The sequence below is a fragment of the Coregonus lavaretus genome, assembly GCF_964263955.1.
Source record: "Coregonus lavaretus genome assembly, chromosome: 12".
NCBI classification, from domain to species: Eukaryota; Metazoa; Chordata; class Actinopteri; order Salmoniformes; family Salmonidae; genus Coregonus; species Coregonus lavaretus.
The window spans coordinates 30,109,296-30,397,653 of NC_139999.1; the positions used below are offsets into that span (position 1 = coordinate 30,109,296).

General features: G+C 42.9%; 7 protein-coding genes, 1 long non-coding RNA gene and 2 pseudogenes across 12 annotated transcripts; 7 read left to right on the forward strand and 3 right to left on the reverse strand.

Annotated features, from left to right (window-relative positions):
* Nucleotides 1-6,610: 6,610 nt before the first annotated feature.
* On the reverse strand, nucleotides 6,611-11,602 carry LOC311138574 (serine/arginine-rich splicing factor 3-like). Of its 2 annotated transcripts, XM_084173316.1 has the most exons (7): nucleotides 11,463-11,602; nucleotides 10,601-10,665; nucleotides 10,135-10,345; nucleotides 9,543-9,683; nucleotides 7,824-7,862; nucleotides 7,467-7,553; nucleotides 6,611-7,277 (listed from the first exon to the last, which is right to left on the reverse strand). In XM_084173316.1, exons 2-7 carry the CDS (start codon nucleotides 10,605-10,607, stop codon nucleotides 7,250-7,252), a joined length of 513 nt encoding a protein of 170 aa, XP_084029442.1. In that variant the 5' UTR covers nucleotides 10,608-10,665; nucleotides 11,463-11,602; the 3' UTR covers nucleotides 6,611-7,249. The 2 variants fall into 2 exon arrangements, with proteins under 2 accessions (XP_084029442.1, XP_084029443.1); XM_084173317.1 differs by lacking the exon at nucleotides 10,601-10,665 and having other exon boundaries at nucleotides 11,463-11,560.
* A 470-nt stretch (nucleotides 11,603-12,072) lies between these two features.
* On the forward strand, nucleotides 12,073-30,412 carry LOC311138797 (nuclear transcription factor Y subunit alpha-like; annotated as a pseudogene). The gene is made up of 8 exons: nucleotides 12,073-12,105; nucleotides 16,363-16,416; nucleotides 16,542-16,674; nucleotides 19,061-19,169; nucleotides 19,383-19,516; nucleotides 19,598-19,774; nucleotides 29,940-30,131; nucleotides 30,395-30,412. The product of its transcript is annotated as a nuclear transcription factor Y subunit alpha-like (transcript).
* An 873-nt stretch (nucleotides 30,413-31,285) lies between these two features.
* LOC311138798 (S-adenosylhomocysteine hydrolase-like protein 1) lies at nucleotides 31,286-123,030 on the forward strand (the record flags this gene model as incomplete). Its single annotated transcript, XM_084173615.1, has 17 exons — nucleotides 31,286-31,474; nucleotides 86,664-86,775; nucleotides 86,870-87,013; nucleotides 89,315-89,415; nucleotides 94,400-94,502; nucleotides 108,768-108,862; nucleotides 109,001-109,107; nucleotides 109,212-109,328; nucleotides 111,203-111,266; nucleotides 114,883-114,971; nucleotides 115,340-115,410; nucleotides 115,642-115,736; nucleotides 115,921-116,019; nucleotides 116,103-116,171; nucleotides 122,253-122,331; nucleotides 122,720-122,840; nucleotides 123,024-123,030. 17 exons carry the CDS (start codon nucleotides 31,286-31,288, stop codon nucleotides 123,028-123,030), a joined length of 1,662 nt encoding a protein of 553 aa, XP_084029741.1.
* On the forward strand, nucleotides 70,731-73,938 carry LOC311138184. 2 transcript variants are annotated; one of them, XR_014614028.1, is made up of 4 exons: nucleotides 70,731-70,909; nucleotides 71,539-72,460; nucleotides 72,680-72,889; nucleotides 73,110-73,938. It is a non-coding gene; the product is annotated as an uncharacterized lncRNA (long non-coding RNA). The 2 variants fall into 2 exon arrangements; XR_014614029.1 differs by having other exon boundaries at nucleotides 70,741-70,909; nucleotides 71,539-72,889.
* Nucleotides 123,031-132,351: 9,321 nt separating the features above from the next.
* LOC311138081 (striatin-interacting protein 1 homolog) lies at nucleotides 132,352-147,808 on the forward strand. Its single transcript, XM_084172739.1, has 20 exons — nucleotides 132,352-132,532; nucleotides 134,634-134,703; nucleotides 134,922-135,056; nucleotides 135,198-135,318; nucleotides 135,469-135,537; nucleotides 135,635-135,741; nucleotides 135,857-135,984; nucleotides 136,268-136,450; nucleotides 136,591-136,811; nucleotides 136,955-137,020; nucleotides 137,166-137,229; nucleotides 143,271-143,342; nucleotides 143,456-143,530; nucleotides 143,633-143,730; nucleotides 143,818-143,944; nucleotides 144,305-144,405; nucleotides 144,489-144,555; nucleotides 144,741-144,845; nucleotides 144,961-145,165; nucleotides 145,397-147,808. The coding sequence occupies exons 1-20, from the start codon at nucleotides 132,422-132,424 to the stop codon at nucleotides 145,642-145,644; spliced, it is 2,373 nt and encodes a 790-aa protein (XP_084028865.1). The 5' UTR covers nucleotides 132,352-132,421; the 3' UTR covers nucleotides 145,645-147,808.
* A 5,738-nt stretch (nucleotides 147,809-153,546) lies between these two features.
* LOC311137977 (tripartite motif-containing protein 16-like protein) lies at nucleotides 153,547-161,258 on the forward strand. The gene is made up of 7 exons (XM_084172622.1): nucleotides 153,547-154,139; nucleotides 154,337-154,432; nucleotides 155,785-156,018; nucleotides 158,859-159,018; nucleotides 159,229-159,288; nucleotides 159,444-159,497; nucleotides 159,882-161,258. The coding sequence occupies exons 1-7, from the start codon at nucleotides 153,603-153,605 to the stop codon at nucleotides 160,430-160,432; spliced, it is 1,692 nt and encodes a 563-aa protein (XP_084028748.1). The 5' UTR covers nucleotides 153,547-153,602; the 3' UTR covers nucleotides 160,433-161,258.
* Nucleotides 161,259-161,526: 268 nt separating this feature from the next.
* LOC311138006 (voltage-gated potassium channel KCNC4-like) lies at nucleotides 161,527-167,115 on the forward strand (annotated as a pseudogene). The gene is made up of 2 exons (XR_014615475.1): nucleotides 161,527-162,229; nucleotides 165,457-167,115. The product of XR_014615475.1 is annotated as a voltage-gated potassium channel KCNC4-like (transcript).
* Nucleotides 167,116-174,123: 7,008 nt separating this feature from the next.
* Nucleotides 174,124-186,507, reverse strand: LOC311138166 (sodium-dependent neutral amino acid transporter SLC6A17-like; the record flags this gene model as incomplete). Its single annotated transcript, XM_084172836.1, has 11 exons — nucleotides 174,124-174,531; nucleotides 174,696-174,858; nucleotides 175,101-175,260; nucleotides 176,094-176,286; nucleotides 176,538-176,730; nucleotides 176,927-177,168; nucleotides 177,541-177,651; nucleotides 177,969-178,150; nucleotides 180,954-181,080; nucleotides 183,272-183,429; nucleotides 186,228-186,507. The coding sequence occupies 11 exons, from the start codon at nucleotides 186,505-186,507 to the stop codon at nucleotides 174,124-174,126; spliced, it is 2,217 nt and encodes a 738-aa protein (XP_084028962.1).
* Nucleotides 186,508-227,575: 41,068 nt separating this feature from the next.
* On the forward strand, nucleotides 227,576-232,633 carry LOC311138082 (RNA-binding protein 15-like). Its single transcript, XM_084172740.1, has one exon. The coding sequence runs from the start codon at nucleotides 227,694-227,696 to the stop codon at nucleotides 230,193-230,195; it is 2,502 nt and encodes an 833-aa protein (XP_084028866.1). The 5' UTR covers nucleotides 227,576-227,693; the 3' UTR covers nucleotides 230,196-232,633.
* A 21,232-nt stretch (nucleotides 232,634-253,865) lies between these two features.
* LOC311138799 (amphoterin-induced protein 1-like) lies at nucleotides 253,866-255,563 on the reverse strand (the record flags this gene model as incomplete). Its single annotated transcript, XM_084173616.1, has 1 exon — nucleotides 253,866-255,563. One exon carries the CDS (start codon nucleotides 255,561-255,563, stop codon nucleotides 253,866-253,868), a length of 1,698 nt encoding a protein of 565 aa, XP_084029742.1.
* Between the last annotated feature and the right edge of the window lie 32,795 nt (nucleotides 255,564-288,358).

Below are 288,358 nucleotides of genomic sequence, written 5' to 3' on the forward strand. Positions count from 1 at the left end.
AACTTACTTGGCTAAAGGAGAATGATGATCCGAAGAACACAAGGCAAGGGGGTAACGTAACGTTACGGCTGGTCAGCTGGCTGGTTAACTAGCAGAACGGTAAAGTTAGTGTTAATAAGCCTAGTTTACTCTAACGTTAGTCAACTTAGCTAACATTACGTTAAGTGAGTCAACTGAGTTAGGTAAGCTAACGTTATCTTGTACTAAAACGTTATCTCCAGGCATTCAGTTGTTTAATAATCTAACATCAACACTGATTACATAATTCAAAGCCAATGTTACATGTTATTACATATACAAATTACAAAGTGACCCGACGACGGTACTGCAGTGAATTCACTTAAGTGAAAGTTAGAAAAGCGCATGTTATCTGCACGTGGACGCGCGTGTCGGCATTCCGCAAACAAGTTAAGTTGATGGAACTGTGCGTTTCTATGGCAATGGGAGTGAAAGCAAAAGTTCATTTTGAAACCAAGTGACAACGTTTATAAACGTTGGCCAAGAGTTCCCTTTCGTACGTGTCAAACAGTACCAAAACCCTACCTATTGGCTACGTTGGAATACGTTTCAAATACATTTATTTTAAAACATTTTAGTCATTTAGCAGACGCTCTTATCCAGAGCGATTTACAGTTAGTGCATACATTTTTTCATACTGGCCCCCCGTGGGAAACGAACCCACAATCCTGGCGTTGCAAGAGCCATGCTCTACAGGGGACGTTTAGAAACGTTGACCAAGAGTTCCTTTTCATACGTGTCAAATAGTACAAAATCTCAACCTATTGGCAAAGTTGGAATATGTTTCAAATACATGTATTTTAAAACGTTTATTTAGGAATGTTGAGAGAACGTTGTTACAACACCAATATATAACATTTCCCAACCTAAGTCCAACGTTGGTTTAGGTTCCAGGAACGTTTTGTGCTACGTGGGATCCCTTTGGAACACCTGTGTGGGATCAACACTCAGTTTTCTATAGAAACATTCATTACTGAGTTGTCTCAGAATCTCTTCTTTGTATTTTTCATAGTCTAAAACGACCACAGGCACCCCCCTTGTCTACAGGTTTGATAACCAAAGAAGAATCTTGCATTAGTTCATTAAATGCCTGTTCTTAAGTGCCTAAATTACACAAACCAAAACACAAGGCAATTATCCAGGCAGACCAGTGGTTGCATAAATAGGCTCAATGCTAGAGCCACTGTCGAACTTTATAGACTATTTTATTAAATCTCATGTGCAAGCATTGCCATCATATGTGAAAGACTCTATAGACTTCATAAATAAGATCTCACCAATAACGATTAATAGAAGACTGTTTTTTGGTCACATTAGATGTTGAGAGTCTATATATACAGTGGGGAAAAAAAGTATTTAGTCAGCCACCAATTGTGCAAGTTCTCCCACTTAAAAAGATGAGAGAGGCCTGTAATTTTCATCATAGGTACACGTCAACTATGACAGACAAAATGAGGGAAAAAAATCCAGAAAATCACATTGTAGGATTTTGAATGAATTTATTTGCAAATTATGGTGGAAAATAAGTATTTGGTCAATAACAAAAGTTTCTCAATACTTTGTTATATACCCTTTGTTGGCAATGACACAGGTCAAACGTTTTCTGTAAGTCTTCACAAGATTTTCACACACTGTTGCTGGTATTTTGGCCCATTCCTCCATGCAGATCTCCTCTAGAGCAGTGATGTTTTGGGGCTGTCGCTGGGTAACACAGACTTTCAACTCCCTCCAAAGATTTTCTATGGGGTTGAGATCTGGAGACTGGCTAGGCCACTCCAGGACATTGAAATGCTTCTTACGAAGCCACTCCTTCGTTGCCCGGGCGGTGTGTTTGGGATCATTGTCATGCTGAAAGACCCAGCCACGTTTCATCTTCAATTCCCTTGCTGATGGAAGGAGGTTTTCACTCAAAATCTCACGATACATGGCCCCATTCATTCTTTCCTTTACACGGATCAGTCGTCCTGGTCCCTTTGCAGAAAAACAGCCCCAAAGCATGATGTTTCCACCCCCATGCTTCACAGTAGGTATGGTGTTCTTTGGATGCAACTCAGCATTCTTTGTCCACCAAACACGACGAGTTGAGTTTTTACCAAAAAGTTATATTTTGGTTTCATCTGACCATATGACATTCTCCCAATCCTCTTCTGGATCATCCAAATGCACACTAGCAAACTTCAGACGGGCCTGGACATGTACTAGCTTAAGCAGGGGGACACGTCTAGCACTGCAGGATTTGAGTCCCTGGCGGCGTAGTGTGTTACTGATGGTAGGCTTTGTTACTTTGGTCCCAGCTCTCTGCAGGTCATTCACTAGGTCCCCCCGTGTGGTTCTGGGATTTTTGCTCACCGTTCTTGTGATCTTTTTGACCCCACGGGGTGAGATCTTGCGTGGAGCCCCAGATCGAGGGAGATTATCAGTGGTCTTGTATGTCTTCCATTTCCTAATAATTGCTCCCACAGTTGATTTCTTCAAACCAAGCTGCTTACCTATTGCAGATTCAGTCTTCCCAGCCTGGTGCAGGTCTACAATTTTGTTTCTGGTGTCCTTTGACAGCTCTTTGGTCTTGGCCATAGTGGAGTTTGGAGTGTGACTGTTTGAGGTTGTGGACAGGTGTCTTTTATACTGATAACAAGTTCAAACAGGTGCCATTAATACAGGTAACGAGTGGAGGACAGAGGAGCCTCTTAAATAAGAAGTTACAGGTCTGTGAGAGCCAGAAATCTTGCTTGTTTGTAGATGACCAAATACTTATTTTCCACCATAATTTGCAAATAAATTCATTAAAAATCCTACAATGTGATTTTCTGGATTTTTTTGTCTCAATTTGTCTGTCATAGTTGACGTGTACCTATGATGAAAATTACAGGCCTCTCTCATCTTTTTAAGTGGGAGAACATGCACAATTGGTGGCTGACTAAATACTTTAACCCTTTAAGTTTTATAATGTTACTAGTTTGTGCTTAGTAGCCTAGGCTATATGCTGCCGTGAGTGCTTAGGTGTGGAACACGTGTAATTGCGGTTATTCTACAAAAAAATAATATTTTGAAATAGAGCCCATCCACTCAATTTTGAGAGTTGTTTGGCAAATCTAGGTGTTTTAGAAATCTCAGAATCTGTCTGAACTGCATGAACCTGTAGGAAAAAGTTGATTTTTGGTAAACCCTGTTCCCTTCTTTGTCAATTACACACGCTGCGCTGTTCATCAGTCTCTTCATTCACAAGACATTTGATAATATCGTCACCCTACAGACTATTGTCGATTTAATATTGTCTTTTGGCTACATCTATTCTACAGCTGCACCATCGAGAGCATCCTGACTGGTTGCATCACCGCCTGGTATGGCAACTGCTTGGCCTCCGACCGCAAGGCACTACAGAGGGTAGTGCGTACGGCCCAGTACATCACTGGGGCAAAGCTTCCTGCCATCCAGGACCTCTATACCAGGCGGTGTCAGAGGAAGGCCCTCAAAATTGTCAAAGACTCCAGCCACCCTAGTCATAGACTGTTCTCTCTGCTACCGCACGGCAAGCGGTACCGGAGTGCCAAGTCTAGGTCCAAAAGACTTCTCAACAGCTTCTACCCCCAAGCCATAAGACTCCTGAACAGCTAATCATGGCTACCCGGACTATTTGCACTGCCCCCCCACCCCATCCTTTTTACGCTGCTGCTACTGTGTTAAGTATTTATGCATAGTCACTTTAACTCTACCCACATGTACATATTACCTCAACTACCTCAACTAGCCGGTGCCCCCGCACATTGACTCTGCAACGGTACCCCCCTGTATATATAGCCTCCCTACTGTCACTTTATTTTACTTCTGCTCTTTTTTTCTCAACACTTTTTTTGTTGTTTTATTTTTACTTTTTTTGTTTAAAATAAATGCACTGTTGGTTAAGGGCTGTAAGTAAGCATTTCACTGTAATGTCTGCCCCTGTTCTATTCGGCGCATGTGACCAATAAAATTTGATTTGATTTGATTATATATACAGTCCACAGGAGGTTGGTGGCACCTTAATTGGGGAGGACGGGCTCGTGGTAATGGCTGGAGCGGAATAAGTGAAATGGTATCAAATACATCAAACACATGGTTCGCTCCGTGTCAGCCCTTATTATGAGCCGTCCTCCCCTCAGCAGCCTCCACTGATACAGTCAGGTCTATCATTTTTGGCACCCTTGATAAAGATGAGCAAAAAAGACTGTATAAAATATATAATTCAAATACTGAGCTATATTGCATGGTATTTTTTTGGTGAAAATTATATTATTTTATACTAACACAATTGCTCAGAGAAAGAGATTTTGTGTAACGAGTAATAAAAAAAACTAAAAAAGACAGGGGTCACAATTATTGGCACCTCTGTTTCAGTACTCCAGCACCCTACCCTTGCGAGGATAACAACACTGAGCCTTTTTCAAAAATGTTTTATGAGATCTTAGACCATTCCTCCATAAAAGATCTTTCCAGATCCTTGATATCCTTTGTTTATGGACTGCCCTCTTCAATTCAAACCACAGGTTTTCAATGGGGTTCAAGTCCGGAGACTGAGATGGCCATTGCAAAATGTAGATTTTGTGGTCTATTAACCATTTATTTGTGGATTTTGATGTTTGCTTGGGGTCATTGTCTTGCTGGAATATCCACTTGCGGCCAAGTGTCAGCCTCCTGGCAGAGTCAACCAGGTTTTTGGCTAAAATGTCCTGGTACTTGGTAACGTTCATGATGCCGTTGACCTTAACAAGGGCCACAGGACCAGTGGAAGCAAAATAGCCCCATAACGTCAAAGATGCACCACCATATTTTAACATAGGTATGAGGTACTTTTCTGCATATGCTTCCGTTTTTCAATGCCAAACCCAACGCTGGTGTGCGTGGCCAAAGAGCTCTATTTTCATGTCATCTGACTATTGCACCGCCTGGAGTTTGGATTGGAACCGGTGCTATGGTCAGATGACATGAAAATAGAGCTCTTTGGCCAAATAAACATGACATTTTGGTATCTGTGATGTACAATGTGTTCTCCATCACTTCAGACTTCCAGGTGGCTATTCTTAAAAAAGGGTATTATTACACCTTATTATACAAATGACTAGGCAGTGGCGGAAAAAGTACCCAATTGTCATACTTGAGTAAAAGTATAGATACCTTAATAGAAAGTTACTCAAGTAAACGTGAAAGTCACCCAATACTACTTGAGTAAAAGTCTAAAAGTATTTGGTTCTAAACATACTTAAGTATAAAAAGTAAATGTTCTCTTGATAAGTGCGTGAATTGGACCATTTTCCTGTCCTGCTAATAAGCATTCACCATGTAATGAGTACTTTTTGGTGTCAGGGAAAATGTATGGAGTAAAAAGTACATTATTTTATTTAGGAATGTAGTAAAGTTGTCAAAAATATAAATAGTAAAGTACATATACCCCAAAAAACTACTTAAGTAGTACTTTACACCACTGTGACTAGGCCACTTGGTCAGACAGTTAAACACTCAACTCCACTAAATTCACGATTACATAACAAAACTCAGTAACATAACTCTTACTGACACCCAGAAAGCCCATAATACACTCCTGCTTTGTAATAATGGAGGGAATTCAACAGAGAACGTTGAATGTCACCACCCACTTTATATGTATACAGTATATTATTTATATTCCAGACTCTGGTCCGGAAGCTAATTTCCTGCAATTCCATCCATTTTGTTATGTGTATTTACAGTACATACAGTATTCTCGACATAGCACCCCCCCCCCCCCCCAGAACAGCCCCAATTCATTGGGCATGGGCTCTACAAGGTGTCTAAAGTGTTCCACAGGGATGCTGGCCCATGTTGACACCAATGCTTCCCACAGTTGTTTGACACAACTGTGGGAATGGTGGACCATTCGTTGATACACACAGGAAACTGTTGAGCGTGAAAAACCCAGCAGCGTTGCAGTTCTTGACACACTCAAACCAGTGCCCCTGACACCTATTACCATGCCCCGTTCAAAGGTACTTAAATCTTTTGTCTTGCCCATTTATCCTCTAAATGACACACACAATCCCTGTCTCAAGGCTTTAAAATCCTTCTTTAACCCGTCTCCTCCCATTCATCTACACTGATTGAAGTGGATTTACAGGTGACATCAATAAGGGATCATAGCTTTCACCTTTATCCACCTGGTCAGTATGTCATGAAAGAGCATGTTTTGTACAATCTGTGTATGTGCAACTACAGGCCATAAAGGTGAGCTGTTAGAGCAGAAATGTATGCAATACAACAGTGACCTATTGTGGTGCATCTCAGAACACCCCAAAAATGTTTGCATGCAAAGAGCAAACGTTCTAATGTGTCAGACCTCAAATTGTTTTAAAAAATGCACATACCACACCAAATATACAGTAAGCACTGCCTAATGTCAATGATGCCCAGCATTTCCCATTGATTTGCAATGGAGAAATAGTTGGCGCTTCTCTCTCCAGTTGCTTTTGATGTCAACATGAGACCACCTTTGAGGTCTGTAGACAGACCGTTTCCTATTTTAGAATGAACTATTACTTAAAATGAAATATCTGTGAACTGCCACAAAATAAATGGTAAGAAGCCTTTTTACAACCAGTTTTTAATTCTGAGAACATAAAATAGTACAAATATCAAGGAAAAGAAAAACAGTCAGCTATTGTAGTCAAAATAAGGGTGCCATTATTCGCAAAGCCAAAACTTTACCAACAGGAACTGGAAGAATAGTGGAAGTTCTAGAGATCAATTAGAAAACATGTCGGTATATTAACCGACAGAATAGGATAGGTGACCATAGCCTTCCACCACATCCAGACACACAAATCTTGCTGACATGGGAACATGACTTGAGCACTAGACTATTTAGAACAGTGTGTTTCCATGATCTGGTACTTTCATAGACAAATACAGAGAACACTTATAATGATTGATGAAATGGAATGGTGCTTGGGGACAACTACTGTATGTCTTGGCATTAACAGGACTAACAGCCATTTTAGTCATGCATTACACCTGCATACCCACTTATTTACAAAATACAGAGGAATTGGATACCTTACATGTCACAGAGAAGCAAAAACAAAACCGCTAAAATATTTTGATTGTTAAAAACAAAGTTGACCAGGGGGTGTTTTGAAGTCCATCACATGAAACGACTCGCCAAAGGGGCGACCGTTCGTTCATTCATCTTCTTCGCCTTCAAACTCGACTGCCATGCATTTCCTTACTTTCTCTCCGTAGACCTGGAGCGGCTGTGAGAAGGGGAAAAACAGTTAAGCCAGAATGTTAATACAAACTTTCTCTGGAGCATTCATGCACGCTCTCAGAAAGATGTTACACCGTTGGTCTGTTACCGTTACATACAAGCCACAAGTAAAGTGGTTTCATTGTTGACAAGATATAAGAAATCCTTGCCATTTGTTATAACCCCTCCTGCTTACCTCCTTGATCGAGAGAATGATCTTGAGGGTTTGTGGTTCCTGTCCCGGGACAGAGATCTCTCCCTCTTCCTGTCTCTGGAGAGAGACCTGCATACAGAAGGAACAACAGAATTAACCAAAGCAACCTGAATCTTACCGAGGCCCCTGTTGACAAGAGGATCTAATCATTGACAAGTTTGGAAAGCTGTGTTGAGGGTGTGGTGTGTTAAGAGATCAAATACTTGTCAGAACCATATACATAAAGTTCAAAATTGGGTCCTTTAGTTCACGCTTCCATTAAAAATAATCTGTGTTGATCTTACTTGCCCATAGTACGGCTGTTAACTTTTACAATAACTCTTATGGTTGTCAACATACCTGCTTCGGCTGCGGCTGAAGCTCCTCCTACGTGGGGATCTGGGGAGGGGGGAGTGAGAGGGTGTCAAAAGCAGAGCATGATACATTGGTGGGCCATTGATTCCAAACCCATCCAACCCCCAAATTACCCTGAAGTAAACCATACAGTCCCCACCGAACACTAGGGAACCAAGTTACTGTCTATTACGCCCCCCAAGGGATGGGAATAGGTGACTGCAGATAAGACATTTGTAATATGAAATTCAGTCATCGCCTCCCATAAAAGGTCATGGTTAGTTAATACTGCCAGCTGAATGAATGGCAAAAAATGCTTAGGAAAGAGAAGTGCAATTATACCAAATGGGAAGGGGTAAGAAAATGGAGAGTTGTAACATAACTAATGGTCAAAAATCAAGGTTACATATTGAGCACAAGTGCAAAGCACACACAAGATGGGACCACTGCGACCTAAACCAGGGGAAGCACTGATCAGAATAGCTCCTTTGAACAATTAGAAAGACCTTCACAAATTAATAATGTATGTTTCTCAAAATGTCCATTCCCCTTTAAATCAACGGATTACAGTAATGTGGGAGAAATACCAATCCTGTTTGATTCAAATAAAAAAGAGAACCTTTTAAAAGCAGCTTTCTCTTCACTTTTAAATTTGTAATCAGCAGTGTACTGTATGAAGCAGGTAAAACTTACTAGTCATTTGGTTTTCAACAAGCTAGAAATGACGAAGGGGAGGCAGACTGTAGGCCGGGTAGGCAGATTTGGCTGAAAAGGACTGGCCAGATGCTGCGAGGTGATTAGTTGGCTGGCGGACGGGGGCTGGCTGTGGATTTTTCCTGCTTTTATTGGTTAGCCGAGGGCTGCTGCTGGTAGGTTGCAGTGTAGACATTTGGGGACGTAAAACGCTGATTGGTCGGGAATGTGAGGAGGGCCGCTGCCGATTGGGTTAAAGTTGGAGGAAGAGGCTGAGAACTGCATGCGCAGGAACCAATGGGCTGGTGCAACCTGACGACTGGCCATGCCTGGGTCATGTGACACAACACCAGCCAAGCTGATTGGGGCACGCTGGTCAACGGTCACATGATGCTGAAAGAGGACTAGTTGACTGACTCAGAGGGTGGTGAGAAGAGGCATGGTGATGACTCTGTAACGGGGTTCATTTTATTAATATTAAATGGTCAATAAAAAAAGCAACCTCAAATTGTAACAAAAACAACCAATCTAGCATCATTAAGCTTCCCTCCCACCCAGTTCATAGTGAGGTACTGCTTTGAAATATGAATCACCTACTTCAAAAAGCTAGCTGCGATTTTTACACTTTGCCAAAGCTTAAAATAATCTTGCAAACGGTATAGTACACTTCCAAAACACGTTCAGTGCTTCAGGTAACAGTGAAAAGCTTGCAAGCCAAAATTTCATTTCACACTGTACCCAACCCCTGAATCTAAAGTAACCTGGAAGTAATTAAATTGATCAACAATGATAATGAAGATGAAAACTGCATGCCTTCAGCACCACATTACACTAACCACTGTAGACTACCATGGAAACAAGGGTTATCAAACAGTCGGCCCTAAACTATCAATATGGAGCAGAGTAACAGGAGACGCAGTTTGGAGAGGACACAGGAACAAAACAGATTGTTTAACTAGTAAAAGGGACAGAAAAGGATTAGTAGTCTGTTGGGCATTGCTATCATAAAGCCCTGTATGGGAGAAGGGTTACCTGCGCCTGGCGGGCGGGCTACCACGACGCCCACGATGGTCATCTCGAGGACGTCTGCTCCATGAGGGAGGAGGACCCCGGTTGCGGGTGCGTTTCTCACCATTGGACAGCTCCACTCGCACACGGGAACCACTTAGTGTCCTGTAAAGATCAATAAGGTGTTACCGCAGGGCATACTGTTAAACAGTCACCAAAACATTATGGCATGCATGGTCTTGTTTCACCCCCTTTCAGGTCATTAAATGGAGGCAAGTGGCAACTAAAATTAATAGGTAGTCCTTCCAAATATCAGAGTGGAAAAAATGATCTCCAAGCAAACTAGGCTCTGTCATTAAGTTATTTTATACCAAAGTATAAAGCACATGTGGATCATTTGCATTCATATGGACAAACCAGAAAAGCTACTTCAAACAGTTCCGGAACACAACTCTGAAATGATCTGCATTTCTTTTGTCAAACTGTCAAGTATATTGGCATGCAAATGATGCAAGGAACAAAATCCTGAGTAATGACCTCTCATTTCAACAGGCCTCAATTTCCTGATTCTATCATTGTTATTTTTCCACCAGAGGAACTTGTTCTTAGGTTTTACCTTCCATCAAGTTCTCTCACTGCGTCGGTTGCATCCCTTGGATCTTCAAATTCCACAAAAGCAAAGCCTGGGGGGTTCCTAGCTACCCAGACACTACGAAGTGGCCCATAATAGCCGAATGACCTCTCCAGCTCTGTCTTATTGCCATTACTCCCCAGGTTTCCCACGTAGACCTTGCAGTCGAGAGGGCAATCCCGGTGCATTGCTGGATCTGTAAAAATATTAAACAGCATGTATGTTTTGCTTTCTAGGAATCATTATCCAAAAGGCAGCCGATCAGCAAATTTACTTAACTTTTAAGACATGCACCTGTAAAAAGAACCTGGGGTTCAATTGCATTCAGATAGACGCGAACTAGAAAAGCTACTTCAAGCAGTTCTGGAACACACACCTCTAATTATGTGAATTTCTTGTGTCAAACAGTCAAGTGTATTGGCATGCAAGGAACAAAAATTTTAGTAATTACCTCCCATTTCAACAAGCCTCAATTTTCAAAACAAAAATTGATACTCCGCAAACGTGAATGAGAAACTGAAAGAAGATTTGTCCATTTAGATTTTCATGTAGTACACATTTTCCACACATCACACAACATGACAACAATGTATATTCAAGTAGGCCTATAGTCTGTTCATAACACACTTAGATAAAAATGGTCCTCCACATACAATTAAAGCCACATTCAAACAGCCAGGTGTGTTTATAACAGTCAAGCAGATTTGTATAATTATGGCTGAATTTGGGGTAGGCAACAATAGGCCATAAAGCAAGGGGTGTGGAAATGCATAGCACATGGAAATGCATTGCGGGATTTCTTATTTCCATGAACTAATAGCTAATTGGTTCTGCTATACTGCAATAACAGAACGTAAGATATAATAACAGGGTAAAACAACTAGCTAGTCTTCTGACCAAACGTTGGTTAACACCATTCTCACCTCCGGCCTTTGTTCACTAACTTTACAATGTAAAATGGAAGAATGGGCCTTGCTAAGATAACCCTCGATATTTGCTGGCTCCCTCCCCAGTCCCTGTACTGACTAGTTCACAATTTGCACATGCCATGGCTACGTGTGAGAGAGTATAATTGCGTAGAGTATAATTGCAAATTAACTGCAACATAATCAGTTACTTGCTGCGATACAGTTGGTCTAGCCATTTCAGCTACTCGTTAGCTAGCTACCAGAAGAAGAAAAAAAGGCTACTAGCTAGCGCTTCTGCTAGGGCAAGGTAGCTAATATGAATACAAGAGAAATATCAAAGAAACAACATGAATCGCTAAATAGAAATACGTGCCACACTTTGTATTATTTAGAGGTGTTATTTACCGTAATGTATTGTAAAACAAACACTGATACTCGATTCGTTTGCTGTCCTTCGTCGAAACGCCCGTCTGTATCTGCTAGCTACGATAAAATGGAGACCGGAAATCTTTATGGAGTGTGTGCACTGTCTGTCTGTCTTACGTAATTGACCGGATATGATGTCCTTCGTCTTCTTCTTCTTCTTCTTCTATGATATCATGGCGGTCCGCAAACAATCGTTTTAGTGCATGCCGCCACCTACTGTGCTGGAATGTACGATCAATCATTGATCTGCCCGATTCTGTACTACATGAAAATTAAAAACAAAATAAATCCCTAACTTCTACCACACCCTCCCCCCAAACCCCATTAAACTTGATCTATATCATGCTGAAACATTCCACCCTTAGGATTGTTCAGCATGTCAACAATCATTTCAACAGTATCTGTTACCCCCAATATCGCTTTTGCCTTCGCCACAATAAACTTCAACCTGGCATTTCTGGTTTCCACAACCTGAGTCGTATTGATTACCTTACCAATAAACGCTATGAAGTCAACTTTATTCATTATCAAAGTGTCCTTTGACACCACACATTCATGAGCACAAGATTTCTGAACAGGCCTCGAAACAATGCCAGGACCATCAGAAGCACCAGCCCTGACAGTAGGTCCACTTACTACAGGGACATCCATGTAAGCTCCATCAGTCCGCACTGTAGTTCTACCAATCTGTTTTACGGCCTCTGCATACGATACATCATAACTAATACTATATCTCTGAGCCTCTCTAGGCTCTCTCTGTACCTGGCATCCACCAAATGCTGCACTGTGTTCTCCCCCACAATTACAGCACTTAACCTTTACATTGCTTCCACATTCACCATAATCACTTCTTTGACCCTCTTTCCTACTGATCAACCTTTTGGCCTCAATAACTCTGCCTCCCTTCACATTTTCTTTAATATAATCTGTGGACATGGATATTGGGATGACAGGATATGTTGGCTGACGGGATTGGTTCCACCCTGAGATGTATGGGGTTTCCACTAGGTACCACAGCCACAAAGTCAAAATTGGCTATATCGTAAAAATTCAATTTTCATTCAGAACCGAAAATGAACCTGATATCAATGTCCGGAAAATACATATTTTTACGTTTCATTCAGAACCTAAATTGAACCTAACTTCCATGTCTGTTCAACGTCATTTTGCTTACTGGGACTATTCTTGTAGGGGTGGCTTTTTTTGTTTGTTGCCTAGGGTGGCATAACGGCCAGGGCCTGCCCTTACGGGGACACCACCCCTCAACACACCCTGTAACTCTTCTGAAGTCAAATCTCGTATACCCAAATACTTCTCTGCAGCTGCCACCAGAACATCTATTTTCTGTGATTTAGGTTCCATCTCTGCAGTACAGTTGATAACCATTGCTATGAATGCTAAGAAGAAGCCTCAGCATTGTCTCAATGAAGAGTTCCGCATTCGACTGGCACGTGCAGTTACAAGTCTGCTAGAGTTAGCGGCAGGCGGACGAGCAATATCCACTGTGGTAGTACAGATGAAGACTGAGCTGGAATGTGAGGCTAACTGAAGCTGGTTAGCTTTAGAAAACCCAGAGTAGATCTATCTTGCTTCATTGGATACCCCTCAGGTCAAAGCTAGCTGAGTAAACTCAAATCCATATTGCAGGGGTGTCAAACTCATTCCATGGAGGGCCTAGTGTCTGCTGGTTTTTCCTTTCAGTTAAGACCCAGACAACCAGGTTAGATGCCAGCTGCCCAGCATAGGGCAACCTGTCATCAGCATCTGGCTCTCCGAGCCGACGAGGCCTACCCCAAACTATTCAATACAATTTCATATTGTATTCTGTCTCTGTTGTCATTCAGTTAAGCCTGTACTCGATTGAACTTGGTATTTTTTATTTTTTAGGGGGTAGATCAGCTTTAATATTGCAGATAGATTGTAGCTTCCATCAATGTCATTGTCTGCATCACTTCCAATCACTACCAGTCAAAAGTTTTGACACACCTACTCATTCAAGGGTTTTTCTTTATTTTTACTATTTTTTACATTGTAAAATAATAGTGAAGACATCAAAACTATGAAATAACACATATGGAATCATGTAGTAAACAAAAAAGTGTTAAACAAATCAAAGTATATTTTATATTTGAGAATCTTAAAATAGCCACCCTTTGCCTTGATGACAGCTTTGCACACTCTTGGCATTCTCTCAACCAGCTTCACCTGGAATGCTTTTCCAACAGTCTTGAAGGAGTTCCCACATATGCTGAACACTTGTTGGCTGCTTTTCCTTCACTCTGCAGTCCAACTCATCCCAAACCATCTCAATTGGGTTGAGGTCGGGTGATTGTGGAGGCCAAGTCGTCTGATGCAACACTCCATCACTCTCCTTCTTGGTCAAATAGCCCTTACACAGCCTGGAGGTGTGTTTTGGGTCATTGTCCTGTTGAAAAACAAATGATAGTCCCACTAAGTGTGAACCAGATGGGATGGCGAATCACTGCAGAATGCTTTGGTAGCCATGCTGGTTAAGTGTGCCTTGAATTCTAAATAAATCACAGACAATGTCACCAGCAAAGCACCCCCACACCATAACACCTCCTCCTCCATGCTTCACAGTGGGAATCACACATGCGGAGATCATCCGTTCACCTACTCTGCGTCTCACAAAGACACGGCGGTTGGAACCAAAAATATCAAATTTGGACTCATCAGACCAAAGGACAGATTTCCACCGGTCTAATGTCCATTGCTCGTGTTTCTTTGCCCAAGCAAAGTCTCTTCTTCTTATTGGTGTCCTTTAGTAGTGGTTTCTTTGCAGCAATTCAACCATGAAGGCCTGATTCACGCAGTCTCCTCTGAACAGTTGATGTTGAGATGTGTCTGTTACTTGAACTCTGAAGTATTTATTTGGGCTGCCATCTGAGGTGCAGTTACTTGCCGATTTCTGAGGCTGGTTACTCTAATAAACGTATCCTCTGCAGCAGAGGTAACTCTGGGTCTTCCTTCCTGTGGCGGTCTTCATGAGAGCCAGTTTCATCATAGCGCTTGATTGTTTTTGCGACTGCACTTGAAGAAACTTTCAAAGTTCTTGAAACTTTCCGTATTGACTGACCTTCATATCTTAAAGTAATGATGGACTGTCGTTTCTCTTTGCTTATTTGAGCTGTTCTTGCCATAATATGGACTTGGTCTTTTACCAAATAGGGCTATCTTCTGTATACCACCCCTACCTTGTCACAACACAACTGATTGGCTCAAACGCATTAAGAAGGAAATATATTCCACAAATTAACTTTTTAACAAGGCACACCTGTTAATTGAAATGCATTCCAGGCAACTACCTCATGAAGCTGGTTGAGAGAATGCCAAGAGTGTGCAAAGCTGTCATCAAGGCAGGGTGGCTACTTTGAAGAATCTCAAATATAAAATATATTCTGATTTGTTTAACACTTTTTTGGTTACTACATGATTCCATATGTGTTACTTCATAGTTTTGATGTCTTCACTATTATTCTACAAATTAGAAAATAGTAAAAATAAAGAAAAACCCTGGAATAAGTAGGTGTGTCCAAACTTTTGACTTGTACTGTACGTGAGAATGTTAATTCCATGTGTTTGGGCTAGGTTGTAGTTTCACCCATTCCAATTAGTGGATTTGTTTATTTCAGCCACACCCGTTGCTGACAGGTGTATAAAATCGAGCACACAGCCATGCGATCTCCATAGACAAACACTGGCAGGAGAATGGCCTTATGAAGACCTCAGTGACTTTCAACGTGGCACCATCATAGGATGCCACCTTTCCAACAAGTCAGCTAGTCAAATTTCTGCCCTGCTAGAGCTGCACCGGTCAACTGTAAGTGCTGTTATTGTGAAATGGAAACGTCTAGGAACAACAACGGCTAAGCCGCGAAGTGGTAGACCACATTAGCTCACAGAACGGGATCACCGAGTGCTGAAGCGCGCTGCGCTTAAAAATAGTCTGTCCTCGGTTGCAACACTCACTACAGAGTTCCAAACTGCATCTGGAAGCAGCGTTAGCACAAGAACTGCTCGTCGGGAGCTTCATGAAATTGGTTTCCATGGCCGAGCAGCCGCACACAAGTCTTAAGATCACCATGCGCCATGCCAAGCGTCGGCTGGAGTGGTGTAAAGCTCGCCGCCATTGGACTCTGGAGCAGTGGAAACACGTTCTTTGGAGTGATGAATCACGCTGCACCCTCTGGCAGTCCGAACTGACAAATCTGGGTTTGGCGGATGCCAGGAGAACTCTAGCTGCCCGAATGCATAGTGCCAACTGTAAAGTTTGGTGTAGGAGGAATAATGGCCTGGGGCAGTTTTTCATGGTTCGGGCTCCTTAGTTCCAGTGAAGGCAAATCTTAACACACATCATATTCTAGACGATTCTGTGTTTCTAACTTTGTGGCATGGGACTCCAAGAGCTAAGGAGCGTTTTTTAAGGAGAGGCCAGCGTAGTGGTGGGACCTCCGAGCCCCTACCATGTCCCTGCCCCTTCTACCAAGTTTGTCTTCTTGCATGTCCTCTCATTATATCCCCTAGCCGCTGGGCCTCAATGCTACACTGTTGTGTACGGATGCATGTCAACGTTTCTGACTACAGCTGCCTGTGATCTTAGTGTCGTCGACTCGTCATGAGTTGCTGTCAGCCAGGCTGCAAAACTCCATGCATGTCATTCTCCAATATCCATCTTGCTGTCTGCACTGTCTTCAGTCTGAGATTATCAGATTTGTGTTATTCTCGCTTTGTCCAACAGGTGGTGCAATTAAAGCACAATCAAGTCATGAAACCTAATAGATGTGTGTATTTTGTGACCTACTACAATATTCTGAGCATAAAATGCTCTCCTTGCTGGGTTTATGATTTACCTATATAGCAGGGGCAGATCATCATGCAGGTGCCCATGTCTGGAACTCAGGGGCTATAGCAGGTGAGTGAACTTTAGTACAACTGTACACCACACCTATCTGAAACCTAGCAAAAATGCCTCTCTAACCAGATATTACCGATAAAGCAGACGAGCTGATTAAGACTGTGTCCTACTCTCTGCTGTAGATTCCAGCTGGTACAGCCGGGTCAGATCCAGTTCCAGAGGGGACAGACTCTACAGGTCCAGGGTCAGCAAGGCCAGACCCAGCAGTTCATCATTCAGCAGCCCCAAACTGCAGTGACCACAGGACAGAACCAGGTATATACACACACACACACATTTCCACTGTTTAGAAAAGGTCTGTGTACGGTAGACGTTGAGACTCTAAGCCCATTTGTAATTAATTATGTAAATAGCTGTAATCCATAAAACAAATGATGGACATCATGTGGTGTATACAGTGCATTCGGTTTGCATACAGCCACACATCACTGGCTCTGTTCTAAATTGGCTGATAATCAAAAGGAGGGGACAATATCCAGCCCACTCTGCTAATCATCCATCAAGACACTGTAGGGATCCCAGTTATGAGTGTGAATTAGTTACCTTGCTGTAGAATGTAGCCATCAGCGTTGACTGACTGGTACACAATGGTCTGGCTGTCTGCAGTCTGAGCCACTTGCTGCCCCGGCTGCAATATAATCTGCTGCTGGCCCTGAGAAACAAACATCAATATTCATTACCACCCAGTTACAGTGCATTCGGAAAGTATTCAGACCCCTCAACTTTTTCCACATTTTGTTACCTTACAGCCTTATTCTAAAATGGATTAAATAAATATTTTTCCTCCTCAATCTACACACAATACCCCATAATGACAAAGCAAAAAAGGTTTTTAGAAATGTTAGCAAATGTATTAAAAATAAAAAACAGTAATAGCTTATTTACATAAGTATTCAGACCCTTTGCTATGAGACGCGAAATTGAGCTCAGGTACATCCTGTTTCCGTTGATCATCCTTGAGATGTTTCTACAACTTGATTGGAGTCCACCTGTGGTAAATTCAATTGATTGGACATGATTTGGAAAGGCACACACCTGTCTATATAAGGTCCCACAGTTCACAGTGCATGTCAGCGCAAAAACCAAGCCATGAGGTCGAAGGAATTGTCTGTAGAGCTCCGAGACAGGATTGTGTCAAGGCACAGATCTGGGGAAGGACACCAAAAAATGTCTGCAGCATTGAAGTTCACCAAGAACACAGTGGCCTCCATCATTCTTAAATGGAAGAAGTTTGGAACCATCAAGACTCTTCCTAGAGCTGGCCGCCCAGCCAAACTGAGCAATCAGGGGAGAAGGGCTTTGGTCAGGGAGGTGACCAAGAACCCTATGGTCACTCTGAAGGAGCTCCAGAGTTCCTCTGTGGAGATGGGAGAATCTTCCAGGACAACCATCTCTGCAGCACTCCACCAATCAGGCCTTTATGGTAGATTGGCCAGACGGAAGCCACTCCTTAGTAAAAGGCAGTTTGCCAAAAGGCACTTAAAGACTCTCAGACCATGAGAAACAAGATTCTCTGGTCTGATGAAACCAAGATTGAACTCTTTGGCCTGAATGCCAAGCGTCACATCTGGATGAAACCTGGCACCATCCCTACGGTGAAGCATGGTGGTGGCAGCATCATTGCTGTGTGGATGTTTTTCAGCGGCAGGGAGACTAGTCAGGATCGAGGGAAAGATGAACGGACCAAAGTACAGAGAGATCCTTGATGAAAACCTGCTCCAGAGCGCTCAGGACCTCAGACTGGGGCGAAGGTTCACCTTCCAACAGGACAACGACCCTAAGTACACAGCCAAGACAACGCAGGAGTGGCTTCGGGACAAGTCTCTGAATGTCCTTGAGTGGCCCAGCCAGAGCCCGGACTTGAACCCGATCCAACATCTCTGGAGAGACCTGAAAATAGCTGTGCAGCGACGCTCCCCATCCAACCTGACAGAGCTTGAGAGGATCTGCAGAGAAGAATGGGAGAAACTCCCCAAATACAGGTGTGCCAAGCTTGTAGCATCATACCCAAGAAGACTCAAGGCTATAATCGCTGCCAAAGGTGCGTCAACAAAGTACTGAGTAAAGGGTCTGAATACTTATGTAAATGTAATATTTCAGCTTTGTATTTGTAAGACATTTGCAAAAATTTCTAAAAACCAGTTTTTGCTTTGTCATTATGTGTCACGTTCATTGTGTAAAGGATCGGACCAAGGTGCAGCGTGGTATGCGTACATAGTCGTTTATTTTAATAAACACCGACAAAATAGCAAAATCCAATAGAACGTGAAGTTCAAGAGGCTAAACATCAAACAAGCCAAACCGAAACAAGATCCCACAACAAAGGTAGGCAACATGGCTGCCTAAGTATGATCCCCAATCAGAGACAACGACCGACAGCTGCCTCTGATTGGGAACCACACCCGGCCAACATAGAAATATATAAATTTGATTTCACACCCTGACCAACCCAACTAGAGATCTCAATGTCAGGGCGTGACATTATGGGGTATTGTTTGAAGATTGATGAGGGAAAAAAACAATTGAATCCATTTTAGAATAAGGCTGTAACATAACAAAATGTGGAAAAAGTCAAGGGGTCTGAATACTTTCCGAATGCACTGTAACTGAGTGGTAATGAATATTGATGTTTGTTTCTCAGGGCCAGCAGCAGATTATATTGCAGCCGGGGCAGCAAGTGGCCCTGACTGCAGACAGCCAGACGATTGTGTACCAGTCAGTCAATGCTGATGTCTACATTCTACAGCAAGGTAACTAATTCACACTCATAACTGGGATCCCTACAGTGTATTGATGGATGATTAGCAGAGTGGGCTGGATATTGTCCCCTCCTTTTGATTATCAGCCAATTTAGAACAGAGACAGTTTTGTGTGGCTGTATGCAAACTGGTTCACACTCCACGGTTCTGGAGCACTAACATATGATAACTTATACTAACTCAATCCTTGTGCGGTTCCCCCAGAGATGATCACCATCCCTGCCTCTAGTCTGGCTGGCGCTCAGATCGTACAGGCAGGCAACAACAGCAACACAACCAATAGGGGTCAGGGCACAGTGACCGTCACACTGCCTGGGAACATGGTAAACACAGTCAAGGTTCATCATGAGATTAATACAGACCTGTCGGCATGCATGTGTGTTTGCAATGCATCAGTCTGACCCGTGTATGTGTGTTAGATGGTTCCGGGTGGCGGTGGCACTCTGCCCACCATGCAGCATATCCCCCTACCAGCGACGGAGATGCTGGAGGAGGAGCCTCTGTACGTCAACGCTAAGCAGTATCACCGCATCCTGAAGAGACTGCAGGCCCGTGCCAAGCTGGAGGCAGAGGGAAAGATCCCCAAGGAGAGGAGGGTGAGTGTGTGTGTGAGCATGAGTAAATGTGTGCAGACTGTCAGCTTTAACAATATAAAATGTTTCTAAACCCTTCTACATTAATGTGGATGCTACCATGATTACAGATAGTCCTGAATTAATGGTGAATAATGATGAGTAAGAAAGTTACAGATGCACAAATATCATACCCCACCAAAAATGCTTACTGTTGTGTTGTCTTCAGCATTGATTGTTTATTATAAACTGGTTGGTTCGAGCCCTGAATGCTGATTGGCTGAAAGCTGTGGTATATCAGACCGTATACCATGGGTCTGACAAAACATTTTTTTATTTTTATTTTTTTATTAAAAAAACTTCCAATCCCCCATGTTTATTTTTTTTTTTTATATATATATATTCCCCTTTATTACTTTTCAACCCCACCATCCTTTCCCTACTTGGAGTAAATTAGTGAACAACAACGCCCAGGCCTCTACTTCCGGTCTATACTTACTATCTACACCTTATGGACAGAGTTAATTTTACAATAATTCTATATATATATATATATATATATATATATATATTATTTATTTTTTTGCTCCTGAACTTCTTCTACTCTCAACCTCTCCGATCATTTTCATGATGTCCATCCGGTTTGCTTCTAAATGCCATATCTTTCTAACTGTGCTCTTTCCCAAAAGCTCCCAACATACAACCTATATACTTATTGTGGACACAGTATGCTTACATTATTAGCTATCTTTGTTATTATTTGTTGTTATTTGTTATTAGTCCCATCCTTCAACTCTATTCAATACCTCCCATCTATCTCTTAACACCATCCATATACAGTGGGGGAAAAAAGTATTTAGTCAGCCACCAATTGTGCAAGTTCTCCCACTTAAAAAGATGAGAGAGGCCTGAAATTTTCATCATAGGTACAAATCAACTATGACAGACAAATTGAGGAAAAAAATCCAGAAAATCACATTGTAGGATTTTTAATGAATTTATTTGCAAATTATGGTGGAAAATAAGTATTTGGTCACGTACAAACAAGCAAGATTTCTGGCTCTCACAGACCTGTAACTTCTTCTTTAAGAGGCTCCTCTGTCCTCCACTCGTTACCTGTATTAATGGCACCTGTTTGAACTTGTTATCAGTATAAAAGACACCTGTCCACAACCTCAAACAGTCACACTCCAAACTCCACTATGGCCAAGACCAAAGAGCTGTCAAAGGACACCAGAAACAAAATTGTAGACCTGCACCAGGCTGGGAAGACTGAATCTGCAATAGGTAAGCAGCTTGGTTTGAAGAAATCAACTGTGGGAGCAATTATTAGGAAATGGAAGACATACAAGACCACTGATAATCTCCCTCGATCTGGGGCTCCACGCAAGATCTCACCCCGTGGGGTCAAAATGATCACAAGAACGGTGAGCAAAAATCCCAGAACCACACGGGGGGACCTAGTGAATGATCTGCAGAGAGCTGGGACCAAAGTAACAAAGCCTACCATCAGTAACACACTACGCCGCCAGGGACTCAAATCCTGCAGTGCCAGACGTGTCCCCCTGCTTAAGCCAGTACATGTCCAGGCCCGTCTGAAGTGCATTTGGATGATCCAGAAGAGGATTGGGAGAATGTCATATGGTCAGATGAAACCAAAATAGAACTTTTTGGTAAAAACTCAACTCGTCGTGTTTGGAGGACAAAGAATGCTGAGTTGCATCCAAAGAACACCATACCTACTGTGAAGCATGGGGGTGGAAACATCATGCTTTGGGGCTGTTTTTCTGCAAAGGGACCAGGACGACTGATCTGTGTAAAGGAAAGAATGAATGGGGCCATGTATCGTGAGATTTTGAGTGAAAACCTCCTTCCATCAGCAAGGGCATTGAAGATGAAATGTGGCTGGGTCTTTCAGCATGACAATGATCCCAAACACACCGCCTGGGCAACGAAGGAGTGGCTTCGTAAGAAGCATTTCAAGGTCCTGGAGTGGCCTAGCCAGTCTCCAGATCTCAACCCCATAGAAAATCTTTGGAGGGAGTTGAAAGTCTGTGTTGCCCAGCGACAGCACCAAAACATCACTGCTCTAGAGGAGATCTGCATGGAGGAATGGGCCAAAATACCAGCAACAGTGTGTGAAAACCTTGTGAAGACTTACAGAAAACGTTTGACCTGTGTCATTGCCAACAAAGGGTTTATAACAAAGTGTTGAGAAACTTTTGTTATTGACCAAATACTTATTTTCCACCATAATTTGCAAATAAATTCATTAAATATCCTACAATGTGATTTTCTGGATTTTTTTTTCTCATTTTGTCTGTCATAGTTGACGTGTACCTATGATGAAAATTACAGGCCTCTCTCATCTCTTTAAGTGGGAGAACATGCACAATTGGTGGCTGACTAAATACTTTTTTTCCCCACTGTAGGATTTCTATTTGCCATATATATTTCAACCGTACTGTGATGTTTTACAAAAGTTCTGAACCTTTCTATTCTCATTGCTTCTACAGATTGTGAATTAAAAATAAACATTTTTGCTAAAAGTATTATTATATTATTGATTGATTGACTATGACTTTTCAGATCACCCAGTAATGCTATCTGCAAGGTTAGCTCCAGGTAAATATTGCAATCCTTTAGCCATTCCTGGACCTGTGTCCAAAAACAAGCTACAAATGGACAGAACCAAAACAAATGATCTAATGATTCTATCTCTTCACAGCAAAATCTGCAGAGCTGGGAAGATTGTATCCCCCATATAAATAACATTCTATTGGTAGCAAGAATTTTATATAATAATTTAAATTGAAAGATTCTAATTTTTGAATCCGGTGTCGTTTTGCGTGTCAGTTCATAAACACTATGCCATGGGATCGGTACGTCAAAGATCTCTTCCCAACTATTTTGCAATCTATATGGGACGGCTGTCAATCCTTTGGTCCTTAAGTGAAACTGATATACTTTTTTATTTATCACAGTTTTCCTTAACCAATTATGTTCTTTAATGCAAGGCCGACAGACAAGTTCCTTACTTTCTCCCCCTTCAACTTTCCTCTTCCACTTTTGCGGTAAGGCTGCAATTATTTGGTTGTAATTTTGGGTAGAGCAGACATTTCCATATGTTTTTGTTAGCTGCATGTGCGACATAACTCCACCAGTCCTACCGATGATATCATTTACGAAGATTATACCTTTTTTAAACATTCTGTCAAAAAATAAAGGTTTTTTGTCAATTAGTATATTTGAATTTAACCACAATATTTGTTGCATTATTTGTTCTGTCGTTTCTGGAGGATTAAATTGAAATTGCAACCAACTTTCTATGGCTTGTTTTAGAAATAGTGACATTTGGGAGATTATTTCCTTTTCAAATAACTGAAAGTGAGAGGTTGTAATCTGAATAAAGGGAAAAAGGCCTTTCTTGAACAGTGGGTGAGACAATCTTACTAATTTGCTTGAGAACCAGTTCGGATTTAAGTATAACTTTTGGATGACTGAAGATTTTAGTGATAGGTCTAATGCTTTAATATTTAATAATGTCTGTCCTCCGAATTCATATTCATTATATAAATATGCTCTTTTAATTTTGTCTGGCTTGCCGTTCCAAATAAAATTGAATATTTTTTTCTCATATAATTTAAAAAACTGTTTGCTAGGCGTAGGCAAGACCATAAGCAAATAGGTAAACTGGGATAATACTAAAGAGTTAATCAGGGTGATTTTTCCACAAATTGACAGGTATTTTCCTTTCCATGGTAGTAAGATCTTATCTATTTTTGCTAACTTTCTATTAAAATTTATTGAAGTGAGATCATTTATTTCCTTTGGGATATGTATTCCGAGTATATCCACATCACCATCAGACCATTTTATTGGTAAACTACATGGTAATGTAAAAATTGTATTTTTTAGTGATCCAATACGTAATATAGTACATTTGTCATAATTTGGTTTTAATCCAGAGAGGTTAGAAAATGTATCTAGATCCTCTATGAGGCTGTGGAGGGATTCTAGTTGTGGATCTAAAAGAAAACATGAATCATCTGCGTACAATGACACCTTTGTTTTTAAGCCCTGTATTTCTAATCCTCTGATATTATTATTGGATCTGATTTTAATAGCTAACATCTCGATGGCCACAATAAATAGATATGCCGATAGTGGACAACCTTGTTTCACTCCTCTTGACAGTTTAAAACTTTCTGAGAAATAGCCATTATTTACTATTTTACACCTAGGGTTACTATACATGATTTTGACCCATTTTATAAGAGATTCTCCAAAATTGAAATGCTCCAGGCATTTATATATAAATCCCAGTCGAACTTTATCAAATGCCTTTTCGAAGTCTGCTATGAATAGCAGGCCTGGTTTCCCATATTTTCCATAGTGTTCTATTGTTTCCAATACTTGCCTTATATTATCTCCAATGTATCTTCCATGTAAAAAACCTGTCTGATTAGAATGAATAATATCCGACAATACCTTTTTAATTCTATGCACTATACATTTTGCTAGGATTTTTGCATCACAACACTGAAGTGTAAGGGGCCTCCAATTTTGTAAATGGACTGGATCTTTATATTTTCCACTTGTATCCTGTTTCAGTAATAATGAGATCAGACCTTCTTCTTGAGTGTCAGATAATCTACCATTTACATAGGAGTGGTTAAAACATGCTAATAACGGTCCTCTTAGTATATCAAAAAAGGTTTGGTATACCTCGATTGGTATGCCATCCAACCCTGGAGTTTTCCCGGACTTAAAGTCTTTAATTGCATCCAGAAGTTCCTCCTCTGTAATTTCACCTTCACATGAGTCTTTCTGTGTGGCTGTTAATTTGACATTATCAATAGAAAAAAAATCTCTACAATTAGCTTCAGTTAGAGGAGATGGAGGCGACTGAAAAGAAAACATATGCTTAAAGTACTTTGTTTCTTCCTTCAAAATATCATTAGGTGAATTATGGGTGACTCCGTCAATTGTAACCAGTTTCATTAAGTTCTTTTTGGTAGCATTCCTATGTTGAAGATTAAAAAAGAATTTTGTGCATTTTTCCCCATATTCCATCCAGTTTGCTTTATTTTTATAATATATTACACTTGATCTTTCTTGAATACGTTTTTCCATTTCTTTTTGTTTTTCCTCTAATTTATTCTGAGCCTCTATGTTACAGTTTTTATTGCCATCTATCTGTTCTGTTAGACTTTCTATTTCCTTTCTTAGTATAAACTCTTTTGACCTAAATTGCTTTTGTTTTCGAGATGAGTACTGAATTGCATGGCCTCTAAAGGCACATTTAAAGGTGTCCCATACAATAAGGGGATTCGCTGTACCTATGTTATGTTGGAAAAAGTCAGTTATGAATTCCTTTGTTCTAATTATAAATAAATTATCATCCAATAGGCGTTGATTAAATTTCCAATATCCTCGCCCACGTGGAAATTCAGTCAGAGTAATGTATATGCCTATTATATGATGGTCCGACCGCATTCTGTCCCCTATCAACACTTTTTTTACTTTTGGTGCCAACGAGAATGAGATAAGAAAGAAGTCAAGACGACTAGCTTGATTCAGTCTCCGCCATGTATATCTCACTAGATCAGCATATTTAAGCCTCCATATATCTACTAGTTCTAATGTATCCATGACATTCACAATTTCCTTAAGAGCATGTGGGTGATTGTTTGTGGTGTGATTTCCTTTTCGGTCCATTGAGCTATTTAAAACAGTATTATAATCCCCCACCATAATAATATTGTCTTGAGTTGCTTGCAGGCTTGATAATTTATTATATATATTGTCAAAGAATTGTGGATCATCATTATTTGGTCCGTAAAGGTTAATGAGCCATATCTGTTTATGGTCCAATACCATATTTAAAATAATCCATCTACCTTGCGTATCTATTTGGACAATTTGCACATTCGGATCGAAATTACTATTAATTAATATCATCACCCCTTTTGAATTTCTTTGCCCATGGGAGAAGTATATTCCCCCCCCCCATTCTTTTTTCCACGCTACTTCATCTCGAATTGTTGAATGAGTTTCCTGTATACAATAGATATTATATTCCTTCTCTTTGAGCCATGTAAATATTGTTCTTCTTTTGTTATTATCAGCTAAGCCATTACAATTATAACTGGCTATACTTATTTCACCATACACCATAATGAGATACAAGTTTCAAGTCTATTTATCATTATATATGTTTGTAAATTTACCAATAAAAAATAGCGTAATGATTGAGTGTCCAAAACATTTATTTGTACTACTCTAATTACGTTGGTAACCAGTTTATAATAGCAATAAGGCACCTTGGGGGTTTGTGATATATGGCCAATATACCACGGCTAAGGGCTGTGTCCTAGCACTCCACCTTGCGTCGTGCCTAAGAACAGCCCTTAGCCGTGGTATATTGGCCATATACCTCACCCCCTCGGGCCTTATTGCTATAGCATCCATGATTCTTATCATCGATTGGACAGTCTATTTTGTTGATATGTTTTTATTGGAAATTACTAGGTGATTTGGTGGTTCTATTTCCATTGTATTTTGAGATGCTACTCGTGAGATAAACGTCAGCCTCAACTGAGAACAAGTGTTTGTTTGGTTCTTTAAAAAAACATAACACTAACCTCCCCTGTTATTTTCATGGCGAGAGGTTAGCATATTTTATTTTTATTTTATTTCACCTTTATTTAACCAGGTAGGTCAGTTGAGAACAAGTTCTCAATTACAACTGTGACCTGGCCAAGATAAAGCAAAGCAGTGCGATAAAAAAACAACAACACAGAGTTACACATGGGATAAACAAAACATACAGTCAATAACACAATAGAAAATCTATATACAGTGTGTGCAAATGTAGTAAGTTATGGAGGTAAGGCAATAAATAGGCCATAGTGCAAAATAATTACAATTTAGTATTAACACTGGAGTGATAGATGTGCAGAAGATGATGTGCAAATAGAGATACTGGGGTGAAAATTAGCAAAATAAATAACAATATGGGGATGAGGTAGTTGGGTGGGCTAATTACAGATGGGCTGTGTACAGGTACAGTGATCGGTAAGCTGCTCTGACAACTGATGCTTAAAGTTAGTGAGGGAGATAAGAGTTTCCAGCTTCAGAGATTTTTGCAGTTTGTTCCAGTCATTAGCAGCAGAGAACTGGAAGGAATGGCGTCCAAAGGAGGTGTTGGCTTTGGGGATGACCAGTGAGATATACCTGCTGGAGCGCATACTACGGGTGGGTGTTGCTATGGTGACCAATGAGCTAAAATAAGGCGGGGATTTGCCTAGCAGAGATTTATAGATGACCTGGGGGTATGATATTTGTGCATGTGTAACTTTCTCACTCATCATTCATTCAGGACTATCCATAATCATGGTAGCATCCACATTAATGTAGAAGTGTTTAGAAACATATTCTATTCTTATTTACATTAAAGTGACTCCAAAATGACACACAACATTATTTACCATTAATTTCTATTGGGCACAAAATAATCTGAAACACAACCAAAACAAACAGTAAATGCACCCACAAGCTTGATGCAATCATTGCGTGCTAGGAATATGGGACCAAATACTAAACTTTTGACTACTTTTAATAGACATATAAGTGAATTTATCCCAATACTTTTGGTCCCCTAAAATGGGGGACTATGTACAAAAAGGACTGTAACTTCTAAACGTTTCACCTGATATGGATGAAAATACCCCAAAATTCAAGCTGACAGTCTGCACTTTAACCTCAGTCATTGGATAATTTAATATCCAAAGTGCTGGAGTACAGAGCCAAAACAACAAAAAATGTGTCACGTTCCAATACTTTTGGAGCGCACTGTGTCTTGTCTTTGTGTGAGCTCTTGTTGTAAGCTGAAGAATGTTGGAATGTTGCTGTTTTTGTCCAGTGTTGCTTCCTTGTTGTTGTGCTGTGCTGTGTGTCACTGTGGTGTCTTGTTGTGCTTGTATGTTGTAGTGTAAACCTCTCTCCTAACACCTGTTCATTCAGTTTTTTTAACTTACATTATGGAAAATCTGTGTCCAATAAACAAAAAATGATTAAAAACCAACATGAACATGAATCAGTTTCTTGTAACAGTAAAGCGCTTTAGTTCCTTCCAAAGCAACCGTTACTTGCATGTTTCATATCAGTTACTTTTATCTCTGGCTGTGCCACACAAGAACTTGATGAAAAACACACCACCCTATAGGCCACAAGTCTAAAGTGGTTGTTATGATAACCCTCTTCCTTTCCTGATGCTCTTTAGAAATATGAAATAGTAGTTTCTCCCAGTTTCTCCTTTGTACAGATAAATTCTGTCCTCTGTTTCGTGATAATACGTGTTTAACCATCATCAGTTACTTTAAGGCTTTTCAGACTGTTTTTTAAAACATCTTTCTTGTTCTTCCATTTGAAAAAGGTAATCATCAAAGGCCTAATATTACCTGCATCAGTTTTTATCTTGGGCTGTAACAGTCTTGTAAGAGTGTAGATGCTTTTGAGCAACTTTTTTATTGCATGAATAAGATGCAATAAAAGGAAACAGCATTAGCATATGTACTGTATTTGTGTGTTAAGAATGCCACTGAAAATACAATGAATACATTTACCAGACGCTCTTATCCAGAGCGACTTACAGGAGCAATTAGGGTTAAGTGCCTTGCTTAAGGGCACCTCAACAGATTTTTCACCTAGTCGGCTCGGGGATTAGAACCAGCGACCTTTCGGTTACTGGCACAACGCTCTTACCCACTAAGCTACCTGCCGCCCAGGAAAATACATTTTCCAACTTCCAACATATTTTGTCTTGGAATTAATATTGCCAGAACTGTACTGTACACATACTGTACACACTGCATGATCTTACTGTAAATCCATAGGTCTGATGTAAGGTCAATTTGGCATTTTACTTCCATAAGGAATAGCAGAGGAAGCTGATCCTGGATTAGTGCTTAGAGCAACCTCTAGGACTACTGCAATTCACTTCACAGAGGAGCTGGATGATATATTATCATAATGTATTGTTGTTGGATGAAATCAAAACGGATCTGAAGTCAACATTGCGTTATTCGGGCTAACTCAACATTGAGATGGCAAACAGATCCTAGAAATGTGATTCATCATCATGTGGTGCAAGTCTTTTCTGCGAGAAGAAGATGTTCTGTTTGAATCAGATGGCATGTTGAGTGCAGATGAGAAGGATATGTTTTATTTTACCAGGTAAGTTGAATGAGAACACATTCTCATTTACAGCAACGACCTGGGGAATAGTTACAAGGTGATGAATGAGCCAATTGGAAGCTAGGGATGATGAGGTGGCCAGATTGGGAATTTAGCCAGGACACCAGAGTCAACAACCCTACTCTTACTCTTACAATAAGTGCCATGGGATCTTTAGTGACCACAGAGAGTCAGGACACCCGTTTAACATCCTATCCGAAGACAGCAGCCTACACAAGGCAATGCCCCGGGGATCTTTATTTAGACCAGGGGAAAGAGTGCCTGCTACTGGCCCTCCAACACCACTTCCAGCAGCATCTGGTCTCCCATCTAAGAACCGACCAGGACCAACCCTGCTTAGCTTCAGTGGTAAGCCAGCAGTGGGATGCAAGGTGCTATGCTGCTGGCCCACATGGCCAAATAACAGCGGCGAATACAAAAGGAAATAAGAGAAGTAAAGTGGTAGTGGAATCTTGTAAATCCAAGCCTAGTTCTGATTATTTTTTGGTTGGAGTAAGGGTTTTGGATCGATGGAGTTACCTGGGAGATTCGTTTGTATTCTTTATGAAAATCGTGGATGAGTTGGGTAAGGTGGCATTGGTGAGAGTAGCGAGAAGTGGGTTTATTTTGTTTTTTTGTGTATTTATGGAACATTAGGAGCGTGCTCTGTGCCTCAAGAAGATATCGGATTGGAATGTGTCGGGAGGATCTTCGAAGCAGGTTGCCCATCAAGGGTGTTATCTCTGGGGTTGCGCTAGAAGTGAATGCAAAGGATATACGTGAAGAATTGGATCAAGTGGTTGGTGCACACCGACTGACCCGCATGATGGATGGAGTGAGGAAGCCCCTCCATCCACTCTATTGTTTTTTTAAGAAGTTGCTCACTTCTCACATGTATTTGGGTTTTATGAGATACCCTGTGAGAGCCTTTGTGCCCAAACCCATGCAGTGTGATAAATGCAAATTATTTGGCCATGTGTCAAGTGTACGAAGACGAGAGAAGTGTCGTATGCCAGCTAAGCCTAAATGCTGCAAATGTGGTGGTGAACATGCGTCCAAATTCCTGAAGTGCCCTGTTAGGGTGACGGAGAGGGAGGTGGCAAGAATAAGGGCTGTCCAGCATGTCTCCTATCTGGAGGCGGTGAGAAGAGTGGAAGAAAGAAGTGAAGTTGAATAAATAATGGTAGTAGGAGTAAAGACACCAGAGAATATTGCCTGTCAACCGAGGGATCCTGACATGTTGCATGTTAAGAAGGTGGACTTTGTAGCGTTTATTGCATTGGTTATCAACTACACAGCGCAAACAGAGAAAATCAGAGAAAATAGGCATTTTTGGGGGGACTCAGGGATTTTACAGCAGAGGGATTACAAGGAATCTTGTCAATGAATGGTCTGTCCTCACAGGCCCCTGAGCCTGTGTAGGGATGTGATTTGAATTGTGACTGAAGGAGTGGGATGGTTTGTGTATATTTTTTTGTGTATTTTGAATGATGTTGGCAAAGATTTGTATAACTAACCCAAGATAGACCAGAGCGATTCCAATGGGAGCAAATTAATCATAGTGGGCAGAACAAGCAAGGAGGTGGGCATAACACAAACTAGTGAGAGTCTATTGGCACGTTCTAGCATGTATTTGCATAATCTGTGAAGTGCGCATGTGCAATAACTCAATTTGTAAAATTTTTGGCAAAGGGTAAACTCTACAAAACAGATTATAATTTTGGAAACAGAAAACTGTATTGAGATGAAATGTTTCATCGATTAGAAAATTAGCAGAATATCGGCCAAAATCGATCTCGCTCCATCTTCTCCCATTGCTGGCCACTGGAATTCCTCTCAGCACCATATTTGTTAGTAAGTGGAAACGCCAACCGGATGCTTTATACATGCAGTGAAATATCTGTCTCATTGTTCTATCTGTGATGTTGGGATTCCTCTACTAGGTGCTTAATTAAAGGAATGGAGGAGGCTCGCGCGCTCCATCTCACCGCGCACAATTTCATGTGACGGCTATGCAAAAAGACAACAGCTTGGTGCACGCGAAGGAACTGCGCAGGCAACGAGCCGTTTTATGACAGCAATTACTACACTAGTCTGTAAAGATAAAATTACAAACAGATATACCAAACGGTTGTTAATTTCACTTTCTAAATTTTGTGAATTGCAGTCTTCAGCTGCACAAAAAATTACCTCTTCCTCAAAATACCGAACAGTGGGCAGCAACACGAATTCTGTAGCTAACTACTTACTACCACGCGCTAACTAATTTCTTGCACGTTTTCATTATTTATCGGAATGTCGGACACTCCAGGGGACGGAAAGTTGGAGCTGAAACAATCCAGCAAAGAAGTAAAGGAGAGCGATAACGTGGCGGAAAAATACTCAGTCATGACAGTGAGCAAGAACAGCGAAATTACAATGGGTGAACTGTCAGTGTCTTCCGCTGCGTTCAGTGCGGTCCCTACTCACAAACCTGTCAAAAAGGTAAGACACATTAGTTACGTAACTAGTGAACAATTCAAGATAGCTACCTATTTATGTGTTTATTTTGCTACACATCATATCCCATTCAGGATGTCCCATCTAAACATAGCGTAATGCAATGATATAATTGACTTCGTTAGTAGCTGCTGAAATCCAACCATTTATTCTCAATGCATTTACTATTGCAGGTGAACACTTGTTGCAGTAATTTACGGTCTTTGTCTGTCACCCATCCCTATAACCAGTGGCGATTTTAGCATGTAAATCTTGGTGGGGCAAACACTAAATTTTTTTAGATGCATGCCAGCAAAGCCACTACACACAATACATTAATTGCACTACAACGGTGACAAACGGGGCCCACAAACTGTTAACTACATAAAGCTGTCCCAACAGCAGAACTTTATTTTCAACACAATGGAGTGAATCCTTACCACTGCTACACCTGGCCATCAGCGGAGCCTTGTCTGAGTTTATTCAGTCTCATTTACTGCCTTTAAAAAAAACAGCTGATATGGCTGACTTGCTTAAACAAATGTGGTTTCTACTGACAATTGAGATGTACAAACTATGGCATAAGGGGATGACGAGCGGATAAGAGGCAATCCGTAATTTAGATTAAGACCGTAATGAGCGAGCTAGGACTGACGTAGTCAATATAACTATTTGTTTATCACTTTTGAAATGTACAGCGACAGAATTCAGAACATGGGCCGTTCTTACGGTATTCTCCCTGTACACCAAGTCAGAACCATAGGATAAATAAAGGGGGCATATAAGCAGACAAAGCTCTTACAATATTCGATGATTACATTTCTCTAAAACAGGCTATAGGCTACATGTGCACCACCAAGTCAGAACTGTAGGCTAAGTTATGAGGGGGAAAGGGACCAAATTATTAGGGTGAGGCACATGGGCTACCAACAGCTTACTACACAACCTACACTTAGTATTACTTTCATAGCTACAGTATACATATCTCCCTGGCATATTACATAATTTATGCAGGATACAATACATTTTTGGACTCGCCTTGTTTTGCTATGCTCACTTGAACAGGAAGGTCCTTTCTGTGGGCAAATGTTGTCATCAAACTTTGTCATTAAAGTCTGGCATTCTCTGGATTTATGGTGCTTTCAAAACAACTGGGAACTCGGAAAAAACAAGGTCGAATCATGATGTCAGTCATCTTCAGGTTAGAGCTCTAGAAAGAGGCCAGAGTTCCCGACTTGGAATTCCGAGTTGGATGACCGTTCAAAGCGTATTTTCCCAGTCGGAGCTCGTTTTACTTTTCCAGTTCCCAGTTGTCTTGAACTCACTTAAGTCTGAGATTTCCCAGTTTCGAGTTGTTTTGAATGCAGCAGAAGTCATGCTGGATTGACAGCATGGCTGACATATTCAACCTTTTCTGGCCCATGGTGTTGATTGTTTATCCTTTTAAGCTTGGAAAAGAGACCCTTAAACCCAGACTTGGACCACACACCCACTCCACTGAATAGCAGGCTAATGATTGCTTTGCAATGCTTGCAGTTAGCCACTGATTCCTTCCAAACCACTTATTGTTGAATTTGCGATTTCCAACTTGTTATGTAATGTTTATGTCCAATGGCCGATGAGCACCGATACGTTTGATCTATATATTCTCTTCATATAACAAGGTTTGAAAAGGATTTGCCAGTAGATTGTCAACTTGATTCAGGAAGATGACTGCTTGTCTAGCTTGCTAGCTAAGATTTTGAGAGTATGATGTTGACATGATCAGTCCAATCAAAGCTACGGTAGATATAACGTGGTTTGACATCATTTTATCTGTGGCCAATGACCTTGAGCCTTCTTGGATGGGCACTTCTAATGTAACTCTATGGCAGGACCCAAGGGGCTTGCATTTTTGAGCTCTCCCTGTAGATTTTGCAGTGACGTAGTGTCACCATGAGTGACAGAACACTGAGACAATCACGGCGCAACTAGAGAACATTACCAACGCCTATGCTCCGTATTTTCCGCTGGCTGCCCCACCACCACAGAAAGCACTGAGGTAGGCTGAAACACCTGCATTTTGAAGCTGTCTTACTCAAGAAAGCAAAAAAGAGACTGTTTGTATGTGGCAATATTAACTCAAGGATTTTTTTACATTGTTTGCAAACTGATATGTAATACGTATTAATGCCAAAATAACATGCAAAACAGGTAACAAAAAAACAAACAGATGGGGCTCAAAATACCTTCCCTGAATGACTGGTCGCCACTGCCCATAACCAGAGTGGGGCACAGTGTTAACAGAATTTGATTTATTGGCTACAAGCTGCCAGCTACAGTAAGGCCTAGTATGCATTTAAAGATGTGATATATACACTGCTCAGAAAAATAAAGGGAACACAAAAATAACACATCCTAGATCTGAATGAATGAAATAATTTTATTAACTACTTTTTTCTTTACATAGTTGAATGGGCTGACAACAAAATCACACAAATTATCAATGGAAATCAAATTTATCAACCCATGGAGGTCTGGATTTGGAGTCACCCTCAAAATTAAAGTGGAAAACCACACTACAGGCTGATCCAACTTTGATGTAATGTCCTTAAAACAAGTCAAAATGAGGCTCAGTAGTGTGTGTGGCCTCCACGTGCCTGTATGACCTCCCTACAACGCCTGGGCATGCTCCTGATGAGGTGGCGGATGGTCTCCTGAGGGATCTCCTCCCAGACCTGGACTAAAGCATCCGCCAACTCCTGGACAGTCTGTGGTGCAACGTGGCGTTGGTGGATGGAGCAAGACATGATCTCCCAGATGTGCTCAATTGGATTCAGGTCTGGGCAACGGGCGGGCCAGTCCATAGCATCAATGCCTTCCTCTTGCAAGAACTGCTGACACACTCCAGCCACATGAGGTCTAGCATTGTCTTGCATTAGGAGGAACCCAGGGCCAACCGCACCAGCATATGGTCTCACAAGGGGTCTGAGGATCTCATCTCTGTACCTAATGGCAGTCAGGCTACCTCTGGCGAGCACATGGAGGGCTGTGCGGCCCCCCAAAGAAATGCCACCCCACACCATGACTGACCCACCGCCAAACCGGTCATGCTGGAGGATGTTGCAGGCAGCAGAACGTTCTCCACGGCGTCTCCAGACTCTGTCACGTGCTCAGTGTGAACCTGCTTTCATCTGTGAAGAGCACAGGGCGCCAGTGGCAAATTTGCCAATCTTGGTGTTCTCTGGCAAATGCCAAACGTCCTGCACGGTGTTGGGCTGTAAGCACAACCCCCACCTGTGGACGTCGGGCCCTCATACCACCCTCATGGAGTCTGTTTCTGACCGTTTGAGCAGACACATGCACATTTGTGGCCTGCTGGAGGTCATTTTGCAGGGCTCTGGCAGTGCTCCTCCTGCTCCTCCTTGCACAAAGGCGGAGGTAGCAGTCCTGCTGCTGGGTTGTTGCCCTCCTACGGCCTCCTCCACGTCTCCTGATGTACTGGCCTGTCTCCTGGTAGCGCCTCCATGCTCTGGACACTACGCTGACAGACACAGCAAACCTTCTTGCCACAGCTCGCATTGATGTGCCATCCTGGATGAGCTGCACTACCTGAGCCACTTGTGTGGGTTGTAGACTCCGTCTCATGCTACCACTAGAGTGAAAGCACCGCCAGCATTCAAAAGTGACCAAAACATCAGCCAGGAAGCATAGGAACTGAGAAGTGGTCTGTGGTCACCACCTGCAAAACCAGTCCTTTATTGGGGGTGTCTTGCTAATTGCCTATAATTTCCACCTGTTGTCTATTCCATTTGCACAACAGCATGTGACATTTATTGTCAATCAGTGTTGCTTCCTAAGTGGACAGTTTGATTTCACAGAAGTGTGATTGACTTGGAGTTACATTGTGTTGTTTAAGTGTTCCCTTAATTTTTTTGAGCAGTGTATATAACTTTTTGGGTGACCCGACCAAATTTGCATAGAAATGTGAGTTATAGATTTGTCATTTTCATTAAAAGCAAGTGTAATAAGTGGTAGATTTGTTCTATGTGCGCAATGTCTATGCATCCTGTTAAGTTTTGTTTTTGTGTCTTTTACTCAATAGTGTGCAACTGCAGCTTGCAATTCGGGGCGTTCCTGCAGGTGCCCCCCCCCCCCCCCCCCCCGAGCACCCCATTGGTTCCTGCATGAAACCAATTAGCTATCTAGCACACAGTGTCGCCCCCGCCTCCCGACAAGCGGAGGTGAAGGACAGGCGGGAGGCTGTGGGGACACTGTGTACTAGCTAGCTTGATAGTTAGCGACACCGTGTGCTTGCTAGTTAGCTATCTAGCACACAGTGTCACCCCCGCTGGCTAAGCTAGCACACAGTGTCCTTTGCTACCGCCTGCCGAACACCTACCCACGCCGTCGTTAACAGAAAACAGAGCCCGACAGGCAAGGGGCGAAGGACACTGTCTACAGGTGTATGGCTAGCTAGCTACCGTTGTCGCCCCCGCCCCATCTCACTGTGGCGTTTATCGGCAGCTGGTATCCAACGTTACTAAATTAAACATCATTGACCAATAGAAGTATAAAGAGGGGTTCCTGCAGATGCAGGAATGCCCACATGCAGGAACGCCCTGACTTGCTGGCCGCAATTGCACCCTTCTCTTTTTACTTTCGGTTTTATACACCAGCTTTAAACAACTGAAAATACAATATTTTTGGTTAATTAAAAAATAAAAAATAAAAAAATATATATATATATATATATATATATATATATATATATATATATATATATATATATAGTGAGGGGAAAAAAGTATTTGATCCCCTGCTTATTTTGTACGTTTGCCCACTGACAAAGACATGATCAGTCTATAATTTTAATGGTAGGTTTATTTGAACAGTGAGAGACAGAATAACAACAACAAAATCCAGAAAAATGCATGTAAAAAATGTTATAAATTGATTTGCATTTTAATGAGGGAAATAAGTATTTGACCCCCTCTCAATCAGAAAGATTTCTGGCTCCCAGGTGTCTTTTATACAGGTAACGAGCTGAGATCAGGAGCACACTCTTAAAGGGAGTGCTCCTAATCTCATCTTGTTACCTGTATAAAAGACACCTGTCCACAGAAGCAATCAATCAATCAGATTCCAAACTCTCCACCATGGCCAAGACCAAAGAGCTCTCCAAGGATGTCAGGGACAAGATTGTAGACCTACACAAGGCTGGAATGGGCTACAAGACCATCGCCAAGCAGCTTGGTGAGAAGGTGACAACTGTTGGTGCGATTATTCGCAAATGGAAGAAACACAAAATAACTGTCAATCTCCCTCGGCCTGGGGCTCCATGCAAGGTCTCACCTCGTGGAGTTGCAATGATCATGAGAACGGTGAGGAATCAGCCCAGAACTACACGGGAGGATCTTGTCAATGATCTCAAGGCAGTTGGGACCATAGTCACCAAGAAAACAATTGGTAACACACTACGCCGTGAAGGACTGAAATCCTGCAGCGCCCGCAAGGTCCCCCTGCTCAAGAAAGAACATATACAGGCCCGTCTGAAGTTTGCCAATGAACATCTGAATGATTCAGAGGAGGACTGGGTGAAAGTGTTGTGGACAGATGAGACCAAAATCGAGCTCTTCGGCATCAACTCAACTCGCCGTGTTTGGAGGAGGAGGAATGCTGCCTATGACCCCAAGAACACCATACCCACCGTCAAACATGGAGGTGGAAACATCATGCTTTGGGGGTGTTTTTCTGCTAAGGGGACAGGACAACTTCACCGCATCAAAAGGACGATGGACGGGGCCATGTACCGTCAAATCTTGGGTGAGAACCTCCTTCCCTCAGCCAGGGCATTGAAAATGGGTCGTGGATGGGTGTTCCAGCATGACAATGACTCAAAACACATGGCCAAGGCAACAAAGGAGTAGCTCAAGAAGAAGCACATTAAGGTCCTGGAGTGGCCTAGCCAGTCTCCAGACCATAATCCCATAGAAAATCTGTGGAGGGAGCTGAAGGTTCGAGTTGCCAAACGTCAGCCTCGAAACCTTAATGACTTGGAGAAGATCTGCAAAGAGGAGTGGGACAAAATCCCTCCTGAGATGTGTGCAAACCTGGTGGCCAACTACAAGAAACGTCTGACCTCTGTGATTGCCAACAAGGGTTTTGCCACCAAGTACTAAGTCATGTTTTGCAGAGGGGTCAAATACTTATTTCCCTAATTAAAATGCAAATCAATTTATAACATTTTTGATATGCGTTTTTCTGGATGTCTTTGTTGTTATTCTGTCTCTCACTGTTCAAATAAACCTACCATTAAAATTATAGACTGATCATGTCTTTGTCAGTGGGCAAACGTACAAAATCAGCAGGGGATCAAATACTTTTTTCACTCACTGTAGATGGCACAATGATTCTCTACACTGCTTGTTTTTTCTCACAAACTGAAATTAGGTGAACTATTAGAATTTTAGCAACCAGGAAATGGCTTAGTGATTTCTGCATATTGCACCTTTTAAAGTGGAGGAACTTCACACACATACAAACACACCTGTACAAATCACAATTAAAGGGGAATTTCACCCTGGCTCTGCCACGGCATATAGTCATTACTATACTAACAACATTATGTTTTTCACTGTTTGTCATCATGCCCATATGGTGTTCTGTGCTAATTACAAACAAGCGCGAAAATGAGTTATTTTTCACCATTCCACCTACAAGAGAGACTCCCCGATTCTGCCAGTGGCTTGCGGCTATCAAGAATGATGCTGTACCCAAAGATTATCAGAGGGATTTTCAGGCTGAACTGATGGGGAATCCATTTTGAAGACAGCTGAGAAGTGATGCTATACCATCGATTTAAAATATATATAATATAATTTCCTTCACAACAAAACGGAAGATTCTCAATTAAAGGTAACCTAACGTTAGCTAGTCTTGTATTGAACTATGAAAATCATATAGCTATCTTTTGGTATACACTGTCAATCAATTTCTTCTCTGCCATGATAGTCACTACTAGACTGCTAGCTACCTTCAACAGAGTAAACATGTTTGTTCTATCTTTGACTGATGTTAGCTAAAGTAAATTAGCTAATGTTACCAAATAAGTCTCAATTTGGTAGCCATTTATTCCACTCTTGTCTGGAAAACACTGTTACTAAAAATATAATTGTCTATATAGCTAACTCACTCTCTGTTTTTCTGTTGGTAGCAATGATGAATGTGTATAAATCCTCTATGGTTGGTTAGTTGGTTCTCAGCTGGCTAGCAATCTTGCTGCCAATTCAGCGATGTTAGTTAGCTAACAACAAGCTGACAATATTGAAATGTCATTGTTAGGTATGCTTAGCTAGCCAGTCTAATAGAGATCAATACAATTATTGGGCTGGTTAAATAGTCTATTGTTGTGTATTTTGTTGTAGGTGGTACAGAATCTGATTCCACCAAAATGCACTTCCAACCCCTAGCTCTGCACAACGTGAAGGTAAGTTGGTCAAAATATTTACATGTTGACGGCTAAGATAGTTCAATTTACGGTAAGCATGGTATAAACATGAATTGGGTAGTGTTTGTGTTATGGGGTTACAGGTGGTTAGAGGTAGCCTGGGGACCACAGAGAACCTTCCAGACCATGACATCAATTTAGTCTACCCCTATTTTTACCTTTTATTTCTGTAAAACTCAGGTTATCTGGGGTCATTCCACAGTGCCCTGCTGAAAAATACCCAAAGCGGGGGCATTTTGGGTACACAAGCCTGAGGGAGCGGACACACCTTGCGGACAGAAACCAGCAAGGGACACCGAAAGGTATAAAATCAAGACCACAACAGTAATGACACAACCACCTCATTCTTCTCTCTGCAGATTCTCAAAACACAATACAAAGACATGTCTACAAAAATCCCCTGCAAAGGGCTACTATTGACAAGAATAATCTGTCAATGGGCTGGGGAGGTTTACAGACAGTACCTTGAGATAAGGAAGGGTTTTTTGGTTATGCTTAGACAGTAAATGTATTGTTATGAAAAATGTATGCACTCACTAACTGTAAGTCGCTCTGGATAAGAGCGTCTGCTAAATGACAAAAATGTAAATGTAAAATGTTGTGTATGAGAGCGATTGAGGTGCCATTTATCCTCAATCTACCATTACATACCTTCTTTAGCCCCCTAGCCCATTCTCTTTGTTGACTGATCTTTCCTCTCAAAAGCAGCTCCAAATGTCCCCTCATTGTCCCTAAACAATACTCTAGCCGATTCCATTCAGTTGATACCTTTACCAACAAAGGCGTGTTGCCCTACGTCCCTTCAACAAAAGTGTCAAATGCTAAGACCACAACCATGAATTTCCAGGAGACGTGCACACGTACCATCAAATCTTCTGCAAGAGGACCAAACAGTTGGTGGTTAAGAAGCCCTACACCACTTTCGGCAGTCTTATCCAGCTGGCCGTTCACTGCAGACAGGAGAAGACCATCTCAATTAGCACAAAGAGTCTCAGCTTCCCCAGCCTACCATTGCTAGTGGACCGAAGCCGGATACACAGGCAGCCCAATTCTGATTTATTTCTTATTTGCTAATTGGTCTTTTGACCAATCAGATCAGTTCTGAAAAAGATCTGATGTGATTAAGACCAATTAGTGGAAAGAATATCTGAATTGGGCTGCCTGTGTAAACTCAGCCAGTGTGGCTCAGCACAAGACAGCGTTGTGTAGTGCTAGGGCAAAAACCAAAACGTGCACCCCTTGGGGTCCCCAGGACTGAGTTTGGGAAACACTGGCATTACACCATGTAGAACAGGGGTCTCCAACCCTGTTCCTGGAGAACTACCCTCCTGTAGGTTTTCACTCCAACCCCAGCTGTAGCTAATGCGGTTCAATTTATGAACCAGCTATTTATTAGAATCAGGTGTGCTAAATTAGGGTTGGAGTGAAAACCTCCAGGAACAGGGTTGAAGAGCCCTGATGTAGAACCACCATAAAATAAATATATTTTTTATAAATCTTTGAAATGTATCAGCCCTTATGGATTCACAGAAGATATTTAAATAAGCTGTACAGGGCTCTCTAGCATCAAACAGATGCTAGACATTCAGATTGACAAATAAACAAACATTCTTTGGATATCTAAAATACAGGCGTGTACACTATTTAATGCTAACTCAAGAGAATTGTGTATTCAACAACAATGTTATGGTAAAAATAACACAATATTTTTTGTATGAACAGTGTAGTACATTTCAGTGTCTCGGGTGTAGAGACACACATGTGTAGAGAACTGTAGCTACAGATTGTTACACCAGATAATGTGATTTACCCAAAGATTTTTGCCGACATCTTGTCTATTTCAAGTCTTCTCTCATTGATCGAGACAGGTGGGTGTCCACCCCAAAGTGCTGCATGCCATGACAGAGACCTGTCTTGATCAATGAGAGAAGACTTGAAATAGACACTGACGGCGCACATATTGTTGGATTAGTTTATGGAGAATTTGTATTTATTTATTTTCACAACGGAGCATTTTCTAAATTCAAACTAATGCCCTGCAACTGGACTCATTCTTTTTATGAGACTCCTGTTTCCCCGAATCGAGGACGAAGACAGCATTGCAAAGGTTGGTTGAAAATTCTCTGTGCTACACCAAACAGTACCTCTCCTGTAACTCCCAGTAATGGATACCAAAAATCTTTGGTTAAATCACATTATCTGGTGTAACAATCTGTAGCTAACTGGTGATCAGGTGATGGGAGAGTTGGTCATGATGAAATTGCCATTCCTAAGAAACATACAGTAAGTTCAGGGAATACTTGTAAAGCTGTGGGAGGAGTGTTGTCATGATCAAACTGCCATTCAGCTCCTCATGAGTCATCTGCTTGAAATGGAGCATAATGTCTAATCCCTCGAGGGATACAGTTCAGCTACAATGACACACGCAGGCAAAGGAATTCTGTATCTAAACTGAACAAAAATATAAACGCGACATGTAAAGTGTTGGTCCCATGTTTCATGAGCTGAAATAAAAGATCCCAGAAATGTTCCATATGCACAAAAAGCTTATTTCTCTCAAATTTTGTTCACAAATTTGTTTTCATTCCTGTTAGTGAGCATTTCTCCTTTGCCAAGATAATCCATCCACCTGACAGGTGTGGCATATCAAGAAGCTGATTAAACAGCATGATCATTACACAGGTGCACCTTGTGCTGGGGACAGTAAAAGGCCACTCTAAAATGTGCCGTTCTGTCACAACACAATGCCATAGATGTCTCAGGTTTTGAGGAAGTGTGCAATTGGCATGCTGACCGCAGGAATGTCCACCAGAGCTGTTTCCAGAGTTGAATGTTAATTTCTCTACCATAAGCCACCTCCAACGTCGTTTTAGAGATTTTGACAGTACATCCAACCGGCCTCACATCCGCAGACCACATATAACCACGCCAGCCCAGGACATCTACATCCGACTTCTTCCCCTGCGGAATCGTATGAGCTCAGCCACCCAGACAGCTGATGAAACTGTGGGTTTGCACAACCAAAGAACTTCTGCACAAACTGTCAGAAACCATCTCGGGGAAGCTCATCTGGGTGTTCGTCGTCCTCATTAGGGTCTTGAACTGACTGCAGTTTGGAGTCATAACCGACTTCAGTGGGAAAATGCTCACCTTCGATGGCCACTGGCATGTGTGTTCTTCACGGATGAATCCCAGTTTTAACTGTTCCGGGCAGATCGCAGACAGCGTGTATGGCATATTGCTGATGTCAACGTTGTGAACAGAGTGCCACATGGTGGTGGTGGGGTTATGCTATTGGCAGGCATAAGCTACCGACAACGAACACAATTGCATTTTTTATCTATGACAATTTGAATGCACAGATGTCGCAAGGATCTGTACACAATTCCTGGAAGCTGAAAATGTCCCAGTTCTTCCATGGCCTGTATACTCACCAGATATGTCACCCATTGAGCATATTTGGGATGCTCTGGATCGACGTGTATGACAGCGTGTTCCAGTTGCTGCCAATAACCAGCAACTTCACACAGTCATTGAAGAGAAGTGGGACAACATTCCACAGGCCACAATCAACAGCCTGAACTCTAGGCGAAGAAGATGTCGTGCTGCATGAGGAAAATGGTGGTCACACCAGATACTGACTGGTTTTCCTTTTTTTAAGGTATCTGTGACCAACGGATGCAAATCTGTATTCCCAGTCGTGAAAACCATAGATTAGGGCCTAATTCATATTTTTCAATTCACTGATTTCCTTATATGAACTGTAACTCAGTAACATATTTGAAATTGTTGCATGTTGCGTTTGTTTTTGTTCAGTGTAGAATCTACTCCAGGAAGATGCCCAGGTTGTCTGTAAGACAAAAAAACTAACAAAATTATACTCTGTTTGTACAGTTTCAACAACAGTTGAATCATGCCAGCATAACATCAACATTAGGGTAGACTAGTTGAACATACGTCACAGGAGGCTGCTGAGGGAAGAACGGCTCATAATAATGGCTAGAACTGAACAAATGGAATGGATTCCAAAACCTGGAAACCATGTGTTTTATGTATTTGATACCATTCCACTTATTCCACTTGTCATTACCACGAGCCCATTCTCCCCAACCTCCTGTGACATGCATACATGTGCACAGGCACAGAGATTACATTTACAACAATATCTAGCCTAATAGAAAGAAATGGGGCATAACCCTCAACCTTTGCACAGTGACCAGACTGTACAAATGAGCCTAGGTAGATGGGCAGACAGTATCTACCTACAGCCATGTCTATCAGGCATGCTTAGGCAAATATTTTTTTTATAGTAAAACCAGCTTTAGTTTTAGAGATTTATAAGGGTAAATTGTTGTATTATTGTTTCTCCTCACTGTTTGCTAGTAAACTTAGCTAGCTTGCTGGATATGCAGTACTTGTTATTTACATCTGTTTGGAATCCTGTCTTGCGTCATGCCTATAATTTTGTGATTGAAATGCATCCAAGGTCATAATCATAACCAATGTCAACCCTCGTCAATTATGTTACATAGCTAGCTAGTAAAATTATTTACAGTTGCTGAACCGACACGTTTGCTAACAAGTTATAATTGCGTGGTGTGGCGCATAAGTTGGCAGGAGCCAGGCTACTAACTGGCTAGCCAACTCCAGTCATGCGCTAACGTTTGCTGGTAAACCTACAGTGGGGAGAACAAGTATTTGATACACTGCCGATTTTGCAGGTTTTCCTACTTACAAAGCATGTAGAGGTCTGTAATTTGTATCATAGGTACACTTCAACTGTGAGAGACGGAATCTAAAACAAAAATCCAGAAAATCACATTGTATGATTTTTAAGTAATTAATTTGCATTTTATTGCATGACATAAGTATTTGATCACCTACCAACCAGTAAGAATTCCGGCTCTCACAGACCTGTTAGTTTTTATTTAAGAAGCCCTCCTGTTCTCCACTCATTACCTGTATTAACTGCACCTGTTTGAACTCATTACCTGTATAAAAGACACCTGTCCACACACTCAATCAAACAGAATCCAACCTCTCCACAATGGCCAAGACCAGAGAGCTGTGTAAGAACATCAGGGATACAATTGTAGACCTACACAAGGCTGGGATGGGCTACAGGACAATAGGCAAGCAGCTTGGTGAGAAGGCAACAACTGTTGGCGCAATTATTAGAAAATGGAAGAAGTTCAAGATGACGGTCAATCACCCTCGGTCTGGGGCTCCATGCAAGATCTCACCTCGTGGGGCATCAATGATTATGAGGAAGGTGAGGGATCAGCCCAGAACTACACGGCAGGACCTGGTCAATGACCTAAAGAGAGCTGGGACCACAGTCTCAAAGAAAACCATTAGTAACACACTACGCCGTCATGGATTAAAATCCTGCAGCACACGCAAGGTCCCCCTGCTCAAGCCAGCGCATGTCCAGGCCCGTCTGAAGTTTGCCAATGACCATCTGGATGATCCAGAGGAGGAATGGGAGAAGGTCATGTGGTCTGATTAGACAAAAATTGAGCTTATTGGTCTAAACTCCACTCGCCGTGTTTGGAGGAAGAAGAATGATGAGTACAACCCCAAGAACACCATCCCAACCATGAAGCATGGAGGTGTAAACATCATTCTTTGGGGATGCTTTTCTGCAAAGGGTACAGGACAACTGCACCGTATTGAGGGGAGGATGGATGGGGCCATGTATCGCGAGATCTTGGCCAACAACCTCCTTCCCTCAGTAAGAGCATTGAAGATGGGTCGTGGCTGGGTCTTCCAGCATGACAACGACCCGAAACACACAGCCAGGGCAACTAAGGAGTGGCTCCGTAAGAAGCATCTCAAGGTCCTGGAGTGGCCTAGCCAGTCTCCAGACCTGAACCCAATAGAAAATCTTTGGAGGGAGCTGAAAGTCCGTATTGCCCAGCGACAGCCCCGAAACCTGAAGGATCTGGAGAAGGTCTGTATGGAGGAGTGGGCCAAAATCCCTGCTGCAGTGTGTGCAAACCTGGTCAAGACCTACAGGAAACGTATGATCTGTCATTGCAAACAAAGGTTTCTGTACCAAATATTAAGTTCTGCTTTTCTGATGTATCAAATACTTATGTCATGCAATAAAATGCAAATTAATTACTTAAAAATCATACAATGTGATTTTCTGGATTTTTGTTTTAGATTCCGTCTCTCACAGTTGAAGTGTACCTATGATAAAAATTACAGACCTCTACATGCTTTGTAAGTAGGAAAACCTGCGAAATCGGCAGTGTATCAAATACTTGTTCTCCCCACTGTAGCTTTAGGTGGTTGGTTGTAACGTTGTAGCTTCCTGTTAAGTAGGTAGCCATATCTACGACTAAAAAGAGAAGAGGTTTTACAATAGAGATACAAAATATCTTATAATTTTAGTAATAGATATGGTTACCGGTAGTTGTTTAGCTAGCTAACTTTGTGAGCTAGCTACCTTGCTAACTACATAGTTCGCTAAGTTAGCAAACAGGAAAATAATAGTATTTCCCCCCACTGTAACACAGTAGTATGTTAGCCAGCAATACACAATACGGGTTTCAGTAAATAAACTTAAGTTAGCTAGGTGGCTTGCAGGAAAAATAACTTAAGTAGCTAGGCACCGTATTTGTCATCTGCCCGAAGCCGGCATAGGGTGTATCATTCAGCGCGCAAAACCCTGACCTGCCTTCCACCTGGGCAATTATGTGTGAAACACATCTCACTGTCCTAGAAATTCCTCAGACATGATGAAAACAAGCCCAGATTCCCCCAGGGTGAAATTCCCCTTTAAAGTGATGCTCCAGACTCCTGTAGCTCAGTTGGTAAAGCATGGCACTTGCAACACCAGGGTTGTGGGTTCAATTCCCACGGGGGGCAGTATGAAAAATGTATGCACTCACTAACTGTAAGTCGCTCTGAATAAGAACATCTGCTAAATGACGTAAATGTATAATTTCAGCAAGTAGTTTTGAAAGTGGTGCTCATGAGCCAAAACTGGTCCCGTTTTTTGTGTACTAAGTCATCAATTGTGTACTACGTCGTCCATTTCGATGATAGTGCATTCTGAAAGTATTCAGACCCGTTGACCTTTTCTACATTTTGTTACATTACAGCCTTATTCTAAAATGGATTAAATAGTTTCCCCCCCCTCATCAATCTACACACAATACCCCATAACGACAAAGCAGAAAGAGGTTTTTGAAATTTTTGCAAATGTATAAATGTTTTAAAACTGAAATAGCAGATTTACACAAGTATTCAGACCAGTACTTTGTTGAAGCCCCTTTGGCAGGGATTACAGCCTCAAGTCTTCTTGGGTATGACGCTACAAGCTTGGCACATCTGTATTTCGGGAGTTTCTCCCGTTCTTCTCTGCAGATCCACTCAAGCTCATTTAATCCTAGTAAAAATTCCCTGTCTTAGGTCAGTTAGAATCACCACGTTATTTTAAGAATGTGAAATGTCAGAATAATAGTAGAGAGAATGATTCACATTCCCAATGGGTCAGAAGTTTACATACACTCAATTAGTATTTGGTAGCGTTGCCTTTAAATTGTTTAACTTGGGTCAAACGTTTCGGGTAGCCTTCCACAAGCTTCCCACAATACAATAAGTCGGGTGAATTTTGGCCCATTCCTCCTGACAGATTTGGTGTAACTGAGTCAGGTTTGTAGGCCTCCTTGCTCGCACACGCTTTTTCAGTTCTGCCCACACATTTTCTATAGGATTGAGGTCAGGGCTTTGTGATGGCCACTCCAATTCCTTGACTGACTTTGTTGTCCTAAAACCATTTTTCCACGACTTTGGAAGTATGCTTGGGGTCATTGTCCATTTGGAAGACCCATTTGCGACCAAGCTTTAACTTCCTGACTGATGTCTTGAGATGTTGCTTCAATATATCCACATAATTTTCCTTCCTCATGATGCCATCTATTTTGTGAAGTGCAGCAGTCCCTCCTGCAGTAAAGCACCCCCACAGCATGATGCTGCCACCCCCGTTCTTCACGTTTGGGATGGTGTTCTTCGGCTTGCAAGGTACCCCCTTTTTCCTCCAAACATAACAATGGTCATTATGGCAAAAAGTTCTATTTTTGTTTCATCAGACCAGAGTACGATCTTTGTCCTCATGTGCAGTTGCAAACCGTAGTCTGGCTATTTTATGGTGGTTTTGGAGCAGTGGCTTCTTCCTTGCTGAGCGGCCTTTCAGGTTATGTCGATATATAGGACTTGTTTTACTGTGGATATAGATACTTTTGTACCTGTTTCCTCCAGCATCTTCACAAGGTCCTTTGCTGTTGTTCTGGGATTGATTTGCACTTTTCGCACCAAGGTAGTCCCCTGTAGCTCAGTTGGTAGAGCATGGCGATTGCAACGCCAGGGTTGTGGGTTCGTTTCCCACGGGGGGCCAGTATGAAAATGTATGCACTCACTTAACTGTAAGTCGCTCTGGATAAGAGCGTCTGCTAAATGACTAAAATGTAAATGTAAGGTACGTTCATCTGTAGGAGACAGAACGCGTCTCCTTCCTGAGCGGTATGACGGCTGCGTGGTCCCATGGTGTTTATACTTGCGTACTATTGTTTGTACAGATGAACGTGGTACCTTCAGGCGTTTGGAAATTGCTCCCAAGGATTAACCAGACTTGTGGAGGTCTACAATTTTTTTTTCTGAGGTCTTGGCTGATTTCTTTTGATTTTCCCATGATGTCAAGCAAAGATGCACTGAGTTTGAAGGTAGGCCTTGAAATACATCCACAGGTACACCTCCAATTGACTCAAATGATGTCATAGCCTATCAAAAGCTTCTAAAGCCATTGCATCATTTTCTGGAATTTTCCAAGCTGTTTAAAGGCACAGTCAACTTAGTGTATGTAAACTTCTGACCCACTGGAATTGTGATACAGTGAATTATAAGTGAAATAATCTGTCTGTAAAGAATTGTTGGAAAAATTAGATGTCCTAACCGACTTGCCAAAACTATAGTTTGTTAACAAGAAATGTGTGGTTGAAAAACAAGTTTTAATGACTCCAACCTAAGTGTATGTAAACTTCCGACTTCAACTGTGTATATATGGTGTGTGTGTGTGTGTGTGTGTGTGTGTGTATATATATATATGTGTGTGTGTCTCATTAAAGTTTGGCTACATTTTCAGGCTCCTCCCTCATGTCAGCATCGGTCTGGACCGGCTGTAGCCAATACGCATAGGCTATCACCTACACTTTGACATGTAGTCTATTTATGTACATTTACATACACTTATGTTATTCTTAACAGAATAGCTACTGTTTTTCAGTTTTAAAATACATTTAATTGCCTATTTTGGTTAATGGTTGGTGCCCTAGCAGATGGCCTTGGTGCCCTGGCAGATTGGCCACCTCTTGAAGGCCAAATGGCCTTGCCCCTAAAATCACGAAATTCCAGGCCTGCTGCTGCATTGACGGTATGGCGGTATTTTACGGTATTTTATGTTTCTGAATATTATAAGTCCTAAATATGTTGAATGACTAGCGCATGATCCTTGAATGGCAACAAATGAGTTCTAAGTGGTTTTAATGGGTTTTCTCCATTCTGATGGTTTTATATTCAACCAAACTAGTACAAAACTGACAGTGAAGTTTTTTACATTTACATTTTAGTCATTTAGCAGACGCTCTTATCCAGAGCGACTTACAGTTAGTGAGTGCATACATTATTATTTTATTTATTTATAGATTTTTTTCATACTGTGCCCCCGTTGCAAGCTCTATGAACTGAGCTACATCCCTGCCGGCCATTCCCTCCCCTACCCTGGACGACGCTGGGCCAATTGTGCGCCGCCCCATGGGTCTCCCGGATTCGAACCAGGATCTCTAGTGGCACAGCTAGCACTGCGATGCAGTGCCTTAGACCACTGCGCCACTCGGGAAGTAGTCCAATTTGCAGAACTTTTCATTTAATTTAGCACTGTATCAAAATATCATTACAGACGTTATAGTAAAAATCCATACCGGTATTAATGATGTATTGCCCAGCCCTACTGCTACTTTAATGTTTTGAATGGAGTTGTTGTTTGTAACTGTGTGGGATGAGAAAGGTCATCCCTCGATTTAGCCTAGCTAGCTTAGCTAGCTTCTCCCGGTTTGATGCTGTCAAGGCAGGTACTACGTAATCATATTGGGTGATAAATAACCGAGCTATGGCAGCTATTAGTCTACTATAATGCGAGTCAGCTTGGTTGGTTGCTGTCTCTCCCTCCCTCCTAATTGTGCACTGTGTCACTTGCTCACACTCACAGTAGCCTACAGACACAGCACGGCCCCTGCTAAAGTGTCACCTCTCTACCTCATCGCCCTCGCGCTTTATCGGCTCCGGTTAATAAAGTAGCTTAAAAATGTACTTTTCTGCTGCTTCCCTCACTCGGATCGGACTAGGTCTGGATCCGACCAGGTCTATACAGAAAGGGTCTAGTTGTCCTTGGGTTCGTTCGGAACGGGTCTCTATATTTAACAAATTAAGTTATGCATATCTGGTCCGGGTGGGAAAGCCCCATGCCCATTTCAGAACGGGTCCAACGTGAAGGCCTCTACCTGCAACATCAGTAACACCTGCTGCAACATCACTGTACAGCTCTAAGACTATATGGCCAGCAAGTGCGCAGGTGCCATGTCCTGTATCACCAGTGACTTAAACAAGTGCCCTTATTTGCGTAGCTACTAAAACCTATTGACTTAGGTGTGTTTATCATGCATAGAAAACATGGTAAATATAGTATTATATGAACTCGGAGAATCAGCTTGGATGGCATTAGAGCGACTACCCTGTACTTTCTCAGGCACTGAATAAACATTAGCTTGGAGCTCTCTCCTGCGTTAGCACTCAGAAGCAGCCTGGCATATTACGTAAGCCGGAGGTGCAATGTTACACTAAATGAATGCGCACACACACGCGCACTTGGTGGTCGTTATGCAACACTGGTTCGATTCAATGATTTATATATACACTAGATGACTGATATGGGGCGCTGTTTTGAATCCACCACGCCTCCATCTTGGCACCCCCACCATTGTAAAACAAATATTTTGGAAGCTACAGAAATGCATTTAATGTCGACATTTGTTTTTGCCAGGTTTATTCTGTTAGACACCTTAATGCATACTTTTTAATTAGATTATGTGAGCTAAACATTTGTGTGTGTGTGTGTGTGTGTGTATATATATATATATATATATATATATATATATATATATATATATATATATATATATATATATATATATATATATATATATATATAAACATTTTAAGAACGTTTTTTAGAAAGTACTCATGTTAATGTCCCCACTACAACAAAAAATACTTAAATACATGTGATTTTGTCCTTTAAACATTTAAATGAAATACTGTAGAATTCCATTCATTCCTATGGAGGACTGCTTTTCTGAGGAGTGCCAGTATGGCCGACCGGTGGCTTCAATGCCTCTCCATGGCCAAAACAGAGTCCAGCAGGAAGTGAGACCGTGAGCAATAGAAGTGGACATACAGTTTCAGAGTGAGAGTGAAAGAGGGTTTTTGTTACATTTACATTTCAGTTTGTTCACACAGATTTATGGTCCTATTTGACATGATCATTCCAGTACAGTGTAGGCTTATATTATTATTTTGTAGAGAAAATGGAAGGACAGATACAGACAAGGAGCTATGAGTGAGCAGTTATGCTGGGACTTGAACTTGGCTGTGTGTGGGTGTGCTTTAGCTCGCTCCTCCAACTCAGCCCAATCTGTGTTAGCGTTCAGTGGGCAGTTATACAACACAACAGAGCCACTGTTGCACTTTTTTTTAAAGAGCATACAGCCACAAACTACTCTTAAAAGCCATGCACTACTCCTGACTCTTAGTCAGCCCGTCTGTTCCCTTCCCTCTGCTGCACCAAATGTCACTGATCCCCTTAACCCATTTCCTCCCATCTTTCCATTTCCCTCTGCCCAAATCTCTCTACTCTGTAGTTGTATCCACTATGACCGCTTACAGTTGTTGATTCTCCCTGCTGTAGTACCATTGGGGAAAATACATGTCTGTATTTGTCAGACCTTATCATTCCACCTACCTGTAAATTGTTTCCATTCCTGAATCCAACTTCAGTTGAAAAACAACAACAACACTCAGGAATGTGAGGAAGGAATATACAGTACCAGTTAAAAGTTTGGACACACCTACTCATTCAAGGATTTTTCTTTATTTTACTTTTTCTACATTGTAGAATAATAGTGAAGACATCAAAACTATGAAATAACACATGGAATCATATAGTAACCAAAAAAGTGTTAAACAAACCAAAATATATTTTATATTTGAGATTCTTCAAAGTAGCCACCCTTTGCCTTGATGACAGCTTTGCACACTCTTGGCATTCTCTCAACCAGCTTCATGAGGTAGTCACCTGGAATGCTTTTCCATCAGTCTTGAAGGAGTTCCCACATATGCTGAGCACTTGTTGGCTGCTTTTCCTTCACTCTGCGGTCCAACTCATCCCAAACCATATCAATTGGGTTGCGGTCGGGTGATTGTGGAGGCCAGGTTATCTGATGCGGCACTCCATCACTCTCCTTCTTGGTCAAATAACCCTTACACAGCCGGGAGGTGTGTTTTGGGTCATTGTCCTGTTGAAAAACAAATGATAGTCCCACTAAGCGCAAACCAGATGGGATGGCGTATCGCTGCAGAATGCTGTGGTAGCCATGCTGGTTAAGTGTGCCTTGAATTCTAAATAAATTACAGACAGTGTCACCAGTAAAGCACCATCACACCTCCTCCTCCGTGCTTCATGGTGGGAACCACACATGCAGAGATCATCTGTTCACCTACTCTGTGTCTCACAAAGACACGGTGGTTGGAACCAAAAATCTCAAATTTGGACTCATCAGACCAAAGGACAGATTTCCACCGGTCTAATGTCCATTGCTCGTGTTTCTTGGCCCAAGCAAGTCTCTTCTTCTTATTGGTGTCCTTTTAGTAGTGGTTTCTTTGCAGCAATTCGACCATGAAGGCCTGATTTCACGCAGTCTCCTCTGAACAGTTGATGTTGAGATGTGTCTGTTACTTGAAGTCTGTGAAGCATTTATATGGGCTGCAATCTGAGGCTGGTAACTCTAATAAGCTTATCCTCTGCAGCAGAGGCAACTCTGGGTCTTCCTTTCCTGTGGCGGTCCTCATGAGAGCCAATTTCATCATAGCGCTTGATGGTTTTTGCGACTGCACTTGAAGAAACTCTCAAAATTCTTGAAATGTTCCGTATTGACTGACCTTCATGTCTTAAAGTAATGATGGACTGTCGTTTCTCTTTGCTTATTTGAGCTGTTCTTGCCATAATATGGACTTGGTCTGTTACCAAATAGGACTATCTTCTGTATACCAACCCTACCTTGTCCACAAATTAACTTTTAAGAAGGCACAACTGTTTAATTTAAATGCATTCCAGGTGACTACCTCACGAAGCTGGTTGAGAGAATGCCAAGAGTGTGCAAAGCTGTCATCAAGGCAAAGGGTGGCTACTTTGAAGAATCTCAAATATAAAATATATTTTGATTTGTTTAACACTGTTTTGGTTACTACATGATTCCATATGTGTTATTTCATAGTTTTGATGTCTTCACTATTATTCTACAATATAGAAAATAGTAAAAATAAAGAAACTTTTGTTATTGACCAAATACTTATTTTCCACCATAATTTGCAAATAAATTCATTACAAATCCTACAATGTGATTTTCTGGATTTTTTTTCTCATTTTGTCTGTCATAGTTGACGTGTACCTATGATGAAAATTACAGGCCTCTCATCTTTTTAAGTGGGAGAACTTGCACAATTGGTGGCTGACTAAATACTTTTTTTCCCCACTGTATCTTTCAACTGTGCTGTTTGACAAAAGTTCTAAACCTATATACATTTTACGGACACAGTATGTGTTATTTTTAGTCCCACCCTTTAACGTCTTAAGGATCGGACCCTTTTTTTCGCCTACAATGACATACCCAAGTCTAACTGCCTGTAGCTCAGGACCGGAAGCAAGGATATGCATATTATTGATACCATTTGAAACGAATCACTTTGAAGTTTGTGGAAATGTGAAATTAATGCAGGAGAATATAACACATTAGATATGGTATAAGATAATAAAACATAAAAACATGCGTTTTCTATTTATTTTTTAAATATCTTTGAAATGCAAGAGAAAGGCCACAATATAATATTGCAGTTTAGGCGCAATTTAGATGTTGGCCACTAGATAGAAGCAGTGTGTGTGCAAAGTTTCCAATTGATCCAGTGAAGCATTGCTATACTGGACTATTTTGTATCAAGTCTGCCCAAATGTGCCGAATTGGTCAATTGATACATTTTCATGTACACAACTATAGAGAACATACAGTTGAAGTCGGAAGTTTACATACACCTTAGCCAAATACATTTAAACTCAGTTTTTCTCAATTCCTGACATTTAGTCCTAGTAAGAATTCCCTGTCTTAGGCCAGTTAGGATCACCACTTTATTTTAAGAATGTGAAATGTCAGAATAATAGTAGAGAGAATTATTTATTTTTTCATCACATTCCCAGTGGGTCAGAAGTTTACATACACTCAATTAGTATTTGGTAGCATTACCTTTAAATCGTTTAACTTGGGTCAAACATTTCGGGTAGTCTTCCACACGCTTCCCACAATAAGTTGGATGAATTTTGGCCCATTCCTCCCGACAGAGCTGGTGTAACTGAGTCAGGTTTGTAGGCCTCCTTGCTCGCACACGCTTTTTCAGTTCTGCCCACACATTTTCTATAAGATTGAGGTCAGGGCTTTGTGATGGCCACTCCAATACCTTGACTTTGTTGTCCTTAAGCCATTTTGCAACAACTTTGGAAGAATGCTTGGGGTCATTGTCCATTTGGAAGACCCATTTGCGACCATGCTTTAACTTCCTGACTGATGTCTTGAGATGTTGCTTCAATGTATACACATAATTTTCCTTCCTCACGATGCCATCTATTTTGTGAAGTGCACCAGTCCCTCCTGCACAAAGCACCCCCACAGCATCATGCTGCCACCCCCGTTCTTCACGGTTGGGATGGTGTTCCTCGGCTTGCAAGATACCCCCTTTTTCCTCCAAACATAACGATCGTCATTATGGCCAAACAGTTCTATTTTTGTTTCAGCAGACCAGAGGACATTTCTCCAAAAATACGAACTTTGTCCCCATGTGCAGTTGCAAACCGTAGTCTGGCTATTTTATGGCGATTTTGGAGCAGTGGCTTCTTCCTTGCTGAGCGGCCTTTCAGGTTATGTCGATATATAGGACTCGTTTTACTGTGGATATAGATACTTTTGTACCTGTTTCCTCCAGCATCTGCACAATGTCCTTTGCTGTTGTTCTGGGATTGATTTGCGCGTCTCCTTCAAGAGCGGTATGATGGCTGCGTGGTCCCATGGTGTTTATACTTGCGTACTATTGTTTGTACAGATGAACATGGTACCTTCAGGCGTTTGGAAACTGCTCCCAAGGATGAACCAGACTTGTGGAGGTCTACAATTTTTTTTCTGAGTTCTTGGCTGATTTCTTTTGATTTTCCCATGATGTCAAGCAAAGAGGCACTAAGTTTGAAGGTCGGCCTTGAAATACATCCCACAGGTACACCTCCAATGGACTCAAATTATGTCAATTAGCCTATCAGAAGCTTCTAAAGCCATGACATCATTTTCTGGAATTTTCCAAGCTGTTTAAAGGCACAGTCAACTTAGTTTATGTAAACTTCTGACCCACTGGAATTGTGATACAGTGAATTATATGTGAAATAATCTGTCTGTAAACAATTGTTGGAAAAATGACTCGTGTCATGCACAAAGTAGATGTCCTAACCGACTTGCCAAAACTATAGTTTGTTAACAAGAAATTTGTGGAGTGGTTGAAAAATGAGTTTTAATGACTTCAACCTAAGTGTATGTAAACTTCCGACTTCAACTGTACACAAATGATATGGTAATAAAAAATGTAAGTTTATACACTCCCAGGAATGTCATACATGATGGATCATTCGCTTATACACTAACTTTCACACGTCTAGATGGCCTTGCGGGGTGGGTGTGGAGCCAGAGACAGCAAGCAAGGGTTCAAACTGTAGCACCCAGTTCCTACATTTGAATATAAAAATGGATTTTATCAACAACAAAAAAACGATGCTACATTTTATCTCTGGGACCCTCAGGATGACAAATCAGAGCAAGATTACTGAATGTAAGTACATTATTTACCCTCAGAGGTGAATGTATCAAACCAGTTGCTGTGATATGTTTTTTGTTGTTGTGCACTCTCAAACAATGGCATGGTATTTTATCACTGTAGTAGCTACTGTAAATTGGACAGTGCAGTTAGATTAACAAGAATTTAAGCTTTCTGCCCATATAAGACATGTCCATGTCCTGGAAAGTTTGTTGTTACTTACAACAGTCATGCTAATCACATTAGCGCACATTTTCTCAACCGTCCCGTATACGGGACACCGATCCCGTAGAGGTTAACTCCACTCAACCCCTCCCATCTATCTCTGAACACCATCCAGTTTTGATTTCTATATTTTCCAACTGTGCTGTGATGTTTCGCAAAAGTTCTGAACCTTTCTATTCTCATAGTTTCTACAGATTGTAAATTAAATAAACATTTTTGCTAAGAGTATTATTATTATTATATTATTTATCAATTGACTATGACTTTTTAAATCACCAAGCAGTGCTATTTGTAGAGTTAGCTCCAGGTAAATGTTGCAATTCTTCAGCCGTTCCTGAACCTGCGACCAAAAACAAGCTACAGTACCAAAACAAATTATCTAATGATTCGGTCTCTTCGCAGCAAATTTTGCAGAGCTGGGATGTGTATCCCCCATATACAGTGGGGAGAACAAGTATTTGATACACTGCCGATTTTGCAGGTTTTCCTACTTACAAAGCATGTAGAGGTCTGTAATCCAGAAAATCACATTGTATGATTTTTAAGTAATTAATTTGCATTTTATTGCATGACATAAGTATTTGATCACCTACCAACCAGTAAGTATTCCGGCTCTCACAGACCTGTTAGTTTTTCTTTAAGAAGCCCTCCTGTTCTCCACTCATTACCTGTATTAACTGTACCTGTTTGAACTCGTTACCTGTATAAAAGACCTGTCCACACACTCAATCAAACAGACTCCAACCCCTCCACAATGGCCAAGACCAGAGAGCTGTGTAAGGACATCAGGGATAAAATTGTAGACCTGCACAAGGCTGGGATGGGCTACAGGACAATAGGCAAGCAGCTTGGTGAGAAGGCAACAACTGTTGGCGCAATTATTAGAAAATGGAAGAAGTTCAAGATGACGGTCAATCACCCTCGGTCTGGGGCTCCATGCAAGATCTCACGTCATGGGGCATCAATGATCATGAGGAAGGTGAGGGATCAGCCCAGAACTACACGGCAGGACCTGGTAAATGACCTGAAGAGAGCTGGGACCACAGTCTCAAAGAAAACCATTAGTAACACACTACGCCGTCATGGATTAAAATCCTGCAGCGCACGCAATGTCCCCCTGCTCAAGCCAGCGCATGTCCAGGCCCGTCTGAAGTTTGCCATTGACCATCTGGATGATCCAGAGGAGGAATGGGAGAAGGTCATGTGGTCTGATGAGACAAAAATAGAGCTTTTTGGTCTAAACTCCACTCGCCGTGTTTGGAGGAAGAAGAAGGATGAGTACAACCCCAAGAACACCATCCCAACCGTGAAGCATGGAGGTGGAAACATAATTCTTTGGGGATGCTTTTCTGCAAATGGGACAGGACGACTGCACCGTATTGAGGGGAGGATGGATGGGTCCATGTATCGCGAGATCTTGGCCAACAACCTCCTTCCCTCAGTAAGAGCATTGAAGATGGGTCGTGGCTGGGTCTTCCAGCATGACAACGACCCGAAACACACAGCCAGGGCAACTAAGGAGTGGCTCCGTAAGAAGCATCTCAAGGTCCTGGAGTGGCCTAGCCAGTCTCCAGACCTGAACCCAATAGAAAATCTTTGGAGGGAGCTGAAAGTCTGTATTGCCCAGCGATAGCCCCGAAACCTGAAGGATCTGGAGAAGGTCTGTATGTAGGAGTGGGCCAAAATCCCTGCTGCAGTGTGTGCAAAGCTGGTCAAGACCTACAGGAAACGTATGATCTCTGTAATTGCAAACAAAGGTTTCTGTACCAAATATTAAGTTATGCTTTTCTGATGTATCAAATACTTATGTCATGCAATAAAATGCAAATGAATTACTTAAAAATGTTACAATGTGATTTTCTGGATTTTTGTTTTAGATTCCGTCTCTCACAGTTGAAGTGTACCTATGATAAAAATGACAGACCTCTACATGCTTTGTAAGTAGGAAAACCTGCGAAATCGGCAGGTTATCAAATACTTGTTCTCCCCACTGTATATAACATTATATTTGTTGCAAGAATTTTGTTTAATTTAAATAAAAAAACTGTTTTGAATCCAGCGTTGTTTTGTGTATCAGTTCATAAACCATGTGCCATGAAATCGGTACGTCAAATCTCTTCCAAACTATTTTTCAGTCTATATGGCACAGATGTCAATATTTTGGTCCTTAAATGAAACTGGTATACTTTATTTTATTTATCACAATTTTCTTTAACCAATGTTGGTCTTTAATACAGGGCCAACAGACAAGTTCCTTACTTTCTCCCCCTTCCACTTGCCTCTTCCATTTTTGCAGTAATGCTGCAATTAGTTGGTTGTAATTTTGAGTAGATCAGACATTTCCATATATTTTTGTTAGCTGCATGTGTGACAACCCCACCAGTTCAATTTATGATATCATTTACAAAGATTATACTGTTTTTAAACATGTTTTCCAAAAATATTGTATTTTTTTCAATCAATTAGTATACTTGAGTTTAACCATAATATTTCTTAAATATTTGTTCTCTCTTTTCTGGTGGATTAAACTGAAATTGCAACCAAATTTCTATGGCTTGTTTTAAAAATAGCAATATTTTGGAGATTTCATTTTCAAATAACCGAAAGTGAGAGGTTGTAATCTGAATAAAAGGGAAAAGGCCATTCTTGAACATGTGGTGAGACATTCTTACTAATCTGCTAGAGAACCAGTTCGGATTTACAGTGGGGAAAAAAAGTATTTAGTCAGCCACCAATTGTGCAAGTTCTCCCACTTAAAAAGATGAGAGAGGCCTGTCATTTTCATCATAGGTACACGTCAACTATGACAGACAAATTGAGAAAGAAATTTCCAGAAAATCACATTGTAGGATTTTTAATGAATTTATTTGCAAATTATGGTGGAAAATAAGTATTTGGTCACCTACAAACAAGCAAGATTTCTGGCTCTCACAGACCTGTAACTTCTTCTTTAAGAGGCTCCTCTGTCCTCCACTCGTTACCTGTATTAATGGCACCTGTTTGAACTTGTTATCAGTATAAAAGACACCTGTCCACAACCTCAAACAGTCACACTCCAAACTCCACTATGGTCAAGACCAAAGAGCTGTCAAAGGATACCAGAAACAAAATTGTAGACCTGCACCAGGCTGGGAAGACTGAATCTGCAATAGGTAAGCAGCTTGGTTTGAAGAAATCAACTGTGGGAGCAATTATTAGGAAATGGAAGACATACAAGACCACTGATAATCTCCCTCGATCTGGGGCTCCACGCAAGATCTCACCCTGTGGGGTCAAAATGATCACAAGAACGGTGAGCAAAAATCCCAGAACCACACGGGGGGACCTAGTGAATGACCTGCAGAGAGCTGGGACCAAAGTAACAAAGCCTACCATCAGTAACACACTACTCCGCCAGGGACTCAAATCCTGCATTGCCAGACGTGTCCCCCTGCTTAAGCCAGTACATGTCCAGGCCTGTCTGAAGTTTGGGAGAATGTCATATGGTCAGATGAAACCAAAATAGAACTTTTTGGTAAAAACTCAACTCATCGTGTTTGGAGGACAAAGAATGCTGAGTTGCATCCAAAGAACACCATACCTACTGTGAAGCATGGGGGTGGAAACTTCATGCTTTGGGGCTGTTTTTCTGCAAAGGGACCAGGACGACTGATCCGTGTAAAGGAAAGAATGAATGGGGCCATGTATCGTGAGATTTTGAGTGAAAACCTCCTTCCATCAGCAAGGGCATTGAAGATGAAACGTGGCTGGGTCTTTTAGCATGACAATGATCCCAAACACACCTCCCGGGCAACGAAGGAGTGGCTTCGTAAGAAGCATTTCAAGGTCCTGGAGTGGCCTAGCCAGTCTCCAGATCTCAACCCCATAGAAAATCTTTGGAGGGAGTTGAAAGTCCGTGTTGCCCAGCGACAGCCCCAAAACATCACTGCTCTAGAGGAGATCTGCATGGAGGAATGGGCCAAAATACCAGCAACAGTGTGTGAAAACCTTGTGAAGACTTACAGAAAACGTTTGACCTGTGTCATTGCCAACAAGGGGTATATAACAAAGTATTGAGAAACTTTTGTTATTGACCAAATACTTATTTTCCACCATAATTTGCAAATAAATTCATAAAAAATCCTACAATGTGATTTTCTGGAGAAAAAAAATCTCATTTTGTCTGTCATAGTTGACATGTACCTATGATGAAAATTACAGGCCTCTCTCATCTTTTTAAGTGGGAGAACTTGCACAATTGGTGGCTGACTAAATACTTTTTTTCCCCACTGTAAGTGTAACTTTTGTTTGACTGAAGCCTTTAGTGAGAGGTCTAATGCTTTAATATTTAATCATTTCTGCCCCCGAATTCATATTCATTATATAAATAGGTTTGCTTAATTTTGTCTGGCTTACCGTTCCAAATAAAATGGAATATTTTTTGTTCATATAATTTAATAAACAAGTCGCTAGGTGTAGGCAAGGCCATAAAGTAGGTAAACTGGGATATGACTGAAGAGTTAATCAGGATGATTTTTCCACAAATAGACAGGTATTTTCCTTTCCATGGTAGCAAGATGTTATCTATTTTTGGTAACTTTCTATTAAAATATATTGTAGTGAGATCATTTTCTTTCGGCATATGAATACCGAGTATGTCCACTTCACCGTCAGGCCATTTTATTGGTAAACTACACGGTAATGTAAAAGTTTAATTTTTTTAATGATCCGATACGTAATATAGTACACTTAACATAATTTGGTTGTAATCCAGAGAGGTTAGAAAAATTATCTAGATCCTGTATAAGGCTGTGGAGGGATCCCGAAACCTTTACTCTTCAGTTGTAACACACACTCCCTCCCTCACACACTCGCTCTGTCTCCATTCTCTCACATAAACACACACACACCACTCTCTCTCCCACAAACGCAGACACACACTGCTCCCAACTTTAAAAACATTAGGCACCAAGTAGAATGTAAGGAGCACCAGAAAGATAGATTTTTCAAATATAGTTTATGCTTACATTATTAGGCCTATATGAACTTTTGAAGCGCATCTCATGAGTAGCAGACATGGCAGTAAAACAATTCTGTTTTTAAAGACAAGTGTATCAAAACACCAAAAGTGCTAGGCTGTGTGCAATATCACTGATATAATTATTTTGCAAGAAAGCTTCTAAGAACAGGCTTCTAAGAACTAGTGTTGCACGCTGTACTGGTAATATCATGTTACCAAAACATCATGATACTTATGATACCAACATTTTAGAATACCGTAGTATTTCATATGATACTACCACATTTTCCGGCCCTACTGATCTAAAGAACCCGCTGTGTAAGTAGGATGGGTCAGAATAGTGGGTATTTTTAGGCTGGACCATATCTGTAGGCCTGGTCAGATCTGCTACAGTGCTTTTAGGCTTATGGAAACAGGCTTTAATTCCCTTTCAGTCCTTTTTATTAGCCAACGACCTCAGGCTCTATTAGCAAGCAGCCACTGCCAGAATTACACTGGATGGAAAGGGGCACGAAACTTACAAAATCGAAGGGAATAGAACATTAGCGGAGAGACTGTGAGAGGGAACAGACCCAGACTGAGACAATACTGCAAACAGGGAAACAACTCAAGTAAAGGACAGAAAGAGAGAGGAGGGAAGCGGATTGGTCAGGTGACTGATGGTGGGGGCTACGGTACGGCCCTCTTTTACCCTCCTGGTGTGGAGATTGCCATGATAACAGATGCTGAACGTAACAGCCAGGAGAAGAGCTTGAGCACTGGTGAGGGATGGACATGGAGCCTGTACTGCAAATGGGGGGTATGGAGCTACAAGCGGGAGCCATGGCTCAGGCACACAGACACAGGGTGAGTGAGAGGGTGAGAGGTAGGTCTGAGCACTGCTCCATAAAAACCCTCTATGACTGAGCCATGCAGCCTGACCGTGTCTCGCTTAGGAAGACCGATGATTTTAACTAAATGTCATTTGTAGCATTATTTTCAGCTTTCAACACCCTTAAGGTGATATGAGTCACATTGTAGCAAAGTTACAATGCAACCATTTAATGCTGACATGCTCAGTTGTAGTGCTAAGGTAGAGAGAAAATCTCCGCTCTAAGCATATGCTATCAAATGTTCTTGTTTGCAGTTGATAGAGGTCAGCTTTCTGAAAGAGGATTATGGATGTGTACTGAATTTTGCTGTTGTGCTGTCCCTGTTCTCTACAAAAATGAAGTGGATAATTGACTGAATGCGATAGGGCAGGGGTAGGCACCTAGATTAAGCTGCGTGCTGATTTTTGTCAGAGGGGATGGCCGGGACATATTTATAATTTGTACACTGCAAATTGAACAAAACTAAGCCCAAAAAGAGATTAAATGTGAAAATAACAATTTCATAACTTGATTACATTGACACGATCACATCTCTTTTTATTCGTGTGAATACTTGGGAACAGATTTCCTAAATTAAACAAATGTTTTGCTGAATTTTAGTCTATGTATTTATTTGCGGCCCCCGAAGAAAATCACTTGTGGGCCGGTATTGTTGCCGACCCCTTCAATAGAGAGTAGTAAAGCTGAAGAACAGAGAAGGAAACAGTGGAAAAATATGGTGTCTAGAGTCTTGCCATGGAGGACTCAAGTTGAGCCTCAATGAAGATGGTTCTGTTAGATAGCGGTGTACTGTATGGCCGCAGTTTTTTGAGCTCCGACCCAACTGTCATTCTTTTGGCGTTTATTTTTACTTTATTTTCACAATGTATCCGCTATAATTTCTTATAACCGACAAGAACTTTCGAACATCAGATTGGCAGTTACCTCAATTCCGGCTTCAACTTAGACTCATCTGCCCTTGGCTCTTTCTGTAATTACAACCCAATTTGCGGGGTATCAAGAGGATAAGCCGGCGTTACAGAGGAAAGAGGGGGAGTCCTGGCGAGATTAAGGCGAAGGGAAAACCGGCCACCTCTAATCTATTGGCCAATGTACAGTCACTTGATCATAATATGGATGACCTCAGATTGCGCATTTGCTACCAACGGGACTCGCATAACTGCAATATTCTCTGCTTTTCTGAAACATGGCTTTCGAACAAGATACCCCCCATGGCTATCCAACTCGATGGATTCTCCATTCACTGAGCGGACAGGACAGTGAAGTCAGAGAAATCGAGAGCGGGAGAGGGGTTTGCCCCTTCATCAACAACTAATGGTGTGCTGACTCGAGTGAAGTTGACCAATTGTTCACCCATCTTGGAATACCTGATCGTCAAACGCTGACCCTTCTACCTCCCGAGGGAATTTTAAGCTGTTATCGACTGTTGTATATATTCCACCTCAAGACAAGAAAAATAATAACCTGGTACTTAATGAACTGTACGAGTCTATAAACAAGCAGGAAAACTTGCACCCAGAGGCTGCTTTCCTTGTTGCCAGCGATTTTAATTCTATGTCATTAAGACACGTGATGGCCAACTTCCATCCTCGTCCCCCATCTGGCAAATCAGATCATGACACCGTACTCTGTTTACAAGCAGACGCTCAAAAAGGAAGTACCCGTAACTCGCTCTGTTGAGAAATGATAATCAGAATCAGAGATTATGCTACAGGACTGATTTTGCTAGCGCTGATTGAAATATGTTCTGAGGTGCCGCCGATAGCATAGACGATCTAACCACCTCCATCACCGGCGTCATTAGGAAATGCATCGGCGACGTTGTCCCCACTGTGAAGGTTTACTGCTTCCTCAATCAAAAGCCCTGGATTAAAGATGCACTATGCAGAAAGCGCTCCACCATTTCCTGGTTGCTAAAATTCTAATAGTTTGCCTAATTTCAGTTTGTGACAAAACAAGCAAGTATAGTGTAGAGCATCATTGTACCATCTAAACCGCTGTGAAATATATTTTCCATAACCAACAATATTGTATTTTCAGCTGTTTGAAGCTGGTGTACAAAACCGAAAGTAAAAGATACAAAAACAAATTTTTAAGAACAGGAAGCATAAAAATAACGCACGTAGAACAGATCTATCGCTTCTTAAACTTGCTTTCAATGAGAATGACAGATCTATAACTCAGATTTCTATGTGAATTTGGTCTGGTCGCCCAAAAAGTTACATATTGCAGCTTTAACACAGAGGTTGTCGCTAAACTAAAGGACAGGGCTAACACACATAAGGCTATCGCAGACAATCCTGAGGCTACGGCTGAGGACAGGAACAAATACAAGAAGTCCTGCTACGACCTCCGCAGAGTCCTCAAACGAGCAAAAGGACAGTATATGACAGTGGAGGCTCCTCAGAGGAGGAAGGTGAGGACCATCCTCAGTGAATTTCATAAAAATGTTTTTTTTTTCAAACATTTAAAAAGTGATCCTTTTTAGATAAAACTATACTAAATATAATCACGTCACCAAATAATTGATTAAAATACACTATTTTGCAATGAAGGTCTACAGTAGCCTCAACAGCACTCTGTAGGGTAGCACCATGGTGTAGCCGGAGGACAGCTAGCTTCCGACCTCCTCTGGGTACATTGACTTCAATACAAAACCTAGGAGGCTCATGGTTCTCACCCCCTTCCATAGACTTACACAGTAATTATGACAACTTCCGGAGGACGTCCTCCAGCCTATCAGAGCTCTTGCAGCATGAACTGACATGTTGTCCACCAAATCAAAGGATCAGAGAATGAATCTAGTACTGAAAGCAGAAGCTACAGCTAGCTAGCACTGCAGTGTTAAAATGTGGTGAGTGGTTCATTTAAAGAGAGAGAGAGACAATAGTTGAACAGTTTTGAACAAATTAATTTCTTCCAAAATGAAGGAGAAGCAAGAGATTTTGTAATTTTATTTTACTTTCAGTTTCACTTACTTAGCTAGCAAATGCAGCTAGCTAGTTTAGCCTACTCAAACACCCTGCTCAAACAGAGGGATGCTATGTTAGCTAGCTGGCTATGACTATCCAACACAATACTGGAACTCTTCCAAGTCAAGGTAAGCTTTTGGTTTGACTAATTTATTGCAACCGGGGCTGCCGGGTGTAACTGCTTACTGACTGTACACTGTAACTTTACTGCACGATTGTAGCGGGTTTACTAAAGCATTTAGTTCTATTAGCTATGTTGACTATGGTGTTACTTTAGCTAATCTAGTGACAAAGATGTAGGCTATGTGTAGCAGTTATTATATGGTTTGGCTTGGAAAGGTTTTTTCGCCTGGTCACATACAGGCGATGTGTTGTGCATTGAAGTCCACAAGCGAAGGGACAAGGTGAGAGGTGGAGAGCGCATAACGTTAGATGCGAGAAGGAATACAACGTGGCTGCTATGAAAGTGAACTGTGTTTACCCGTGATCAGGGGTGTATTCATTCCGCTGATTCTGTTGAAAAACCGTTCTTAAACAGAACAAAACAGGGATGAACATACCTGAATTTGTCCAATATAAACTCTCTTTTGCAACTGTTGGACTAATGATTACACCCTGTACCTACGTTGTAAACTTTCATTCATAGGCTACGTTGTAGCAACCTCATGATGGGTATAGGGAACATTTGAGTATCATGTAGTAGCCTAAACCTATCGCTGTTACATTGAACTGGGTGAATGGAATATGAATGACAGTCATCCAATATGCTGTAATAGAAATAAGGCCATGCTCATGAAGAAAATAAAATCGTCCTCATCTTAAACGGCACTGACCGCCACTGGTATAAGAATGTGGAATGATATTACACAGGCTCCACCGCCCGCTGCATGTGGCAGGGGCTACAGTCCATTATGGATTACAAAGGAAGACCCAGCCATGATCTGCCAAATGATGCCTCTCTACCAGACGAACTCAATGCATTTTATGCATGCGTCAACAATAAACACTGTGCCGTTCGTGAAGGCCCCCACCGACCCAGAGGACTGGGTGATCTCGCTCTCCAAAGCCGACGTGAGTAAGGGCTCTATTCAGGTCAACACTTGCAAGGCCACAGGGCCGGACAGTATTCCAGAGCACGTTCTCAGAGCAGAACAGCTGGCAGGCATATTAACCTTCATTTTCATCCTCTCCTTGTCCAAGTCTGGAGTCCCCACATGTCTTAATCTGACCACCATCATTCCTGTTCCTAAGAACTTGTAAGGCTTCATGCCACAATGACTACCACCCTGTAGCACTCACATCTGTAATCAGGCACACATCAACTCCATCATCCCAGACACCCTAGACCCACAATTTGCATACCCACCCAACAGATCGATAGATGACGCAATCTCAATTGCACTCCATACTGCCCTCACCCAACTAGATAAGAGGAATACCTATGTGAGAATGCTGTTCATTGACTACAGCTCAGCGTTGAACACCATTATCCCCTCCAAGCTCGTCACCAAGCTTAGGACCCTGCGACTGAACACCTCCCTCTGCAACTGGATCCTGGACTTACTGACGGGCTGTCCCCAGATGGTGAGGGTAGGCAACATCACCTCTGCCACGTTGACCCTCAACACGGGGGCCCAACAGGGACGTGTGCTTAGTTCCCTCCTATACTCCCTGTTCACCCACGACTGCGTGACCATGCACAACCCCATTCACATTGAGTGGAGCGGGTCGAGAGCTTCAACTTACTTGGTGTCCAAATCAGCTGCACCATTGAGATAATCTTGACTTGCTGCATCACTGCTTGGTATGGTAACAGCACAGCCCTCGATCACATGGTGATACAGAGGGTTGTGCGGACAGCCAGGTACATCACCGGGGCCGAGCTCCCTGCCATCCAGGACCTCTATCAGGCAGTGTGAAAGGAAGCGCCGGAAAATCGTTGAAGACTCCAGCCACTCAGGCCATAAACTGTTCTCTCTGCTTCCTCACTGCAAGGGGTACCAGTGCATCAAGTCTGACAACAACAGGCTCCTGAACAGCTTCTATCCCCAAGCCATAAGACTGCTAAATAGATAAAATGGCTACATGGACTGAGTTGACTCATGTTTATTTTTTTGTTTTTTTATCTCTATGCACACTCACAGGACTCTACACACACACACACGCACACACACAACATGCACACACATTTTATACAGACTCTACACACACTCGCACACTCTCAAATACAATCATCATATACAGTACGCTGCTGCTACTCTGTTTATCATATATCCCAATGCCTAGTCACCTTACCCCTATACATACAGTGGGGAGAACAAGTATTTGATACACTGCCGATTTTGCAGGTTTTCCTACTTACAAAGCATGTAGAGGTCTGTAATTTTTATCATAGGTACACTTCAACTGTGAGAGACGGAATCTAAAACAAAAATCCAGAAAATCACATTGTATGATTTTTAAGTAATTAATTTGCATTTTATTGCATGACATAAGTATTTGATCACCTACCAACGAGTAAGAATTCCGGCTCTCACAGACCTGTTAGTTTTTCTTTAAGAAGCCCTCCTGTTCTCCACTCATTACCTGTATTAACTGCACCTGTTTGAACTCGTTACCTGTATAAAAGACACCTGTCCACACACTCAATCAAACAGACTCCAACCTCTCCACAATGGCCAAGACCAGAGAGCTGTGTAAGGACATCAGGGATAAAATTGTAGACCTGCACAAGGCTGGGATGGGCTACAGGACAATAGGCAAGCAGCTTGGTGAGAAGGCAACAATTATTAGAAAATGGAAGAAGTTCAAGATGACGGTCAATCACCCTCGGTCTGGGGCTCCATGCAAGATCTCACTCCGTGGGGCATCAATGATCATGAGGAAGGTGAGGGATCAGCCCAGAACTACACGGCAGGACCTGGTCAATGACCTGAAGAGAGCTGGGACCACAGTCTCAAAGAAAACCATTAGTAACACACTATGCCGTCATGGATTAAAATCCTGCAGTGCACGCAAGGTCCCCCTGCTCAAGCCAGCGCATGTCCAGGCCCGTCTGAAGTTTGCCAATGACCATCTGGATGATCCAGAGAAGGAATGGGAGAAGGTCATGTGGTCTGATGAGACAAAAATAGAGCTTTTTGGTCTAAACTCCACTCGCCGTGTTTGGAGGAAGAAGAAGGATGAGTACAACCCCAAGAACACCATCCCAACCGTGAAGCATGGAGGTGGAAACATCATTCTTTGGGGATGCTTTTCTGCAAAGGGGACAGGACGACTGCACCGTATTGAGGGGAGGATGGATGGGGCCATGTATCGCGAGATCTTGGCCAACAACCTCCTTCCCTCAGTAAGAGCATTGAAGATGGGTCGTGGCTGGGTCTTCCAGCATGACAACGACCCGAAACACACAGCCAGGGAAACTAAGGAGTGGCTCCGTAAGAAGCATCTCAAGGTCCTGGAGTGGCCTAGCCAGTCTCCAGACCTGAACTCAATAGAAAATCTTTGGAGTGAGCTGAAAGTCTGTATTGCCCAGCGACAGCCTGAAACCTGAAGGATCTGTATGGAGGAGTGGGCCAAAATCCCTGCTGCAGTGTGTACAAACCTGGTCAAGACCTACAGGAAACGTATGATCTCTGTAATTGCAAACAAAGGTTTCTGTACCAAATATTAAGTTCTGCTTTTCTGATGTATCAAATACTTATGTCATGCAATAAAATGCAAATTCATTACTTAAAAATCATACAATGTGATTTTCTGGATTTTTGTTTTACATTCAGTCTCTCACAGTTGAAGTGTACCTATGATAAAAATTACAGACCTCTACATGCTTTGTAAGTAGGAAAACCTGCAAAATCGGCAGTGTATCAAATACTTGTTCTCCCCACTGTATCTACCTCTATCACTCCAGTATCCCTGCACCTTGTAAAATATAGTATTGGAACTCACCCTGTATATATACTACCATTCAAAAGTTTGGGGTCACTTAGAAATGTCCTTGTTTTCGAAAGAAAATCAATTTTTTTGTCCATTAAAATAACATCAAATTGATCCAAAATACAGTGTAGACATTGTTAATGTTGTAAATGGCTATTGTAGCTGGAAATGGCTGCTTTTTAATGGAATATCTACATAGGCGTACAGAGGCCCATTATCAGCAACCATCAGTCCTGTGTTCCAATGGCACGTTGTGTTTGTTAATCCAAGTTTATCATTTTAAAAGGCTAATTGATCATTATAAAACTAATCTAGTTTGAGAAACAGGCGCCTCACAGGTCCTCAACTGGCAGCTTCATTAAATAGTACCCACAAAACACCAGTCTCAACGTCAACAGTGAAGAGGCGACTCTGGGATGCTGATCTTCTAGGCTGAGTTGCAAAGAAAAAGCCATATCTCAGACTGGCCAATAAAAAGAAAATATTAAGATGGGCAGTCTGAGATATGGCTTTTTCTTTGCAACTCTGCCTAGAAGATCAGCATCCCAGAGTCGCCTCTTCACTGTTGACGTTGAGACTGGTGTTTTGCGGGTACTATTTAATGAAGCTGCCAGTTGAGGACCTGTAAGGCGCCTGTTTCTCAAACTAGACACTAATGTATTTGTCCTCTAGCTCAGTTGTGCACCGGGTCCTCCCACTCCTCTTTCTATTCTGGCTAGAGCCAGTTTGCCCTGTTCTGTGAAGGGAGTAGTACACAGCGTTGTATGAGATCTTCAGTTTCTTGGCAATTTCTTGCATGGAATAGCCTTCATTTCTCAGAACAAGAATAGACTGATGAGTTTCAGAATAAAGTTATTTGTTTCTGGCCATTTTGAGCCTGTAATCGAACCCACAATTGCTGATGCTCCAGATACTCAACTAGTCTCAAGAAGGCCAGTTTTATTGCTTCTTTAATCAGCACAACAGTTTTCAGCTGTACTAACATAATTGCAAAAGGGTTTTCTAATGATCAATTAGCCTTTTAAAACGATAAACATAGATTAGCAAACACAACATGCCATTGGAACACAGGACTGATGGTTGCTGATAATGGGCCTCTGTACTCTGTACGCCTATGTAGATATTCCATTAAAAATCAGCCGTTTCCAGCTACAATAGCCATTTACAACATGAACAATGTCTACACTGTATTTCTGATCAATTTGATGTTATTTTAATGGACAATTTTTTTGCTTTTCTTTCAAAAACAAGGTAATTTCTAAGTGACCCCAAACTTTTGAACGGTAGTGTAGCTTCTTACTTTCTCGTGTTTTTCTTATTTTTATTTTTAGTACCATATTGATTACTGCATTGTTGGGTTCAGAGCTTGCAAGAAAGGCATTTCACTGTACTTGTGCATGTGACATAAAAAATGTGAAACTTGACTTGAAATTAAAGCAAATATAGGGGACGGAGGTAGCATATCTTGTGTATGCCAAGTAGTAAAACAGACACATACTCACCTCAGCATCACATACGCTTACACATACTGTATATCTTTACAACAACACACAGACCAAGAAAACAATCAATCTCTTTGTGCTCTGGCAGAGTGCCTCTGGACTTTGAGCTCTGGTTCTTTTTAATGCTGAGGCTGTTCTGTCTCAGTTGTTGCTGAATTTAAGAAAGAATTGAGCATGTGCACTTTGTGGAAATGAAAAGAACAGCATTCCAAAGTTCATGCAGAAACCTCCCAATCCATCCCTCCCTGCCTAAGGACTCACATTGGAGAAGTATCGAGTTAGAGCTGCTGCTGTTTGCAAATAATTAATCTCAAATCTCAGTTTCTGAGGATTTGAAGCATGCAAGATCCCTGGCTCTTGGTTAAAAAAAAAAGCTTTTGGTTTAGGAATCAGTGTTCTGCAGGCACAAAATGTGTTGCGAGCACAAAATCTGCTCACAGTGGTAGAAACAATCAAAGCAAACATTTCCATTGGTGATTCTCTGTAACCTGTCACTATCCACCCAGGTCCTCACCTGCATGACATGTGGAGGTATGCACATTCAATCAGAACTGTGTGACCCAGACTCAACCTTCAGGAATAGGTTGCTACCTCTGGAATCTACAGTTGTGTAAAGTAACGAAGTAGAAATACTTTGTTACTGTACTTAAGTAGTTTTTTTGGGTATCTGTACTTAACTTTACTATTTATAATTCTGTTGACTTTTACTTCACTACATACATAAAAAAAAAAAAAAGTATACTTTTACTCCGATACATTTCCCCTGACACCTTCGTTACTCGCTACAAAATCAAATGAAGCTGGAAGACAAAAAACAAATCATGTTGGAAAAAAGATGCAAGCAACATTGGCGAGTCGGCACACTCATGGGTGAACTTGTTTTGCAATGCAGCAGGCAACGACATGCAGAGTTGATCCAATCCTCATCAGTTTGGGCAAATCCAAGGGTCCTAAAGTGCAAACCCCAACCACCGGGAGCCTGTCACTTGCAAATCAGTCATCCACTCATTTGCACTTTGCCCAAGCGTGTCTGAAATCGCACAATCATGTCCGACATAGCTCTACCGCCACCTCCTGAAGAGTACGAACACCCTTGGCTGTATCTAAAATAAATGTTTTATTTTCTCGGAATGAAGGATTCATCCTACCGTTCAGGAAATACTAGAGTTCAAGAACTCTCCTTCGAACCTAAAAAAAACACATTGTGGTAAGCCTACTGTTAGCTTGCTAGCTAGAATAACGTTAGCATGCTAGCTAACATTAGCTAACCTAGCTAGCCCACATTTGCTAATGCAACAAACATGCTAGCTAATTCTAAATACCTAAATAGTTCACTAGCTAGTAGCTACCTATTTTAGCTGGCTAAAATGTGCCCAGATTCCGAAGCTTTGTTAGCTAACGCAATCTAACTAAACTGACATGAGCTATCTAGCTAGCTTGTTAACAAGCTAGCTAACTAGTAGTTTCCGAGTCTTGGCACATTTTAGTCAGCTAACGTTAGTCTAGCCAAATACCTTTTCTCTAAACACCTGGTCAAGCTAGCTAGCTAACTAATGTTAGCTTTCGGGTGTTAGCTAGCCATTTTATTCCTTGTTGGTTGATAAAGTTGTTCTTACCTAGCTAATTACTGTAGACTTAAGTTATTGACGTAACCTACAAGCTAGATCAATTAACATGAGTTTTTTCTCATTGTAATATTAAATGGTGGTCACAAACTCTCACTTAACTAATGTTGTTTATAGCGTTAAAATTAGGATCCTATACCTTAAGTATTTGGTGATGGTAGTTATGTAGCTAAGTAACTGTCTTTCTCTTTTCCTTTTCTTCTTATTTCAGAGAACGCATGTACACCATCTTAAGTATGAAGAACTGACGGCAAACACACTGAAGAGAAAACATGCCCCTAAGACTCCCTCCACCATCAAGCAGAGCACATTACTGAAGACAGTGTTTAAAAAATCCATTGACAAAGCTGTGGTGAAGTATGTGGTCCAAGGGCTCCAACCATTCGCTGTTGTAGAACAAGAACCGTTCAGAGTTTGTCCAGGATCTGCAGCCTAACTCAAATATCTTATCAAGGCCCACACTGCGCTCCAGGATTGATGAGGCCTCCACGGAAATGAAGAAGGTGACTGAGGCCATGAGAGGAGTTGACCATATCGCCACCACCACTGCTGGTCTGCAAGAAGACACTGCTTCATTGGTGTTACAGCCCACTGGATAGACCCTGACAGTCTCAACAGATGCTCTGCAGCCCTTGCCTGTAAACGTTTGAGAGGATCGCACACCTTTTGATGTGTTGACAGGCACCCTAAATTACATCCATTCTGAGTTTGAAATCCGGGGTAAGATTGAGAACAACAACAGACAACGGCTCTAACTTTAGCTTTCCAAGGTTTTGGAGAAGATGAAAACAACGGGGTAGTGGAAGCAGTGGGTGGTGAAGCAGCTCAGCCAGGACAGGAAGATGGTGAAGAGGAACAAAAGGAGAGTGAAGAAGTGGAGTTTGTTAATGTGGTAAAGATCCTGAATAAGGATGATGGTTTTGAGTACCAGCTGCCGAAGCACCAGCGCTGTGCTTGCCACCTACTCAACTTAGTATCTGCAGTCGATGCCCTGAAAGCAACATCCAGTGAGGCTTACAAAAAAGTGTCCTGTTCAACATTTGGCAAGTGCTAAGCACTTTGGAACAAATGCGGAAGATCCACACTTGCAGCCGAAACAGTTGAAGATGCTTGTGACCTCCAGCTAATTTAAGGTTTTGAATGTTGTCTAAATCTGTTGCAGTGTTTCCTGACCCTTTGCTTGGGGACTAGTAACTGTTTCACATGTTGTAGCCATATACTATCATTGATCCATTTAGTCAACTACTCATCCAGCCATTGATTACTGTAGTTAAATCAGGTGAAATGGTTAGTGGTCCCCTTTGTATAGGGTTAGGAAACAGTATTATTATTTATTATTTGTTTTTTCATAGGTTCAATCCAGCTGAACAGAGTATGCTGCCACCATGAGCCCAGTCGGAAAGGCCATCAACATCCTGCATGCAGGCTGAAACCAATGTCCAGATGGGGTGGCTACTTCCAACTATCAACCTGCTGATCACAAAACTTGACCGAATCAAGTTGTCCCTGAAGTACTGTAAGCCTCTGGTGGATGCGCTACAACTGGGACTGAAGAAGCGCTGGTTAATTAACAGTATTTTATTTTTCATAAACAACTGTGTATAGTGTACATTTTGACACTTCATAGATTTGAGAGCCACCCATTTAAACTACAATCCTGACTTTGTGGTTCAGTCCAATGGGTAGCCTACTTAGCCCTGTTGCTTGGTTTATATAGATGGGGATGGATTAATGTAGGCTCATAACAGCATGATTTCTATTGTCATCTTCCTTGTATTTCAGGAATGGACTACATCAAGGACCACCTGGAAGAACCCTTGCTGCAGCTAGGTGGTGGCACCAGTTCATCAGATGAGGAGGACTTCTTCTCTGCCATGAAGACATCTCAAGCACAAGAAAGCTCCAAACAGCTGGACGGATATCTGGCCTGTTCAGCTGATCATATGGAGTTGCTCAAGTCCTTCCCGGCGGTCTGTAAGCTGTCTCTGAGGCTAAACACACCCTTACCTGCATCAGCTGCATGTGAAAGGCTGTTCAGCATTGCAGGACTTGTTTTCAGCCCAGGAGAGCAAGGCTGGATTCCAGAAACTTTGAAAACCAGATTTTACTGAAGTAAATTCTTCAACTTCAAGTAATGACAGCTTAATGCTAGCAAGGACAAGGATGCCTTACGCGTTTTGTTAATTTATGTTTAAAATTCACAAGTTATAGGTGTCCTTGTTACAAAGGCATGACCTGACACACTGAATTCTAATACAGTTCTATCAGTGGTGATGTCCTCATATTCCTACAGTGAGGTTGTGTGCAGTTCTGTACATGTACTTTTGATAAGCTCATCAACATTTTGATTTTTTTATGTATAGGGTTCTATTATAGTATGTTTTTTTTTTAAAGCAAAGTGACTGTGATTGTACATGCTTACGTTTACTGGCTATATTCCTTCATTATTAAGGCATATTTCTATTTTGTCTGTAAGAGATGTATTTTGAAGTGTGGCCTATTGAGAATCCACGTTCTTTAAAAAAAATCTGAGCTCTTCATGTATCCGTAAGGCTGTTACCTTTCAGAAAAGCTCAAAACAAATAAAAGGTCTGGCTGTTTTGCTTTTTGGATTTACGGCTCTTACGTTTCATACTTAAGTACATTTACCTTGCAGCTGCCATTTAATATCAGGTACTTTTAAGACTTTTACTCAAGTCGTATTCTAATGGGTGACTCACTTTTACTTGAGTCATTTTCCAGTAAGGTATCTTTACTTCTACTCAAGTATGGCTTTTGGGTACTTTTTCCACCACTGCTTAATATAAGGAATTTGATGTATAACATTTACTTTAACTTTTAACTTTTACTCAAGTATGATGATTGAATACTTTTTCCCACCACTGTACTTACAGTGTGGAGAACAAGTATTTGATACACTGCCGATTTTGCAGGTTTTCCTACTTACAAAGCATGTAGAGGTCTGTAATTTTTATCACAGGTACACTTCAACTGTGAGAGACGGAATCTAAAACAAAAATCCAGAAAATCACATTGTATGATTTTTAAGTAATTAATTTGCATTTTATTGCATGACATAAGTATTTGATACATCAGAAAAGCAGAACTTAATATTTGGTACAGAAACCTTTGTTTGCAATTACAGAGATCATAAGTTTCCTGTAGGTCTTGACCAGGTTTGCACACACTGCAGCAGGGATTTTGGCCCACTCCTACATACAGACCTTCTCCAGATCCTTCAGGTTTCGGGGCTATCGCTGGGCAGTACAGACTTTCAGCTCCCTCCAAAGATTTTCTATTGGGTTCAGGTCTGGAGACTGGCTAGGCCACTCCAGGACCTTGAGATGCTTCTTACGGAGCCACTCCTTAGTTGCCCTGGCTGTGTGTTTCGGGTCGTTGTCATACTGGAAGACCCAGCCACGACCCATATTCAATGCTCTTACTGAGGGAAGGAGGTTGTTGGCCAAGATCTCGCGATACATGGACCCATCCATCCTCCCCTCAATATGGTGCAGTCGTCCTGTCCCCTTTGCAGAAAAGCATCCCCAAAGAATGATGTTTCCACCTCCATGCTTCACGGTTTGGATGGTGTTCTTGGGGTTGTACTCATCATTCTTCTTCCTCCAAACACGGCGAGTGGAGTTTAGACCAAAAAGCTATATTTTTGTCTCATCAGACCACATGACCTTCTCCCATTCCTCCTCTGGATCATCCAGATGGTCATTGGCAAACTTCAGACGGGCCTGGACATGCGCTGGCTTGAGCAGGGGGACCTTGCGTGCGCTGCAGGATTTTAATCCATGACGGCGTAGTGTGTTACTAATGGTTTTCTTTGAGACTGTGGTCCCAGCTCTCTTCAGGTCATTGACCACGTCCTGCCGTGTAGTTCTGGGCTGATCCCTCACCTTCCTCATGATCATTGATGCCCCACGAGGTGAGATCTTGCATGGAGCCCCAGACCGAGGGTGATTGACCGTCATCTTGAACTTCTTCCATTTTCTAATAATTGCGCCAACAGTTGTTGCCTTCTCACCAAGCTGTTTGCCTATTGTCCTGTAGCCCATCCCAGCCTTGTGCCGGTCTACAATTTTATCCCTGATGTCCTTACACAGCTCTCTGGTCTTGGCCATTGTGGAGAGTTTGGAGTCTGTTTGATTGAGTGTGTGGACAGGTGTCTTTTATACAGGTAACGAGTTCAAACGGGTGCAGTTAATACAGGTAATGAGTGGAGAACAGGAGGGCTTCTTAAAGGAAAAACGAACAGGTCTGTGAGAGCCGGAATACTTACTGGTTGGTAGGTGATCAAATACTTATGTCATGCAATAAAATGCAAATTAATTACTTAAAAATCATACAATGTGATTTTCTGGATTTTTGTTTTAGATTCCGTCTCTCACAGTTGAAGTGTACCTATGATAAAAATTACAGACCTCTACATGCTTTGTAAGTAGGAAAACCTGCAAAATCGGCAGTGTATCAAATACTTTGTTCTCCCCACTGTAAGTACATTTAAAAACAGATACTTTTAGACTTTTACTCAAGTAGTATTTTACTTGGTGACTTTCACTTTTACTTAAGTAATTTTCTATTAAGGTATCTTTACTTTTACTCAAGTGTGACAATTGAGTGCTTTTTCTACCACTGGGAATCTATGGGAACACTGCCAACTTGGCACTTGTCCTGCCTCCACTAGACAGCAAAACTAAACCTAAGGAATCAATGCTCACTATTATACTGTTTGTGTCAGACACGCTATTTAATGTGTTGGCTGCAATCGTAAGGATGTCCTGTATGTGTGCAGGTGTCTGTGGCTCCGTGTATGTCTGTGTGTTTTTAGTCTCTACAATGGTCCATCTGAGACCAGGGACCGAATACAAATACATTAGCATAATGGACTAAATACCACTACAGTTTCCACCACTGTCAACTGAGCGTTAACCTTGAATAGAGCTTTATTGATTGGATTTAGATGATTGCGCTTTGTCATTCACTATTTAGAGCCTTATAAAATATTTTGTGGAAAATGCGGGTAGAATCATGAAGAAAAACAGAATTCAAATTATAAAAAAATTGATTGAACTTAGTAGGAAATCAACTAAATGTGTTGAACTTATTAGAAAATTCATTAATTTGCCCAAGTTAATCATAAGACATGAACAAAATCCATCAGTGATTCGTATTTTCCTGCAACTTTCTGAAATGGCACGGGAATGCCCCTGTCTCTGTGTGTATTAGCAACGATGCAAATGATAATCGTCTGCAGGTACAGTGCATTCGGAAAGTATTCAGACCCCTTCACTTTTTCCACATATGTTACAGCCATATTCTAAAATGGATTAAATACAAAAAAATCCTTATCAATCTACACAGAAAACCTCATAATGACAAAGTGAAAACAAGTTTTTAGAAATGTAAGCACATTTATTAAAAATAAAAAACATACCTTATTTACATAAGTATTCAGACCCTTTGCTATGAGACTCGAAATTGAGTCGAAATGGAGTTTGTTAATGTGGCAAAGATCCTGAATAAGTCCACCTGTGGTAAATTCAATTGATTGGACATGATTTGGAAAGGCACACACCTGTCTATATAAGGTCCCACAGTTGACAGCGCATGTCAGAGCAATAACCAAGCCATGAGGTCAAAGGAATTGTCCGTAGAGCTCCGAGACACAGATCTGAGGAAGGGTACCAAAGTTTCTCTGTGGGGATGGGAGAACCTTACAGAAGGACAACTATCTCTGCAGCACTCCACCAATCAGGCCTTTATGGTAGTGTGGCCAGACGGAAGCCACTCCTTAGTAAAAGGCATATGACAGCCTGCTTGGAGTTTGCCAAAAGGCACCTAAAATACTCAGACCATGAGAAACAAGATTCTCTGATCTGATGAAACCAAGGTTGAACTCTTTGGCCTGAATGCCAAGCGTCACGTCTGGAGGAAACCAGGCACCGCTGATCACCTGGTCAATATCATCCCTACGGTAAAGCATGGTGGTGGCAGCATCATGCTGTGGGGATTAACCGCATCACGGGCTGCGTTCAAGCCCTCAAGAAAACCCAGCTAGCTTGATATGCCGCTAGCTAGCAGCTACTTTCCGAATGCGCTGTAGGTGGTAAGGCTTTCCCAAAAACCTTCTCAATTAAATGTTAACTACAAAGTAGCCTATGCCTACCTGGCAGAATGATATTGATAAGTTGCGTCAATTCAAATCTGGTATTGGAACAAAAAGAGGTCAATACACGTCTTCTAAAATAGACTAGTATTTTAATTAATGCAAAACACTTCAATGGTAAATATGATGTTCGTATATACGGGTCCACTGAAATACCACGCAGGGCAGACAGAGAACTGGTCCATTGTTATGAGTTCTTCTCTAAATACTCTGACAGAGATAGTTCCCGCTCCCTGCTGGCCTATCAGAATAGAGACTGAGCGTGGTTTAGACTTACTCAGCCTATCGTTGGCGCACAGGCTGGTCCCAGGCCCTTGGCGCTTCACTGTTGCCAGGCATAAGTTGTTTTGCAACTTGTCCAGAGAGTCAGCACTTTTGCAGTACACATGTCCTTGAGCGTTCTAACAAAGAGGCAGTGTTTGTGTATGTGAGAATCACAAGCCTTATCTCCCCCTACTCCCTAACAGCTCCTCACATGAATCACAGCTTGTTATGTTAAACAGTCTATATCAGTACAGCACAAACCTATTATGTTTAATCATTAATGTATTCTTTCTAAGCTAGGCATCACATCTAGTTATAAGAAAATAGATCCCCACAATATCATGATTATTTGCATAAACCCAGTGGCCATTTGTTTTGCAAACTCTGCAATCACATGAGAGCTACAGAAACACCGCTAACCAACCAACAGACTCTGGCTGGTGCATACTTGCATTAAATGGTAACTACACCCAAAATTAAAAATAGATTTTTCCACAGACCTCAAAAGTGGTCTCCTGATGTGGTTTTTAAGCATTGTTGTGGACATAGAACTTCCAATTTTGTTTTTCTATTTAAAACGTTAGATCTTTTAGAGTGAAAACCTGAAAAAAATATATGAAAAATGGAAACCTGGGAAAACTAATTGAAGAAAACGGAATTTGGGTATTTATTTTTATTATTTTTACCGATTTGATAGGGCCCTGCCTATCGGTACTTTATCCTCTATACAGACACTTGTTTGGGGAATGTTTTTGTGCAAAAGGGTTAGAGCAACTTACCATTTGCCATCGATGAGTGAAAATCAAACAAGACCTTGGTCTGAAGTTCATTAATGGTCCCACTGCCCTCAATCCATGTAAAGACACGCTGGCATGCTAACATACAGTACATATCCAGTGTCCCTCACTGGCCTCCAGCCGCAGTTTAACACGCTCATTCTTCAAATACTGGGGAGATTATCCCACATTAACGTCTGGCTCTGTTTAGACCTCCCTAGTAACCGCATGTAGGATGTAGAGCGGATCAGCCAAGCATGTCTTGGCTATGCAAGGGGTTACTGCCAATGAGAGATCCAAATATTACGGTTGTAGTTTTCAAAACACTGGGAGCTATCAAAGACACAAGAAGAATAGGGCCTTTTTGCTAAACATAGGCTACTTGTGTACACCCTGAGCAGAAAGATGTTTGTATCTCAAGACTCTATCTTAGCATTGTTGTGTTGTGTGACTTGGGTGAGGTCTTAATTTGTCATGATTCATGACACATTACCTATAATTTTGACACCACCAGCACACATGCACAATCCCTGTGATGAACTAGGTGTTTCTCATGTGAATCTGGGAGGGTGTGTGCGTGTGCACGCAGTTGACATGAGGAGGAAGTCGTTTTGACACATTTCCATTTTAGTGAGCCATTTCTGAGAGCCAGAAATAAACTTCAGATGTGATTCTCTATACGTTGGAGAGGTGAGTTGCTGTTTTTAAACTGGGCTGCATTGCAACACAAAAAGTCTGACTTCACCATTAAAGACATGCTCCGGAACTTTTGCAAATAGTATTTTTTAAACCTCTCGCTTTGGGATGGATGTGTCAATGTGTAGTCCATACATGCATAATCGATGAGCAGCAAGGTTATTATAGATTTGTGATTTAATATTTATTTTATTTCTATTCATTTTTTAAAACTGTTTAGTTTGTTAGTTTTCAGACTTGATTTACTAGTTTTTATTTATACTGAACAACAATATAAACGCAACATGCAACCATTTCAATGATTTTACTGATTTACCATTCATATAGGGAAATCAGTCAATTGAAATAAATAAATTAGGCCTTAATCTATGTATTTCACATGACTGAGCAGGGGCGCAGCCATGGGTGTGTCTGGGAGGGCATAGGCCCACCCACTGGGGAGCCAGGCCCAGCCAATCAGAATGAGTTTTTCCCCACAAAGGACTTTATTACAGACAGGAATACTCCTCAGTCTCATCAGCTGTCCGAGTGGCCGGTCTCAGGCAGTCCCGCAAGTGAAGAAGCCGGATGTGGAGGTCCTGGGCTGGCGTGGTTACAATGTGGTTGTGAGGCCGGTTAGACATACTGCCAAATTCTATAAAACGACTGGCTACAGCTCTGGTGGACATTCCTGCAGTCAGCATGTCAATTGCACTCCCTCAAAACTTGAGACATCTGTGGCATTGTGTTGTGTGACAAAACTGCACATTTGTTAGTGGCTGTGTAATGATCATGTGGTTTAATCAGCTTCTTGATATGCCACACCTGTCAGGTGGATGGATTATCTTGGCAAAGGAGAAATGCTCACTAACAGGGATGTAAACAAATTTGTGCACAACATTTGAAAGAAATAAGCTTTTTGTGCATATGGAACATTTCTGGGATCTTTTATTTCAGCTCATGAAACATGGGACCAACACTTTACATGCATTTTTATATTTTTTGTTCAGTATAGTTTGTTTGATAAAAACATTTCTATTACATTTTTACAGTGGGGAAAAAAATTATTTTGTCAGCCACCAATTGTGCAAGTTCTCCCACTTAAAAAGATGAGAGAGGCCTGTAATTTTCATCATAGGTACACGTCAACTATGACAGACAAATTGAGGAAAAAAAATCCAGAAAATCACATTGTAGGATTTTGTATTAATTTATTTGCAAATTATGGTGGAAATAAGTATTTGGTCACCTACAAACAAGCAATATTTCTGGCTCTCACAGACCTGTAACTTCTTCTTTAAGAGGCTCCTCTGTCCTCCACTCGTTAACTGTATTAATGGCACCTGTTTGAACTTGTTATCAGTATAAAAGACACCTGTCCACAACCTCAAACAGTCACACTCCAAACTCCACTATGGCCAAGACCAAAGAGCTGTCAAAGGACACCAGAAACAAAATTGTAGACCTGCACCAGGCTGGGAAGACTGAATCTGCAATAGGTAAGCAGCTTGGTTTGAAGAAATCAACTGTGGGAGCAATTATTAGGAAATGGAAGACATACAAGACCACTGATAATCTCCCTCGATCTGGGGCTCCACGCAAGATCTCACCCCGTGGGGTCAAAATGATCACAAGAACGGTGAGCAAAAATCCCAGAACCACACGGGGGGACCTAGTGAATGACCTGCAGAGAGCTGGGACCAAAGTAACAAAGCCTACCATCAGTAACAGTACATGTCCAGGCCCGTCTGAAGTTTGCTAGAGTGCATTTGGATGATCCAGAAGAGGATTGGGAGAATGTCATATGGTCAGATGAAACCAAAATAGAACTTTTTGGTAAAAACTCAACTCGTCGTGTTTGGAGGACAAAGAATGCTGAGTTGCATCCAAAGAACACCATACCTACTGTGAAGCATGGGGGTGGAAACATCATGCTTTGGGGCTGTTTTTCTGCAAAGGGACCAGGACGACTGATCCGTGTAAAGGAAAGAATGAATGGGGCCATGTATCGTGAGATTTTGAGTGAAAACCTCCTTCCATCAGCAAGGGCATTGAAGATGAAACGTGGCTGGGTCTTTCAGCATGACAATGATCCAAAACACACCGCCCGGGCAACGAAGGAGTGGCTTCGTAAGAAGCATTTCAAGGTCCTGGAGTGGCCTAGCCAGTCTCCAGATCTCAACCCCATAGAAAATCTTTGGAGGGAGTTGAAAGTCCGTGTTGCCCAGCGACAGCCCCAAAACATCACTGCTCTAGAGGAGATCTGCATGGAGGAATGGGCCAAAATACCAGCAACAGTGTGTGAAAACCTTGTGAAGACTTACAGAAAACGTTTGACCTGTGTCATTGCCAACAAAGGGTATATAACAAAGTATTGAGAAACTTTTGTTATTGACCAAATACTTATTTTCCACCATAATTTGCAAATAAATTCATTAAAAATCCTACAATGTGATTTTCTGGATTTTTTTTCTTCATTTTGTCTGTCATAGCTGACGTGTACCTATGATGAAAATTACAGGCCTCTCTCATCTTTTTAAGTGGGAGAACTTGCACAATTGGTGGCTGACTAAATACTTTTTCCCCCCACTGTATATTTAGTTTTAGTGTTGGGGACAGAAAGTAGCCTATGCGTGGGAGGCTAAGAGCCATTAATGTGTTGTAGGCCTATAAAATATATATATCTTTTTTTGGGGGGGGTCACTTCATGCCACTGGGGGGGCAGTAATACATAAGGTGATGGACCATAGACTTGGATAGACATAACATCTGTGTCATGATGGTGTCTGTGAGATTATGGGCAGCGCCATTGAGGCCATCTCCATCTTGAAATAGTCAATTTTCTTCTTCTCAAGTAAAATTCATTGGCTGATCCCTCCTGATGACCCTGCTGTCATTAATCCAACCGGGTCATCAGGAGGGATCAGCCAATGAAGTTGGAAGTCAAACCCAGTTGACTAAATCAAAATGGCGAAGGTCCTCTGGTGCTGCCCATGCTAGCACAGGCTTTTGGTCACAAATGCTTTCCTAACCCTCTCTTCGGGCCCCCCCAGACATTTCACATTTTTGTTTTAACTCTAAACTGGCACACCTGACTCAATTAGTCATCATCAAGCCTTTGACTAATTGAGAAAGGTGTACCAGTTTAGGGTTAAAACAAAAATGTGAAACGTCTGCAGGGGGCCTGAGGAGAGGGTTGTTGAAACCCTGCTAGAGGACTCCATACAACTTCATGGCCAGGACATATGTTTGGTTAGGTTTAAATTTATATATCAATCCTAATGTGACTAGGAGTTAAAGGATAAGCGCCTAGATTGGTGCAATATATATGGTGGAAGGAAACTCTCTTGCCCATGTTTACACCAATCCAATTTTTAAAAAACGTTATTAGTAGATGTAAGACGAATCAAGTACCTTTTTATCTGACAGAATGAGAAAGTGGAAAAACAACAAATTAAGTCATGGCACATTTAACATGTTTATGTTTATGTAATATTAAGCATGTACAGTTGAAGTCGGAAGTTTACATACACCTTAGCCACATACATTTATTTCACAATTCCTGACATTTAATCCTAGTAAAAATTCCCTGTCTTAGGTCAGTTAGGATCACCACTTTATTTTAAGAATGTGAAATGTCAGAATAATAGTAGAGAGAATGATTTATTGCAGCTTTTATTTATTTCATCACATCCCAGTGGGTCAGAAGTTTACATACACTCAATTAGTATTTGGTAGCATTGCCTTTAAATTGTTTAACTTGGGTCAAACGTTTCAGGTAGCCTTCCACAAGCTTCCCACAATAAGTTGGGAGAATTTTGGCCCATTCCTCCTGACAGAGCTGGTGTAACTGAGTCAGGTTTGTAGGCCTCCTTGCTCGCACACACCTTTTCAGTTCTGCCCACACATTTTCTATAGGATTGAGGTCAGGGCTTTGTGATGGCCACTCCAATACCTTGACTTTGTTGTCCTTAAGCCATTTTGCCACAACTTTGGAAGTATGCTTGGGGTCATCGTCCATTTTGAAGACCCATTTGCGACCAAGCTTTGACTTCCTGACTGATGTCTTGAGATGTTGCTTCAATGTATCCACATAATTTTCCTTCATCATGATGCCATCTATTTTGTGAAGTGCACCAGTCCCTCCTGCAGCAAAGCACCCCCACAGCATGATGCTGCCACCCCCGTGCTTCTTGGTTGGGATGGTGTTCTTCGGCTTGCAAGGTTCCCCTTTTTTCCTCCAAACATAACGATGGTCATAATGGCCAAACAGTTCTATTTTTGTTTCATCAGACCAGAAAGTACGATCTTTGTCCCCATGTGCAGTTGCAAACCGTAGTCTGGGTTTTTTATGGTGGTTTTGGAGCAGTGGCTTCTTCCTTGCTGAGCGTCCTTTCAGGTTATGTCGATATAGGACTAGTTTTACTGTGGATATAGATACTTTTGTACCTGTTTGCTCCAGCATCTTCACAAGGTCCTTTGTTGTTGTTCTGGGATTGATTTGCACTTTTCGCACCAAAGTACGTTCATCTCTAGGAGACAGAACGCGTCTCCTTCAAGAGCGTTATGACGGCTGTGTTGTCCCATGGTGTTTATACTTGCGTACTATTGTTTGTACAGATGAACGTGGTACCTTCAGGCGTTTGGAAATTGCTCCCAAGGATGAACCAGACTTGTGGAGGTCTACAATATTTTGTCTGAGGTCTTGGCTGATTTATTTTGATGTTCTCATGATGTCAAGCAAAGAGGCACTGAGTTTGAAGGTAGGCCTTGAAATACATCCACAGGTACACCTCCAATTGACTCAAATGATATCATAGCCTATCAAAAGCTTCTAAAGCCATTGCATCATTTTCTGGAATTTTCCAAGCTGTTTAAAGGCACAGTCAACTTAGTGCATGTAAACTTCTGACCCACTTGAATTGTGATACAGTGAATTATAAGTGAAATAATCTGTCTGTAAACAATTGTTGGAAAAATTACTTGTGTCATGCACAAAGTAGATGTCCTAACCGACTTGCCAAAACTATAGTTTGTTAACAAGACATTTTTGGAGTGGTTGAAAAACGAATTTTAATGACTCCAACCTAAGTGTATGTAAACTTCCGACTTCAACTGTATCTCTCCCTATCCCCTTCAAACAGGGTTAATAAAAACAGCTGCAAAAACATAAGCAATACAAAATGTATTCACAAATCTATCAGTTCAGAGAGGTTGTCGTTCAGTTTCTCGAGCTTGATGACAGAGAATACTCTCTCCACGAATGCTTGTGATGCAGGGGCAGAAACCAGATCCAGTGCCACAAGGCACAGCTTTGGATAAACCGCCATCCTTGCCTGCCAGAACTGGAGAGGTGTCTCTGTAAACATGCCCCCCTTTACCTCTTCCAGGTATTTTCACAGATCACACGGGGCACTTAATGCCCTGCCAGGTTGACCCTCCGGCTGGACAGTGACCTCAGACACAATCTTTGATGCGAGGAAGCTATTTTTCTGAAGCACTGTTGTCGAGATGCTTGCTGGATTTATCGTGCTGGCATCTTCCTGGGGTCCTGTTGCTCCACGGCTGTACTCCATCTCTGAGCGAAGGCAAGCTGCTGCAGGGGTTGGATCGAAGTTGGCTGCCAGAGGATTCAGTATGCATGCACAGTGTTCACGCAGTGACTTCAGGAGGACCTGTGCCAACTGTTTTGCAACAGTAGTTCACTGCAAGTGTTCCTCAAATTTGAGAATGCACAGCACCACATAAGACAGCGACTGGCTATCAGTTTGAAGTTGGTCATTGTGGATTGCGAACGGCTCCAACAACTTCATAAGCTGCTCTAGCTTGGCCCAGTCACGCTCCGTGCTCGCCCTCAGATTTCTTCCCTGTTAACTATTGATAGTGATGCACAAGCTAGACCTATTTGAAACCTCGACATCTACTGGCAGTATTTACCCGCCAGATTCAGAAGCTCGAAAACCCCATTAGAAAAAAAGCTTGAAAACCCCATTAGATTTTTGCCCAAAGTTTAAAAGGAAATTTTTAAAAAAAAACATAATTTATGGTGGTTTTTATTTTAGTTCGTTTTGCAGTCAATTATAATAGTTTTAGTTGTTCTATTTCAGTTTACTAACTTTTTTCCAATTTTTGTTTCGTTTCAGTTTTCGTTTACTATAATAACCTTTAAAGAATTACTGTCTTACCTTAGTGAGCCACAAAATTCCTACTTCGTAAGCAACTTTACTGGAAGCTGTGCCGCGCCATTTTCCACCACATAGGCCAGCCCCCTAGCACTTCTAGTTCTAGCCAATGAGCTTCAGCCCCTCACCATTTGAGTGACTGCTAGTAAGATGCACACACAGCAGAGCGAGAGAGCGCAATGACGTGGTGCACACATGACGTGGTACGCCATTTTCGGGGACCACTTTTGGCTCGTGAGCACTACTTTCAGAACTACTGGCTAAAAAGTATACAAAAGTACCAGAGAACCTCTTTAAGACCAATTTTAATTTATAGTGTATAGCAGGGCTCTCCAACCCTGTTCCTGGAGAGCTACCCTCCTGTAGGTTTTTGTTTCAACCCCAGTTGTAACTAACCTGATTCAGTTTATCAACCAACTGATTATTAGAATCCGGTGCGCAAGATTAGTGTTGGAGCAAAAACCTACAGGATGGTAGCTCTCCAGGAACAAGGTTGGAGAGCCCTGCTTTATAGGCCTATTTCTTGTTCCTCGATAACTATAAAACTGGCCAACTGGACAGACCATGGAAATTGTACTTGGAATAATAGCCTTGCCAGTTCAGTGGAACTCTTATTTCTATGCTATCCAGCTCAGTATTTTATGCCTCTTCTGAGGTGCAAGATGTCACACACCACTAAAGATGGCTTTTGAACTTTTGAAGTTCCACTGAATTGGCAAGGCTATTATTCCAGTTGGCCAGTTTTATAGTTAGAAGTGACTGCACTTCCCAATTAACTGCAGTATTTTGGGTTACATACATAACATGTCTATTTTGGATTTTGTGCAATAAATATAGAAGCTCACCATTTCAAGATAGTACACTGACACACATCAAGATAATCCTAAGTAACTCTCACACTTCACTCTCTCCTCTCCACTTTAAGACAAGGCTGCATGTAAACAAACTAGGCCACAAGCACATACCCAATTCAGCTCCAAAACCACACCACAGAGTGGTTTATCTGTGAAAGAATTCAAAATTCAAGTGCTCTCTCAGAAGTGAACATATTCCTCATTTTATGTCAAGGCTGACATAAATATATACTACATCCCTGATGTATATATCTATTAGCAATGGAATGCCATTAGGCTACTGTTACATGGAAAGTATTGTTACTCTTATAGGGTGATTTCTTGTGACCAGATCTTCTAATCTTTTGATCCAGGTTTCAAGTGAATTGAAGTTAGGGATGTATAAATTGTACTCTCTTTTGCTCCTTCAGCAAATCCAGTTTGTGGAAGACAAGCAAGAGTTCAGCAGGTTCCCTACCAAGGCAGGACGACGCTCCCTGTCTCGATCAATCTCTCAGTCATCCACCGACAGCTACAGCTCAGGTACTATACACACACACATACACACACACACAGCTATGTATGGATTGCTTGACCCTTTCTTGCTGACTTTTCCCCTCTCTGTCTCCTTTCCCAGCTGCGTCCTACACGGACAGCTCTGACGATGAAACTTCACCACGGGACAAAACACAGCTCAACTCCAAGGGCACCAAAGACTTCTGTGTGAAGAACATCAAACAGGCCGAATTTGGTCGCCGTGAGATTGAGATTGCAGAACAAGGTAGGATAACATGGTTCTGTGACCTGTCACCTCTCACACAAAGAACAATACAAGACAATCAGTGACCAGTGATAAACCTCAACATTCCTATGGTGCTCCCAGGTATAAAGTACTGGTTGTTGGTTATTTAAAGCATGTTCTTGAAATTTGCTGTCTTATGGCATGAATCAATTAGGCTAATCAATGGGTAAGGGTCTTTGATCCTAGGTAATATCGGGACATGTCAGTAAAACCACTACTGGCATCAATCAGGATGCAAAGAGCAACAAATACATTTCTGTGAAGAAGAGACAGTAAAGTATATCTAAATGTAAATATTGCTCTTGCCAGGACTTTGGGTCTGTTGTGCAGAAATGTACTGGAGTCTCACCATCCAAGGCCAGGATTGGCCAAGTCAGATTGACAAAGACCCTGATTGGAGGGGAGAATCTGGGATAAGAAAAGAACAGCATCGCTCAGTTCTGTGCATGACTAATATACTCTAGCAGCTAGAGTCTAGCTTGTTATCTAAATTAAGGTTGTTATCTATATTAAGCTTGTTATCTATATTTAGATTGACCTCGACCAATCTGTCTGCAGGTATGGCTTCTGCTCTTAAGGGCTTCAGAGATGACTCCTGTGTCGTATTATTAGGCTATTCTCTGGTTTCGCTGATCAGTCATTCAAAGTGCAACTACGTCACATCAGAGAGAGAAACATAGTGAGCTCCAAAAGTATTGGGACAGTGACACATCTTTTGTTGTTTTGGCTCTGTACTCCAGCACTTTGGATTTGAAATGATACAATGACTATAAGGTTAAAGTGCAGACTGTCAGCTTTAAATTGAGGGTATTTTGAACTATTTAGAAATTACAGCACTTTTTGTCCTTGGCCCCATTTTAGGGAACCAAAAGTAGTGGGACAAATTCACTTATGTGTATTAAAGTAGTAACATTTTTAGTAGTTGGTCCCATATTCCTAGCACGCAATGATTACATCAAGCTTGTGACTCTACAAACTTGTTGGATGCATGATGAGTGAGGAAGTTACAGACGCACAAATATCATACCCCCAAGACATCTCTCACCATTACAATAACAGGGGAGGTTAGCATTTTTGGGGGGGGTATGATATTTATGCCTCTAACTTTCGCACTTATCATTATTCACAATTCATTCAGGATTATCAGTAATCATGGTAGCATCCACATTAATGTAGAAGTGTTTAGAAACATATTTTATTCTTATTTACAATAAAAGTGACTCCAGAATTATTATTATTTACCATTAATTGGGCACATAATAATCTGAAACACAACCAAAACAAACAGCAAATGCATCCAACACCTTTGTAGAGTCACAAGCTTGATGTAGTCATTGCATGCTATGAATATGGGACCAACTACTTAACTTTTTACTACTTTAATACACATATAAATGAATTTACTTTTGGTCCCCAAAAATGGGGGGGGACTATGTACAAAAAGTGCTGTCATTTCTAAACGGTGCACCCGATATGGATGAAAATACCATGAAATTAAAGCTGACAGTCTGCACTTTAACCTCAGTCATTGTATCATTTCAAATCCAAAGTGGTGGAGTACAGAGCCAAAACAACAAAAAATGTGTCACTGTCCCAATACTTCTGGAGCTCAATGTGTTATGCAGAAAAACTTAATATTGTTTACAGGTTCAGTCACCTTTGATGAAGCTGACCTTCGATTTTTGCCATGTAGCAAATTCTATGATTCTTGTGTTTAATTTCAGACGTTACTCCCCAAATAATTTAGATTCGATGTGTTGTCCTTGGCCTAAATGTTTAGTGATATGCAGCATGGCAGGTCTGACGTGGCTGTTACAGACACAAGGTACCCCCCAGCGACCTTCCTTTGCTGGAAATGGGACATAATAAGTAGAGCACTGGGATTAATTGTTACAGTGTAAGGATGAGTATGTGTATTTTATTGGTGTCGCATTGCATCTTAATCTACACCATAACACTGTCAGCACAACCCCAGAGCTTGATATGGAGTGTTCATCCTTCTCCAATGAATTGGCAGGTTGCAAAGTCCTAGCTTATTTTAGGGTATTTGAATTTATGGAGCTCAGAAGGTTCTGGTGCAGGAAATTATTTGAGACCCTCAATTATGAGAGAGGTTTTTGGGAAGGGCTTTATATTCAGACCACTTTTCTGGTGTCTACTCTGTGAATGTGGCTAACAAGTTTTGTAATCTCTTTCGCTCCATCTCTTTTGCTTTCTTTATCACCCCACTTCTCTCTTTCTCACTCCCTTCGCTCGCTCGCTCGCTCTCTCTCCTCACAGATATGTCAGCATTAATCTCGCTCAGGAAGAGAGCCCAGGGAGAGAAGCCACTTGCTGGGGCTAAAATCGTTGGCTGCACTCACATCACTGCCCAGACTGCAGTAAGATAACTATCCCTGTCTTACCTATCATACTGCCAAGGCTACAGGGGGACATCTTTCTCCTTATGAAGTAGGATTTGAAGGTCACAGAGGCTTCTTCAGTAACCAAGTTGGCCCTGTTGTTTACACTAACTTACACTGTCTCCATTACCCAAGCTTTGCTGCAGTGAAATATCTCTCTCCCTTACATAGGTTACATACCCAAATATCAGTGCCAAGATTGCAGTATAATCTCTCTCCCAACAGTGTATCTACTGTACCCAACCACCACTGCTCTAACTGCTGCATTTTGCTCTTTGACTAAAAATGGTAGCTGGCTCATCTCATGACACCCCATAAATAATGTACAGTGTCTCTAAAGCCTTGTTCACATTGGCAGTTTGAAGTGACTCAAATCCTATTTATTTGCATATCCAATTCGAACCTGCAGTGTCACGACTCCCTCCGACGCTGCCACCTCTCCTTGTTCGGGCAGGCTTCGGTGTTTGTCTTCACCGGGCTTCTAGCCACTGCCGCTCCTCATTTCATCATTCCATTGGTTTTGTCTTGTTCATTACACACACCTGGTTCATATCCCCTCATCAGTACCTGTATAAGTGTTCCCTCTGCCCCCTTGTCTTTGTGTGTGATTGTTTATTGTGAGGATAGTGAAGCTCGGTGGAGCTCTTTGTATTTTGTATCGCCGGGTTATTTTCCCCGTGTGCCTTGTTGGTTCCAGTGCGCCTGTTTTGCGCACTGGACTGTTTTGAGGCATTACTGCGTAACTCTGTTTTTCGGAATAAATCCTGTTATTCTGTGATTTACCCTCCTGTGCCTGACTCCTTCAACTCACCCATCACAGAATCACACACCCGCCATGGAGTCAGCGGGAGAGGAGCACATGCCTTGAGTCGTGGCACGGGTCCGGGAGCATTCGACGATGCTAGCCAGCTTGGGAGAAGCGATGGATCGGGTTCTCCAGGTCGTCCAACGCCTGGAGAGGAGAGGACCCGAACTTTCGGGACCAGCTGGCCGACTGGATCCAGCCACCCACACCCCAGCACCCAGAGGGATCCATATATCCCGACCATAGGATTTCGACGGGACAGCTGCTCTCTGCCAGGGATTCCTCCTACATCTGGAGTTGTACTATTCGAACATCAGCCCGGATCCATCAGAGCGGGAGAAGGTGTCCGCCCTCGTCTCCTGCCTCTCAAGGAAAGCCCTGGAGTGGGCCAACGCGGTCTGGAGTGAAGGAGGAGCCGCGTTGGACAACTATGGGGAGTTCGCTCGCCTCTTTCGGGCCGTCTTCGATCACCCGCCCGAAGGCAGAGAGGCGGGCGAGCGGCTGGTCCACCTGAGGCAGGGGACGAGGAAACCCACACTCGTTCAGAGCCCTCTGCTGCGCACTGTACCCTACACGTCCACTTCCCTGATTACACAGTAGTTCCCCAGTATAAGGCGCTGGTCGATTCAGGCGCAGCTGGGAACTTTATGGACAGGTCATTTGCACATAGTCTAGGCATTACATTGGTTCCCCTATCCATTCCACTCCCCATCAGAGCACTTGATAGTCGACCACTAGGGTCCGGGTTCGTTAGGGAAGTTACAACACCAGTCACTATGGTTACGAACGAGACCCATAGAGAGCAAGTCACCTTTTTTATTATTGAGTCTCCTGATTTCCCTGTTGTGTTAGGTCTTCCCTGGTTAGCACTACACAACCCCACTTTTTCATGGCCGCAGAGGGTTCTCATGGGGTGGTCGCGAGAGTGTCAGGATAGGTGTCTAGGTGTTTCCGTTGGTGCAACCACGGTGGAAAGTCCAGACACTACCTCGCAGGCTGAAACGGAGGCGATGGAGACATACGTCTCTGAGTCCCTGCGTCAGGGGTTCATACATCCCTCCACTTTGCCCGCCTCCTCAAGTTTCTTTTTTGTGAAGAAGAAAGATGGAGGTCTGCGCCCTTGCATTGATTACCGAGCCCTTCATTCCATCTGTGATCGAGTCAATGCATGGGGCGCGCTTCTTCACTAAATTAGATCTCCGGAGTGCGTACAACCTGGTGTGTGTCCGAGAGGGGGACGAGTGGAAGACAGCATTCAGCACAACCACGGGGCATTATGAATACCTGGTGATGCCGTACGGTTTGATGAACGCTCCATCAGTCTTCCAGTCCTTTGTGGACGAGTTGTTTCGGGACATACTTGGTCGCGGTGTAGTGGTCTACATCGATGACGTTCTGGTGTATTCTGCTACACGTGCCGAGCATAGGTCCCTGGTTCGCAAAGTGCTGACCCAACTGTTGGAACATGACCTTTATGCCAAGGCAGAAAAGTGTCTGTTTTTCCAACAGTCCGTCTCCTTCCTCGGATACCGCATTACCACCTCAGGTGTGGAGAGGGAGGGAGATTGCATTTCAGCCGTGCGTAATTGGCCGACTCCAACCACGGTTAAGGAGGTGCAGCGCTTTATTGGCTTTGCCAACTACTATCGGAGGTTTATCCGGGGCTTTGGCAAGGTCGAAGCTCCCATCACATCTCTGTTGAAGGGTGGGCCGTCCCGGCTCTGCTGGTCTGCTGAGGCTGACAGGGCCTTCAGTAACCTGAGGGTTCTGTTCACCTCAGCCCCGGTACTGGCCCATCCCGATCCATCACTACCGTTCATGGTGGAGGTGGATGCGTCCGAGGTAGGGATAGGCGCTGTCCTATCTCAACGCTCAGGCACGCCACCCAAGCTCCGCCCCTGTGCCGGCTTCTCCAAGAAGCTCAGCCCGGCGGAGCAGAACTACGACATTGGTGATCGGGAGCTGTTGGCTGCTGTCCGAGCCCTGACCATGTGGAGGCACTGGCTCGAGGGGGCGAAACACCCTTTCCTCGTCTGGACGGACCATCATAACCTGGAGTACATCTGGGCAGCGAGGAGGCTGAACCCTCGCCAACCTATTCCTCACCCGGTTTGATTTTACTCTATCATTCATAGAGCGGGCGTTACGCACAGAGCCATCTCCACCTCAGTGTCCAGCTGGGCTGCAGTACGTGCTGTCTCTTGTCCGTGACCGTCTGATCTATTGGGCACACACATCCCCCTCCTCTGGTCACCCAGGTATCGGTCGTATAGTGCGCTGCCTGACCGGAAAGTACTGGTGGCCTACCTTGGCTAAGGACGTGAGGGTGTATGTCTCCTCCTGCTCGGTGTGCACCCAGAGTAAGGCACCTAGGCACCTCCCAGCGGGTAAGTTACAGCCCTTACCAGTTCCACAATGGCCATGGTCCCACCTGTGTATTGACTTTCTCACTGATCTTCCCCACTCTCAGGGTAACACTACCATCCTGGTCGTTGTGGACCACTTTTCAAAAGCCTGCCGCCCCTTTCCTCTGCCCGGTCTTCCCACGGCCCTGCAGACTGCGGAGGCCCTGTTTACTCACGTCTTCCGGCACTACGCGGTGCCAGATGACATAGTGTCTGACCGGGGTCCCCAGTTTACATCTAGGGTCTGGAAGGCATTCATGGAACGTTTGGGTGTCTCGGTCAGCCTGACCTCTGGTTTTCGGGTGAGCCTGACCTCTCAGGTGGAACGGGTGAATCAGGATGTGGGTAGGTTCCTGCGGTCCTACTGCCAGGACCAGCCGGGGGAGTGGTCAGTGGGGGGCCTTCAATACCTCGTGGAGTGGGAGGGGTACGGTCCGGTGCTGGGTTCCGGTGAGGGATATCCTCGATCCCTCCCTATTGCGGGATTTCCACCGTCGCCATCTGGCTCGCCCTGCTCCACGTCCTCCTGGCCGTCCCCGAGGCCGGTGTCGGCGCGCTTCTGGAGCTGCTCGTCAAGGGGGGGGGGGGGGGGGTTCATATCCCCTCATCAGTACCTGTATAAGTGTTCCCTCTGCCCCCTTGTCTTTTTGTGTGACTGTTTATTGTGAGGATAGTGAAGCTCGGTGGAGCTCCTTGTATTTTGTATCGCCGGGTTATTTTCCCTGTGCGCCTTGTTGGTTCCAGTGCGCCTGTTTTGCACACTGGACTGTTTTGATGCATTACTGCATAACTCTGTTTTCCAGAATAAATCCTGTTATTCTGTGATTTACCCTCCTGCGCCTGACTCCTTCAACTCACCCATCACATGCAGTCTGAACAGCCAAAAAGCACATGAATCGGATATTTCAAGCCACATTTCAAACCACCTTCGCATCTGATTCCTGGCCATGTGACTTGTCTGAACAGTAAAATCTGATTTATTTGCCCTCAAGTGGTTTTAAGACTGTTATTCAGCATATTGTTTTGCTTGCTAGCTACTCTGTTGACAGTTTGACAAGAACATGTGGTAGCTATCTAGCTTGTTAATTGTTTACAAACAATTTTGTGAATGTGCTAGAAAGCTAAACAGCTACCTAGCTAGCCGACTGCTGTGGCTAGCCAAAAAGGACTTGTTTTGAAACTTGGATCATCTTATCCTTTGATGCTTTAAAAGTGTTCTTACGCTAGGATTTTGAACATTCAAAGCAACTGGGAAATGTCCATGGAAGGCATTGTTGTCACCTTAGCATGCTACATAACTTCTGAGTGATAGGGAGCACAAGCACCACCACCAATCAGCCTACACCCCTGCACACACACATGTCATTACTATGACAAGTAGCGTAGCGTTGTTAGCAAATGACTGCTGTCTGAACACACATCCGATTTGGTCACTTGTAACTTACTGTTTGGACAGTCAGTAATCCAAAACGTATTTGAAAAACAAAACTGATTTGAGCATTAAGGCCTGCAGTGTGAACAATGCTTTATAACCCATTAGTGTCTAATATTTAACAAGTAGATGGAGTATATTGGTGCTGTTAATATGCTATTATATAAAATATATTATATTTATATACAGTAGGCTAAATATATTGAGTTGTCTTCTCTCTTTTGTGTACTGTAAGCCTATTAGCTATATATGATACAAAATATTACTTGTTCCTCTCTCATTCAACCTCCTCGCGCTATCGCTCGCTCGCTCTTCCCTCAGGTGTTGATTGAGACTCTGGTGGCACTGGGGGCCCAGTGTCGCTGGACAGCCTGTAACATCTACTCCACACAGAACGAGGTGGCAGCTGCCCTTTCAGAGATTGGTAAGTAGAAGCTTTCAACATGAATACTTTACAGCTTTGTTACAGTATGAGCTTCTATATGGAACAGAATGAGAGGCTGATTGTACTTCATAAGAGGTTTTTGAAAGTTGTGGTTGATCACATTCATATTAATTTGTACTATTTCTGCATACTATGCGTACTTTAACTCATATTAATATATAATTAATTACATGAGTGTTAAATGGGTGTTTCTTGTAAGGGTGCTAAGTGTTGGGGGTGATTTGCTTCCCTGTGCCCTTTGAAACTAAAGAGACATTTTGGAGATGTTCTCAATAAAGTCCTGGAAAACACAGAGAAAACATCAGACTTGCCCTCTAGTCAATGAACTACAGCACCAAGACACGCATATCTCTTAGGTTGCTGGGTGATTGTTAAGTATATGTGTTTCCGAAGCGGGGTCTTTTTGCTTTTCACGGCCTGTTAGCCTGAGAGGTTCACAACAGAGTCAGACTGCATTACAGTAAATATCACCAGTCACACAGCTCAAGCTGGGAGAAGAACTGGGGCATAGGCTGTGGGCTGATTAACTTGTCCTACACACACAGTATCCTCTGACCATTTACAACCCACTCTCAGCAGTGTTGACATTTTCTATGTGTGAGTTATGCCAGCAATCTTCATACCAAACATACAGCAAGCCTGCCAGAAACCTACTGAGGGAGACTTGACCAGATGAAGGGAGTAGATAGATAGTAGTACGTAGGTACACTACCAGTCAAAGGTTTGGACACACCTACTCATTCAAGGGTTTTTCTTTATTTTTATTTTTTTTTACATTGTAGAGTAATAGTGAAGACATCAAAACTATGAAATAACACATGGAATCATGTAGTAAACAAAAAAGTATTAAACAAATCAAAATATATTTTATATTTGAGATTCTTCAAATAGCCACCCTTTGCCTTGATGACAGTTTTGCACACTCTTGGCATTCTCTCAACCAGCTTCACCTGGAATACTTTTCCAACAGTCTTGAAGGAGTTCCCACATATGCTAAGCACTTGTTGGCTGCTTTTCCTTCACTCTGCGGTCCATCTCAATTGGGTTGAGGTCAGGGGATTGTGGAGGCCAGGTTATCTGATGCAGTACTCTCCTTCTTGGTAAAATAGCCCTTACACAGCCTGGAGGTGTTTTGGATCATTGTCCTGTTGAAAAACAAATGATAGTCCCACTAAGCCCAAACCAGATGGGATGGCATATCGCTGTAGAATGCTGTGGTAGCCATGCTGGTTAAGTGTGCCTTGAATTCTAAATAAATCATAGACAGTGTCACCAGCAAAGCACCCCCACACCATAACACCACCTCCTCCATGCTTTACGGTGGGAAATACACATGCGGAGATCATCCGTTCACCAACACCGCGTCTCACAAAAACACAGCGGCTGGAACCAAAAATCTCCAATTTGGACTCCAGACCAAAATACACATTTCCACCGGTCTAATGTCCATTGCTCGTGTTTCTTGGCCCAAGCAGGTCTCTTCTTATTATTTATATTATTTAGTAGTGGCTGCTTTGCAGCAATTCGACCATGAAGGCCTGATTCACACAGTCCCCGCTGAACAGTTGATATTGAGGTGTCTGTTACTTGAACTCTGTGAAGCATTTATTTGGGCTGCAATTTCTGAGGCTGGTAACTCTAATGAACTTATCCTCTGCAGCAGAGGTAACTCTGGGTCTTCCATTCCTGTGGTGGTCCTCATGAGAGCCAGTTTCATCATAGCGCTTGATGGTTTTTGCGACTGCACTTGAAGAAACGTTCAAAGTTTTTGACATTTTCCGTATTGACTGAGCTTCATGTCTTAAAGTAATGATGGACTGTCGTTTCTCTTTGCTTATTTTTAGCTGTTCTCGACATAATATGTACTTGGTCTTTTACCAAATAGGGCTATCTTCTGTATACCCCCCCTACCTTGTCACAACACAACTGATTGGCTCAAATGCATTAAGAAGGAAAGAAATTCCACAAATTAACTTTTAGAAGGCACACCTGTTAATTTGAATGCATTCCAGGTGACTACCTCATGAAGCTGGTTGAGAGAATGTCAAGAGTGTGCAAAGCTGTCATCAAGGCAAAGGGTGGCTATTTGAAGAATCTCAAATATGACATATATTTTGATTTATTTAACACTTTTTTGATTACTACATGATTCCATATGTGTTATTTCATAGTTTTGATGTCTTCACTATTATTCTACAACGTAGAAAATAGTAAAAATAAAGAAAAACCCTGGAATGAGTAGGTGTGTCCAAACTTTTGACTGGTACTGTATCCTTGATGAAAACCTGCTCCTTTTGACTGGTACTGTATATACAGTGCATTTGGAAAGTATTCAGACCCCTTGACTTTTCCCACATTTTGTTACGTTACAGCCTTATTCTAAAATTGATTCAATTGTTTTTTCCCCCTCATCAATCTACGCACAATACCCCATAATGACAAAGCAAAAACAGGTTTAGAATTTTTGCACATTTATTAAAAATAGAAAACTGAAATATCACATTTACATAAGTATTCAGACCCTTTACTCAGTACTTTGTTGAAGCACCTTTGGCAGTGATTACAGCCTTGAGTCTTCTTGGGTATGACACTACAAGCTTAGCACCTGTATTTGGGGAGGTTCTCCCATTCTCCTCTGCAGATCCTATCAAGCGCTGTCAGGTTGGATGGGGAGGATCACTGCACAGCTATTTTCAAGTCTCTCCAGAGATGTTCGATCAGGTTCAAGTCCGGGCTCTGGCTGGGCCACATAAGGACATTCAGAGACTTGTCCCGAAGCCACTCCTGCATTGTCTTTGCTGTGTGCTTAGGGTCATTGTCCTGTTGGAAGGTGAACCGTTGTCCTGTTGGAAGGTGAACCTTCGCCCCAGCCTGATGTCCTGAGCACTCTGGAGCAGGTTTTCATCAAGGATCTCTCTGTGCTTTGCTCCATTCATCTTTCCCTCGATCCTGATTAGTCTCCCAGTCCCTGCCGCTGAAAAACATCCCCACAGCATGATGCTGCCACCCACCATGTTTCACCGTAGGGATGGTGCCAGGTTTCCTCCAGACGTGACACTTGGCATTCAGGCCAAAGAGTTCAATCTTGGTTTCATCAGACCAGAGAATCTTGTTTCTCATGGTCTGAGAGTCCTTTAGGTGGCTTTTGGCAAACGCCAAGTGGGCTGTCATGTGCCTTTTTACTGAGGAGTAGCTTCCGTCTGGCGACTACTATAAAGGCCTTATTGGTGGAATACTACAGAGATGGTTGTCCTTCTGGAAGGTTCTCCCATCTCCACAGAGGAACTCTGGAGCTCTGTCAGAGGGACTATCGGGTTCTTGGTCACCTCCCTGACCAAGGCCCTTCTCCCCCGATTGCTCAGTTTGGCCGGGCGGCCAGCTCTAAGAAGAGTCTTGGTGCTTCCAAACTTCTTCCATTTAAGAATGATAGAGGCCACTGTGTTTTTGAGGACCTTCAATGCTACAGAAATGTTTTGGTACCCTTCCCCAGATCTGTACCTCGACACAATCCTATCTTGGAGCTCTACGGACAATTCCTTCGACCTCATGGCTTGGTTTTTGCTCTTACATGCACTGTGAACTGTGGGACCTTATATAGACAGGTGTGTGCCTTTCCAAATCATGTCCAATCAATTGAATTTACCACAGGTGGACTCCAATCAAGTTCTAGAAACATTAGCAAGGATGATCAATGGAAACAGGATTCGAATCTCATAGCAAAGGGTCTGTATACTTATGTAAATAAGGTATTTCTGTTTTTTATTTTTAATCCATTTGTAAAAAATTCAAAAACCCTGTTTTCGCTTTGTCATTATGGGGTATTGTGTGTAGACTGTTGAGAGAAAAATATTTAATACATTTTAGAATAAGGCTGTAATGTAACAAAATGTGAAAAAAGTCAAGGGGTCTGAATACTTTCCGAATGCACTGAATTTACAGACACAGAGAAAGAGACAGGGATTAGAGGACTAGATAGGAGGTTAACTAAGAAAAAACTGTCAGTGGAATAGAGGTGCTAAGCCCAGGTACTATTTAGCGTGTTTCTAGCTGTATGTTCATACAGGACGAGTAGCAGAGGAAACATAGAGCTTTCAAAATCTCCCCACCCCTCCAATCCAATAGCAGGGCTCACAATAGTTTTTTTGTGTACCACTCTATTTTGGGGTAATTATTTTTTTACATAAGCCCTCCCTTTCCCACATAGTTGTGTAAAGCGCCATCTGTCACAGTATCTATTTCTAATAAATAGTTGGTCCTGGTCTTTATGGAGAGAAATCTCCCGGCAAACAGATGAAAGGGCCATGTCCTCTGGCAGCTTCTGTTTCGGCCAGCCTGCTCTGCTCTCTCTGGGATGGAAATTACCAGAAGGCCGTCTGTCCTGCTGCATTCATCACCTGATGTCTGATCCTCTCCTAAAAATCATAGGATAACAGCTTTAGAGACAAGAAACCTAGCTTATTATCATCTCTTGGTTTAGAGAACAGACATATACAAGGATATCTACAGAAAAGACAGGAATGGGGGAGGTGCTGTATGTATTCATAGCCATATTCCTGTAAAGCTTAGAGAGGATCTCATGTCAAATGTTGTTGAAGTGTTGTGGTTGCAAGTCACCTGCCTCATCTGAAGCCTCTTCTTTTGGAGTGCTGCTATTGGCCACCACACCAAGTAGGGATTAACATGGGTAACCGGGACCCCGCGACTGTCTCGGGAACACTCTTTACATTTCCTGAAAATATTTAATGACGACCTGGAAATTGCATACATTTTCCTCAATGTCAGCACTAATGCAATGCCACAAAATACACAACATGCGCAGCATCAGATTAGCAAAAAATTAAATGGCACATTATCCAAACAGGTTTTCACATGGAAGCCTTCAGCCCAGCGTATTTACTTCACACAAAGTCGCCATAGATAAAAAGCATACGCATAATTGACACTGCCAACCCGAATGTACTTAATAAACCCTACAGGAAATCCCTACAGTATAGCCTATAAAATAATGTGTGCCTCTGAGCTGTCATTGTGACTCTTCAGACAGTCACAAATTTGATAGGCCTATGCACAATTCACTACATAGGCATCTCTGTCACAGACATTAAGTCTGTTAACAATTCAGAGAGGCATGAGGGAAAACTCTATGTTCTCCTGTCCTAGAGATAGGAAAATAGCCTATCTAGTCCCAATCCCACTGAAACCCCAAATCCAGACTCCTGTCTCGCATGAAAATTCCTAACTCGCCTATGCATGTCAAAATATCTCTATGCCAAGATGGCGTAGCAGTGCGGTCGTGTTTTTTTCTGTGTCCTTGTGTAAATAGCCCGTTTATTTGTCTATTTTGTATATATTTCTGAATTTTACTTTTCATTCTTTAACTAAATATACTTTCCTGCAACCAGCCTCACCCAACGTGGAAAGGATTCTATTATTTCTTTAACTTTTATCAAGAACCTTAAACTGAAACTAGTCTAGCTGCAACCGAATGGCTACTTGCTATTAGCCACCGTTAGCGTCTTCACCATTGTCCGTGGCCTGCACTACCCACCAGCCAGCTCTAGCTCTAGCCTGGACAATTTGTCGGCCAGTCTGCACAGCGTGCTATCGACCCAGAGCATATCGGATTTTCTGCCGGAATCACTGGACCCTAGCGCCGGATCATCGCAACCAGCTAGCTGCAACCAAATGGCTGTTGTCGTTGGCTAATTACCATTGCACCTTTGCAAGCACCAGTTAGCCTTGAGCTAGCCTCGAGCCAGGCCCATCTCCCGGCTATCTACCTCTCTGTCAACCGGACGGGACCTCCTAGTGTTGACACGGAGCCCCGCCGATCCAACACGACTGGTTTGCCGACAAAATCATCTGATGTGGTTTCAACAGGCTTCCCGTTACGACGTCGACCACGAAGATCCATCTGCTAGCCCCGGCCCGCTAGCACACGCAAGCCGGGCCTCTTGCTCGCCAGTGCTGTAGCAGCACCCGAACTACCTCTGAACTCTCCTATTGCTGTTCACCGGACCTTATGATAACTCAGCTATACAGCTGATGCCTGCTGGACTGTTCCTTTATACGGTACCGCATCCTGTTTATGTTTAGCCTCAGCCCAAACTTTGTCGCCATTACCAGCTGTAATCTTAGCTCTCTCGAATAACACCTGTGATTGCTTTATGCCTCTCTCCCATGTCAATATGCCTTGCTTATTGCTGTTTTGGTTATTTCTTATTGTACTATTTCACTGTAGAGTCCCCAGCCCAGCTCAACCTGCCATAGACAGCTCCTTTGTCCCACCCCCGACTCAATCGGTGCCTCCAGTGATGCTATCTCTTTCATCGTTACCCAATGCTTAGGTTTATCTCCACTGTACTCATATCCTTCCATATCCCTGTCTGTACATAATGCCCTGAATCTATTCTACAACGCCCGGAAATCTGCCCCTTTTTTTCTCTGTACCCAACGCACTAGAAGACCAGTTCTTAAAGCCTTTAGCCGTATCCTTATTCTACTCCTCCTCTATTCCTCTGGTGATGTAGAGGTTAACCCAGGCCCTGTAGCCCCCAATATCACTCCTACTCCCCAGGCGTTATCATTTGTTGACTTCTGTAACCATAAAAGCCTTGGTTTCTTGCACGTTAACATCCGAAGCCTCCTCCCTAAGTTTGAGTTATTCACTGCGTTAGCACACTCCGCCAACCCTGTTGTTCTAGCAGTGTCTGAATCCTGGCTTAGGAAGGCCACCAAAAATGCAGAAATGTCCATCCCCAACTACAACATTTTCCGTCTCGATAGAACTGCCAAAGGGGGTGGGGTTGCAATCTACTGTAGAGATAGCCTGCAGAGCTCTATCATACTATCCAGGTCTGTGCCCAAACAGTTTGAGCTTCTACTTCTAAAAATCCAACTTGGTTGGACACCTTATGTGAACTGATTGCCCCCCATCTATCCTCAGAGTTCGTATTGCTTGGTGACCTAAACTGGGATATGCTTAACACCCCGGCCAACCTACAATCTAAACTAGATGCCCTCAATCTCACACAAATGATCAACGAACCTACCAGGTACAACACAAAATCTGTAAACATGGGCACCCTCATAGATATCATCCTGACAAATGTACCCTCTAAATACACCTCCGCTGTCTTCAACCAGGATCTCAGCGATCACTGCCTTATTGCCTGCATCCGTAATGGGTCCGCGGTCAAACGACCACCCCTCATCACTGTCAAACGCTCCCTAAAACACTTTAACGAGCAGGCCTTTCTAATTGACCTGGCCCGGGTATCCTGGATGGATATTGACCTCATTCCGTCAGTAGAGGATGCCTAGTTGTTCTTTAAAAGTGCTTTCCTCTCAATCTTAAATAAGCATGCCCCATTCAAAAAATTCAGAACTAAGAATAGATATAGCCCCTGGTTCTCCTCAGACTTGACTGCCCTTGACCAGCACAAAAACATCCTGTGGCGTACTGCATTAGCATCGAACAGCCCCCTTTCAGAGAAGTCAGGAACCAATATACACAATCAGTTAGGGAAGCAAAGGCTAGCTTTTTCAAACAGAAATTTGCATCCTGTAGCACTAACTCCAAAAAGTTTTGGGACACTGTAAAGTCCATTGGGGGATAAGAGCACCTCCTCCCAACTGCCCACTGCACTGAGGCTAGGAAACACTGTCACCACCGATAAATCTACAATAATCGAGAATTTCAACAAGCATTTTGCTACGGCTAGCCATGCTTTCCACCTGGCTACCACTACCCCGGCCACCAGCTCTGCACCTTCTGCTGCAACTTTCCCATGCCCCCACCGCTTCTCCTTTACACAAATTCAGACAGCTGATGTTCTGAAAGAGCTGAAAAATCTGGACCCCTACAAATCAGCTGGGCTAGACAATCTGGACCCTTTCTTTCTAAAATTAGCTGCCGAAATTGTCGCAAACCCTATTACTACATTTACATTTACATTTTAGTCATTTAGCAGACGCTCTTATCCAGAGCGACTTACAGTTAGTGAATACATTTTTTTTTTTTATACTGGCCCCCCGTGGGAATCGAACCCACAACCCTGGCGTTGCAAACGCCATGTTCTATCAACTGAGCTACATCCCTGCCGGCCATTCCCTCCCCTACCCTGGACGACGCTGGGCCAATTGCGCGCCGCCCATTAGTCTCCCGGTCGCGGCCGGCTGCGACAGAGCCTGGATTCGAACCAGGATCTCTAGTGGCACAGTTAGCACTGCGATGCAGTGCCTTAGACCACTGTGCCACTCAGGAGTACTAGCATGTTCAACCTCTCTTTCGTAACGTCTGAGATCCCCAGAGATTGGAAAGCTGCCGCAGTCATCCCCCCTCTTCAAAGGGGGTGACACTCTAGACCCAAACTGTTACAGACCTATATCCATCCTGCCCTGCCTTCCGAAAGTTTTTGAAAGCCAAGTTAACAAACAGATCACCGACCATTTCAAATGCCACCGTACCTTCTCCGCTATGCAATCCGGTTTCCGAGCTGGTCATGGGTGCACCTCAGCCACGCTCAAGGTCCTAAACGATATTATAACCGCGATTGATAAAAGACAGTACTGCGCAGCCGTCTTCATTGACCTGGTCAAGGCTTTCGACTCTGTCAATCACCGCATTCTTATTGGCAGACTAAATAGCCTTGGTTTCTCAAAAGACTGCCTCGCCTGGTTCACCAACTACTTCTCAGATAGAGTTCAATGTGTCAAATCGGAGGGCCTGTTGTCTGGACCTCTGGCAGTCTCTATGGGGGTGCCACAGGGTTCAATTCTCGGGCCGACTCTATTCTCTGTGTATATCAGTGATGTTGCTCTTGCTGCTGGTGACGCTCGGATCCACCTCTATGTGGACGACACCATTTTGTATACATCTGGCCCTTCATTGGACACTGTGTTAACAAACCTCCAAACGAGCTTCAACGCCATACAACACTCCTTCCGTAGCCTCCAACTGCTCTTAAACACTAGTAAAACTAAATGCATGCTATTCAACCGAACGCTGCTTGCACCCGCCCACCCGACTAGAATCACTACTCTCGGCGGGTCTGACGTAGAGTATGTGGACAACTACAAATACCTAGGTGTCTGGTTAGACTGTAAACTCTCCTTCCAGACTCACATTAAGCATCTCCAATCAAAAGTTAGATCTAGAATCGGCTTCCTATTTCGCAACAAAGCCTCCTTCACTCATGCTGCCAAACATGCCCTCGTAAAACCGACTATCCTACCGATCCTTGACTTCGGCGATGTCATTTACAAAATAGCCTCCAACACTCTACTCAGCAAATTGGATGTAGTCTATCACAGTGCCATCTGTTTTGTCACCAAAGCCCCATATACTACCCACCATTGTGACCTGTACACTCTTGTTGGCTGGCCCTCACTACATATTCGTCACCAAACCCACTGGCTCCAGGTCATCTATAAATCACTGCTAGGCAAATCCCCGTCTTATCTTAGCTCACTGGTCACCATAGCAACACCCACCCGTAGTCTGCACTCCAGCAGGTATATCTCACTGGTCATCCCCAAAGCCAACACCTCCTTTGGCCGACATTCCTTCCAGTTCTCTGCTGCCAATGACTGGAACGAACTGCAAAAATCTCTGAAGCTGGAGACTATTATCTCCCTCACTAACTTTAGGCGTCAGTTGTCAGAGTAGCTTACCGATCACTGCACCTGTACACAGCCCATCTGTAATTAGCCCACCCAACTACCTCATCCCCATATTATTATTTATTTTGCTAATTTGCACCCCAGTATCTCTATTTGCACATCATCTTTTGCACATCTATCATTCCAGTGTTAATACGAAATTGTAACTATTTTGCACTATGGCCTATTTATTGCCTTACCTACATAATTTACTACATTCGCACACACTGTATATATATGTTCTGTTGTATTTTTGACTTTATGTTTTGTTTACCCCATATGTAACTCTGTGTTGTTGTTTTTATCGCACTGCTTTGCTTTATCTTGGCCAGGTCGCAGTTGTAAATGAGAACGTGTTCTCAACTGGCTTACCTGGTTAAATAAATAAAAATAACATTTCCCCCGCTTCTCTGCGCTGTCTCATACTTGCTGCCCATATGAGAGCTTTAGTAGAGAATGTGTGATCAACAAACGGTATGAGGGATAGATACGGATATTTTTAAAACAGAGTTGGTCCCCATTAAGATACCTTGATATTTAATCTATTTTCACTCTTCATCTCCCCATTATTCATGAGCTGATCTGCTATCTGTATAATCATCAACTAGTTTTTGCCAAATATAGTATACATTCTGACATTCATTGGAGGTTATTTAGCAAGCTTAGCAACTTTGGTCATTTTACTTTTGTTTGACTGCCTTTACAAAGTTTGTATGATTCGACAACGCTATACTCGGGGTGCGTCCTGGGCGGGCTCTGTGTCGAGATAGCCAACTGCTGAAATGCGCTGAATTAATTGAGGAACATGACAGCACTGTGAATTTATGAACGGCCTGTTTTGCCATTCACAACAATGTCATTGGCGATCAAAAAAAGTTACTCTATCATTACAGAGGGCTCTATTCAATCTGTAAAGCTGGAGCGTTACAGATTCTGCGATAGAAATGTAACAGTAATTTCAGATTGCGCTGACATGCAGCATTTACTGTGAATGCAGTCTTCGCTAAAGAGGGAACATTGCCTTTAAATTTCAATCACGCTGTAAAGCTGAACTTCCGCGATGCAGATTGAATAGAGCCCTAATTATAAGTTTAATTTGCTCTGAAATCATTACATAGTGGCGCAGCCGATAAGTTGGTGCAGCGCCCCTCTTATTTGGCGAGAACCCTGGCATAGTGATCATATCTTGGTTTAAAACGCTTTAAATTGGCACTTCCGATTTTTGCATTATTTCCCGTTACTCTCAGGATACATATGAATTATATTTTCGGGAAAATATTAATCCCTACCACCAAGTGCTAAAAGTCAGTATTTGGATAATGCGTACACAATGCTTGATAGTGTGTGTGATGTTAAGAGGTCTATTTTCTGGGTGACCTAAACATTGACTGCTTAGCAACTAGCTGTCCTTTCAAGAGGAAGCTTATAACTGTGACTAATGCCTGTAATATGACCCAGGTTATCACTCAACCAACTAGAGTGCATACCAATAGTGTTGGATCTGTGGCATCCACTTGTATTGATCATATCTTAACTAATGGTGCAGAGCTTTACTCCAAAGCAATATGCGTTACCATTGGCTGTAGTGATAAAAGCATTGTGGGAAAAACAAGGAAAACCAAAGTTCCAAAGTTTGGGCCTAAAGTAATTTATAAGAGATCATAGGAAAAAAATTCTCAGGACTCTTTTGTTGAAGATGTAAAACATTTATGTTGGCCTGTGTATGAGGAAATGAATCCAGATGCAGCACTGGAAGTATTTGTAAAATTATTCATGCCAATTGTTGAGAAGCATGCACCTTTTAAGAAATTAACTGTGAGAACTTTTAGAGCTCTCTGGATTGATGATGAATTGAACAATTGTAGGGTTCAAAGAAATGATGCAAAAGAGGTGGCAAACAATTCAGGCTGCTTAGCTGATTGGTTGACATACTGTACATTTAGATATTTTTTTACTACACTTAACAAAAATACGTTTTTATTACCAAACCAAGATCAATTACATAAAACACAATGGAAAAATATTTGGAGTACCTTAAATTATATAATGGGCAGAAAAACCAATTCATTTCCATCATTCATTGAAGTTGATGAGTCATTTATAACAACAAAACCTTTCAATACTGACTATTTCAGTAGTAAAGTGGGAAAACTCTGAAGTGAAATGATAACATTGAACAGTGAACCATCATATGTTTTGTATAAAATAACTAATAATTAAAGAGAATTTGGTCAAGTTAGTGTGGGAGAGGTGGAAGAACTATTGCTATCCATCAATAATGATAAGCCACCAGGTATAGACAACCTTGATGGGAAACTATTGAGAATGGTAGCAGACTGTATTGCCACCCCTATTTGCTATATCTTTAACCAAAGCCTAAAATAATGTGTGTCCACAGGCGTGGAAGGAAGCTAAAGTAATTCCACTGCGTAAAAATAGTTAAGCACCCATTGCTGGCTCTAACAGCTACCCAATCAGTTTGCTGCCTGTTTGACCAAATACAATGCTATTTTTCAGAGAACAAGTTAACTACTGACTTTCAGCATGCATATAGAGAAGGGCACTCAACTTGTACTGCACTGACTCAGATGACAGATTATTGGTTAAAAGAAATGAATAATAAGTTGATAGTTGGAGCTGTATTGTTAGATTTCAGTGCAGCCTTTGACGTTATTGATCATAAATTGTTCACCTGCCATCACATGGTGGAGAGTTGCTTATCCAATAGAACCCAGAGTGTGTCCCTCAGGGCAGTTGCCTTGGGCCGTTACGCTTCTCTTCTTTTTACAAAATATTTGCCACTGGTCTTACATAAAGCTAAAATGACGGTATGCTGCTGATTCTACACTCTACATGTCAGCACCCAAAGCCAGTGAGCTCACTAAAATTCTAAATAAGGAGTTAGTCAGTATCATAATGGGTGATTCATAATAAACTGGTCTTAAATACATCTAAAGCTAAAAGCATTGTATTTGGATCAAAACATTCTCTAAGGCCTAAACCTCAACTGGAGTTGTGCATAAAAGTTATGACCATTGAGCAGGTTGAGGAAGCTAAACTCCGAAGTATAACATTGGATGGTCAATTATCATGGTCAAGTCATATTGACAAAGTTTGTTGTGAAGATGGGGAGGGGTATGTCTGTTTATAAAAAGATGTTCTGCGTTTTTGACACAAGTCAACATTTACATTTTAGTCATTTAGCAGACACACTTATCCAGAGAGACTTACAGTTAGTGCATTCATCTTAAAATGGCTAGCTGTGACAACCACATATCACAGTCATAGTAAGTACATTTTTCCTCAGTAAAGTAGCTATCAGCACTCCCATCTCCAATTACTCAAGCATGGCAGAAACGATGTTAAGTAGTGTCGTATCGGGTGAATGGTGGCAATTATTGCTGATGAACAAAGGAGTCCGCTCATACTGAACTTAGATCATAAGGTTTATTCATATCACAAGCTTCAGCATAAGTGACAGGTGACATGCCCACCCGGAGAGCGACGCCTCAGAATGGCCGCTCTGCCTCTCTTTGTCTAGCCCCTTACTTATAAACAATGCAAAAAGATGGGTGGCTCCCTCTTCTGGCCAATCACCAGTCTCCCCTGTCTACAACACACTTCCTGTCTGTTGTATGTGGCGTTACACTAAAACATTCCCTCTTGATACTAAAACTAACGTCCTCTCTGGTTCCACTTAAAACATTAACAACGTCATAATCTCAATACACGACAGTAGTCACAGGTTAGGTCAGTTCACAACAATTGGTCATGACACAAATAGCAGTATAGTGACATACATACCAGTATAGGCGAATAGGCCTACTGTGAAGCTAACCGTGATAAGCTAGTGTAGCTTAAATCCTACATGACTGTTCAATACTGATGTCAATACTGGTAGTTATGGCTGCTATTGACACCCGTTTCCTGAGTGATTATGAGGGTGTGAAGTGGGCTTTAATGGTAGCGAGCTGAAGTGTTTAGTAGGGCCGGGACGATACCAGTATTGCAATATTTTTTCCATGGCAAAAATGAAAACACGAAGCAGACCAAGCTCTTTGATCGTTAAAAACCTGCTGTATGTAAAATATTGTGTGCTATAGCTTGGAAAATAAATACATGTGACTAATGTTTCTAAAATTAGGGCTGTTTTCTTAAAGAAATTGAATCCGCTTTGTGTTTTATTTCCTTGCCATGATACCAAGCCCGGCCCTAGTGTTTAGTGAGCAGGGTTATGTAAGTGTACTATCTGGAGGAGCCTACAGAGGCAGGGGCTGTTCTAGGCTATGTGGTGTTGTGGTTGGACTGTTGTGCAGGTCCAGATGTCTGGAGTTAAGCTGCAGGTCATTATATGAATGACTTTACAGCAGATTATATGGACATCAAGCACCGTGTGTTCAAACGTGATCGGTTCTGCTCTCTAGAATTAAGGGTCTTAGCTTATATTAATTGCTGAGGACCATGTGCTGTTGTTTAAAAAGGGCCTTAGATTTTATATTTGTTGCAATATATGTCTGATCTGGAGAAATATTAACATTTCTAAACCCTTTTATTCTCCCAACTACCTTGTAATTTGTGCAGGTGTGGCTGTTTTTGCTTGGAAGGGTGAATCGGAGGATGACTTTTGGTGGTGTATCGACAAGTGCATCAACATGGAGGGCTGGCAGCCTAACATGGTACCCATAGAACTCTTGTCAATTACCCTCCTTTAACAGCAAGGCAAATGTCCTTGTTGACCATTTTGTGTTACTGATATATGTGTGCATGTTGTCACTGTTTGTTGAGAATGTTGTCTCTTGCTGTGTCTGTGGTAGATTCTTGATGACGGAGGGGACTTGACCCACTGGTTGTATAAGAAATACCCCAACGTCTTCAAGAAGATCAGGGGCATTGTGGAGGAGAGTGTGACTGGGGTACACAGGTGATTTTATTTCTGATTACAGTACATTCACAAACACACACGTTCATAAGACCAACAGGTAACTCTGAGCTTAGTTACTTAGTTACTTTCTCTTTGCCTTAAAGGTTGTACCAGCTGTCCAAAGCAGGCAAGCTGTGTGTGCCAGCCATGAATGTAAATGACTCTGTGACAAAGCAGAAGTTTGACAACCTCTACTGCTGCAGAGAGTCTATCCTGGATGGGTAAATGTTAAATGTACCTTTAAGCATACAAGTGAATGTTCTCTCACTACGACACCTCAGTGCTCTTTGTACTACATAACTATGTATCTATTAGATTTTTTTGTTGATCAAATACTGTAAATACAAAAAAATATCAGTAATTACATATATACAGTACCAGTCAAAGGTTTGGACACACCTACTTATTCAAGGGTTTATTCTTTATATTTACTATTTTCTACATTGTAGAATAATAGTGAAGACATCAAAACTATGAAATAACACATATGGAATCATGTAGGAACCAAAAAAGTGTTAAACAAATTCTTCAAATTGCCACCCTTTGCCTTGATGACAGCTTTGCACACTCTTGGCATTCTCTCAACCAGCTTCACCTGGAATACTTTTCCAACAGTCTTGAAGGAGTTCCCACATATGCTGAGCACTTGTTGGCTGCTTTTCCTTCGCTCTGCCGTCCGACTCATCCCAAACCATCTCAATTGGGTTGAGGTCGGGGGATTGTGGATGCCAGGTCATCTGATAAAGCACTCCATCACTCTCCTTCTTGGTCAAATAGCCCTTACACAGCCTGGAGGTGTGTTGGGTCATTGTCCTGTTGAAAACAAATGATAGTCCCACTAAGCCCAAACCAGATGGGATAGCGTATCGCTACAGAATGCTGTGGTAGCCATTCTGGTTAAGTGTGCCTTGAATTCTAAATAAATCACAGATAGAAATCAAAGCACCCCCACACCATAACACCTCCTCCTCCATGCTTTACGGTAGGAAATACACATGCGGAGATCATCCGTTCACCCACACCGCGTCTCACAAAGCCACGGCGGTTGGAACGGAAAATCTCAAATTTGGACCCCAGACCAAAGGACAAACTTCCACCGGTCCATTGCTCGTGTTTCTTGGCCCAAGCAAGTCTCTTCTTATTGGTGTCCTTTAGTAGTGGTTTATTTGCAGCAATTCGACCATGAAGGCCTGATTCACGCAGTCTCCTCTGAACAGTTGATGTTGAGCTGTGTCTGTTACTTGAACTCTGTGAAGCATTTATTTGGGCTGCAATTTCTGAGGCTGGTAACTCTAATGAACTTATCCTCTGTAGCAGAGGTAACTTTGGGTCTTCCATTCCTATGGCGGTCCTCATGAGAGCCAGTTTCATCATAGCGCTTAATGGTTTTTGCAACTGCACTTGAAGAAACTTTAAAAGTTCTTGAAATGTTCCATATTGACTGACATTCATGTCTTAAGGTAATGATGGACTGTTGTTTCTCTTTGCCTATTTGAGCTGTTCTTGCCATAATATGGACTTGGTCTTTTACCAAATAGGGCTATCTTCTGTACACCCCCCCCCCCCCCCCCCCACCTTGTCACAACAAAACTGATTGGCTCAAACGCATTAAGAAGGAAAGATATTCCACAAATTAACTTTTAAGAAGGCACACCTGTTAATTGAAATGCATTCCAGGTGACTACCTCATGAAGCTGGTTGAGAGAATGCCAAGAGTGTGCAAAGCTGTCATCAAGGCAAAGGGTGGCTATTTGAAGAATCTCAAATATAAAATATATTTTGATTTGTTTAACACTTTTTTGGTTACTACATGATTCCATATGTGTTATTTAATAGTTTTTATGTCTTCACTATTATTCTACAATGTAAAAATAGAGTGGGTGTGTCCAAACATTTGACTGGTACTGTATATAATAGACAAGGCCAATAAATCAGGCTAACAACATGGCCTGTGTGGTCCAGTGGCCTGGGAAATTGCTTTTATAGACTGCTACTGCCTACTTCACTCTCCATGGAGTTTCAACATACCACAGAAAGGCCAACTTCCTGTATCTTAATGTTTCCCCTGTCTCTATCTCCATGTTTCTGTCTGCAGCCTGAAGAGGACCACAGACGTGATGTTTGGAGGAAAGCAGGTGGTTGTCTGTGGTTATGGAGAGGTAAGGGGGTTTCATATTGTACATGTAGTTATGTTTGAATAGACTGAGTTTGTGCTGCCTACGCTAAACCTGCTATAATGAGAATATGTGCACTCAGTATAATGATAATCACCTGTACAGGACATACTTGTACATCTACAGTACCAGTCAAAGGTTTGGACACACCTATTCATTCCAGGGTTTTTCTTTATTTTGACTATTTTCTACATTGTAGAATAATAGTGAAGACATCAAAACTATGAAATAACACATATGGAATCATGTAGGAACCAAAAAAGTGTTAAACAAATCAAAATATATTTTAGGTTCTTCAAATAGCCACCCTTTGCCTTGATGACAGCTTTGCACACTCTTGGCATTCTCTCAACCAGCTTCATGAGGTAGTCACCTGGAATGTATTTCAATTAACAGGTGTGCCTTGTTAAAAGTTAATTTGTGTAATTTCATTCCTTCTTAATGCGTTTGAGCCAATCAGTTGTGTTGCGACAAGGTAGGGGGGTATACAGAAGATAGCCCTATTTGGTAAAAGACCAAGTCAATATTATGGCAAGAACAGCTCAAATAAGCAAAGAGAAACAGTCCATCATTACTTTAAGACATTAAGGTCAGTCAATCCGGAAAATTTCAAGAACTTTGAAACTTTCTTCAAGTGCAGTCGCAAAAACCATCAAGCGCTATGATGAAACTGGCTCTCATGAGGACCGCCACAGGACAGGAAGACCCAGAGTTACCTCTGCTGCAGAGGATAAGTTCATTAGAGTTACCAGCCTCAGAGTTCAAGTAACAGACACATCTCAACATCAACTGTTCAGAGGAGACTGTGTGAATCAGGCCTTCATGGTCGAATTGCTGCAAAGAAACCACTACTAAAGGACACCAATAAGAAGAAGAGACTTGCTTGGGCCAAGAAACACGAGCAATGGACATTAGACCGGTGGAAATCAGTCCTTTGGTCTGATGAGTCCAAATTGGAGATTTTTGGTTCCAACCGCAATGTCTTTGTGAGACGCAGAGTAGGTGAACGGATGATCTCTGCATGTGTGGTTCCCACCTTGAAGCATGGAGGAGGAGGAGTGATGGTGTGGGGGTCCTTTACTGGTGACACTGTCTGTGATTTATTTAGAATTCAAGGCACACTTAACCAGCATGGCTACCACAGCATTCTGCAGCGATACGCCATCCCATCTGGTTTGCGCTTAGTGGGACTATCATTTGTTTTTCAACAGGACAATGACACAATACACACCTCCAGGTTGTGTAAGGGCTATTTGACCAAGAAGGAGAGTGATGGAGTGCTGCATCAGATGACCTGGTCTCCACAATCACCCGACCTCAACCCAATTGAGATGGTTTGGGATGAGTTGGACTGCAGAGTGAAGGAAAAGTTGCCAATAATAATAATAATAATAATAATATGCCATTTAGCAGACACTTTTTATCCAAAGCGACTTACAGTCATGCGTGCATACATTTTTTTTGTGTATGGGTGGTCCCGGGGATCGAACCCACTACCTTGGCGTTACAAGCGCCGTGCTCTACCAGCTGAGCTACAGAGGACCACAATAAGTGTTCAGCATATGTGGGAACTCCTTCAAGACTGTTGGAAAAGCATTCCTCATGAAGCTGGTTGAGAGAATGCCAAGAGTGTGTAAAGCTGTCATCAAGGCAAAGGGTGGCTACTTTGAAGAACCTAAAATATAAAATATGTGGAAAATAGTAAAAATAAAGAAAAACCCTGGAATGACTACAGTTGAAGTCGGAAGTTTACATACACCTTAGCTAAATACATTTAAACTTTTTTTTTTTCACAATTCCTGACATTTTAATCCTAGTCAAAATTCCCTGTCTTAGGTCAGTTAGGGTCACCACTTTATTTTAAGAATGTGAAATGTCAGAATAATAGTAGAGAGAATTATTTATTTCAGCTTTTATTTCTTTCATCACATTCCCAGTGGGTCAGAAGTTTACATACACTCAATTAGTATTTGGTAGCATTGCCTTTAAATTGTTTAACTTGGGTCAAACATTTCGGGTAGCCTTCCACAAGCTTCCCACAATAAGTTGGGTGAATTTTGGCCCATTCCTCCTGACAGAGCTGGTGTAACTGAGTCAGGTTTGTAGGCCTCCTTGCTCGCACCTGCTTTTTCAGTTCTACCCACAAATGTTCTATAGGATTGAGGTCAGGGATTTGTGATGGCCTCTCCAATACCTTGACTTTGTTGTCCTTAAGCCATTTTGCCACAACTTTGGAAGTATGCTTGGGGTCATTGTCCATTTGGAATACCCATTTACGACCATGCTTTAACTTCCTGACTGATGTCTTGAGATGTTGCTTCAATATATCCACATAATTTTCCTTCCTCATGATGCCATCTATTTTGTGAAGTGCACCAGACCCTCCTGCAGCAAAGCACTCCCACAGCATGATGCTGCCACCACCGTGCTTCACGGTTGGGATGGTGTTCTTCGGCTTGCAAGGTACCCCCTTTTCCTCCAAACATAACGATGGTCATTATGGCCAAACAGTTCTATTTTTGTTTCATCAGACCAGAGGACATTTCTCCAAAAATACGATCTTTGTCCCCATGTGCAGTTGCAAACCTTAGTCTGGCTTTTTTATGGCGGTTTTGGAGCTAAGGCTTCTTCCTTGCTGAGCAGCCTTTCAGGTTATGTCGATATAGGACTCGTTTTACTGTGGATATAGGTACTTTTGTACCTGTTTCCTCCAGTATCTTCACAAAGTCCTTTGCTGTTGTGCTGGGATTGATTTGCACTTTTCGCACCAAAGTACGTTCATCTCTAGGAGACAGAACGTGTCTCCTTCCTGAGCGGTATGACGGCTGCGTGGTCCCATGGTGTTTATACTTGCGTACTATTGTTTGTACAAATGAACGTGGTACCTTCAGGCATTTGGAAATTGCTCTCAAGGATGACCAGACTTGTGGAGATCTACAATATTTTGTCTGAGGTCTTGGCTGATTTATTTGGATTTTCCCATGATGTCAAGCAAAGATGCACTGAGTTTGAAGGTAGGCCTTGAAATACATCCACAGGTAGACCTCCAATTGATTCAAATGATTAGCCTATCAGAAGCTTCTAAAGCCATGACATCATTTTCTGGAATTTTCCAAGCTGTTTAAAGGCACAGTCAACTTAGTGTATGTAAACTTCTGACCCACTGGAATTGTGATACAGTGAATTATAAGTGAAATAATCTGTCTGTAAAGAATTGTTGGAAAAATTACTTGTGTCATGCACAAAGTAGATGTCCTTACCGACTTGCCATAACTATAGTTTGTTAACAAGAAATTTGTGGAGTGGTTGAAAAACTAGTTTTAATGACTCCAACCTAAGTGTATGTAAACTTCCGACTTCAACTGTAGGTGTGTCCAAACTTTTGACTGGTACTCTATATACTGAAGAGTTCAATGCCATGTCGTGCTAAGTTGTTGTGTATTTAGTCAAAAGTAATCTGCCTCTATAGAGTTTAATGTGGACGTCAAGGTTTACCGGTATATAAGTTCTATAGTGGGTCCATTGTGGCCTGTTCTGTTGATTGAGGTCAATGTGATGTGATCATATTATGTAATTCTAATGCGATGTGCTCTCCCTGCAGGTTGGGAAAGGTTGCACTGCCGCACTGAAAGCCATGGGATCCATTGTCTACGTCACAGAGATTGATCCAATCTGCGCCCTGCAGGCCTGGTGAGGGACAGGAAATGGGAAGTAGGAAGCAGAAAGTGCCAAATGTTAAACACTGCTGACCCAGAGAAATGACACCATGAATAAGACCACAAAACCTTCTGGGCAGAGGAGTTTCTCTGTCTCTAAGATAAACCTTTGAAACAGAAATTCTCCATCAAAATATAAATCGAAAACCTGAACTGGCTTTAATTATTAGGATAACCCGATAGAAGCCAGACGGAAATGAATTAAACCTTTAAATAAAACAAAAGAGCCTTATTAGTTGAATGGCACTCATAGACCATTACTAACCACCTCTACTGTAGGCATAGCACCTGTCTGCCCCCATCTGTTCTTACTAACCCGTCTCTCCCCATGTGTTTGAACAGCATGGACGGCTTCAGGGTGGTCAAGCTTAACGAGGTCATCCGCCAGGTGGACGTCATCATCACATGCACTGGTAAACAACATCAAACTACTGTATTTAAGGAATCAACTTTCTGTACAGGGGACTGCTTTTATATGGAATTACATTCATCTATGGGCATCCAGTCCATGCCTGGCACAATCAATAAATGCATTGACATACATACATGGCCCTTTGTATCATCTAATCGCCCTGAGAGTTTGTGATGCTAAGCTCTGTATGTAGATGGAGGTTTTAGACCAGTGTTTTTCTGTGGTCTCCTAGGGAATAAGAACGTGGTGACCAGGGACCAGCTTGACCATATGAAGAATGGCTCCATCGTGTGCAACATGGGACACTCCAACACTGAGATTGACGTGGTGAGGAACTTTGACACAACACAATTCGTTGCTACAGTAAAACTTAAAAATCAAGGGAGGCTTTCCAGGGAATATGAAGTTCATGATGATGGTTTCAAATGTACTGCATATTAAGACTTTAAGTAGAGTGTGCGTGAGAGTGCATAGTGTGTTGGTCTGCTGATCTGTGTGACCTGCTCCCCAGGCGAGCCTGCGGACCCCAGAGCTGACCTGGGAGAGAGTGCGTTCTCAGGTGGACCATGTCATCTGGCCTGATGGCAAGAGGGTCATCCTGCTGGCCGAGGTGGGAAGTTACACACACACACACACACACACACACACACATATACTCCCACGTAGCAAATAAAACGTTTGTGTCTCCCTCAGGGTCGTCTTCTGAACCTCAGCTGCTCCACAGTTCCCACCTTCGTCCTGTCAATCACAGCCACGACCCAGGTAATACAGACACTCCCCACAGTAGCTTACAAGCAGCTAGAGTAGTGCTGCAGATAGCAGAGTCTGTGGGTTTACACTGCCTTCAGAAAGTATTCACACCCCTAGACTTTTTCCACATTTTGTTGTTACAGCCTGAATTTAAAATGGATACAATTTAGATTTTGTGTCACTGATCTACACACAATACCCCATAATGTCAAAGTGGAAATATGTTTAGACATTTTTACAAATTCTACCCCTTTCTTATGGCAAGCCTAAATAACTTAAGGAGTAAACATTTGCTTAACCCTTTGAGCATGGTGAAGTTATTAATTACACTTTGGATGGTGTATCAATTCACCCAGTCACTACAAAGATACAGGCGGACTTCCTAACTCAGTTGACGGAGAAGAAGGAAACCGCTCAGGGATTTCACCATGAGGCCAATGGTGACTTTAAAACAGTTGCAGAGTTGAATGGCTGTGATAGGAGAAAACTGAGGATGGATCAACAACATTGTAATTACTCCACAATACTAACCTAAATTACAGAGTGAAAAAAGGAAGCCTGTAGAATAAGACATATTCCTAAACATGCATCCTGTTTGCAATAAGGCACTAAAGTAATATTACAAAAAATGTGGCAAAGAAATTACGTTTTTGTCCTGAATACAAAGCATTATGTTTGGGGCAAATCCAACACATCACTGAGTACCACTCTTCATACTTTCAAGCATGGTGGTGGCTGCATCATGTTATGGGTATGCTTGTCATCGGCAAGGACTAGAGTTTTTTAGGAGAAAAAGAAAAGGAATAGAGCTAAGCACAGGGAAAGTGCTAGAGGAAAATCTGGTTTAGTCTGTTTTCCAACAGACACTGGGAGACAAATTCACCTTTCAGCAGGACAATAACCTAAAACGCAAGGCCAAATATACACTGGAGTTACTTACCAAGATGACATTGAATGTTCCTGAGTGGCCTAGTTACAGTTTTTATTTAAATCGGCTTGAAAATGTATGGCAAGATTTGAAAATGGCTGTCTAGCAATGATCAACAACCAACTTGACAGAGCTTGAAGAATTTTTAGAAGAATAATGGGTAAATATTGTACAATCCAGGTTTGCAAAGCTCTTAGAGACTTACCCAGAAAGACTCAATTCTGTAATCGCTGCCAAAGGTAATTCTAACATGTATTCACTCAGGGGGTTGAATAATTATCTAATCAAAATATGAGTGTTTTATTTTCCATAAATCAAATAAGTTAGATTTTTTTTCCCGCTTTGTGTAGATCGTTGACAAAAAAAAGACAATTAAATCTATTTTAATCCCACTTTGTAATACAACAAAATGTCGAAAAACTAAGGTTGTGAATACTTTCTGAAGACACTGTATGTCGTCTCTCCCATAATTAGGCCACTGTGGTAGATGACCTCAGTGTCATCTCTAATAATAAAACTCCAGGGGGAAATGGCTGAGGGCTTATCTGATCTGAGCATGTCTCATGTAGATTAGAGAGAATCTCAGAGCACTGTGTAGAAGTCTTGACTTTTTCCACATTTTGTTACGTTACAGCCTTATTCTAAAATTGATTAAATTGTTTTTTTCCCTCATCAATCTACACACAAAGCAAAAAGAGGTTTATTTAAAATACAAAACTGAAATATGACATTAACATAAGTATTCAGACCCTTTACTCAGTACTTTGTTGAAGCACCTTTGGCAGCGATTACAGCCTCGAGTCTTCTTGGGAATGACGCTACAAGCTTGGCACACCTGTATTTGGGGAGTTTTTCCCCATTCTTCTCTGCATATCCTCTCAAGCTCTGTAAGGTTGGATGGGGAGCGTCGCTGTACAGCTATTTTCAGGTCTCTCCAGAGATTTGATCGGGTTCAAGTCCGGGCTCTGGCTGGGTCACTCAAGGACATTCAGACTTGACCCGAAGCCACTCCTGCGTTGTCTTGGCTGTGTGCTTAGGGTTGTTGTCCTGTTGGAAGGTGAACCTTCGCCTTAGTCTGAGGTCCTGAGTGCTCTGGAGCAGGTTTTCATCAAGAATCTCTCTATACTTTCCTCTGTTCATGTTTTCCCTCGATCCTGACTAGTCTTCCAGTCCCTGCCGCTGAAAAACATACCCACAGCATGATGCTGCCACCACCATGCTTCAACGTAGGGATGGTGCCAGGTTTCCTCCAGACGTGACGCTTGGCATTCAGGCCAAAGAGTTCAATCTTGGTTTCATCAGACCAGAGAATCTTGTTTCTTATGGTTTGAAAGTCCTTTAGGTGCCTTTTGGCAAACTACAAGCAGGCTGTCATGTGCCTTTTACTGAGGAGTGGCTTCTGTCTGGCCACTCTACCATAAAGGCCTTATTGTTGGAGTGCTGCAGAGATGGTTGTCCTTCTGGAAGGTTTTCCCATCTCCACAGAGGAACTCTGGAGCTCTGTCAGAGTGACCATCGGGTTCTTGGTCACCTCCCTGTCCAAGGCCCTTCTCCCCCGATTGCTCAGTTTGGCCAGGCGGCCAGGTCTAGGAAGACTCTTGGTGCTTCCAAACTTCTGCCATTTAAGAATTATGGGAGCCACTGTGTTCTTGGAGACCTGCAGCATTGAAGCTCTACGGACAATTCCCTGGATTCCACCTCATGGCTTGGTTTTTGCTCTGACATGCACTGTGAACTGTGGGCCTTATATAGACAGGTGTGTGCCTTTCCAAATCATGTCCAATCAATTGGATTTACAACAGGTGGACTCCAATCAAGTTCTAGAAACATCTCAAGGATGATCAATGTAAACAGGATGCACCTGAGCTCAATTTCGAGTAACATAGCAAAGGGTCTGAGGACTTATATGTAAAAAAGGCATTTCTGTTTTTTATTTTTAATACATTTACAAACATTTCTAAAAACTTTTCGCTTTGTCATTATGAGGTATTGTGTGTAGATTGATGAGGAAAAAGTTTTATTTAATCCATTTTAGAATAAGGCTGTAACGTAACAAAATGTGGAAAAAGGTCTGGATACTTTCCGAATGCACTGTATGTTGGAACATTGCTGCGGGGACTTGCTTCCATTCAGCCACAAGAGCATTAGTGAGGTCGGGCACTGATGTTTGGCGATTAGGCCTGACTCGCAGTCGGCATTCAAATTCATCCCAAAATGTATTAGATGGGGTTGAGTTCAGGGCTCTGTGCAGGCCAGTCAAGTTCTTCCACACCGATCTCAACAAACCATTTCTGTATGGACCTTGCTTTGTGCACGGGAGAATTGTCATGCTGAAACAGGAAAGGGCCTTCCCCAAACTGTTGCCACAAAGTTGGAAGCACAGAATCGTCTAGAATGTCATTGTATGCTGTAGTGTTAAGATTTCCCTTTGCTGGAACTAAGGGGCCTAGCCCGAACCATGAAAAACAGCCACAGACCATTATTCCCCCTCCACCAAACTTTACAGTTGGCACTATGCATTCGGGCAGGTTGCGTTCTCCTGGCATCCACCAAACCCAGATTCGTCGACTGGCAGATAGTGAAGAGTGATTCATCACTCCAGAGAACGCGTTTCCACTGCTCCATAGTCCATTGGCGGTGAGCTTTACACCACTCCAGCCGATGCTTGGCATTGTGCATGGTGATCTTATGCTTGTGTGTGGCTGCTCGGCCATGGAAACCCATTTCATGAAGCTCCCGACGAACAGTTCTTGTGCTGACTTTGCTTCCAGAGGATGTTTGGAACTCGGTAGTGAGTGTTGCAACTGAGGATAGACAACCTTTACGTGCTTCAGCACTCTGCGGTCCCATTCTGTGGGCTTGTGTGTCCCAACTCTTCACGGCTGAGCCGTTGTTGCTCCTAGACATATCCACTTCACAATAACAGCACTTACAGTTGACCGGGGCAGCTCTAGCAGGGCAGAACTTTTACAAACTTACTTGTTGGAAAGGTGGCATCCTATGACGGTGCCACATTGAAAGCCACTGAGCTCTTCAGTAAGTCCATTCTACTGCAAATGTTTCTCTATGGAGATTGCGTGGCTGTGTGCTTCATTTTATACACCTGTCAGCAATGGGTGTGGCTGAAATAGCCAAATCCACTAATTTGAAGGGGTGTCCACATACTTTTGTATATATAGTGTATCCGTATTCCCAGTCATGTGAAATCCATAGATTATATGAACTGTAGCTCAGTAAAATCTTTGAAATTGTTGCATTTTGCGTTCTATATTTTTGTTCAGTATAAATTTAAGTGCCCTTTCCTGGTTGCTAAAATTCGAATAGTTTGCCTAATTTCAGTTTGGGACAAAACAAGCAAGTATAGTGTAGAGAGTAATTGTACCATCTAAACCGCTGTGAAATATATTTTCCATAACCAAAAATATTGTTTTTATTTTCAGCTGTTTGAAGCTGGTGTACAAAACCGAATGTAAAATACACAAAAATTAAACTTAAGAACGGGAAGCATAGAAATAATACACATAGAACATAAATACAGCTTCTTAGACTTGCTTTCAATGAGTATGACAGATCTATAACTCTAATTTCTATGTGAATTTGGTCAGGTATTCCAAAATGTTACATATTGCAGCTGTAATATAGCATCCTCTGTGACTTCTAGGAAGATTTTAACCCACTTAATCCCAACATTTTCACCATCATTGTAAAGCCCTAATTATTGTGTTGCTTTGACAAAGTCATTTCTGAATATTATTTATTTCATGTGATTAGTGATTCATTTTAAGGTAAAAAAATTATTATAATAACCTGTCCCTCATTTTAAGGTCATAAATGTTACGTGATCAGAACTCTCGTTTTAATATGGTGAAACTGTTCCTTTTTAAAATGTTTTTTTCAAAAGAAACATTGAACATGTAATAGTCAAATCATAGTGTAAAAGCAAGTGAGCTGGTTCTACTCTTTTTGGCCATTTTCTGATGGTTATTGGTGGAGCATAACACGTCAACCCTGTTACCCATAGATAGACAGGCTAGAATTATTTTTGCAACATTTTTTTTTGTGACGCTTGCATTCAATTGCCCCTCCCTTTTGCACACAACAAGCTTCCATTCCCCCGTCACAAGGGGATTTATGGCTGATTTAAGATTAAGTCGTCAACCCTGTTACAGTCAACCATGTTACTTTATTTGACACTTACTATAGTAATTTTTGTATGTAGCCCTTTACACTCATACCCGTATACAGGTTGAAAATGGCAGATTTGGACACTGATAAGCGCCTAAATTGGAATGCAGTGGCTGTACAGTAACATGCTATACATGATGTCAGAGTTCAGGGTCTCTGCTTCACAGCTCTGTATGGGTTTTGACTGACAGCCATTCTGAACTTGAGCACCTTGTGCAACAAGAAGTTGCCCCCATCCAGGGGCATCATGCACCCCCAAAAACGGAGGGGGCACAAAGTACGTTAGGATGGCTGCGAGGTTGGTCAGGCGAGGGGTTCGGTCCCCGTCCAGAAGTAGGATAAAAAAAAAAAAAATCAGAACATCTGAAACTGCTTTTTTCCAGCAATCTAGAGCCAAAATCATTATGCTTAATTCTATGTAAAAAAAAACTTTTTATTTTCTGCATATCTAAGCATACCTCTTGAGCTGTCTGTATCCTCCTGTCTGGTGGTTATTTTTTTAAATAAACTATAAATGCTTCTCTGCATCTCTGGTAAATGATGGGTAAAAGATTGAAAGGAATGTGAGTCTTATTCGGTACATGTAGTAATTGCTTGCTTTTCTTAAGTCTACCAACCTTGCCAGCAGGCATGCCAGCTAAGATAGTTAGATAAGGTAGTTACTCTAACTTGATTGATAGCCTGAAATGGCTTCTTGGTAGCTAGTTATGAGATTGGGAACCTATCTGGGCTAGCTAAAGCCAACTTCATAAAATTGCTAGGTGACTAGTAGTATTATAGAGAAACAACTACAATAACATTTAATAAAATAACGTGTTTTTTATGAAGTTGAACATGTGACCTTTATGATAAGGTTAAAATTACGTGAAATGAAAAGTAGTTACACTACTCAAAAGGCACCTACTTGTTGGAACGACCCGTCTATTCCTGAGATTGTGTGTATACTAATGATTGTGTATTGTACTTCATTTCTCCAACAGGCGCTGGCGCTTATTGAGCTGTACAATGCTCCAGAGGGCCGCTACAAACAGGATGTCTACTTGCTTCCCAAGAAGATGGGTGAGTAATGGACAGCCCTTATACCCTGCCATGTTTGGCGCGTTACATGAAAATACAGAGAAATAATGGCTGTAGTGGTAGTTATAATTATGTTATGGTCTAGCTAGCTACACAACACAATAATTCCTGGTTTAGCTGTTTTATCACTGTCTCTGTGGACATAATGATACTGTTTCACAAGTGCTTGTTTTGGACAAGCTGATCAAACCACTTTCACTAGTTTCTGAGGCCCTACTGATGACCTCTGATGATGTGAATGAGGCATTACAAATCAATTCTGTAACTTTTATTTGGTATTTAAGCATACAGACACAAATATTTGTTGAATACAATTATAAAAACATTGCTTATCACTTCTATAATTGTATGTGTGTTGTGATTGTCTCAGATGAGTATGTTGCCAGCCTGCACCTGCCCACCTTTGACGCTCACCTGACGGAGCTCTCAGATGAGCAGGCCAAGTACCTGGGCCTCAACAAGAATGGCCCATTCAAACCCAACTACTACAGGTACAAAAGTCCCCCTAACATCCCTTTAAATGTCACCCAAATATCAGATTTATGTCAAATTTATCTGCAATGCATCCCCACACCCACAACATAAATGTTCTTATTGGTCCAATCGAGTTAAGTGAAGGTTTTTATGACTGCGGTACATACATTTGACTGATGTTCATTTTTTGGTATTCATAGGTATTAGCTTGCATGAATGGACCACAACTCTGCACTCCTTGACTTGGACCAGAAGGCCTGGATGACCAGAAGATAATGAAATATATATTTTGTTTTCTTAAAGACACTTCACCTTAGAAAAAAGAAAATAGTTTTTGTTTTCAAATTAAGCTCCTATTCCTTCATCTTCTACAGTAGGTGTTACCCTGTTTCACTTGCTGTTTTGTGTGTTTAGTTTCACCATTAGTTCTGTAAATACACACTTTAAGAAACCAACATACAGGACCCCACTGGTCATGAATGACCAATTGAATGTACAGCACTTAAACTCAGCTGTCTGCTTGAGATATACAGTATCAGTCAAAAGTTTGGACACACCTACTCATTCAAGGGTTTTCTTTATTTTTTACTATTTTCTACATTGTAGAATAACAGTGAAGACATCAACTATGAAATAACACATATGGAATCATGTAGTATCCAAAAAAAGTGTTAAACAAATCAAAATATATTTTAGATTTTAGATTCTTCAAAGTAGCCACCCTTTGCCTTGATGACAGCTTTGCACACTCTTGGCATTCTCTCAACCAGCTTCACCTGGAATGATTTTCCAACAGTCTTGAAGGAGTTCCCACATATGCTAAGCACTTGTTGGCTGCTTTTCCTTCACTCTGCAGTCCAACTCATCCCAAACCATCTTAATTGGGTTGAGGTCGGGAGATTGTGGAGGCCAGGTCATCTGATGCAGCACTCCATCACTCTCCTTCTTGGTCAAATAGCCCTTACACAGCCTGGAGGTGTGTTGGGTCATTGTCCTGTTGAAAATCAAATGATAGTCCCACTAAGTGCAAACCAGATGGGATGGTGTATTGCTGCAGAAGGCTGTAGTAGCCATGCTGGTTAAGTGTGCCTTGAATTCTAAATAAATCACAGACAGTGTCACCAGCAAAGCACCCCCACACCATCACACCTCCTCCTCCATGCTTCACGGTGGGAACCACACATGCAGAGATCATCCGTTCACCTACTCTGCGTCTCACAAAGACATGGCAGTTGGAACCAAAAATCTCAAATCTGGACTAATCAGACCAAAGGACAAATTTCCACCGGTCTAATGTCCCTTGCTTGTGTTTCTTGGCCCAAGCATGTCTCTTCTTATTGGTGTCCTTTAGTAGTGGTTTCTTTGCAGCAATTTGACCATGAAGGCCTGATTCACGCAGTCTCCTCTGAACAGTTGATGTTGAGCTGTGTCTGTGACTTGAACTCTGTGAAGCATTTATTTGGGCTACAGTCTGAGGTGCAGTTAACTCGAATGAACTTATCCTCTGCAGCAGAGGTAACTCTGGGTCTTCCTTCCCTGTGGCAGTCCTCATGAGAGCCAGTTTCATCATAGCGCTTGATGGTTTTTGCGACTGCACTTGAAGAAACGTTCAAAGTTCTTGAAATGTTCCGCATTGACTGACCTTCATGTCTTAAAGTAATGATGGACTGTTGTTTCTCTTTGCTTATTTGAGCTGTTCTTACCATAATATGGACTTGGTCTTTTACCAAATAGGCTATCTTCTGTATACCAACCCTACCTTATCACAACACAACTGATTGGCTCAAACACATTAAGAAGGAATGAAATTCCACAAATTAACTTTTAAGAAGGCACACCTGTTAATTGAAATGCATTCCAGGTGACTACCTCATTAAGCTGGTTGAGAGAATGGCAAGAATGTACAAAGCTGTCATCAAGGCAAAGGGTGGCTACTTTGAAGAATCTAAAATCTAAAATATATTTTAATTTGTTTAACACTTTTTTGGTTATTACATGATTCCATAGCTGTTATTTCATAGTTTTTATGTCTTCACTATTATTCTACAATGTAAAAATAAAAACTGGAATGAGTAGGTGTGTCCAAACGTTTGACTGGTACTGTATATACACGTCTGATTTCATACCCACTCCCCAGTAGAATATACATTTTTCTGATGTTTTATTTGTAGTTTGATTGATCTTTATTATTGTGCCAATTGATTGTGCAGGAAAGGGGATGGTTGTGATTGAGATTTATATTTTCTGTCTGCATTGATGACGCTCTTCTCAAATAATTAAATTCCAGCCAAGGGAACAGGGAGAAATGGCCTCCACACTAGAAAGACTCAACCTCAGTGTTCCATTTAAACACATTGTCACGTTTCTTGCTGGACCATTTGAATACCCACATAGATGTTTACTACCAGCTTGTCATTTTACTGATCTCTATCTCTCTCCCTCTGAAACAAAGCTGAGCTTTGATTGAAAAGATGATTACCTGTACTGACTGTACTGTATTGACTAAATGGCAGACATACAGTATATCATCTTCTTTGTATAGTACATGTGTGCATGTACAGTACAGAAATACAATTATCTTCACTAACAACATTTAGAAGTGTAAGATACAGAAAGGTATGTGTAACCAGAAGAGTGATTATCCAATCTGACACTGGTTTTGATTTGAGTCTCACATGGTAATAACACTGGAATGTTTTGCATTATAGGAGTCTTATCAGACTCAAAGGACAATAGTGGCATTGCCATTTCTCCATCCCTGGTCCAAACAATGTGGAATTAAGTTTATTGAAGTGATTTTTTAAATACAGTAGTTGGCTGATTTTAGTATTGTTATTACTAGTAGTAACTAGTATCCCTGTTTGTGTGTCGTGAATCTGTTTTTCTCTTAACATTCCTAATGTTCCTGATCACCTTCTCTGTTCTCTGCATCCATACTTACCTGTTTTCATGTCACCATCACATTGAAGGTCTGCTGTCGTGGAAGTTCTACTTTAACAATGAGGAGAGACAAGGTCAATCACCAATCAGGATATTACTTTATTCAAAATGTATTAACAAGTGATCAGGTCACACCACACACACACACAAGTGAATAGAGTGAATGCTCTGCAATAATGAGGCTGGTTGACCCAATACGGCCGAGAGCTCTGACATACAGAGATAAACAGACGTCTTATATAGTGGACCTAAAAATGCTTAGTCAAGGCTGGTTCCACCCCTCCACGTCAGCTCGGAAGTTACCTTGTTTTCTTCTCGTGGCTATGTGTATCGGTTCATAGCGCACAAACAAGTGATAACGGTAGTTCCGTTTCACCTCATATCTCCACACAGCTGTGCCCTTGGAAGATAGTAAAATACAGGATGAACTGAAAAACTGTGGTCACTCTCAGAGGCTCTTTCTCTTGACCGTGTGACCAAGTTCTGTCCCTCAAGTTCTATCTCTATCCCGACTCTCGAGTTATCTATGAGTCGCCCCATGTCCTTGACGATTTGCACAGACCAGCTGCTGGGAGCAGAGAGTGGAACCATCCCTTCTCAGAAGCACAGTATTACAAGTTATCAAAATCTCTTTACCAATGTTAAGGATATAATTGTTAACTATTAATATAAAACAAAGCAGGTCATTTTTACTCTCACACTACTCCATAAGGATAGTTGTTATTCAGTTGAGTAATGATCATCATCAGACTGCAAACTGCACATTTTGTTGTTTTTTAGTTTCACCTGCCGATGTAATATTATAGAAGGTAAATAATCTGTATGTATTACCCGTGCATTTTAAATTACATGCACTGTCACCCTGGTCTGGTAACATGGGACACTGAGTCGGTTGAATACAGACCACATCTGTGTGTACAATTTAGTTTTTGCTGAGGTTTTCAGTCTTTTCTCTGTCCTTCCATTTTAGCTGTGTGAAACAACAGATACTGTTTTATTTGTATATACTGTATATTAGTTGATGCAACTGTGAGATAAAGCGCTTTCATCTTTGCACTACTTAAAGCTGTTGGGCATTACAACCAAGGACATATGCGTGAGAAGGAAATTGTTGGTGGGGTTTTTGCGTCGTAACTTTGGTTACTGGTCAAGTGACAGTGCCTTGTGACCCATCTGCTACTGCACATATTCATCACTTGTAGGATTATGTCTGTCCACTCTATTCCTCTTTGAAAGCTGTCCAACAGTGTTCTGATTCTGCAGTATAATCACTATGCACCAAGATGTGCATCACTGTAGTGGTCTCATATAAAGATTTGTACTTATTGGGGGTACCCAAACTGCTTAATGTGTCAGCATTTAGTTACTTCCATTGTAAGCGAACATAGTAGTTTGAATTTACTTGTTTTGGACTTACAGTAAATCTTTATTTCTTACCTTGGTTATTGTCTGTATAGCACTACCAAAAGCATGCCATAAAGTAAAACCAGAATGCCTTTACATGCACTGCGTTGATTACAATGCCTCTGAATTCAAATTCTATTTTAGTTAATTGAATCTTCCAGTTTATGAAACCCCATCTAACAGTAAAGTGTTATCTGACCAGCTCTCATGTCCAGGGTAATTTGGATGTTGTATGCAACAGTGTTCTGCAATTTGGGCTAATTGAGTGACTGTCGGTGACTGACATAACAATAGAAAAACTGCTGATGCACACAACCAAATTTCAAAATTGCACCTTGTGTATTCTATCTACTATTCTAACTATCAAAAATAAGTTGAGACCCCGACTGAGTTCCTAAAATGTATTTATTTATTTTTTGGCTGAAATTGATCCGCAGGCCTACAAAAGGGCGGGGCGCCAGTGCACATCCCCGATTTAAAGCAAGGATCACTGTGATGTACATGATGCAGATCTCTGGTTGTGACAAAACCTGCTTTTTTATTTGAGTTTTGCAAATGAAATGATATTGTTAGATTATACAGTACTATGTATTATTTTTCTGTGTATTATCTGAGTGGTTGATGTATAGTCTGGCTGAGTCACAATTCAAATTGGTTTACTTTAATGTGACTGCTCTCTGATGCTACTTTTATTTTTCTGCTTTCTGTTGGTTGATGTTTCTGTTGGTTGATGTGTACCGATCCCTTTAATAAACTTTTCGGTGTATGAATTAAACTTCTAGTGCAACATTGTTTAACAAGTCATTCTTTACCTAATGTGATCTCAAGGCCCAATTCTGTAACTAACTGTATGAGGGTTTTCCACTTACGCAACTATTTTTTACACAAATTCACAGTAGAGACATTTAGAAAACAACACAGTAAATGGAATGAATAAACAATTTAAATTACAAAATATAGATTCAAGTATAAACAATATTTGATTTGGCTGTTTAAATGTTAAGACTGGGCCAATAATGACTATTTTAGTCCAGGCTTGGTCTAGCTCTACGACATCTACAGTTGCCACAGGTGACTCGCTACACTGCCCTCCAAACAGCGGAGAAAACCTCCCTTCATGGGCGATTTCACGATCACCTGAAAGATAGAAGTATTTTAAGTATTCACCTCGAAATCCATTATACTCTTTAGAGAGCGTGTACATGTGATTTGTTGGCTCGCATGGTTTCTCCTCCAGTGTCAATGATCTGCCAAGTGCATACGAGGCTGCAAAGTTTCCTCCAAACTGTAAACTGACAAATAACACCACAGTTGTAACTCACTAAACTGCATGTCTGACTAACAAACTGTATTCATAGAGAGCTTACTCTTTTCCCTGTGTCTTCTGATCCTACAATGACTGCAGGGCTGTTGTTGATGGCAGATGGGCTCTAGAAATAGAGCAACTTTTCAGCAGACCATTTGGGAGACATTAAAGCACAGCTCCTTGTCCTCCATGAAGGCATCACTATTCAGTTGGTTTGCAGGGAATGCTGCAACGTATCCAAAGTAGGGCATGTCTCCCAGGTCAGAGTCAACCTTGCCCAGGTTCTCTTCACAATCAGGTAATTTCTTCAAGGCTCATATGAGAGCATTGCTCTTTGGAGCTTTGGTGAACTTGTCTTGGATAACAACCCAAAGCTGCTGTGCCAAGCAGAAGTGCTTTCTCACATCTTCACCATTCACTGGCATGGCAGGGTCAATAATGTGTCAATAATGTGTAGAAAGAGGGAACAGTTCCAGTTTACATTATGGTCCAGTAGTTCACAGTTTTGTGCTCATCTACTCTGCAGTGCTCTCCACAGTCACCAGGTCTCACAGGGTATCTTGCAGAGTAGCCACTGGGAAAGACCTTCATGGCTGTCACAATCAGACAGGTGATGTCTCTGTGGCGTGCATCTGTGGCGTGAAGAGTACCAGCAAGATCCTAAAGCAAAGATATCACCACCCACATCATCAGGTCGATAAGTGCCATGCTGGCGGATCCCTCTCCCTCAGGGGAGTCTCTGTCTACAGGGTTGGCTACAACGCTGGGAATAAGACTGGTGACAATTTCCACCACCACCCAAGATGCACTCTATAGACAGGAGGCTGGGAGGCAGGTCAAGTTACTGCTGATGTGATGTCCTCAATGACCTTTTGGAGTAATGCCGCGTTCACATGCTAGTTGGAACTAGGAAACTCTGAAATGTACAACTTGCTGATTCGTTGAACGTGGCACGAGTATAACAACAACCAGTTTGCAAGTCGGAAATGTCAGAGTTTCCTAGTTCCGACTAGCACTTGAACGCGGCATAAGCTTCTGGACGCAAACCGGGTGGGTACCTTTGAGCCACAGTCTGCTCTCCACTTGCAGCGTTTATACTACAGGAAGTTAGAAAATAAAGGCCACAAGTTGAGAGACCATGAACACTACAAGAAATAATGGAACTGATAGCTAATAAACACCGGTATCAAGGGGAGTGACAGACTCTCACAGGTTAGGAGAGGAAAGGGAGAAACACTGTGAATCTACAAGGCCATTCGACTGGGAGCCCCCCAGTGAGTAGGCCTCGAGAGAGGATGAGTTTTAGTAAGGTAGGATTTCTTGCATTTATTGCTATGGTTATCAACTGTACTGAACTGATGGAGAGTAAATCCCAGAAGATAGATGTGGTAGTGGCAGTAGCAGAAATGTTTGGGTTGTAAGAGAGTTTAGTGCAGAAGATCTACAGGGGTTTTTGAAAGAAGGGGTTGCATCCTCCCAGGGATTTGGCCTGGAGTAGGATTTGTTAGGGCCAATGTAGTGGGATAGGTAGGGGTGGTGGGTTTTTGGTGTATATGTGTGGTGTAAATGTAGGGTTAGTCAGCGTTTCCCAGACTCGGTTTTTGCCCTAGCATTACACAGGATTCAAATACTCTACATCAGGTGGGTCCTGGACTTCCTGACGGGCCGCCCCCAGGTGGTGAAGGTAGGAAACAACATCTCCACTTCGCTGATCCTCAACACTGGGGCTCCACAAGGGTGCGTGCTCAGCCCCCTCCTGTACTCCCTGTTCACCCATGACTGCGTGGCCAAACACGCCTCTAACTCAATCATCAAGTTTGCAGACGACACAACAGTAGTAGGCTTGATTACCAACAATGACGAGACCGCCTACAGGGAGGAGGTGAGGGCTCTGGGTGTGTGTTGCCAGGAAAATAACCTCTCACTCAACATTAACAAAACAAAGGAGATGATCGTGGACTTCAGGAAACAGCAGAGGGTGCACCCCCCTATCGTCATCGACGGGACCGCAGTGGAGAAGGTGGAAAGCTTCAAGTTTCTTGGCGTACATATCACCGACAAACTGAAATGGTCCCCTCATGCAGACAGTGTGGTGAAGAAGGCACAACAGAGCCTCTTCAACCTCAGGAGGCTGAAGAAATTTGGCTTAGCACCTAAAACCCTCACAAACTTTTACAGATGCACAATTGAGAGCATCCTGTCGGGCTGTATCACCGCCTGGTACGGCAACTGCAGGGCTCTCCAGAGGGTGGTGCGGTCTGCCGAACGCATTACCGGGGGCAAACTACCCGCCCTCCAAGACACATACAGCACCCGATGTCACAGGAAGGCCAAAAATATCATCAAGGACATCAACCACCAAAGCCACTGCCTGTTCACCCCGCTATCATCCAGAAGGCGAGGTCAGTACAGGTGCATCAAAGCTGGGACCGAGAGAATGAAAAACAGCTTCTATCTCAAGGCCATCAGACTGTTAAATAGCCATCACTAGCACATTAGAGGCTGCTGCTGCCTATTGAAATCACTGGCCACTTTAAGAAATGGAACACTAGTCACTTTAATAATGTTTACATATCTTGCACTACTCATTTCATATGTATATACTGCATTCTATTCTATAATATTCTACAGCATCTTAGTCCATGCTGCTCTGTCATTGCTTCTCCATATATGTATGGGCTCCCGAGTGGCGCAGCGGTCTAAGGCACTGCATCTCAGTGCTTGAAGCGTCACTACAGACCCCCTGGTTCGATTCCAGGCTGTATCACAACTGGCCGTGATTGGGAGTCCCATAGGGCAGCGCACAATTGGCCCAGCGTCGTCCGGGTTTGGCTGGTGTGTAGGCCGTCATTGTAAATAAGAATTTGTTCTTAACTGACTTGCCTAGTTAAATAAAAAGAAATGTATATATTCTTAAATCCCATTCCTTACTAGTTTTGTGTGTATTAGGTATATGTTGTGAAATTGTTAGATACTACTTGTTAGATATTACTGCACTGTCGGAGCTAGAAGCACAAGCATTTCGCTATACCCGCTATAACATCTGCTAAACACGTGTATGTGACAAATAAGATTTGATTTTAAATAACCAAAGCTTGATGATGAGTTCATTATTTAAATCAGCTGTGTAGTGCTAGGGCAAAAACCAAAATGTGCACCCCTTGGGGTTCCTAGGACCGAGTTTGGTTAACGTTGGGTTAGATCAGTGGTTCCCAACTTTTTTCCATTATTGTGCCACCAACTGAATTTTGCTCTGCCTGGCGTACCCCTGAAGTACCCCCTCATGTACATTTTACCAGTAAGCCTATGGTCTCATGAGTCTTCTCAAGTACCCCCTGTGGATAGGCCCAGTGGCCCCAGGGGTCCTAGTACCCCTGATTGGGAACCACTGGGTTAGATGGTGGTTCGATTTCTTTTTCTCCTTTTCCCTTTTTTGGTGACAAATGTGCAATTCACACTCCGACCTGTGAAAGGCAGAAAGGCAGAAATCCGGAAACCCACACGAAGAATAATAACTTTGTCAAAGACAGTACAGTATGAAGATAGGCTAAAACTGCTTCTCCAATAGAAATCGTCAATCACACTTGTAGAAGTTGTAGGCGATGTCATGGCGACGTTGGCGATGTCACGGGTCCGTCTTGCGTCGAACTGCGCAAGTGCAGGCCGTCGAATCAAAGACACTCCTTCGATATAAAGTTGTTTTTGACGAAAGGAAAACGTGTCAGTTTGTCACTTTCACGAGGTTGGAGTAATAACATGTTCTACTACTTAAGACATTGGCTCGAATCTAGGTTGCGCCTTTAGATTTCGAAAAAAATAACAACTAAAAAGATTTGTTCACTTCTCAAACCGCAAACTCCGGTCTGGTCTGTTTCCAAAGCGTTCCGGGAAGTCTCGCGATGTTGCGCCTCTGGGTTTAGAAACTCAGATTTTGTTGTTGAATCAGAGATGGACGGTGGTGGTAATAATGGTGGTGAATTGATTGTCAATAAACAGAGGGCTATGTTACCCAACAAAAGTAGGGGTGAATTTGTCCGTAATCAAAGAAAAGACTTGGAGGTAAGGAAGAAAAATTATGGTTTATTGAATTACGTTCTGTATCATAAATGCATCGTGTTTGTGCTGTCAACAAGCCTAACTAGAACTAGCTAAGTTAGCAAATTTACTAGTCGATACCTGCTGCTAGCTAACGTTACTTGAATTATTGAGCCCCCAGTCCGTTTTCACCCATTACAACTGTTCTGATGGATAGCTAACTAGCTATGTAACTAAAATGCGCTATTAGGATTGTTATCCCTGAATTTGAAACTGCCACTTGTCCAACGTTAACTAGTTAACGTTAGTTAGTTTATGTTACCGGCTAACATTAGTAACTACAGTAGCTAAATTAGTTAGGTGGCTAGCCCAAAAATGGACTAAAGGAGCTTAACGTTACTCCACTTTGGTTAATCCTTTATATTCCAAGGACCTTACATGTTCTATTGAGAATTGGCTCTGCAAGCCAAAACAGCCAAATACAGCAACATTTTCTACGTGACTCGATTCTCAGTTACTGTAAGGTTCTAGAAACATAGCTAAATCCCTACCCTCTACATAATCACATCAAAATAATTTCACAATAGCAAAATACACACTTACTGTAAAATCTCATTTTATTTGTCACATACACCGAATACAACTGGTGTAGACTTTACCATGTACATGTAAGGACCCTTCCCAACAATGTAGAGTTTAAAAATTAAATGGTAATACTGTGTGCCACCCTCTTGAATTTACTTATATTTAACTACTAGACCAGTGAGTAAACACGAGGAATAATATAAAATACACAAGAATGGAGCTATAAACAGGGAGTACCAGTACCAGATCAATGTGCAGTGAATTCGGAAAGTATTCAGACCCCTTGATTTTTCCTAATTTTGTTACGTTACAGCCTTATTCTAAAAATGATTAAATAAAACATGATCCTCATCAGTCTACACACAATACCCCATAATGACAAAGCTAAAAAAGGTTTTTAGAAATGTTTGTACATTTATTACAAATAAAAAAACAGAAATACCTTATTTACATAAGTATTCAGACACTTTGCTATGAGACTCGAAATTGAGCTCAGGTGCATCCTGTTTCCATTGATCACCCTTGAGATGTTTCTACAACTTGATTGGAGTCCACCTGTGGTAAATTCAATTGATTGGACATGATTTGGAAAGGCACACACCTGTCTATATAAGGTCCCACAGTTGACAGTGCATGTCAGAGCAAAAACCAAGCCATGAGGTTGAAGGAATTGTCCGAGACAGGATTGTGTCGAGGCACAGATCTGGGGAAGGGTAACAAAAAATGTCTGCACCATTTGAAGGTCCCCAAGAACATAGTGGCCTCCATCATTCTTAAATTAAAGAAGTTTGGAACCACCAAGACTCTTCCTAGAGCTGGCCAAACTGAGCAATCGGGGGAGAAGGGCCTTGGTCAGGGAGGTGACCAAGAACCCGATGGAGAGTTCCTCTGTGGAGATGGGAGAACCTGCTTTTATGTTAGTGGCCAGACGGAAGCCACTCCTCAGTAAAAGGCACATGACAGCCCACTTGGAGTTTGCCAAAGGCACCTAAAGGACTCTCAGACCATGAGAAACAAGATTCTCTGGTCTGATAAAACCAAGATTGAACTCTTTGGCCTGAAATCCAAGCGTCACGTCTGGAGGAAACCTGGCACCATCCGTACGGTGAAGCATGGTGGTGGCAGCATCATGCTGTGGGGATGTTTTTCAGCGGCAGGGACTGGGAGACTAGTCAGGATCGAGGGCAAGATGAACGGAGCAATCTAACCTGACAGAGCTTGAGAGGATCTGCAGAGAAGAATGGGAGAAACTCCCCAAATACAGATGTGCCAAGCTTGTAGCGTCATACCCAAGAAGACTCGCGGCTGTACTCGCTGCCAAAGGTGTGTCAACAAAGTACTGAGTAAAGGGTCTGAATATTAATGTAAATGTAATATGTCAGTTTTTTTATTTTTAGGAAATTTGCTAAAATGTCTAAAAACCAGTTTTTGCTTGGTCATTATGGGGTATTGTGTGCATATTGATGAATAAAAAAATTAAAAGTCAAGGGGTCTGAATACTTTCCGAATGCACTGTATTTGTGTCTGTGCTCCAACACAGGGCTTCTCCGAGTCTCCAGACCTTGAGTTTGAGTATGCCGATACAGACAGGTGGTCTGCTGAACTGTCAGGTGATGTATTACTGGACACTCCTTTATTGTTTTTTCATTTTGACCTCTGTGACAGGTTCTCTTGTGAATTTGGTACCAACTATGCCTACATATCTTCTCCAGAGCTATACAGTTACACTGAAGGACCAGAATTTCTTCTCAACAGAAAATGCTTTGAGGAGGAATTCCGAACTGGTTATATAGTACCTCTGACTGACAGTGTTTTGCTCCTGTCTCAGTGTCTGACAAGAAATGGACCGAGCTGGATGTGTCTCAACACAGAGCTCACGCCATGCGTCTACTGGACGGCCTGGAGGTGATCGCCAGGGAAAAGAGGCTGAAGGTGTCTAGGGCCATCCTCTACATGGTTCAGGGTAGGTCCTCAGCACTCAACCGTTTAGTAGCCTGCGTTGAATAAAGATGCCTGTGAAGAGACAGCTGTTGCCGTATGTTTTTATAGTGATGCAAACAGTGTTTCAGCACTAAAGTCATGTTTCCTACCTGTGGCTCTACAGGGACATTTGCGGAATGCAGCTCTGAGGCAGAAGTTCAGCACTGGATGAGGTACAACATCTTCCTGCTGCTGGATGTTGGCACCTTCACTGCCCTGGTGGAGCTGCTCAACATGGAGGTTGAGTAAGTTGGAACTACAAATCATTGAGATGTCATTGTTTTTGGGAAGAGTTTTTTTGCTACACAAAATGTGGTCAAAATCAGGTTGCTGATTCTTTCTTTCCTCTTTTCAACCACTCTCCTTCTCCTCTGCTCCCTCTCGCTCTCTCACAGTAACAGTGCTGCCTGTAGCAGTGCAGTCAGAAAGCCAGCAATCTCCTTGGCTGACAGCACAGACCTCAGGTAAGATTAGACACTGACTTTCCTGCAGCTCTATATAGTTAAACACCAGTGTATGGGAGTCCTCCTCTGATGCTGGGGTGTTTTTCTGGTTCCTCAGGGTGCTGCTCAATATCATGTACCTGATGGTGGCGACCATCCAGCAGGAGGACCCAGCCGACTCACCTGAGTGGAGGGCCACCAGGGAGACCTTTAAAACAGAGCTGGGTAAGAGTGTGTGTTTCTATTAGATAGAAGAAGGGTTTTGTTGAGGAGTAGTTTTGGGCAATCTGTTATAACTAGTCTTTGCTCTTTCCCCACTCTCTCCCTCTCTCTCTTCCAGGCGCTCCTCTGTACAACAACGAGCCCATCTCTGTCATGCTCTTTGGCATGGTGACTAAGTTCTGCAGTGGCCACGCCCCCCACTTCCCCATGAAGAAGGTCCTGCTGCTGCTGTGGAAGAGCATACTGGTGAGAGAGATTTTATCTTATTTAGCGGATTATGGCTATTCTTAGCCAGGTACTTTTACATTTACATTTTTTACATTTACGTCATTTAGCAGACGCTCTTATCCAGAGCGACTTACAAATTGGTGCATTCACCTTATAGCCAGTGGGATAACCACTTTACAATATGTTTTTTTGTTTTTTGGGTGGGGTAAGGGGGGGGGTAGAAGGATTACTTTATCCTATCCTAGGTATACACTTTTGGCTTGCATATCCAATTTACAACATGTCCTCTCCTCTGCCCCAGTTCACCCTCGGGGGGTTTGAGCAGCTCCAGAACATTAAGGTGCGTAAGCGGGAGGAGCTGCGCCTGCCCCCCCTCCCAGAGGACAGCATCCGGGTCATCAGGAGCATGAGGGCAGCCTCGCCCCCCGCCTCCGCCTCTGACCTCATCGAACAGCAGCAGAAAAGGGCACGCCGTGAACACAAGGTAACCTCTACCACGCCTCAATGAAGTCTCAATGCAGCACAGCAAAGTGAAGGCCACCCCCTGTTTTGACACCTGCTCAATGTACCATTCTGTAAGGCTTATTTGAAAAATACTCCTCAACCCTATCCTCTCTATTACAGTCCCTGATAAAACAGGACAACATGGACGCCTTCAATGAGAAGGACCCCTACAAGTCAGATGACCCTCGTGAAGATGAGGATGACAACGATGACAATGACAACTCAATGGAGGCGGAGCCTTTTCCCATGGAGCGGGATGAGGTCATGCCCCCGCCCATCCTACAACCCCCCTCAGAGAGGGTGAACTTCCCCAAGGGGCTGCCCTGGGCCCCCAAAGTCAGGTCTGGGGCTGAGGGAGACATCAGGGAGACATTTGCTACAGATTAATGCTGTTTCTTTAGATGTGCTTTGTTGTGTTATGTGTCTTGTATAATGTCCCTAATAGTGTATGACTAGAATTTTCTTTTGTTTAATGCTTTTATAGGGAAAAGGACATAGAACATTTCCTGGAATCAAGTAGAAGCAAATTTATCGGCTATACGCTTGGAAAGTAAGTTCAGTTGGTGTCTTTTTTACATTTTTTATTTAATAGAGATGAAATCTTCTAGAGTTTTAATCTATTCATCTTGAAAAGTCATTTCTTGTCGAAGATCCTTGACCTAGATTTCATGGTTATTTTTGTATTTGTATTGCAGTGACACAGATACAGTTGTCGGCCTACCCAGACCCATCCATGAAAGCATCAGAACCCTGAAGCAGGTTATATAATACAGTTATTATACAGTACTCAAACATTTCTCAAACATTGTGAAACATGGATCCATTTTCTAGATATTGCATAATATTGCTGCATTATGCCTGAAAGAGAGCCGTTCTCCAGTTGGGCTAGTCTGTGACTCACTGACACCTTTCCCAGTCAGAGGAATAAGCAGTGGTGAAAGTACTGTATGTAAGAGCCTACTATTACTAATGTGATGATTAGATTGGATAGTCATAATTTAGGCTAATAATATAACTCAATTACTGTTCAATGCAGCGTATAGTAGGGTATAGGCCTATCAGATACATTTCTTGTTGGCCTTTTATAAACACATGTCATGCAATTCTACTACACTTTATATGAATGGAGACATTAGCAGAATCGTTTTTAATACTACAAAAATTACAGGGTAGCCTACTCTGCTGACATTGACAAATAGATCAATAAAAACGTTGTTGTCTAATCCATATAATCGGCCTACAAAAAGGGGAGACACATACAATATGACGTCCATCTAACCTGGAGGAGGAAATTATTGTCCAAAAACAAACAAAAGTGGCACTGACCCAATGATAAAGACAGTGACTATGCACACTCACTGGGGATATGGCTGATGTTCTCTGCTGGTGCCAATAAGATACAAGGATACTTACTGTTTGCAGAATTTTGATAACTAAAAGATAGATTGGAGTATTTTTATTGTCATCTCTTTACATCAATAGCCATTTGCTTTCCAAACAGTTTTTCCACTATTTGTATTTTTAAATATTGCGATATGCTTGGCTAAGTCTCTTTTCACTGACAGTCGCAACTCAACAATCATCTTTAGGCCTATTTGATATTTGCCTTGCGCGCTGCCCAAATTGTGGGCCATTCCGACTGTAGGCAATGCGATTTAAAACAATACGCATTCCATCACACGTCCACTTGGACAGAGACTGAGGAAGCCGAAGGGCTGTCTGGTGTCAGGCCATCTAGCAACCTGACCTAGCAACCTATCAGTAGCCTGGTCACTGGGATTTTGAGGGGCAGGTTTATTAACACTAGAACTGCTGGGCCTCGATGGACCCTCCTTCAAGCTACTGATAACATTCTAACAGTGTAATTAATACATTTCATATACAGTGAGGGATAAAATTTATTTGATCCCCTGCTGATTTTGTACGTTTGCCCACTGACAAAGACATGATCAGTTTATAATTTTAATGGTAGGTTTATTTGAACAGTGAGAGACAGAATAACAACAACAAAATCCAGAAAAACGCATCTCAAAAATTTGATTAGCATTTTAATGAGGGAAATAAGTATTTGACCCCTCCAGAAAAACGCATCTCAAAAATTTCATTTGCATTTTAATGAGGGAAATAAGTATTTGACCCCTCTGCAAAACATGACTTAGTACTTGGTGGCAAAACCCTTGTTGGCAATCAGAGGTCAGATGTTTCTTGTAGTTGGCCACCAGGTTTGCACACATCTCAGGAGGGATTTTGTCCCACTCCTCTTTGCAGATCTTCTCCAAGTCATTAAGGTTTCGAGGCTGACGTTTGGCAACTCGAACCTTCAGCTCCCTCCACAGATTTTCTATGGAATTAAGGTCTGGAGACTGGCTAGGCCACTCCAGGACCTTAATGTGCCTCTTCTTGAGCCACTCCTTTGTTGCCTTGGCCGTGTGTTTTGGGTCATTGTCATGCTGGAATACCCATCCACAACCCATTTTCAATGCCCTGGCTGAGGGAAGGAGGTTCTCACCCAAGATTTGACGGTACATGGCCACGTCCATCGTCCCTTTGATGAGGTGAAGTTGTCCTGTCCCCTTAGCAGAATAACACCCCCGAAGCATAATGTTTCCACCTCCCATGTTTGACCGTGGGGATGGTGTTCTTGGGGTCATAGGCAGCATTCCTCCTCCTCCAAACACGGCGAGTTGAGTTGATGCCAAAGAGCTTGATTTTGGTCTCATCTGACCACCACACTTTCACCCAGTTCTCCTCTGAATCATTCAGATGTTCATTGGCAAACTTCAGACAGGCCTGAATATGTGCTTTCTTGAGCAGGGGGACCTTGCGGGCACTGCAGGATTTCAGTCCTTCATGGCGTAGTGTGTTACCAATTGTTTTCTTGGTGTCTATGGTCCCAGCTGCCTTGAGATCATTGACAAGATCCTCCCGTGTAGTTCTGGGCTGATTGCTCACCGTTCTCATGATCATTGCAACTCCACGAGGTGAGATCTTGCATGGAGCCCCAGGCCGAGGGAGATTGACAGTTATTTTGTGTTTCTTCCATTTGCAAATAATCGCACCAACTGTTGTCACCTTCTCACCAAGCTGCTTGGCGATGGTCTTGTAGCCCATTCTAGCCTTGTGTAGGTCTACAATCTTGTCCCTGACTTGGCTGGTCATGGCCATGGTGGAGAGTTTGGAATCTGATTGATTGATTGATTGCTTCTGTGGACAGGTGTCTTTTTATACAGGTAACAAGATGAGATTAGGAGCACTCCCTTTAAGAGTGTGCTCCTAATCTCAGCTCGTTACCTGTATAAAAGACACCTGGGAGCCAGAAATCTTTCTGATTGAGAGGGGGTCAAATACTTATTTCCCTCATTAAAATGCAAATCAATTTATAACATTTTTGACATGCGTTTTTATGGATTTTTTTGTTATTCTGTCTCTCACTGTTCAAATAAACCTACCATTAAAATTATAGACTGATCATTTCTTTGTCAGTGGGCAAACGTACAAAATCAGCAGGGGATCAAATACTTTTTTCCCTCACTGTATGCTATCTCAAAAATAATCATTTGGTTACGTTTATTAATGTCTTATGTAACATTAATACATTATTATAATTTTTTTTATTTTTTTATACGCCTGTATTTTCATTAGTTTATCTCAATGGTTCCCAACCTTTTTCAGTTACTGTACAACCAACTGCCCAAAGTACCCCCTCATTGGGATTTTACCAGTATGCCTATGGACTCATGATTCTTCTCAAGTACCCGTAGGGGTCCTAGTACCCCTGGTTGGGAACCACTGGTTTATCTTACTGTAGGCTATATGTAAAAACACATTCAAGTGTTCAATACATTTTATTTGTGAAGTGTTTTTGTTACAGCTATGAAATAGACGCATATCTGTTGGAACGCGGTAAAATCTTCTTTTTATAATGACAAAATACAAAAAGTAGCCTCTGAGGTGTAGGTTCAGGCAGAGGCTTGGAATCAGAAGAATAATCATCAGAGATGTAATTTCTTCCCCACCGTTGTTTTCATTCAGATTTTGTAGCATAACGCAGCATGTGCATCCGTTCGTCTTGGTCTACCTGCTATTGTAAATGACGCACGCTCTAACTGTGTACTCCAAGTAGGCCAGAGTAGACTGATAAAACTACTTGGATTCGGTGGACTGATATAGGGTACATACCATTTTGAGATTATAATTAGAATAAATCGATACAATAGAATGGCCAGTACTGTTCTTCATTCAGAATTGGTGATGATATAATTATGCATTCACAAAAGGTGATTACATACAGTGGGGAAAAAAAGTATTTAGTCAGTCACCAATTGTGCAAGTTCTCCCACTTAAAAAGATGAGAGAGGCCTGTAATTTTCATCATAGGTACATGTCAACTATGACAGACAAATTGAGGAAAAAAAAATCCAGAAAATCACATTGTAGGATTCTTAATGAATTTATTTGCAAATTATGGTGGAAAATAAGTATTTGGTCACCTACAAACAAGCAAGATTTCTGGCTCTCACAGACCTGTAACTTCTTCTTTAAGAGGCTCCTCTGTCCTCCACTCGTTACCTGTATTAATGGCACCTGTTTGAACTTGTTATCAGTATAAAAGACACCTGTCCACAACCTCAAACAGTCACACTCCAAACTCCACTATGGCCAAGACCAAAGAGCTGTCAAAGGACACCAGAAACAAAATTGTAGACATGCACCAGGCTGGGAAGACTGAATCTGCAATAGGTAAGCAGCTTGGTTTGAAGAAATCAACTGTGGGAGCAATTATTAGGAAATGGAAGACATACAAGACCACTGATAATCTCCCTCGATCTGGGGCTCCACGCAAGATCTCACCCCGTGGGGTCAAAATGATCACAAGAACGGTGAGCAAAAATCCCAGAACCACACAGGGGGACCTAGTGAAAGACCTGCAGAGAGCTGGGACCAAAGTAACAAAGCCTACCATCAGTAACATACTACGCCGCCAGGGACTCAATTCCTGCAGTGCCAGACGTGTCCCCCTGCTTAAGCCAGTACATGTCCAGGCCCGTCTGAAGTTTGCTAGAGTGCATTTGGATGATCCAGAAGAGGATTGGGAGAATGTCATATGGTCAGATGAAACCAAAATAGAACTTTTTGGTAAAAACTCAACTCGTCGTGTTTGGAGGACAAAGAATGCTGAGTTGCATCCAAAGAACACCATACCTACTGTGAAGCATGGGGGTGGAAACATCATGCTTTGGGGATGTTTTTCTGCAAAGGGACCAGGACGACGGATCCGTGTAAAGGAAAGAATGAATGGGCCCATGTATCGTGAGATTTTGAGTGAAAACCTCCTTCCATCAGCAAGGGCATTGAAGATGAAACGTGGCTGGGTCTTTCAGCATGACAATGATCCCAAACACACCGCCCGGGCAACGAAGGAGTGGCTTCGTAAGAAGCATTTCAAGGTCCTGGAGTGGCCTAGCCAGTCTCCAGATCTCAACCCCATAGAAAATCTTTGGAGGGAGTTGAAAGTCTGTGTTGCCCAGCGACAGCCCCAAAACATCACTGCTCTAGAGGAGATCTGCATGGAGGAATGGGCCAAAATACCAGCAACAGTGTGTGAAAACCTTGTGAAGACTTACAGAAAACGTTTGACCTGTGTCATTGCCAACAAAGGGTATATAACAAAGTATTGAGAAACTTTAGTTATTGACCAAATACTTATTTTCCACCATAATTTGCAAATAAATTCATTAAAATCCTACAATGTGATTTTCTGGATTTTTTTTCCTCATTTTGTCTGTCATAGTTGACGTGTACCTATGATGAAAATTACAGGCCTCTCTCATCTTTTTAAGTGGGAGAACTTGCACAATTGGTGGCTGACTAAATACTTCCCCCCCCCCCACTGTAATTATTATTCATTCGCTTCCCCTCGCTCATCAACTCACCCATTTTTCCCCCTTTCTACCCATCATACTTTACTTCATTTATTTCATCTGTTATATGTTAAAATTAGTTTCAGTATAGTTTAGGTTCAGTTTCGAGGCAATTATTAGTGTGATTATCAACGGCACCTTCATGTGGAAAAGACCCTACTGTCGGGAGAAGGAGTGGAGCAGACCCTACTGTCGGGAGAAGGAGTGGAGCAGACCCTACTGTCGGAAGAAGGAGTGGAGCAGACCCTACTGTCGGGAGAAGGAGTGGAGCAGACCCTACTGTCGGGAGAAGGAGTGGAGCAGACCCTACTGTCGGGAGAAGGAGTGGAGCAGACCCTACTGTCGGGAGAAGGAGTGGAGCAGACCCTACTGTCGGGAGAAGGAGTGGAGCAGACCCTACTGTCGGGAGAAGGAGTGGAGCAGACCCTACTGTCGGGAGAAGGAGTGGAGCAGACCCTACTGTCGGGAGAAGGAGTGGAGCAGACCCTACTGTCGGGAGAAGGAGTGGAGCAGGCCCCACTGTCGGGAGGAGTGGAGCAGACCCTACTGTCGGGAGAAGGAGTGGGAACGGGAGAAAAACATTCAAAAAATGACATGCGCTCCTAAAACTGGTTATAACTCCAGTTCTGTTTGTGAATTAAGATTCTAACAACAGTGTGTTATAGATTTATTTAGGAAAAGTCAAGGACGGAGGGGGCATGACTTAAAAAAATGGCAGTAATAAAAGAATTAACATCATGAGCTTTAGCGGTTCTATAGTGTTAACCCCCAGTCTCTCTGGCACTGTCGGGGGTTGGGTGGAGTGAGCTGTGATGAGAGGGACAGCACCACTGGTAGTGGGAATACTTTACAATGACAGTTGTTTCTATTTCCTTGCAGCATAAGTACATCTCTATAGCTGAGATTCAGATTGCCAAGGAGGATGAGTTTCAGAAAACTCCACTGTCAGGGGTGAGTGCCAATGCATATCACTGGTATATATGTTGGAATATCACTGTCCTAGAGAAAGGGCAATGTGTTTAATTAAAAAAGTATTCTCTTCCATGTTTTGTGTTTGTTTATAGGGGGAAGAGGATGTGGAGATGTGCTCCACTGAGCTGCTATACCAGGGCATTCTTCCCAGCTTGCCTCAGTACATGGTGAGTGTTCTGCTCCTCTTTTATACTGAACCCAGGTCTCCAGTCCATTTCTATGACCTCTAACCCTTTGCAGAATTGACCTGTGACACTTCTCCCTCTCAGATTGCCCTGCTGAAGATCCTGCTGGCGGCTGCCCCCACCTCCAAGGCCAAGACAGACTCCATCAACATCCTGGCAGATGTGCTGCCTGAGGAGATGCCGTGAGTCAACTGTTTGATTTGAAAGGGAGCTGTATTTCGTTGAGTTCCAACTGAAATTGTTTGATTACTTTAATACTGTATCTGCAGGACCACGGTGCTCCAGAGCATGAAGCTTGGTGTGGATGTTAACCGCCACAAGGAGATCATTGTTAAGGCCATCTCTGCCATCCTGCTGCTGCTTCTCAAACACTTCAAACTCAACCACGTCTACCAGGTACTGGCAACCCACACTCAACCACTACCACCACACACAGGCAAACTCTCTCAAACCCTGAATTAGCCTCATCTACCAAGTATTGATAACCACTTAAAATAAATAAATAATATGCCATTTAGCAGACGCTTTTATCCAAAGCGACTTACAGTCATGCGTGCATACATTTTTGTGTATGGGTGGTCCCGGGGATCGAACCCACTACCTTGGCGTTAAAAGCACCATGCTCTACCAGCTGAGCTACAGAGGACCACATAATGACCACTTAATAGGAGTGGTCATTTCTCACAAGCACCATAAACTTGTGAGTGGCCTTCCCTTGCCTTACCCTTCTGTTTCTTGTGTTGCTGTTTTTTACAGTTTGAGTACATGGCTCAGCACCTGGTGTTTGCCAACTGTATTCCTCTCATTCTCAAGTTCTTCAACCAGAACATCATGTCTTACATTACAGCCAAGAACAGGTACGTTGGGGAATTTTAGCCATTCCAAGTCCCTGATTATCTGTGACCCTTTTAGTAATCACCTCTCATTCTCTTTCCGGCAGTATTTCTGTGCTGGACTTCCCTTACTGTGTGGTGCATGAGCTCCCTGAACTTACTGCAGAGAGTTTGGTACGTTTCACACTCCATCCCTCACAGAATTGAAATACCGATTGTAATATCTGAACTCAAACACTTAGGCAATGTATTTGTAGAAGGGTGGGATAACACCAGGGTACCTAATGGAAATGTTACAGTAGTCTAAGGTTGGAGGTGAGGTGTTGGTACCCAATGGCTGGTTTGTCTATGTTATACAGGAGGCTGGCGACAACAACCAGTTCTGCTGGAGGAACCTGTTCTCCTGTATCAACCTGTTGAGGATCCTCAACAAGCTGACCAAGTGGAAGCACTCCAGAACCATGGTGAGGGAGAGACCCACCCACCCAAAACAATACAGTTACTCTTATTCACTAGGACAGAGATCAGTCTTGGATTCTATTAGATCATAATTGCATACCTCGCACTTCTCTCTGTCAGATGCTGGTGGTGTTCAAATCTGCTCCCATCCTGAAGAGGGCGCTGAAGGTCAAACAGGCCATGATGCAGCTGTACGTCCTCAAGCTGCTCAAAGTGCAAACCAAGTACCTGGGCCGCCAGTGGAGGAAGAGCAACATGAAGACCATGTCTGCCATATACCAGAAGGTCCGCCATCGCCTCAATGACGACTGGGCCTACGGTAACGGTGAGTAACGCTGTCAACACCAAAATCAACCCAGAAAGTGTCCATTGAGTTTTTCAGTCAGTGATTGATATGATGATTGGGAGCCTCATATCTCTTATCACAGACTTAACTGTGAAACATTTCCCCACAATGGCTGTGAACTGTTAAATTTAAGCACCCTATGTAGCTCAGGGTATGTCAGGTTAAAAAGAGAACCCCAAGTATTGAGCTTCTATGTTTCTTTGACAGCAGACCTGGATGCGCGGCCCTGGGACTTCCAGGCAGAGGAGTGTGCTCTGCGCGCCAACATTGAGCGCTTCAACAGCCGCCGCTACGACAAGAACCAGAGCAACCCTGACTTCCTGCCCGTGGACAACTGCCTGCAGAGCGTTCTGGGACAGCGCGTCGACCTGCCGGAGGATTTCCAGATGAACTATGACCTCTGGCTAGAGCGAGAAGTCTTCTCCAAGCCCATATCCTGGGAGGAGCTTCTGCAATGATAACAGGGCTAGGGCTGGGTGGTGGTAGGTGGTGCTATAGGGAGGTTTTCTGAACACACCTCCCAAGGTGGCAACACTAGTCTACATCTCCACATCTTTAAGTGCTGAAAAAGCATACCTTTTACAGCATTCATAGAGCACTGGATTTGGTTCTGAAAATTATGCAGACAAGAGTCCCCATAACAAACATGATCCATGTATTGTCACCTCATGCAGAGAGGAGTAACAGTCAGTAAAGAGGAGTAACAGTCAGTAAAGAGGAGTAACAGTCAGTAAGGGATATTTTGGAGGTAGAGGGTCAACAGCAAAGTCACCTAAATGTGGACCTTGTGCATTAGCATTATCCCTGCACAGTTGGACCAATCATTTATAATACCTGAATCCAGGCACTAGACAACTGTAAAAAAAAAAAAAAAAAAGGGCAAATAGACGTGTATTTGTCCTGTTTCACACATGTACAAGTGTGTAACCTGTACAAGTGTGTGGCGAAATGGGAAAGTATTTTTTGCATATCCCATTTGGAGAGTGGTGTCACTCACGGCCAAGGTAAACCAGGTCTTGATTCACCCCATGTAGAACCTTTTCTAGTTTTCAACTGGACCTTTACAGAGTGCTATAGACTTTATTAGCGTTGTCCACCCTCCATGGTTGGGGATGTAAACCCTTTGTATCCTGTTCCTTACACACAACTCCACACACCCAACGTGTCATGGTGCCACTCTCCTGGCTGTCGGACCAGTACTCTGCCCTTCAAGAGATTTTAGTCATTTAGCAGACGCTCTTATCCAGAGCGACTTACAGTTAGTGAGTGCATACATTTTTTCATACTGGCCCCCCGTGGGAATTGAACCCACAACCCTGGCGTAGCAAGTGCCATGCTCTACCAACTGAGCTACAGCAGGAGGGGAGGACCGAGCCGGCCGGGAGGATAGGGGACATAGAGAGTCAAAATATGCAGAAAGGGAGGAGAGGAGGGTTGAGGAGGCAGAATCAGGAGATCGGAGGGAGAAGGATTTAGCAGAGGGAAGAGATGATAGGATGGAAGAGGAGAGAGTAGCGGGAGAGAGAGAGCGAGGGTTGCGACGGCACATTACCATCTGAGTAGGGGCAGAGTGAGTAGTGTTGGAGGAGAGCGAGAGAGAAAAGGATACAAAGTAGTGGTCGGAGACTTGGAGGGGAGTTGCAGTGAGATTAGTAGAAGAACAGCATCTAGTAAAGATGAGGTCAAGCGTATTGCCTGTCTTGTGAGTAGGGGGGGATGGTGAGAGGGTGAGGTCAAAAGAGGAAAGGAGTGGAAAGAAGGAGGCAGAGAGAAATGAGTCAAAGGCAGACGTAGGGAGTTTAAAGTTACCCAGAACTGTGAGGGGTGAGCCATCCTCAGGAAAGGAACTTATCAAGGCATCAAGCTCATTGTTGAACTCTCCAAGGGAACCTGTTCAAGCACTATAGTACAGTATGATAACCCTTAAGAACAAGTGCAAAATAAAATGTGTGTGTGTGTGGAAGAGAGAGATTGTGAGGGAAGGGTTGCTTGAGTTTGTGTACAGTATGTGTATGTCTTATGGTTACTGATATAACCTGTTGACCAGGCTTTTGATGTTCCATTGTTCCATTATTATTATACTCATGGAGTGACCGTTGGCTTGTATGAATCACACAGCTCTATCAACCCTGGTGGAGGCAATTTACTTTGGTATTAAGACAGTTTAATGGAATTTACAGCCTAATGTTCTAACCTAAAGCAACAGGAACATGTGCTGGCGCACTACACAACCTCATTGGATGAGAACTTGGGAAATAAACCTTAGTTTTGTGGGTGCGTGTGACTGCACAGTATGTTTGAGAGAGTGAGGAAAGAAAGTAAGCTGTTATTTGTGTTTCTCACTCACACTTCACTAGCTAACAGGTTTTTTTTACTTAAGGGAATGATTTTGCCCACCTGCTAACTCCTCAGTTTTAAGAAAATTTTACAGTTGCATTGTGCTTATACTAATTTGCAGCATCTATTGTTTTTTTTGTCTTTGGTTTTATTTATTCGCACCAAAGAAAAGAAGTGAAAGACAAAACAGTACAGATTAAAGAAAAAAACTGGTAAAAACTGTGTGCAGGTGAGGTTGGAAGCCCAAAAGGGCTTATATGAAAACCACAGCACAAATCTAAGTACAAAAAAAAAAAAAGTATGTTCAATCAGTTAAACAAAGCATATTAATTATAATTGAACATGATATACTCATTATACAAGAAAACCCATGTTTGACTATGTGTGTGTGTGAGAGTTAGGCTACATGGAGGGGATTATTGGGTAGTTTGGTTCATCAGGCTGACCCCCAGTCTTTGCTTGAAGTTATTGAGGGATGATGAGGTTTTGGCAATGTGAACATAAGAATTCCAGAGTATGGTACCTCTGTATCTGATTGCGGTGGGGCAGTGGGGAGGGTGAAGGTTATATAGATGGATTTCAGAATTAACCTGGAAGAATCCATTGAAAGGTAAACTGTCTGGGAGGTATATGTAGATGAAAGTGCATAATTGGCGTAGCTTGATTTCGTACAGTGGGGCAAAAAAGTATTTAGTCAGCCACTATTTGTGCAAGTTCTCTCACTTAAAAAGATGAGAGAGGCCTGTAATTTTCATCATAGGTACACGTCAACTATGAAAGACAAATTGAGAAAAAAAAATCCAGAAAATCACATTGTAGGATTTTTTATGAATTTATTTGCAAATTATGGTGGAAAATAAGTTTTTGGTCACCTACAAACAAGCAAGATTTCTGGCTCTCACAGACCTGTAACTTCTTCTTTAAGAGGCTCCTCTGTCCTCCACTCGTTACCTGTATTAATGGCATCTGTTTGAACTTGTTATCAGTATAAAAGACACCTGTCCACAACCTCAAACAGTCACACTCCAAACTCCACTATGGCCAAGACCAAAGAGCTGACAAAGGACACCAGAAACAAAATTGTAGACCTGCACCAGGCTGGGAAGACTGAATCTGCAATAGGTAAGCAGCTTGGTTTGAAGAAATCAACTGTGGGAGCAATTATTAGGAAATGGAAGACATACAAGACCACTGATAATCTCCCTCGATCTGGGGCTCCACGCAAGATCTCACCCCGTAGGGTCAAAATGATCACAAGAACGGTGAGCAAAAATCCCAGAACCACACGGGGGGACCTAGTGAATGACCTGCAGAGAGCTGGGACCAAAGTAACAAAGCCTACCATCAGTAACACACTACGCCGCCAGGGACTCAAATCCTGCAGTGCAAGACGTGTCCGCCTGCTTAAGCCAGTAAATGTCCAGGCCTGTCTGAAGTTTGCTAGAGTGCATTTGGATGATCCAGAAGAGGATTGGGAGAATGTCATATGGTCAGATGAAACCAAAATAGAACTTTTTGGTAAAAACTCAACTCGTCGTGTTTGGAGGACAAAGAATGCTGAGTTGCATCCAAAGAACACCATACCTACTGTGAAGTATGGGGGTGGAAACATCATGCTTTGGGGCTGTTTTTCTGCAAAGGGACCAGGACGACTGATCCGTGTAAAGGAACGAATGAATGGGGCCATGTATCGTGAGATTTTGAGTGAAAACCTCCTTCCATCAGCAAGGGCATTGAAGATGAAACGTGGCTGGGTCTTTCAGCATGACAATGATCCCAAACACACCGCCCGGGCAATGAAGGAGTGGCTTCGTAAGAAGCATTTCAAGGTCCTGGAGTGGCCTAGCCAGTCTCCTGATCTCAACCCCATAGAAAATCTTTGGAGGGAGTTGAAAGTCTGTGTTGCCCAGCGACAGCCCCAAAACATCACTGCTCTAGAGGAGATCTGCATGGAGGAATGGGCCAAAATACCAGCAACAGTGTGTGAAAACCTTGTGAAGACTTACAGAAAACGTTTGACCTGTGTCATTGCCAACAAAGGGTATATAACAAAGTATTGAGAAACTTTTGTTATTGACCAAATACTTATTTTCCACCATAATTTGCAAATAAATTCATTAAAAATCCTACAATGTGATTTTCTGGATTTTTTTTCTCATTTTGTCTGTCATAGTTGACGTGTACCTATGATGAAAATTACAGGCCTCTCTCATCTTTTTAAGTGGGAGAACTTGCACAATTGGTGGCTGACTAAATACTTTTTTTCCCCACTGTAAATAGACAAGATATTGAGTTTCTTAAACCGGTGCAGATGGAGCCAGGTAATTAGAAGATGTTGGCTCATCTTGCAAATTTATTTTGTATGATGAGTAATTTGTGTAGGTAGGAGGCATATGTACTGGCCCAGACAATATTACAGTAAATTAGATATGGGTAAATTAAGCTATAGTATAGAGTTAGGAAGCAAGCCTGATGAACCAAACCACGAATCTTTCTGATGATATCAACAGATTTCATCACTTTGCTACAGACAAATTGAATATGATATTTCCAGGATAACATTTCATCAATTAGAACTCAGAGGAATCTAGTGGATGTGACTTGTTCCGTTTCATTCCCACCAATTGAGATTCTGGCTCTTTAAAAAAAGTGTTTTTTGCAATATTTCTTATTCTTACTAGTGGATACAATAAAGTTGGATTTTTTAACATTTAAAGATAATTTGTTTATCTGGAACCATTTCAGAAAATGTGGCCATTCCTGAGTAATCTTCATTAATTTGTGAATAAAAATTATTGTGTGATAAAATCTAATTGGTATCATCAGCAAAGAGAATGGGAAGTACGGTAGAAGACACAGCAGCAAGGTCATTGATATAGATTAGGAATAACAAAGGTCCAATTATCGAACCCTAAGGCACGCCACAGGATATCTTGGCCCTGGTAGATGCACAGCCGTTTGTATGAACAAATTGTTCTCTATCATAAATATAACGATATAACCAATTACATGTATAATCATAAAACCTTAATGCAATTTAGAAAGTAATATTTCATGATCAACCGTGTCAAACGCTTTGGATTAATCTAAAAAGTTGCCAAGAGTGTATTCATTGTTGTTAAGGGCTGTAAAGATTTTATCCACAAGTTGCAAAAGAGACATATCTGTGGAGTAGTTTTTATGAGAACCATATTGGTGCTCATAGGAATACAGTGTTGATCTAAATGTTTCAACATTCTCTTATACACCAATTTTTCTAGGATTTTAGAAAAACATGGTAGTACAGATATTGGGTGATAAATTGTAAAAGATCTTGGATCCCCAGATTTACAGTTGAAGTCGGAAGTTTACATACACTTAGGTTGGAGTCATTAAAACTCGTTTTTCAACCACTCCACAAATTTCTTGTTAACAAACTATAGTTTTGGCAAGTCAGTTAGGACATCTACTTTGTGCATGACACAAGTAATCTTTCCAACAATTGTTTACAGACAGATTATTTCACTTATAATTCACTGTATCACAATTCCTGTGGGTCAGAAGTTTACATGCACTAAGTTGACTGTGCCTTTAAACAGCTTGGAAAATTCCAGAAAATGATGTCATGGCTTTAGAAGCTTCTGATAGGCTAATTGACATCATTTGAGTCAATTGGAGGTGTACCTGTGGATGTATTTCAAGGCCTACCTTCAAACTCAGTGCCTCTTTGCATGACATCATGGGAAAATGAAAAGAAATCCGCCAAGACCTCAGAAAAATAATTGTAGACCTCCACAAGTCTGGTTCATCCTTGGGAGCAATTTCCAAATGCCTGAAGGTACCACGTTCATCTGTACAAACAATAGTATGCAAGTATAAACACCATGGGACCACGCAGCCGTCATACCGCTCAGGAAGGAGACGCGTTCTGTCTCCTAGAGATACTTTGGTGCGAAAAGTTCAAATCAATCCCAGAACAACAGCAAAGGACCTTGTGAAGATGCTGGAGGAAACGGGTACAAAAGTATCCATATCCACAGTAAAACGAGTCCTATATCGACATAACCGGAAAGACCGCTCAGCAAGGAAGAAGCCACTGCTCCAAAACCGCCATAAAATAGCCAGACTACGGTTTGCAACTGCACATGGGGACAAAAATTGTACTTTTTGGAGAAATGTCCTCTGGTCTGATGAAACAAAAATAGAACTGTTTGGCCATAATGACCATCGTTATGTTTGGAGGAAAAAGGGGGGTGTTTGCAAGCCGAAGAACACCATCCCAACCGTGTAGCACGGGGGTGGCAGCATCATGCTGTGGGGGTGCTTTGCTGCAGGAAGGACTGGTGCACTTCACAAAATCGATGGCATCATGAGGAAGGAAAATAATGTGGATATATTGAAGCAACATCTCAAGACATCAGTCAGGTAGGTAAAGCTTGGTCGCAAATGGGTCTTCCAAATGGACAATGACCCCAAGCATACTTCCGAAGTTGTGTCAAAATGGCTTAAGGACAACAGTCAAGGTATTGGAGTGGCCATCATAAAGCCCTGACCTCAATCCTATAGAAAATATGTGGGCAGAACTGAAAAGGCGTGTGCGAGCAAGGAGGCCTACAAACCTGACTCAGTTACACCAGCTCTGTCATGAGGAATGGGCCAACATTCACCCAATTTATTGTGGGAAGCTTGTGGAAGGATACCTGAAATGTTTGACCCAAGTTAAACAATTCTAAAGGCAATGCTACCAAATACTAATTGAGTGTATGTAAACTTCTGACCCAATGGGAATGTGATGAAATAAATAAAAGCTGAAATAAATAATTCTCTCTACTATTATTCTGACATTTCACATTCTTAAAATAAAGTGGTGATCCTAACTGGCCTAAGACAGGGAATTCTTACTAGGACTAAATGTCAGGAATTGTGAAAAACTGAGTTTAAATGTATTTGGCTAAGGTGTATGTAAACTTCTGACTTCAACTGTATAGAGGGGGATAACTTTGGCAATTTTCAAATCTTTAGGAACAATACCAGTTTGCATTGATTTGGTGAAGATATACCTTAGATGCTCAGTAATCGAGGAAGACACTGATATCACCAAAGAGGCACCAATCTAGTCATGACCTGCTGCTGATATCTTTGTTACCAATTACCTCCATTACATCAGAAGGATCAAACTGAAGCAGAGAAGGGAAATGCCACTTAATGTAATCCAAGGGATTATCATCAGTTTTCTAAATTTTATTTGACAGAGGAACCCACATTCACAAAAAAGTTATTAAATTCACATGAAATAACATCACTATGTCTTATTTCCAACAAATAAATTGAGATGGAATAGTTGTAGATGCCTTTTTCTTATTCAACAGTTGATTGATGATTTTCCAAGTTTACTTTATATTATTTAAGGATTCTTGGATGTGTTAGTAAAATATATTTTTGGGGATATCTGAAGTAGGTGAGTAAATTTGTTCTCATACTTTTTGTAATTTGCAGAATTCAGGGGAGAGGGATTTGTGAGTTATGTTTTATACAACTTGTTTTTTAAACTGAGGATTTTTTGAGACCGGTTGTAAACCAAGGTTTCCAGAACCCTTCTGCTGCTCTCTTACGTGGTTTAACTAAGGTAGTGAATTACAGAATGGAAAGGTCTGGTAAGCAGACTCCACATCGGCCTGATTATTAGAATGGTTATTGAAGAGAGAATCTAAAATGGGGAAATTTAATTATAACATCGGATGGAAAAAACTTGTATTTATCATGTCGGTCTGTTTTGCATTGTATGACTTTATAAATACTGTATTAAAATGATACTCCCTCTTACTCTAATGTTGTTGTTTTTTTGCTTTATTTATACACAATGATTTAACGGAATAAGACTTAGCTTTTTGTCAATGAACAACATCTTGATTTACTTGCTCTTTCAGTACTCTCTTGAAGGTTTTGAAATCCTCCCCTTTGGCTTCAGTCCAGACTCACCACTCCCTCTCAGCTCTCACAAGCATACCATGAAACCACAAGGCGTGCCTATTCACAGAATCGAAACCAGTGTCTTTCTGGTGGAAGTGAAAGACAGACGTGTTCCAGTTTGTTCTCAGATATGGCTGTGTCTCGTATATCTGTCAGGAAGGACCACCTCAGCTGTCCACTCTGCCAGGAGGTGCTCAGGACTCCAGCTGCTATTCCCTGTGGACACAGTTTCTGCATGCTCTGCATCCAAGTCTTCTGGGACAATGAAGAAAAGGGTAATCGTTTCTGCAGCTGCCCTGAATGCCAATACTCCTTTCACCTGAGGCCTAACCTGATCAAGAACATTGCTCTGGCTGAAATGGTGGAAGGAATGGAGAAGTCCAAGTGTAGAAATAATGTGGGTGCTGGAGGTAAGCGCAGACCTGTTGAAGCCAGTCAGGAGGCAGGCCCTTCGCCCAGTCATGCTCTGGGTGGGGCCAGACCCATGAAGATACCCAGAACCACTGGAGCCCCAGAGGCACTGAAGAGCAGAATATGTCCTATACATGACAGACTGCTGGAGGTTTACTGCTGTGATGATGAGCAATGCATCTGCCCTCTATGCGCCCTGGTTGAGCACAGAGCACACAACAATGTGTTGGCGAATGAGGGAAGGAAAAGGAAGCAGGTACTGACCTTTATATCAAATCTGGCGTTTCAAGTATCCCAAAGGTTATGTGTATTATGCACAGTTGATCACTTATTGATTCAATTGAAATAAGTAATAAATAACACTTCATTACCTTGTGCATTCAAGGAGTTATGAGGTTATTATTGGTTTGACCTTGTAAATATTTAATCTGTAGATCAATTTGCCCTCCACAGGAACAGCTCCAGGACATTAAGAAAGAATCCAAGCTGAGGATCAATATGAGAGAACAGGAGCAGAAGGACCTGAGAAAGAACGTAAAGAGGGTTAAGGTGGGTATACAGTAGATCAGAGAAGGAAGTGAATATAGTTATTTACAATGCTCTCTGGACTAAACCAACTATAATAGTAACTCATAGCAGCAAGGCCACAGAGTCTCCTTCCTAACTCATGGGTGTGTACTGCCCCAGCTTTTTTATGCCAATGTGTTTCGAAATTCTAAAGGCACATTTGAGCTACAGCGTCTTTGTTGCAGGTGCACGGTAACAATTGAATAACATGAGAGAATCATTCACACTGCTCTTGCTTGTATCACTGCTCTTTATTAAGCTTTACATATCGGCCTCAAGGCCTTCGTCAGAGCTTTTGTGAGGGTTTTTGGTCGCAAATGGGTCTTCCAAATGGACAATGAACCCAAGCATACTTCCAAAGTTGTGGCAAAATGGCTTAAGGACAACAAAGTCAACGTATTGGAGTGGCCATCACAAAGCCCTGACCTCAATCCTATAGAAAATGTGTGGGTAGAACTGAAAAAGCGTGTGCGAGCAAGGAGGCCTACAAACCTGACTCAGTTACACCAGCTCTGTCTTAAGGAATGGGCCAAAATTCACCCAACTTATTGTGGGAAGCTTGTGGAAGGCTACCCGAAACATTTGACCCAAGTTAAACAATTTAAAGGCAATGCTACCAAATACTAATTGAGTGTATGTAATTTTCTGACCCACTCGAAATGTGATGAAAGAATTAAAAGCTGAAATAAATCATTCTCTCTACTATTATTCTGACATTACACATTTTTTAAATAAAGTGGTGATCCTAACTGACCTAAGTTAGGGAATTCTTACTAGGATTAAATGTCAGGAATTGTGAAAAACTGAGTTTAAATGTATTTGGCTAAGGTGTATGTAAACTTCTGACTTCAACTGTATTGCCTTACCTCCATAACTTGCTACATTCGCACACACTGTATATATATTTTCTGTTGTATTTTTGACTTTATGTTTTGTTTTACCCCATATGTAACTCTGTGTTGTTGTTTTTATCACACTGCTTTGCTTTATCTTGGCCAGGTCGCAGTTGTAAATGAGAACTTGTTCTCAACTGGCTTACCTGGTTAAATAAATAAAATAAATAAATAAAATAAAATCCATTCAATGCACTGCATGGGGTTGTAGTAATGTCAACATAAGGGTGCAAATTAAAAACACTCACAAAAGCTCTGACGAAGGCCTTGAGGCTGATGTGTAATGCCAATGTGTTAACTTTATATGGCCTATTTCAAAATTTCCTGAAATGAAAAACAAACGTAAATCACTAAGTCTGTCCCTGACTGTATGTGTAACAGGAAGTCTGTCCCTGACTGTATGTGTAACAGGAAGTCTGTCCCTGACTGTATGTGTAACAGGAAGGTGTTAGGGCTGCTGAGGAGCACTGTGAGGGCGTCCTCTCTGGGCTGATCGACTCCCTCCAGAGGCACTACTCCACAGTGAGAGAGTTGATATTGGCACAGGAGACAGCTGCAGTGGCTCAGGCTGAGAGCTCCCTGTACAGCCTGGAGAAAGACATGGCTGCCCTGAAGAGGAGAGACGCTGAGCTGGAGCAGCTGGAGCAGACAGATGATGATATCGACTTCCTCCAGGTATGGTTAGTTATATCACAGGCAGTGGTGTGTATTCATGGATGCCAAGGGAAGCCAGGCTTCCCCCCCAAAATGGACCAATAAAAAAACATAAAATAATGTACCTTTCGTCTCTCTGTGTTTCATAATTTTCCTTCATTCGCAAGAGGCTGAATGTATCTCACAGGAGAAAGCATCCGAGCGAGCGAAACAGCGCCCGTCTGTGTCTCTGCTTGTAGGCCATCTATCTGATGCTGTCTGGTCCAAATGAGTATGACATTGTTGTCGCCAGTAGCATTGAAAGCAAGGGAAGCCAGCAAGCATTTGGCCTCCCTTGATAAAACAAGTATACAACATTAGCCAATCAGCGTTGAGCTCAACTGTGAATGGTCCTGGCGCACCAAAAAAAGCTTGGATTTTGGCATCACTCCTATCAAATCCCATTGAGAGCACACGTCATTGACAGAACTTGAATTGTTGTATCTCGTTGTGTTGGTGTCCTCTGGTGGCTATCTAGCTAGCTAGCTAAAATTGGCCCTTTCCTAAAAAAGCCATGGATGGAGATAGGGATTTTGACTTGTAGTTTTACTTAATTCTCCCTACTGGCCAATGATTATAACAGCGATTCTGATCCAACCATTAATTCATACATTGTTGTGCCTCTGGCCTGAGAGGATGGAAGTTAAATATGTAGCTAGATGTGGAAGGCTAAGGTTAACTAGCTAATGTTGCAGATGAATGGAAGTTAGGCTAGCGAGCAACATTTTAGCCAGGTAGCCTAGGACAACAAAAAATAAAAGCGTTTACTGTATGACAGAGTGATAGACCGTTTCATCAACATGAAAGAGAGGAGGATGGCATTGGCTTTTCTCTACAAGTAGGGTGAGTCAACATGTTTTTCTACTTGCACGAACGTGCACACATACACACACACACACAGAAATCAGAACCATGGACAGCCACATCATATTTAGCTTAAGTTGATTGGACTAAATTGTTTTTGGCATCTTTTAGTTGTCATCTTTTAGTTGTCACTGTACAGAGGTGATTTGATTATGTTGAAATGTTGAAGTTGAAATGGTGCTGGAATAGTGGAGGCAGCTCCTGTTTTCTTTGCGACTTGCGGTAACTCTGTGGTTCGAAATCAATAGTTGTTTAGTGGTCAGACATTTTCGGAAACATGAACTTGCTTGACCACGCTGTAGGTCAGGTACAGTGGGCAAAAAAAGTATTTAGTCAGCCACCAATTGTGCAAGTTCTCCCACTTAAAAAGATGAGAGAGGCCTGTAATTTTCATCATAGGTACACGTCAACTATGACAGACAAAAAAAATCACATTGTAGGATTTTTAATGAATTTATTTGCAAATTATAATTATGGTGGAAAATAAGTATTTGGTCAATAACAAAAGTTTCTCAATACTTTGTTATATATCCTTTGTTGGCAATGACACAGGTCAAACGTTTTCTGTAAGTCTTCACAAGGTTTTCACACACTGTTGCTGGTATTTTGGCCCATTCCTCCATGCAGATCTCCTCTAGAGCAGTGATGTTTTGGGGCTGTCGCTGGGCAACACAGACTTTCAACTCCCTCCAAAGATTTTCTATGGGGTTGAGATCTGGAGACTGGCTAGGCCACTCCAGGACCTTGAAATGCTTCTTACGAAGCCACTCCTTCGTTGCCCGGGCGGTGTGTTTGGGATCATTGTCATGCTGAAAGACCCAGCCACGTTTCATCTTCAATGCCCTTGCTGATGGAAGGAGGTTTTCACTCAAAATCTCACGATACATGGCCCCATTCATTCTTTCCTTTACACGGATCAGTCGTCCTGGTCCCTTTGCAGAAAAACAGCCCCAAAGCAAGATGTTTCCACCCCCATGCTTCACAGTAGGTATGGTGTTCTTTGGATGCAACTCAGCATTCTTTGTCCTCCAAACACGACGAGTTTAGTTTTTACCAAAAAGTTCTATTTTGGTTTCATCTGACCATATGACATTCTCCCAATCCTCTTCTGGATCATCCAAATGCACTCTAGCAAACTTCAGACGGGCCTGGACATGTACTGGCTTAAGCAGGGGGACACGTCTGGCACTGCAGGATTTGAGTCCCTGGCGGCGTAGTGTGTTACTGATGGTAGGCTTTGTTACTTTGGTCCCAGCTCTCTGCAGGTCATTCACTAGGTACCCCCGTGTGGTTCTGGGATTTTTGCTCACCGTTCTTGTGATCATTTTGACCCCACGGGGTGAGATCTTGCATGGAGCCCCAGATCAAGGGAGATTATCAGTGGTCTTGTATGTCTTCCATTTCTTAATAATTGCTCCCACAGTTGATTTCTTCAAACCAAGCTGCTAACCTATTGCAGATTCAGTCTTCCCAGCCTGGTGCAGGTCTACCATTTTGTTTCTGGTGTCCTTTGACAGCTCTTTGGTCTTGGCCATAGTGGAGTTTGGAGTGTGACTGTTTGAGGTTGTGGACAGGTGTCTTTTATACTGATAACAAGTTCAAACAGGTGCCATTAATACAGGTAACGAGTGGAGGACAGAGGAGCCTCTTAAAGAAGAAGTTACAGGTCTGTGAGAGCCAGAAATCTTGCTTGTTTGTAGGTGACCAAATACTTATTTTCCACCATAATTTGCAAATAAATTAATTAAAAATCCTACAATGTGATTTTCTGGATTTTTTTCTCTCAATTTGTCTGTCATAGTCACACTGCTACTGATCACGGGCTGTAGTAGATAGAGGTAGGATCTGGTTCTGAGGTTTACAACTGTGTGCATGATGACATGGTAAATTTTCACGACTAATAATGATAACTCCTTCATTTTCATGTCTCTCTATCTCCCTCTCTATCATGAAAAAAGAGATGGCCCTCTCTCTCTAACCTTCCAGAGCCCCCTGACTTGTCCAGTGTCTCGGCGGATGCACTCCTCCCCTTTGAGGCCATAAGGAGTGCTGTCTCAGAGTTTGGGAATCGACTGGAGGCTTTCTCTGAGGAGGAAATCAGTACAGTGTCTCAAACTGGTCAGTTGAAGGGAGGAATGCCACAGAGAGACAGACAGACAGACAGACAGACAGACAGACAGACAGACAGACAGACAGACAGACAGACAGACAGACAGAGAGAGAGAGAGAGAGAGAGAGAGAGAGAGAGAGAGAGAGAGAGAGAGAGAGAGAGAGAGAGACAAAGAGAGAGAGACAAAGAAATATATTTTATATGATCTGTCTCAACAGTGGCTGGTAATGGAGGTTCCCAGTCTCCAGACCATAGAGTCAGACCTGAACAGCTTCCAGGTGAATGTTATCCTTCTTTTTGTGTGTTATCCCGAGTGTTTCAGAAAATCAGTCACAGTTTACTTGACCTTTAATAATTAACAAGAACTTGAACCACAACTGAGCATGATTTATTACATATTACGTCTGTTTGGCCTTTCTCCTGACCTACACAGTTACCAGTGCTGCACAGACCCTAGAGCCTACGACCAGAACAGAATTTCTACAGTGTGAGTCCTATGTACTTTATGTAACGCATCTAAACTTCACTCAACCTATAAAACAGAAAGATAATAATGAGAACCAACCTCATGAGAATGCTGTTTGAACATGATCATGTAGAGTTCAAAAAGTACTCGCACTCAATACCATGAAGAGGAATATCCCAAGGAGGCCAAGATGCAAAAATAATATCATTAATTTAGACCATGCTCAAAAGAATACAAAAAGTGAAAGTGCAAAAATAAGTTTTCAAAAGAGCTTACGTTTCGGCCTTATCCCTTCATCAAGGCTGAAACGTATGCCTTACATTCTAGCCTGAGGGCTAACCCTCATACTGGCTTTCTATGAACATGATCATGAACATAATTTTACGATCCTCTTTGATCCTTCAGATGCCTGCGAGCTCACTCTGGACCTCAACACTGCCCACAAGGACCTCTCCTTCTCAGAGGAGGGCAGAATGGTGAAATGGGATGCTAAAAAGCAGAAGGAGCCAGTCCAACCTCACCCTGAGAGGTTTACATACCGTCGCCAGGTGCTGTGCAGGGAGGGGCTTAAAGCTGAGCGCTGCTACTGGGAGGTGGAGGTGGTCGGGCAAAAGGCTGAGATTGCCCTGGCCTACTGGGGCATAGACAGAAAATCACTCTCTAAGACATCCGCTTTTGGGGCCAGTGACCAATCCTGGAGCCTTGACCGTTCTAAAGGCTATTCTGTGTGCCACAACAGTGACGGTATTAGACTCAGTGCAACCCCCAGCCAGTGCAGAATAGGGGTTTACCTGAAATTTAAGGAGGGCACCATAGCGTTTTATGAAGTCTCAGATAGGATGAAGTTCCTCTACAGAACCAAGAAATTCACATTCACTGAACCCCTCTACCCAGGGTTCTGGCTTGGGGAGGAGAGTTGCATCACACTATGTAATCTGAGGGATGAAATATTCTAACCATGGCAGTAAAACTATGAGATAGAGATAGGGTTGCAAAAATCCGGTAACTTTCCCCTAATTCCCCGTTTGCCAGAAATCCAGCTTGGATGATTCCCGGAATCAGCGGGGAATACGCAGGAAATCCACAATCCTCCAAACAGGATTTCTGGAAACCCTGGGAATCTTGGGAAAGTGACCATGTTTTTGCAAACCTATATAGAAAATAAAACACCAGAAAGTGTAGACTGTGATAGAAGTAGAAAATAAAGCTATATACATCCTGGATAACAGGTAAAAGGCTTTAGATTGCTGTTAGGTTTTGGGGGATCTTATCTTGGTTTTATTCGCTTGTAAACCTCAAACCTCTAAAATCAGCTTGTACTTTCTTTACATTTGTAATATCGACATATTTGTAATATCTACGGAAACATTTAAACATTTTTCATACAATTTTTATAAAAATAAAATCAAGCGAATAAAGTGCTAAAGTGTTATTGTTGTTATACACCTTTTATTACATATTTTTCGGACTATATTTGGTCCCATATTCCTAGCTGGCTATATATTTGGAAAAACATACATACTATTTCACACCAGAGGGCAGTGTCATGTCCCTTATACAGCAGGAGGCCATGAGAGGATGGGGTCATTAGTCCAATAGTTACTGCTTTACAGTTGCACTTTTCAAAGATTTAAAGTTTAGTCAATGTTAAAGATCAAGGAACTTTAAAAGTTTTTTTTAACCATTTGTACTTCAATTAATGTCCTATTAATTTTCCTATTATTATATACTGTTAATGATTACAGTAAAGGTGACAGTGACAGGAGTTGTTCACTGATGGAGAAACTGCCTTAAAACTGTCTTCCATATTGTGAGGTTGTTCTTTGCCACAGATTTGTGTTTGGATGTCTTCCTTATTTTGAAATCAAATCAAGTTGTATAGAAACTTGTCAATAGGCCAAAATTAGGCTGTACCCCTAACTGACAGAAGGGGACAAACACTTTGGAATGCAGACAGGGGCTGCCTACAGGGTGGGACTACCAATAAATAAAAGGACGGTTTGTGATTTCTTCCCAAACTGAACTACCAAAAGAGAGAGCGGATAGCCTGCCCTAATGTGTTTTTTCTTTACCCCTGGGCCTGAAAAACGTTTTGAATATTCTCAACATTTTTGCGGCAGACGAGGACCGTAGGCTAAACAACATTCCTGGACGTGCTATTCTCTCCACTCCAAGTCATGATCAGCTCAATGTGTGTGTCCTCTCAGGGCCATACTTTGGCCCACGCCATGGCCTCATCGAAAACACATCTAAGGGAAGACTGGGACAGAAAAGGGGATGTCACAAAAAAGGTTGTGATCAACGTTGGTGGCATGCGTCATGAAACTTACATGGGCACTCTCAAGAGCTTGCCCGGGACCCGTTTGGCTAAACTGATGGACCATGACCTCACTGAATTCTTCTTCGACAGACATCCAGGTGTTTTCTCCAATGTTCTGAATTATTACAGAACCGGTAAGCTTCACTGTCCAACAGATGTCTGTGGTCCGCTTTTTGAAGAGGAGTTGGCTTTTTGGGAGGTCGACGAGGCAGAAGTGGAACCTTGCTGCTGGATAACATTCCGCCAACATAGGGATGCCGAAGAGGCCCTTGCAGCATTCGGGCCATCTGACTCAAATGTGCGCCACAATGAAGAGTTTCCAGATCAATTCGATGTTGAAGACAACCAACCAAATTCTCAGAGCTGCTTCAAAAGGTGGAAACCAAAAATATGGGCTCTATTTGACAACCCATTCTCGTCTATGGCTGCCAAGGTGTGTATTATTTGTTCTCTCCCAATGAAAAAAAGCCACTTTAACCTCTTGTAGTTTTGATCCCCAAGTCAAGAACAGACTATAGCAGGTGTACAGTACTACATAGAGCCATGGCTACATGGAACTCTATTCCACATCAGGTAACTGATGCAAGCAGTAGAATCAGATTTAAAAAATAGATAAAGGTACACCTTATGGAACAGCGGGGACTAAAAAGACACACATACACATAACAAGACACGCACGTACACATGTATGAAGGCAATTCGTAATCCAATTCCAAACTTGCCTTGAGTCCACAGGTATGTGATGCCGTAGTCAGACGCGTTTCCAAAGCAACCACAGAACAGGGACTCCAAAGCTCCAATAGTCTAAAAACAAACATTTATTCTCCAAACAAAATGACATTTCATAGGCTATATTCCATCGATGAACAAAGTCAAAGCGATCAGATTTATACTGTAAACAAAATATATAGACTAGTAGCAGCTTTCTTAGTTCCAAGTCGTAGCGTAGCGGTCAAAAAACTGTACAGTACCGCCATACCTGAGGCCTAGTGGACCCATACTGCAAAAAACCTAAATAGGTAAAGGGAAGGGGAACATGGGGAAAAAAAGGGGTGTGTCCAGGAAAGGCTCCATAATGCTTTTAAATACCCATGATAATCATAATAGAAAACCAAAAACATGTTATGACATCTATAGAAAAGACAGAAATGCCAATGGTGGAGGAGTTGCTGTTTATATTCAGAACCACATTCCTGTAAAGGTTAGAGAGGATCTCATGTTAAATACTGTTGAAGTAATATGGCTACAGGTTAATCTGCCTCACCTAAAGCCCATTCTTGTGGGAAGCTGCTATAGACCACCAAGTGCTAACAGTCAGTATCTGGATAATATGTGTGAAATGCTTGATAATGTATGTGACATCAACAGAGAGGTATATTTTCTGGGTGTTTTAAATATTGACTGGCTTTCATCAAGCTGCCCACTCAAGAAAAAGCTTCAAACTGTAACTAGTGCCTGCAACCTGGTTCAGGTTATTAGTCAACCTACCAGGGTAGTTACAAACAGCACAGAAATGAAATCATCAACATGTCTCCAATTTGTAAGTCGCTCTGGATAAGAGCGTCTGCTAAATGACGTAAATGTAAATGTAAATGTATTGATAACATCTTTACTAATGCTGCAGAAATGTGCTTTAAAGCAGTATCCAAATCCATCGGATGTAGTGACAATATAGTAGCCATATCTAGGAAAACCAAAGTTCCGAAGGCTGGGCATAACGTAGTGTATAAGAGGTCATACAATAAGTTTTGTAGTGATTCCTATGTTGATGATGTAAATAATATTTGCTGGTCTGTTGTGTGTAATGAGGAGCAACCAGACACTGCACTTGACATATTTATGAAGTTGCTTATTCCAGTTACTAATAAGCATGCACCCATTAAGAAAATGACTGTACAAACTGTTAAATCCACGTGGATTGATGAGGAATAGAAAAATGGTATGCTTGAGAGGGATGAGGCTAAAGGAATGGTAAATAAGTCTTGCTGCACAACCGATTGGCAAACGTTCTGTAAATTGAGAAATGAAGTGGCTAAACTGAATAAAAAGAGAAGAAACTATACTATGAAACAAAGATAAATGATATATAGAATGATAGTAAAAAGCTTTGGAGTACATTCAATTACATTTTGGGCAAAAAGGCAAACTCAGATGGTTCAGTCATCACAAAACCCACTGATATTGCCAATGACTTCACTACACATCCAAGTATAACTGATCAAATTATGAAAGACTAGCATTGGAATTTTGAATTCCGTAAAGCGAGTGTGGAAGAGCTGAAAAATGATTGTTGTCTATCAACAATGACAAGCCACCGGGGTCTGACAACTTGGATGGAAAATTACTGAGGATAATAGCGGACGATATTGCCACTCCTATTTGCCATATTTTCAATCTAAGCCTACTAGAAAGTGCGTGCCCTCAGGCCTGGAGGGAAGCAAAAGTCATTACGCTATCCAAAAATAGTAAAGCCCCCCTTTACTGGCTCAAATAGCAGGCCAATCAGCCTGTTACCAACCCTTAGTAAACTTTTGGAAAACATTGTATTTGACCAGATACAATGCTATTTTACTGTAAACAAATTGACAACAGACTTTCAGCACGCTTATGGGGAAGGACATTCAACAAGCACGGCACTTACACAAATGACTGATGATTGGCTGAGAGAAATTGATAATACAAATATTGTGGGAGCTGTTTTGTTAGACTTCAGTGCGGCTTTTGACATTATCGATCATAGTCTGCTGCTGGAAAAACCTATTTGTTATGGCTTTTGTCACAATCGTTAACGGAAGATACGGACCAAGGCGCAGCGTGATAAGCGTACATTTTATTAAGTACTTAACACGAACAAAACAACAAACAAACGATACGTGAAGTCCTAGGTTACACAAAACAAACCTTTACGGAACAAGATCCCACACCGACTAGTGCCAAACAGGCTGCCTAAGTATGGTCCCCAATCAGAGACAACGAGATACAGCTGCCTCTGATTGGGAACCACCCTGGCCAACATAGATCTAAACGATCTAGAACATCAACATAGAAAATATAACACAGAAACTACACACCCTGGCTCAACATTTCAGAGTCCCCAGAGCCAGGGCGTGACAGCTTTACACCCCCTGCTATATTGTGGATAAAGAGTTACCTGTCTAACAGAACACAGAGGGTGTTCTTTAATGGAAGTCTCTCCAACATAATTCCCCAGGGCAGCCAGTGTGTCTATATATGCGGATGACTCAACATTATACACGTCAGCTACTACAGCAAGTGAAATCACTGCAACACTTTTAGAGCTGCAGTTAGTTTTAGAATGGGTGGCAAGGAATACGTTAGTCCTAAATATTTCAAAAACTAAACCCTTGAATAGTTAAGTCATGTAACTCCCATCTAGTCATGTCACTCAAATGGAAGGTAACGTGGCTCCATATGAAACAGCAGCCATGGGATTGAGTCAGTTTAGGAAACAACACACAAGCCTAACAATCTCACCGATCAACAGCCTTTTTGATACCATTGTGTGTCCAACACATCAATCAAACCTAGAAAACAAATATATCAGACTTTCAACCTGGTTCATTATGCGTTGTTTGTGTCTTTAATCATTATGGCATGATCCACTCAAAGTCAGATGATGCCCCTTCTTGTCCTTTGCAGGTCATTGTGTTTGTTTCCCTCTTCTTCATCCTCCTCTCCATCACAGCTTTCTGTCTGGAGACACATCCGAACTTCCACACGATGGAGAACCGCACAAAGCTAGTCTTGGAGGGGAACCACACCGAAGAGGTGACATACTATGTGATGGTGAACAATCCTGCTCTGACCATGGTGGAGGGCGTCTGTGTGGTGTGGTTCATCTTTGAGTTCCTGGTCCGTTTCACCTGCTGCCCCAACATGCTGGTGTTTGTAAAGAACATACTGAACATCATTGACTTTGTAGCCATCCTGCCCTTCTTCCTGGAGGTGGGGCTGAGTGGTAATGCCCTGGGCTTCCTGCGTGTGCTGAGCTTTCTGAGGATCCTGAGGATCTTTAAGCTGACACGCCACATGGTGGGCATGCGTGTGTTAGTCTACACACTAAAGGCCAGCGTTCAAGAGTTCTGCCTCCTCGCTGTCTCCCTCTCTATTGGAATCCTCATCTTCAGCACCCTGCTCTACTACGCAGAGCACCTAGAGGCTGACCATGATGAATATTATATCAGTAACATCCCCAAGGGCTTCTGGTGGGCGGTGGTTACCATGACAACCGTGGGCTATGGGGACATTTTCCCCATAACCTATTCTGGCAAGGTAATTGGAGCCCTATGTGCTCTGGCAGGTATTCTGACCATAGCAATGCCTGTCTCAGTCATAGTCAATAACTTCCGCCTGTACTACTCCCTGGCCATGGCCCAACAGAAACTCCCAAAGAAGAAGAAGAGGCAACACCTGCCCTGTCTGGAGCACTCAGCCAGCCTTCTCCAAGAGGGGAGCAGCCAGAACGATGGCTGTTATAAGGAGAACAAGGAGAGGTCATGTTCAGGTAAGGCAGTCAAGTCCCAGTCCACTGGGATGCCAAATATTATGTAATATATCCCTATTATCGCTGCTCAGAAAATAAGCTTTCACTTTTAGAGTCCAATGCGCATTTGATTGAATCCCGGTCTTAGTCTGGCTATGTGACCCTGGAGATAAAGACTGGATCCTGGTTTTACCATGACACCGGATTTGGACATATTACTGTACTGTAGCTATATTATCGCCAACCATGAATAACATTATAACATTTTACATTTGATCATCTTTATCTTAACTAGCAGTCCATCATATGGGCAAAGGACTACTAATATTATTACTATTTTTTTTTTATTACTTCATGTGTATTCAAGGCGCTACATATTCAAGTTTAAGTCAAGAAATGTACTGTAGTTATACTCATTTATATGTTACAGAAGTTGAGCATTGATTTAGACATGATGTAAATCTGCCAAACAGAGTCGTGGTAGGCCTAAAGGAATTTGATTTTGAAACTGAGTATTAAGATTGTTGTGTGAGTTCCATCCATATGTCACCTTTCTTTTTCTATATGTGAAACGATGAGCTTACAAAATGCTATTTTGTAATTGGATAAATATTTGCCTGGTTACTTTTTATTAATGATTTGTTATGTTCTCTGTTTGGGTGAAAGCGTAGCATTGTTGTTGATATTCATAACAACATGTTGCCAAGTCTGTAATAATCAAAAGGATGTACGGTTAATCAGGAGAAATATAAACAGATGAAATGTATTCTCTTTCATATAAAACATGCAAACCTCTAACAATATTAACACAACAGATTAAAACGTCTAATAGAAATGTCTAAAGCCTGTGTCTCCCTTACTATTGGTATACTTATCTTCAGCACCCTGGAATACTACACAGAGTGAGTGCATGGTGACCCTGAAGACCCAACTTCCACTGCACACACTCATTTTAAGAACATCCCCATCAACTTCTGGTGGGCTGTGGTGACCATGACAACCCTGGGCTATGGGGACATGTACCCTGAGACCGGGCTTGGCATGGTGGTCGGATGTCTGTGTGCTCTGGCATGTATTCTGACCATAGCCATGCCTGTCCCAAAGAAGAAGAAGAGGCAACACCTGCCCTGTCTGGAGCACTCAGCCAGCCTTCTCCAAGAGGGGAGCAGCCAGAACAATGGCTGTTATAAGGAGAACAAGGAGAGGTCGTGTTCAGGTATTTCATATCATCAGTATATATTTATATTATTTTATTTTATTAATATCCCTATTTTTGTTGCTCAGAAAACAAGCTAAACCTTTCTCTCGCTTTCCCTCTTAGAGTCCAATGCGCCTTTGATTGAATCCCAGCCTAAGTCTGGCTATGAGACCCTGGAGGTAAAGACTGAATCCTGAGTTTTCCATTACACCAGATTTGGACATTATAGCTATATTATAAAATATTTAACATCAAAAAATGTTACATTTTATCATTTTTGGGCAAACATGAGCAAAGGACTACCTTGAGTATTCAAGGTCCTATGCATTAAAGTTTCAGTCAAGTAATTTTCTTATACACATTATATGTCACATTTGTGTGAGAGCGTGATTTCACCACAATATCTGTCTGTAATAATCATACACAACTCAAAAAGTTGTCTAATAAAATGTATAATGCCTGTGTTCTGATGTGTGAATCCTGAATATGTTCAGAGCAGTGTCCTCTTGCACAATCTAATTCAAGGGTCATACATGGGCTTCCGAGAAATCCTTTAGCTGTTCTCTGCAAAAACATCTGTTACGAGGCCACAGTGAGGGAAGACGGCACCATTTCCTCTGCCAGAATAACAACAGTTCTATACAGATGTGTGCCATCTGATGGCCTCTCCAAGGGATTTCTTTACAGATCTGTACAAAGGAAGTATTTATAATGAATTGAAATGTGAATGAATGATGATCCTTGTGAACCATGACATTTTCCATTTCCTGTGTGTACAATACGTTCCTCTGTGTACAGTGTACAGTACTAAATGAGAGTGATAACATGTGTGATTGTGTTCCACTGTGGCCGTGGTTATGTCCCAATGTGGGATACGTTGAGTGCCAAATCACTGAATTGTGAAATGCTAGTGTATTAGTTTTAGGAAACACTATACTCCCATGTCTTATGTATTATTTGTACACTAAACAGAACAGTGTTCCAGGACAAGGTCCAGCCTAATCTAGATAGCTATATCTTGTCCTAAAAGTTCAACACAAATCACTCACAGGTTGTTTATTCTTTATTGATATGTGCGGTGATATCCACAAATCATTATTACTCTTTTCACATGTAGCTTCAGTACTGTACAATCATCATGACTGAAGAGAGAGTGCTTGGTAAGGCCCTGCACCCGCTTATTATCAGAAGGAAACTACACTAACACAGATTCATACACACAAATACACATACCCACACTCACACACTCATATACAGTGGCTTGCGAAAGTATTCACCCCCCTTGGCATTTTTCCTATTTTGTTGCCTTACAACCTGGAATTATGATTTTTTGGGGGGGTTTGTATCATTTGATTTAGACAACATGCCTACCACTTTGAAGATGCAAAATATTTTTTCTTGTGAAACAAACAAGAAATAAGACAAAAAAACAGAAAATTGAGCATGCATAACTATTCACCCCCGAAAGTCAATATTTTGTAGAGCCACCTTTTACAGCAATTACAGCTGCAAGTCTCTTGGGGTATGTCTCTATAAGCTTGGCACATCTAGCCACTGGGATTTTTGCCCATTCTTCAAGGCAAAACTGCTCCAGCTCCTTCAAGTTGGATGGTGTACAGCAATCTTTAAGTCATACCACAGATTCTCAATTGGATTGAGGTCTGGGCTTTGACTAGGCCATTCCAAGACATTTAAATGTTTCCCCTTAAACCACTTGAGTGTTGCTTTAGCAGTATGCTTAGGGTCATTGTCCTACTGGAAGGTGAACCTCCGTCCCAGTCTCAAATCTCTTGAAGACTGAAACAGGTTTCCCTCAAGAATTTCCCTGTATTTAGCGCCATCCATCATTCCTTCAATTCTGACCAGTTTCCCAGTCCCTGCCGATGAAAAACATCCCCACAGCATGATGCTGCCACCATCATGCTTCACTTCTTTTCTTTAAGCAATGGCTTGTTTCTGGCCACTCTTCCGTAAAGCCCAGCTCTGTGGAGTGTACGGCTTAAAGTGGTCCTATGGACAGATACTCCAATCTCCACTGTGGAGCTTTGCAGCTCTTTCAGGGTTATCTTTGGTCTCTTTGTTGCCTCTCTGATTAATGCCCTCCTTGCCTGGTCCGTGAGGTTTGGTGGGTGGCCCTCTCTTGGCAGGTTTGTTGTGGTGTGATATTCTTTCCATTTTTTTATAATGGATTTAATGGTGCTCCGTGGGATGTTCAAAGTTTAGGATATTTTTTTATAACCCAACCCTGATCTGTACTTCTCCACAACTTTGTCCCTGACCTGTTTGGAGAGCTCCTTGGTCTTGATGATATTGCAGACTCTGGGGCCTTTCAGAACAGGTGTATATATACTGAGATCATGTGACAGATCATGTGACACTTAGATTGCACACAGGTGGACTTTATTTAACTAATTATGTGACTTCTGAAGGTAATTGGTTGCACCAGATCTTATTTAGGGGCTTCATAGCAAAGGGGGTGAATACATATGCACGCACCACTTTTCTGTTATTTTTTTTTTTTAATTTTTTGAAACAAGTTATTTTTTTCATTTCACTTCACCAATTTGGACTATTTTGTGTATGTCCATTACATGAAATCCAAATAAAAATCCATTTAAATTACAGTATGTAATGCATCAAAATAGGAAAAACGCCAAGGGGGATGAATACTTTTGCAAGGCACTGTATTATGTTGAGAGTCACTATAACACCTTAGCTACAAAGGGGCAGTTTCTAACCACTATTCATTTTCCCTATACAGTGAGGGAAAAAAGTATTTGATCCCCTGCTGATTTTTTACGTTTGCACACTGACAAAGAAATTATCAGTCTATAATTTTAATGGTAGGTTTATTTGAACAGTGAGAGACAGAATAACAACAAAAAACTCCCTTTAAGAGTGTGCTCCTAATCTCAGCTTGTTACCTGTATAGAAGACACCTGGGAGCCAGAAATCTTTCTGATTGAGAGGGGGTCAAATACTTATTTCCCTCGTTAAAATGCAAATCAATTTATAACATTTTTGACATGCGTTTTTCTGGATTTTTTTGTTGTTATTCTGTCTCTCACTGTTCAAATAAACCTACCATTAAAATGATAGACTGGTCATTTTTTTGTCAGTGGGCAAACGTACAAAATCAGCAGGGGATCAAATACTTTTTTCCCTCACTGTAGAGGTTTTAGCCTCCCATCCCGCTACTGTAGCTCCAGCAGTATAATATATATAATAAGATATTTATATAATAAGATATTGCTTTAACACAGACTGTACCCAAGCTAGGGCAAACATTGAGCGTACCAATATGCAGACAAAAACAAAACAAAACAATACTCTTTTAGATTTTAAGTTAAAAAGTGCTTTCATATTCACATTCAATAGTATTTTCTTCCACATGAACTGTTATTAAAACAGTTCTGCAGTGTTAAGACATATATATTTCACAAGTTGTGTTCTATCTTTAGAATAATGTGATTGTTATTGGTTGTAGAATCTTACAGACACAATAATATTTACAGACTTTTAAAGTGAGGGATTTCGACATGGTACAACAATAAGAGCGACTGGCTCCAGGCCAATGACTAAAACAAAGTTTGACTAGTACTTCAACCAAGGACTGGTGGGATAGGCAGTAATCTACTGTATGGAGATGCTTATCCACATGTTCTTATCTGGAGGGCTACGCCTCTCTATAAGCAGCTGAGAGAGGAACACATGAGAACCAGAGCTCACCAGAGTTCGACAATATACAGTCACAAACAAGTCTACATTGGGATCACACAAGGTAAACGTACCTGTACCCCCCTCCCCCAAACAATCTTCCCACTCCTTTTACACTCCCATAATCACAGATAAGGTACACCAACTACAAAATAGAGAAATATTCAAATATACAATTAAATGTACACCAACATACACAGATAGAATATTATACAGTAATATAAATATAGTCAATTTAATCATCAACACCTGGCCTTGAACATTGTGCTAAACAATAAATAAAGGAATCCTCTTCAAAAAATTAAGTTAGCTAAAATGGAATCATTTTGACTTCACAGCTCGCTGAAAATCAATTGAGAAGAGTTACAGGCCAAGTATAGTTTTATGAAAGTGGGCTATGTTCTGGGGGAATGTGCTCCCTTCTTTAGCCTTTCAGGTGTACTTTTGAGTTATGGCAACGACATGTTTAAAATCTTTGCTGAGTGTGTAATGAAGGTAAGTAAATACTAGCGGGAAAAGGTCTTGGTAGATTAAACTAACACTGTGTGATTGTATGAGTTCTCTATCTGGTTTGATTACTTCACTTCTGTAAGAGGGTTGAAATAGTAATATGGAAAACTGCTCTTGGTTTAAATTAAGACATTATTAATGCAGGAAGCACTACCTTTCTGTTGAGTATCAATAAATAGAGATTTGAGGATCAACCATTGGAAGGTTTATATTCCTCAGTAAAATTGAGATTGCCTTACAATCCGACTTTGATCTGATTTGGTCCAATAGTGATTGCCACATTGTTTGGTCCATAAATGTTGAAGATAAGAGAAGGTGAAGTGGTGAGTTTTATTTGTGCTTAAAGGGTTCAATTCATGCTGCTTTTTTGTTTGTACTGTACATTCAGCTCCAGCTCTATTGGTCTGCCACGACCATAGTTTGTGCCTTAATCATCACATTGGCTGTAGTACAATCCTATTTGTGCCCATTAAACCCTATTTGTGCATTCATATTTGTGCCCATCCAAGTTTGTGCCTACATACTACAATCTTGTGTTGATGAATTATTTTAAATGATTTGTTATGTCAATCCCTTTGTGAAATTGTGCCTTTTATGTGCTTCGTAGTAATTTATTGCAAAAAACTAACAATAACAGGGAATCATAACATGAGATCGTCAAAAAAGTTTTGTGTCTGGGAGGTACGCTTCATCTGTACCATTTATAATTCTGAATGGACTATTCATCTTTCAGCTTCTACATCAATAGCAGCACATTATACAGTGCATTTCTTCCTGTTTTCCTCCTCTGAAATTGATGGTGATCTGTTCATTCCTCTCTATGGTGTATGTACAGGATGTGGTCGACTGTCTGTCCTTATTAATATCTAGTTTTCACTCTTTGGTGGAGGTACTGAAGTTTCTAATACAACAGCTATGCGTGGCCTGAAGTAACATTATATAACTCCTCCACATTGAACTGGGCCTTTATAACCCCCCTCCCGTCAACGGTAAATGTATAGCCCCGCCCCCCCAACCCGAAACTAGCAAATAGACAATGAAGACAGTGGCTTTACAGCAGCCTTGCACATAATCTTTCAAAATATACAGAGCCCTCTGGACTGTTGGCATTGTAACCAATGCCAAACAATATTGTTCCTGCCTCTAAACACTTTTAGCTGAAGCAGGTATAGCATTGAAGCGAAAAGTGGTGTGTCAAGAGCAGTGGTTCACTCAAGTGCTTCAGTGGCACACTAAATTACAAGGAAATGTTCCACATAAAATAAAGGGAAAGCATAACCACACTCTATGGCTATAATATGATATAGAGGACTGACATGGAGAACTGCAAAGTTTCAAAGGCTTCAAACCTGCAACAAACATATATAGCTACTCACATTCAGTTGTCACTTAATGGCAATGTAAATATGAGGTTCCTCTACATTCCCCTGACCTCTGTCTACAATAAGCATGAAAAGCAGACCATATAACACTCCCTAGGGGCCAAATATTATGCAAATGTTAACCTGTTATGAGGTTATTAGGTTACTGTCAATCTCGTACTTTATAGTGTCATTATTATTACCTATCAATATTTGTGAGGGGGGAAATAAATATGTTATTTTCTTGGGTCCATTTCTATTGAGCCTCTTCTCCTACCACTCTAAAAACATCTATACCAGGGGTCCAATTACATTCAGCCGTGGGCCGATTATTCCTTGAGCGGATGGTCGGGGAGCCGGAACATAGTTATAAATAATTTGTACACTGCAAATTGACTGCAAGAATCCCAAACAGATATAGTATTTGACAAAAACAGAATAATTTCAAACCTTGATTACATTGGGATATGATCACATATGCCTTTCTATTTATGCGTGGGAATACTTGGGAACAGACATCCTAAATTAAAATCACTTTGAGCTGATTTCCTGATGATTTTACAGTCTTTTATGTCCAACAATGAAAATATTTGGAGAAAAAAAATAGCTCTGAGAAATTGGGGGGCAAAATAAAATCACATGCGGGCCACCTATTGGGGAACCCTGATCTAGACCAAAACATACTGCATGTCCAGCATTGCATACCCTCCAGTAGGGATTGATATATACCACTGCAACATCTCAGACACCTGAACATGTGGTTCCTTATCAAAGCAGAGGCCTGTGTGGCAGCCACCCCTGCTGCAGTAAAATCTAACCTCTGGGGCTGGGGAGGAGCGGAGAGGGGGAGAGGGCTGTCCTGCGATAAGGGTCACTCAGAGCATGTGAGGGTGGTGGTTGTGGTGTTTTGGGCAGCGCTGCAGCACCCCCTGGTGGTGAGACTCTGTAGGGTTGAGGGTGAGATGGCCTAGGAGGGAGAGATCATTAGGGGTTTAGGGTCAGGCTAGGGTGAGGGACATGAAGAAGATGGACAGTGATCATGAGTCGGACTCAGTGGTGGTGGGGGTGACAGGGGTGGTGGGGGTTGTGGGGCTGATGGCGTTCTGGTAGCCTGTCCCATAGCAGCTGTTGGGGGACAGGGAGTTGGGGTTTTCCAGGGGGTTGGTGCCCGGGGGGCCCAGGTAGGCTCGGGATGGGGGCTTAGGCGAGGGCGTCTCTCCTGGGTTTTTTCCCAGGATGAAGCGCGTCTCATCCACCTCCTCCAGATTGGAGATGTCCTTCATCATGCTCTTGCGGTAGGAGACGGACAGCTTGTTGGAGCCGTCGGTCATCAGGTTGAAGTGGCGGGCGATGAAGACGATGGGGAGAGGAAGCATGGCCACCACGATGAGAGAAAAGCACATGGCCAATGCCCAGGGAGGGTAGCTCTGGAAACGCTCCTGAGCCTAGAGAGAGAGAAACAAAGTTACAAAGGGAAATAGAGTGAAAAATAAATACTCCTGGTGCTGACTGCAAACTCTGTAACAAGGCTAGTACACAAAATGTCAATAAGTGTCTATATGAAGTGTCTATATGAAACTTTGCACTGTCTGCCAACAGGTTAACTGACCAGTTCCTCTACCCATGCGTTGTACCCTGGAGGGCTGATGGCCATCTCGATAACGGTAGCTGTGATGAGAATGATGAGACAACAAGGGGAGACGTACTTCCACATGTAGAAATAGAAGGCGTGGGGCCGGAAACCCAACATGTCCTCCAGGTCCTGCATAAACCTGACACACACACAGGTGGGTTTAACATAGATCCAACCAACTCCTTCAGTTTACAGTTTACAGTATTCAGGTGTTCCTTGACTCTTTCTCAATCCTTTCTTAATATTATCCTTCCTCATATTCAATTTTCCTCTTAATCCATATGAAAAACACACATTTCAATATCAGTGATGATCAGTGTGTTCACTTTACAAAGCTACTTCTGACACTATAGGGCTCTCAGAGGAGACACCATCCTGTACCTCTTGGTGCCGTAGATCCAGGCCACTGACACATTCTCCAGGATGACCACGATAGTGAGAGGCAGACCAGCGGAGTAGTCATCAAACATGGTGACAAAGTAGTTCCCAGAGCGCTGGACGAAGAGCAGGCCACAGAAAAAGGCTATGATGCAGCAGCACACTGAAAGAAAGAGAAATAGAGAGAGGGAATTGGAGCAAGATGAGGTAAAAGCATTAGTCAGAAAGTTTGCAGTGACTTCAGCATTTTTATCTCTTCTTCAGTTGTGGTTGAATAACCTTCACATTATGTAAAACCTTTGTGGATCCTTGGATGAGAAAGTCTTTATTTATGCAATCCATTGCTTTTATTGCGATGACTTTGTGTTCAGCCTCAAAGGACTACAACAAAAGTAGGAAAAAGTACTCATCCTTAAAAATCGTAGAATTCACGAGTCTTATGTAGTTACCCACTACGTCTTGGTGAAATGTGCTGAATTTGTGTTTGTAACGCAGGTTGACGTTTATTGTCATGAGTCTTGCCCTGGAGGCAGAACTGAGCGGTTTCAGCTAGCAAGGCCAGCAGCAGTCAAAATTGGCTATATCGTAAAAATTCATTACATTTTAGTCATTTAGCAGACGATCTTATCCAGAGTGAGTGCATCATTTTTTTTTTTTCATACTGGCCCCCCGTGGGAATCGAACCCACAACCCTGGTGTTGCAAGCGCCATGCTCTACCAACTGAGCTCTACCAATTGAGCTACATAAAAACAAAAATGTGCTTTTTGGTCTTAATTTAAGGTTAGGGTTAGGCATTAGGGTTAGCATTGTGGTTAAGGTTTAGGTTAGGGTTAGGGTTAGGTTTAAAATCAGATTTTATGACTTTGTGGCTGTGCCAGCTAGTGACCACTCTGCAGAGCTGCCTCCAGAACAAGACTCATGACAATAACTGCCAACCTGCGTTTGTAACTATGATAGAGGAGAATGGGAGCACCACAGTGGTTTTTAGGGCTGACCTGTGAAAAGCTCCTTCTGGACCTTGTAGGTGTCGAGGACGGGCGTGGTGATGCCTGTCATAGTGCCGATCATACTGCCCAGGCCCAGATTGATGAGCATGAAGAAGAACATGACAGACCAGAAGGGAGAAGCTGGGAAATGAGTCATGGCCTCGGTGAAGGCAATAAAAGCCAAGCCTGTACCTTGCACAGACTACAGAGAAAGAGGGATAAGAGAGAGAGAGAAAGAGAAAAAAAGTGAAGGAGAGAGGGTGCAAAAGAGGACCAAGAGATTGTGATAGAGAGAGAGAGAGGGGACAGAAGAGCCAAGAAGGAGATTAGTTAAGTACAGTATGAGGATGATTAGAAAAAGCCTAATTGGTTTGGTGTTGTGGAACTGGCTCATATTCAGACCCAGTTTCGGTGAGGTAGAGCTCAGAGCCCAGACAGACAGACCCACTGTACCTTGTTGAGCTCATCCTCCAGGACACAGGGGTCAAGGCCCAGCTCAGCGAAGCTGCCCTCCTTCACCGTCTTGATGACACCGTATATCTCAGCATATTCTACTGTGGACAGCTGGGAGAAGTTCACGTGTGGCGGAATGAGGTCATGACTCAGCACGTTAGAGTTCAGGTAGCCAAGCATCTTCTCTCCATTCCTGAAGAGACCACAGGGAAACATGTTGAAACATGCACAAGATGAAGATTACGGCAAAAGTCCTGAATCTGATCACAGAGAGGGCATGATAATAAATGTATGGTGTGAGCAAAGAGTCGTTTAATTCTGTATTATACAGCTTGAATTCCCTCCACCATCACTATAGATGGCTGCTAGGGCATTTGATTTGAACTCACTCTATGACACACTTCTCGTTCATTAGGTTTGCCTTGAAGCCCAGCACAGCGAAAACAACCAGAGTAGCAAGGATGGAGGTGAAAAAGTTGATGAAGGAGACGAGCACGGCGTCAAAGTGGCAGTTGTTGTCTATCTTGTTGTAGCTGGAGAAGGCAATAACTCCACCGAAGCCCAGGCCCAGGGCAAAGAACACCTGGGTGGCTGCCTCTCTCCACACCTGGGGCTCCAGCATCTTCTCCAGCTGGAACACACAGTAACACATTGACTGACCAACCTGGACTCAGGGGTAGACGTAACATAGTAAAATAAAATCTGGGACACTCAAATTAGTATGACATTATGATATGTTACGAATTACTATATGAATGATGTGTTAGCTAGGTGGCTAACTTGGTTTTAATCATTAGAAATGTTTATACATTCTATAGGTATAGTAGCTGTCTTACCACTGGCTTTTCCTATAAATGACAGCATACAACTGCAATGGAAGCTTCTGTGTGTGTGTGTGTTTGTGTGTGTGTGTGTGTGTGTGTGTGTGTGTGTGTGTGTGTGTGTGTGTGTGTGTGTGTGTGTGTGTGTGTGTGTGTGTGTAACGGCCTCCTCTGAATCTCACCTTGGGAGTGAACATGTGTGCAATGCCATCGACAGCACCCTTCAACAGCAAACCTCTCACCAGGAAACAGAAGAGCACCACGTACGGGAACAGCGAGCTGAAGTACATCACCTGTCAGACCACAGGAAACAACTTACAATCACACATTCTGTACAACAACTACACTATACATGCCAGAGGAAGGTAGGACTCCAGTCCAGTAGGCTAATATTCCAGTGCAATTGTTAGTCATGTCATGTTCTAGAAAAAGTTGGGACCTGTCATATATCTTCCCTACACTCTTTTGACTCTCCCCCCAACACCCCCTGCCCCTCTCCCGCCACATCCGCTGCCCCTCTCCCTCTCCCTCTTCCCCATACTCCCCACACCCCCTGGCCTTCCCCACAAACCCTCCCCTTTCTCCCCTCTCTCCCCACAGCGCTCCCTACCTTCCCAGAGGACGCGATGCCTCTGATGACAGCCAGGCAGACGATGATCCAGGCCACCAGCAGAGACAGGGTCATCTTGACGTTCAGGCCGCCGCTGTCTGCGATGGTGCTGGTGGTGTTCAGGGTCTGGCGGTACCAGAAGTAGGTGGTGGCTGAGCTTTTCTCACACTCAGGCTCCACGACTGCAGAGGGGTGAGGGGGAGGGGGGTGGTCAGAGAGAGGGGAGGGAGAGAGAGAGGGAGAGTGAAAAGAGTTGTTGTGAAAAGGGAGGGAGGTCAGGGAGGATGAAAGAGAGGGAGAGAGAGAGGGGAGGGAGGGATGTGATAGGGAAAGTAAAGGGATAAGGGGAGTAGAAGGGAGAAAGATAGAGAATAAATAAAATGAGGGAGAGAATGTTTACACAGGGACCAAATCCCCTCTACCCCCTGGATTGGTTCTCCCAGATGGACATTAGTAAGGTAAACAAGGTTCATCCTTGAACTTGGTATGCACAGTGTGAGCCCTCATTCAAGACGCTTGACATTTTTCTTTGCGCATATTTTCACCTTTTATAGTTCAACCTTGGGGAAATGATACATGGATTTAAGTCTGGAGAAAGCAGTCTTACAGAGGTACTGCAGAAATACACGCATATGCACCCACACGCATGCAAGAACATGCAGGCACGCACACACACACACACACACACACACACACACACACACACACACACACACACACACACACACACACACACACACACACACACACACACACACACACACACACACACAAAAACATGCACACAAACACACACACACACACACACACACACACACACACACACACAGAGACACACACACACACATGCATGCACAGAAATTGCCAGGTCAACTAAGTGTACCAGTCTCTATTTATGTCAGGTAGATGGCAATGTTCAGCAGAGGAAATCATGATGGCCTCCCATAATTCTAATTTGATCCTCTCTTTTATCTCTCTCTCTGTCTATGAGTGATGGCATTCCAGGTTATATGCAGTATATCTTTCCCTTATCTCTCCCATCTCCCTTCTTCTTACCCCTCCACTCCTGCATGTCACTCCAGAAGCACAGAACTGTATTAAAAGTGAACGCTAGGTCTGAATGACCTTGGTCTCTGTGTTTAGCTGATCTGACCCTGCCGATGCCAATGTTAACCACAGTTTATTTGATGTGGTTAATGCAGACATGTAACCATTGGGCCAGGTCAGAGTGGGTGCAGAGCAGCGTGGTCCTGGGGTCCCACACACCTGCATGAATGATAGGGTCTACCTTTCTCTACAGATGTGGTCCTCTGTAGCTCAGCTGGTAGAGCACGGCGCTTGTAACGCCAGGGTAGTGTGTTCGATCCCCGGGACCACCCATACACAAAAAATGTATGCACACATGACTGTAAGTCGCTTTGGATAAAAGCGTCTGCTAAGTGGCATATTACTATTATTACTTAATTTGAGCCAGTTTGCTACAGCAGGAAAATAATCCTGCAGCAACAGGAAATTTGAATTATTATGTGGATTAGAATTAATTGACATTTTTGTAGGGGTTGATAAATTTTTCGCAAGGGAAAATCAAGTATGTAATTCCAAAGTGGAAATTACAGACTCCAGAAGCCTTTTTAAACCTCAAATACACTACAAGTTCTCCTGCAACAGGGTGAGCAAATTAAAATCCTACATCTGTATGACCATGGCGCGAGGTCACTTTTTCACACAGAATTAAAGACAATGCTACAGACAACCTGTAATGCCACTGTGGAAAAACTCAAATCCCACTATACTGTAGTGTAGGAGTGTGGCATGGTGTAGTAAACCACCATTTGTAAAGAGCAAACCTATGGGGAATCACATACAATCCTAGCATTTGTGTGTGTGGTACTGTATGATTACCAGTCCCTCCAGGATTTCGCTGGGACTTTTTGTGATATTTGCAGACCAAAATGCTTGATTTTGCTGCATAAATTCTGACATTTTGCATGGCAATATGTGATGATTTTGTCAAATTTGTTGCGAAAATGCACTGACGAGTTAAAACGTTTGTTGACGTGGCTTGATTGAACCATATTATGCGGTAAATGTGCGGTGATTGGTTGTAAATTGCGATCCTTCTTTTTGTACTGCGGTGATGGGTCAGTTTTATGCAATAATATTGCAATGATTTGATTGTTTTACGCGGAAATAGTGTGGTGCTTGGTCAAATTTGCAAACCCTCGCATAATATGCAGGGAATTGTTTATTTTGCTAAAAGATTTGCGATCGCAGAATCCCGGAATCCTGGAGGGAATGGATTAGACAATAACATGATGACTTGCAACACCATGCCATATGCCTCTGTCTCTCAGTGTAAGAACCCTTCTATCTGACCAGCTACAGCTGCTCTCCTCCATGCTCACTGGTGGCTGACTGTCTTCATACTGCTGAGTCATGTGAGGAGCAGAGCAGAGGAGAGGAGAGGTGAGCGCTGAGTGATTCTTGGAACCGCTGGGATTGTATTATCACCACCTCTAATCTAAGAGTGTCAAAGGACTTTCATCTGTATTATCTCCATCTGAGTCATGAAGGATACTCGTAAGTAAGCTAGTTAGATGTGAGATTCAGTGCCCACCCTGGCCAAAACTGTATTGAACCGGAAGATTGAATTACAAAACACAAATATGTGTTTCTCTCAGACTGACCAAAAATGATTGTGCAAGTATGGATTATTCTACAGGGCAAAATGAGTGCATATAACAAGACGGAAATTAGTCATATCTGATTAATCAAATACAGGCCTTCTTAAAAAAGGAGAGAGGTTTAATTCAATATTCATTAAATCCTTTCTAGTTTGTGAGACCAACTGTGGCATGCCACATTGGTCATGGCCACTCAGCTGCTTGGGCTTTATCAAACAGTTCAGAGGAGTTCTATGACTCCATTTTCTTTGCCCTCTGCATCTCTCCTCCGTCCCTCTGTTCAGATCTGGCATCCACTCACTGGATAATGATCCATTCCTCCTGATAGGGCATTCGGCCCATGGCAGTGGGTACTGGAAGGACTGGAAGAAGTAGAAGATGCTCCAGCCGATGATGACGTTGTAGTAGAGCCCCACAAAGCCACACACCTGGAATGTAGGAGAGGCAGAGTCTGTTAGAGTAAGAAAGTCCAATGAAACTCACACTCACGCCTGAGGTGCTCCTCTGCACAAGTCCCTGTCACTGCTGGTTGATGCCACTCTTTCAGTCAAATGGCAATTTGACACAATGAGTGTGTGTGTGTGTGTGTGTGAATATCCATACATACACTACTGTACCGTGAGAAGTAATTTCAATATATTTCTCATTCAGATGGTCTATTTAGGCAGGAGTATGTTCTTTTCTCATGTTCCTAAGGTGGCATGTAGCCTAGTGGTTACGAGCATTGGGCCAGTGACCAAAAGGTCTCTGGTTTGAATACCAGAGCTGACTGTGAAAATCTATCAATGTGCCTTTGAGCAAGGCTCTTAACACTAATTGGCAATTAGGATAAGAATGTAATCTGGATAAAAGTGTCTACTAAATGACAAAAATGTAATCTTCTGAGCCTCGCCATGTCAACAAGGACAGGCAGAAGCTAAACCAGGTTGGGAAATCCATGAATTATTGAAGTACACTCTTTCAGCCATTTCCACAGTGATCTCTTAAGAGGTATTTATAGCTGCCACTCTCAGTCATGTGCAACACCAACGAGGGGCTGTCTCTCTCTCACACCCTAAGCCCCCCCATCTCCGCCTCTCTCTCACTATCTAGGACATTATCCGGTTTACTAATCTTTATAGTCCTATTCTTTCATCTATCTACATTATACAACTACGACTCATACAACTGTTTATGTCACATCTTATGGAATGAAGAACGTGAGATAGCTTTCTCCATCATAATAGCACAGAGTCAGAGTATGTTTGTTTTGAGTTGTGTAAGGTGATGCAGACATGGGGAACCATGTTTAGACCTGCTATGCTCAATTACAAATCAAGGCATATCTATCTATCCCCTAAAGCAAGTTTGCCTCATTAGTGATTACACATTCCAGCTCAACAGATTTACACAATGTCTATTTCCTCTCACAATATTCATAAATGGACACTGAATGCTTCCCAAAATAAATGATCCACCTTTGTGAGATATCTCTTATTAAAGTGGGAGGTTGGCATGTTATGTGATGTTGTGACAGTGAGATTATGTGATGTGAGTCACAAAATGTCCTATATGCCAAATTCAAGACCTGGAGCTGTTTAAATAGATCCATCCTATCAAACTGGCATATACACAGAAAGCATGAACAACAGCTTTTATCTTAAAGGCCCAGTGCAGTCAAAATTAAATGTTCCTGTGTTTTGTATCATATTATACAGCAACTGATTAAACTAACACTGTAAAAGTGTGAAGCAATTTGATAAGTGTTATTTCCTGATAGTTGCTGGTTGAAAATACAATCTACACAGAACCTTCTAATCAGCAGGTTTTGCATGGGTGGAGTTGTGGCTTGTCTGGTGACATCACTAGGCGGTATAAGTTAATATAGACCAATAACAAAGAGAGTTCCAAATCTCTCTGCCAATAACTGCTAGTTTTTAGATTACATATCCCCCCTTACCCACTCAGACCACTCCCAGCGAAATTCTTGCTTGAGAAATAGTTTAAAAAAAAAAAAAAAAAAAAAAAATACCCTTTTAATGGAAAACTATTACAGTAAAGTACCTAACTGTTACCTAGAAATAATTTGATATTGAGATAAAAACGACTGCATTGGGCCTTTAAAGAGATTCGGGTCGGTGGGTGTTAAATAGAGTGCTGGTGACAGCACCACAATGCATGTGGTAAAAACAGTATGCTAAGGCAGCCAAGCATGGAGATAGTCAGGGGAGAGGCCACAAAGTGTTGGTATATGCAGAAAATAGCATACTTAATAAATCACACAGTCACTGAGGTAGAGAGACTCTGTTGAAATAAGAGCCCATTCAGCGAAAGCTCCCAGTGATAAACCCCACATCCAGCCTCCATTATCCTTATCACACTGACCTATCTGTTTCCCTCTGCAGTGCACTGTGGTCAGTCACACTGTTTTTCTCTTGGGACACTGTATATTTCGTTACGTGGAACAAGCACTTCAGAATATAAACAGATTACACCAAAATCATGTTAAAACAAATAGCATTATGTAGCTGATGATTGGAGGGTGATCAGTTAACAAACTGATTTCCAGCCTCCACTTCAACCAAGAGGTGATATAATAGGCAACCTTAAACCAAAGACACCATCCTCACTGTCACTCACCATTAGACTGGACACCCCTATCCCGCCCAGGTGGGGGCACACGTAGTTCCACACCCCGATGCTCCCACGTCGGATCTTCTGGCCCACCGCCAGCTCCAGGAAGAAGAGCGGGACGCCGATGAGGATGAGGAGGATGAAATACGGGACTAAGTAGGCACCTGAAAGAAAGGGGTCAAAGTGATCATGCTATATTTCTCCCAATAGACTATTAGGTACATGAGAAGTACACATACTGTATGTGTGATATTACAGTACTAAGCATTGTGTAAAATGTGGAACACCTTTCCTTTGAAATAATGCACAAGTTTCAATTGGCTACCTTGCTGGATCAATGGAGAGACTTAACATTTACTGTGGACCCTGGCTCTGTTCCTCTGAGCTGTTTCTAGAACACTAATTATAATTGATTGTGTCTCATTACAAAGCCAGAGGGGAAGGGGAGAGGTGGACAGACTGGGTGACAGGAAGACAAACCCTCTAGTTGGTGGTCACGAAGTAGCAGGCCAAATCAGTGAGTCAGGGGAGAGGCCAGAGCTCTGAGACTCAGGACACTATGGTGTCTGTCTGTTTGTACTTAACAGTTCTGCATCACTTGTCACTGCAATATGTAATAGCTTTTTGTTTGCTGACACCTTTGAAAGTGTTCTATATTACTCTCCCACCCTGCAAGTCAGAGCCCATCCAACCAGTGATTTACGGGGGATGTCTAAATTTGGACCTTCCCAGCTTAATCCAAGAGAGGCTTAATCAGGATGCTACTGTATTTGATCATCAGGATGCTAATACTTACGCTGAATCACTATCACTAATACTCATACTTCAGGAGTACCAGTTACATAGCCCAGAGCTCATAGCCCACTGGACACAGACGTCAGTTCAACGTCTAGTTTTAATTGAGTTGTTACTAATGTAAATTCAACATGAGATCAACAAAAAATAGAACCAGGTCATTGGAAGTAGGTAAGAAATTGGGTAAGAAAATAAAAATAAAATCCCCAAATTAATTTATGTATTGATGACTTTTTGCAAATCCAATCAGTTTTCCACATTGATTCAACATCATCACATTACATTTTTTGTTGAACTGATGTGGAAACAACGTTGATTCAACAAGTTTATCCCCCAGTACAGGCACATGCACAGATCCAATGCCCGAGCACCTGACCTTTTGCCCTCCTTTGAAAAAGTCCCCTCGCACCTTGTGGATTTTTTGTATTTTATGAATTACTTTTTATTTCTTAATTTTTTAAAACATTTTAAATGTAACGAATTGCGCATGAAACTAGCTATTTCATAAGCTCTTGAATCTCAGAAAATACCCCCTCCCCCACCCTCCTGCCCCAAGAGTGCTCTCCTCTGGCCACTGGTTGACCATTTTGTATTTTGAGCACCTGCACCCCTCCCCCCCAAAGGTCTGTGCATGGCCCTGGCCCAGTGGGAATGGATTGAATATTACGGCACAAAAAGACCAAGGTCCTAGAATGAAGAGAGAAAGAAGTACAATGTAGTTCAGGAAAGGATAAGTCAATCCTGCTCGCTGCATTTGGCCCCCAGCCAAAGTGTCCTCAGATCAGTTGACAAACACAGTGCCCTTTCAGCCGGATCCAATCAATTGCAGCCTATCTGAACTGAGGCCAGCTAACAGCCCTGATATACTGTATAGCATGCAAACTGAGGTATGAAAGATAAGCAGAGAATGCTGGAAGGAGAGAAGGAGAGAAGGAGAGAGAGAGGAGGGGGAAGGAGGCCCAGAGCGATAACCACCCAACACCACAGAACCATTTAATGTGGCTGTAATTTGCTGTCAGGAGGTAAATTAGGGGGTGAAAGATGGCCGTTCACCTGGTCAAACGACCAGGCTGCTTGGTTATAGGAGCCTTTAAATCCTGCCTATTAGCAATAATTCAGGAAGAGAAGGTGTGTGAGAGACAACAGGGCTGGTGCACCAAACACATCAGTCATTATCAGGTGAAGACAGGGAGACTGTGAGGTTTTGGAGGTGAATTGAGCATGCCTAATCGTCATTTCTATGACCAGAGGTAAGAGATGTGGTGTTTTATGCTGCTGTTATGGTCAGAGGTGTGATGCTCATTAAAACTGATGGGGCATGTTTTTATCCATTTATGGTAGAGAGGTTAGGTTATGTTAGAGCAGGGGAGTGCAGAAGCTAAATTTAGCACATTCTGCAAAACACTGTCAACTCCAAGAACATACAATAGTATGAAATCTGAGCGATTTCCACTAGATGGGACAGCTGCAAAGTCAAAATTGGCCTTCATTTAATGTTAGGGCTAGGCATTAGGGTTAGCAGTGTGGTTAAGGTCAGAGTTAAGGTTAGGGTTAGGTTAGGTTTAAAATCAACTAGTGACCACTCTGCAGAGCTGCCTCCAGTACATGAGTCATCCCAATAAATGCCAACCTGCCCTGACAAATAGGGGTGTTCTGAACTACTATACCAGCAAAGATTTACACTGTGCACCTGTAACTACATGACAAAATAAATAAATCACCATCACCAAAATACAGAGCCATTAATGTTTAATTAAGAGTATCCCTTTCATGTTGATCAGAGTATCAGCTGAGCCTTGACCTGCCCCAGTGCCAGTAGTAATCGATAGCACAGCTATATTTAGAGTGGTGTTTGTGGACCTGTGCTCCTCTCTTGGCAGTCCAGCCTGACTGTGATGGCAAGCCAGAGTTGCTGGCATGTCATTCTTACAGTCTGGGTCAATGAGCTGCCAGGAAAGCAGCCGCCGCTAGACTCTTCATCAGACAGAGGCAGACAGGAAGATGAGGAGGAAATGACCTTGTAAATCTGCACAGCGCCCCTTTCTCAAATCACATACAGGCCTGCTACATGGGTCACTGCTCATCCATTGACGTAGCTACAATAAATAATTCTGCTATGCTTGCTATTTAGTCAGCCAGCCCTTAGGGGGCGCGGTCTGCCACTCACCTCCTCCATTCTTTTGGCATAGGTAAGGAAAGCGCCAAACATTTCCTAGCCCCACAGAGAAGCCCACCTGGGCCAGAATGTACTGAAGCTTGCTGTTCCAGGCCGGGCGGCCATCGTTCTCGGGGGGCTCGAGAACAATCTTCTTCCCGGGGACCCCTCCAACATTCAGAGAGCTGTTCTTGTAGTCGAGCGGCGCTTCGTGAGCGAGCAGGTCTGCCACCGACTCTGTGACATGCTCATTGGTGTGCTCACGCTGCGTCACCTTACTGTTCTTACGCATCAGGGACACTGAGGGGGGAGCTGGGAGGGGGTGGGTGCAGAGAGAGAGAGAGACAGACAGAGAGACAGACAGAGAGAGAGGGGGAGTTCAGGGTGTACTGTAGGTACAAAGTAGAGGGGTTGGATGCTAGGTGCCAGATGTTGAGAAGAGAGAGTGAGCGCAGGGCTCCAGATTTGGGCTTTGGTCCTGTGAGAGAAAAACATAAATGAAATCTGTCACTTGAAGGCTTTTACTATTTTACAAAGCAATATAGCCAACACTGAGGACATTTAACAGATTGTGACATTAAAACTGTCCTTAATAGATGAGAGGGTTCATTTCCACTAAAATCCTTGAGTCCTAACAAGGCACTTCTGTTTTCATTGGAAGTTAGGTTGGCATATCTTTCTGTGTCGCTGTGGGCCTCAAGCAACACTTCAGACACAGGATCACTGACACAATTACCCTTTTCCATTTAGTGCTTAGCCAGGCTTGTAATAAGATGCAGGTCTATAACACAGTCTCTAATCTAGTGGCCTTAAAGGCAACATAAGTGTGGGTGGTTGCGTTAACTTAACTACACTTCCACAAGAATGAAGCTTGCTCATCACTACAACAAATCATTTCACAACTTAGTGGTACTCTAAGTAAATAACCTCCATATCCACTACAGCAACTAATTGAATTAAATTGTATTGCAAGTTGCCATTAATTGTAATGCCATTCATTTGTCATTAATTAATTTGCTATAAATATTTAGGCCTCATACCGTATGCTTAAGAGCACACACTGACATGTTACCTTGTATTTACATCTCAAGGTCACGTCCAATGTTCCCTCTAAGCTGCACGCGTGCGCATTCCCGCACGCAGACATATCAGCTCACAGCGAGAAGCACAAGATTGAACTTTCTAGAGCAGTGGTCACCAACCAGTCGATCGCATCTCCAAGGCATTCCTAGTCGATCGCCAAAAAACCCAACGATAAAGCCTTGTGTTCCTATTTTTTTTATTCGTCTCGGGCTGTTGGAGGCAGGTGCACCCAATTCAGCTGTCCTGCGCGATGGGTAGGCGAACACTCCAAACAGCCTACCCGACCGCTCGGAAGTGTCCGCATGGTCCTGAAGCACACCGTTGCCTAGTTTTGTATCACATTCCAATGATAAAACTGGGGGGGACAAAAATGCAATTTCAGAATGTGGGGGGGACATGTCCCCCCTGTCCCCAGTGAAAGTTGCGCCCCTGCATAAAATGTATGTTCTGCCTATTTCCACTCAGCGCTACAACAAGCACTGCAGCAGTAATGAATGCTACTAGCGCGCACCGCTAATTAGCTAGCCATTTCACACCGGTTACACTCACCTCTCTTTGACCTCCTCCTTTTCCGCAGCAACCAGTGATCCGGGTCAACAGCATCAATGTAACAGTGTTGCTTCCGTCCCTCTCCTCGCCCCTACCTGGGCTTGAACCAGGGACCCTCTGCACACATTGACAACAGTCACCCTCGAAGCACCGTTACCCATCGCTCCACAAAAGCTGAACAATGACTTCAAGGTCTCAGAGCGAGTGACGTCACCGAATGAAATGCTACTAGCGCGCACCGCTAACTAGCTAGCCATTTCACAAACGATTTAAATGTATGCTCACTCATCTGTGCTTCACAAGTAATATAACAATGGTGTGATCATATAGCCTACCTCAAATTTTGAAATATAATTTTAAAAAATGGCCCGAACAACAATGCATTGGCAGAGCAATTCAAGCAAAGACAATATGCAGTGATAATGTATTGGGCCTATAGCTTACTGCACAAACCTCATTGCTACAGTACTGTTTTTAATTGGTTAATGTTGCATAGACTTCTGTTTTTTAAGTCATGTTAAAAAAAAAACTGAGCGGTAGATTTCAGCTTGCATTTTGACTCAGTGATCTTGACTCAGAAAAGGTTGGTGACCAATGTTTTAGAGTTTTCCCTGTTAACACTATCAACTTTTCCCTTTGCTGTGGCTCTTGTGATCGAATCTACGCAATATTAGACACTTTCAAAGCAACATACCGAAACAAAACTAACAATGCAAGATATTTTGTTGTAGTCAGAACGCATTGGAGTAGGATTCTATTGCATTGACACGCACTACTCAGCCCGTACTCTACACAGACCAGTGCGGCATAAACAATCAGAGCTGCAGTGGGCCTATATGCAAATAGACAATTGCCATATATGGATCTGTTTCATTTACTTTGAACTGGACTGTGTTAACAGCATGAGCGGTCGTGAGTAGATGCACTTGTTTTGAGATCAAAGCGAGAGCTGCATGTAGCCACGTGTGCACATTTTGTTAATATCCTTTGCTAGTTAGTGAGTTATTAGCCCAGTTATAGATCATTTGTAATCAGCAATAGGGGAGTGATTGCTTCCTACAAGAGCACAAAATGTGTACAGTTCTAGACATCTTTGAAAAGCGAGTCAGGTAAAGAGCTTTTTCTTTGTCTTAAAGGGGCAGTGTTGTATTTTGAGACAGGCTTGAATAAACTAAGTGCATAGAATTTTCACAATGTTCAAGTTTGCGCTCAGCTGACCTGAAATTCGCTCAGCGCCTAATTATTTTTGAGGGAACATTAGTCATGTCCAGTTAACTAACCCTACAAGAGAGTTTACATGAAGAGAGGAGGGGGGGTAGCAACTTGCTAAATGTGTTTAATCTATCTGTGGAATCATTTCCCCACAAAGCTGTCACCGAAAAAGCAGATTAGGCCCCTACCTCCCTCAGTGTTTTGGTTTCAGACATTCCCAATGTTACCAATTGTCCTACTTCATTTTCCTGTCCTGTAAGCTTAACTTTTGGGAAGCTTTTTCCTGTAAATCCCCTAATCCTCGGAAGCATTGCAGCAGGATTCTCTCCCCCTCTTTCATGGAGCTGTTGGTTTAGCCCAAACATAATGGAGGAAGTCAGTAAGCACAAGGGAGGGGCTGGATGAACCGCAGTCATGCGTTCTCTTGATCCACATCACAAGCCTGGCGTAGGCTCATTACTTATTGAGAGAGTCACCTCTCAGCCATTATAAAAATCCACCTTCGACTGAAATACAGAGCAGAAAAGCCCCATGGGATATGTGAGGGCCACATCCTATTCTGGGGGACAGAGAGACAGCAAAAACAAGAGAGCTAACTTATGTGGGAGATACTGGAGTGTATCCCATGGATGACTGTTCACTTAGTAATCCTTTACTTACTTTTGTTGTGAACTGACTGGGTGATGGCCATATGAAGAAGGGGAAGGTAGATGGTTAGAAATGGAGGTCACACAGAGGACAGACAGAGAGCTGCAGTTTATGCTGTGGCAACATTTTGAGAGCCCCATCTTTTACAGTATGATGCAACAGCAGTGATGCACTTCTCCTGGTCACGACAATCACTGTCAGTCACTACTTCTGCCTGTACATCGCTTCTCCTTCCACTTTCTCTTGCTCCTCTCATGTGCAAAAACTCCACAATAAACTGAACCTCCCATATACAAAGTAAACAGCTATTGTAGTAAACAGTATACTAGGCCTAAAAAGCCCAGTCAGAGCAAAGCAACAAAGAGCAATCATTTACTTAATTTAACTGTATTTTTTAAAAACAGTATATTTTAATTTACCACAAATCCTATGTATAAAGTTAAACAAGAATATTCCACATGATTCACATAATTCCTTATAAATAGTACATAAGTGTATACACATAGAGTTTATAGCAGTCTCTTCCAGCACACAACAACCATTTCATGTTATGCATGTCAACATCGGGTCACGTGAACGTATCTAACAAAAACATAACCCTTTCTGCCTTGCGTTGCATACATGTCCTTTACAGTGCATGATTAAATAAATAATCCACACTCATTCACAATTTGCATGGGAACCTCTATATAATCCCATGGGCATTAACTCTGGACAAGATCTGCATTGGTTCAGACATTCAATCCCATGCATGAAACATAATATCAACAGCTGCATCACTCCGCCTACAGAGAGACTGTGCCAAGAAAACACGTCAACCCCTGCCAGCTGGTGTTCAGATCACCACAGACAAGATTTATAAAAATACAAGTACTAGGTGACTTTTACATAATTTGAAAGCCATTTTGTGTGTTATAATGGCTGCAGTGAGGGCTAAGAGTTCTAGGTGGAGCAGTCTGCAGCACTTTACCTATATTGTTTCAGTGAATATCTAGTTAACAAATGGAAATTAATTTGGGGTCAGCTGCTTTGAATAAAAACAATAAAATAAAAACAATTGCACTGACTAAATCACTTTAGCAAAAAACAAACATGCACAGCTGTAAGATGTCTTTTTCGCATTTTATTCTCTGTAGAGTTGATGCTGTGTGATAATTTACTTACAGACTCAAACAAAAGCCTTTAAGGTTTATTTAAATAGTGCTGAGGTACTCCCATTGAGCAAAGTTGTGTTCTGAAATCTAGGCTACTATTGAAGTGTTGTGGGTGGATGGGGGTTCAAAAGGTCAAGTAGGACCTCGTCTCGCTTGCCAAACTCATGGCGTTCCCCATAGACACGGCAGCTGTGGGAAGAGACTAAGTAGGGCTATGATTGGTGGTCTCCCCAAATACTGGTGTGTATCAATAGAAAATATGAATCTTTAGCATCTATATTATTGGAGGATATACTGGCTTTAGATTTTATACATCCTCCTACACACCAAGCAAACATGATAATACTTGTAATGTTATTTGAGAAACGATCTCTATAGTGCTAAGCCCAGTTTATTTCCTTACTTTACATGAAAGCAGAAAAGGGGAACTTAATTTGATTGATTTCTTCATTACCTGCGTGCCTGTTAATTTCATTGCCACTCACAGCCCAAGACAGCAATGACATTTTATCCACAAAACGCTTTTTCTCCACCTTGAAATGTTAACGCTGGCCCTTAGAATAAATCACAACACCTTATACAGTGAATTGTTCAGCTTAAAACAGAAGTGTCGGCACAATAAAGAAAAACACAGCAATCTAAAAATGATGTAACCATTCCTTATTGTCAGATACACTGAACAGGAACAGTCTGACATTCCTACACTCAACAAACACTTTATACACATTGTAATCACTAGAAAGTAAAAAGAAACAGCATCTGACTAGTTCCCAAACACACTAACGAATGTTGATGTCAAGGGCAGGGCACTCACATAGGCACCTAGGACAAACTTCTTAGGAGCTCGGACAAACTTTGAGAAAATAGTTTACTAAGTTATCTGCTCTAATCCTCAATGTTGTTTAAACGGTCTTACATGGTCATCACAATGTTATTGATCCTAACATCAATAGCCCAGGGCTCTCCAACCCTGTTCCTGAAGAGCTACCGTCCTGTAGGTTTTCACTCCAACCCTAATCTAGCACTCCTGATTCTAATAAATAGCTGGTTGATAAGTTGAACCAGGTACAACTGGGTTGGAGCAAAAACCTACAGGAGGGTAGCTCTACAGGAACAGGGTTTGAGACCCCTGCAATAGCCTGTGTGTGATCGATGTAAACACAACAGGAACATGCAGATAATACAATCCTGAGGAAACATGATCAATGTGGTCACCAAGGGCATACAGTGCCTTCCGAAAATATTCACACCCTTTGATTTTTTTCACATTTTGTTGTGACAGCCTGAATATAAAATGGATTACAATGAGATTTGGTGTTACTGATCTACACATAATACCCCATAATGTGAAAGTGTATTTTTTTATTGTTGGCATTTTTACAAATTCATTTAAAATGAAAAGCTGAGATGTCTTGAGTATTCAACCCCTTTGTTATGGCAAGCCTAAATAAGTTCAGGAGTAAAAATGTGCTTATCAAATCACATAATAAGTTGCATGGACTTACTCTTTTGCAATAATGATGTTTATCATGATTTTTGAATGACTACCCCATCTCTGTACCCCACACATACAATTATCTGTAAAGTCCCTCAATCGAGTAGTGACTTTCAAGCACAGATTCAACACACAAAGACCGGGAGGTTTTACAATGCCTCACAAAGAAGGCTACCGTTTGGTAGATCGGCAAAAAAAAGCAGACACATGAATATCCCTTTGAGCATGGTGAAGTTATTAATTAGGCTTTGGATGATGTATCAATACACACAGTCAATACAAATATGCAGGCGTCCTTCCTAACACAGTTGCCAGAGAGGAATGAAACCGCTCAGGGATTTCACCTTGAGGCCAATGGTGATTTAAAAAAGTTACAGAGTTTAATGGCAGTGATAGGAGAAAACTGAGGATGGATCAACAACATTGTAGTTACTTCAAAATACTAACATAAATGACAGAGTGAAATGAAGGAAACCTATATAGAATAAAAGATATTCCAAAACATGCATCGTGTTGGCAACAATGCACTAAAGTAATACTGCAAAAATATTATTTTTATCCTGAATACAAATTGTTCTGTTTGAGACTAATCCAACACAACACATCACTGGGTACCACTCTCCATATTTTCAAGAATGGTGGTGGCTTCATCATGTTAGGGGTATGCTTGTCATCGGCAAGGACTGGGGAGTTCTTCAGGATAAAAATAAACGTAATGGAGCTAAGCACAGGCAAAATCCTAAAGGAAAACCTACTTCGGTCTACTTTCCAACAGACAAAGGGAGACAAATTCACCTTTAAGCAAGACAATAACCCTAAAACACAAGACCAAATCTACACTAGAGTTGCTTACCAAGACGACACTGAATGTTCCTGAGTGGCCTAGTTACAGTTTTGACTTAAATTTAAAAGAAGAATTGAAAATAGCTGTCTATCAATGATCAACAACCAAGAGCGTAAATCATTTCTAAAATAATAATGGGCAAATATTGCACAATCCAGGTGTGCAAAGCTCTTAGAGACTTAACCAAAAAGACTCATAGCTGTAATTGCTGGAGAAGGTGTTTCTAACAAGATACACTACATGACCAAAGAAAGAACACCTGCTTGTCGAACATCTCATTCCAAAATCATGAGCATTCATATGGAGTTGGTCCCGCCTTTGCTGCTATAATAGCCTCCACGCTTCTGGGAAGGCTTTCCACAAGATGTTGGAACATTGCTGCGGGGACTTGCTTACATTCAGTCACAAGAGCATTAGTGAGGTCGGGCACTGATGTTAGGCGATTAGGCCTGGCTCACAGTCGGCGTTCCAATTCATCCCAAAGGTGTTCGATGGGGTTGAGGTCAGTGCTCTGTGCAGGCCAGTCAAGTTCTTCCACACCAATCCCAACAAACCATTTCTGTATGGACCTCGCTTTGTGCACGGGGGCATTGTCATGCTGAAACAGGAAAGGGCCTTCCCCAAACTGTTGCCACAAAGTTGGAAGCACAGATTTGTCTAGAATGTCATTGTATGCTGTAGCGTTAATATCGCCCTTCACTGAAACTCAGGGCCTAGCCCGAACCATGAAAAACAGCCTCAGACCATTATTCATCCTACACCAAACTTTACAGTTGACACTATGCATTGGGGCAGGTATCTTTCTCCTGGCATCCACAAAACCCAGATTCATTCGTCGGACTGCCAGATGGTGAAGCGTGATTCATCACTCCAGGGAACGCGTTTCCACTGCTCAATAGTCCAATGGTGGTGAGCTTTACACCACTCCAGCCGACACTTGGCATTGCGCATGGTGATCTTAGGCTTGTGTGCGGCTGCTCGGCCAAGGAAACCAGTGGTGGAAAAAGTACCCAATTGTCATAATTGAGTAACAGTAAAGATACCTTAATAGAAAATGACTCAAGTAAAAGTGAAAGTTACCCAGTAAAATACTACTTGAGTAAATGTGTAAAAGTATTTGGTTTTAAATATACTTTAGTATCAAAAGTAAATGCAATTGCTAAAATATCCCCGAGCCGACTATGTGAAAAATCTGTCGATGTGCCCTTGAGCAAGGTACTTAACCCTAATTGCTCCTGTATGTCGCTCTGGATAAGAGCGTCTACTAAATGACTAAAATGTCAAATGTAAATGTATCAAAAGTAAAAGTATAAATCATTTCAAATTCTTTACAGTAAGCAAACCAGACGGCACAATTTTCTTGCTTTATTAATTTACGGATAGCCAGGGGAATGCTCCAACACTCAGACATCATTTACAAACGAAGCATTTGTGTTTCGTGAGTCCACCAGATAAGAGGTAGTAGGGATGACCAGGGATGTTCTCTTGATTAGTGCGTGAATTGGACCCTTTTCCTGTCCTGCTAAGCATTCAAAATGTAAGAGTACTTTTGAGTGTCAGGGAAAATGTATGGAGTAAAAAGTGCATAATTTTCTTTAGGAATGTAGTGAAGTAAAAGTAAAAGTTCTTAAAAATATCAATAGTAAAGTACTTAAGTACTTTACACCACTGATGGAAAGCCATTTCATGAAGCTCCCGAAGAACAGTTCTTGTGCTGACGTTGCTTCCAGATGCAGTTTGGAACTTGGTAGTGAGTGTTGCAACCGAGGACAGACGATTTTTACGGGCTGCGCGCTTCAGCACTCGCCGGTCCTGTTCTGTGAGCTTGTGTGGCCTACCAATTCGCAGCTGAGCCGTTGTTGCTCCTAGATGTTTTCACTTCACAATAACAGCACTTACAGTTGACCGGCGCAGCTCTAGCAGGGCAGACATTTGACGAACTGACTTGTTGGAAAGGTGGCATCCTATGACGGTGCCACGTTGAAAGTCACTGAGCTCTTCTGTAAGGCCATTCTACTGCCATTGTTTGACTATGGAGATTGCATGGCTGTGTGCTTGATTTTATACAACTGTCAGCAACGGGTGTGGCTGAAATAGCCGAATCCACTAATTTGAAGGGGTCTCCACATACTTTTGTATATGCACTACCAGTCAAAGGTTTGGACACACCTACTCATTCAAGGGTTTTTCTTTATTTTTACTATTTTCTAAATTGTAGAATAATAGTGAAGACATCAAAACTATAAAATAACACATATGGAATCATGTAGTAACCAAAAAAGTGTTAAACAAATCAAAATATATTTTATATTTGAGATTCTTCAAATAGCCACCCTTTGCCTTGATGACAGCTTTGCACACTCTTGGCATTCTCTCAACCAGCTTCATGAGGTAGTCACCTGGAATGCATTTCAATTAACAACAGGTGTGCCTTGTTAAAAGTTAATTTGTGGAATGTATTTCCTTCTTGATGTGTTTCAGCCAATCAGTTGTGATGTGACAAGGTAGGGGGGGGGGGGGTATACAGAAGATAGCCCTATTTGGTAAAAGACCAAGTCCATTTTATGGCAAGAACAGCTAAAATAAGCAAAGAGAAATGACAGTCCATCATTACTTTAATATGGAAAATGTCAAGAACTTTGAAAGTTTCTTCAAGTGCAGTCACAAAAACCATCAAGCGCGATGATGAAACTGGCTCTCATGAGGACCGCCACAGGAATAGAAGACCCAGAGTTACCTCTGCTGCAGAGGATAAGTTAATTAGAGTTACCAGCCTCAGAAATTGCAGCCCAAATAAATGCTTCACAGAGTTCAAGTCACAAACACATCTCAACATCAACTGTTCAGAGGGGACTGTGTGAATCAGGCCTTCATGGTCGAATTGCTGCAAAGAAACCACTACTAAAGGACACCAATAAGAAGAAGAGACCTGCTTGGGCCAGGAAACACGAGCAATGGACATTCGACCGGTGGAAATTTGAGATTTTTGGTTCCAACCGCCGTGACTTTGTGAGATGCGGGGTTGGTGAACGGATGATCTCTGCATGTATAGTTCCAACCGTAAAGCATGGAGGAGGAGGTGTTATGGTGTGGGGGTGCTTTGCTGGTGACACTGTCTGTGATTTATTTAGAATTCAAGGCACATTTAACAAGCATGGCTACCACAGCATTCTGCAGCGATACACCATCCCATCTGGTTTGGGCTTAGTGGGACTATCATTTGTTTTTCAACAGGACAATGACCCAACACACCTCCAGGCTGTGTAAGGGCTATTTTACCAAGAAAGAGAGTGATATAATTCTGCATCAGATGACCTGGCCTCCACAATCCCCCGGCCTCAACCCAATTGAGATGGTTTGGGATGAGTCGGACGGCAGAGTGAAGGAAAAGCCGCCAACAAGTGCTCAGCATATGTGGGAACTCCTTCAAGACGGTTGGAAAAGCATTCCAGGTGAAGCTGGTTGAGAGAATGCCAAGAGTGTGCAAAGCTGTCATCAAGGCAAAAGGTGGCTATTTGTTTAACACTTTTTTGGTTACTAATGATTCCATATGTGTTATTTCATAGTTTTGATGTCTTTCCTATTATTCTATTGTAAAATAGTACAAATAGTACAAAATAAAGAAAAACCCTTGAATGAGTAGGTGTGTCCAAACTTTTGACTGGTCCTGTATATATATATATATATATATATATATATATATATATATATATAATAATAATAATAATAAGCCATTTAGCAGACGCTTTTATCCAAAGCGACTTACAGTCATGCGTGCATACATTTTTGTGTATGGGTGGTCCCGGGGATCGAACCCACTACCTTGGCGTTACAAGCGCCGTGCTCTACCAGCTGAGCTACAGAGGACCACATATATATATATACACACTACCGTTGAAAAGTTTGGGGTCACTAAGAAATGTCCTTGTTTTCGAAAGAAAAGCAATTTTTTTGTCCATTAAAATAACATCAAATTGATCAGAAATACAGTGTAGACATTGTTAATGTTGTAAATGGCTATTTTAGCTGGAAACTGCTGATTTGTAATGGAATATCTACGTAGGCGTACAGAGGCCCATTATCAGCAACCATCAGCCCTGTGTTCCAATGGCACGTTGTGTTTGCTAATCCAAGTTTATCATTTGAAAAGGCTAATTGATCATTAGAAAACCCTTTTGCAATTATGTTAGCACAGCTGAAAACTGTTGTGCTGATTAAAGAAGCAATACAACTGGCCTTCTTGAGACTAGTTGAGTATCTGGAGCATCCCCAATTGTGGGTTTGATTACAGAATCAAAATGGCCAGAAACAAAGAACTTCCTTCTGAAACTCGTCAGTCTATTCTTGTTCTGAGAAATGAAGGCTATTCCATGTGAGAAATTGCCAAGAAACTGAAGATCTCGTACAACGCTGTGTTCTACTCCCTTCACAGAACAGCGCAAACTGGCTATCTCAGACTGGCCAATAAAAAGAAAAGATTAAGATAGGCAAAAGAACACAGACACTGGACAGAGGAAGATTGGAAAAATGTGATATGGACAGACAAATCAAAGTTTGATGTGTTCGGATCACAAATAATAAAATTTGTGAGACGCAGACCAAATAAAAAGATGCTGGAGGAGTGCTTGATGCCATCTGTCAAGCATGGTGGAGGCAATGTGATGGTCTAGGGGTGCTTTGGTGGTGGTAAAGTGGGAGATTTGTACAGGGTAAAAGGGATCTTGAAGAAGGAAGGCTATCACACCATTTTGCAACACCATGCCATACCCTGTGGGCGGCGTTTGATTGGAGCCAATTTCCTCCTACAACAGGACAATGACCCAAAGCACAGCTCCAAACTATGCAAGAACTATTTAGGGCAGAAGCAGTCAGCTGGTATTCTGTCTATAATGGAGTGGCCAGCACAGTCACTGGATCTCAACCCTATTGAGCTGTTGTGGGAGCAGCTTGACCGTATGGTACGTAAGAAGTGCCCATCAAGCCAATCCAACTTGTGGGATGTCCTTCAGGAAGCATCGGGTGAAATCTCTTCAGATTACCTCAGCAAATTGACAACTAGAATGCCAAAGGTCTGCAAGGCTGTAATTGCTGCAAATGGAGGATTCTTTGACGAAAGCAACGTTTGAAGGACACAATTATTAGTTCTATTAAAAATCATTATTTCTAACCTTGTCAATGACTACACTTCCTATGCATTTTGCTATATTTCCTATTCAAACTCATTTCATGTATGTTTTCATGGAAAACAAGGACATTTCTAAGTGACCCCAAACTTTTGAACGGTAGTGTATATATATATATATACTGAACGAAAATATAAATGCAACATGTAAAGTGTTGGTCCCATGTTTCATGAGCTGAAATAAAAGATCCCAGAAATGTTCAATACGCACAAAAAGCTTAAGTAACTCACATTTTGTGCACAAATTTGTTTATATACCAGTTAGTGAGCATTTCTCCTTTGCTAAGATAATCCATCCACCTGACATGTGTGGCATATCAAGAAGCTGATTAAACAGCATGATCATTACACAGGTGCACCTTGTGCTGGGGAAAATAAAAGGCCACTCTAAAATTTGCATTTTTGTCACACCACACAATGCCACAGATGTCTCAAGTTTTGAGGGAGTGTGCAATTGGCATGCTGACTGCAGGAATGTCCACCAGAGCCGTTGCCAGATAATTTAATGTTAATTTCTCTACGATAAGCCGCCTCCAACGTTGTTTTAGAGAATTTGGCAGTACGTCCAACTGGACTCACAACCGCAGACCACGTGTAACCACGCAAGCCCAGGACCTCCACATCTGCCTTCGTCCCCTGAAGGATCATCTGAGACCAGCCACCCAGACAGCTGATAAACTGAGGTGTATTTCTATCTGTAATACATTTTGTAACAAAAACGTATTCTGATTGCCTCAGCCTGGCTCCCAAGTGGGTGGACCTATGCACTCCCAGGCCCACCCATGGCTGCGCCCCTGCCCATCCATAGATTAGGGCCTAATGAATGTATTTAAATTGACTGATTGCCTTATATGAACTGTAACTCAGTAAAATCATTTAAATGTTTGTATGTTGCGTTTATATTTTTGTTCAGTATAGTAAAAAGTTAAGTATTTGGTCCCATATTCGTAGCACGCAATGACCACATCAAGCTTGTGACTACAAATTTGTTGGATGCATTTGCTGTTTGTTTTGGTTGTGTTTCAGATTATTTTGTGCCCAATAGAAATTCAAGGTAAATAATGTATTGTGTAATTTTGTAGTCACTTTTATTGTAAATAAGAATATAATATTTTTCTAAACACTTCTACATTCATTTGAATGCTACCATGATTACAGATAATCCTGAATGAATTGTGAAAAATGAATTGTGAGATAATTATAGACGCACAAATAACATTCCCTCCCAAAAAATGATAACCTCCCCTGTTATTGTAATGGTGAGAGGTTAGAATGTCTTGGAAGTATGATATTTGTGAGTCTGTAACTTTCTTACTCACTTTCTCACACACGGAGAGAGAGAGAGAGAGAGAGAGAGAGAGAGAGAGAGAGAGAGAGAGAGAGAGAGAGAGAGAGAGAGAGAGAGAGAGAGAGAGAGAGAGACAACCCGACGACAACCAGACCTAGACCCAACCCGGACCCGTTATCTAGACCAGACCCAATTGGATCAGAGGACAAAAATTATGTTCATCAGCCAAGTGGCTCTTCTGGTTAACGAATAGGTCTTTATATGTTGGCTAGACCTTCTGTAATGCCTCAGGGGCACAATATCCCACTTCTGACATCATTGTAACACATTTTATGGGTAGCTCAACCAGGTCTCAAACCTTTTGAACTTGTGTCTGTCAGTCCACCGCCTTAGGCAAAACACCAAGAGATCATACCTCTTGAAGAGGTCGCTGATGTTGCACTAAGTATACTACAATACAAGTTTATGTATCGTAGGAGATATCTATGTGTGGATGTGTGTGTGTGTGTTTCTTTTAGAATGCTTGTTGGCGGATGGGGATCAATATAGCCTACAAAGGTCACTTTATTTGGATTCTAAACAATAAAAATACCACTACATTTTCTCCCAAGGCATGGATGTTTTAATTCTCCAAATAGGCCCCTTTAACATAATTAAATACAAGTTCACTCACAACACCTACTACTATCTCCACAATCTGAAATACTGCCCTGGAGACTTGAAGGTTGTGGTCGTAAAACAAAGCTTAAGCGACAGCCAAGTACAGATAGAAAAGCGCTCTAAAAGGTGATCAATCTGATCAGCGCTCTAACACCTGTCATCCCTCACGTCTACGACAATAGACCGGGACTGAACATCAGTCCATCAGTCATTCTGTCTGTTTGGCATTTTAAACTCAAACACTACGGAAAAATCACGCAAATATACTCGTCTTCCATTGAGTGAGCAATTATCTTACAATTAATGGCCAGACGATTGTAAATATAGCACTCAAGGTCACACAACCCAGTGATTCATGAGAGCATGACTATTTAAAGTCATCATCCAGGACAACTCTCACCCCACATAATGAACATGATGAGATCACACAAGTTCACTCCTGTAAATTCCTAAGCAATAGTTTTCTCAAGTGTCACTAAAAATCACTCCTTGCAATCATTACAATATAGGGAAAAAGTCGCTCCAACAATTGCCCCTTCTTTGTTTCTCCCATAGTTTAATATCGCAAAGCAGTCCCTATTGAACAGCTCTGATATACAGCTAGAATTAAAACAACTTGACAAGGTGAGACACGTACGAGCCTAGTAACGTACGACGGGTAAATCTCGACAGATGGATTTCGCCCGTTACCTGGCGATAAAATGTCAAGTCAATAACGCATTACTCACCTTAAATATTTCGAAGAAATAACCTATATCCAGTGTTTACAATAACGCATTACTCACCTTAAATATTTCGAAGAAATAACCTATATCCAGTGTTTACAATGTAAAAACAATTCTAACACACCAGAATGGGGAAACAACATCCGCGCGGTGCCAATTTCGACCTAGTCCGTACCCAGTGTATGAGCGCCGAAGGATGAGAGAGACAGAATCACGTGCGGTTTTGGCTGACAATTGCAGGGTGGCGAGCATGTGAGTGCATAGTGACGCAAGAGTGTACATGATCACATTGCCAAGTTATCACCATGCTAATAATATTAATCTAATAACCCTGGCGTTTAACATAGGAAACCTGTGCTTAATTTGGGGAAGAAAATTAAATGAACGCCCCATGGTCCAAGGTGTATTTTGTATTTATTTATCTGGAGTAAGGATGAATGTATTTCTCCAAGTCCCCCCTCTAAAATTATTGGAAATAGAACGGTCAAGATATATGTTGGTATTGGTCTGACGCATATGTTGCGTCACTTACTACCATGCTTTTCCGATTGATAAAATTCATGGCAATTGCTCAATTCATAACAAATAGCATTGTCAGCAACTATGGAGACATATGCAATAAAACAAAGAAAATTGATAACGAGAGACATGGATTAACTGTAGGCTAAATAATTATGACCAGTTTAAAATTACTGTAGCCTAGGCCATAATACATTTTGATATTACTCTATTCTACGATATGATCTATGTTATGATATATAATCCCTTTTCGATGCTATGGAAAAAATCCCAGACATCACATGCTCCATTTATTCGAAGAGTGGTGGTCAATGTTTATTGAGACGTCGAGATACAGGCGACACTTCTCTGTGGCTCCAGCGAACTGATGCACAGGGGACCATAAATCACGCGCCGTCAAGCAGACTATTCTTTAATACCACCGGGGTAGAGGAGGTAGATAGTGCCATAGGGCCGTTTTTCATTCTGACCCAATATATTATTTTGTCCTTCCGTTTCCACATGACTGCATATTAGATCATCTTTATTATTTCGTCAGCAATGCCTCTTTATCACAGTTATTTCATCTACTGGCTATCCTAACAATATCTTACTTTCTAATCTAAATTAAATTGATTTCATGTTTGTACAAGTGAGCTACAGATCCACTCATTGTATGCAGAGAAACACAACCTTTGTAGAAAGTACAATATAGCCTATGGCTGTGCAGGATACCTAGAGGCAGGGGCACAACTTTCACTGGGGACAGGGACATGTCCCCCCCACATTCTGAAATTACATTTTTGTCCCCCCCAGTTTTATCATTGGAATGTGATACAAAACGAGAAATCGGTGTGCTTTAGGACCATGCTTGGAGTGTTTATCCAACTGAATAAAAAAAAAACATAATAATAATTATTATGTCCCCCCCACTTCTAAAACCAAAGTTGTGCCCCTGCCTAGAGGCACATGCAGTCTGGTGGCATGGGTTTTGGACTCCAGTGCAATGTGGTAGTAGGTATTCAGTGTACATTTTATTTCAATATCTGGCCTGGCTCCATGACGCACCTTCCCAGAGATGGCTTCTGTCATCACTTGCCACAACAACCTCAAGATCATACCACAGACAGTGGCTGTGGCCGAAATATGGCTTGCCTACTACTTACTTAAACTGCCTACTGTGTACAAATCGTATTACATTGTCACGATCGTCTAAGGAAGCGGACCAAGGCGCAGCGTGTTTAGCGAACATGTTGACTTTATTAAATTAAAGCAACCACGAAAACAACAAAACAAAAGACGACTCGTGAAGTCCACAGTGAATATGACTGTACAGGAACAAAAACCCACAACCCCAAGGTGAAAACACACAGTATAAATATGGCTCCCAATCAGAGATAACGAGCCGACAGCTGACACTCGTTACCTCCGATTGGGAGTCACTCAATACAAACATACAACAACCTAGAAATAGACACAACAGAACTACCAACATAGAAATAAACACATAGAATGCACACACCCTGGCTCAACATAATGAGTCCCAGAACCAGGGTGTGACAGTACCCCCCCCTAAAGGCGCGGACTGCGACCGCGCCTCAAAAACCCCAAACAGGGGAGGGCTGGGCGGGCATACCTCCTCGGTGGCGGTTCTGGCTCCGGCCTAGACCACCACCCTCCGATACACCCCCCACAGTACCCCTGGTCCTGTCTAGCCCCGCTGGCCGGAGCCGGACTGACGACACGCGCCCCTGGCTTGGTGCGTGGAGGAGGAACGGGCCTTACCAGGCTGACGACTCGCACCCCTGGCTTAGTGCGAGTGGCAGGAACAGGCCGGACCGGGCTGGCGACGCGCACCGTAGGCTTGGTGCGAGTGGCAGGAACAGGCCGGGTCGGGCTGGCGACGCGCACCGTAGGTCTGGTGCGAGTGGCAGGACCAGGCCGGGTCGGGCTGGCGACGCACACCGTAGACTTGGTGCGGGTGGCAGGAACAGGCCGGACCGGGCTGGCGACGCGCACCGTAGGTTTGGTGCGAGTGGCAGGAACAGGCCGGGTCGGGCTGGCGACGCGCACCGTAGACTTGGTGCGGGGAGCAGGACTGGGCCGGACAGGGCTGTCGACGCACACCGTAGACTTGGTGCGTAGAGCAGGAACAGGCCGGGCAGGGCTGTCGACGCACACCGTAGCCTTGGTGCGTAGAGCAGGAACAGGCCGGGCAGGGCTGTCGACGCACACCGTAGCCTTGGTGCGTAGAGCAGGAACAGGCCGGGCAGGGCTGTCGACGCACACCGTAGACTTGGTGCGTAGAGCAGGAACAGGCCGGGCAGGGCTGTCGACGCACACCGTAGCCTTGGTGCGTAGAGCAGGAACAGGCCGGGCAGGGCTGTCGACGCACACCGTAGCCTTGGTGCGGGGAGCAGGAACAGGCCGGGCAGGGCTGTCGACGCACACCGTAGACTTGGTGCGGGTGGCAGGAACAGGCCGGGCAGGGCTGTCGACGCACACCGTAGACTTGGTGCGGGGAGCAGGAACGGGCCGGACTGGGCTGTCGACGCACACCGTAGACTTGGTGCGGGTGGCAGGAACAGGCCGGACCGGGCTGTAGAGACGGATAGGAGGCCTGGAGTGAACAGCGGCCACCACCCGTCCTGGCTGAATGCCTACCCTCACACACTCTGTGTGAGGCATCCGCACAGGACGTACAGGGCGGTGTACCCCTGGCCTGGTGGCCTCCTGGATTCGCCCCATCTTTGCCTCCGTCGTCCATGCCGTGTGCCCCCCCCTAAAAATTTCTTGGGGTTGCCTCTCGTCCTTCCGACGATGGCCCTGCTGACGCCGTTGCTCCTCTCTCGCCAGGGCCTTGATCCTCCCCCAAGGTCCCTTGCCCCCGAGCATGTCCTCCCAGGACCACGATTTGCCCACCTGGGCCATCGCCAGCCTCTCGATCTCCTTTCCCGGCGCTTCCTCCCATGTCCAATCACCTTGCTCCTGGACACGCTGCTTGGTCCTTTTGTGGTGGGTTTTTCTGTCACGATCGTCTAAGGAAGCGGACCAAGGCGCAGCGTGTTTAGCGAACATGTTGACTTTATTAAATTAAAGCAACCACGAAAACAACAAAACAAAAGACGACTCGTGAAGTCCACAGTGAATATGACTGTACAGGAACAAAAACCCACAACCCCAAGGTGAAAACACACAGTATAAATATGGCTCCCAATCAGAGATAACGAGCCGACAGCTGACACTCGTTACCTCCGATTGGGAGTCACTCAATACAAACATACAACAACCTAGAAATAGACACAACAGAACTACCAACATAGAAATAAACACATAGAATGCACACACCCTGGCTCAACATAATGAGTCCCAGAACCAGGGTGTGACATACATACTATTTAGAACGTACTGTTTAGTACAAACGTATTCATTAAGCAACGGATATCAGCATACTACTCATCCATACTGAGCTGTCATTATTACATACTATTTAGAACGTACTGTTTAGTACAAACGTATTCATTAAGCAACGGATATCAGCATACTACTCATCCATACTGAGCTGTCATCGAATGCGCAATCGTGCTTGTTCCCTGCCATTCTTACATTTTTGTAGAGCGTGTCCCCTATTCTGATTATCATCTGTTGTCGAACACACGTGTGTGTGAAAATACGATTATCTTCCTCAATAGTGTGCAGCGAATTCTATTAGATGAAATGCGGAAATTTTTATGACATCTGGGCAATTAAAGTATACTAGATTTTCAATATTTCACATACTATAAAACTTTTTCCTTATACTCAAACGGCCTACTATTTAGGACGCAAGTATAGGTATTCGGGTATAGCTGTCTCTCTTCTGCACCCTGTCACTCTTCTGCAACTCATTCCTCTTAAAGCCCCCATGCAGTCGTTTTTATTTTATTTTAAAATCATCACTGTATGTCTAATAAATCACTGCGTGTGTTTATTTTATTAAAATAACTCAAAATATATGTTTTTATCATTTATTTCCCTGAGCCTCCTTTTGCCATTGAAATGCTGTCTGAACATATGAGATTGTTGATACAAATGTTAATATATTTACATACACAGCCTTGATTGCCGGATAGGGTCTTCTAGAGCAGGGGTATTCAACTCTTACCCTACCAGGTCAGGAGCCTGCTGGTTTTACTGTTCTACCTGATAATTAATTTCACTCACCTGGTGTCCCAGGTATAAATCAGTCCCTGATTAGAGGGGATCAATGAAAAAATGGTGGAACTGGCTTTGAGGTCCAGAGTTGAGTTTAAGGGGTCTAGAGTGTAGACTCTAGAGCCTACCCCTCTTACCCCTACAAAGTAGGAAGATAGAGTACCAGTCAAAAGTTTGGACACACCTACTCATTCAAGGGTTTTTCTTGATTTGTACTATTTTCTACATTGTAAAATAATAGTGAAGACATAAAAACTATGAAATAACACATATGGAATAATGTAGTAACCAAAAAAGTGTTAAACAAATCAAAATATATTTTATATTTGAGATTCTCCAAATAGCCACCCTTCGCCTTGATGACAGCTTTGCACACTCTTGGCATTCTCTCAACCAGCTTCACCTGTAATGCTTTTCCAACAGTCTTGAAGGAGTTCCCACATATGCTGAGCACTTGTTGGCTGCTTTTCCTTCACTCTGCCATCCGACTCATCCCAAACCATCTCAATTGGGTTGAGGTCGGGGGATTGCGGAGGCCAGGTCATCTGATGCAGCACTCCATCACGCTCCTTCTTGGTAAAATAGCCCTTACACAGCCTGGAGGTGTGTTGGGTCATTGTCCTGTTGAAAAACAAATGATAGTTCCACTAAGCCCAAACCAGATGGGATGGTGTATCGCTGCAGAATGCTGTGGTAGCCATGCTGGTTAAGTGTGCCTTGAATTCTAAATAAATCACAGACAGTGTCACCAGCAAAGCACCCCCACACCATAACACCTCCTCCTCCATGTTTTACGGTGGGAACTACACATGCAAAGATAATCCGTTCACCCACACCGCGTCTCACGTCTCAAAGACACAGCGTTTTGGTACCAAAAATCTCAAATTTGGACTCCAGACCAAAGGACACATTTCCACTGTCTAATGTCCATTGCTCGTGTTTCTTGGCCGAAGCAGGTCTCTTCTTCTTATTGGTGTCCTTTAGTAGTGGTTTCTTTGCAGCTATTTGACCATGAAGGCCTGATTCACACAGTCTCCTCTGAACAGTTGATGTTGAGATGTGTCTGTGACTTGAACTCTGTGAAGCATTTATTTGGGCTGCAATTTCTGAGGCTGGTAACTCTAATGAACTTATCCTCTGCAGCAGAGGTAACTCTGGGTCTTCCATTCCTGTGGCGGTCCTCATGAGAGCCAGTTTCATCATAGCGCTTTATGGTTTTTGCGACTGCACCTGAAGAAACTTTCAAAGTTCTTGAAATGTTCCGTATTGACTGACCTTCATGCCTTAAAATAATGATGGACTGTAATTTCTCTTTGCTTATTTGAGCTGTTCTTGCCATAATATGGACTTGGTCTTTTACCAAATAGGGCTATCTTCTGTATACCCCTCCCTTGTCACAACATAACTGATTGGCTCAAATGCATTAAGAAGGAAATAAATTCCACAAATTAACTTTTAAGAAGGCACACCTGTTAATTGAAATGCATTCCAGGTGACTACCTCATGAAACTGGTGGAGAGAATGCCAAGAGTGTGCAAAGCTGTCATGAAGGCAAAGGGTGGCTATTTTAAGAATCTCAAATATAAAATATATTTTGATTTGTTTAACACTTTTTGGGTTACTACATGATTCCATATGTGTTATTTCATAGTTTTGATGTCTTCACTACTATTGTACAATGTAGAAAATAGTCAAAATAAAGAAAAACCATTGAATGAGTAGGTGTGTCCAAACTTTTGACTGGTAGTGTACATATGCAAATAAAATAGGACTGGAATAATCAGAATAATCAGATTAGATTGTCATGTCATGATCTGGGCCAAAAACTCTATCCCAGCTGAACAGGCTGAAATTCCAGGATTTTTTTCCCAAACAGCTCTTACACAAAAATAGCATTATTGTCACACCCTGGCTCTGGGGACTCTATATGTTGAGCCAGGGTGTGTAGATTCTATGTGTTTATGTTCTGTGTGGGAGTTCTAGTTGTTGTATTTCTATGTTGGCCAGAGTGGCTCCCAATCAGAGGCAACGAGTGTCAGCTCTTGCTGGTTGTCTCTGATTGGGAACCATATTTAAACAGTCTGTTTTTCCCTTAGTGTTGGTGGGATCTTGTTTCCGTTTGGTTTGTTTCTGTGTTAACCGTAGGACTGCACGTTTCGTTTATTGTTTTGTTGTTATATTATCACTTAAGATAATAAAGTTAAGTATGTTCGCAACCAACGCTGCGCATTGGTCTACTCTCTACGACGATCGTGACAGAAGATCCCACCATACCAGGACCAAGCAGCGTGTCCAGGAGCAGGCAGCCTGGACGTGGGAGCAGTTAATGGACGGGCAGGGGTCCTGGACCTGGGAGGAAATCCAGGCCGGGATGGACCGCCGTCCATGGAGTGAGACGGTAGAGGCGCGACGGAGAGAGGAGCAACGGCGTCAACAGTGTCGTCGTCGGACGGACGAGAGGCAACCCCAAAAAATTTTTAGGGGGGGGCATACGGCATGGGCGACGGGGCAGCAGGAGGCAGCTACAGGGTGTAGTAGGAGGTTAGGTGAGGAGGCCACCAGGTTAAGGGGGCTATTGGCGCAGAGGGAGCAGGAGTTAGTGGTGCAGAGGGTGGAGCTATTGGAGGCGATAAGGGAGAAGGTGAGAATTGAGGCACGGCGAGAGGAACTCGGTAGGCAGCTGAGGGAGCGGAGGGTTATGACGAAACCCAGTCCCGCTCCTCACACCAAGCAAGTGGTGTGCGTCACCAGTCCGGTCTGGCCCGTTCCTGCTCCCCGCACTAAGTGGATGGTGCGCGTTGCCAGCCCGGCCCGGCCTGTTCCTGCTCCTCGCACCAAGCCTACGGTGTGCGTCGCCAGCCCGGCCCGGCCTGTTCCTGCTCCCCGCACCAAGCCTACGGTGTGCGTCGCCAGCCCGGCCCGGCCTGTTCCTGCCACTCGCACCAAGACTACGGTGCGCGTCGCCAGCCCGGCCCGGCCTGTTCCTGCCACTCGCACCAAGCCTACGGTGCGCGTCGCCAGCCCGGCCCGGCCTGTTCCTGCCCCTCGCACCAAGCCTACGGTGCGCGTCGCCAGCCCGGCCCGGCCTGTTCCTGCCCCTCGCACCAAGCCTACGGTGCGCGTCGCCAGCCCGGCCCGGCCTGTTCCTGCCCCTCGCACCAAGCCTACGGTGCGCGTCGCCAGCCCGGCCCGGCCTGTTCCTGCCACTCGCACCAAGCCTACGGTGCGCGTCGCCAGCCCGGCCCGGCCTGTTCCTGCCACTCGCACCAAGCCAGGGGTGCGCGTCGCCAGCCCGGCCCGGCCTGTTCCTGCCACTCGCACCAAGCCTACGGTGCGCGTCGCCAGCCCGGCCCGGCCTGTTCCTGCCACTCGCACCAAGCCTACAGTGCGCGTCGCCAGCCCGGCCCGGCCTGTTCCTGCCACTCGCACCAAGCCAGGGGTGCGAGTCGTCAGCCCGGTAAGGCCCGTTCCTGCTCCACGCACCAAGCCAGGGGTGCGCATCGTCAGCCCGGTACGGCCCGTTCCGGCTCCACGCACCAAGCCAGGGGTGCGCATCGTCAGCCCGGTCCGGCCCGTTCCTGCTCCACGCACCAAGCCAGGGGTGCGCATCGTCAGCCCGGTCCGGCCCGTTGCTGCTCCACGCACCAAGCCTGGGGTGCGCATCGTCAGCCCGGTCCGGTCCGTTCCTGCTCCACGCACCAAGCCAGGGGTGCGCGTCGTCAGTCCGGCACAACCCGTGCCTGGGTCACCGGTGCCTGGTCAGGTACCGGTCAGCTGCTCCACACCGGAGCTTAAGCAATCCGCTCCTACGATGTCCAGTCCAGCTCCAGCCAGCGGGGCCAGACCGGACCAGGGGCGCTACGGGGGGATTATTGGAGGGTGGTGGGCAAGCCCGGAGCCGGAACCGCCTCCGAGGAGGAATGCCCACCCAGCCCTCCCCTGGTTTGTCTATGTGGAGGCGCGGTCGCAGTCCGCGCCTTTGGGGGGGAGTACTGTCACACCCTGGCTCTGGGGACTCTATATGTTGAGCCAGGGTGTGTAGATTCTATGTGTTTATGTTCTGTGTGGGAGTTCTAGTTGTTGTATTTCTATGTTGGCCAGAGTGGCTCCCAATCAGAGGCAACGAGTGTCAGCTGTTGCTGGTTGTCTCTGATTGGGAACCATATTTAAACAGTCTGTTTTTCCCTTAGTGTTTGTGGGATCTTGTTTCCGTTTGGTTTGTTTCTGTGTTAAACCGTAGGACTGCACGTTTCGTTTATTGTTTTGTTGTTATATTATCACTAAAGATAATAAAGTTAAGTATGTTCGCAACTAACGCTGCGCATTGGTCTACTCCGTATAACGATCGTGACAATTATCTTCATTTTCACTATTTCAGAGTGTTATTTCATCTTCATAGTTTGGAAATATCATAACAACACAGGAAGATCACAACCAATTTTGTGCCCGAACACTCACCAGCTATCAAGTGGAAAGGTGTGACTCGCCAGTCAAAGTGGATATACCTTCTCCTACGAATGCTCTTCTTTCTCATCTCTCGCATGCAGCTGATACCCCCTGCCTTTTTGAAGGACGGTTCCCATAGCAACCCCAGAGACCAAAAACAGGGCAGGCAAACATTGTTCAGATGACAGAGCCAAGCTATAGCATCCCATGGTACACTGCGGTAGTAGGTGTCACTGTTTTGTAGGACACTCATCCTTAATTGAGAATCTGGTCTACAGTTACCTCCCCATGGTCCAAACTGGTCACCAAAGTTCAAGCTGTGAAGTTCATGTAACACCCCAAAATTAGGTTTCATTCAGGCTTGAGAATTAATGATTGATCACATTTAAGTTTGTGTAACAGAGCTTCAGTAGCAGTGCCTGCACAAAACACAGGAACATTTCAATAAAAATATAAGGGCTGAATTAACCTATCTGAATGGTCTGCACCTGAACAACAATTAGCCCACCTAATATTTGAGTCATCTCAATGTCATTTGCTGCATCCGGCCAGTAAGATAATGTCAGTGAACATTGGGTTGTATTTGGGTTGCGGTGATTCCTCTGTGTCAGCTGCCCTGGGGGCCTGTGGGACTGTCGGCACAGCTGTGCTGCTGCCCTCTCTGGTTAGCAAGTGACCCACCAGTCCCATATGGTTTAGAGCTGCTTGGGTACCAGCCTTAGTGGTCTATCATTTCCAGTGATTCCTTTCCTTCATCCCATCTTTTTTCAATATATCATCAGTCATTGTCTATCTTTGTAATGTTTTTAAGTCATTCTGTCCTGTCTTTTTCTTCAGATTTTTCCCTCTTCTTTCCTGTTTCTCTCTCCCTCTATTCTCATTACCCCACCATCATTACCTCCAGTAGCCTATCTCTCCTCTATGGCTCTTGTCTTATAATAGATCGCAAAATACCTCTCTCTCCTCTTGTCTTCAATTCTCTATTTCTCTTACATTCTCTTTATTTAAAGCCTCTCCTTAGCTGACGTCAGAGCATCACTCCTGGGACTCAGACCCACACGTTTCCACCCCTTTCCTGACACAACCATTCACCTTCACTTGTCTGGATCCTCACAGGTTTTTTTGCTCTGGTTCACTACCAGCCCAATGTTATTTAATTTATTTTGTGCTCCTCCTCACACACTTCATCTCACGTGCACTCACACATTCTGCATCTGCGTCAGCGCATCCCTCCAGTACTTTTCCTTTACTGGAGTCTCATTTATATTCCTCCCACATCCCTCTCTCCCCCCCTCTCCTTGTGTTGCGTTGTCTGGGTCACTCTTGGCTCCCAACAATAAAAGCTGCAGAGATGCAAAACCTTTGAGTTATATATCCTCCTCTACAAAGACTAAAGTTCTCCTGCAGTCCCATCCTTAGCACTTAGCTACTCACAGGAGAAATAACATAAACAGCCACAGATTCACAGTACTGTCATATTTATATGATTCACATGAGTAAAATGAGTAAGTGCTATCTTTTCTGAGGAGCACTTACTGAGATGCGAAGACCCTCTTGATCAAAGTGATTTAACCACAACAAGAGGACAAGGTAGTGTGCAATCAATACATTGATGTTCGATGACCCTCAATGATACGAGTAGTAGGTGTTCTTATGTCACCATTGACAAATTGATACTGTTGTTCATGATAAGAAAAGGTCGTTTTCAACACACTGAATGACACTGTCATTCATTATGCTGCTGTTATAGACCTTGTTCCATGTCTGAAAGAATGTACAGGTCTCTGACTTCCTGTCTACTCTCCTCTTTTCCTCTTTCTTCTCCTCTCATACATCTCTGTTTCCCAGCCTACATTTGTGGCCAGAGCTCCACTGGTGATGTGCAGGTGTTCAGACAGGGGAGAAAGTGGTCTGAATTAGCGCTGGGTTGATGCAATATAAAGCTTGTAGTCCTATATTTCCACAAGGAGTGCTTCAGGAGCTTGAGTAAGCAACAGTAGCCATGCTGCAACAGACAGATGTGTCCGACAGCTACGATCTGTCGTGTATGAGTCATCGTTCAGACGTCACAGCCCATTACAGAGAGTGACACTGGCCTGTTACTCTACTGTAATTACCCTGGAGATGAGATAATCAGTCCGCAGTGTATTCAAATGGTCTCTGGGTGTTTTACCAACGGTCTAAAGTTTAATCATCCAACCAACCAACCATCCAATCAATCAATCAATCAACCAATCCAAATCAACATTATTTGATCAAAACAGTATTTTGCAGCAACCTGTTAAAAACATTTGGGATGCCAGCCATTGTATTTATCAGTTTGACTACTATCATAAGGCATTGTTTTGATAGGGTTTTGATATAGGGATATTAGTGCACTAAGTAAAGGGAGTGTAGGGAATCTGTCGGTGGGCTAGGGTGCAAGAGGTCAGGGCAAGGTTTGACCCTGTCGCCATGGACAAGAATAGAAACTCATTCAATTGGGTTTTTGATCCTCACTGATCCTTATGAGATTTTCTGATGTCTCATTAACACAAGTCAGTGAGTGTCACCTTGTTGCAGGTGCTGTCCAAAGTGATCTTCACTGACCTTTTAATCAAATCAAATCAAATGTTATTGGTCACATACACGTGTTTAGCAGATGTTATTGCGGGTGTAGCGAAATGCTTGTGCTTCTAGCTCCAACAGTGCAGTAATATCTAAAAAGTAATATCTAACTATTTCACAACATATACCCAATGCACACAAATCTAACTAAGGAATGAATTAAGAATATATACATATATACACTACCGTTCAAAAGTTTAGGGTCACTTAGAAATTTCCTTATTTTTTTGTCCATTAAAATAACATCAAATTGATCAGAAATACATTGTAGACATTGTTAATGTTGTAAATGGCTATTGTAGCTGGAAACAGCTGATTTTTTATGGAATATCTACATAGGCGTACAGAGGCCCATTATCAGCAACCATCAGTCCTGTGTTCCAATGGCACGTTGTGTTTGCTAATCCAAGTTTATCATTTGAAAAGGCTAATTGATCATTAGAAAACCCTTTTGCAATTATGTTAGCACAGCTGAAAAATGTTGTGCTGATTAAAGAAGCAATAAAACTGGCCTTCTTGAGACTAGTTGAGTATCTGGAGCATCACCAATTGTGGGTTCGATTACAGAATCAAAATGGCCAGAAATAAAGAACCTTCTTCTGTCAGTCTATTCTTGTTCTGAGAAATGATGCTTCCACCCCCGTGCTTCAAGGTTGGGATGGTGTTCTTCGGCTTGCAAGCAGCCCCCTTTTCCTCCAAACATAACGATGGTCATTATGGCCAAACAGTTCTATTTTTGTTTCATCAGACCAGAGGACATTTCTCCAAAAAGTATGATCTTTGTCCCCATATGCAGTTGCAAACCGTAGTCTGGCTTTTTTATGGCGGTTTTGGAGCAGTGGCTTCTTCCTTGCTGAGCGGCCTTTCAGGTTATGTCGATATAGGACTCGTTTTACTGTGGATTTAGATACTTTTGTACCCGTTTCCTCCAGCATCATCACAAGGTCCTTTGCTGTTGTTCTGGGATTGATTTGCACTTTTCACACCAAAGTACGTTCATCTCTAGGAGACAGAACGCGTCTCCTTCCTGAGCGGTATGACGGCTGCGTGGTCCCATGGTGTTTATACTTGCGTACTATTGTTTGTACAGATGAACGTGGTACCTTCAGGCGTTTGGAAATTGCTCCCAAGGATGAACCAGACTTGTGGAGGTCTACAATTTTTTTTCTGAGGTCTTGGCTGATTTCTTTTCATTCTCCCATAATGTCAAGCAAAGAGGCACTGAGTTTGTAGGTAGGCCTTGAAATACATCCACAGGTACACCTCCAATTGACTCAAATGATGTCAATTAGCCTATCAGAAGCTTCTAAAGCCATTACATTATTTTCTGGAATTTTCCAAGCTGTTTAAAGGCACAGTCAACTTAGTGTATGTAATCTTCTGACCCACTGGAATTGTGATACAGTGAATTATAAGTGAAATAATTGTTGGAAAAATTACTTGTGTCATGCACAAAGTAGATGTCCTAACCGACTTGCCAAAACTATAGTTTGTTAACAAGAAATTTGTGGAGTGGTTGAAAAACAAGTTTTAATGACTCCAATCTAAGTGTATGTAAACTTCCGACTTCAACTGTACATATGAGATGAGTAATGCAAGATATGTAAACATTATTAAAGTGACTAAGATACCGTAGAATAGTATAGGATACAGTATATAGATATGAGATGAGTAATGCAAGATGTGTAAACATTATTAAAGTGACTAAGATACCGTAAATATTATAGAATACAGTATATACATATGAGATGAGTAATGCAAGATACGTAAACATTATTAAAGTGGCTAGTGTTCCATTTCTTAAAGTGGCCAGGGGTTTCTAGTCTATGTCTATAGGCAGCAGCCTCTAGTGTGCTAGTGATGGCTGTTTAGCAGTCTGATGGCCTTGAGATAGAAGCTGTTTTTCAGTCTCTCGTCCCAGCTTTGATGCACCTGTACTGACCTCGCCTTCTGGATGATAGTGGGGTGAACAGGCAGTGGCTATGGTATTATTTTATGTATCATTAAGGCACATGTAGGGAGATGCCAAAGGTAAAATATAATAAACATGTTTGATATTTTATAATCCAGATACATGCTTAAATAAGGAATATAGACATGTAGTATATGCTGTGTTTTAAATGAATGCATGTGTTCTTTCACAGAGGCTCTCAAACTGTGGCCCATGGGCTTGTTATAGACACATGGTATGCATTACCGTAGTTCTTTTTTTAAGAAGGGGCCTAAGCCACGCAGCCAATAGAATGATAGAATGAGAGGCTTCATATAGAAAAAAGCATTCATGACCTTTTGGAGTGGACATTGTGTGACAGCTGGACGTTGAAAAAGAAGGGTGGGGCAGAACTAAAATAAGTTAGGAATGTACGCATGTTTTTTCATTTGTGTGTATATAAGAGATCTCTAAGCCAGAGAGAGACAGTTGTTCCATGGGGCAAGCTCGGCTTTGTTATGCAATAAAGTCTAATTCTTGAATTCACAAGCTCCGGTGTCTTGAGAGATATTTTTGAGTTGATTATATATTAGTCAAATATTTCTACGACATGGCTCGGGTGGTTGATGTCCTTGATGATCTTCCTGTGACATCGGGTGCAGTAGGTGTCCTGGAGGGCGGGTAGTTTGCCCCCGGTAATGCTTTGGGCAGACCGCAACACCCTTTGGAGAGTCTTGCGGTTGCGGGTGGTGCAGTTGCCGTACCAGGCGGTGATACAGCCCGACAGGATGCTCTCAATTGTGCATCTGTAAAGGTTTGTGAGGGTTATAGGTGCCAAGCCAAATTTCTTTAGCCTCCTGAGGTTGAAGAGGCTCTGTTGCGCCTGTCTGTGTGGGTGATCCATTTCAGTTTGTCAGTGATGTCTACGCCAAGGAACTTGAAGCTTTCCACCTTCTCCACTGCGGATCACAGGCCTGTTGTGGCTATATCTGAACAGAGCATGTGTATGAGCAGATGTAACAGATGTCTTGCTTGGACTTACATGATGGTGCATAACAGAATAAGCTCAATGCTGTCAAATAGGGGAGTAAAAGAGCAGTACAGCATAACAATATTCAAAATGCATGTGAAGTCACATTAAAAAACAAAAATGGATGCAACACTGTGAAATATTGATTTTGATCCTGCAGCGCCCGCAAGGTCCCCCTGCTCAAGAAAGCACATATACATGCCCGTCTGAAGTTTGCCAATGAACATCTGAATGATTCACTGGGTGAAAGTGTTGTGGTCAGATGAGACCAAAATGGAGCTCTTTGGCATCAACTCAACTCGCTGTGTTTGGAGGAGGAGGAATGCTGCCTATGACCCCAAGAACACCATCCCCACCGTCAAACATGGAGGTGGAAACATTATGCTTTGGGGGTGTTTTTCTGCTAAGGGGACAGGACAACTTCACCGCATCAAAGGGACTATGGACGGGTGAGAACCTCCTTCCCTCAGCCAGGGCATTGAAAATGGGTCGTGGATGGGTATTCCAGCATGACAATGACCCAAAACACACGGCCAAGGCAACAAATGAGTGGCTCAAGAAGAAGCACATTAAGGTCCTGGAGTGGCCTAGCCAGTCTCCAGACCTTAATCCCATAGCAAATCTGTGGAGGGAGCTGAAGGTTCAAGTTACCAAACGTCAGCCTCGAAACCTTAATGACTTGGAGAAGATCTGCAAAGAGGAGTGGAACAGAATCCCTCCTGAGATGTGTGCAAACCTGGTGGCCAACTACAAGAAACGTCTGACCTCTGTGATTGCCAACAAGGGTTTTGCCACCAAGTACTAAGTCATGTTTTGCAGAGGGGTCAAATACTTATTTCCCTCATTAAAATGCAAATCAATTTATAACATTTCTGACATGCATTTGTCTGGATCTTTTTGTTGTTATTCTGTCTCTCACTGTTCAAATAAACCTACCATTAAAATTATAGACTGATCATTTCTTTGTCAGTGTGCAAACGTACAAAATCAGCAGGGGATCAAATACTTTTTTCCCTCACTGTCGGTGACATTTCCCCTGTAAGTGTTGTGTGCCTCATTTCACCACTGATCGCTGGCTAATGTGGTTGCTCCCTTTGAGAAGACTGATTGCCTGGATGACGGGAGGAGATTTAAAATAGGCGAATTTCGCTCTCATACATTTTTTATATAGAGAGTTAAGCCCATATTAATGCTGGGCGGCAGATTTCCGTGCCATGCCTGTTTCAGGCCATGTGACAGCCTACAGAAGAGCTCGACCAGATGGTCTCCCAGAGAGGGGCTTGTAGAGCCCATAGGCTGGAGAGCAACAACACTCCTGTCCTGTCCCAATAAAAAAAAATTACACCATCATCTCTTTAAAACATTCCCATGATGCAGCCAGACATTGAACAGCTACTAGGACTATCAATGTGATGTACATGGGAAAACAAATAGACATTTTGTTTATCAGGGCATCAATGCCACATTGTATTGCTTGAGGGAAACTGCATTTTAACAGAACACTTAATTGGCAATCAATCTCTTCATCACACTATTTGATGAAGAGATTGATTACCAATAAAATGAAACTGAGAAAAATCTGAAAGTGTCTAAAAAGTAAATTGCATTTAACAATTGTGATTCAAGACATACAGTGCATTCGGAAAGTATTCAGACCCCTTGACTTTTTCCACATTCTGTTAGGTTACAGCCTTATTCTAAAATTGATTAAATTCTTTTTTTCCTCATCAATCTACACACAATATCCCTAATGACAAAGCAAAAAGAGGTTTTTATACATTTCTGCAAATGTATTAAACATAAAAAATTGAAATATCACATTTACATAAGTATTCAGACCCTTTATTCTGTACTTTGTTGAAGCACCTTTGGCAGCAATTACAGCCTTGAGTCTTCTTGGGTATGATGCTACAAGCTTGGCACACTTGTATTTGGGGAGTTTCTCCCATTCTTCTCTGCAGATCCTCTCAAGCTCTGTCAGGTTGGATGGGGAGCGTAGCTGCACAGCTATTTTCAGGTCTCTCCAGAGATGTTCGATCAGGTTCAAGTCGGGGCTCTGGCTGGGCCACTCAAGGACATTCAAAGACTTGTCCCAAAGCCACTCCTGCGTTGTCTTGGCTGTGTGCTTAGGGTCGTTGTCCTGTTGTAAGGTGAACCTTCGCCCCAGTCTAAGGTCCTGAGCACTCTGAAGCAGGTTTTCATCAAAGATCTCTCTGTACTTTGCTCCGTTCATCTTTCCCTCGATCCTGACTAGTCTCCCAGTCCCTGCCGCTGAAAAACATCCCCACAGCATGATGCTGCCACTACCATGCTTCACCGTAGGGATGGTGCCAGGTTTCCTCCAGATGTGACGCTTGGCATTCATCAGACCAGATAATCTTGTTTCTCATGGTCTGAGAGTCCTTTAGGTGCCTTTTGGCAAACTCCAAGCGGGCTGTCATGTGCCTTTTACTGAGGAGTGGCTTCCGTCTGGCCACTCTACCATAAAGGCCTGATTGGTGGAGTGCTGCAGACATGGTTGTCCTTCTGGAAGGTTCTCCCATCTCCTCAGAGGAACTCTGGCGCTCTGTCAGAGTGACCATCGGGTTCTTGGTCACCTCCCTGACCAAGGCCCTTCTCCCCCGATTGCTCAGTTTGGCCGGGCGGCCAGCTCTAGGAAGAGTCTCGGTGGTTCCAAACTTCTTCCATTTAAGAATGATGGAGGCCACTGTGTTCTTGGGGACCTTCAATGCTGCAGAAATGTTTTGGTACCCTTCCCCAGATCTGTGCCTCGACACAATCCTGCCTCGGAGCTCTACAGACAATTCCTTTGACCTCATGGCTTGGTTTTTGCTCTGACACGCACTGTCAACTGTGGGTCCTAATATAGACAGGTGTGTGCCTTTCCAAATCCTGTCCAATCAATTGAATTTAACACATGTGGACTCCAATCAAGTTGTAGAAACATCTCAAGGATGATCAATGGAAACAGGATGCACCTGAGCTCAATTTCGAGTCTCATAGCAAAGTGTCTGAATACTTATGTAAATAAGGTATTTCTGTTTTCAAACATTTCTAAAAACCTATTTTCGCTTTGTCATTATGGGGTATTGTGTGTAGATTTATTTATTTAATCAATTTTAGAATAAGGCTGTAATGTAACAAAATGTGGAAAAAGTAAAGTGGTCTGAATACTTTCCGAATGCACTGTATGTAACAACAGAGAAAGTTTAAAGAGCAAATTTGTGTGGTCTGGCTGAGAAAATATTATATAAAGAGATGCACAGTCATGCAAAACAGCTTAATGACAGATGACCAACAGAAATGGTGACAAACTCAGCATGAGAGAGAGAAAGGTGCAAAGGTACACTATATTTTTACGTTTACATTTTAGTCATTTAGCAGACGCTCTTATCCAGAGCGACGTACAGATAGTGAGTGCATACATTTTTCATACTATATATACAAAAGTTTGTGGACACCCCTTCAAATTAGTGGATTCGTCTATTTCTGTCACACCCGTTGCTGACAGGTGTATAAAATCAAGCACACAGCCATGCAATCTCCATACACAAACATTGGCAGTAGAATGGCCTTACTGAAGAGCTCAGTGACTTTCAACGTGGCACCGTCATAGGATGCCACTTTTCCAACAAGTCAGTTCGTCAAATTCCTGCCCTGCTAGAGCTACCCCAGTCAACTGTAAATGCTGTTATTGTGAAGTGGAAATGTCTAGGATCAACAACAGCTCAGCCACGAAGTGGTAGGCCACACAAGCTCACAGAACGGGACCCCCTAGTGCTGAAGTGCATAGCGCATACAAATCGCCTGTCCTCGGTTGCAATACTCACTACAGAGTTCCAAACTGCCTCTGGAAGCAACTTCAGCACAATAACTGTTCGTCAGGAACTTCATGAAATAGGTTTCCATAGCCGAGCAGCCGCACACAAGACTAAGATCACCATGCGCAATGCCAAGCGTCGGCTGGAGGGGTGTAAAGCTTGCCACCATTGGACTCTGGAGCAGTGGAAATGTGTTCTCTGGAGTGATGAATCTGGCAGTCCGACAGACAAATCTGGGTTTGATGGATGCCAGGAGAATGCTACCTGCCCCAATGCATAGTGCCAACTGTAAAGTTTGGTGGAGAAGGAATAATGGTCTGAGGCTGTTTTTCATGGTTTGGGCGAGGCCCCTTAGTTCCAATGAAGGGAAATCTTAATGCTACAGCATACAATGACATTCTAGTCCATTCTGTGCTTCCAACTTTTTAGCAACAGTTTTGGGAAGGCCCTTTCTTGTTTCAGCATGACAATGCCCCCGTGCACAAAGCGAGGTCCATACAGAAATGGTTTGTCGAGATAGGTGTGGAAGAACTTGACTGGCCTGCTAAGAGCCCTGACCTCAACCCCATCAAACACCTTTGGGATGAATTGGAATGCTGACCGAGAGCCAGGCCTAATCTCCCAACATCAGTGCCCGACCTCATTAATGCTCTTGTGGCTGAATGGAAGCAAGTCCCTGCAACAATGTTCCAACATCTAGTGGATAGCCTTCCCAGAAGAGTGGAGGCTGTTATAGCAGCGAAGGGGGGACCAACGCCATATGAATGCCCATTATTTTCGAATGAGATGTTCGATGAGCAGGTGTCCACATACTTTTGGTCATGTAGTGTAACATAACACTTCTAATACCTTCCACTCTCTCTTTCTGTCTTTCTCTCTCTTTATCTCACTCTCACCACTGGCAGCATTACAGCAGCAGCCAGCCAGGCAGTAATCCTACGCGTGGAAGTGCCCTACACAGTGGTGGGAAAAAGTACCCAATTGTAATACTTGAGTAAAAGTAACGATACCTTAATAGAAAATGACTCAAGTTAAAGTGAAAGTCACCCAGTAAAATACTACTTGAGTAAAAGTCTAAAAGTATTTGGTTTTAAATATACTTAAGTATCAAAGGTAAAAGTAAAAGTATAAATCATTTCAAATTCCTTATATTAAGCAAACCAGACAGCACCATTTTCTTGTTTTTTCAATTTACGGATCGCCAGGGCAGACTCCAACACACAGACATCATTTACAAATGAAGCATTTGTGTTTGTGAGTCCGCCAGTAGCGATAACCAAGGATGTTCTCTTGATAAGTGTGTGAATTGGACCATTTTCCTGTCCTGTTAAGCATTCAAAATGTAACGAGTACTTTTGGGTGTCAGGGTAAATGTATGGAGTAAAAAGTACATTATTTTCTTTAGGAATGTAGTGAAGTAAATAGTAATGTACAAATACCCCCCAAAACTACTTCAGTAGTACTTTAAAGTATTTTTACTTAAGTACATTGCACAACTGGCCTTACATAAGTGTTTCAGAATCCGCGCTCCTGTAAAATTAATAATGGTACTAATGGAGACCGCTTAAAACCACACTCACCTCACCCCACCACAGACAATTATAATCTGGACCATCAAAAATAATTAATCCTCTAGAGCAATGTTATTCAAAGTCAGGGTCGCAACCTTTTTTTATTTTTTTTATTAAGAGTACAGATTATTTTATGGGACAATATTCAAACGTTATTGAGAACATTATTGAGAAAGAAAATTGAAAAATACAACAAAAAATGGTTTATTGTCACACAGCGGATAGATGCAGTGAAATGGGTTGTTTTTACAGGGTCAGCCATAGTAGTACGACGCCCTTGGAGCATATTAGGGTTAAGTGCCTTGCTCAAGGGCACTTTGACAGATTTTTCACCTTGTCGGCTCGGGTATTCAAACCGGCGACCTTTCGATTACTGGCCCAACAATAACCGCTAGGCTACCTGCTGCCCATGTATCGATATGTATGTATTGGTTATCTTAGAGAGATGAAAATGTTATGAATTGAAGGTTATTTGTCCATGTGAAAATCCAAATGTGCCGATTTTAAGGTTGTGTCATTAGATTTGGGGTGGGGTTGAAATTCTGGGGAAAGAAAATTGGGTCCCCATTGAAAAAGTTTGAATACCACTGCTCTAGAATGTATGAGGAACTGTACAAGTGGTAGAGTTCCTCAGCTACAACACTCCATGTAGGACTAATGTGACAGAAAATAGTGTTTAATTGTTCTAAGAGTTTGTGATGACCATGAGCCTACCTGTTCAGAGCAAAGACAGCATTTCCCAGAACTCAAATCAGTTGAAGTAGAGTACAAGCCACATATTTGTTACCAATAATAAATCATTTATTTAACCCTAAAACACATTTACGCAAACGCTCTTATCCTGGATAAGAGCGACTTACAGGAGCAATTAGGGTTAAGTGCCTTGCTTAAGGGCACATCGAGTCGGCTCGGGGATTAGAACCAGCGACCTTTCGGTTACTGGCACAACGCTCTTACCCACTAACCTACCTGCCGCCCCACCAGTCATGTGTCGTATCGAGTAAATGCTGGCAATTATTGCTGATAAACAAAGGAGTCTGCTCATACTGAACTTGGATCATAAGGTTTATTCATATCACAAGCTTCAGCCTAAGTTACAGGAGTCAAGATCCCCCGGAGAGCAGTGTTCTCGAATTGTAATGGCTGCTCTGACTTCTTCTTCGCCCAGCATATACTTATAAACAATGCAAAAAGATGGGTTGCTCCCTCTGCGGTCCAATCACCGGTCTCCCCTGGGGCGTCACCCCACAAATGGCTACTTTTGAACTAACATAAACAACATTCTTTCAGTTCCACTTAAAACCATTAACAAAGACATAATCCTAATACACGACACATGTCTTATTGTTCAAATACTCTGATTTTATTTGACTGGTTTTGCTGAAGAAATTATCAATGGGATGCTTATCAACAGCGTTTTGACGCACAGTAATCCTCTTTGATTTGGCTTCTGACTAGAGGAAAGCAAATTCATTGCAATCCAGTCAGCCTGTCTTACAAGAGGCCTGTGCTCATTAATACTGTAGGGGAGAGTGGGGTAAATTTAGCCATTTTGTACATTCAGCATCACTATGTTAAGGGAAATACAGTATTCTTTCTAACAAAGACATCTACATATATTTCAGTATGTTGTGTATCCCTGGAAATTATCTGAATTCATGTAAACACAACAGTTTTGAAAACATAGCTTGTTCCAAAAAAGTGGTCTCTTGGCACAACTTACCCCGGATATGGGCAATATTGAGCTGAGGGGTGGAGTAAGTTGATGCACCTTGGGGTAAGTGGGTGATGGTGTCCAGTGACATTGGGTGATGGTAGGTCAAAGTTTAATTCATGGAATGGGGGGTGTGGTATATTTTATATCTTAAATGTATGCCTACATTCAGATATAGATCTCTCTGTTCAATATGACTTACCCTTCCATTTCTTGACCAGTTGTCTGGGACAGGGATGTTGTTTCGATATGCCAATTCGTAGGCAAGTTCTCTGCATTTGAGGCTGCTAAGCCCATTAAACTGGTCAGCATAATTATTGATATGTTTAGCAAGCTCAGACTCTATGTCATCAGATAAGACCTTGTTTGTCTCTGCTACTCTATCATAGCCTCTCTTTCGCAAATGTACATGTTTGTTTTCATTTTTTTCAATGTACCTCTACAGTGTCATTCAGTCAATTTTTTCATCCATTCCTGCTGCTCAAATGGACTTCTTCCTTTCTCTCATTTCCTTGGTTGCTCTCTCAAGAACCTCAAGGGGGGCTTGGCCCTTGCATGTTTTACGTTTGTATACACGGGGCATGATGATCTCTGCTATATAACAATAAAAAAGCATGATCTTGAGTTCATATGCATGACACTTCAGAAAAATACTATGGATATTATGCATAAAACTGACACAATGTAATCATTATTTGTATGGGGTATGGTACTTTGGTTTATATACAAGCATCATGAAACATATAACACAATAAATTAATTTGACTTTGTGAAAATCTGTTTTTTGGACCTAACTTGTTTACCACTTTTTCCATGTGGTTTCTTCCTTCACAGACTCCATGAAATGATGACCTCTTCCTAAATATTTGGTCACATTATTCATTTTGTGTATGGTTTCCTAGAAACAAGGGGAGGCTCAACTAACCCTTCTATTTGCCATGTATTTTTTGAACTGTGCTGTGATGTTTCACAAAAGTTCTGAACCTTTCTATTCTCATAGATTCTGCATATTGTAAATTAAAAATCAACATTTTTGTAAGAGTATCATTATATTATTGATTGATTGACTATTACTTTTTTAAATCACCCAGCAGTGCTATTTGCAGACGGGGACATAACTTAGCAGGGGGTCTGGGGGTCCTCCCATTTTTGGGGGCAACTAAAGCACATTTCCTCAATTTCTACACAATCTAATATGACCCTTCTAGCCATCTCTATTTACAACAACAAAAAGTAAGCAAAAATGCCCACAATCATCAAGCTACATAAGAGATTATTAAATACACTGCTCAAAAAAATAAAGGGAACACTTAAACAACACAATGTAACTCCAAGTCAATCACACTTCTGTGAAATCAAACTGTCCACTTAGAAAGCAACACTGATTGACAATAAATTTCACATGCTGTTGTGCAAATGGAATAGACAACAGGTGGAAATTATAGGCAATTAGCAAGACACCCCCAATAAAGAACTGGTTTTGCAGGTGGTGACCACAGACCACTTCTCAGTTCCTATGCTTCCTGGCTTATGTTTTGGTCACTTTTGAATGCTGGCGGTGCTTTCACTCTAGTGGTAGCATGAGACGGAGTCTACAACCCACACAAGTGGCTCAGGTAGTGCAGCTCATCCAGGATGGCACATCAATGCGAGCTGTGGCAAGAAGGTTTGCTGTGTCTGTCAGCGTAGTGTCCAGAGCATGGAGGCGCTACCAGGAGACAGGCCAGTACATCAGGAGATGTGGAGGAGGCCGTAGGAGGGCAACAACCCAGCAGCAGGACTGCTACCTCCGCCTTTGTGCAAGGAGGAGCAGGAGGAGCACTGCCAGAGCCCTGCAAAATGACCTCCAGCAGGCCACAAATGTGCATGTGTCTGCTCAAACGGTCAGAAACAGACTCCATGAGGGTGGTATGAGGGCCCGACGTCCACAGGTGGGGGTTGTGCTTACAGCCCAACACCGTGCAGGACGTTTGGCATTTGCCAGAGAACACCAAGATTGGCAAATTCGCCACTGGCGCCCTGTGCTCTTCACAGATGAAAGCAGGTTCACACTGAGCACATGTGACAGACGTGACAGAGTCTGGAGACGCCGTGGAAAACGTTCTGCTGCCTGCAACATCCTCCAGCATGACCGGTTTGGCAGTGGGTCAGTCATGGTGTGGGGTGGCATTTCTTTGGGGGGCTGCACAGCCTTCCATGTGCTCGCCAGAGGTAGCCTGACTGCCATTAGGTACCGAGATGAGATCCTCAGACCCCTTGTGAGACCATATGCTGGTGCGGTTGGCCCTGGGTTCCTCCTAATGCAAGACAATGCTAGACCTCATGTGGCTGGAGTGTGTCAGCAGTTCCTGCAAGAGGAAGGCATTGATGCTATGGACTGGCCCGCCCGTTCCCCAGACCTGAATCCAATTGAGCACATCTGGGACATCATGTCTCGCTCCATCCACCAACGCCACGTTGCACCACAGACTGTCCAGGAGTTGGCGGATGCTTTAGTCCAGGTCTGGGAGGAGATCCCTCAGGAGACCATCCGCCACCTCATCAGGAACATGCCCAGGCATTGTAGGGAGGTCATACAGGCACGTGGAGGCCACACACACTACTGAGCCTCATTTTGACTTGTTTTAAGGACATTACATCAAAGTTGGAACAGCCTGTAGTGTGGTTTTCCACTTTAATTTTGAGGGTGACTCCAAATCCAGACCTCCATGGGTTGATACATTTGATTTCCATTAATAATTTTTGTGTGATTTTGTTGTCAGCACATTCAACTATGTAAAGAAAAAAGTATTTAATAAGATTATTTCATTCATTCAGATCTAGGATGTGTTATTTTAGTGTTCCCTTTATTTTTTTGAGCAGTGTATGTTTAAGTGATTGATAAGACTGAACTAGATCCATGATAATTAAATAATCTATATTGTGTTGCACCTTTAACCAATAGCCTAACAAATGAACAACTCTTACAAATAAAGTACAAAGACAACTTTTGATTGTCTTTAAGACATCCTCTATATCAAATTTCAGCCAGACCGCCCAGCCAACCCGAACCGCCTACACGCCCGATCCCCACCAGTCTAGCTGGGTCACCCAGTCCTGCCCCTAGGGGTCCACGGCCCTGTAGCGCCCCAACCCAACACACCCCACTCAGCTTTAGGATCTTACTGAAACTTTCATTATTGGTTTCAAGTGTGTTAGGCCAGAGTGACAACAGTACAGCAGACCCCCAGGGCCAGAACTGAGCAGCCCAGCAGCTAGGGATTGCCTAAATAAGTATCTCCCCTGACGTGGGCATGTTTTCAATACAGACTCTTTTTGTCGTACAGTATTCTATATAAGGCATCCAGACCTTATGAAAGTTGCACAGTATACCCTTAATCTTTTTAAAAAATCAAGTGATACTGTACATACACCTGTTGTATTCAGTATATTTGACAAATACAATTTGATTTGATTTAATAAACTGCATGAATTCCCGAGTTGTAGACCACACAAGTCATCGCGTGACTAGATATGATGGTTATTATATCAATATTTGTGCATAAAAATCTTTCCATCAACATTTCTTGCATCATTCATTTTACTGACACAAAAAGATCCCACCTTGTCTAGCATATTTTGTTTAGTCAACATTTGTTCTGTTTCCATCAAGCCTGTCCACAGCCATGGGAAGTAGGGGTGCAGCACCCCCTGAAAAATCAGAATTAATTTTTTAAAATATATTTTAATAAAGTTGTTTTATTAAAATATTTTTCACAAAAGTAGTGCACTGGGCCTTTACTAGTCCTGTATTAACGGACCGATATAGAGTGTAGCGCAGTCCACCCAAAAAAAATCAGCACCCCCACCCCCAAACTACATCCAGTGGCATGCACTTTACTTGGATAAAAAGATTGGATGGAAACTGGTTTAGCCTGTGTATGTTTGTCCTTCACTGGACCCTGAGGTGTGTCACAGGAAGTGTGAAGGGAATTACAAGGAGGCCTCCGCCCTCAGTGTCCATAGCACTTTATCAGAGGAACCCCTCTGCCCCCTAGTGGTTATTGTACTTCTCACATACACCTAGCAACAGGTTGCTCATGGCAAAAGGAGTAATGCAATTGTATCTATGTGCGAACCAGACATTTTACCATAATAAACTTAAAGTTTACAAATCACATGTGTATTTGCACCAATGAATAAAAGGGGGTAGATACTGTATCTCCAAAGGCCTGTACTGTAGCTGTGCTGCGGTGCCTACTCTATCCTCCTGGTTCAACTGTTCCTCTTCTCCACCTGCTGTTCCTCATCACTCCTCCTATATCTCTCTAGCTGGCAGAGCACCAGTCCAGTACTGGTGCCGGTGACTTTGGCTGCAGCCATACAGACAGAGAGGTTATGTCCCAAATGGCACCCTATTCCCCACATAGTGCACTACTTTTGACCAGAGCTCTATGGGCCCTGGTCAAAAGTAGTTAAATATATGTTGCATTTCCCTCTGATCCAAAAAGGATAGGCCTACTTTAACATTAACATTGACAATGTGTCTCATACATAATGCCTAAGATATTAGAGGTTACTGACCTTCATCAACGTATTTTAAGGCCCAGAACCGCACCCATATTGTGTTTAGTGACATGTGTGGAACCAATCGTTCTTCTCTACGCGAGCATTCCACCAATCATCACAGCTGGGCGGGACTTTTAATGCAGCCCTTCAACATGGCGGACATGTCGCCTACGAGTTGAATTAAAGCACATTTTATACTTAACGAAGTTAGGGACAAGAACAGTGAGTAGTAAGGTTAGAATATATCGTTTTCAAGACAGTAACTGCAGTCTACTGAGAATGAAAGGCAAGGTGCGGTCGCCCTTGAAAAAACGCTCGCGTATTCTGGACGATATTCGAGACACTGGAGGAAGCCACCCAAGAAGTAAGAAAATGGTAGCTCTCTCGGCGGCAGGCAGTAACGGGAATAGTTCTGTCAAAAGTGGTGGTTCGGTAAGACGGAGTTTACCATCTGAAAAGAGAGACAGTCGAGATTTAGACGGACATGTGTCCAGTCGAACTGGGAGTAACCATGATTATGCTAATAAAACTGGTTCGAATAGCAAGCTACACATTAGCATTGCTCTGGACCCCACGACAAGGAACAATTCTCGCGGGGAACCGCGGTCTCTTCCGAGTAATGAAAGTGAGTACAAGACTCTAAAAATTAGCGAACTGGGCTCTCAGTTGAGCGACGAAGACATTGAAGATGGATTATTTCACGAATTTAAGAAATTTGGGGACGTGAGTGTCAAAATAAGCCGAGTTAACGACGAAAGGGTGGCATTTGTGAATTTCAGAAGGCCCGACGACGCCAAGGCTGCCAAGCACGCACGCGGCAAGTTGGTACTCTATGACCACCCTCTAAAAATTGAGGCGGTGTACATGAACCGGAGGAGGAGCCGCTCCCCCATCGAAAAAGATCCATATGCAGGACACAGACATTTGCATGTCCAAAGACCCCTTTCACCAACGGGGCAAGGATATAGAGACTTCCGACTGCAGCAACTAGCCTTGGGTCGTCTCCCCCCTCCGCCCTCCCTCCCTAGAGAACTGGAAAGAGAGAGGGAATTTTCTATCTATGAAGCCAGGGGCCGACCACCCTTCATCCCTGACTGTGCAGCTTTCTGCGAGGAGGACCTCCTCTCCCCTGAAGATGATCAGCGGGCCAACAGGACGTTGTTTCTTGGCAACCTCGACATCTCAGTGACAGAGAATGACTTGAGGAGGGTGTTTGACAGGTTTGGGTTGATCACAGAGGTGGACATCAAGCGGACATCCGCTCGCGGACAGAACAGCACCTATGGATTCCTAAAGTTCGAGAACCTGGACATGGCTCACCGTGCTAAGATCACCATGTCAGGAAAAGTGGTGTGTCACAACCCTATTAAAATTGGCTATGGAAAAGCGACCCCCACAACCAGGCTGTGGGTGGGGGGTCTTGGCCCCTGGGTCCCCCTTGCTGCCCTGGCCAGGGAGTTTGACCGTTTCGGCACCATTAGGACTATAGACTACAGGAAGGGGGACACATGGGCCTACATCCAGTATGAGAGCCTGGACGCTGCCCAGGCCGCCTGCTCCCACATGCGTGGCTTTCCTCTGGGTGGTCCTGAGAGGAGACTTAGGGTGGACTTTGCCGACACAGAACTCCGCTACCAGCAACAGTACCTGCCGCCTCACTTTGACCTAGTGGCAGACTCGTTCGTCCACCGGCCCACCCTCGAGGCCATCAGAATCAGAGAGAGGAGCCCTCCACCCTCACTCCGCTTCAGGGAAAGGGAACTGTACAACGCTGACTGGGCTGGCCCAGCGGTCTGTGAGAGGGTGCGAGGGGCAGCTTTTGAACCCGTGGAGCACCTGGAGAGGCGTTCACGGGAACCCTGGTCTATGGAACGTGAACGGGAGCTGCAGAGCCGAGACCAGGCCCGAAAATGGCGCCTCTTAGAGGACGGGCGTCGCCCGGACCGCTCACCAAACAGCAGCGAACATGGGCGTCGTCGCCATGGCACCTCTCTGGAGCGCAGCCCTGGTGGCAGCAGCCGGGACGGGGGGCGCTACAGTCCCCCACGCTCCGATAGACCCTCTCCCGGCAGAAAGCAGCGGGGCAGCCTAGACCGTGGCCCTGGGGACAAGAGGCTGCGGACAGTCAGCCCAGCCTTACCAGAACGTGACCGCAAACGCAAAGCCAGTGACTCATGTACAAGCCCTGTAAAGAGGGAGGACCGCTCTGACCATCCCTCCTCTTCCTCTTCCATGGCCAGCCTGCAGTCTAAGCAGGGGGCCTGGGGGCAGAAGCTGTGTCAAGCCTGGCAGGGTGTGCTCCTGCTGAAGAACAGCAGCTTCCCCACCTCCATGCACCTGCTAGAGGGGGACTTAGCTGTGACAACCGGACTACTGGTGGAGAGCTCCACTGGTGGCCAGGTGTCCCAGCTGAAGATCACCCAGCGCCTGCGTCTGGACCAGCCCAAGCTGGACGAGGTGTCCCGTCGCATCAAGACAGCAGGCCCCAGCGGCTACTCTGTCCTCCTGGCTGTGCCCGGGAGCTCCGAGGAGGGGCCCCAGGACGTGGGAAGCTCCACCGAGAGGCCTCTGAAGAACCTGGTCTCCTACCTGAAGCAGAAGCAAGCAGCCGGCGTCATCAGTCTGCCCGTGGTCGGCAGCCGCGACAAGGACGGCGCAGGAGTTCTTCACGCTTTCCCCCCTTGTGATTTCTCCCAGCAGTTCTTGGATGCCTCAGCTAAAGCCCTTGCCAAAACCGAAGAGGACTACCTGGTGATGGTCATTGTCCGAGGAGCCTCATAAAATGAGAAAAAGTGAAAATCATTAAGGTGTGATGTATTGGTAGCACATACACACCCACAATGTGTTACGGGATTTAGCTGTCATTGAAACAGGGAACAGGGTGGGGGGTTGATAGCTTTTTGTCTTGCTAAAAGTAGAACTTCTTGGCAGAACACAATGCTATAATAAGTCATTTGGTAATCAACAATAACAAGCCTTTCAGATATTTGAAGTTGTCAACTCAGCATGCATTACATTCTATTGTTGGTCTACTTTTAATGGGAACAATTTAAATCGCAAGAAGTGGATACATTTAATTGAAAATGGTTAAGTCAAAGTACTCACCTTTCTCTAATTGCGCGACTACATTGGTTATTGCCTTCTTATTTGGAAAAAATCTGACTTCCATTGTATTTGCATACAATCATTTCTCTGGTGTCAAGTCTTGTTTGCTATTCATTGCAGTAGAACATAAAAGCATATAAAGATTAATCTGAGACCTGAAAAAACTAAGTGTAGTTCAGTTTTATCTCCTCTCAGTTGAATTTCTTACACTTACTCAGACTGGTCATAGATAAGCCATGCCATAATTTAAGAGCCCTGTGAAGGTGTGTGTACTACAATAGCTGTAAGACGATACAGTTTTCACTGATTTGAAAGGTCTGCCATTGCATTGCCAATTTTACTAATATATTATTGATGTCTGCTTTATTTGACCAATAAGAATATACCAGTCTCTATTATCAAGCAGACAATTTAAAGGGGCATGAACGTTTTTGAAATTCAGTTATTTACATCAAAGCCTACCTGAAATATTCTCAAATCGAACATTTCTGTTTGATAAGGTCTTACTTATTTGATCCATAATTGGGAAGATTTTTATTATTTCTAATCGCCAAAGCGCTCCCATTTTCACCTACTGTATCACCGACTCTTTGCATGGCACCAATAGCACCCACAGTTAAGTTTGAATTTTCAATGTTTGAAACAATATTTTGTGTGATACATTATAAGAGAATCTAGGATATCAGAGTTTGTTTTACAAGTGTTGCATTGCCCTGCTGACTTTATAGATTATTAGTAAAAAAAAACAAGTCTCATAACAGATTATTTTGAGTGGTCTAATTTAAACGTGCCAATTAGTTAGGCAATATCCAAATATTGACTATTAGCGTAAATCCAGAATGGTTTTGATTGTCAACAGTTCTATGTTCCTTGGGTTCATTCAATAGAGATGATGCCACACAAATTCCATAGAGGGTATTATTTTTGACTAAATAAGAACTACCACCATTTTCCTGTGCCACTGAGGTCCTTGAGGTCAGGATGTTATCCTGGTTTTTATATTATGAGTAATGTTATTTCCAACAATCATCCCACAGATAAATGGTTATGAGTTAATTTGAGGTAATTCTTTCACTATATATAGTAAAGAGGGAAATCAAGCTTACAACAAATGATGATGGCCCCTCATGGCAGTAATATGTGTCCCTTGATGACTTCCCCTTTTGGCTCTGAGAGAACTGTCTAGAAACCCTTTAGAAACTGCCTAGCCTTCCAAAAAGCTAGGTGGAGCCATTTCACATAGTTCTTGCAGTTCCACAAAAGTGAGTTATCAAGGAGAGAAGGAAAGTAGTTTATCTAACTGGAATTTCTCCAATGAGTTCAATCAGTTATGTCAAATTTATGACTGAAGGACCAAGAGTATGTATGTATATATGTACTTAAAACATATATATATTTTAACAATAGGTTTAGCTCAATGATATACTTAAATTATGTTTAGAGTTCAACTAAGGATAAGGTTTGTTGACTGGCATTAGGCATATGTATCAAAATCTCTCCAAATACTACAGTTAAAGTTAATTTAGATAATTGGTGATTTTCAATTTGGCGTTTACATTAATTGCCAACTTTATACTTGGGGAACTCACCAGTAGTGTTGTTAATGCCATAGCCTTGTGCTTCTACTTAGGATTCAACGTGTATTGGCATTTTATTGAGAGAAAAAACTACATTTTTATTTCAAAATGTAGTTTAAGTGACATTTCTTGTATAAAATTATTACTGTATGTATGCTATGGACACTTCAGATTTGAGCAAGGGATACCAGTGGAAAACACCACCATACCACCGTTGGACATTGGAAAACACCATACGCAAAAATACCCCCAGAATGCACAGGGGCAAGGGTCCTTTGCACAGTGGCCCTTCGTGCATTTTACAGAATTTACTGCTCGTTGTGTTAATGCTTTGTGATGCCAGTTCCCGTGTTTGAAATGGAAAATGTGCTTGTGCTGTGTCTACCTGATTTCTGGAGAAAAAATGGAAACCGCAATTGCACATGCGCCTAAGACGTAGTTGTCAAAAAAACACAAAGTGCGGCTTGCACTTCATAGATTTTGTTTCGGTATCAATAAATGTTCTTTCGTGGGAAAAGAAATGTTTCTGCCTTGGAAGACGACTTTTGTGACCTTTTCTGTTGTGTTACGAAGGAGTTGTCTTTTGCACTTAAAAAACACGAAGGCCATGTCTGTGTGAAAAATGGGAGCACCTTTTCAGACCTGAAAGGAAAGAAAGAAAAGTATTGCGAGCAAGGGAAAGAGCTCAAATCTTTGTGTTAACATCATTGCTCACCATCATTGTTGACACCGCTTTTCGAAGAGTTGCTGATGTTCCAGTTGTCAATGCCAATATGCGCCCCCCCCCTTTTACCATGCCATCATTTCTGTGCCTTTGCTGAGATGTCCCTAGTGTCCCCTTGAAGAGGGGAGTGGGGCTCTACTCCTGTGTCATCTCTGGTCCTCGTAGCCAGCGGTGCAGGAGTTGTTTTCCAGTGAGCTGTTACAACGGAGGCTGGAGAGAGGCTCACCTCTGCTGGCTGCTCTGATGGCGGTGCTGTTGTCATCACCTTGTGCCACTTTGATCCAGTTTCCCCGGGTGTTCCTCTGCTCTGCACACCACACCTCTGCTGTGTGTCACTTTGGCCGACAACACACAGCTGGGGTGCCTGTCCTGTCCACTCAATTACTGACGAAAACAACCCTGCAGAGCTAGGAGAGTAATGCCTCAAGATCTGTTCCAGCTTAACAAGGAGCCATAGTTTTAATTATTTGTGTATTTGCCAGTTGCGTTGTTCTCCCTGCCTTGAAGCCTGCAAGAAGAAGATTTTACTGTGTTAGGGTCAGGTTACATTGGTACCCCTCCATGGGATGGAGTGACTCGGCACCCAGTCTTTCCGCAAACCACCATGTGCCACTCCCAGTGAAAGGAACCACCCGCCCTGTGCAGGGATCGATGATTTGAATTGATTTAGTTCTAAAGTTTATTCTAATTGAATATGAAATCAAAATGAAGAGACAGTCATTGTGCTGCCATCAGGGATCCAGAATCCACAGGAGGCACTAACTAATTGCCCAGTTATCACTCGACTTAGTGCCAGGATGCCAGGCCTGACCAGCATAGTTGCGGATTTGGTATGTAAACTTTGGTAGGAAATGCAAATCCTGCTTTGCGAGAGACCCACTGTGTGTGTGCCACACCCTGGACGGCAACACAAGGCTTCTCAGAGGTTTTGAGCTCTGCCTGTCTATGACAGGAGTTGGCATCTCCATCCCACCCACAGACACCTGTCCCTGCTCAGGTAAAGATTGCTGCCTGAACGACATACTTGGGTACGTATAAACAAAGAACAGTCTGAACCCTTGTAATGAACACCTGAATATCACTTAATCTGGTTTTGTGTACTTAGATGCATTCTATATATGAGGCAAGCAGAAAAGCCATTCAATGAATGATACCTGGTTCATAATAAATGTAATACCATACACTTGTATATATTGCACATAAACAGGTATAGAAATCTCCTCAAAGCAATGCCATTAGTATAAAAGCACTGGTTACAATTTAGCATAGTGTATTGCTCCATGATCATTTTGTTTCACTTTCAAAATGTCCATAGGTCTGTTATACAATTCATTAACAGTGCGCTGTCCATAGATTTTTCTCCATGCATGTTGTTTTGTAACAGGCAAATTTAGATTCTAAATATTGCTTATCCAATAGAAGTCAGAAACTGCTGTCAAGTCCCTCTGATGTGAATGTCACATACCGGTAAGTTAAATTGAATATGACATTTTACTCCGTCAAGTGTAACTGGGGAGGGATAGATAAATAGCTAAGCTAAGTCTCCCGAGTGGCGCAGATGGGTCTAAGGCACTGCATCGCAGTGTTAGCTGTGCCACTAGAGATCCTGGTTCGAATCCAGGCTCTGTCGTAGCCGGCCGCGACCGGGAGACCCATGGGGCGGTGCACAATTGTCCCAGCGTCGTCCAGGGTAGGGGAGGGAATGGCCGGCAGGGATGTAGCTCAGTTGGTAGAGCATGGCGTTTGCAACGCCAGGGTTGTGGGTTCGATTCCCACGGGGGGCCAGTATGAATAAAAATAATAATGTATGCGCTCTGGATCAGAGCGTCTGCTAAAATGACTAAAATGTCAAATGTAGGTCAGGACTATTCCTAAAATCATACACAAATCTAATAATATCCTCAAAGGCTATATTGTTTTTAAAATGGTAAAAGATTCAGATGGGCTATTTAACAGCATGCAGGAAGAACAACTGGTAGAGAACAAATGTTAGAGTTAAAATTAGAACTGCACATTATCAGGGGAGACAGGATCCATCTTGTTTAATGATATGAATGGGTAGGATACAGAGTGTTCCCTGCTTATGAGTGGGGGAGTGACACGCTCTTGAAAACATCAGCCTTTTATATCTGCAGCACAAGCATAACATTCAGTTTAACAGAAATCTTAGTGATGGAAAGACCTGGTAGTCTGATATGATCAATACTGCTTGTACAACTGCATAAAATGGCAGGAACACATTAAATAATCTCAAAGTTGCATTTTATAGATTAGACACAAATGGAAGAACAGCTGCGGACTCATGTTCCCCCACAGTTGAGAGGAGCAGAAAGGATAGACGTATAAATATGCCATGAGTATTGATCATCAGTAGATGTGTTATGTTACTAACTGGAAGTCGCTCTGGATAAGAGCGTCTGCTAAATGACTAAAATGTAAATTAATGTTGTCAGATCATGCAGGGCCCTTCTTCACTGATAATATTGAATGGGTTTAGATGAATTACTTATTTCACAGTAGGTAACATTGACTTTGCATTACGAAGAGGTAAGTAGTGACTTTCTCTTAGCCATCACTAGTCCCAGGTGGCTTTGAACAGTAAATGCTGTCGTTTTACCATTTACAATACGATTCTAAAAGATTCAATCAGCTTTTTTCTACTAGATTATAACGCTTGGTTATTTCATTTGATACTGAAAGCTTTGGTTTATCTAGAACATATCCTTATGATATGTGATATTGAGTTGTTAAAATTGTCTCCAGTACTATTTCAGGGGATTGGATGTTTGTATGACGTGTTCAAATGTTTTAATGTGCTACATGTGTTTTGTTGTTTCTCTTGCCAGTCTTGTCTTTGTGTTAAGGATGTGGCCCGATTTCAGTCCTCAGCTCATCGATTAATCCTCCAGGAAACCGTTTTCATCAGGTACTACATCATGCACTGTAGTAAATACACATTAATCCCATACTCAGTGGCGGCTGGTGAAAAATATTCTCGGTGGGGCTGTGCCATACTTTTTTTTTCCTGTAACCATCGCGATATATTTTAACACAAACTGCAGGACAGCAGTGCTCAGTGAAACATTCAGTAATTATTTAATGCCAATATTAAAAAGTTGAGGCATTCTTACACAAAAACATATTACACAAACCCAAGCCTTTCATTTGCATTTAAAGTGAACTTTTCACCATTGGTAGTAAACAGGCAACGCAACAGGCATGCTGTCAGAACAGAGTGGAAAGTGGACAATAACATGAAATTATTATAAAGTTTATAGGAAATCTTACACTGTATAAAAGGATGTATAATATAGAAATGGATATCAAGTGGGTGAACTCAAACCTTTGACTGGAAGAATAGCATACAGTATTTTATGATCATACTAAATGTGACTAATTGTTAATGTGCTCCAGAACTGCAACAATTAATTGATACAAACAACATATATACAGTAATATTAGCAAAGACACTATTAAGACTTTCTAGAGTACCATATATAACTGGATTTTTTATGCTAAGGTCAACTATATACAAAGAAACATGCGGCCAGAGCTGCTCTGTGTGTGTGTGTCTGTCATCTTATTTGTACAGGAATTTTGCCCGTCTGTCCTTCTGAGTGGCAAACCTCTCAATGACCCTTTGATTAAAGTCAGGAATGTCCCTGACAAGTTTCTTCTCCATGGAGAGCATGGCCAGAGCGTTCAGGCGATCCTGTGTCATGCTGTTTCTCAGGAAGGTCTTGATCCTTTTCAGTGTAGAGAAGCACCTTTCTGACTCAGCAGTTGTCATGGGTGTGGTGATGAGGATCTTGAGGAGGCTGGCAGTCTCTGTGAAAGTGCTCTGAAGGTTGTTCTCCATGAAGAACTGGTACAGGGGCACTGCACCACTACAAGCCTTGAACTCACTGTTCTCATAGATGAGGGACAGTTCGGTTTTGAGCTTGGCCTTGTTCAACATGGGGTACGCCTCCACGGTTGTTTCAAGCGCTGTATCGGGGAACTTCACACTGTGTTGTGGGAACAACTCTCCGTGCAATAGTGTTGCGCTGATGAGGTGCTGGGTGAAGGAGAACCTCTCTTTGGCATGACTCAGGATGGTATCACATACCTGTAAAAGATACATCATCAGCTTTAATTTGCAATTAAGCTATTTTGATGCAAGTGATCCTGACTGACACATGCCTATGTCCAACTCAAGTATATGATTACCAAGGTGCTGATTGTTCAGGGTTTTGGCTACATACTACCAGGCCTGAAAATAGTTCTAGGGGGAAACACTGACAATTACATCACAACTTACCTCTATAGCCAACCTCTGTTGTTCTCCTGGTCCCAGCATCCTCCGTCGCTTGATGGGCTGTTGCTGCTCGTCAGATGCGCTGTCCCCACACAAAGAGGGAATTGAGGCCCTGGGTCCAAAAAATAAAGTTTAATTTGATAACTTGCAATCAGACTTCTTAACTCACTGTAATTCCCCCTCAACACACAACCAGTGACTTTTATATATATATATATATATATATATATATATATATATATATATATATATATATATATATATAGACAGACAGACAGACAGACAGATAGTGTGTATATACACACAAACTATGTCTAGTAACTGCTTTTAACCTGTGATGTACATAATTAACTGATGTTATTACGTTTTAAAGCCTTTTTCTATTACATTTGTGAGAGGGATGCAACATCATTTTGTTCTGCTGTGCACTTAGCAATAAAGTTAATCTTCAATAACAACTAGGCCTCTTCTAGAAATTGACCTGGTGGACACCTGAATAATTATTACAAACTGTGTAGTACTTTCCTGCATTATTATCAACGTCTGATTGTGTCTTCTCTTTCCTTTTAAAATACTAAAACAAATATAATTGTGACGGCTCTATGATAATCACTCACTTTGATGACCAGACACATTTAGGCTTTTAAACTGTTGTAAGTGAACTATTCATCTTTCTAACAACATCTTTATCAGCCAATAGTAAATATAGTTATTTACCTGATTGTTAGCATGCTGTCTGTGAACCTCTGGACAAGTGCTTTAATGAAGACAGGGTCGATGTTCCTCTTCTGCAGCTGGCTGAAAAGCATGTCCACATTTGGCATGATCTTGTGGAACAGTGCCAGGAAAAAACAGAAAGCCTCGTCTTCGAGCATCCTCACAAAGCCCCCCGCCTCTCTGACAGTCGGGGCATCAAAGTTCCCAGAGTCTCTGATGGTCTGGAAACACGTTAGGAGGTCATCCCTGTACTCGTACACAGTGTTTACAGCGCGACTGTGGAAGTTCCACCGTGTTGTAGAGGCTCTGGGGAGTCTATGCGCAACCACTTCGTCAAGCACGGTGGTTCGCTTGGGAGACCTGGAGAAGAAAGCAGAAAATCCTGCAAGGTCGGAAAAGAAAGTGCCGATCCTGGGGATGCGTGAAGTAGCCTGCTGCATGATGAGGTTCAGCTGATGTGCATAGCAGTGGACGTAGTGCGCATTTTCGTACACATCCACTATTTTACGCTGCACTCCGCCGGTGGCTCCCCTCATCACACTTGCTCCGTCGTAAGCCTGGGCAATAAGTTTGGCCTTTTGTCCATGTGAGAGTATGGTGCTGAGCCTCTCCAGCAGCGCTGTAGCGATGGTGTCGGCGGTTGCGTTCTCGATCAAAATGAACTCGAAAAAACGCTCTTGGACGTTACTTTTAGCATCGATGTAGCGTATCACAAGCACCAACTGGCAGTGGGTGGAAACGTCAGTCGTCTCGTCAGCTTGAATGGCGATAAAATCAGCACTCTTTACTTCCTCCAGGATGTAATCCTTAAGCACTGACAGCATACAGTCCAACAGCTCGTTCTGTATCGTCTTTGACGTGCCCTTAAAAACGGTAGCTGTCTTCAGGTGCTCCTCCAGCACACTGTCGAGGGAGGCAACAAAATCCACTAAGCCCCGGAAAATGCCGGGGTTGTCCGAGGAGTCAGTCTCCTCGTGCCCACGCAAGGCCAACTCAAAAGCCCCACAGAACTTCACACAATCGATAATTTTGGATAGAATGTGCCTGTTTTTATCCACCTCCTCATTGTGTTTCCTCACCGCAATCCTGTGGCCGTCATCCAGCTGCGTAGCAATGTTCACCCTTCCTAATACAGCTAGCTTTACAGAGTTGTCCATGTGTGCCCTGGTGTTCTCATGTTTCTTTACCTTCTCTGACAGGTGCTTCATATCCCTCACTCCGGTACCTGTCCATGCTGAATCTGACCCCGTCGTTTTAAAAAGCAAGCACGGAAAGCAAAATAAAGCATTAGCATCAGTGCACCCAGCTAGCCAAGCCTTCCTGGTGTACCAGCTACGGGAGAAGCCGCGCATATACTGCTTCCCTTTCTCGCTAGCCTGCTGTCTGATTGAGAGGTCAGGTTGATCTGGGCCCAGCTCTTTCACCCGAACTTTCTCTGACAAAGTTCTCCTCTCAAACGGATCTTGGAGGAGAGATTTCACCGAGTTAGGGTTGGGTCTTGGAGGAGTAACGTTTGCGCTCGCCATTGTCGTCTAGTAAAAATGGCGCCACTGGAGCCCGGTCCTTATTTTATCAGGGGCGAGCTTGGGGCGATAAAATAATCGCCCTCCTTGGATTCGAATTAAAATCGCTGATTAGCTACATTTTATGTCATACATTCATATCTTAAATTAGCAATTGGCTTAACTGCTACGTAGACCCGCCTCCTCGGGGCACTTTCTGTATCGCCCAGAGCTGACGAGGCGTTTGACAGGCAGAGGAAAGGTTGCGAATATGATTTTCTATCATATCTTACACATATTACTGTGTGCATTCCATATTTCAAACACACAAATATTGACATACTGATGTTTTTATTATTATTATTTTTTTTTTTATTTTTTTTTTTTTTTATTTTTTAAAATAATTTTATTTAAGGGGGCGGCGCCCTAGCGCCCTCTATCGGCCAGCCGCCACTGCCCATACTACTGTATTATGACCTCCTTATGTGTTCCTCATGAACAGCGATTATTCACATGTTTGAGTTTCACAAGAGCTTGGAAAGAGCAACATTCAGAAAAGGAGGAAATAAAGATAGGCTTGCTCCATTGAACTGTTTCTGCTCTGGAAGAGTCATACAACCTGAAAACAGAACTGTAAAACTGTACAAGGTGTAGAGTTTTGCCTGAATATGTTTTATCTAATTAACAAACATATCTGGTTGATACAGTATTAAACAAGGAATTCATCTGACAAGGGATCCACACTTTGGTGAGTACATTTAATGCTGTCAGTGTTTACAATTTAATATGCATTTAGCCAGAGTCATTATTTACTATTTTAACTAATTGTAATTTGTACATACCATATTACGTTTCAATTAAAACAATTTGTATAATGTTATTCTTTTAATAAAAAGTATTTTATTTTAAACATGGCTGTTGTTTTTTATTAGTGTGTTCTCTTTTATTACTTGTGTCCAATTGAAGATGAGGTTAAATGATCTAAAGTTATTACAGTTTTACAATGTTCCAACTTGTTGGCATTACATAAAATTGTATGAAATTTTAAGAAAGTCAATCAGCAGTAAGTTATGATGATGTCTGACTTTGTCCTTTAGATGGCAGAGTTGTCTAAAGAAGTTAGACGATAACCTACGTCACCTAGATCTTTGCAGAGGCATGTGAAATATCAGACCGTTATTAATGACGTTATCTTATCTTATATAATAACCCTCTAATCAAGTGATAATCAAATTGGTGACATGCGGACAATTGAACAATTCCCATCAGACTAAAGTATGCGGAAAGTACGCTCAGTCCTTTATTTGCAGTCATTAAAGTCACTCTATTCTTTGTATCAAATGGCCATTAATAATATGGGTAATTGAAGCCATTAAACTAAAACCAATCGTACACACTCAAATATGTTACATGCTCATATTCTGAAAAGTCAACATAATCCCATATTACATATTATATACAGAAATCTTTGTGGGAAAGGCTGAGTCAGATAAACTGGAACAGTACGTCATATGTGACTTGTTATTAACCTGTAACAAGGTGTGACCTACATGTACTGTATACGCACTTCATTAGTGCAGATGTAGATTTATTGGCTTATTCTTTCTCATGCAGTTCACAACAGTACACAAATAGAAACACATGCCACTTCAAATAACTTACACTGAGTGTACAAAACATTAGGAACACCTTCCTAATATTGAGGTGTACCCCCTTTTGCCCTCAGAACAGCCTCAATTCGCCTGGGCATGGACTATACAAGGTCTCAAAAGGCCCATGTTGACTCTGAAGCTTCCCACAGTTGTGATGTTGGCTGGATGTCCTTTGGATGGTGGACCATTCTTGATACACACAGGAAACTGTTGAGCGTGAAAAACCCAGCAGCGCTGCAGTTCTTGACACACTTAAACTGGTGCGCCTGGCACCTATTACCATACCCTGTTCAAAGGCACTTAAATCTTTTCTTGCCTATTCACCCTCTGAATGGCACACATACACAATCCATGTCTCAAGGCTGACAAATCCTTCTTTAACCTGTCTCTGCCCCTTCATCTACACTAATTGAAGTTGATTTAACAAGTGACATCAATAAGCGATCATAGCTTTCACATGGTCAGTCTGTCATGGAAGGAGCAGGTGTTCCTCACTTTGCCCTGTCTCAATGCAGGATCATACGTCAAAAAGATTCTATGGAAATTATACTATTGATACTATTTTTAGACCCTCTTTATTCCTAATTGTTGAATAATTTGAGGCATGGATAATACATTTTTACTTTGAAAGGTTTCAGGTGAACTAGTCTCAGTTCTTTATTGTTCCCCTTATCTGATATATTAACCTATTGAACTCTGTTCGTATAGTTGTTAAGTAGTTTCTTATCACTGCATTAGATATGGCAGAAGTATAGGAGGTGTAAATGCTGGGAATAATGAACACTGTCCAAACACACACTAGGGTGTATAAAAAGGCCAAGGTTGTTCTACCCTGTCCAGTGTACTGTACTCCCAGGTAACTGATCAGACAAGATGAAGTCAGCTGTTGTGCTGTTTGCCTTAGTGGCCCTTTCTGAGTGCCTTCTCAAGTAAGAACTATAGTTTATTCAAAAAGATAACGTATTTCATTTATTGCACCTTATATCATCACAGATTTATGTAGGATATTGTGTTGCTGAGAGAGATATGAGGGTAGCTTTTGAATATGCTGAAACTAAATTGAAAGGAAAACAGTTTTCTAACTACAGTATCAGACTGTTTTAAAGCTCTGTTCCTCTCTGAGTCACAGTAGATGGACGTAGTGTTATATGATCTGATGCTAAAATAGAGATGTCCACTCTGTGGCCCAGGGTTCCTCTGATAAAGGAGAAGTCAGCCAGGCAGGCTCTGGAGGAGAAGGGTCTGTATGAAGAGTACAAGAGGAAGTATCCCTACGACCCCAGAGCCAAGTTTAACACCATGCCTGGAGATGCCACGGTGCCCATGACCTACTATCCAGAGGTGCGTGCACCTACCTAAAGCCCAGTCTTGGTGACTGCTCAGTCTTACTTGAGTGTCTGGCTGAAACATTCCTCATATCACATCAGCTTATGAATCTGTCTCTCTCCCTTGACTGTCTCACACAGTCCACATACTATGGAGTCATCGCCATTGGTACACCCCCTCAGTCAATTCAAGGTTCTCTTTGACACAGGCTCTGCCGACCTGTGGGTGCCCTCTCTACACTGCAGCAGCAGCCAGGCCTGCAGTGAGTATGGACAGACTGATACAGAGATACACAACAGTGATACAATGAAATTATATCTAGTTGTGGAACTGTATCCTCTAAATAAGATGTATTATTCTTTAAATCAGGGGTCGGCAACAGGCGGCCTGCAGGCCAAAACCACCCAAGTGATTTTTTTGCCCTCAAGTGTTTTGGCCCTGATTTTTGGGTAAAATACTAAAATCACCAGGAATTCAGATAAAAATGTGTTTCATTTAAGAAATCTGTTCACCAAGTATTCCCACAAATAAAAAGAGATGTGATTGTGTCTCAATGTAATCAAGGTATGAATGATTATTTTCCAATACCGTCTCTTTTTTGGGCTTAGTTGTGGTTTGCAGTGTACAAAATATTATATTTATTTTCCAGACCCCGACCATCGGCTCTGACAAAAATCGGCCCCCGACTGAATGTAGTTTTAAATCATGTCTACTCTTTCTCCTTTTCTCCCTCACCCTCACGAGGCAACCATTCCATGTTCAACACTACAGCGTACTCCACCTTCCAGCCCACCTCAGAGACGTTCTCCATCCAATATGTATGTCACTGGTTACATGACAGGGGATGTGGGATACGACACCATAATAGTGAGAAACAGAAATATCTTTTTTTTACTTTCTTCCACATTGGTAATGTAACATTATACAACGGGTGGGTCTAATTCTGAATGCTGATTGTTTAAAACCGCATTCCAGCCGGTGTCTCTTCCACAAATTACCACCGGTTAAATCTATGACGTTAAAATGCCTATTTACTCTGTTCCATCTGACTGCGCAATCCACTGTCTCATATGACCAGCCATGCTATTTATAAACTTGATCTCCACTAGACATTATCTCACATTTCTTTTAGACTAACATTTAGTTTTCAATAGCGGAGATTTGTATAAACCTTGCTGTCTGTCACTCCGACATTTGCAACTTTGTTTCAATATTCAAATTCGAGCTCCAGATGTCCCATAGTAATGAACTTGTCGGGATGAGACAGACAGGCAGGCAGCTTTTCTCATCCATTCGAAATCATGAATCAGCACAATATGTATGTATACATACAAAGCACTATCAATAGAAAACAGGTCAAACGAAACGAAGTGCAGCTAGTTTGCTGTCTTTCCAGCTTCAGTGTTAAATGATTGTGTTAGCTGTGTTGTTGGCTAGCTCCTCTGAATAAGTGTCCTGACGAGACAACACATTTTCTACGCCAGGCAAAATCGTGCATCATTAGCTCATTGTTATGGATGTATCCAAATAAATGTCACTAGAAAACAGCTTAAACAAACGCAAATGAAGCTACTTTGTAGTCATTCTGGCTGCACTGTTTGACGTGACTGTAAATTAGCCGTAGTTGGCTAGCAAGCAAGGGATTAGAATGTTGCCAGCCAGCATGGCAATGGAACATTTAGAACGAACGACTGGGTCGCGTCCATAGATACAGAACAAAAAGACTGAACTACTGGGTCGCGTCTCTGGCAACCGAACCAGTAAAACGAACGACCAACCAGTTTGGGGAGCAACCCTAGATTTGTGTCGGGACTATATCTTGTGGAAGGATGAAATAATAAGAATAAATTAATCAAAATAACGTTTTTTATGACAATATGTAAGTCATTAATTGAATATGTTGGTAACCCTTTGAATAAATGTGATAATGCCCGATAAGCCGGTGTTTGGAGGATATATTGGCACGATTTACCCGCCCTCGACAAACACCGGCTTCTCAGGCATTATCACTTAACTACATGTACTCTCATCCACGAAACAAATACAACCACGTCACATATTATGGGTGTGTTCGTAAAAAAAATCTGCAAATGAAAGAGGATCTGGAAAGGGTAAGACTCTGAGACCGCAAAGACCTTGTGCTTGTGTGTTAGTAGTTCCTTCCATATAAGGAGTAATGGAGACTTTGTCCTAATCTAATCCCAGAGTGGACCGACTCTCAAACTAAGAGATTCTGAGTGTGATTGACACTTTAGGGTTCTATTCACCCCCTCGCTGTTGAATCACTGCTGGATTATGATATTTTACAACATCTCCAGGGCTTGACATTAACTTTTATAGCCACTTGTCCTTTTTTTTTTTCTTGTTCAAAAGCCCAAGTCACTTGTTTAAAAATAAAAAATTGATTTGCAAGGAACCACTTTACAAAATAAAATGCTATCTTTTTACCATAGAGAATCAGACAAAAATGTAGACTGCACTCTGCCTATTGGCTTCTTTTGCATATTAAACCTGTCTCAAAATACAACACTGCCTCTTTAAGGCTCTCCTGGAGAACGTTTAGTCTGAGGACTCACATGAAATTATTCTGCTGCTCTGTCGTTCGCTACATACTTTGGTCTGAGACTGCCATCATTGAAGTTGTTTGTGGTGACAATGACTAGGGGCGTTGTACAAAACAAAATCCTCAGCTATTGGATCGGCTCTAACCAATCAGAATATCAAAGCCTAATTTTCAAACCGCCGCTTTACCCACGTGTGTTCTGGCTCTGGCCCAACCCAACGGTTACTGGACCAATCAGACGGCCCCGAATGTATTCGCATTCGGTGAAGGGTCGGGATGTACTCCGATCCAGACTCATTGCGAAGAAGAAACAAACGTCCATGGGCGTGGCGTAGCGTTTGGCCTGAGCAAGGAGTCTGGGTAGCCAGGCAATTGTTTGCCACGCATGGGTTGCGTTTACACAGGCAGCCCAATTCTGATATTTGTACCACTAATTGGTCTTTTGACCATTCACATCAGATCTTTTAACATCAGATATTTTCAGAGCTGATCTGATTGGTCAAAGACCAATTGGTGAAAAAAATATCGGATTTGGGCTACCTGTGTAAAACGCAGCGTTGGTGGCCTATAAATTATTGCAACATTACAATTACAACCATTTCGTTTTTTATGTCTTTATAAAATAATTCCCTCCAGGGCTCGGAATTAAGGGTGTCTCGTCTTCCCTGGGACGATAAAAAATATGTATAAGGTTCAAAACACTCTGGGACAGTTCTGGGAGTACAGATTCAAAATCCATACAACTGCTGCACATTAAAATATTTAAAAAGCAATGAGGCTGATGCAACAGATGAGACCATTTTCTTAAAATGTTAGTTTTATTTCTTCATATTATAAGCTCAACAATACGCACATGGCTTTAGGCTACGTTGAATGTTCCAAAATGCAATTAGGGGGAAAACGCTGTTCTCAGAAGCACACCGCACGCACAAGCGGTTTCATGTGACAGAGATGAAAATATCTGCTAGAAATTAAGAAGGGAGATTCTGAGTGTTCTATTCACCCCCTCGCTGTTGAATCACTGCTGGATTATGATATTTTACAGCTCAGTTGGTAGAGCATGGCGCTTGCAACGCCAGGGTTGTGGGTTCGATTCCCACGGGGGACCAGTATGAAAATGTATGCACTCACTAACTGTAAGTCGCTCTGGATAAGAGCGTCTGCTAAATGACTAAAATGTAAAATGTAATCTCTATCTCTCTACTCCGCCTTTCTGCCTCCCTTTCTGTCTGTCTTGACTTGAGCTATTGCTAGTGAAGTGCAACATTGTATCAAATCATCACTTGGTCCTGCCTGAAGCTGTTGCTAGCGAACTTGCAACATTGTATCAACTAGCCTATTCTGGGCCCTCAGAGCAATGTTCCCTCAAATTTTTTTGGCCACTGAGCAAATTTCAGGTGATGTGCGCATACTTGAACATTGTGAAAATGATGTGCAACTTCGGGCATGCGTTTACTGTGAACACTGAGGCTGTACCCGCTTTAAGTTACAGTTTTAACAGTGGCCAAGTAGGCTACTGTGGCAATTTGATCATAATGTCGGCCTACCAGATTGGCCTACCATCAAAAACAATGGAGAAAAACGCATCCAATAACATTTTAACATGGAAATAGCTGTTCTATCATTCAGCCTACAGTAGCAGCCAATGTGTGGTGTTCAATGCCTACATTCCATGATACTTTTGGAAAAAAAACATGCAGGGCTTGACATTAACCTGTTTATCCATTTGTCCTTCAGACAAGGAGGTGACTGAAAATGTTGTATTTGATGCAAGAAACCACTTTACAAAATAACATATTATTATTCCCATACCATTATTACAGAGAATCAGACAAATTATGCTACGCTCTGCCTATTGGCTACTTCGTTTTTTCAAGACTGTCTCAAAATACAACACTTCCCCTTTCAGACATAAAAAAGCTATTTACCAGACTTGCTTTTTGTTGACTAGAAATTAGCTATAACTGGGCTAATAACTCACTAACTAGCAAAGAATATGAACAAATGTGCAAAGGTGGCTACATGCAGCTCTCACTTTGATCTCAAAAGAAGCGCATCTACTGGCAACTGCTCATACTGTAGCCTAAACACAGTCCAGTTCAAAGTGAATGGCACAGATCCATATTTGGCAATGGCTATTTGTATATAGGCCTACTGCAGCTCTGATTGGTTATGCGCACCGGTCTGTGTAGGGTATGGGCCTGAGTGGTGCCTGTCAATGCAATATAATCCTACTCCAATGCGCTCTGTTTACAAGAAAATCTCTTGCACAGTTCATTTTGCATACTAAATCTTGCATAGTTCGTTCTGTCTCAGTATATTACGTTGAAAGTGGATAATATTGCTTTGATTCGATCACAATTCCCACAGTAGAGCGAAATGTTGATAGTGTTAACTAAAGGAGAATACTGTAGAAAGTTGAGTGAAGTTCAATCTTGTGCTTCTCTGCACCCGCTCATATTTCTACACAGTTTAGAGGGAACATTGCCTCAGAGATTCCTGCAACAGTGAGCTTCTGACGTTTCCACAGGATATATGGGATAATGAGATCATGATATTTTGCTCTTTCACACTGAGGCTTCGTGATTATCAAGGCCAGGAGTGTTGGATGTTCAAATACTGAGGAACTATCATTCGCAATACTTTGTACATTTTCTTAATTTTTTCGTTGACTTGTGTGAGTGGTGTACATGGTGAGTTAAGACAATCAGACATTGCCAAATGGAGGCACCATATTTTCGCCACACCCCTCTCCCCTTCTTGATGCAACAATTAAAATTATACTCAAGACACATTATCTATACACATATTTTAGATGCTTTTCACTGACAGCCGCAACTCAATCAGCTAGATCTATTGCCACGATCACTACCCAAATCGCGGGCTTCACAAACACATTTACGATTTAAAACAATACACAGCAAAACATTTTTAAAGAAGCTAATGATCTGCTGAGGCTAAGTCATGCTCCCTGGTGTGCCACTTTCCTTTCCAAAACGCAAGAGGCTGAAACCAGAGATCTGTATATAATGATAAGATGCTCATGTCTCCGCCCTAAAAATGGGAGTCTTTGTCCCAAAAGCGGGAAGGCAGGCGACAAGCTTCGGTCTACATATTATTCCCATAGAAACGCATTGGGTTTATACTGGACAGATTTTGGCGAGAGTGAGCCTCTGCTGAAACTATTACTGGAGAAAGCATCCGACCGAGCAAAACAGTGCCCCTCTATATGTAGCCCATGTACAGTATCTGATGCTGTCTGGACATAAATAGTATGACATGCCATACTCTTTTGGTCCAGACAGGATCAGATTGTTTGTCTCGGTCAAATAAATTATCAATATTTCATTATTTTATTTGGACGGGCAAGGAGGTACGGTAGGGCAGCCAGGCCCTCTAAGGCCCGCCCATAACGCTGGCCCTGCCTGGGTCACTCATTTAAAAATCACCATAGATGTGCCAATGCTATTACTGTAATTTGTATTCCTTGTTGCAATGTATGGGAATCAACATTGTTAAGATCAGAGATAAACTTTTCCACTAGCCCTGCTGCCTTGTGTCCCCGGGCGACCGGTTCATACATAAAACATGGTAATCACGTCTGTTTCATCCTTAATAAAACACTTTTCCACCACGCTAGGGTGGCTAATGCTACTTCCTGATGTTGCGGACCATGCTCAGCCAGGGGTAAACAACAGACCCACCCGGTGTGCAACATCCGGAAGTTGGTGGTGTTAAATTGTTTTATTAAGACAGTATGCATATTTTCCGATTTTTTATATCACCCACGGGCCATTAAATCAAGTTAAGAAGGAAACTGACGCCATTGCATCCTGAATGGAGGATGTGTTATGTACGAACCGGTCGCCAAGAGTGTATCACCGGCGGGGCACATTGTCTAGATGATAGTGGACAATAGCGCCCACTAGTGGCTGTCCATGCTACTTTTCCACCTGCAGTCATACTCCCTCTCTTCAGTAGTACATTTTAGTCATTTAGCAGACGCTCTTATCCAGAGCGATTTACAGGAGCAATTGGGGTTAAGTGCCTTGCTCAAGAGCACATCGACAGATGTTTCACCTAGTCGGCTCGGGGATTAGAACCAGCGGCCTTTCGGTTACTGGCACAACGCTCTTAACCACTAAGCTACCTGCCGCCATGTTATTTGAAATGAGTCCAGACTGACACTGACAACCACGCTGGTGCCCCAAAAACAACACTAATACCATGCCTGTCTGCATCTCAAACTCTGAAAGACTCACCAGGCCCGACCATCTTTATTCCAATTCTGTTTACATCTGAAGTGAACTGCAGATAGAGGTAATAAAAAATGAACACGCTCCACTACTGTGCAATTGTTCCAATTATGCAAATAAAACAAAGTTAACCTGTATCCGATTTGTGATTTATTAAGTCTATTGTGCTGTTTTGCAAATGTGCTTGTTTGACCATTGACATAGATTCTCATTCAGATTAACCAGATTGATTATGGTCCCATTCTCAGTGTTAAGACTGCATGTTCAGCTGAGTCATTCACAATACAGCCCACTAGATGGCATGAAAACCCATAGACTCACATAGACACTATATTATCGCCAGTCATTATATTAAATCAGGAGGGGGCTTGCAGAGAAAGGATGAGTCATCCTCTTTTGATTTCAGTCTACACACACACACACAACTACATGGTAATCATTGAGTATCAGCAGGCACTGACTGGCATTCATCACGCCATCTGTGCCTGCTCTAAATACAGTCATCTTAGATTCAGGTCGTTCTTACATTTCCGCTGCAGGTCGATTGGTTCTAATGATAAACTATGCTTGAATATATACAAGATGGAAATGCATCATTATTACCACACCTCAATTTTCCTTAACTATTTGTGACAATACATATTGTACAGTATGTTGCTGCAAGGCCATATACCTAGTTGAAGTAAAAATGTGCAGTGATCTTTACATTTGTCATACGCTCTTATCCAGAGCGACTTACAGTAGTACGACAGTAGTAAATTTTCATACTGGTCCCCCATGGGATTTGAACACACAACCCTGGCGTTGCAAGCGCCATGCTCTACCAACTGAACCACATGGGACCTAAGCATTTAGCATCTGCTGACTTATATCACAAAGTTTAATCAAACTTGTCACTTCATTTCAAAATCTGGATGATTTTGCTTCTGGTGAGGGTAAATATAGTAATATGAGACACCTGGCATTACTGAATCAGGGATTAAGTCTCAAATGGCACCCTATTCCCTGACCAGAGGCAAATGGGCCCTTGTCAAAAGTAGTGCACTATATAGGGAATAGGGTGCCATTTGGGATGAACCCAGGGTCTTTGGACTTCCCGCTCCAGTCCTCTTGTATAATTAATCTAGTAGAAGTCTTCATTTACACTTTAGCAGTATTACAGCTGCAGGTTCTGGTACACACACCTTCATATTATAGAATCTAGGTGGAAATATACTTTTACTTCTGCAGATATTGACACTTAATCCATAATGACATCGAGGACAGTAATTCAGATTGGTGATAAACACAAACGCACACAAAAACACACTGTCCTTCCCTCAGTCTACCTGTAATTGAGTTACTTGTAAATGGCAAAAGGGATGTGATGGTGTGCACATACAGCCACATGACAGTGCCAAAGGTAAATGGTCCAAAAGAGGGAGAATAAAGACCCTGCATCAAACAGTCAACTGAGTTTCCACCTCTGTGATCCTGTGAGCTCTAGCGTTTCACCCCCCAGTGATCACAATACATGTAATTTGGGTAATGTACTGTAGAAACAGAAGCCAGTGGAGTGGCATGCCATTTGGCCCAGTGAAGCCTGATATTCAGGCCTGTTCACGAACACTGGACACTCACGTTACAATATCACAAGGAGGGCTGTATTAAAGCATAAATTCTAGGCGATCAGATATTGACAGTAGTGGAAAAAGTACCCTTTTGTCATACTTGAGTAAAAGTAAAGTTACCGTAATAGAAAATTACTCAAGTAAAAGTTAAAGTCACCCAGTAAAATAGTTGAGTAAAAGTATTTGGTTTAAAAGTAAATGTAATTGCTAAAATATACTTAAATATCAAAAGTAAAAGTAAATGCTATAAATCATAAGCCATTTAGCAGACGCTTTATACAAAGCGACTTACAGTCATGTGTGCATACATTTTTACGTATGGGTGGTCCAGGGGATCGAACCCACTACCCTGGCGTTACAAGCACCATGCTCTACCAATTGAGCTACAGAGGACCACAGTGGATTTAAAATATCTTATATTAAGCAAACCAGACAGCACGATTTTCTTGTTTTTTTATTTACGGATAGCCAGGGGCAGACACCCAGACATCATTTATAAATGAAGCATTTGTGTATAGGAGTAAAAAGTAGATATTTTCTTTAGGAATGTAGTGGAGTTAAAGTAATCAAAAATATAAATAGTAAAGTACAGATACTCCAAAATAACTACTTACACAGTCGCTAGTGAAAGTCTACACATCCCTTGCACAGTCTTCACATTTTGCTGCATGTTGCCCTAAGAGTTGTGCAAAGTTGGTAGAATATGATTCCAAGTTATTAACAGCTGTAATGGCTGCTAAAGGTGCTCCCACCAAGTATTAACTCTGGGGTGTTAGGATATACGCAATCAATACAACCTTTTGTATTTCTTAGTAATTTGATAAATGTTCTATAATGTGGAGCAGGTTGTATAGATCGATAGGAAAAAAATCCAATTTAATCTGTTTTTTTAAATAAAATTTTAAGGCAGCAAAATGTGAAGACTGTGCAAGGGGTGTGTAGACTTTCACTAGGCACTGTAATAAGTAATTCAAAGTATTTTTTACTTAGTTACTTTACACCACTGGATATCAACCTTTTTAAACTTCATGTATGTGTGTCTCTTGAGTGCTTCTTTCCTAGAAAAATACAGCATCATCACACTTCATGGTTTGGAAGTTTATGAGGTTGTGAATACAGTTGACAGGTACAGTGGATGAACAGGAAGATATTTGAGAGCATAGCAGAGAGATTCTGACAAAAGACTGTCATTACAGATTGTCTTTGTACTTGACCCAACAATTCATATGCAGTAAGTAGTAAGTAACACAGACGTACAGTAGGTAAACACAGAACATCACAAGAAATGGCTACCACAAAGACACATAATACTTTTACATATGGAAACAAATAACAATTACTCAGCTGATTCCCTTTGTGAGTGTTATAAGAGATTACACACCGGTTACTCTTTAAATATTTGAAGTAAATCATTGCTTGGTCAGAGATGATACATTTTCTTCAGGAGATTATAATACAGTCTTTATACAGAAGAGCCAGAGGTCCAATAGCTTCTACCAGAAATGACCATGTCAATTGTACAATGTCAGCAAATTGTTAAATGTAAGGGTTTTCAAAGCATAACAAGATTATAGGTTATGATAATATTCTCATATAACATTATCTGGCTTTAATTTACAACTCCTCTGCTAGTATGCAAAAACACATACAATATCTTGCAACATCTTTATATAATTATTTATACTGTAGAGATACATACTATTACACATCTGATTAATAGATAGCATGTGATAGTTAGATAACGTGTATACACATACATATGAAACTATATGCCCCTGAGTAGGCAGAAACATATACATGAATGGATAGCATAAGAAAGTCTTGCTTCTGAAAATGTTAGTGGCACATGTTTTGTTGTGTGTGTTCAGTAACTGCTTTACTGTGAGTTAATAAAGTGCCTTTCAGCTTATACTATAGGTTTGAGTATATGGTCATAAGAGGTGGGAGTCGGTCTTCAAAGATGTCCCTGTACAGCAGCGCAGTAAGTTCCTCCATCAAGGTACTGCAATTACAATGGCACCTGGTCTCAAATTAAGAGGCCCAGAGATACTCAGGTTGAAAATATGTTAGTCAAGGTTAGGTAATATCTAATGAAGTGTGTTAAGAAACCCCCATTGCCTACAACTGGACTGAGTGACTAAACAGAGGTTCAGCTACAAAACAAGAGCTCAAACCTCATTGAGCTCAAACCTGATTTACAGCTGGGTAACATTAGCATCTGACTGTTTGTTCACCATTTTCTCCGAGCGCACAGTGCTGGCATAATATCAATGACCTTTGTTTATATTATACCACCTACATCAGTCCTTAATCTTAGAGTTGTGTCTGTTTAGCAATACAAGAATGACAGCAGAATATATGTTGTTCCAGTGCTAGAGTTGTGTTTACATCCAATGCTCAACTGTGGCAGGGGCGCTGAGTGGGCTAGAGTTTTAGCTGTACTACTGGCTGCTATTTCTAACCGTGTTTATAAGACGATCGCCCAGTCGGCATTTGTCTGTTTGCTTAGGGACTTGAACCCATGCCCAGAAATACTCAGTGGATTGTCACGGCAACTCCCTTTGGTAGGACTGGGCCTGGCTGCTAACAAATATAATTTCTGTCCCAGGCACACTGTCCCACCAGCATTCCCCTCCTAATAGTGAGTAAGTGACAGAGACTATTCTTAGCCTGGTGATCCAGGTGTCACAGCAGCACAGATGTATTGGAGCAATGTTGTATCTATTCGAGTAAATACACTTCAATGCTGCTTCTGTTGGTTACATAAATTCAGCTACAACTTGTAACGTTTTGTGCCCCTTATCACTGGAAAGAATCAACAATATTGGTATTCTAACACAAAGAGATGAAGCATTTGATGAACACATAGATTGCTACAGAATAAGTTAGTGAGTATAAATCCTCATTTGGTTGAAAGTTCTTGTCTTATAAAAAGACAAGATAGTGTAATCCCACTACGTAAAGCTACTTACCCTATTGAATTTATGCATATGGAAAATAGATAGCCTCCTTCTGCTTCATGAGCAAGTTACAGTCCTACTGAGGCAGCTGAGTCACCCATCGTCTACCCTCCACCCAATATTTTTACGTGGAAGATACTCCAGTTGAAGCAAAACACCCTCTCACACCACAATAGGGGTGTCCGAGCACACAGAGCTCAGAGACTCTGCGACTGACTTCCTTCTCTGTTCCTGCCTCTCTCTGTCCTCCTCCCGCCACTCCTCATCCTCCTCCCCATATGGGCTCAGTCGCCCATTCTGCTCCAGCAGGCCCTTTGGGTCCAGGAAGGCGACATGCCTGTTGAAGGGAGGCTTGTCAAAGGCACCCCCTCCACCTCCGCCCCCCTCCGGACCTGTGTCCTCATGGGTGTTAGAGACGCTAAGGATGGAGGAGTGAAGGCTGTCCCCCGGGGCTCTCTTGTCCAGGCCCTGGCCCGGGCAGCAGAAGCAGCGGCAGGGTGTGAGGTAGAGGTAGATGATCACCATCACCGCACTGGCCAGACAGCCCACCAGTGTGGTATAGGCCGTCTTCATGCCCTCCTGCCCTCCAGCCTGAGTGGCGTTGTGCACTAACACAGTCACATACAGGGTCTCATTGAAGGAGTCCCCCACTGCATAGCAGGTGTAGATCCCAGAGTCCTCTAGCGTGAGGGGGCCGATCTGCAGGCTGCCGTCGCTGAGGACCCTGGAACTCTGGTCACCAGAGGACACCTGCACATTGCCGGGAAGGACCCAGCTCTTCAGCATGTCCCTCTGCCTGGTGTCACAGCCCAGTTTTATGAACTGCTCAAGATAGGCCTCCTCGTCTATGATGGACACTGCGCTGCAATTCAGATGGACCTTGTTCAGCTCCAGGGTGAGTGCCTTCTCCTTCTGCGTGCCTGGGAGGAGGCAGGTGTGGTCGTCTCTGAAATCAGTGGCGGAGCTGAGCTCCTGGCGGTGCCAGCGGGCCAGCATGCTGTACAGCTCACAGCTGCAGGGCAGCGGGTTGTTGTGGAAGTAGAGGCCATTCTTGATCCAGGCGGGCAGGACCTGGAGCTCCTGTATGGGCAGCAGTTTGACCCGGTTGGTGGACACGTCCAGCAGAGTGAGCTTCTCCAGCCGATTCCTCTCTTTGACCAGCTCCAGGGGGAAGCGTTGGATCTGGTTCTGGCTGAGGTAGAGCTTCTGCAGGCTGTTGAGGCCCGAGAAGGCGGTGCGGTCGATCTGGGAGATGTGGTTGTTGTAAAGCAGCAGCACCTCCAGGTGCTCCAGGGGCTCGAAGATGAACTCCTCCAGAATTTTCAGGCCGTTTGAGGACAGGTCCAGGTAGAGCAACCGCGTGACGTATAGGAAGGCCTCGGAGGAGAGGAAGGTGAGGCCGTTGTGGCTGAGCAGGAGGGTGTGTAGCTTGCTGAGCTTGACCGGGGTCCATTCAGCTTTCAGTTTACTGATTTGGTTGAAGCTGAGGTCCAGCACAGCAGTGTAGCGAGGCAAAGCCATGGGGATGCCGGTCAGGTTCATCTTGGAGCAGCTGACGATGTTGCTAGCACACAAACAGGTTTTGTGGCAGGTGACAGGTTTTGAGCTGGTTGTTGCTCCTGGACGCAGTACGAGACTCAGGACCAGAAGGGCAAAGAGCCCTTTAATAGACACTCCTGCTACAGCACAGTGGGAACCAGAGAGTTGCCCACACACCATGTCAGGTGCAGGCATGGTAGAGGATGTTGAATGTATTTTTAGATAGGGAATCTTAGTCTTCACAATGCAGAATTTAGGCTGTATATGACATACATCCTCAATCGGCCATGTGCTGAAAGAAAATATTGTAATTTTATTCATCACATCTTTTATGGGAGGTCAGCAGCACATTGCTTACCTTTACTTTGATATTTGTAGAGTGTCCCCTGGCTAAAATTATGCCAACACCGAGCAATAACATAAACAACCACATGACAATCATAGTGAGTTGTCAAGCATAGTAAATGCACTACAAAACAGTAATAGATTAGCAGAATATTTCATCTTCCACGCACTTTACCCATGCGCACTTGGTACACTTACCGGGGTGCATTGCACCACAGGACCTCTACAAGTTCCCGTCATGAGTTGAACTTCATGCGTCTCAGAACAGATCTCTCATATCTACGCTTGTTTCATTCACTAACTCATGGTCGACATTGAAAACACTGCCTACATTATTACATCCTACATCTCTAGCCACATTAGCCACAACAAGCACTGCCAATATCCTATTGCTAAAGAGGAGAGTAGGCTATCTATTATTTATAAAGGCAAAACAACTTAAATACTTTTTTATTAGCTGATGCCATGCAACATAGTTTTATTTTTCAAAACCTATTGAAACGTTCTCAACATCCAGGAGACCTCTGCGTAAAATAAATTATCCACAAGCATTATTTTACCTTCCGCTCCCTATCAAGGCGTAAACTGAAGAAGATCAAAGGCGATATTAAGAAATGTCGCAGGTTGAACAGCAAATGGATCCAGGACGTCGATGCAAAATAGTAGCCTACCAATTGGCTATACTTCATATAATAAGCAAATGCAATTCGAAGTGATTCTTTAAGAGCGGAGTCGACCACAGCCCATGATGTCAAGCCTTCTATGCCGTATCTGAGAGAGCGAAGCAGCAGCCTGCTGCCCGACGAAGAGTCTTCTGATTGATTACTGGGAGGGCGCTCACGAGATGCACTATTACAAACACAGCACGGACCACGGGTCAAGTCCGTTAGTTTCCACTCCAGTAGCTCAATGCAAAATTTGTACGGATTATTATCATGGAAGGTACAATAAACCGATTAAATACAGATTAGGCTAAAGGGGTATTAAGGGATATTTATTTTAGTAGGTTATTTAATTCCCTTCAGACTGTAGGTCTAATAACAGGTACAAACTTTACACCGGTGTATATAAATGTGGCCCCATTGTACTATACCAGTCAGTCTATTTAGGTTTCTTAATTTCGAAAATAGGTCATACAATATGATGAGAAAAAAGGGAATGTCATCTGAATCAGAATGATAATCTGAGCTACCCTATAGGCCAGGGATGGGCAACTGCATGCATTGCTTCATTTGTAAATTGGGAGGTGCCGGAACAAAAAGTGAGACGAGAGGGGGCTGACCTGGGGGACTCTGAGGTACCGGAACGCATGAAAAAAACATAAAAACATTTATAATAAAGCATTGCATGCATATCATTGCTTTTGCGTGCTGGCCTTTAATAAACGCATTAAATGCAATTCTACATAATTTTAGATGACTGGAGACTTTAGCAGAATCTTTTTTAATACCTCACAAATTGAGAATCTGAGATCAATAAAAACGACCTTGTCTTGAATCCATCAATAGCCTAGGCCTAGGTGTGTGGAGACACACATATTGTACATTATGAGGAGTAAATATAGTCCTAAAAAAGCTTTCCAGTTTCACTGACTCACCCAAGGATGCGCAGCTCACTCACCCGCGATGGCGGATGCGCTCGTGCCAAAAGCCTATCTCTCTCTTGTTTTACTTTGTAAAACCATGCTGTTTGCTCAGTAGGCCTAGTTGAAAGTTGATCGCATATTTGGTAGGCTACACACAGATTAGTCTTCTCTTTTCAGCAGAATCCATTTGCTTTCAAACCTGTGTTTTCCCGCGATGTTTGCCTATTTGAAATATTGCAAAAGGCCTGTTTTGGCTGCATGCTTTTCACTGACAGATTTGCCGGGCGTTCCAGACTGTAGGCATGCCTTGTGATTGGGCTACACACAATCTGCAGCTAAGCTATTTAAAAAATAAAATAGACTATTGATCTGTGGCTAAATTATAGACCTACTCCTGGTGTAGTATTCTAAATTATTTAATTTCTTTCTCAACAGACAGCAGTAATTCTCTAACCTTGGCAAATATATTTCAATTTATCAGGGGTTTATCCAGCACCCTTCCCAGGGCTACATTCAGAAAAAAAGGTTCCAAAAGGTTTCTTTGGCTGTCCCCATAAGAGAACCCTTTTGGTTCCAGGTAGAACCCTCTTTGGTTCCAGGTATAACTCTTTTGGGTTCCGTGTAGAACCCTCTGTGGAAAGGGTTCTACCGGGAACCAAAAGGGGTTCTCCAATGGGGACAGCAGAATAACCCTTTTTGGTTCTAGCTAGCATCCTTTGTGTGTATGATTCTAAAGGAAATAAATGATGAAGTGCAACGCTGGAGAGATGAGAATTGCAGGAGCATGTCTATCAAAGCAGAGAGAGGGAGAGAGATCATAGAAAGTTAATCTCATTCTAGTTCTGTGAGAGATGAGGCACGCTTCTCTCTCTCACCACAGCAATGGCCACGCATTGGTCTATATCAGTGGCGGTCAGTGCTGTTTATGATGAGGGAGGATTCTTTATATTTTTTTATGAGCATGGCCTTATTTCTATTACAGCATGTTGGATGACTGTCATTCATATTCCATTCACCCAGTTCAATGTAACATCGATAGGTTTAGGCTACTACATGATACTCAAATTTTTTTGCTACAACCTAGCCTATGAATGAAAGTTTACAATGTAGGTGCACACAGGTCGAGATAAACTTTTGAGATGACAGACTGTGACACATGGACAGACAGTGACACATTCAATACCGCCTTGCACACTCTTGCCTGCATCTAGCTTATCTAGGGTGTAATAATTTGTCCAACAGTTGCAGACGAGAGTTTCTATTGGCCAAATTCAGGTATTTTTATCCCTGTTTTGTTTGCTTATATTTAAGAAACCTTTTTCAACAGAATCGACAGAATGAATACACCCCTGATCACGCATAAACACAGTTCACTTTCATACATAGCAGCCACGTTGTATTCATTCTAGCCTCTATGCACTCTCCTCCTCTCACCTTTTCACTTCGTTTGTGGACTTCAATGAACAACACATCAGCTGTTGTCCCCATATTAGCTAAAGTAACATCCTAGTCAACATAGCTAATAGAACTAATGCATTAGTAAACCTGCTACAATCATGCAGTAATGTTACAGTGTATAGTCAGTAAGCAGTTAGACCGGCGGGCCCTTGTGGCAATAAATTAATAAAACCAAAAGCTTACCTTGACTTGGAAGAGTTCCAGTGTTGTGTTGGATAGTCATAGCCAGCTAGATAACATAGCATCCCTCTGTCTGAGCCTGGTGTTTGAGTAACTAAACTAGCCAGCTGCATTTGCTAGCTAAGTAAGTGAAACTGAAAGTGAAAAAAAATGACAATCTCTCTCTCTTGCTTCTCCTTCATTTTTGAATAAATTAATTTGTTGAAAACTGTTCAACTGTTGTCTTTCTCTCTCTTTGAGTCAACTACTCACCACATTTTATGCACTGCAGTGCTAGCTAGCTGTAACTTATGCTTTCAGTACTAGATTCATTCTCTGATCCTTTAATTGGGTGGACAACATGTCAGTTCATGCTGCAAGAGCTCTGATAGGTTGGAGGACGTACATAATTACTATGGAAGTCTATGGAAGGGGGTGCGAACCAAGAGCCTCCTAGGTTTTGTATTGAAGTCAATGTACCAAGAGGAGGATGTAAACTAGCTGTCCTCCGGCTACACCATGGTGCTACCCTACAGAGTGCTGTTGAGGCTACTGTAGATCTTAATTGCAAAACAGTGTGTTTTAATCAATTATTTGGTGACGTGAATATATTTAGTATAGTTTTATATAAAAGGATAACTTTTTCAATGATTTACCATTTTTATTTGTATGTAATTCACTGAGGAGCATGGTCCTCCCCTTCCTCCCCTGAGGAGCCTCCACTGGTCTATACAGGCTACAATGTTGCGCAAACCATAAACCCAGGCCGGCCCAACACAAATCAATTCTTAGAATATCAGGCACGTTTTCACATTATGTTTTTTAGGGGGCAGGAGAATTACAGAGAAGGCAACTTGAATTAACTCTGATTGATTTTATTATACTTTTTACATTGCAAACAGTGACAATTATTTTTCATAGCAAGAGAGGTACTGATCCTGGCAAATGGGTTCCGGAACAAAACAGTCCAAAATTGAGAAGTGCCGGATCCTGTTTTTGCAGGATCCGGCTCAAATAAAGCACTGGCTGCATGTACGCCCCTTTTTAAGGCCATCGGATCAATAAAATAATTAAAAATAATTAGAAACTCAGTCTGGGTCTCAACTTACTGTTGCAAGTTAGAATAGTAGAATAAGGTGCAATTTCGAAATTTGGTTGTGCATCAGCAGTTTTTCTCTTGGTATGTCAGTCACTGATAGTCACTCAACTATCCCATGTCAGCTAACATTTTTAAGATTGGTAAATTAGTCTAGCGGCCAGCTACAGTGGGGAAAAAAAGAATTTAGTCAGCCACCAATTGTGCAAGTTCTCCCACTTAAAAAGATGAGATAGGCCTGTAATTTTCATCATAGGTACATGTCAACTATGACAGACAAAATGAGAAAAGAAAATCCAGAAAATCACATTGTAGGATTTTTAATGAATTTATTTGCAAATTATGGTGGAAAATAAGTATTTGGTCAATAACAAAAGTTTCTCAATACTTTGAGACATACTTGAGACAGGTCAAACGTTTTCTGTAAGTCTTCACAAGGTTTTCACACACTGTTGCTGGTATTTTGGCCCATTCCTCCATGCAGATCTCCTCTAGAGCAGTGATGTTTTGGGTCTGTCGCTGGGCAACACAGACTTTCAACTCCCTCCAAAGATTTTCTATGGGGTTGAGATCTGGAGACTGGCTAGGCCACTCCAGGACCTTGAAATGCTTCTTACGAAGCCACTCCTTCGTTGCCCGGGCGGTGTGTTTGGGATCATTGTCATGCTGAAAGACCCAGCCACGTTTCATCTTCAATGCCCTTGCTGATGGAAGGAGGTTTTCACTCAAAATCTCACGATACATGGCCCCATTCATTCTTTCCTTTACACGGATCAGTCGTCCTGGTCCCTTTGCAGAAAAACATCCCCAAAGCATGATGTTTCCACCCCCATGCTTCACAGTAGGTATGGTGTTCTTTGGATGCAACTCAGCATTCTTTGTCCTCCAAACACGACGAGTTGAGTTTTTACCAAAAAGTTATATTTTGGTTTCATCTGACCATATGACATTCTCCCAATCCTCTTCTGGATCATCCAAATGCACTCTAGCAAACTTCAGACGGGCCTGGACATGTACTGGCTTAAGCAGGGGGACATGTCTGGCACTGCAGGATTTGAGTCCCTGGCGGCGTAGTGTGTTACTGATGGTAGGCTTTGTTACTTTGGTCCCAGCTCTCTGCAGGTCATTCACTAGGTCCCCCCGTGTGGTTCTGGGATTTTTGCTCACCGTTCTTGTGATCATTTTGACCCCACGGGGTGAGATCTTGCGTGGAGCCCCAGATCGAGGGAGATTATCAGTGGTATTGTATGTCTTCCATTTCCTAATAATTGCTAATTGCGCCTCTCTTATCTTTTTAAGTGGGAGAACTTGCACAATTGGTGGCTGACTAAATACTTTTTTCCGCCACTGTATTTAAACTTAGTAATCATAGTCGAATTACCGGCTGGGGGGCCCCCATTGATTTATGCCGTCAGTCTCACTTCAGATATCATATTAAAAACTGCAGACATTTACCGGCTGGGGAGGGGTTGTATGCACATGTGGGTACAGATGAGTTCAGACTTTTTTGTGGCCCCCACTCCCATCAAAGTTCATATTTCATATTTTCTCCCTCCTTTTGCTGTATGGATGTGAGAATCTTATATTTCAATAAATGGATGTCATTATAGTGTTGTTCTATTGCTAACAGTGGAGGCTTCTGAGTTCAACCTTGTTAGATGAGTTGTCCTCATTAAAACTGAGGAAGAGCGTTAGTAAGAGGATTGTGCTGCTCAGTTCAAAGCCTGAAGGATAATTACTGTCATATCTGTCCTCAGACCAGTGCTAATTTGATTATCAAACTGGGCTTTTTCACATTCTGTGCAGTTCCTAGCCAAAATGGGTCCTTGGAGGAGGTTTATCTCCATTGTGCAGTGGAGGACATGCCCGTTTGTCCTCCTAAGTGAAGAACACCTCAAACAGAGTCACATGTGCGTCCATTGCCTTTGAGATGAGACCTCCTCAGTGGTTAATCCCCCTGAGCTCTCTCTGTCTGTATAGGAGCTGGCAAAGAGCAGGGTTTTCACTATCATGATCCATGATTTGAACTATAGATGCCCTGTATCAGGGGGATTGATGTGTGTTGGTGGAGCAATATGTTGATTTAGGATTGCAAGGAGTGGAGTGTTGCATACAGAGGAATTACGGAGATTCACTGTTCATTGTTTAGAAGATTCAGAAATGTGTGACATTAACTGAAGAGCCCTGGTTTAGATTTCATGCAGGTGGCACACTACGTAGGATTATCCTGTACATTGCCCTAACTTTGATAATTTACTGTAGTGGGGATTTTTTTATTTCATGTTGCTGGGGAAGAAGGTCTCACTTGAGATGAGTTGACCCCACCTCTCTGTTAACTCTCAGCTCACATGGCACAAAAGATGTCACTTGAGCTTTCAGAGGGAAAAATTATGGGAACAGTCTACAGGGCTGGTTGCCATGGAAGCCAAGGTCAGTGATGACTTTCTGCTGCAGAGGCATTGAGGAGGGAGAGCAGAAAGGTGTTTGAGCAGAAAAGTGACAGATTCTAGGGTCTGGGCAGGCATAGTGAAGCAGAGGCAGACAACAAAAAACATAAGGCAGGGTTTTCAATAGTTACCATTTCAGTAATCAAGTTTTAACAAATTCTTAATTTGTTTTCACAATTCAGTTAGAATGCTTCATTTCCATATACAATTTTCTCTTTACTTTTACTTTTAACAAAGTCCTTTGTTACAGGAGGGGGTCGCAGTTCCGGAGCGACCCACTAGGTGTCATCCTCCGACAACCTTAGGCACCTCCTTACTCACAGTCTGGACTAATCATCATCCTATTGGTGTCACCTGTGTCTACCTGTTCACCTGTGTATTTATGCCCTCACTTCCCTGTGTTCCCTTGCTCAGTTTTCTCTGGTAGTTTCTCTATGCTCAGCAGTACTAATCAGTGTCTGATCGGAGAAATATGTACAGGTACTTGAGAAGTGTTCTCCCTGTTTCTTTATTATTTCAGTCATAGTTACTATTTCGTATTTTGGCTGTCAGCCTGTTTTTGGAGACTTATTTGCTCACCTTTCTTTTATCGTGTTAAGTCCGTTGTTTTTGTACACTGGCTTCGGGACCACCAGTAAAGATCCTTGTTTCACCATCTCTGCCTACTGCCTACTGCCTACTGTCTATCCTGCACCGCACCTGGGTCACACCTCACACCAACCCTTACAGAAAACTGAGCCAATATGGACCCAGCGGAGGCAGCACAGTATCGGAGCGCATTGGCAACGCAGGGAGCTATTACATTTACATTTTAGTCATTTAGCAGACGCTCTTATCCAGAGCGACTTACAGGTAGTGAGTGCATACATTACATGTTTATTTTTTTATTTTTTTAGTTATTATTATTATTTTTTTTATACTGGCCCCCCGTGGGAAATGAACCCACAACCCTGGCGTTGCAAACGCCATGCTCTACCAACTGAGCTACATCCCTGCCGGCCGTTCCCTCCCCTACCCTGGACGACGCTGGGCCAATTGTGCGCCGCCCCATGGGTCTCCCGGTCACGGCCGGCTACGACAGAGCCTGGATTCGAACCAGGATCTCTAGTGGCACAGCTAGCACTGCGATGCAGTGCCTTAGACCACTGCGCCACTCGGGAGTATGTGAGCTATGCTGAACCAACACGACTGCAGCCTGCAGCAGATCACAGAGAATCTCAGCCAGCTGACGATCCCCGGCACTGCAGCTGGGTGCGGCGCCCTTGTCAAGGATGGAGAGGCAGAGGCGTCTGCGCCAGGGATGTTACCTGTCTGCGGCCAGGCAGGTCACCACTGCGACTCATGCCCGGAGAAGCCTGGAAACGGGAGGGCTCGCTAGGATCGGGAGGGGTGCTAGCGAGCCGGAACCGAAACCACAACTCCAGAGACTCCCAGACTTTTCTCCCCGTCAGTGTTCAGTGGGCCTGCACTGCGCGTCGGGCGCATGCACTGGTGGATTCTGGGGCCGCGGGAAATCTGATGGACGCGGGGCTGGCCCAAAGGTGGAGCATTCCGTTACTCTCCCTCTCTGAGCCGGTTCCGGTCATGGGCCTGGACGGCCAGCCGTTGGGGTCGGGCTTCATCCCCCGGCGCACTGTCCCTGTGCGTGTCCGGGTGGCAGGGGGGCTAAGGGAAGATATCCCGTTTTTCATTGTGGACTCTCCGGAGTGTCCCCTTTTCCTCGGGCACCCCTGGTCCACGGGGCGGCTCATCCTGGAGGGAGGATCCGCCCCTTTCCTGTTCCGGTCTCCACCGACCACCCATCAGCCCAAACCACCGTCCCAGACCACCTACCAGTCCTCACCTCTTCCCCAGGTCCCACACTCCGAACCGCCTACCGCCCTAGGCGGGAGGACGGCGGCTACAGACTCCATCACCGGCCCAGACCTGGCAGGCCTTCCCCGGGACTATTGGGATCTGGGGGAGGTGTTTAGTAAGAGGCGTGCCAAGGGCCTACCTCCTCACAGGCCATAGGACTGCGCTATCAATCTCCTGCCCGGCGCCATGCCCACATGAGTGCGATTATTTTCGTTGTCCTGGCCGGAGACGCTGGCCATGAGGGAGCATATCGACAAGGCACTCGTTGAGGGTCACATCCGCCCATCTACCTCACCCGCGGGAGCGGGCTTCTTCTTCGTGGGGAAAAAGGACGGTGGGCAACGGCCGTGCATTGATTACCGGCGCTCAACGACATCACGAATGTAGCGGGTTTACTAATACCTTAGTTCTAGTAGCTATGCCTATGTTGACTATGACGTGACACCGATGTAGGCTGTGTGTAGCAGTTAGCAGTCATGATATGAAGGTTTGGCTTGGAAAGGTTTTTTCGCCTGGGCACAGACAGCTGATGTGTTCTGCACTGAAGTCCACAAGCGAAGGGAAATGGTGAGAGGAGAAGAGCGCATAGATAGATGCGAGAAGGAATTATATATACAACGAGTTGTTTGTATGTGTCAGGTATGAAAGTGAACTGTGTCTGCATGTGATCAGGGTTTCATTGCGCCGATTCTGTTGAAAAACGTTTCTTAAACGGAAGCAAACGAAACGGGGATAAACATACCTGAATTTGTCCAATAGAAAGTATTGTTTGCAACTGTTGAACTAATGATTACACCCTAGATCAGCTAGATGCAGGCAAGAGTGTGCATGTGTCACTGTCTGTCACCTTGATTACTCAAAACTCTCTCGAACCAGTGCACCTAAGTTGTAAACTTTCAATCATAGGTTAGGTTATAGCAACCTCATGATGGGTACAGGGAAAATGTGAGTATCATGTAGTAGCCTAAACCTATCACTGTTACATTGAACTGGTTGAATGGAATATGAATGACAGTCATCCAATATGCTGTAATAGAAATAAGGCAATTTTCATAAAACATTTTTATCATCCTCCCTCATCTTTAACGGCACTGACCGCCACAGTTAGTCACAGTCAGTTTGGGTTCCGCGGACCGATGCACTTGTATCTTAAACATTTGAATCGGGGACTGATGCGTATCGGTGATTAGTTTAATCCCTAGAATAGTATTGATTACTTGTCTTCCTAGTGTCATACCCAAAGTGTTTACATGTGTGTGATGGAGTCATGATACGAATCAATCTGATATTATTGAATTGATCATTTGTCTCTGTTCCTGTTGACAAGGACTCTGCCAATGCCAGTGGTTCCTGCTGCTCTGTTCTTGTCCCTTCAGTGAACCCTCAGTGTGGAGTGAGGTAAGACAGAGGAGGTATCGATCCATTCTCTGCCAAGCACCTGTGCTTACACAAATATAGAATATATTGCAACAGAATTCACCGATAAGTTGGTCCACATGGAAAACTAAAGGCATAGAACCCGTAAATGACTTAAATAGGAAATAAATGTATTTCCATGACAGCATTACAAAGCAATTTTGGATTGACCAATGTAGATATTTTCAAATACATGCAATGTAACAGTTTCATATCACAAAATTAAGATTTGAAATCTTTTAGACATCAGAGAAATCTTAAGGGAATCCTATTCGAGTCAGAAAATGATATTCATATGATAGGTTAGCTATACAAAACCTTGCAGAGAGCCTATCCAACTGACAATCTCTTAGAATGTTTTTAAAACTATTGGAACCAAGACTTAAAAATAACTGATATTGACACAAGCTGGAGGGAATGATGGAACATAACTAAATTACAGTTAACGAACATTTACCCGTAATCCCGTATAAGGTTGATTTTGCAAATACGGTCTGTTAAATGTTTTTGAAAATGAAACCTCTTGAAACTGCTTTTTATCTATCTGAATATCTGGAAACAAGATCTAATAGTGGCTGAGACCATACTATTTATGAATATAAAGATTTTTATCGGTTTCCCCAAATACCCAAGGGGAAATGTCATTACCACCACATCATAAAATGTGCTATTTTAGTTGAAAAGGCAATTACAGAAATTGTGCCTCAGGTATTTTAGATAACATTTCACATTAATTTTATTTGTTCATGTTTTTTTTTACTATTTGGAAGTTTTCTTAATTATATGTATTCATCATTGTCATGTCCTAAATGTCCCCCCCCCCCCCCCCCCCACCCTTTGCTGCTAAAACAGCCTCCACTCTTCTGGGAAGGCTTTCCACTAGATGTTGGAACATTGCTGTGGGGACTTGCTTCCATTCAGTCACAAAACCATTAGTGAGGTTGGGCATTGATGTTGGGCGATTAGGCCTGGCTCGCAGTCGGCGTTCCAATTCATCCCAAAGGTATTCGATGGGGTTGAGGTCAGGGCTCTTTGCAGGCCAGTCAAGTTCTTCCACACCGATCTCAACAAACCATTTCTGTATGGATCTCGCTTTGTGGATGGGGGCATTTTTCATGCTGAAACAGGAAAGGGCCTTCCCCAAAACTGTTGCCACAAAGTTGGAAGCACAGAATCTTCTAGAATGTCATTGTATGCTGTAGCGTTAAGATTTCCCTTCACTGGAACTAAGGGGCCTAGCCCGAACCATGAAAAACGGCAGATATCTTTCGTCAGACTGCCAAATGGTGAAGCTTGATTCATCACTCCAGAGAACGTGTTTCCACTGCTCCAGAGTCCAATGGCGGCTAGCTTTACACCACTCTAGCTGATGCTTGGCATTGCGCATGGTGATCTTATGCTTGTGTGTGGCTCCTCGGCCATGGAAACCCATTTCATGAAGCTTCCGACTAACAGTTATTTTGCTGACGTTGCGTCCAGAGGCAGTTTGGAACTCGGTAGTGAGTGTTGCAACCGAGGACAGACGATTTCAACGCGTTACGTGCTTCAGCACTCGGCGGACTTGTTCTGTGAGCTTGTGTGGCTTATCACTTCACAGCTGAGCTCCTAGACGTTTCCACTTCACAATAACAGAACTTACAGTTGACCGGGGCAGCTCTAGCAGGGCAGAAATTTGACAAGCTGACTTGTTGGAAAGGTGGCATCCTATGACGGTGCCACGTTGAAAGTCACTAAGCTCTTCAGTACGGGTTATTCTACTGCCAATGTTGGTCTATGGAGATTACATGGCTGTGTGCTTGATTTTATACACCTTTTAGCAACGGGTGTGGCTGAAATAGCCAAATCCACTAATTTGAAGGGGTGTCCACATACTTTTGTATATATAGTGTATGTGCTTGCTCTCTCCTTGGTTGATTTAGGGGGCGTCTTATAGAAAAATTAAAAATAAATAATTGAAGTCAGTAATAACCATAGTAAGTCACATAAATAGACATCAAAATCACTCAATCATCCTAACATAATACAAAATGTAATGATCTTATTTAGCAAATAAGTGTTCAATTTCAACTTAATCATGATCATATTTGTAATTTGTGTCTCTTTTCAGGTCTTAAGGTTAGTAAAAAAAAAAACGAATACATTTTGTCTACAGCACAACGGCAGAGTCATGTCTTATGTGTAAACCCGATGGGATTTCTCGTCAATCATCTTGAAAAAACATACACTTAAAAACTGGAAATCAACCAATCCTCCATCATTAACACAATGGAAGGGTCAAATGCTTTATTATCTAAAATGTTGAAAGTGCATGGGAGACGGAGAGAAACAAAATGGTGCAGTTTGAAGCCATGTGATGGAGAATGATGCGGGTGCTGGAGATGGGGGTGTGAGCATGTGGGTCTGGGCAGGTGTGATGTAGTTGATGTTTGTGTGATGTTGTCATTTGTATGTGTATGTTTTGTATTGTAAAAAAAAAAACATTCTTACAAAAAATATACAGTACCAGTCAAAAGTTTGGACACCTACTCATTCAAGGGTTTTTCTTTATTTTCACTATTTTCTACATTGTAGAATAATAGTGAAGACATCAAAACTATGGAATAACACATATGGAATCATGTAGTAACCAAACAAGTGTTAAACAAATCAAAATATATTTTATATTTGAGATTCTTCAAATAGCCACCCTTTTCCTTGATGACAGCTTTGCACACTCTTGGCAGTATTGTGTTTTTCTCTGTTGTCTAATTTTGGTTTGTATGTGTTTGCATGCCCACATTGTGTGTACTTTATGAGTCTTCAAATGTGGGAGGTATGTGTGTGTTGAGTACACAGGAGGAATAATTGATCACACTCACTCTCATTACACAAGGTCCGCATTGCATTGTGGGAAGGAGTAGTGCCACATTTATAGTGCAGTAAATTGAAAAGGAAGGGTTGGAACTCCTTGGGTTTACCCGTCTATGAAGTAGCCTAGGTTCTAACACAGCTTTAGACCACACATCTGATTATGTCAGGTACTGTGAAAGGTTTATACTCCTGTCCCATTGCGGTATAATATGTGCAGCATATCCATTTGACATGAAACCCTGACCTTGACCATCCCCCACTAACTGAGACACAACCCGGGTGCAGCTGCAGCTCCCTGGGTGATAGTGTAAGATGTACGGCTCCTCTAATAGCAGTAATTAACCCTGACTGACTGTAAGAGGGATAATAATAGGACCAGAGACCGGGACACAAAATGTGTCACTGTCACATAGCAGTCACAATACATTGAGTTATTATATGGATAATGGTCATTAACAGGCTGACAAGGGAAAGGTAAATCTATCAATAACCTTTGGGACCTCTAGGAACCTCATGACATATTCTTAAGTGGTTAATTAAACACAATACATTTTAATAGAGCTTCCAAAATAAAATAAATGCTGTGTAGAATGAATGAGATTGGGCATCAGTTTAGTCATCCGCCGGCCAGTTAGAGGAATCTGTGACCAGGGCTGTGGTTTGGAACACAGAGTTATGTCGTGGAAATTCTACTGAGAGAGACTTTGTCATTTCTTCAAACAATCATCTTAATTTAATAAGAATTGCAATAATGAAGCTGGTTGACCATACACCCAGAAGTGGAAAGCCGAGAGCTCAACAATACAAAAATGCAAAGGTCTTATATAGTAGACCTAAAAATGCTTAGTTGTCAAGGCTGAGGTGTATGTGGTGTGGGAGTCAGGCGCAGGACACCGAAGCTTAGTCCAACAAAGTTTACTAGTGAAACCACAAGGCAAATATACAGTAAACGGCCTCAAGAAAACCAGAGGCGAGAAATACGCAAACTATGCGTAAAACAATAAACAATGAAACAGATACAAAACACGCAGCACCACGGACAGGCGAAAAACAACACACAACCTAACCAATACAAAACAGGCAACTTATAGAACACGTAATCAGACACAAACGGACACAGGTGTAAAAGACAGACAAAAGCAATCAAACATAGAAACATTCAACGGTGGCAGCTAGTACTCCGGGGACGACGAACGCCGAAGCCTGCCCGAACTAGGAGGAGGAGCAGCCTCGGCAGAATCCGTGACAGTACCCCCCCCTTGACGCGCGGCTCCAGCCGTGCGCCGACCCCGGCCTCGGGGACGGCCAGGAGGACGCGGACCCGGGCGCGTGGGATGCCCACGGTGGAACTCAGTCAGGAGGGATGGATCTAGGATGTCCCTACTAGGCACCCAGCACCGTTCCTCCGGACCGTACCCCTCCCACTCTATGAGATACTGGAGACCACTCATCCGGCGCCTCGAGTCCAAGATGGTCCGGACCCTGTACGCCGGGGCCCCCTCGATGTCCAAAGGGGGCGGAGGGGTCTCTCCTATCTCATTTTCTTGGAGTGGGCCAGCTACCACCGGCCTGAGAAGAGACACATGGAACGAGGGGTTAATATTATTGTACTCAATAGGCAGTTGTAACCTGTAACACACCTCGTTCAATCTTCTCAGGACTTTAAAGGGCCCCACAAACCGCCGACCCAGCTTCCGGCAGGGCAGGCGGAGGGGCAGGTTTCGAGTCGAGAGCCAGACTCGATCTCCCGGTGCATATACCGGTCCCTCACTGCGGTGGCGATCGGCGCTCGCCTTTTGTTGACGGATGGCCCGCTGCAGATGGACATGGGCAGCGTCCCACGTCTCCTCCGAGCGCCGAATCCACTCATCCACCGCAGGGGCCTCGATCTGGCTCTCGTGCCATGGTGCCAGGACCGGCTGATACCCTAAAACACACTGGAAAGGTGTTAAATTGGTGGAGGAGTGGCGGAGAGAGTTCTGGGCCATCTCTGCCCAGGGGATATACCTAGACCACTCCTCCGGCTGGCCCTGGCAATAGGACCTCAGAAACCTACCCACATCCTGGTTGACTCGTTCAACCTGCCCATTGCTCTCTGGGTGGTACCCCGAGGTAAGGCTCACCGAGACCCCCAAGCGTTCCATGAATGCCCCCCAGACTCTGGAGGTGAACTGGGGACCTCGGTCAGACACAATATCCTCGGGGACCCCATAGTGCCGGAACACGTGGGTAAATAGGGCCTCAGCGGTCTGTAGGGCAGTAGGGAGACCCGGCATTGGGAGGAGACGACAGGCCTTGGAAAACCGATCCACAACGACCAAAATGGTGGTATTCCCCTGGGAGGGGGGTAGGTCGGTCACAAAATCCACCGAGAGGTGGGACCATGGTCGTTGTGGAACGGGCAGGGGATGTAACTTTCCCCTGGGCAAATGTCTAGGCGCCTTACACTGGGCGCACACCGAGCAGGAGGAGACATAAACCCTCACATCCTTAGCTAACGTTGGCCACCAGTATTTCACGCTAAGGCAGTGCACTGTCCGGCCAATACCTGGATGTCCAGAGGAGGGTGATGTATGAGCCCAATAAATAAGGCGATCACGAACATCGAGCGGAACGTACGTCCGCCCCACAGGACACTCGGGGGGAGTAGGGTTGGTACGCAGTGCCCGCTCGATCTCCGCATCGACCTCCCACACCACCGGAGCCACCAGACAAGACTCCGGCAGTATGGGAGTAGGCTCAATGGACCTCTCCTCTGTGTCATACCGCCGGGACAGGGCGTCTGCCTTACCGTTCTGGGACCCTGGGATGTATGTGATCTTAAAAACAAACCGGGTCAGGAACATGTTCCACCTAGCCTGACGAGGGTTCAATCTCCTAGCTGCCCGGATGTACTCCAGGTTACGGTGATCAGTCAGAATGAGGAAAGGGTGTTGAGCCCCCTCAAGCCAATGCCTCCACACCTTTAGGGCCTGGACTACAGCTAACAGCTCCCTGTCCCCTACGTCATAATTACGCTCCGCCGAGCTGAGCTTCTTAGAATAGAACGCACAGGGGCGGAGCTTAGGTGGCGTGCCGGACCGTTGCGACAGGACTGCCCCAATGCCGGCCTCGGACGCGTCTACCTCTACTTGGAATGGTAAAGAGGGATCCGGATGCGCCAGCACCGGAGCCGAGGTGAACAGGTTCTTCAGTTTGACAAATGCCCTGTCCGCCTCAGCTGACCACTGCAAACGAACCGGACCCCCCTTTAGCAGGGACGTAATGGGAGCTGCAACCTGTCCAAAGCCCCGGATAAACCTCCGGTAGTAATTAGCAAAACCCAAAAACTGCTGCACCTCTTTTACAGTGGTTGGAGTTTGCCAATTACGCACGGCCGACACACGGTCAACCTCTATCTCCACACCAGACGCGGACAACCGATAACCCAAAAAGGAGACGGACTCCTGGAAGAACAAGCATTTCTCTGCCTTGACATACAAGTCATGCTCCAACAGTCTCCTCAACACTCGGCGCACCAGGGCTACATGCTCGGCTCGTGTAGTAGAGTACACTAGGATGTCGTCGATGTACAGTGGGGAAAAAAAGTATTTAGTCAGCCACCAATTGTGCAAGTTCTCCCACTTAAAAAGATGAGAGAGGCCTGTAATTTTCATCATAGGTACACGTCAACTATGACAGACAAATTCAGAAAAGAAAATCCAGAAAATCACATTGTAGGATTTTTTATGAATTTATTTGCAAATTATGGTGGAAAATAAGTATTTGGTCACCTACAAACAAGCAAGATTTCTGGCTCTCACAGACCTGTAACTTCTTCTTTAAGAGGCTCCTCTGTCCTCCACTCGTTACCTGTATTAATGGCACCTGTTTGAACTTGTTATCAGTATAAAAGACACCTGTCCACAACCTCAAACAGTCACACTCCAAACTCCACTATGGCCAAGACCAAAGAGCTGTCAAAGGACACCAGAAACAAAATTGTAGACCTGCACCAGGCTGGGAAGACTGAATCTGCAATAGGTAAGCAGCTTGGTTTGAAGAAATCAACTGTGGGAGCAATTATTAGGAAATGGAAGACATACAAGACCACTGATAATCTCCCTCGATCTGGGGCTCCACGCAAGATCTCACCCCGTGGGGTCAAAATGATCACAAGAACGGTGAGCAAAAATCCCAGAACCACACGGGGGGACCTAGTGAATGACCTGCAGAGAGCTGGGACCAAAGTAACAAAGCCTACCATCAGTAACACACTACGCCGCCAGGGACTCAAATCCTGCACTGCCAGACGTGTCCCCCTGCTTGTCCAGGCCCATCTGAAGTTTGCTAGAGTGCATTTGGATGATCCAGAAGAGGATTGGGAGAATGTCATATGGTCAGATGAAACCAAAATATAACTTTTTGGTAAAAACTCAACTCGTCGTGTTTGGAGGACAAAGAATGCTGAGTTGCATCCAAAGAACACCATACCTACTGTGAAGCATGGGGGTGGAAACATCATGCTTTGGGGCTGTTTTTCTGCAAAGGGACCAGGACGACTGATCCGTGTAAAGGAAAGAATGAATGGGGCCATGTATCGTGAGATTTTGAGTGAAAACCTCCTTCCATCAGCAAGGGCATTGAAGATGAAACGTGGCTGGGTCTTTCAGCATGACAATGATCCCAAACGAAGGAGTGGCTTCGTAAGAAGCATTTCAAGGTCCTGGAGTGGCCTAGCCAGTCTCCAGATCTCAACCCCATAGAAAATCTTTGGAGGGAGTTGAAAGTCTGTGTTGCCCAGCGACAGCCCCAAAACATCACTGCTCTAGAGGAGATCTGCATGGAGGAATGGGCCAAAATACCAGCAACAGTGTGTGAAAACCTTGTGAAGACTTACAGAAAACGTTTGACCTGTGTCATTGTCAACAAAGGGTATATAACAAAGTATTGAGAAACTTTTGTTATTGACCAAATACTTATTTTCCACCATAATTTGCAAATAAATTCATTACAAATCCTACAATGTGATTTTCTGGATTTTTTTTTCTCATTTTGTCTGTCATAGTTGACGTGTACCTATGATGAAAATTACAGGCCTCTCTCATCTTTTTAAGTGGGAGAACTTGCACAATTGGTGGTTGACTAAATACTTTTTTCCCCCACTGTATACTACCACACCCTGCCCATGCATGTCCCGGAAAATCTCGTCAACAAAGGATTGGAAGACTGAAGGAGCATTCATTAACCCGTATGGCATGACGAGATACTCGTAATGACCCGAGGTGGTGCTAAATGCTGTTTTCCATTCATCCCCCTCCCTAATGCGCATCAGATTGTACGCGCTCCTGAGATCCAACTTTGTGAAGAACCGCGCTCCGCGTAATGATTCTTTCATAGTCGCAATCAGTGGAAGAGGGTAACTGTACTTAACCGTGATCTGATTGAGACTATGGTAATCAATACACGGGCGCAAACCCCCGTCCTTCTTCTTCACAAAGAAGAAACTCGAGGAAACCGGGGAAGTGGAGGACCGTATGTATCCCTGTGCCAAGGACTCGGCTATGTAAGTCTCCATAGCCGCTGTCTCCTCTTGAGACACACGGCTCCGTGGAAGTGCCGCTCCTGTTAGGAGATCTATCGCACAATCCCCCTGTCTATGAGGTGGTAGCCGTGTTGCCCTCGTTTTGCTGAACACAAGTGCTAAATCCTCATATTCAGGGGGAATGCGCATTGCGGGCACTTGGTTCGGACTCTCTACCGAGGTCGCCCCTAAGGAAACACCTAGACATCTCCCTACACACTGGGCAGACCACTCCATAAGAGCCCTCTGTTGCCACGCAATGGTAGGATCATGGGCGCTTAACCAGGGAAGCCCCAGCACCACGGGATACGCAGGAGAGTCAATCAGATAAAACTGAATGATCTCCTCATGACCCCCCTGCGTCATCATCTTAAGTGGTGCTGTGACTTCTCTGATCAACCCCGACCCCAACGGCCGGCTGTCTAGGGCATGAACAGGAAAGGGGGCTTCTACCGGCCGAAGGGGAATTCCTAACCTATAACAAAATGCACGATCAACAAAATTCCCAGCTGCGCCTGAATCTACTAGCGCCTTATGCTGGGAATGAGGTGCCACCTGTGGAAATCTCACAGGTATACTCATGTGACCAACAGAGAGCTCTGGGTAAGTGGGGCGCCTACTCACCTGAAATGACTCCCCAGTGCGTGACCTGTTGTCCCCTCTCCCAGGAGACCCTCCCCAGCACCTGGCCGCGGTGTGTCCTCCACGGCCACAGTTGGTGCAGGGGATGGCCCCCCTCGGGTTCTCTCTCCTCCTCTCTCTAGCGCCAGCACCTCCGAGCTCCATGGGAATCGGCTCGGAGGTGCTGGAGGGTGGAATGGACGACCCCCACTCGGGACGTCCGCGGGTAGCCAGCAGGGTGTCGAGACGGATGGAGATGTCCACCAACTGGTCGAAGGATAGGTTGGTGTCCCTGCAGGCCAGCTCACGACGAACGTCCTCTCGTAGGCTACACCGGTAATGGTCGATGAGGGCCCTCTCATTCCACCCCGCATCCGCCGCTAGAGTCCGGAACTCCAGGGCGAACTCCTGTGCGCTCCTCTTCTCCTGTCGGAGGTGGAACAGACGCTCCCCCGCCGCCTTCCCCTCAGGTGGATGATCGAAGACAGCCCTGAAGCGGCGGGAGAACTCCGCGTAGGTGATGGTAGCGGCGTCTATTCCCCTCCATTCGGCGTTGGCCCACTCCAACGCCTTGCCGGATAGACAGGAGATGAGGGCGGAAACGCTCTCGTATCCCAAGGGCGCTGGGTGTATGGTGGCCAAGTAGAGTTCCACCTGCAGGAGGAACCCCTGACACCCGGCTGCAGAACCATCATATGCCCTCGGGAGCGAGAGCCGAATGCCACTGGGTTCCGGTGCTGAGAGAGGAGGACTGGCCGTTGGTGATGGTATGGTGTGAGAAGGCGTGGGCACCTCTCCCGTAACCAACCGGCGCAGAGTGTTGGACACCTCGTTCATGGCGGCCCCAAGTTGCCGGATCATGGTGTCTTGGTCGCTGATCCGATCCTCCAGCGACTTGGGTGCCGCCACTGCTCCTGCTGACTCCATACTGGTGTGTTGTTCTGTCAAGGCTGAGGTGTATGTGGTGTGGGAGTCAGGCGCAGGACACCGAAGCTTAGTCCAACAAAGTTTACTAGTGAAACCACAAGGCAAATATACAGTAAACGGCCTCAAGAAAACCAGAGGTGAGAAATACGCAAACTATGCGTAAAACAATAAACAACGAAACAGATACAAAACACGCAGCACCACGGACAGGCGAAAAACAACACACAACCTAACCAATACAAAACAGGCAACTTATAGAACACGTAATCAGACACAAACGGACACAGGTGTAAAAGACAGACAAAAGCAATCAAACATAGAAACATTCAACGGTGGCAGCTAGTACTCCGGGGACGACGAACGCCGAAGCCTGCCCGAACTAGGAGGAGGAGCAGCCTCGGCAGAATCCGTGACATTAGTCCTGGCTGGTTCCACCCCTCCCTGGCAGATCAGAGCATCATAAGCTACCTTGTGTTCATCTTGTGGTTATGTGTATCGGGTGTTATTTTGGAGGGGTATCAGGGGTGTCAGAGTGTTGATCCCATCCCATGGTTGTGTTTTGGCAGTAGCATGGTGGAGGGAGGGGCGACACTACTCATGAGCCCTGGAGATCTAACATTCCCTGGTAAATGATGGATGAGACTGGCTGGGCTGTGGTGCTGGCGGTGACAGAGGCAGGTGAGCAGGGTAGGTAATACATTTTCCTGCCCAGCACTCCATCAGCCAAATAAGAAGTGACTCAGAAAAGGGTATCAAGGTGTTTTAGTAGGAGATGGTATAAATGTTTGATTTAGGTACTATTATAGATTTAGGTACTATTTCTGCAGTACCCCATTCATTATAAAATGGTACACAACAAATGTATTATTTTATGGTTTTATATAATTGTATTACATTATATGCAATTACATCATATTTACAGTCGAAAGAAAGATTCATATGCAGAAAGTCGTGACAGTACCCCCCCCCCGACCCGCGGCTCCAGCAGCGCGCCGACCCTGGCCTCGGGGACGGCCAGGAGGATGCGGAGCAGGGCGATGGCGACGGTGGAAATCCCGTAACATGGAGGGATCAAGGATATCCCATACCGGGACCCAGCACCGTTCCTCCAGAACATACCCCTCCACGAGGTACTGAAGGCCCCCCACCCGACGCCTCGAATCCAGGATGGAACGGGCAGAGTATGCTGGGGCCCCCTCGATGTCCAGAGGAGATGTAAAGATTGTAACTTACCAGCTGGGAGGTGCCTAGGTGCCTTACTCTGGGCGCACACTGAGCAGGAGGAGACATTCACCCTCACGTCCTTAGCCAAGGTAGGCCACCAGTATTTTCCGGTCAGGCAGCGCACTGTACGGCCGATACCTGGGTGCCCAGTAGATCAGACGATCACGGATAAGAGCAGGCACGTACTGTAGCCCATCTGGACATTGAGGTGGAGAGGGATCCGTGCATAATGCCTGCTCTATATCCGCGTCCATTGCCCATACTACCGGCGCCACAATGCAGGAGGCCGGCAGTATGGGAGTGTTGTCGCTGGGCCTCTCCTCTGTGTCATACAGCCGGGACAGCGTGTCTGCCTTCACGTTCTTCGTGATAGAGTGAAATCAAACCGGGTGAAGAATAGGGCCCACCTGGCCTGGCGAGGATTCAGCCTCCTCGCTGCCCGGATGTACTCCAGGTTACAGTGGTCCGTCCAGACGAGGAAAGGGTGTTTTGCCCCCTCGAGCCAATGCCTCCACACGGAGGCTCGGACAACAGCCAACAATTCCCGATCACCAACGCCTAGTTCTACTCCGCTGGGCTGAGCTTCTTCGAGAAGAACGCACAGGGGCGGAGCTTGGGTGGCGTACCCGAGCGTTGAGACAGGACAGCTCCTATCCCAACCTCGGACGCATCCACCTCCACTACGAACGGTAGTGATGAATTGGGGTGGGCCAGTACTGGGGCTGAGGTGAACAGATCCTGCAGTTTGCTGAAGGCCAGGTCAGCCTCAGCAGACCAGCGGAGCCGGGACGGCCCACCCTTCAACAGGGAGGTAATGGGAGCTGCGACCTTGCCAAAGCCCCGGATAAACCTCCGATAGTAGTTGGCAAAGCCAAGGAAGCGCTGCACCTCCTTAACCGTGGTTGGAGTCAGCCAATTATGCACGGCTGAAATGCGATCTCCCTCCATCTCCACACCTGAGGTGGAAATGCGGTATCCAAGGAAGGAGACGGACTGCTTGAAAAACATACACTTCTCTGCCTTAGCATAAAGGTAATTTTCCAACAGTCGGGCCAGCACCTTGCGAACCAGGGACACATGCTCGGCACGCGTAGCGGAATACACCAGGATGTCATCGATGTAGACCACTACACCGCGACCAAGCATGTCCCGAAACACCTCATTCACAAAGGACTGGAAAACTGAGGGAGCATTCGTCAAACCATTGGGCATCACCAGGTATTCATAATGCCCCGTGGTTGTGCTGAATGCTGTCTTCCACTCATCTCCCTCTCTGATACGCACCAGGTTGTACACACTCCTGAGATCTAATTTGGTGAAGAAGCGCGCCCCATGCATTGATTCAATCACTGAAGGAATGAGGGGGACAGGATAACTAAATCTTATCGTCTCCCTGTTCAGTGGTCGATGATCAATGCACGGGCGCAGACCTCCGTCCTTCTTCTTCACAAAGAAGAAACTCGAGGAGGCGGGTGAAGTGGAGGGATGTATATACCCCTGGCGCAGGGACTCAGTGACATATGTTTCCATAGCCACCGTTTCAGCCTGTGACAGGGGGTATATATGACTCCTGGGAGGTACAGCGTCTACCCGGAGGTTTATCGCGCAATCCCCCGCCCGATGAGGTGGTAATTTAGTTGCCTGCGTTTTAGAGAACGCTTGCGCCAGATCGAGGTATTCAGGGGGAATGCGCACGGTGGAGGTACTGTCTGGACTTTCCACCGTGGTTGCACCAATGGAAACACCTAGACACCTACCCTGACATTCTTGCGACCACCCCGTGAGAACCCTCTGCGGCCATGAGAAGGTGGGGTTGTGGAGTGCTAGCCAAGGGATACCTAATACCACAGGGAAAGCAGGAGACTCAATAATGGAAAAAGTTACCTGCTCACAATGAGTCTCCTGGGTAATCATGGTGACTGGTGCAGTAACTTCCTTAACCAACCCGGACCCTAATAGTCGAATATCAAGTGCTCTGATGAGGCGTGGAATGGATAGTGGAATCAATGGAATGCCTATACGGTGTAAGAATGCCCTGTCCATAAAGTTCCCAGCTGCGCCTGAATCGACTAGCGCCTTACACTGGGGAACTACCATGTGCTCAGGAAAGGAGATTTGTATTTTACAGTGTGCAGCAGAGGGCTCTGAACGAGTGTGGGTGTTTAATACCTGGGGTGATGCGAGACTGCCCTGCCTGCCGCCTCCCGGCCCAAAAGAACGTTGACTACGACGTGTGGTGTATTGTCCCTTCATGCCACCAGAGTGGCACTGTCGCTGTCCTCCTCCGCTCTCTCGGCCGGCGGCTCCACCCAGCTCCATCGGCTTGGGATCCGAGTTGTCCTTGGTAGAAACGGGCAGACCCCTACCAGGACGTCCTCTGGCTGCCAGTAGGTTGTCCAAACGAATGGCCATGTCCACCAGTTTGTTGAAGGACAACATGGTGTCTCGGCAGGCTAGCTCCCATCGGACGTCCTCCCGCAGATGGCACCGGAAATGGTAGATCAGGGCCCGCTCGTTCCACCCGGACCCCGCTACCAGCGTCCGAAACTCCAATGTGAAGTCCTGCGCAGTCCTCGTCCCCTGCCTCAGGTGTACCAGCGAACTCCCCGTAGTTTCACACCGCGTTGGCCCACTCCAGGGCTTTCCCCAAGAGGCAGGAGACGAGGGCGGACACCTTCTCCCGCTCCGATGGAACCGGTCGGATGCTAGAGAAGTAGAGCTCCAGTTGGAGAAGGAATCCTTGGCACAGCGCCGCTGTCCCGTCGAACTCCCCTGGTCGGGATATCTGGATCCCTCCGGGGGTGTAGGTGGCGGGATCCAGTTGACCAGCTGGTCTCGATGGATCGGGCTCTCTCCTCTCCAGGCGTTGGACGACCTGAAGAACCCGACCCATCGCTTCACCCAAGCTGGCTAGCATAGTTGAATGCTCCTGGACCCGTTCCACGACTCCAGGCATGTGCGTCTCTCCCGCTGACTCCATAACTGAAGGGTGGGTGATTCTGTGATGAGGTGGTGATGAAGGAGTCAGGCACAGGAGGGTAAATCACAGAATAACAGGCTTTAATCCGCAAAATACAGGTTTACGCAGAAATGCTTCAAACACACTCCAGGGCACAAAACAGGCACACTGGAAAATACAAAGCACACGGGAAAAATACTCCCATCGATACACAATACACAAGTTCCACCGAGCTTCACTAACCTCCACAATAAACAATCACCCACACAGACAAGGAAGCAGAGGGAACACTTATACCATGACTAATGAGGGAATAAGGACCAGGTGTGTGTGATTGAAGACAAGACAAATTGAGTTATGATAAATGGATCGGCAGTAGCTAGTAAGCCGGTGACGCTGAACGCCGAAACCTGCCCGAACAAGGAGGGGAGGCAGCCTCAGCGGATGTCGTGACACCAGTACCCAGACATTTTAGGCCAAAACTTGGTTGCCTCTAGCAGATGGCTGAAAACTTTGCGGCAATTGGATCTTCCAGCAAGACAATAACCCCAAATGGTTAATTGATCCCAAAATGAACATTTTGCAATGGCAATTTCAGTCTCCGGACTTGAACCCATTAAAAACCTGTGGTTTGAATTGAAGAGGGCAGTCCATAAGTACAGAGGAAGGAAATCAAGGATCTGAAAAGATTCTGTATGGAGGAATGGTCTAAGATTCCTCCCAACGTGTTCTCCAATATCATATTTTTTTGGTAGAAAAGGCTCAGTGTCGTTATCCTCGCAAGGGGAGGTATTGAAAGGTATTGAAAACAGGGGTGCCAAGATGGGTCATGACATGGGTTCCGGTTCCGGTGGCATGCATTGAAATGCGTGGCCTAATCGTGGCTTTCTTTTGCAAAATTACTATGGATTAACGGATTTGTTTTTCTAAAATTGTCAATTGTAAACACCTTATTAAGGTATGGGACGTTCATTGTATGACAAGTAGAAACTAGCAGGTCTATTTTGTTCCAGCAGATAGCATAATATGTACATCAACAATTCACCTGTCGGAACATGGTTGGCTCTCAACACTAGACAAGAGAAAGAGCTGGCCGCTACTATCCGATAGATTTTTCATGAGGAGATTACCTCTGCCCTCGACTTCCAATTAAAACCGGTAAATGAATCACTTTAATTGCTCACTTCTAAAGTGGATGCTAGGGTTGAATGGCGGGAACCTGGTTACCGATATTTACTGGGATTTACCGCCCAAAACCACTCCCTTTTCCCGGACAAATAACTGCGAGAAACCTCTAAATTATAATTAATTATTTATATGAACTGCATGGCATGAAATGGAACTGTTTAATTATATGCAATGTCTAAATCTGGCTTCTCTATGGCCTCAGCATGATTAATCATCAACGCTCAGGGTGGGGACAGACAGCCCATCTCTGTATGGAGCGCAGTTCACAATGCATGTAGACAGCCTATCACACGAATATCATTGCTTTAAATCAGTGCACGTGCACTCTCGCAGTCTTTCTCTCTCCATCAACTCCATTGAAATTGCATCAAAAATACTGTAGATAATCCTGTTCTAGATTGATGTATAGCCCTATATATAGATGTCCTAGCCTATCTCTTTCAGGTAATACAGTGAGGGAAAAAAGTATTTGATCCCCTGCTGATTTTGTACGTTTGCCCACTGACAAAGAATTCATCAGTCTATAATTTTAATGGTAGGTTTATTTGAACAGTGAGAGACAGAATAACAACAACAAAATCCAGAAAAACGCATGTCAAAAATGTTATAAATTGATTTGCATTTTAATGAGGGAAATAAGTATTTGACCCCTCTGCAAAACATGACTTAGTACTTGGTGGCAAAACCCTTGTTGGCAATCACAGAGGTCAGACGTTTCTTGTAGTTGGCCACCAGGTTTGCACACATCTCAGGAGGGATTTTGTCCCACTCCTCTTTCAGATCTTCTCCAAGTCATTAAGGTTTCGAGGCTGACATTTGGCAACTCGAACCTTCAGCTCCCTCCACAGATTTTCTATGGGATTAAGGTCTGGAGACTGGCTAGGCCACTCCAGGACCTTAATGTGCTTCTTCTTGAGCCACTCCTTTGTTGCCTTGGCCGTGTGTTTTGGGTAATTGTCATGCTGGAATACCCATCCACGACCCATTTTCAATGCCCTGACTGAGGGAAGGAGGTTCTCATCCAAGATTTGACGGTACATGGCCCCGTCCATCGTCTCTTTGATGCGGTGAAGTTGTCCTGTCTCCTTAATGTTTCCACCTCCATGTTTGACGGTGGGGATGGTGTTCTTGGGGTCATAGGCAGCATTCCTCCTCCTCCAAACATGGCGAGTTGAGTTGATGCCAAAGAGCTCGATTTTGGTCTCATCTGACCACAACACATTCACCCAGTTCTCCTCTGAATCATTCAGATGTTCATTGGCAAACTTCAGACGGGCATGTATATGTGCTTTCTTGAGCAGGGTTTCAGTCCTTCACGGCGTAATGTGTTACCAATTGTTTTCTTGGTGACTATGGTCCCAGCTGCCTTGAGATCATTGACAAGATCCTCCCGTGTAGTTCTGGGCTGATTCCTCACCGTTCTCATGATCATTGCAACTCCACGAGGTGAGATCTTACATGGAGCCCCAGGCCGAGGGAGATTGACAGTTATTTTGTGTTTCTTCCATTTGCGAATAATCGCACCAACTGTTATCACCTTCTCACCAAGCTGCTTGGCGATGGTCTTTTAGCCCATTCAAGCCTTGTGTAGGTCTACAATCTTGTCCCTGACATCCTTGGAGAACTCTTTGGTCTTGGCCATGGTGGAGAGTTTGGAATCTGATTGATTGATTGCTTCTGTGGACAGGTGTCTTTTATACAGGTAACAAACTGAGATTAGGAGCACTCCCTTTAAGAGTGTGCTCCTAATCTCAGCTCGTTACCTGTATAAAAGACACCTGGAAGCCAGAAATCTTTCTGATTGAGAGGGGGTCAAATACTTATTTCCCTCATTGAAATGCAAATCAATTTATAACATTTTTGACATGCGTTTTTCTGGATGTTTTTGTTGTTATTCTGTCTCTCACTGTTCAAATAAACCTACCATTAAAATTATAGACGGATCATTTCTTTGTCAGTGGGCAAACGTACAAAATCAGCAGGGGATCAAATACTTTTTTCCCTCACTGTACATTCAATGCAGTATTAGCCTTATATTTAGCTAATTAATGATGGCTTATGCATAATAAGCTTCTAATTTATAGCCTCTGTCTCTTGCGCAATAAGCATGCACCTGTGCTCCGCTGGCCTCTCTCCTTAAAAAACACTACTTAGCTCTTGGAGTCCAATGCTGGAAAAACTAGACTAGAATAGCTTGCTGGACATTATTTATTTTAGCATTTCTTAAACCAATAGTCTATTCAAAGAGGGACGCAAGCTCTTGTTTGCTGAATGTTAAATACAGCAGCCAATATAACTCACGGGTAGTTTGAAAGAAGAGCGAACGCGCGATGGCGGTAGGCTATAGCAGTTATTTATGCAGACCCATAACCATTCAATCTTCGTGAGGAGAAGTGAAAGACTTCTGCATCTAATTATAGTCCTATATTATTCAAGGATGTCATCAGAATGATGAAGATAAGAACAACTAAACTTATTTCATTTAACTGTTGAAAGCGAGGAAGGAATGAAGCAACAATAGAGAGAGAAAGCAGAGGTAGGCTAATAACAGAGGAAATATTATGAAAGTTATATATGCGTCAGCCTACTAATTATACAAATAGCCCCTATTATATTTCGAAATTAAAATCAAATTCGTTAGCCTATACTTGTAACTTTGTAGGCTGCATGTGCTGCACCAGAATCGCATGTTCTCTCCCTGCTTTATCATGGTTTGAACGATGTGTGTAATTCCAGTCCATATAATACAGTATAATACAATACAGTACAGTAATACAGTCCACACTCAAAAAGATTAGCCTACTGCAGCTAGTTTAATTTTTTTACCCAAGAGACCATATAGCTAGCTACATCTATGGGCTTTTATGTTTTTCTGTCGTGCATAATGTGCAGTAGCCATATGTATTGGATAACGGCACAATCATTTGGTCATTTTTACGGCTTGGGCTCATTAAATGTCTAATGTAGGGCTCATAAAATGTATTTAATTTATCACTCATCAGGCTCAGGTAGCATCAGGCGTGAATTTTCAATCAAAGCTCTAATCAAATCCAGACATAGGCCTATACAGTGGCTTGCGAAATTATTCACCCCCCTTGGCATTTTTCCTATTTTGTTGCCTTACAACCTGGAATTAAAATGGATTTTTTGGGGGGTTTGTATCATTTGATTTACACAACATGCCTACCACTTTGAAGATGCAAATTTTTTTTTTCTTGTGAAACAAACAAGAAATAAGACAACGAAACAGAAAACTTGAGCGTGCATAACTATTCACCCCCCCCCCCCCCCCCCCAAAGTCAATACTTTGTAGAGTCACCTTTTGCAGCAATTACAGCTGCAAGTCTCTTAGGGTATGTCTCTATAAGCTTGGCACATCTAGCCACTGGGATTTTTGCCCATTCTTCAAGGCAAAACTGCTCCAGCTCCTTCAAGTTGGATGGCTTCCGCTGGTGTACAGCAATCTTTAAGTCATACCATAGATTCTCAATTGGATTTATGTGTGGGCTTTGACTAGGCCATTCCAAGACATTTAAATGTTTCCCCTTAAACCACTCAAGTGTTGCTTTAGCAGTATGCTTAGGGTCATTGTCCTGCTGGAAGGTGAACCTCCGTCCCAGTCTCAAATCTCTGGAAGACTGAAACAGGTTTCCCTCAAGAATTTCCCTGTATTTAGCGCCATCCATCATTCCTTCAATTCTGACCAGTTTCCCAGTCCCTGCCGATGAAAAACATCCCCACAGCATGATGCTGCCACCATCATGCTTCACTGTGGGGATGGTGTTCTCGGGGTGATGAGAGGTGTTGGGTTTGCACCAGACATAGCGTTTTCCTTGATGGCCAGAAAGCTCCATTTTAGTCTCATCTGAGCAGAGTACCTTCTTCCATATGTTTGGGGAGTCTCCCACATGCCTTTTGGCGAACACCAAACGTGTTTGCTTATTTTTTTCTTTAAGCAATGGCTTTTATCTGGCCACTCTTCCGTAAAGCCCAGCTCTGTGGAGTGTACGACTTAAAGTGGTCCTATGGACGGATACTCCAATCTCCGCTGTGGAGCTTTGCAGCTCCATCATGGTTATCTTTGGTGTCTTTGTTGCCTCTGATTAATGCCCTCCTTGCCTGGTCCGTGAGTTTTGTTGGGCGGCCCTCTCTTGTTAGGTTTGTTGTGGTGCCATATTCTTTCAAATTTTTTATAATGGATTTAATGGTGCTCCGTGGGATGTTCAAAGTTTCTGATATTTTTTTATAACCCAAACCTGATCTGTACTTTTCCACAACTTTGTCCCTGACCTTTTTGGAGAGCTCCTTGGTCTTCATGTTGCTGCTTGCTTGGTGGTGCCCCTTGCTTAGTGGTGTTGCAGACTCTGGGGCCTTTCAGAACAGGTGACAGATCATGTTACACAGGTGGACTTTATTTAACTAATTATTTGACTTCTGAAGGTAATTGGTTGCACCTGATCTAATTTAGGGGCTTCATAGCAAAGCGGGTGAATACATATGCACGCACCACATTTCCATTTTTTTTAATGAAGTAATTTTTTTCATTCCACTTCACCAATTTGGACTATTTTGTGTATGTCCATTACATGAAATCCAAATAAAAATCAATTGAAATTACAGGTTGTAATGCAACAAAATAGGAAAAACGCCAAGGGGGATGACTACTTTTGCAAGGCACTGTATCTGCTTTACAATGCTTTTGAATGACACTTCCTGTCATTCAATGCTTTTGAAATACCACGTTACCTGGGAGAAAAGTGATTTCTTCTCGGGATGGAACATTTGTAAAATACCGGGAAAAAATTCAACCCTAGTGGATCCCTATTCAACTAAAGTGGAATGTCTGGAGAAGGCGGCCAATGCAACGGAGATGCGACTCCATGACCTGGAAACAGAGTGAGCTAAGCTATAAAGGGCAATCAATCTCCTAAAAGAGAAAATGGTATCGCTTGAAAATAATTCCTGTAAATTACATTTTCAGGTTATAGGACTTGAAACTGACGTGGAAGCGGGCAACCCAACTTCTTTCATGAGCAATTTTTTCTGTGAACTGTTCAGGCAGGAGAAGCTGGGTCCCATGCCGCTAATTACTATAGTGCACCACATGGTTCCTCTCTGGAATGGGTCTCGTTGTATGATTGTATAAAGTCAAATGGCGAATTGTTCGCCTTGCAGCGGAATCGGGGACTCTGACCTATGCGGAGAAGAGGATAAGCATCTACCCAGAACTGAGTGCCGAACTGCTAAAACAGAGGGAGATGTACAATGAGGTGAGATCCCAGCTCCGCAAGCAAAATCTGTGATGTGGCTTCATCCACCCGGCAAAACTCATCTTGAACTTCCAGAACACAACACATACTTCTCCCACTGCCAAGGAAGACTACTTCGAGAATCACATCAAATACAACATACAAGGGGACGAGTCGACAGATGGAACTGCATTATGATTGGCTAAAATGTAGGTATGCTATCCATGCACAATCACGCAGCCTAGCTTATGGTTAGACAATGATGAGGATACCCTCTCAAGTATGTTCAAGGAACATTATTGGTATTGTTGCTAAGTATTAGACTTTGTTATTATTATATTGCCTATCGAACAGGAGGACATTAACACAGTGATGACACCATGCCAATTAATAAACAATAGACAATATATTGCGATGTCACAAAGACTAGGGCTGCTTCCTTGTAGGGCTACGGTGCATTGAATCCCTACATGGGCAAAATATGGCAATATAAATTGGAAGCTATTCCAATTTTTTTTTTGCTGCTGCTAATGAGAGATGGCCAGTCCCATCTCGGCTAGTACATAATTGCTTATTTTTTTAAAACATTGTTTGTTTCTATTGCTCCTACAGCTACAGTATACTATTTGACTGTTAAGGCTTGCATATCTGTTGTTATATATATATATACACAGCTCTGGAAAAAATTAAGAGACCACTGCAAAAATATACGTTTATCTGGTTGTACTATTTATAGGTATGTGTTTGGGTGAAAGTAACATGTTTGTTTTATTCTATAAACTACTGAAAACATTTCTCCCAAATTCCAAATAAAAATATTGTCATTTAGAGCATTTATTTGCAGAAAATGAAAACTGGTCAAAATAACAAAAAAGATGCAGTGTTGTTAGACCTCGAATAATGCAAAGAAAATAAGTTCATGTTCATTTTTAAACAACACAATACTAATGTTTTAACTTAGGAAGAGTTCAGAAATCAATATTTGGTGGAATAACCCTGATTTTCAATCACAGCTTTCATGCGTCTTGGCATGGTGACTTTATGCCACTCCTGGCGCAAAAATTCAAGCAGCTCAGCTTTGTTTGATGGCTTGTGACCATCCATCTTCCTCTTGATCACATTCCAGAAGTTTTCAATGGGGTTCAGGTCTGGAGATTGGGCTGGCCATGACAGGGTCTTGATCTGGTGGTCCTCCATCCACACCTTGATTGACCTGGCTGTGTGGCATGGCGCATTGTCCTGCTGAAAAAAACAATCCTCAGAGTTAGGGAACAATGTCAGAGCAAAAGGAAGCAAGTTTTCTTTCAGGACAACCTTGTACGTGGCTTGATTCATGCGTCCTTCACAAAGACAAATCTGCCCGATTCCAGCCTTGCTGAAGGACCCCCAGATCATCACTGATCCTCCACCAAATGTCACAGTGGGTGCGAGACACTGTGGCTTGTAAGCCTCTCCAGGTCTCCGTCTAACCATTAGACGACCAGGTGTTGGGCAAAGCTGAAAATTGGACTCATCAGAGAAGATGACCTTACTCCAGTCCTCTACGGTCCAATCCTTATGGTCTTTTGCAAACCTCAGCCTGGCTCTTCTTTGCTTCTCATTGATGAAGGGCTTTTTTCTATCTTTGCACGACTTCAGCCCTGCCCCTAGGAGCCTGTTTCGAGCCGTCCTCGCCGTGCACTTCACCCCAGCTGCCGTTTGCCATTCTTTTTGTAGGTCACTTGATGTCATCCTACGGTTGTTGAGTGACATTCGAATGAGTTGGCGGTCATCCCGGTCAGTAGAGAGTCGTTTTCGCCCTCTGCCGGTCTGTAGCTTTGTTGTCCCCAACGCTCCAAGAAACACACCTGCTCCATAAGGACGCACATAGAATACAGAACCATTTGTACAAACTGGCTCCTTTTTCATCAGCCCTAAACTAAACTAAAAGTTGTAATCATAATGATACATAAGAAACTCAAAATCACCATCTTGGGTAAAGGCGAAGACCAAGAAGGCAGAATCACTTTCCTTAAACGTATCAATAACGTAAAGAAAATTGCATTTATTAATGTGTACGCTCCAAATTGATATGATAGTACGTTTTTTGATTCTCTGAACAGCATATTGCTAGAATTAACTGAATTCCATCTGGTTATTAGGACAGACATGAATGCCATTTTGGACATGCGA

Excerpts from the sequence above, each read along its gene's own strand:
- LOC311138574 (XM_084173316.1), bottom strand. Across the intron at positions 7,863-9,542 it reads AGCCCGCCCGCCAGGCGCAG|ATCCCCACGTAGGAGGAGCT; the intron begins GTAACCCTTCTC and ends CCCCCTCCCCAG. Across the intron at positions 7,554-7,823 it reads TTCAGCCGCAGCCGAAGCAG|GTCTCTCTCCAGAGACAGGA; the intron begins GTATGTTGACAA and ends TTCTGTATGCAG.
- LOC311138081 (XM_084172739.1), top strand. The coding sequence starts at position 132,422 with ATGGACGGTGGTGGTAATAATGGTGGTGAATTGATTGTCAATAAACAG. Across the intron at positions 137,021-137,165 it reads ATCGGCTATACGCTTGGAAA|TGACACAGATACAGTTGTCG; the intron begins GTAAGTTCAGTT and ends TTTGTATTGCAG. Across the intron at positions 145,166-145,396 it reads CGACTGGGCCTACGGTAACG|ACCTGGATGCGCGGCCCTGG; the intron begins GTGAGTAACGCT and ends CTTTGACAGCAG.
- LOC311137977 (XM_084172622.1), top strand. The coding sequence starts at position 153,603 with ATGGCTGTGTCTCGTATATCTGTCAGGAAGGACCACCTCAGCTGTCCA. Across the intron at positions 159,019-159,228 it reads CAGTACAGTGTCTCAAACTG|TGGCTGGTAATGGAGGTTCC; the intron begins GTCAGTTGAAGG and ends CTGTCTCAACAG. Across the intron at positions 159,498-159,881 it reads CAGAACAGAATTTCTACAGT|ATGCCTGCGAGCTCACTCTG; the intron begins GTGAGTCCTATG and ends TTGATCCTTCAG.
- LOC311138082 (XM_084172740.1), top strand. The coding sequence starts at position 227,694 with ATGAAAGGCAAGGTGCGGTCGCCCTTGAAAAAACGCTCGCGTATTCTG.